Below are 211,650 nucleotides of genomic sequence, written 5' to 3' on the forward strand. Positions count from 1 at the left end.
ATATGTAAATTTATGCTACTTTTTCACATGGGCTCAAATGCAAATTTGAAGATCAATAGCATTTGAGGAGAAAGACTTGCAGTCATAAAACGATTGTAATGTGTTCATTTAGGTGTCAGCTACAATGCACATCTATACATTTTAATATATATTAAAATACATTTTAAGTAATTTAGGTAAAAACAAGGCTCGTTTAATACTTTCAGGCACATTCCTGTGAAAGTTTTTTTTTTTTTTTCAGGTTCCCTTACGAAAATTACCCATGGTTTTAACAATAACACCACAAATCATCATTCTTGTAGCCATGGTAACTTCAGATTAACCATGGTTTTGTTACTTCAAATAATAATTTACAAAAAAGTATTAATATAATATTTTTTTGTTGTTGTTGCTATAAAAACAGACTTAAGCCATCAGTAGCCTTTAAAATGACTTAAAATGCATTATATAAAAAAAACAATGATGCAATTTTGATTGGTTAATAATAACACTGTTAAAATACATAATGTAGGCAAATACAATATAAACAATTTATGTACATGTTATTACAAATTCCTGCAAAGGGAGCCAAATGCCATGTAATTGCTGCTGTTACACTTACAGGGCAATCAAATCCTTGCTTAGGCTACTGTCCAAACATTTAATTCAAATATTCACTTAATATTTCATTTTTGGCAACCTTTTTGCTATAGATGACACAGCCTTTATAATTTCTTCAACAAAAAACGTGCATATCACAACCCTATCAAAAATAAACCACGTTTTATCATAGTTAAACTGGTTAATTTGCTTTTGCATGATTTCTGAATGCTTGAGACTATAAAATAAATTAGAGTCATAAGTTATAGCTATAGGTAAATGTTGAGAGACATTTACCTATAGTATTGTAAATTTCCTTTTTTAATTTCCTTTTTTTAATTTTTTTTTATTAAAGTTAGGTATAGTAGGTGTTATTTTTCCCATCATATTTGAGGAATGGGGGCACAGCAATACAATCCTGCTTAGGGCACCCATTTAGCCAGCAGCGGCCCTGGATATACATCAAGTATTGACTGTTGAAAAGAAAAGAACAAGAGGGCTCTGTGCCTTAGTGGTGCTGGCCCTAATAATAATAATAACCAAAACAACACAGTAACATAATATTTTGCAGGTCAAGGGGTGTTGTGACTCTCTCACTCTCTCCTTCAAATGATAGATGGATACATACATCAATCACTTGTCACATAACTTTTCATTTTCTGTTGATTGTCAACTGTGTTTGCTGTAGGAATTGTAACCAGATGTCCATTAGAGTTGAGGCTGAAGAAGGTACCAGGAGTCAACTGGAAGGCTGTTTTAACGTACGATAAGAAAACTGATGAATCTGTGAATTCTTCACATTTTGCAGGTTAATAGTACTGTTTTAAGTGTTTTGTTTTCTCAGCTGAAAGAGTATATTTCAGTTGCATTTAAATTATCGCTTTTACAACTGGATTTAAACCATGTTTTGTTGCAGGTCCTATTAAAGCCAGCAAACTGGTGTTTGGAAAGGTAGCACAGGCAACTCAAAATCAGAAGAAAATTGAATTTTCAGATCCTTCATTTGTTGGAGAACATGTTGCAGCAGGTTAGTAAAACTGCTGGGATTCTCTTTTCTTTTCACTGTTACTAGTGTATAGAATACAAAAAAAAGAAAAGGTAATCTAAATCTCATCATCAGTAACTATGTACATATATATTTTGTCCTATAAAATGGATTTTTCTTATAGTCTTGGGTGCTGTTTTGTCAATTCAGCATTCCAATTCACCTTATCACTGTGCAGAACCCATAGCACATCAGTTTTGTTGTATAGCCACATTCTTGTATACAAGGTACTGTATCAACCTGTCAAAATCTGTATCAAACTTCTGTATTAATTTTACCCTCTTGAGCCTGTTATTAGCATGCTGCTAAGCTAACAATATATAAGCAGTACACAATGATTGGGTAAAACAGTCAAAACTATTGATGCTTTAAGCACTGAATGAAATGTATATTTAATTCAAAGTCTCAAAATTTTAGCCTACTGTTCCTTTACAAAAAATTTACTTGAATTTTTTTTTTAAAGGGTAAACCATTACATATAAAATGTAAAAACTGAAATATTCATTTATTAATTCTAAAGTAATGGTTTTACTCAAAATATTTAAGTACTATATAGTCTCTTTACAATGGCTTGACTAAGATAAATGTCTTCATTCTCACTGCTTTAAAGGACAATTTATTTTCCAATGAACATTAGAGTTAATTCTGCAGTTTTTGTGCTTTATAGCCCAGAATGAGCTGGCAGGAAAAGGGGTAGGAATATGTGATGAGCTCATCACATTAGAGATCATGTCACCAGATGTATGTGACCTCACATTGATCGATCTGCCTGGAATTGCCAGAGTCCCAGTAGAAGGACAACCAGAGGATATTGGAAAACTGGTGAGTCATATAATCTGATTTTGCTGATTCATGATCAAACTAGTATAAGTACAGTTTTTAAACTATGTCTTTGTCTCATAGATCAAACGTCTGATCATGAAATATATTAAGAAACCTGAGACTATAAACCTGGTTGTGGTCCCTTGTAATACTGACATTGCAACAACAGAAGCCTTAAAAATGGCACAAGAAGTTGATCCTGAGGGCAAAAGAACAGTCGGTAATAAAGCAGTTGATCTGCACAACATCAAAAATCTCACCAAAATATCGTGCAGTGTGTTTGCCAGAAAATTTACATTTTATAAAATAACCATTTCATTCTCACAGCCATTTTGACCAAACCAGACCTCATTGACAAGGGAACAGAGGAACGCATTCTGGCCATTGTCCAGAACAAAGTGATTCCTCTCCGCAAAGGTTACATCATGGTGAAGTGTAGAGGACAACAGCAGATCAATGATGAAATTCCTCTGGAGGAGGCAGCACAAATGGAGAGAGATTTCTTCCAAAACCATGACTATTTCAGGTTACAGACTGAAAATAATTTTGCATATTAATCTATTTTTTATAATTTGCTTATCCTAATATATATATATATATATATATATATATATATATATATATATATATATATATATATATATATATATATATATATATATATATATATATATATATATATATATGAAGAAAAACCTATTAAAAGAATTAAAAGAAAACCTTTAGTTATAAGGCATAAAGGCTGATTCATACTTCGGCGTCGTACCTATGCCATAGCTTACTCAGACGCTATTTTTTTTACTATTTTTTTCAACAGGCACATACTTTAGGACGAAAGTTCTCTAAGCCATACAATAGGCCTAGGTGGTTTTTCTGATTTTCGTTGTATACAGTAGCTATGCATTTCTTTGCTGCTTTTTCCCATTTAAGTCTTGACAATAATACATCCTTCCCATACAAGTCAATGAAATTGGTGTACATATAAGACACAAAACCTTTTTTCTCTCTTATAATGCTATCTATTGGAAGTAAAGAGAGAGACCTTAAATTATCATGTATTGTATTTATATAATTTCTCACCTCAAAGTATTTGAAAAAGTATTTAACTGGAAGAGAAAACATTATTCTCAATTGTTCAGATGTCACTAGTGTGTCCTCCTCATATAAGTCTCCAAACACTTGTATTCCCTTTTTAAACCAATATTATGTTATCCCATCTCTTAATGCCTCAGGAAGAGATGGGTTGTAGTGAAAAGGAGTGTTATATTATAACGACAGTAGCCAATTATATCTTTCCTGATTTCAAACCCCAATTTGCAAGCATGTCTAATGAATGGGTTGTTAACTACTTTTGTAACACAAGTCAATGAGATTAACTAGAGGTATTTCCCCTGCATGATATCTTTTGATTTGTTTCCATGCAGGTGGCAAAGTACTATTTATCTACCAAACCATACCGCTCTCATTTGTGCTGCCCAATAATAAAACAGAAAATCTGGAAGTGTAATCCACCTTTTTTAAATGTCATTTGTAATGTTTTAAATTTAACCCTCAGAGTTTTATTCTTCCAAATAAATTGGGCTGTTGAGATTTATTAAAAAACTTTTGTGGGATATTGAAATATAAAAAATTAGGAAAAACATTCATTTTCATAAATTAAGTAATGGGGAATAATTTAAATAATGTTTCTTCTAGCTTTGAAGGAATATTTAATCCTTAAATGCACAATTTTTTCCGAATTCCATAAAGGAATGTTTTAAGAGCATTTTCTCCGCAGTCAAATTCAGTGAAATCAAAACATTCATAATTTTGTATCCAGATAGGTCTATAAAGTTTTCCAACAACTGAAATAAAGTAGGTAGAGATGATTAAGAATTATTTAGATATAACAAAACATCCGCGTACAATGATATTTTGCGTACACAACCTCCTACCTCTAGTCCAGATATTGATTAATTTGCCCATATTGCTATGGCCAGGGGTTCCAATTCTAATGCAAGAAGTAGTGGAGACCGAGGACATCCCTGTCTGGTTCCCCTTGATTGATGAAAGTACGAAGAGAAATCGTAATTAGTACGGACAGCTGCTGATGGACTTCTTTACAACATTCAAATCATCATATCAATAAATCATTTTGTGAAGAAATGAAGAATTTTAAATGAAGAAATTCATTTTATGCAAAATAGCTATTAAATAAGGCCATTCTACTATGTCAAAAGCTTTTTCTGCATCTAAAGAAAGAGCGATCACCGGAGAATCCATTTGTTTTGCTGTGTAGATTAGTGTAGTGTTCATTAATCTTCATATATTATCGAAAGAGGATCTATTTTTTATAAATCCAGTTTGATCCATATGAATTAAACTAGGTTAAACCCTCTCTAAACGTAATGCAATCATTTTAGAAAGAATTTACAGTCAGAATTAAGTAGTGAGGTCGGCTGATATGAGGTACATAGGTTAGGGTCTTTGCCAGGTTTCAGCAGGACCGTAATTAAAGCCTGATTTAAAGTCTCTGGTAATTATTTTTTTTATAAATTGCCTCATCATACATTGAAAGCAATAGGTAAGCTAATTTAGAGAAAAACTTTCTGTAAAAGTCCATCGAAAAAACATCCAAACCAGGTCTTTTACCCCAAGCTAGTGCAGCAACAGCAGACTCTCTTCTTTTGAAATGTATTTTTCCACTTCTCCTCTGTCATTATCACATAAGACTCTGATATTTAATTCAAGTTTTGGATTTCAGCTTCCTCTACTCCTTGAGACTTATACAGCAATTATATTTTAATAATATTTTTATATTTTAAATATAGTCCACCTTTGAAATAACCAAAGTTATTAATAATCATCAAAGAAAAGAAAAAAAAACACACTCAACCTTCTTCGGCGCAGTTAATCTTGCTTGCTATATGGGTGATTGCTTTAGTAAAGTTTACTATAGATCCCTTGACATCCTTGATATGCCTTTTTCTTAACATATTAAATAAGTGCAATTAAGTGCGGATGCTGTTGTCGAAGATAAGTCTCTCCCGATGCTTTGGAGTTTGAGGATCTTTGTCCCACAGGTAGCTAAATCCTCAGCATCGCAGGAAGAAGCATCGCATAACACGTATTGAAACACATTATTGCGTAGCTGTCTTTTGAGTGCGCTGAATTCTTGTCGCTTTCTAAACGAGGTTGATGACATGTCACCAAATAGCATGATAGTAGAATTGCCATAGATGAGCTTGCCCCGTTCTCTGGCCGCTTTGAGGGTCTTTAATGTGTCTCCATATTGAAGTAGACTAATCAGAATGACCCATGGTTTGCAGTTTTCCGTTGGTCGTCGTTGCAAAGTGCGATGAGCTCTTTCAATTTCGTAGATCGCATCCTCCTGTCCCAGAATTTTAGGTAGCCATTCTTTTAAAAAATCCACTGTGTTTCTGCCTTCATCTCTCTCTGGGGAAACCAACAAGATGTAAATTCTGATGACGAGATTGATTCTCAAGTTCATCAATTTTATATTTCAGCTGTTTAATTTCGTCGTCAATATCCAATTTGACATCCCCGACATCTTTGTGAAGGCCCGTTATGCTGCTTCCGTCTCCAGCTGCTTGGTGTCTACGTCCACTGTTCTCATTTATTGAATGATAAATTGTTTCTCCAAAAATTCTGAGAACTTACTCAGGCATCTGTCAATTTAACTCCTGAACTCGGAAAAAAGCTTCTTCCATTTCTGCATGGAACCGTGGCGGCGAGTCAGATAGTGGTAGTCTCATTTCCTGAGTTTCTTCTTTTTTTATTGTCTGTTTTCTTTGGATTCGGCATATTTGTCAGAATATTTGAAGTTATTATTTTAGATAAAGTACTTTCGTCGCAATTTCTTTAGGGAAGGTTATTTAGAGTTATTCGGGAGCTCTAAATGCTGCGTCTCACTCTAGCGCCATACCCAGAAGTCCAATCAGCCTGAATCTTACCAATATTTTCAGGTCAGCTCATATGGTATTTTAAAATGTCCTAATATTGTGTTTAAATGCATCTGTTTTTTTTTTTCAGAATATACATTTAATATTGGAGTCATTTGCCAATGATTAGGAAATGATTTGTTCCAAACAAATTCATAGCAAACCCCTCCCTTCCCTTTTTCTTTTTTTATATAAATGTTTTTGTGTGTGTGTTCACTTTGCCCATTGTTTTTTAATTAATCTATAGTACATGAAATAAAATAAGCCAACTTGTGAAAAAAGTGCCTTCTCTTTATCAACAGATGCCTCTTGAAAGAGGATAAAGCAACTATTAAAAATCTTGCAATACAACTAACTCAGGATCTTGTTGATCATATCAAAGTAAGTTTCTAAATGCCTCAAAATCATGAATTTTTTGTGAACTGCACTTTGGATGGATTAAAACACTATAATCAAATTGTGTCTTTCCTATATTTGACAGAAATCATTGCCACAGCTCCGTGAGCAGATAAATAAGCAGTTGTGGAGTGTGAAGAGAGCACTTAAGGACTGTGAGATTGGACCACCAGAAGACCCTGAGGGAGCCAAGGATTTCCTTATTAAAGTAGGACCTCTTTCACAATGAGCGGTGATAGCAGAGCTTTATTAAAAGAACGTAGTCATACAGGCAGGTAAATCAGCAATCCTGTGGAATTATTTTTGTGTCTTATTATTCCATCAAAGATTCTGTGTTTAAAAGTAAAACAAATTATTTTGTAATTAAAAATTTTGATTGCTCTTCTTAAGGCTCAAAAATAAAGAAATTGCTAAAATTAATTGCATTGCATATAAATCTTTGTGGTCATAATTTATGAATCCTTACCCTCCAAATTAGTTAGTTATTTGATGTGCGTTACTTATCTTATTTTCACTTGAGCTATAATAATCGGCAGTCTCTGAAAATATTGTCCTGACGCTTCATTATTGGGGGCTCTGGCAGCTAGCTATACCGTTGGTTAATCAAATCTACAGTGGGCTTAGATGGGAGAGCATGAGAGGACATAATTAAGTTGACTTGTCACAGAGTTTAAGATATGTTCATTATCTTACCTAGTACACGACCTGTTTCTCATCATGAAACAGAGTGTTCATGGTCAACCTGTGACGTCAATCGAGAATGACCAATAGGAAAAGGCCTTTCATCCTGGTGGGTAGAGACCTCCCACTGAGAGACAGCTTAACTCGCAAGCAAAACTTTTCAACTAGCAAAAAAAGGTTTTAGACCAGCAAAAAAAAAGATGGCAGAAACATTTTTGATTTGTGATTTTTAAAAAGTATTGAAGTGAACAAAGAAAAAGATTTTCAAAGATCTATATGCTCTGCAAATAATTGTATCTATTTCTTTTATTTTTGAGCCTTAAGACTTTTTTTTTTGCAATCTTTTTTTATTACAAAATAATTTGTTTTACTTTCAAACACCGAATGTATTATTTGAATAATAAAGACACAAAAATCATTCCAAACAATCCAAGGTGAGACAGAGTAATCAAAAAAACAATAGGCAAGGGTCAGGAGAGGCAGCAAATGATCAAAATGGAACAAGGTCACAGACCAAAGTTGAAACCACAGGAAACAAGGAAAACATGTAAACTACAGCAAAACAAGACTTCGCAATCAAGGAGTGAGTAATCCAGACTTTATAGTATGAGATTAATGAGGTGATGAGCTACAGGAGAATATGATCAGTGAAGAGTCCGGGCAAAGGATCATGGGGAATGTATTCTGTGAGCCTATGACACCAGTCTAGGATGGAGTGCCCTCTGGTGACCATCAAGGGCATTTCCAGCAGTTGATCTTAACAACTTCAGGACATCAAATCTTCTTGCTTCTGAAAATTTTCATTAGGGTTCAATCTGCTGGAACCCTTCAAGAAAACCAAAAAATGTATTGAACAAAATATGAATTTTGTAATACAGACAGATCTGTTTGATTATTAAATTAATAGATACACTTAGAATTCAAAGGGGGGAAAAAGTCAAATGTAATCCCAAAATTGCCCTTCAGATAAAACATCTTTTACCCTCTCAAGTCCTGTATGATAATAATTTAACAGGCGCATGATGGAACAAATATATTTTTTCCTCAGACATTAAATGGATTTAATGAGAAAATCGAGTCTCTGTCATCAGAAGAGATGATAACTGAGAACAATATGTTTGCCCAGCTTCGTGCTGAATTCAAGAAGTGGAATGATTATCTTAACAGTACAAAGACACCCTGTGAGTATATTTTCACATTTAAGAAGCAGAGAGTTCAAATGAAAATGTAAAGGGTCAGGTAAATTCACAAGAAATCCATATTGTTTCCAAAAGTTAACAATTCAAATGAGTTAAGCAAGAATTACAGAGGGATGGAACTGCCTGGTTTCATGAACTACAGATTCTTTAAGAAGATAATGCAGGACCATGTGGCCAAACTTAAGGATCCAGCCATTGATTTACTCAATGCCATAAAAGGTACCATCACACATATTTTTGTTTTAAAGACTTTCTGGTCATTGTGGAGAGCCTCCATTAAAAAAACAAAATATTAGATTAAGAACTGAATGACTAGTTTTAGCACATCTTTGTTGTTCATTGTGTATTTCTTCTGAAGACATCATCATTAAGCAATTCACGGACGTGGTGAGTGAGTGCTTCCAGAACTATCATGTCCTTCAAAACATCACTAAGGTGAATAAGGCCTTTCAATTGCTCCTCAAATAATGAAAATATTATAGTCCAAGTTGATCAAGTTGTCTTTCCTTTGTTCTTCTTTACTTGATTCTGTAGGACAAAATCAACAACATTCAGTTAACCCAGCTAGAAAAGGCAGAGCAGAGGATCGCAGAGCAGTTTGAAATGGAAAACAGGATCTACACTCAAGATCCCATTTTCCTGAAGACCTTGAGTGAGATTACAAATGAGACTTTTTCAGAAAAGGAGTTACCTGTCTTTGACAAACCATGCAAGTATAAACAAATGCTGGAGGCATATTATGAGGTAAACTTACAGTAGTTTTCATTAACAAATTGCACTGTGCTTGTGGTGTGATGACATAACTTATCTAATTGTTTTCTTTCAGATTGTGGTGCAGCGGGTGGCTGACCAACTGCCCTTGATGATCAACTTTTACATGCTGCAGGAGACGGCTCAGCTCCTGACTATTGACACAATGAAATTACTGGAAAAGCCAGATGTGCATGAGCTCCTGTCTGAGGACTCTGATGTCAGCAGAAGACGCAAAGACCTAAGAGCTCGTCTGAATCGTTTGACTACTGCTACAAAAACAATTAGCAATTTTCTAAATAATCACTAGAAGATATATCTGTAAAAACAACACAAAATACTAAATATAAAAAATTACGAATGTATCTGACAACCATCCATTTTCCAGACTTGTTTAAGCGTTGCAGGATTCAACAATTTAACCCATATAACTTGTGGTAACACTTTAGAATACTGTTTTATCATTACTGAATAATGACAAAAGAACACATGGGTTATACAATATTAGCAATATTAACTAATAAGATACTCTGATTAATGAATTAGTAAGTTATAGTGCTTAGTTGCGTTCACTATTTGCTAATCAGTAGCAAAATTTTTTTCTTACCTCCCTTAAGAACTAACAATAACTACTATTTACAGGTCCATAATTAATATAAATAATGTATAATTAAATCGGGGCATAGAGGAGAAACAATGATTTACATTATATGGAAGATAACGTGTTTTTTGAACCTTAAACCATATGAACATTGATTTACACCAGATACACAAAATAATGTTCTTTTTAGTAACATCATATGACCCCTTTAAGGCATGTATATATTATGACAATCAAAAATTATTAGCAAGCTAAACAAAGTTTGGTAGCACTTTAGAATATTGTTCCATTGTTAATGAATAACTAAAAATTACTAATGTACTATTAACATTCTATTAACCACGATTAACTTTCAAAACCTCTGATTAATGATGTAGCAATAGCACTCATTTAAACAGGTAGTTCACTATTAGCGAATTAACAAATAAAATGTTTTCATTTATCCTGGATAACTAATAAATACAGGTTCATAATTAATGTGATTGATTAAATAGTGTATAATTAATTCTAAAGTAAGATCATGATAATACACTAGTAATGACTCACTAAACCCTTCTAAAGGACTTACTATTTATGTGGATCAGTATTCTTGAGTGAAGATCAAGGTAACCCACTAGTAATGATTTATGTGTTGCCAAATCTAGCAAAATTCACTTTAAAATACAGATCCCAAAATAATCTGTAATATAGACATCACTACATGAGACAAAACTTTTACAAATTTAGTTAGGGTTAGGGTTAGACAAATTTAGTTAGGGTTAGACAAATTTAGTTAGGGTTAACCCTAACCCAACCTAACCTAACCCTAAATTTTACAAATAAAAACCATTACAAATGAGGCATTTATTGCATTCAATGGGGACATGATTACTGATGATAATGACTGGTACTGTCTTTTTCGCACTTGGCAAACAACCAGCCTACTCTACAATGCTCAGAACTCGTGTTTGAATCATCATTGTCAAATTATTTAAATATAAAAAAACATACTTACAGGCGGTGAGTTAGAAGCGCCAGACTATTGTAGGCTACTCTCACAGGAAACTGTCTATCCTCCATAAAATGCGCTGCACACGTCTAAATATTTGGGTTGAACTGTTCTGGAAAATTGTTGTAAATACAACCTAACCACTGATTTCTAGTTGTGTCCTCTTTTGGAAGGCCAAACAAAGTAGTTTCGCTTTCACAACGATACACACAGCGACTCCACAACATGGCGGAATAAAAGTTACGCCTTCTTTCTTTGCGTGATCTTCCCACAAAGAGACGTAGACGTTGGGTGTGTAAGAATGAGCCGTTTTGGGCGTGGTTGACTTAACTTTATTATAGAATAAGTCTTTGGATTTGAGACTTAAGTCTTTGCAACTTTGTTCTTCACCAAGAATCTAACTCACATCTATTGGCTGAAGTGGGGCACTCACCTACATTTTGTTTTCTAAATCATCTGGAAGTATCCGTGCTTTGACTACAGTGCATTATTTTCTTGTTATATGTTGAAAATTAAAATAACTTTTTTCCCTTATTGATTGAATTGTGTGTGTGGGTGTTACTTCAGTATAATAATATTAGGTGTAAAGCCATTTACTAAATATTGTTTCTAATGAACTGCTACAACTATTAGTGTCAGCAAAGCAGTGTTAACTAGCTAGATGACAGACTATGTGTAACATAGGTAAGGTAAGGTACGTAAAAAACTGTACACGGATGCAGTGAATGCTATTTAATCACTGTACAGTTAAATGTAGTTTGTAAAGTACAATACATAAGGTGTAATACATTTTTAAATAGTAAATCATTTATTCCCACTAAGTTCAGGCTGATGAAATAAATTTGTTGAACATTATGGGTCTTGGATGAATATATAACAATGCTTCCCACTGTCCATCCAAGGTTTGGGTGTGTTCCAATTTGCAAAATCTGAAGAACTGATCAGTGGTGAGATCACCGCAACATGCAAGCTATTCCAACTGTCATTCTGACATATTGCAAAAATCTTCTGCAACACCAAGGGTAATCAAGCACAGTTGTTTCCCTCAACTGCACTGACCAAACCCACAACGTGACAGACTTGATGACGACATGACATAATATTCATTGTTTTGAGCAACTGTGGTGTTGCAGTGACAACAGAGCAATATCTCTGTTTGGATATGTGATTGTTTTAATATTTCTGTATATATATATATATATATATATATATATATATATATATATATATATATATATATATATATATATATATATATATATATATATACTAGACATAGCATAATTTCTTTTATATTGACTTAACTAACCTAAAATAAAAAACGTATGGATTACGCCAGCAAGCAGGAATAATGCCCAGAATGCATGTGAATTACAAGGAAATGAATTTCAAGGAAAGGTAGGATATGGATTTCAATGCAAACTGTCAAGTACTAACATTCATTTTCTGTTTTACTTCTGTTGCCATGATTATATGTTAAAGGAATAGTTAACTCCTAAAAAGCATCACACAATCTTTGAAAAACTCCAGAGTGATTAAATAATACCTGAGTTTTTCTTTTTTCCCCAAATGTAACTGTTACATTCATGGACTTTGAGTTTCCTTATTTGGTAATTTTCCTGTTCTTGTTTGGTTTATTGATTAATCCCCACCTGTCTCCATTCACCTGATCACCTCCCTCGTGCTTAAATACCCTGTCTTTTGAGTTCCTTCTTGTCCTTGATTCTTGTTTCTTGACTTAGTATTGTAATGTATTTTATTGGATGTGCCCTTATTCTCCTGTGATCCTTAAAAGAACCCCTTTGTATATCGTCTTCCTCGTGCGCCTTCACTACACACCAGCAGCCGTAACATTATAAATGTTATATTGGGATTTAAACCCAGATCCCCCAAAATGTTATTAATTTTGTCTCCTGTGACTGTCAACAATAATAAATTACATTCCCATATAGTATTCCACAGTAATAAATAAAAATTACTGTCACGGGACAAGCACACGACAGACACAGTGGGTGTGGCGTCGGTCCTCGGAGACGCTCTTATTACAGTTTTTATCGATTGCCAAGACATTTCTTGAAAGCTGCTCTCCTTTTGTCTAAACCGTGAACACAAAACCCAATTTTCAAACTACATTCACAAAACCTCAGACTCCTCTTGCAAAACCAAACTTTCACCTCAAAACTGTTCAATCTGTGCTCAAAACTGAACTATATTGTCAAATCGTCAAGTCAAGACTATTGTCGAGACGATCAAAATTAAAAACACTATTGAACAGTCACTAAACACTACGTAGAAAAATAGAATACACAATGCTCAGGACATGAAGCTGGAGAAATAAATGTTTATTCTTCACTGTAGGCTAAATGCATGTTGCAAAACAAAAACAAAAAAAAACTGTGCATTTAGCACTTGTACAAAAAGACAAAACAGAAATCTTGTGCGTTTGCCACTTGTGTACAGTAAGTCCATGTAAAAATAAAGTACAAAAATATACAAATTAGTGCATTACTCAGCCACGGCATCATGTCTCCGTACTGGGTCAGGCCACAGGACTTCATCCACATCACAGGCCACATTTTGTCTGGCCAGGCAATGGGGGAAAAAAACCCTGGCATGCTGTATCCAGGCTTGCCATGCCTCCACACCTATGTCGCCAGAGACAAGTCCCATGGCTTGCAGGAGATTTACCCTGGTGTAAGGTTGGCGTCCATATACCTTCCACTACCATGAGGAGAAGAATTCCTCAATGGGGTTTAGGAAAGGGGAGTACGGTGGAAGGCAAAGATTGATAAAACCTTGGTTCATATTGAACCACTCTCTAACCTGGAGGGCTCTGTGAAAACTCACATTGTCCCAAAAAACTACATAGCTGGGATGCTCATCCTGCTGCCCTAACAGAGCATCTCACATGTGATTGAGGAAAATGAAGAGCTGGTGGGTGTTGTAGGACAACCCCATGACTGCTGATGGCAGCACATAATGTGACATTGCCACCACGCTGCCAACAATGGCCGACGGCCAATCAGATTATGGCCTCTCCTCCTTTTGGTGAGATTAAATCCAGCTTAATCCATGTAGATGTATTCATGGGGTCTTTCCATTGCATCCAGTTGAAAACCCCTCTGTAGAAATAGATAGTTTTGTAAGTGATACTGAAAAAGTGATTTAAGCCACTACAGTATGTGTACTATGTGTACTATATACTATGTGTCTGGATATATGCCAACCTGTACATATTGGAATCTTTGCTCTTTGACTCTGTCTGAGTTTTTATCTGATTGACACTCTGCGGTCAGTAGGCATCCATAAGGACTTGGCATTACCAACTATTGTATTGATTGGAGATTAAATTCTGGAAAAAGCTCTGTGTTGGAAGCGCTGTCTGGAGTTGCGTTACCAAGAGGGAGTGGTGAGGACCAATTTTACTCTTCTTTGCTACTGGTTGTTCATACAAACTCTAAGCGAACTCTTATCTCTCCAGTATTGCTCATTGGTTGTCTGGTGTCTTTGGAGGTCTTTGGAGTAGACTGAACTCATTGTAATGTTCATAGAACCTCCAGTCTGAACCATTGACACAAGGCAGGATGGATCAAGGGATTCCATGTTGCTGTGCCAAAGTCTGACACTACCATCTGCAAGTTGCAGCAGAAAATTGGTCTGGCACCAACAAGCCACTTAAATCAGATTTCTTCAGATTGAATTCAGATTTGCTGGTCAGATATTTGCATCAGTAAGATGTACTTGTAAACTGAGTGTATTTACATTTGAATTAAAATTAAATAATGATTTAGTTTTGTCAGTGCCTGCACTGTTATACAGCTCTTGTCACATAATTTTCCACTTTAGTTTTCTTTTGATTGTTAACTTAATTTTTCTTTGCTGTAGGAATTGTGACCAGATATGTCCATTAGAGTTGAGGTTGAAGAAGGTAACAGAAGTCAACTGGAAGGCTGTTTTAACTTACAATAAGAAAACAGATGAATCTGTGAATTCCTCATGATTTGCAGGTTAGTTGTATTGCTTGCAGTGTCTTTTTTTCTTAATTGTAAATGATTCATTCAGCTGGTTTGAAAAGGTCAGTTTATAACTGTTTTGTTGCAGGTCCTATTAAAGCCAGCAAACTGGTGAATGGAAAGGTAGTACAGTCAACTCGCAATGAGGAGAAATTTGAATTTACAAATCCTTTATCAGTTAAAGAACATGTTGCCGCAGGTTAGTAAAACTGCTGGAGAACTGTGATACTGGTATATAATAAACAGATCAAAATCTCAAGATGAAGTCACAAGAAGTTATTATATGAACAAATGTATTTTTTTGATGTGAATGGATGATTGTAGTCTTGGATGCTGATTTGTCAATTCAGCATTCCAATTCACAATATCACTGCGCAGAACCCACAGAATATCTGTTATACTTAACACTAGTGTAGTGACCTATGGGCTATGCCTGGCTTAACAATAGTGGCCTATGACTATAAAAGCCTTGGCTACCATGCCAAACAGCTTAAAAATAATGGCCTATGACTTTAGCTTAACTCTAATCAGACATGAACTACAGTATGTGTAACGTTCACAAGTGTCAACAAGATGGTGTAACCACCTTTTCCTTCAGTGCAATAAACACCACAAATAATGTAGCATCTAGGGTCGAAGGTATTAAGAGTAAAGTAGTCTAGTGCTCTAGGTTCTTATAGAGCCAAATCTTTATAAAACCCAAAGATTAGATCACTGAATGCCTCATAGTTGTAGCACATCTGCATCATGGGTATTTGTCTTTTTGATTTATGTATTTCTTCCAAAGACATTGTCATTAATAAATTCACTTATATGGTGAGCGAGTGTTTCCAAAACTGTTCTTCAAACCATTATTAAGGTAAATAATGCTCCTTAATTCCTCCTCATATATTGCAAAGATTGATGATTTTTGTCCAGTTTTATCAAGTTGTCTTTCCTTTGTTCTTCTTTACTTGATTCTGTAGGACAAAATCAACAACATTCAGTTAACCCAACTAGAAAAGGCAGAGCAGAGCAGTTTGAAATGGAAAACAGGATCTACACTCAAGATCCCATTTTCCTGAAGATCTCGAGTGAGATTACAAACAAGACTTTTTCAGAAAAGGAGTTACCTTTGACAAACAATGTTGTTACGATCAAATGATGGATGCGTATTATGAGGTAGATATACAGTACTTAGATCTTCTTTCAATTACAAATTGCACTGTGCTTGTGGTGTGAGGAAGTAACTTTTTTAATTCACTCCTTTGTTTCCCTTCTTGAAGATTGTCTATTGACTATAGATTGACTATAGGATATATCTGAAATTACATCTAATGTATCTTCCATCCAAAAATCCATTGACAACTTATCCCATAAAACTTTCTTCGGCTAGATACTTTTCCCCACAATTTCACAGACAAGGCTTAAGCCTCTGACTAAAATGTAGCTGTTTTAACTGAAGATTTGTCTGAACTTACACTGAAGATTTATCTGAAAACAAGTCAGTGTCTTTGTTTTGTCTCATGATTCACACCAGTAATGGTTTTTTTTTTCTAGATTAATTATTATTTTTTTTTTTATTAAAATGACATATTTCTAAGGCACATTAATAAAAAAATTGGGGGGCTGATTCCTGACTTAATCTAATCTGAGAAACCAGGCTCATGATTTTTATAATATATACATACATTAACCTGAATCGTGTGCATTTTTCCATGTTGTTTACCAAAGCATCTGAATCAATTAAATGTATCAGTGCTTTAATCACAGTACAATATTTTTTTATTAGTTTGTGATCTGTTGAAAATTAAAATCACCTTTTCCCTGATTCCTTTTTTTTTTTTTTTTTTTTGGTCAGTATAATAATATTAGGTGTAAAACCATTTCAAAATAACGTATCCAATGCTACAGCCTATACTAAGTTTGTCTAGACCTTTTATAGTGTCACAAAGGTTGTGTTAACTGGCTACATGACAGAGATTAACTATATATATATATATATATATATATATATATATATATATATATATATATATATATATATATATTTCTTCAATAAACATAAGCAGGCCAAAATCTGGTCCCTACGTGGATGGTAGACTCTTTGAATAAAGCTTCCCTGCTGCTGCACTTAGTTTTATTCCGGTCAGCATTGGTCCCTCATTCCCTGACATTTATGGGTGCAAAAGTCCTAGTATAATAATGCAGACTTCAGATTGCAAAAAGAAGCGACCTTTTGATGAAGCATTAAACCGGTTCCTTTAAAAAAGGAGCTTCCTTTTGGTGAGGCATTAAACTCTCATTAGTTCCCCACTTTAATCCTTAATTGTACTTCTTTGTTTAAGATAGTAGCACATCCTGATGGCCATATTGAGCTTGTCAGGATGCGGCACACTATCCTTCTATGAGAAGGCCTTTATCAAAGCACAAGATCAAATCCACCTGTTGCATGCATAAGCCTGAGTCTGGTTCCTCACTAAAGATAAGCAGGCCAGAGCCTGGCCCCTATGTGGATGGTAGAACCTTTGATAAAATCTAGTTGGATGCTCAAATTAAGTTTTATTCCGGCCAGCAGAAGGCGCTCATTCCCTGACATGTATGAGTCTAAAAGTCCTAGTATAATGATACGGAGTTCAGACTGTAAAAAGAAGCGATTTAACCGTTAAAACCTACTTTTTAAAGTAGGAGCGTTCAGTCAGAGCCATTAAAAAAATAGAGTTGCGACGAACTTTGATCTCGCCGGTGTCGCCACGCGGTCACGTGGTTTATGGAGTTCACCAAACAAACCTGCAAAAAATACAGTTGAATAGGTTCACCAATCAGGTATGTACAGGTAATTTTTTTTTGGTAAACATTACAGCATATTATGTATTAATTATTACGTCGATGACATGTACACTATCATTTATTCTGTTTTTCTTAACCCTCAGGTAGGCCTATTGCTTTTTTATAATGTGACCAAAATATTTTTCAGTTAAATAAGTGTTGTATATTTGAGTTCAATAATATTTATTTAATATTTTAAGGAGATGTTTTGGTACCAAATACTATTTGAGCAATAATTATAGTACATAATTAGGCTACTTAAAAGTTTTTTATTATTATTATTTCTAATATGTCTACTACTTATATTACAATTAGTGCAGTATTTAAGGTTAAACTAGAGAAAAGGGGTTTAAATTCCTAAGCAAAGAGGCAAATAAGAGTCTTTTTTACATAAAAAAAAACAAACAAAACTTTTCGTTTGTAATGTCATGGTCATCCCACTTTACTAAATATATTTAGAATATTGCAGGCCATACCTGCTTACTTATTTTTAAGTTCTTCATTTGAATAAATATTTAGACATGATTAAACACTAGATTTTTAAATTAGAAATGAAAATAAAATAACTTACATCATTCAGTGGTGCTAAAAGGCGGACAGCAGTGAAGTATTTCTTCTTTACAAAAAGTGTTTTTCTTTACAAAACTTTACTTCACAATATTCCAAGCATAATATTGTACTTTTTACTGCACTGCATTTAATATTAAATATCATTTAAAACTTAATTACATTAGAAATCTAATATTTTCTTACTTTACTCATGTAAAAGTAATTCAAAGATTTCTTGAGTACAAAAAAAGTACTTTTTTAATTTTACATTTTTAATGCTCGTAAGTTTTTAAGGTAAAACAAACAACAACTTTTATTTATGAAATGAAGCGCAGTAAAAATTTTGGCATATGCTTTGGAATGTAGTGGAAGTAAAGTTTACTTTGAAAGCATGTAGAAGTAAAGAAACATCTGCCTGTGCAGTGCTCCTGTAGTCAACACCGCCATCTAGATGTTTATGTTGACGTTTTTATTTGTAGTTGGTCCCCTTGTGCTACACAAGAGTCAGAGAGACAAAAAGTAAGTTATGTTTTTGAAGACATAGGTGTTTCATTCAGAAGCGCAGTGCAGTGTTTACTTTCCTGCTTACACTAGCCGTGTTTCCACTGTCGGGCCAGTGCCAGCCAGGGCTTAATACGGGCCGGGCTAATAGCCTCGGGCCAGTAGCACCGAGGCCAGAATAGCGCAGGGTTTCCACAGTCACGGCCTGAAGCTCTGCTCCGCGTCACTTAAACATGCCCTTAACACGCCTTTCAGGAACAACGCAACCCCATCATTTCACCAACAAAGAGAAGTTATCAGAAAACTAAGAAATAAGTCACTGGAACTAGCGCGATCACAAAATGAATATGATAAAAGTGGCCATTTGTTTGCATGCTTTGTTATATATATAAATTAAAAGCTTCAATGTTTTACTATAGAATAAGTGATACATTGATCATAATGAATCAATTCATCAGGACTCAAAATTTGTCACAGAAATACATTTATTTATTTATTTTTACGCTTAAGCGTTATGAAAATAGCCAGCTTGTTCAATGGAGTCTGTTTCTCTTTATTTGTAGCCTATAAATCACATTTAGAATGAATGATAATATCAATATTTTTATAAAAAATCCTGAACAAAAACCATTATTATATTGCTAAACAAGTCTGTCGCGTTTCAACAGCTCATTCCACGCAGCGCTAGGAAAGAAGAGTGTCAACCACCTGTGGCTCATTCGCGCTTGTCTTCTTTGCAGCGCCCTCAATGACAATGCAAATGGCTAGACCTGAGTTCAACAGCAAAGGCCTCTCGTTCTCAGGCTCCCAATAGAAGTTCCTGATTCCTTCACTTGTCTTCAGAGGCCAGACCCTCCTTTAGAGAATGAGGATGAACCGCACAAGTGTATTCGCCTCTATCAATGTGGCCTCCTGGATCAGATATGTACGGTCCGCCATTTTAGGTCGAGTCTTTATGCAAGCACATCCTCATATACTCTGCACGTTCCAGTCTTCAGAGTTCTAGGAAAAGTCCAAGGGTCATGCAAGCATGCCCAGTTTATGACGGCGTTCAAAGCCCCCATTCTTCATGTGGTGGATTGGCCCGACAGGATATCTGGACGTCTTCCTGTTATGGAACTCCCTGCCACTCAGGTGCCTTGGTGCCATATGCAGGAAAATCAGTTGAATATGTCAAAAGTGGAATGACTAAAGCCTCTTGCAGATTTTTGGGCCGCGTGGAGATGCTTGCCCAACATCTCACTGTGGGTGCTACGCACCATTCGACATGGTTACACCATCCAATTTCAAAAAGGGCCACCTCCTTTCAGCGAGGTTCTTCCTACAAAGGTACATCCTGGGGAGGGCTCGATTCTAAATCAAGAGATTGTGTCACTCCTAGACAAAGGGGCTATAGTAGAGGTACACCCCACTCAGATGGAGTCAGGTTTTTACATGGGATATGCGATTTTGGACTTCTTCGACTTCATTGTTTAAATCTTGCTCTCAGAGTGAGCAAGTTCAAGATGCTAACAATGAAGTCTCAGATCCAATCCGAGGATTGGTTGTAACCATCGAACCAAAGGATGCATACTTTCACATCCAGTTCACTAGCTAGGACCACACCACAAACAAGCTATGAAACTGGGGAACAGTAGAAAGAGGATGAAGGGGTCGAGGGAATGGGATGATGGTCAGGTTGATCAGGGTATCTTGAATTGATGGCTCAGGGAGACTCAGGGTGGGGGTACCGTCTCTAGCATATATTTAGGCCAGACAATGAGGACCCCCAAAGTTGGGAAGAGCTGAGTTATGCGTGAGCTCAGAATGCCCGTTCCTACGGAGAGGATGCAGAGGCTGATTAGTTCAGGCGTTAGATGGTAAACGCAAGTTCTCGTTTTCGTAAGCCTTTAGAAGTATGAATGAGAGAAGCTGGGCAATTGCAGCCAGTGGTTATTCGTAGGAATACTTGATCCCTCAAGAAGGTTTAAATGCACATGGGGATCTGAGGAAGGAATAAGTGCAAGATGTTAAGTTGTAGATATACGGTGGGTCGGTTGATGGGAAGGAAGCTTTGAGACCGTTCCAGCCGGAGATGTATCGTGAAGATCATGCTTGGAGCAAGGCAGTTAAGAATGGCTTTTTGGGAAGCTTATTTGGTGTTTGGTCAGTGGTATGACCGGCGAGAGATGCATGTTTATTCCGGAACCAAGTCTAACTTCTGAAATGGGAAACGAGACGAGAGTCGGTTTACGAGATTAAGAAGTCATGGTAAAAGAGTTGCTTGGAGGAGTTGTTGTTGAGTAGATTAAGTGGGCCTATGCATGAATTGCATAACTGCCAAACATAATAATTCCTTGTTTATGGTTTCAATTTCTACTGCATCGTCTGAGCAGATGAGTAAAATCAGACTATTCAAACCCCCAAGGATTTTATGTAATGACTATGGGACACGTTTCATAATGCTGTGGAGACTGCTCTTGACTGTGAATTGTAGGAACTGAATTCCGGAGGCTGTTCAGAATCACCCGGCAACCACCATATTAACTGCTGAAGTCTACTTAGGGTGTTGCATCTGTATACAGTTCTTCTAGCTAGTGGCCTGTCGACTATGTCAGGTTCTTGATAGGAATGCGGAGGTGCTTTGCAAGTCAGTCTGCTGGTGTCGTAGGGTTATGAGAGCAGGAGTTTCTTGCGTGGCTCCGTCACAGAATGCACATAGGCTAGTGACAAATGGTCAAAAAGTGCTTTAGTTTTCGAGATACCCCTACCGGAGGTAGAACTAAACCCAACAATGTTTTTCCTCATCTCTAAGGTCTCCCATATATGAAATGGATTCTTGGCTAAAAATATTTTACTGCAAAGATTGTTAAATTAACACATATTGTTATACACCACAAAACCAATAAAGGACTAAAATATAGCCTGTCCGTATGGGAGTTAAGGCATATAAACTAATGCAGATCAATCGCACAAGCTCTGAGAGCTTTGAAACTTGACATGTTTGTAGTCAGGAAGTTGATTTAACTACTAGAAAAAACTGGATGTGAATATCTTGATGTATGGAATAAATAGACACATGTAAACACATATCTAAAATAAGCGGACATGCACAAATTTAATATCTATGCAGAATGTTTTCATTTACTTTGTGCTTGCTTTGCCTGGCATTATCACAGAAACACATATGAAGGCTTGTTGGAAAGGTGGGGTTGTGCTGAATCCAGCAATACCAAATATGTAAATATATAATAAAAGAGAAGTGTTCTGTCAATCAATGTATGAGGTGTCCAAAATGAAAGAACGCTGGACAAAATAGCCTCAAGTCCAAATCACATTATCAGTGGTGAGAAGAATGTTGAATTCATGGTTACTGCAAAGTAACTTACATTAGGTAAGTGCTGATCTATATTTATGATACATTTAATAATGATACATTTCATAATGCACAGTATACTATACAATTCATATGAACCACAGATCCAATTGAATCAGGTTAACATTGGAATGGAACACCTTTATTAAAATATCGTCACTGACGGGCAGAATCCTCGCATGTCCAAATTTTGTCTATTTCATATTTTTTCACAATTCAATGCTATTGGTCAAACCCCACGTGGTAAACAATCTAAAGTGTTGAAAATAGATTGAGAGCAAATTTCTTAACTCCATTGGACACTTCAACTGTCTGAGAATCCTCGTAACGCCACCTCTTCCACGGCATTTTATGTTCTCAGGATTTAAAGTCGCAACGATTGAGAAATCCTCGTCGAGCAACACATAAAGCAAGCCTTAACTCTGATTTTATCTATTTTAAACTATGATATCAGTTATTGATGTATTTTAAATGTCTACTTATTACTAGGCAAGGCAAGGCAAGTTTATTTATATAGCACATTTCATACACAATGGTAATTCAAAGTGCTTTACATAAAATAAAGTAAAATAATCATGAAGAAAAATAATAATAATAAACACAAGCAATTTTAAAACTTTTAAAATTATGAAAAAAACTACTTAACTAAAATGAATTTAAAAACAGTTAGAAAATGATTTTACATAAAAAAACTGAAAATATAGTGCAATCAGTTCGGACATTGCACAGTGCTCATTCAATAAATGCACAGCTAAACAGATGGGTTTTGAGTCTAGATTTAAATGTGACTAGTGTTTTAGCACATCTGATCTCTTCTGGAAGCTGATTCCAACTGCGGGCGGCATAGTAACTAAAGACGGACTCCCCTTGTTTTGTGTGAACCCTTGGTATTTCTAACTGACTCGATCCTAGTGATCTGAGTGCTCTGTTAGGTTTATATTCAGTGAGCATATCTGCGATATATTTCGGTCCTAGGTCATTTAGTGACTTATATATGAGTAAAAGTACTTTAAAATCAATCCTATATTTAACTGGAAGCCAGTGTAAGGACCTGAGGACTGGTGTAATATGCTCAGATTTTCTGGTTCTAGTCAGAATCCTGGCAGCAGCGTTCTGGATGAGCTGCAGCTGTCTAATGGTCTTTTTGGGAAGGCCGGTGAGGAGCCCATTACAATAGTCCACCCTGCTGGTGATAAAGGCATGAACAAGTTTCTCCATGTCTTGGCTGGAAACAAAACCTCTAATTCTTGCAATATTTTTGAGATGATAGTATGCTGATTTAGCTACTGCTTTGACATGACTACTGAAACTCAGACCGGTCTCCAGAATCACAACAAGATTCCTGACATGATTTTTAGTTGTTTGACCCCTAGAGTCAAGGTATGCATTCACCTTGAACACTTCATGTTTGTTTCCAAATGCAATGACTTCAGTTTTTTCCTTGTTTAGCTGAAGAAAGCTCTGGCACATCCAACTATTAATTTTATCAATGCATTGGCAGAGGGAGTCAATAGGCGGATCTTTTGTGACGTCATTGTTTATGTTTGTCGCGTTGCATCATGGGAATCGTGTGGCAGGAAACACCGCTAGATACCTGTAATTTGATTGTTTTGCACGTTTGGAGGAGGATTTAGAGAAGAGGATGGTTCACTCTTGCTGTGTGGTCGATTGTACGGTTAGTTGGGGGCCTGATAAAAAGTTTTCGCTTTCTGATTCAGGTGTCCCAAACCGCAATCCACAGCACCCAGACTGTGTTCCTCACATCATTCTGTAGCTGTGCTTTGCTGCAAGCCTCACTAGTACATGCAACATTTGTAAGTCCTATCCTGACAGCTGCTTCTACTTTAAACATTAAAGCTGCTACATGACTGCATGTTTCTCCAAGACTGGATTTGAAAGAAGGAGAAATGTGTAAGCTGGGATATACAATTTTTCACCATTAGTACAGACGCCATTGAAAGTCTCACACTGAAAACAATTGAATTGTTACAACAGTCACTACATTTTCAGTAAATAAATAAGTAAATAAGAACACTGATCAATGAAGACTTACCTGGCTTTGCAGTCGCAGTGAGCAGTGATTATTTCGGCGTTCTCTTTGGCGATCACCCACGGGAGATGCAAATCATGCTGTGACTCTGCTTGGCCAGGTCTAACCTCTGCTTTTAGCACAATCACTGCTTTCTGTTTGACAGAAAAGATTGGCCCAACTTTTCGAGAAACAAAATAATCATAGGTCTTCAGACTTTTGAAAGCCTTTAATCTTTCATGAGTGAAGGGTCCAGGGGTTTCTATTAAATGAGAATAAATGTCTCCCCGGCAGATTGGTGGCCAAGACACGGACGAGTTGGACCAACGTTTTTTGTCATCCCAGATCTCATATGGGCTTTGAATAGCTTCGATTTTGTCACCAATACAAATTTTGAGCTTCTCTCCAAACCTCCTCCGGTCTTCAGATGTTAAAGTGCTTATATATTGAGGATTTTGCCCGCTAAAGGCCCGTTCACATCAAGCACGATAACTATAAAGATAACGATAAAGATATAGTTCTAAAAATCGTTCTCAATATTAAAGAATAGCAGAGTCCACACCATAACTATATCGTTGGAATCACTTTCAGAACGATTTTTTCCCCCCTGATTAATGATAAAACATTGCCAACCAATCAGAATCAATCCTGCTGTAATGAGCTCGAGAATTTAAAGCAGCAGACGTGCCGCGTCCGCTTAAAATACACAGACAATATCGTTCGCTGGTGTGGACGCTAATATCATTATCTTTATAGTTATCTTTATAGTTATCGTGCTTGGTGTGAACGGGCCTTAACTCACTTGAAAGTGCTTGTTGCGTCTTTACAGCCCGCCATACTGTTTGTTTTGTTGCCACACAACCACTCCTCCTATTGGGCTGTAGTAATTTGGAGATAAGGCTAGGTAAATCTGGGTATCATCAGCATAGCTGTGATAGGCAATTTGGTTCTTTCTGATTATTTGACTTAGTGGAAGCATATACAGGCTAAAAAAGAGCGGTGCCAGAATTGACCCTTGTGGCACTCCACATGTCATGGACGTCCACTTAGACTTATGCTCTTATTATTTTACTGACTCAAAGTTGGCACTGTGCATGTAAAATGCCCCAAGTAGGCTAACAGGTTTTATTTATGGGAGAAAAAAGGTCTGTCTACTGGCGCCAAGTAAGCCTATCTTTGCATAACTCTGTTTTTTTTTTTTTTTCATTTCTTACAATAACAAATGAAAATCGTTAGGTTAGATACATTTGAGTAGGCTTGTTTTGTTAAAAATCCATAGCTGTAATGCTTCGGTAATGCTCCACACAGCTGTAATGCTCCACACAGCTCACGCTGAAAAGCGACGCAGTGCCTTACTCGGAGACTGGCCCCATTCTCTCTTGCACGGCTGCTTCGCTAGCATCATCGGATGCCTATCAGAATCCGGGAGTTAAGACCGCAGTTTGAGCCAGTGGCTTGAATTGATATGGCTCAGGCCCTGGCCCTGTGTCCTCAGACACCTCGACATCCTCCACTTCAGGTGAAGGTGGGGGAGAAAAGTCCTCTACTTCAAATGAACGCTCTGTTGCAAAACTACTTGCGTCACTAGAGTCACTCTCCATTTTAGCGACTCTAACAGCAGCTGTCAATTAATCTGTCACTGAGGGTCTCAGGTTCACGCCCCACCGGCTCAGCCCTGCCCTTGGTTTGTCCCCTCTATCTCCGCTGTGCTCTGCCCACTTTTCAGCATTTTTCAAATATTGCCAGTGGGTGGAGTCAGGCTCTGACCAGGGGTTTAGTTACCCCTTAAAGCCTTATCTCTTGTCAAAAGGCTCGACACGACCGCAGACTTTGATGAACTCTGCTGGCAGCAGCGACGTCTGTGTCTGTATCATTCTTATCAATGAGTGCAAAACCTCATATCTCCCCGCTCCCAAGTCATAAAAATCTTGTATCTCAGATTAAACATGATTTTGTCCCACCCTCTTTGTTTTTTGATGATGGAAGCATAAAGAAGATAACAGCAGCTGCCAAGTGTAAAAGAACCATCAGCATATATCATTGATGGCATGGATCTTCTTCAAATGCTCAATGATTCAGCCTTTCAAACGTTCAATGACCTGGGTGAGTGTGTCTGGAAAAAGATTGCAACTTTAATGGGAAAGGAAGGTAACAGCTGTGTCGTTATAGTTTTTGATAGATATGACGACCAACACTCAATCAAAGATCTTGAAAGACAAACAAGAGGCACCAAGATGGGCATCCTAGCACCAACCTGGATGAGCTGAGGTGTCAGCAGCAAATCTACCCCCAACAGAAGATGGCTTCCAGCAACATGTGCTGAGAGCCGTGTACCAAACAGCAGTGTGGCATCACAGCCACCTGGCCAAAACTCTTCTCTGGAACCCAGTTGGTAGAGGATGGAGGCTCAGAGAAGGTGGCTGCATTTAATCTGTGATGTTCCAGAAGGCACCAGCACCTAAAGGAGTTAGAGACCTCACCCACATCTACTGTACAGACGGAAACTGTGCCGATGCCACCAAATGCCAGTGTCTTTCTGTGGGCTTGACCTGCACAGGGTTTTGCTCTTGCCCTGACTGTCCAAATATGACCCACTTTGTCACTGATGACAATGTGGATGAGTGGTGTGTTGCAGTTGTAACATCATGGGGGTTGACCCCAAAATGTTTCAAGAGGGTCTGGCTGCAGGCTTGTACTTGCACTCTCAGACTTGCACACTCAGACATTTGCACTTACTTTTCGTTTGAATTTCCCAACATTTTATAAAGCCAGGTGGTGAAGACAAGAAAAAAGAAACTAAATTAAAATGTCACTTGAAATTGCTACTTGAACTCTCCGCTACCTGTGACATCACTTGCAATCAACACAAATCGTACATGTTGCCAATGGAGACAAGACGCTGTGGTGGTGATTAAATTATTAAAACTAATTTAGTACTATAACGTACAGGGTTCTGCAAGAAAAAGACAAGATCGGCAAATCCATGGCCAGAACACCAGAATATGAACATTTGCACAAAGTCTCTAGCTAAGCGTAGAAAAAAAAACACTTAACATGGCTTAATATATTAAGATGCTATTAAAATATCAAATTAAATGTACAGTTCATTAATATAAGGAATATGTATATAGTATTTTCCTCACATACCGCAAAATGTGGCATAATAGACATAGATGAGAAAGGCCAAACTCATGCTTCTCTACTTTATTAAAATACATAACTAAAATGTACAGGCAAGCAGGTGAGCCCAGAATAAACGCAACATGCAAAGTTTCACATTAAGCATTTTTCCATATAGAATAAACTGTCTACAACTTGTTTATATCACTGTCTTTGTCCATTAACCTACATTATGTGTTTTATTTATAATGATTTTCTATAGGAGGAAAACGTTTAATGTACAATTTAACGCACTGCGTTCTGTACTCGTCTTCTTGCCTGTACGGAGCTGATCCTTTTAAAATCACTTAATGCATAATGCCCGTTCATATTTGCTGGTCTGTATATACTTTGAGTCAACAACAAGACATATAGCCTAGGCCTACTAAATTGTCTTTATCATCTTAGTCTGTTATTAGGCCACATTAAGCGTTATGTTGTATGGGAGGACAAAGTTTGCACATTGTATTCATAGCCATCTGCGTGCCTTGTAGTACATTGAATAATAACTATATATCAAATTTGATCTTTTAATTGAACTTAATGTGTCTGAATACATTATGCCACATTAAGTGTTAGTTTTTTTTCTACAGGAGGAAAACGCTTAACGAAAGACTTTGTGCATTGCGTTCATATTCTGCTGTTCTGTGGCCAAGGTCTGTGCTTGTCTTTTTCTTGCAGGACCCTGTACGTTATAGTACTAAATTAGTTTTAATCATTTAATCACAACCACAGTGTCTTGTCTCCACTGGCAACATGCAAGATTTGTGTTGATTGCAAGTGAAGTCACAGGTACCAGAGTGCAAGTAGCGATTGCAATTGACATTGTAATTTAGTTTATTTTTTCTTGTCTTCGCCACATGGCAACTGTTATAAAATGTTGGGAAATTCAAACAAAAAGTTATCAATAAATAGAACAAAATAAAAAATATAGACTGCAAGTGACGTCGCTAGCAGAAGCAGTGTCTGAGAGTGCAAGTCTGCAGCCAGACCCTTCTCCAATGGTTACCAAAAGCAGTTGATGTTCCAAATGGTTGCTGCTAGAAAATAAACTAAACAGCCTGAGAAGACAGGGCTCATTTCCCCAAAAAGTGTTTGTTTCTTTAGTTAGATTGCCATTTGTTTTATTTAAGACAGTAATTTAAGTTGTATTGTGTGAAGTTAAGTTATAGTTTTATTAAAAAGTTAATTAAGTTAAAACTCCTGGTCTCCTGTTTGTGCTATGGTAAGGTGTTATCTTTCGATTTCAATCTTTGTTTCCATATAGTACAAGGTGCCATATTAAATATTTTTGATGTCCCTTATATTTGAATTTCTCAACATTCTTCTCATCACTGATAATGAATGGGTTTGGACTCAATTATGTCAGTGTTCCATTTTCATTCATTTTGGACACCTCATACATTGAGTGACAGAACACTTCTTTTTATTATATATTTACATATTTGGTATTGCTGGATTCAGCACAACCCCACCTTTCCAACAAGCCATCATATGTGTTTCTGTGATAATGCCAGGCAAAGCAAGCACAAAGTAAATGAAAACATTCTGCATAGATATTGAATTGTGCATGTCCGCTTATTTTAGATATGTGTTTACATGTGTCTATTTATTCCATACATCAAGATATTCACATCCAGTCTTTTCTAGTAGTTAAATCAACTTCCTGACTACAAACATGTCAAGTTTCAAAGCTCTCAGAGCTTGTGCGATTGATCTGCATTAGTTTATATGCCTTAACTCCCATACGGACAGGCTATATTTTAGTCCTTTATTGGTTTTGTGGTGGTATAACAATATGTGTTAATTTAACAATCTTTGCAGTAAAATATTTTTAGCCAAGAATCCATTTCATATATGGGAGACCTTAGAGATGAGGAAAAACATTGTTGGGTTTAGTTCTACCTCCGGTAGGGGTATCTCGAAAATTCAGGGGCATTGTCACTAGCCTAACAGGTGTGGAGGCGCCTGTAGACGAGAGGCAGCCCTGACAGTGGCTGAAGAAAGGGTGGAAGAAAGGATGAAAGGATGTCTTGCACCACCATCATCTGAAGAGCCTTGGGTTATGGACTAACCTACAAAAGAGTGTCCTGCTTTGGTGTCCGCAAACAACGTTTTTGGGGGTGAACTTGGATTCGTGCATGATGCGGGCACGTCATTACAGGATTTTCTAAGTCAGTTCAAGATTATGTCTCAGACTGTTGGGCCTGCTCCACATGTGACCATTTCAGTGGTTGTGTGATTCAGCGATTCGCAGAGTTATGGTGTAGAGTTGTGACGTTCGCGAACGAACCGATTCTTTTGAACGGCTCATAAACATGAACGATGGGAGCCGAGTCGCGACTGGAGAGGAGCCGTTCTTTCTATCGTTCTTTTTTCCTATGCGTGTTCATACAAATGAGCTCCGCCAGGAGACAGAACAGTTATAGGGGGAGGGGCGCACCCAGCGCAGGCCAACCCTTTATAGCGTGATGATATTAGTTATTAGTTGTGCATGCATTTACATTGCATTTTGTGTTCATTTAAAACTTATTTTAAAATCATTAAAAATGTTCTTTTGTGATACTGTACTTGTATAGAAATGTTTCACTAAAAGCTGTTTTCCACAGACATTCATTGCAGCCCACTTTGTTATTGTTCATTGACTTGAAGGGGCTGATGTCCTATTTGCAAAGTTTACAGTAGTAATAGTATGTAGTATGTAGACATTTCCATTTTATTTATTCTAATTTTATCTACTTAAAAAAAAAAATTAGTTTTCTATCAAAATGTTCTTGTGTGATAACAATGTTCTTGTGTGGAAGTGTATGTAGTAAAAGCTGTTTTGCACAGAAATTCATTGCAGCCGGCTTTGTTTTTTATGTTTATTTGTGAGTAGGTATTGTATGAATAACATAAGTCAACGTAGTTTTACACACACACACACACACACACTTTGTACTAAAGGTAAATCAAAATAATGATGTCACTGTCTAAGCAGAGGGATTTGTGCAACCCTATGGAATATAGTCGACACATGAGAAATGAGGTAATAATCAATATTTCAGAATAATTCAAACTCAGATATTGGTGTGTGATATCTGAGCTTTAATTATTTGACTACAAATCTCACCTCATAATACCTCCCAGTGATTATTTCCAGGATAAACTGAGATGCTCCCAAGCTGGCTTCTTAAAACTGACTAAATATTTAAAAAGAGCCAAAAGAGCCGTTCTTTTGAACGGCTCTTTGAAAGGAACGGATCGCGAAGATCCGGATCCCCTCAAAGAGCCATAAATCCCATCACTATTATGGTGACACGCAAGGGCTTATTCCCATGTAATACTGTGTGTTCTATCATTGAAATGTGATCGTTCAAGTAAAACAGTCATCAAACACTTATTGATGCCCTGTTATCTTGGATATGTGGAGGACTGTCTAAATTAAAATATTGGATCATTGGTAAGGTTAATTCCCCTATCCCCTCATTCATTCCTATTAAAGATTATTTAATCTATTTAGGTATTACCATATATGAAGACATAAAATTGGCAGAATCAATTTTAATAAATGTATACATTTTTTTTTTTACTTAGCAACTGTACATAAGATTTTGTCTGCGAGTCATTGGAGCACAAACATATTTCTAAGCCCGATGATGACACAATACAGTGTCATTCTAATAACCATATTCTACATTTTTGCTGCACAATATTCTTATGTTTTCATACATGATTTTAATGAAACTCCGCAACACACAATATATGCTTTGTCAATGCTTTTATTGATTAGAGTAGTGTTTTAGAAAAGATACTGAGAAAAGATGCAAGTTTAATTTCAGATTAACATGTTTTATAAAGGATGAGTTCAGAAAATGTAAATGTATGTAGCACAATCACGTAAATGTGGAGCAGGATGACTGCATGTGATCTCACAGGTTTTTAGCACAAACAAAGCCAAGTTGTACTGAACATGTCAGATCGTTCCAGCAACGGTTAGCTGTAGGGTGGAAAAATTAATAAAGTTATTCTGATAATTTTAGTGGTGTGTCAAAATAAAATAAAATGTTCAACTTAAGGCATTTTGTGATTTCCAAATAAGCCATTTTATGTTACTGTATATGACATTAAAGGATTGATTATAGGATGTGAATAATTATTGTAATTATTGTTATAAGTATTAATACAATCAGTGCTTTCTTACAGCTATAGGCCAGCTCCAGGCAGTTTTCGTTATTTCCTGCATTGTTCGGTTCTCCAGAGCACCAGCTGGTGTAGTCAAAGGGACTTCCATCGCTCCAAATCCACTGTCCTTCCTAATGAGTGAAGAGAGTCATTACAAAGTACTCAGACTACAAAAAGAAGGTAATTATTGAGTGTTTAATACTTTACCTCATGTTTAAATACTAAAAAGCAATCTAACCATATCAGTCTCTTTAGGCCATACTTATGTCATCTTTAAAAAATAAATAAAAGGCAGAACAACTTACTTGTTCACCATCCTGAGTGCCAACCCAAAAACGTGTGTTAGAAGGCACCATGCTCAGTAGGAGATCATTTTCCAGTTTATTATGCACAGATGCAAGGTTTGCATCATAGGTTTGACAGTTTCTCTAAAGAGACATTGTTACATTGTTAATCCACTATCTTTTGGATGTCTGGTTGATTATTTGCTTAATACTTATTTATACGTATCTATTATTTGCAGAAAATCTAGTTTTAGGCTAACTTTTCTTCAGTAAATATATTAATACATTAAAATGATTTTCTGAAAAAAAAAAAAATTAATATGACAATTAATTGTATGGAAGCATATGGGTAGCAAAATTCAGTTTGAAATGTCATATGCAAAATGTCAATGCATTTCTGTATTTAAATTTAACAATTAACTTTAACATAGGTGTATTATTTAGTTATTGTACTACAATACAATATAAATGGTATTGATCAGTCAACCAATCAATCAATCAATTGAATAATTAATAATAATAATAAACTATTGCTGCTTTATAACACATTACCTCCGCAGTGATCCAGTTAACTGTCTGAGGGAAGTACCTGTAGCATTTCACTCCAAAATTTGTCCATCCATTGGGGCATTTTCATCTAAACAATACATAAACTTTAGGGTTCTTTAAATAAATACAGTATATAGTCTTCACATGCTGCAGAAACCTCATTAATCATGACCAAATTCAGTTCAATCATATTTCCTGTCCACCCCTTTGTAATGAAGCCTCTCAAAGATTTGGCAGAAAACAATCTTTTTATTATCTTTTTAGAGCTGCTTTACAGCAAAAGTGAATTTTGTTTGCACAACTGAATCACTATTTTCCTTCTTATTGCTGTAAAGCTGCTTTGAAACTATCTGTTTTTATATAATTATACTATATAATTATGTAGTATAAAGCTTTACTTAAATAAAGGTGACTAGACTTGACAATGATTTTACAGATTTTAATCTGGAACAAAAAAAAAGAGGTGTTTTCACAATGGTAAATAAATGTCTTACCATCTGCATTCACCATAGAATACACAATGGAAAGAAGCAGAAGACTTCTCAGCACTGCCATGATTAACCCTAAAATGAATAAGCTGGGAAAGTTAAATGTCTTCAGTCATATTCTGAACATGATTCTTGATTAATTATAAATAAACACTGAGTATAATAATTATTCGGCAGTTTGATGTGCCAAAAACTCACCTCGGTTTTCAGATCGTTGCAATCAGACTGTCAGTGAAGATTTTGTGAAGCTCTAGAAAGAGTCCTGTTTTTATACGTTACTTAATGTCAAGTGAGGTTAAGTCACGAGGATGATACAGGATGTGATTCTTTGGAAATAAAAGTTTTCTTTCATGGAAAGGTGACCGTTCAAATAAAACGGTCATCAAACACCTATTGATTCTCAGTTATCTTGAATCTGTGGACCACAGTGTAAATTCAAATATTGAATCATTGGGTAATATGAGCTGGTATTTAAAAAAAAAAAAAAAACTAATTGATTATACATTCAGAAGGAGCCTATTTACAGTCTGTCTGTAACCGAGATGTACTTCTAATGCTGAAAATTGCATGTTTTCTTTCTGTATATCATAGAGTTGTGTATAAGGTGTATTTTTAAATGTTTTCTTTCTTTGCTGTTCTTTAGGATGATGCTGTGAATTCTTTGCTTTGTCTTTCAGTATTACGTATCATTTGTATTATGAAAAATGTGCATTACACAATGTCTACCAGATGATTTTATTGTAAGTGACGTGTTTTCTGTTACACAAATGCAGCTGTAAGAATATCTGTACTTTTCACAAGTGCAGCAACCCTACGTACAGGGCAAATGTTATTGACAAAAAAAGAAAAACACCTCTGATGCATAATTGATATGGGAAACCCTGCACACATAAAAGGTGGAAAATATACAGTATCTCTGGACTCCTAGTCTCTGATAAAGGGCTGAAGAGGTTAGCACTTTAAAACAGTGGGGTTATTTTATATTTACATTAATTCCCTTTAATTAAGGTACTTCATTGGGGTCGACTAATATCTGGTGTGGAAATTAATATATGCATTAAATAGAAATATCAAGTAATCTTCAATCAAAGCTAAAGTTAAGAAATCTTAAAATCTTAAAATCTAAAATCTTCATTGTCACACTAACAATAAAATAAATTAGAACAAATCTCAGTGTCCTCTTGACCTTCATTGTGGTATGGATGATGTTTCGAAAATTCTTTTGCCTGTTAACACAAATTTAGCCTTCCTATATTATACACACAAAGTGGACAACGGATATATAAATTATATAAATAAACATGAAATTTTGTCATTGTCTTAAGATTTTCTATGAAGATTTTGTGAAGCTTCAGAAAGAACCCTTGTTTTCTATTTTATTTAACATTAAGTACAGTATGTTTAAGTCACAAGGATGATACAGGATATAATTCCCTTGTACTAATGTGTGTTCTATTAGGCAAATGTGATCATTCAAGTAAAACCATTCTCATTCAAGTAAAACATCTATCGATGCCCTGTTATCTTGGATCTGTGGAGGACTGTGTAAATTCAAATATTTACTTTACAAATATTTACAAATATTATTATCATTGAGTAAGATGAGCCAGTATTTAGAGAATTATAAAACATTTTTTTTATTGAATATATATTTAAGAGGTGTCTATGTACATAACAGTAGCTGTCTATGACTGAAAAGTACGTAATGTTGAAAACTACATGTCTTCGTTTTGCATATCATATCCTTTCTATATTTGGCATTTAAAATTATGTCAAAGCACATTTAGGATGATCATTGTGTATAAGGTGTATTTTTTTAAATGTTGTCTTTCCTCTCTGTTCTTCAGTGTGATTATTATTAGGAGTTCTCAGCCCCAAACACCAAAGGGACCATCCAGACTCTCATTAGCAACAGAAGCAAAACAGATGATGATAAAGGATCTGATACTTTGAAAACGTGTGTTCTGTCATGGTAATGTTATTCAACGTGGGTTGAGCTCAGGGTCCAGAGTGGGGCTGTTGTCCGAGATGTCCACAGTCAGAGGCAATCCACAGGACACCAGCACCCACTCCACAAAGGCGCTGAAATTACAGAGCCCCCAGCAAGGCAGCTGGGTAACTGTGAGGTGGCATAGTTGCGGGTCAAAACTCTGCTCTTCTGTACACAAAGAGTTTGTACTTGAGAGAAGTAACCTCTGAATTAACTTCTTACTGATAAATTCTGAAAAAAAAAAACAGAGTTGTTAATTATAGGACCTAAAAACTCTGCATGTGATAACCTAAAACACTGTTTAAAGGCTTGTTCACACCAAGGACGATAACTATAAAGATAACTATAAAGATAACAATATTAGCGTCCACACCAGCGAGCGATATTGTCTATGTATTCTAAGTGGACGCGCGTCTGCTGCTTTAAATTCTCAAGCTCATTACAGCAGGATTGATTCTGATTGGTTGGCAATGTTTTTATCATTCATCAGAAAAAAAAAATTGTTCTGAAAGTGATTTCAACGATATCGTTTCTCTGTGCCTTTCAGCTATTCCTTAATATTGAGAACGATTTTTAGAACTATATCTTTATCGTTATATTTATAGTTATCGTGCTTGGTGTGAACGGGCCTTAAGACTCGATAGCTGCTCCATCAATTCTTTGTCATCAGTTAGAAACCTAGGTGTGCTATTTTATAGCAATCTTTCCTTTGAAAGCCATGTTTCTGTTGTTTCATAGCCTCTGTTGCAATGTTTAAATAGATAGTTTATCAATCAAAAAGAAGATTGTGTGGTCTTTTGAACAGCAATAGAGTCAGAAAATAATGCCCGAATTTTCATTTTTGAGTGAACTACCCTTTTAAGGTTACAACCGCTACCCATGGAAAGTATTTTAAACTAACTGATTAAAAAACTCTGTTATTAAAGGTAATGGAGGATTCCTGGGAAAGACACTGATTGGTTAGAGGAAAACATCACAAGAGATGTAGAGCTAACACATATTCATTGTGGTATGGATGATGTTTCGAAATTCTTTTGCCTGTCAACACAAATTTAACCTTTCTATATTATACACATAAAGTGGACAACGGATACATAAATTATATAAATAAACATGAAATTTTGTCATTGCCTTAAGAATTTCTATGAAGATTTTGTGAAGCTTCAGAAAGAACCCTTGTTTTCTATTTTATTTAACATTAAGTACAGTATGTTTAAGTCACAAGGATGATACAGGATATAATTCCCTTGTACTAATGTGTGTTCTATTAGGCAAATGTGATCATTCAAGTAAAACCATTCTCATTCAAGTAAAACATCTATCGATGCCCTGTTATCTTGGATCTGTGGAGGACTGTGTAAATTCAAATATTTACTTTACAAATATTTACAAATATCATTATCATTGAGTAAGATGAGCCATTATTTACAGAATTATGAAACATATTTTTTTTTTGTTGAATATATATTTAAGAGGTGTCTATGTACATAAACAGTAGCTGTCTATGACTGAAAAGTACTTAATGTTGAAAACTACATGTCTACGTTTTGCATATCATATCCTTTCCATATTTGGCATTTAAAATTATGTCAAAGCACATTTAGGATGATCATTGTGTATAAGGTGTATTTTTTTAAATGTTGTCTTTCCTCTCTGTTCTTCAGTGTGATTATTATTAGGAGTTCTCAGTCCCAAACACCAAAGGGACCATCCAGACTCTCATTAGCAACAGAAGCAAAACAGATGATGAAAAAGGATCTGATACTTTGAAAATGTGTGTTCTGTCATGGTAATGTTATTCAAGTTAACCATTCATCAAACACCTATCAATCCTCTGTTATCTTGGATCTGTGGAATTCAAAAATTGGATAGTGCAATATATATATATATATATATATATATATATATATATATATATATATATATATATATATATATATATATATATATATATATATATATATAAACGTTTATTGACTGTATTCAGGAAATTTCATTTAGTTTTTTCTGTATTTCATATTTTCTATACTTGGTATTTAACTAATCTCTTCTTACACATTTTGTTCATCAAGATGATATTCACACATTCAAGTAGATCCAGTTGCAGTTTTAAAGGGGGGGTGAAATGCTATTTCATGCATACTGAGTTTTTTACACTGTTAAAGAGTTGGATTCCCATGCTAAACATGGACAAAGTTTCAAAAATTGTTCCAAAAATACCTCTTCCGGTTTGTCACAAGTTTCGGAAAGTTTATTTCGAGTATGGCTCTGTGTGACATTAGATGGAGCGGAATTTCCTTATATGGGTCCTAAGGGCACGTCTGCCGGAAGAGCGCGCGCTCCCGTAGAGCAGAGCACTGAGAGCACAGACATTCACTGATCAGAGCGAGAGCGTCGCGAAATGTCACAAAAGAAGTGTATTTTTGGTTGCCAGGGCAAGACAACCCTGCAAAAAAAAAAAAAAACAGCATTAAGGGACCAGTGGATAGAGTTTATTTTTACAGAGCATCAACGGAGCTGTGCAAGTGTTTTTGTTTGTTCCCTGCATTTCGAAGATGCTTGTTTTACAAACAAGGCCCAGTTTGACGACGGATTTGCGTATTGTTTATTTCTTAAGGATAATGCAATCCCAACGAAAAAGGTTCACGATCGTGTGTTGGAACCGCAGGCGGTGAGTAAAACTGCTTCAAATATCTCTGTGTTGTTAACTTAGCTATCGGCGTGCAAGCACATCAAGTAAACAACATGCGCTGTTGTCATCAAACTGCACTTCCCACATGTACACCTTAAAGGGACAATAAGTAACTTTTTAGGTATTTTATTATCTAAAATCAATATTTTTATTCATAAATATGCCCTCAATGGTGTACAAATACCTATGCCAATGTTTAAACTAATCCTCGTAAATGAAGAATTTATTATCTTTATATACATGGGACGGGTAGGTTGACGGAGGCTTCCATGTAGTTCCGCCATCTTGCAAAACTATAATAGCAGAGAGGGACAAAAAGTACTAAGCCAACGCGTTTCCACAACGCGTTTTCGGTCAGAGCCAGAAACGCAGGTGCAGAGCAGTGAGAGGCGCTTGAAACTGCACCGGCAAGTTTAAAAGTCTGGATTGCATTCTTATTATGGACCATACATATGCCGCGCCACAGGAGAAGAAAACATCGTCGCCAAAACAGTCAAAAATAGAACGTAAAAGGAAACGTGACCGTAGATTACAGAAAACAAGAGTTAATGTCGGGGAAGCTTTTTCTAGGTGGAAAGAGCTAATGCTTGATAAAGATTTCAAAAGAGACGCAGAAGTGGCCAGTTTTTCTTCTCGACAGGTAAGTCAGTGTAACAATCTATATTATAATATTTTTTTTATATCTAACAATGCATATAATTCAGAAAATATAACGAATAAATTAGACATAACTACTAATTACAATATTTCATGTTTTCCACAGTCAGTAATTCATACTGTAACATTCGTTTGTTAGTTGTCATGTTGCAGTTTGTTTGAAATAACACACCTGTTCACCTGAAGGAAAACTTGACGAAGTGCTATTAGAAGACATCCTGTCAAAGCTTTTTGGTACATATCGCCTACCGTAGATGCAACGCGCATTTGAAAAAGCGAGGCGCTGGAGAGCAAAATTAGTTTGAATGCAAAATACAATTTCACCACTAGATGGGAGTAATTCCTACTCAGTGTCCCTTTAAAAAAAAATAATAATAAAAAGACGACATAAAGTGGAACTTAGTCATTTTCCAAAACCGCTAAGCAAATATATACAGTTTCAATACATACCACATAGAGACGTCTGCTGTAGTCGTTGATGCTGCTGCTCTTGTTCAATTTCAGCCTCTGGATCTGATTCTGGATCATAAATATATGCTGAATCTGACTGTTAGCCGTGGTTTGTTTTGGATGATGTTTTTTTCCTCACGGTAATGTCACAGTTTCTAGCGCTCTCAATGCAAAAGCCTACTCGCGCTCGTGATTCTTTAGCTCCGCCCACACGTCACGCCTCCAGCCACTCGTGTTTTTCCGGGAAAAAACGGTACAGACTATCTTTCTCTTATAAATATAATAAAACTAAGGACTTTTTGGAGTTATGAAGGATGCAGTACTACTCTATAGGTACTCAAGATTAACAGGATATTGAGTGAAAACGAGCATTTCACCCGCCCTTTAAGTATATAAACAGTATATAACATTAATAGTTTCAGTGGGACTGCCGTCCTGCCCTTGAAAGAATTCAAACAGGTCAGCACTGACCGTGCACGTTCATCTGTGAGGCATGCTGACTTTTGCTCCAGCAGCAGGGAGAGGGTGGATTGGGCTCAGGGTCCAGAGTGGGGCTGTTGTCCGAGATGTCCACAGTCAGAGGCAATCCACAGGACACCAGCACCCACTCCACAAAGGCGGTGAAATTACAGAGCCCCCAGCAAGGCAGCTGGGTAACTGTGACGTACATATACGTATAACACTGCTCTTCTGTACACAAAGAGTTTGTACTTGAGAGAAGCTACTTCTTACTGATAAATTCTGAAAAAACAAAAGTGTGACCTAAAAACTCTGCACGTAATAACCAGGAAGACAGGGAATTGAGGAAGAAATACAGCATAACATTAGGGAAGCGAGCAGAAAAACAAACAAATTAGGGGGTCGATGTAATCCAGCGCAGGAAAGCAGCCATCCGGTCCATTCGACATTACAGTGCTGGTCAGTCTTGTCAGACTGGCGGTACAAAGCAGCGAAGGCCAGGGATGGGGGGGCTAAATGCATATCTATATATATGTACGTATGTGTGTGTGTGTGTGTGTATGTATGTAAGAGTTTGTGTATTTGTAGGCCTGGAGAGTTGCGATTCAATCTAGGTGCCTCAGTCCACAGATTGTGATAGCACCACAGCAAGTTGCCATGGAGACAGCCTTGATCAGGCCTTGACAGAGTCAACAATCAACAGGTGTCTGTGGCAGAGGGGTGAGGAACGCAAGAGCGTCTCACTGCAGTGCTCCTCCGGGAGAGTTGTTATTCCAATTGGCCAATACCAGTGCTGGTAGAGGGAGCCGAAAGAAGATAAGATTCCAATTGTTTGGTCTTGGGGCGAGTAACCGCATTCCAATTTCACGGTCACTCTCTTTGTCCATTCTGGTCTCCAAATTTCCTTTCCAAAGCCGTGAACTTCTTCGTGATGTTATCCATATTGTGGTTAATCATCTCAGTCTCAGTGCTGACCGCTCTGCCCACTGCTTCAATCATGACTTCAATCATTTTCAATAACCCAGGGCAAAGCCTAGTCCCATCAGCAGAAGACCTGTTATCATGGTTCTGAATAGGTAGATATTCTCAATGTCCTCCATGGAAAGAGCCACCAGACCCGCCACCTCTCCCACACATCCATCGTGTAGCCAGCTGTGAACGTTCCGGCAGGGAAGTCAGGTTCCTCCCGAATGCAAGCTTCTCGTCAAGAAGATGGGTGTCAATCAAATCTATGATTTCAGTTTTGGAGAGCAGTGCAGAGAGAGTCTCTCAAAGACAATAGACGAGACGAGAGAGCAAGCAGGGAAGGGGAAGGGGAGGAGAGGGAAAGACATGCGTCCGCCTCTGTTGAGAGCCAAGAAGAAAATCTAATGGGAATAAACTGGAAATTACTTAAATTGCTTGAACTGGGGACATGATCTTGGTTAAAACAACCTGATTTAATGCAATTTCAGTTTAATTTCTACACTCCACATTGCTCAATCATACTGAGCCTGAGAAGTCACCTGTAGGAGAAAAAAACAATCTGTGCCAAGAGTTTTCCAATCCGTCCCCTCAGTTTATTAACTTTTCTCAGAAATTCTTAAACTGTTCACTCGGTTTAACAAATCTTGCCAACGGATTATAAACCTTTACCCATGACTACCAATCCATGCACTCAGATTTCGTAAACTGTACCTTCGGTTTTTTAATCTGTGTACACAATTTCCCTGAATTAAAAAAAAAAAAAAAATTATAGATTTTCGAGAGAAGAAGTTAAAAGGCAAAACAAAACAAAAATTGTACTGGTTAGGTTGTCATTCCTTTGTTCTCTAACTGAATGCAATGTTATAATAGGCCTAATTATTTAATAATAACATTAACAGTGAAGCATGAATCTAACTCTGGGGGATAAAGCTTAGGATAATAAAATCACCAAAATAAGTCTTCATTTTAAGAAAGAATAGTACACAAACACATTTCCAAAACTGTTTAAATGGTTATTTAAAAATAAAGCATTCATGAATTATTTTATGACAATCATTTTACTGTCTTAAGTGCACTCATTTATTTAGCCTATAAATTAAAATAATAATAATAAAAATAACTATTATTGTTCTGTGTTGCTAATAAACATGATATAATTTCAGTTCTGTTGCTTTTATATGAAAATAAATATGATGAACAAGACACTCAAAATGCTTGCTATTTAATTCCATATGACAGATGTATTTATCATTTTTACTTTAATACAAAACATGTCTTAGATTTTTATAGACCTCAATCATATATCTCCCACAGAGATCTGCACTGTCACAGTGTTTTGGGAATATCCATGCTGAATTTAAATACATAATTGCATGAGATCAGATTTAAAAAAAAAAAAAAAAAAATTGGAAGAGAACGTTGCATCATGTCTTTCTGAACAAATGAGCATTAAGGTCATTTCCCAATCATGCTTTGATCTGACACAGGTGTCTCGCCATCTTGAGAGTTTTTTGGCACACGTCAGCATGACATCAGATAAAGTCATATATAACTTGGACACTTTTCTAACCGACATGCATCTCGCAGGGATCGATTGTGCACAGATTTTACTCATCTCAAACAAGCCTATAAGCTCTGTGAGAATATGCTAGTCTACAGCAAAGGAAAACCAGTCTCCTCTTGGCTTATATCGAAATCTTCTGACATTTTTCTTGAAAAATCACCTCAGTTAAGTATTTAACCTTGGTTTCCTGAATAGGGACTGAGATGCTGCGATGATGTCATCGCTTAGGGAACACCTTCAGTGTGACGAATGTCTGAATTTGCTGCACGCTATTTCATCAGATTTCCACTTATTTCGAAGGAAGCGCTAGTATATGAGTGACAGACAAGAACGGTTTGACCTAAAAATATCAAAATGGAAACTACTGCGGAAACAAAAAGACACCTGCATCTTGGATGCCCTTGAGGTAAGCTAAAACATACCAAAATTGAATTTGAAAGTGAATTATCCCTTTAATGAGCTGCTGGATTCATGAATATTAATCAGGCTTTGTGCGTTCGCTTGAACTAATTTGCTGAAATCAAAACAGGGACGATAATAGGTGAGCACCAGCCAATGAGATTGGCAGCAAGGCAACACTGTGTGCATGTAATACTGTTGTAGTGAGTTGTAGTGTTGTAGTGTCACACTGCAATATGACTTATTTCAGATGCCTTTTTAAAACATTACAATTATTCATTATTTTCAGCTGTAAATCTGCTAGTTTTGTCTTTATTTACTTAGTTAAGCAGCAGCCCATTGTTCATCAGTCATCACTCAAAATACTGTATAAAGGACATCATTATTATCTATTGTAATATAACAGTAGTAATTTAGCAGACAAATAATCATATTTTATTATAGGTGTAGGGGGAGCTAGTGCAGACAAAAACACAACCCTTTATTAATGTATGGTATGCCATGGTTACCACAAATTAACCATGTTTTTTTGCCGCACTAACCATACTTCAACTATGGAATTTGTAGTAAAACTAAATACAAATGGTAATTAATTTGCAAAACAAAAAACAACAACAACAAAAAAAAACATGGTTACAGTACTTTGTTACAAAAAAGGTAAAAGGTTAGGATACAATAGGAGGTAAACCATGCCACGAATTAACCACGGATTCACTAAACATAGTAAACACATGGTACTTGTGCATCTGTCGTTATACAAATGGTAATATTTAGTAATCAATATGCTTGGGTTATCCCATCTAGATCTGTGTTACTTGCACATTTTTTTATTTGTGTTGTGAGTTTTTGCAGTGTGTTTCTGTTTTCCGGCACACTTCTTTATTTGTTTGTGTTGTATTTGCAGTGTGTTTTTAGGGGCCAAGCACCGAAGACCTGTTATCTTCTTTTTCTTCGTCCGCCGCAAATCTATAGCAGCACACAGAACCGCTTGCGGGAAAGTTGTGAAAATTGGCACACTGATAGAGGACAGTGATAGCAAATTTGGAGTCTCTAACTCAAACTCTATAGAGCCACCACATGTCTAAAGTCGCACTCATGTTTATGCTAATAACTTTTGAACCATAAGCCTCTGAATCCTTGGCTTGTGCCGGGTTGAATTAACTCCAAAGTTTAGTTTAGTTTAGTTCAATTTTTTCGCTATGTTTAATTGTTCATAAAAACTATTTTTTCAAACTCATCCTAGGCCGTTGCACCGACTGCAATTGAGCCAGATTATCTTCAGACCATTCTGGCAAAAAGTTATGTAATTCAAGTTCATTTGCCAAACCGTTCTTGAAACATGCAAAAGAATTCTATGAAAAGCACGCAAAAATGCATGTGAGGTTATATCCCCACAACAGTTTGGCATATTGAGACCAAACTTGGTGTGTGTTATAACAAGCATGACTGAGACTACCTGCAGCATTTCAGCAATGTGCCACCTAGTGGTCAGGAGATATGTAAAATGCATATTTTTGTTTATAACATCGGAATGGTTGGGCCAGAAATGACAAGACTGGTCTCTTTAGATTCCATGCATCATGCCATTTTCCCATAATTGGGTGCATGTCAAATGTGTTTAAGTCACAGGGAGGATACATAGACAGTTCAAACTGGAAACTTAACAGATAAATAATAATTAAATTAATATTTTGATAAGTATGAGAAGATATCATCTGAAAAGAACTCTCTGTTTGCACAATACAAGGGCACAGCACAAGGGAAGTCGTGGCCTAATGGTTAGGGGGTTGGACTCCCAATCCAAGGCATCGAACCCCCAACTGCTCCCCGGGCGCCGCAGCATAAATGGCTGCCCACTGCTCCGGGTGTGTGCTCACAGTGTGCGTGTGTGTGTTCACTGCTCTGTGTGTGTGCATTTCGGATGGGTTAAATGCAGAGCACAAATTCTGAGTATGGGTCACCATACTTGGCTGAATGTCACTTCACTTCACTACAAAGAAAAAGATCAGAGCAAATTAGTTGACAGAAAAACCAGGAAGACCAACAATGTAATTTAATAGTCACTTATAATGGAGATACTATTATTTGTTAATGTCAACATTTAAAGTCATTTCAAATATGCAAAATATGTTGGCACACAATTTAAAAACAAGACTACTTGCATTAAGTGTGTTTTTGGCCTTCTGTCTATACAAAAGCTTTTGACAATTTTTGGCAAGCATCATCTGAAGAATTGGTGAAGATTCAGTGAGTGCTTTAGGACAAGTTTGAAAAAGAATGAAAACGTTTCAGAGAGTGTAGGGAATTTATGCCTGTTTCACACATTAAGCGTGAACGGCACGTGAGCATTGCGTGAGGTAACTTCAGCTTAACCCAGCTGCAGAAGCACCAGAGTATTCACACTGCACTGTAGAAAATGACTCTGATTTTAACGGTAAAAAACTGTGAAAATGCTATAGTACAAACCTGTCAAATGGTTAACGGTTAAAATTTACAGGGAAACACATAAACTGATGTTCCCAAAATTCTCTGCTTTGCATTTGAATTTTGCAATTCAATTTTGTTTGAATTTGATGTTTTTTCTTTGAAATAACTATGTTCTTATTTTTTTCTTATCTGTTATATTTATTATATCTGGTATATCATGGTATAGTCTTTTCAGTCACTAGGTTAACCACATTTTCAAGTACAGAGGGAAGACACAAGGATGACTCTGGGGTAGATCGTGTATATTTTATAAAATATTACAACAGCTGAACTTGAACACACACAAAAACAAATTTGTTCATGATGTGAACCTCATAGAAAGAACTTCATGGACAATGTCTTCACTCACTCCTAAGAGATAGAAAGAGAGAGAAGTGAATGAAATAATGAACATTTAGTTGAACATGCTCTACTCTCTAATTTAAAATTTCATATTTAAAAGATCTCAGTGACCACAGAGAGCATACATATATACAATACAAAAATAATAATACTGTTATTGCATGCTGTTCAAAGATTTGGAAAAAAAACTATACATATGTTGTGGGAACAAAGGTTCTTGAAAAATTCATGTCAATAAAGCCCATCTGAACTGAAAAAATAATAATAATAGAGATGCAAGAAATCTGAATAGAAATAACATATCATGACTTCACCCACAGAGAAATAAACATATTTTAAGGCACAGGGCATAAAACGGGCACATTATCCGAGTACTACAATATGTATTGATTTATGGGGATTTATTTGGACCAGGGTCGTCAGTTTGAAGTAGAGGTGGTTCAGAGCCTCTGCGATAATCTTAACACTGAAAATACACATACTGTACCACTCCCCACCATCCAAAGTAAGATGGTGTGGTTAAGCGTTTTAATTGGACTTGCTGGACATTTCTAAACTCTGGTGATAAATAGGAAGATTATGGAAAGCATTTGTCTTTTGATTATTACCCTTTATGGTAACACTTTATAATAACTGCATGCTATTAATCATTAGTTAAGCATTAGGAAACAGTTAATTCATCATTTATAAAGATTAATAAACATTTATAAGCAGTTTATAAATACAGATATAAATGCTTTATACCTGATTTAAAAGCATATCTATAATGTATTTAATAATTGTTTTTTCATACTTTATTAATGATCAATTTATCATTTCTAAATTAAGTATAGCATTATTTACACACCAGTTATTAAGGAGTTGTCAGTGGTTCATAAGATCACTTAGAAATTGTAACTTAATGATTAATAAACTATTTAAATGTGCATTCATACATCTTTTTATTCAGACATATAGTAATAGTTACTTATAGTGTTAATAAATGGTTTATTAACATGTATTTCTAATTCAGGGTTAATTCAGATTTGCATAACACCACCAAAATCATGCAAAGAAAGAAGGTGTAAAAAAAATTCTGGCTGTTGCCATTGGCGCCATGTCGTGGAGATGCTGTTTCGTTGTGAAACTACTTTGTTTGTTCTTCCAAAAGAGGACACAACTAGAAATCAGTGGTTAAGTTGTATTTGCAACACTTTTCTAGAACAATTCAACACAAATATTCAGATGGGTGCAGCGCATTTTATGGAGAACTGTTTGCTGATCCTGGGAGAGGAGACTATAATGCTGTCTGTTCTAAAGTGAGGACTATTTATGCCTTGTAAAGCTTTTACAAATGAGATTTAAAGGCTGTGAATATTTCTATGATCTGTATCACTGTGTTGTGTTTGTTTCCGTTTTTTGTTTAGAAGATAACTGAGCCTTTAAATATCCTTTATAAATGCTTTACAAGGCATAACTAGTCCTCACTTTAGATGAGCTCACATAAATAGTTAACTGACCACTACTAAATGCTTTATAACTACCTGAATTTACTACATTTCTTGTGATCCTATGAATCATAAGATACTACTCCTAAACAACTGGTTTGTAAATAATGATATACTTCATTGCGAAATGATAAATTGATCATTAATAAAGTATGAAAATACAATTATTAAACACATTATAGATATGCTTTTAAATCAAGAATAAAGCATTTATATCTGTATTTATAAACTGCTTATTACTGTCTATTAATGCTTTATAAATTATGAATTACCTGTTTACTAATGCTTAGTTAATTATTAATAGTTTGCAGTTATTATAAAGTGTTACCCACTTTATCTCATTCTAGAACTTATTCCACACCATATTTTTTGACCCATGGACAGGAAGCATGGGAAGCTCATATGTGCCTGGATCCCATGCTGAGTTTTCTTCTTCATTGCTTACAAAATTGAAGTGCCCAGATGCACAGTCAGGCAGCTCATGACCAGAAAATGTATCACGATATAGGATTGCATCACCAGCCTCATACTGTTGGTGCTATAGTTTGGCTCAACATCCCGTTGGAGAGCCGCAGAACTGAGACTGACTTATTGGACTGTCAGTCCTTGGGATTCTGTGCAGGTAGTGCATTATTGTATTATTGACTATTGCAATGCACTTCTACTGTAGGTGGTTGTCCTGCATCTTCAATAAACAAGCTACAGGTAGACCAAAATGCAGCAGCTAGTGTCCTTATCAGGTCAAGAAAATATGATCATATTACCCCACTGCACTGGCTACCTATTAAGTTCCGTATCAGTTACAAATGATTATTACTTGCCTATAAGGCCCTTAATGGTTTAGCATCATGCTCCCTAAGGTCACAAAATGCTGGACTTTTGGTAGTTCCAAGGATAGCAAAGTCCTCTAAAGTAGGTAGAGCTTTTTTGCATTTGGCTTCCAAACTCTGGAATAGCCTTCCTGATAATGTTCGGGATTCAGACACACTCTCTCTGTTTACATCTAGATTAAAAACGCATCTTTTTCGCCAAGCATTTGAATAATGAATCTCATAATTTGTGACTGCAGTTGTATCTGATAAAATGTGCATTATTATTCTTTTGCTTGGGTTAGACTAAATAATTTTACTTTGTTGGAACAGCAACTACGCTAATTATGTCTCTGTTTGTTTCTATGTCTGCCACAGGATGTAGGATTTACACAAGCTCCAGTCTGGATCCAGAACACCTGTGAAGAGATGATACCAACCCCTCAGAGGACCCCAGATGATGATAACCCCTTAAACAACATACAGAACTAACAAATATTGCTACAAGTGTGATTGCATCATATAATAATTGTTGTTAATAATGTTCATTGTCTGGCTGACTATGTCTTGTATAATTTTTTCTGAAAATTCCTGACATATGCACATAAACTGACAGTCACCATAGATAAGGTACTACTAAATATTATAGAAACGTAATTTTCTGTAAAGTTGCTTTGCAATGATTTGTATTGTAAAAATCTCTATACAAATAAACTTGAATTGAATTTAACTGAATTATAATAGGTTACAGCCTTATACGCAGACTGTTTCTCCCCAGTCATAAAACCAGACATAGTCTGCTCTGTTGAAAAACCCAGCATATGCAGATTTTTTCAACAGGGTGGTGTTCCTGACTGCCTGCCACAATCCTCTTCTCTGGAGTTAGAAAACATATAGAAGAGAGGAGTACATTTTGTGTATTTGAAAATCTTTACTCAAAAAAAGATTTGGATTTGTCAACTGCTAAGAGCACCAACATCCACTCAAATTGTAATGATTGCCAAGTACACACTGCAGGTAAATATGGTTATGAATTCACCTTTTAGTACTTATCGTGTTCTGTACACACAGAGTTCAGTAATTGACCGGAGTGGCAACCACAAACTACAGGTGAATTGACTCCCAAACAATTCAGGTAGTGACATCTGCATTTACAGTAATTATATCCAGTGTGTATATAATATTTAAAATGAATAACTAGTTGTTAATGCTGTATATAAATGTGTCAAAGTTGTCTTTTCTGTATGTGTGGAGCAAGAAATTACAAAGAACATTTTGACTCATAAGTGTGGTCTGATCTTGCTAAAAAAAAAAAAAAAAAACAGCCATTATTGAACTTATATCCAAACACTTTATCTTGGAAATAAATCACATAACAAAATAATGCTACCTGTATGCAGACTTCCAAATGCAATACCATATGTGCAAGATGCAAAACGTTGGTATGGACATTTGTATCAGTCACTGCAATCTTCGAGTTAAGTTCCACAAAACTATTATTGTGGAGAATAATTTACTTAATTTATATAATTTATATATTAAATATTTAAAATTCCATATTAAATACTTTTATATTTCTTCTAAGTACTTATAAAGTTAGGCTAATGACTCAAACCCCAATGGTTCTGGGACGAAATTAAATTGAGAAAAAAAATTCCACCACTTTTGTCATTTGTTTAATCCAAAAAGTTTAAAATAATCTGATTTTTTTATGTTGTTAGTGTCACGGTTCGTGAATGCACCGTCTCCAGCTGTAGTCATGTTTAGTCATGTTGATTGTTTCACGTGGGTGTGGCCGCTGATCGTCTGATCAGCGGCAGGTGCGGCTCGTTCCCACAGACTATATAACGTCCTGTCTTTTGTTTCCTGTTTGTCTGATCGTTGTTTGTAGATCCTGGTGTTTGATGTCGTGTTCGTGTTGTTCCTGCCTTGCCTTGTCGCCGTTCTGTCGGATCCTGTCTTCACGCTTGGAATACACTGACCACCATTGGATTATCACCACTGTCATCGTCGTTCAGCGCACCCCACGTCACAACTCACCAGTCTGTGCTGCCACCGTGATTCCTGCGTCATTCTCCGGCCTTCCACCATCATCATACTACCAATAAACTTACTTGTACTCGCATTTGTCTCCTGTCCTCCATTAACACCGTCACAGTTAGATTAAGGACAGGTCAGTGTTAATTTTGTCAGCAAATTCGGATTAAGTCTTAGTCTTAGTCTTTTGAATAACACACCATTTAGTTTTAGTCACATTTTAGTCATCTGAAATGTTTTAGTCTTAGTCTAGTTTTAGTCGACTAAATATCATAAGAGTTTTAGTCTTAGTCTAGTCTTAAGTCTTTTAGTCTTAGTCTAGTTTTTTTTTAGTAGAACAAAGTCAACTTAGTTGACTTGACTAAATGTTTCCATCAGTCTGTTATGGAATGGTATTCATAAAATAAACATAAGGCCTGCTCTCAATGAAAAATATACATGCTCTCTGAAAAAGATATGCATTCGTCCTGAATGATATGCAATGCATATGACATTCTTTCAAGATGAAGTACAGTATTATTGAAATAGACAACCACCTATATTATATTTGTATTGTATGTTCTTTATATTTCTTTATTTGTGATATTTACACAAAGTTTACATTTTTTTAAGTTTGTTTTTGTTCATTTAAAATAGCACTGCATAGTCTACACTGTAAAATAAAATACACAATCAAACCAAAATGTATTCAGATACCTTCAACGTTTCTTACAATATCACAGTTTATTTGCTGTAGTTTAGAAATTGGTAATAAAATATGACAATAACTCGGGGTTAAACTGTGTCAGAACAACAAATTCATCTTGATAATGTCGGATGCAATGCTTAATTTGGTTCAGTCTGTGGTGTGAAAAGGTTGCATTAGCAATTAAAGAAAGAAACACTTAAGTAAAACATGCTCAGGTCCCTAATATTTTTTTTTTTGGTATTTTTTAGTCACTAGTAAAACAATATAATCTATTCTATCTGATTTTTGGATTGATTTTGGATAAATTCTTGTTAAAACTACAAAGTAATTTAATCAAGAGCAGTGAGTGATTTACTTTCATTTTCATACATTAAAGACACTGACAGCAGAGCTAGTAAATTAGGCGCGGTCACTTTAAGAGACAAATGCATCCATTATAAAGATACGCATCCGATTTCTTTCCAACTCTTTACTTTCACTGAAGACATAACTACAGACCTTTTCGAACACACTTTCCAAGACGAGTATTTCGACATATTTAGTATGTATTTGTTGTCGGTACAAAAGCAAGAAGACTTTGAGACGCGTCTCTGCTTGCTCCCTGAACACCAGAACACCACGCTGCTGAATTGAGCTCTTTCACTTTTCGCTCTTTTATTTATTTAAAATGCGATTTGTATTTGTTCGTTCAGGTGCAGGAGGACGCAAACGTCCTGAAGGAGAGCTTGGTTCAGTCTTGCGCGAGTAACCAGCTGCTCAGTTCAACTTTCCAGCATCGCGGGGCTGAAGCCAACTTAATGTGTTGAATGCTCGGAGCACGTTATAAAACGTATTCTTAAAATACACATTTCTGTTTTAATAAATGCTCATATTAAAACATAGCATTACAAATAAGTAGGTACAAAAATAATCAGTGATACATTTACGACCCCATAAAAATTTGGGTCGCAATGGCATTTCAAAAGGTCGCAGTGTAGTTCCCTGTGTAAACAACTTAACTTTTATGAAAACGTCCTCGAAACTGTGCGAATTTCTGCAAACTCATCTTTGTTCTCTTTTCTGTGTAACTGCTGCTGCGTTTGTTTAGCTGTTGCGCTTGCATTTGCCGCGGCTTTTTAAAATGGCTCGGCTGCTTCTGCATAGATCAACCTACCCTCAAAGATTCGCACTGATTGGATCTCTTCTCCATTCGTCCCTCCCATATATTTTCGTCTCATTTTTATTCGTTGACTAAAGTGTCAGTTATATTTCGTCACGTTTTTCGTCATCATATCTGACTTTTTATTTAGTTTTTATTTAGTTTTCGTCCGTGAAAAAGGTTAGTTGACGAATATCTTTCGTCATAGTCTTCGTCAACGAAATTAACACTGGGACAGGTTCATAGGCATGGAGACATATTAGGAAGGCTTTGTTGAATCAGAACTTTCATTAAACCACAGGTTTCTGTATAAACAATATTCATTATGTGAAGAGTGTTGTCATTGTTGATATAGGTTGATCAGTCATTTAATACAAATGAATCATGTTACAAACTACCAGGCTCAGGGCATCCGAACATAAATGGGGAGGCCACGCACAAAGTTAACTCAAAATAACCATTTATTAAAGTCATTTATACTGAGGATATATCAGAAAAGAGAAAAGAAAAGAAAACAACAAAAGATAAAGTATTAAAAGAAAACTCAATATCTGGTTTTGTAGAACAAGATCGAATGGGGGACACCACGCTGAAGGACAGAGATCCTTTAGTCTAGGGGTGACAGAACTCAATTCCTGGAGGGCCAGAGCTCTCCAGGACTGAGTCTGACACCTCAGCTTTACAGATTTTTTTCAATTGCTTACACACTAAAATTAGAACTTTGCCACAATTAGAAAAACCTTACACTCAAGGAGCAAAACACCGGCCTAGATTTGCACAACTGTAGGCACATTGTCAGCTTCACACTTTTTGCAAAACATTACACACAGTGATTTGCAAAACACTAAACACACTTGTATGCATTTGACACAGAAATTTATCATGATGTCATTTCCTTGCAATTTCAAAGCAAAGGATTTCAAATGAGCACACCCATGAACCAATTGGTTAAACACAGGCACCAGGTGTGCACACACACTGGTGCTTAATTGTAGACACACCAATCAGGTTTAAGCACTATAAAAAGGCAACAGGTAAGTTCACCTGTCTTCAAAAAAAATGTATGGGGTCAGAGGAAGAGGGAGAGTGCGGATGAGAGGGGGCATCCAGAGAGGAAGAGGAAGAGGGAAAGGAAGACCTGGAGGAGGGGTAGGACATGCACAAAGAAGAAGACAACCAAATCAGCGTAAAACAAAATTCGTGCTACAATTGTGGACCATGTAATAAACCACCGACTAACACTGAGGGAGACTGGATTGAGAGTACAGCCTAACCTAAGCAGGTACACGGTGGCATCAATAGTTCGGACACTTCGTCAAGAGCACTGGTGAGAAACTTCTCTTCAGTCAACAGAAAATCCATTGCTTACTGCATGTGCTATATATTCAATACCTACCGCCATACTCCCCCTTCCTGAACCCCATCGAGGAGTTCTTCTCAACATGGCGGTGGAAGGTTTATGATCTCCGTTCCTATGTCCAGATGCCCCTCATTCAAGCTATGGAGGAAGCATGTGATCAATTTGAACCAGCATCCATACAAGGGTGGATTCGTCACTCGAAAAGATTCTTCCCACGTTGCCTTGCAAAAGAAATATAGCCTGTGATGTTGACGTGGCCCTGTGGCCAGATCCAGCTAGTCGGAAAGATGTTTTTTATCTGTACTGAACTGGATATGTAATTTGTTACAGTATTACTGTAAGCTTAAAGTACACTGTAATGTATGAAAACTGGAAAATGTTTTATGAATGTTTTGTTGAAATGTTCAGTTTTGACTGACTTGAGTACATGAAAATTAATATTTTCATCAGTCTGCACAATTGGTGTCATGTGGTGTTGGTGAATTTATTTTTACACTTTCTGTGTAAATGCTAAACGTGCTTTAGGTTGAGCACAGGAGTGTTTAACTGATTCAAATGGAGTCAGACCATATGATGGTGGTGTTTATGTTATGACAACAAAATAAGGTTTTTATAAGACATTGTATAGTTTTGACAAAAGTGTTTCATTTTGCAAATGATCTGAGGTGTTGTGCTACTTTTTACAGTTGAAAAAAACTGTAATCAGTCAACTCATCACTGGTAACTCAGCACACATGCCACCTGTCTCCTTGCAAACAGACAAAGGAAAAACACAACACGCCCTCTGGCGACCAAAAGACGCAACAAAAAGTGTAAATGAAAAAGGACAGAATACCACAACAATCAACACCCAGTATTCACCTTAAAAATTAATTTAAATTATGTCGTTCTAATATTTAATACAGTAGTGTTTAATTCACTTTGCTGTCACAATTTGGTTTGTAACACTGATCTTACTTTTTTGCCAATGTAATTACCAAGCGACCTGTATCTGTGCCTCATAAGTTCATTAAAATTGTGAGATACTGTACTTATTGATCTTTTGTATCTACACGTCAAACAAACAAAACAACTTACATAAATGAAAACCTATGTGAGAAACATTTGTAATCTCTCAGAGTTTGAAAAAAAGGCTTTAAAACCTAACAACAACTGTAGTCTTTTGTATGTATGTATATATAATTTTTTTTTTTTAGCTTTGCAACTGTTCATAATGTATTTTCGTTAGCACCAGCATACTTGTATAGTGAACCTGATGAAGGCATAATTCAATGGCAATATGTGACCATGGACCACAAAACTTAAAAAATGTCTAAGTGTACATTTTCCAAAATTATGATTTATACACCATATGAAATATTTTGGCTGAGATACAACTATTTGAAAATCTGGAATCTGAGGGTGCAAAAAAATTAAAATACTGAGAAAATCGCCTTTAAATTTATCCAAATTAAGTTCTTAGCAAGGCATATTACTAGTCAAAAATTAAATTTTTATACATTTATGCTAGAACATTTTTAAAATATCTTCATGGAACATGATCTTTACTCAATATCCTAATGATTTTTGGCATAAAAGGAAAAGTCGATAATTGACCCATGTAATATAGGGGTGGGACGATATAGGTACCTCACGATTCAATTATGTGGCGATATGTGGTCCACGATATGATAATATCACGATTCGTGATATCTACGATATTGAATATATTGGAAGAAATTTCATCAACGATATATCACAATATATGTGACTGAAAAGAAAAAGAAGGAATAAGGAAATTTTATGCATTTATTAATGACAACATTTCCAACATTGTGTAAATAAATATGCATTTGCATAATAACTCACTGTCTCCTGGTCTTAAATGTAAACACTGTACATCTAGACAGATAAAAGTGCATGAACATTACAAAACAACATGAACATTAACGTGTAAACCATAATACTGAAACGTCAGTAGTAAGTTACTGTAAACAGTGGACACATCAAGGCATATTCTTCTTGAGTATGGCGTGCCGTCCGGTCCAAAAATAAGGCTACTGATTTGTCGCGGGAATTCACCGTACAGTTGCCAGTAGCCACTGAGTTTACCACTGACAGGCCGTGCATCGAACGACTCATTTTCCTCAGCGAACGGATCACTTTCCTCACGCAGCGAACGACTCACGCTGTTCGAGTAAATAGGGGTAAAGTGGCGCAAACAGCGGCCGGTGAAGAACACAAGTTAACTAACAACAACAGAGAATTGCAGAAAAAAAAATGCAGTCGTTCGCGTGAGGAAAGTGAGTCGGTTCGCTGCGTGAGGTGAGTGTGTATACTGATGCACCGCCGGCCGAATTCCCGCGACAAATCAGTAGCCTTATTTTTGGACCGGACGGCACGCCATCAGTGGCGTAGCCAGGGGAGGGGCCATGGGGGCACTGGCCCCTCCTGAAAACTGATTGGCCCCCCAGTGTGCCCCCACCCTTCTACTTGTCTGTCACTCACAAATTCAAATTATAATCTTTCAGTTTAGTAAATAACTCATGATTGCGTCGCGATGCTTCTCAACAAGGACCAAGAATAGCGAGCTGCTGTTTTCCAACGAAAAAAGCACCTATTTTAAATAGATTATGTTTTTCGATTAGCAAGTTGTTGCAGTGCAAGAAGTGTTTGGTACTAACGTTAACGTCTTTCGGTGTTAGACAGACCAGGTTCGATGACGATGTTATCTCCTAGAGCAGACCAAGATGCTGATCATTATATTTACTATGCTCCTCTGATGCTGAATGTAAAAGGGGTTTACTGCGTTACGATTTACTTTTTTTTTTTCGGCCGAACGAGCCGATATAGGCAACAACGCAATTTAAAGCAATGGTTTAAAAAAAAAAACTATAATATCAATTCTAATAAAGTCATTATTGAATCATGCAGTCGATTAGCGACTTTTTTTCACTCAAGTGAGGTGATGAAACAAATCGTGTAATGTTTATCTAACGCTCCACACTTGAGACTTTTTTTTTTTTAAGTCTATGGGTGAGACACATGCAAAAACATCGTTTTTTTTACTGGTCAATTTTGAGATTTGGGGCTGTTTGTCTTCAGTAACATGTCTTCTTTCAGACTTGTGGTGAAAAAAAAGTCCAAAATACACATATAGATCTTTATTTTTCTACACCTTTAGTCTATTTGCGTCTGTAGATTCCTAATAAATTCAGTTGGCGTTCAAAATCACCATGGTGCTCCGCGACCGCGATTGCTGTCTGCACCCTGGAAAGCTCTCTCTCCCTCCCTTCACAGAAGTTATTGACAAAACGTCATTTGATGACACCCAGAAACATTCTCAAAAAATCATACATAATTATTTAATGCATGATTAAATAGCAAAATAAATAACTAATACTAAAATAACACTGGACTAATTAAGCTACTCTAAACTGTTTTATAGGATCCACATATTTTACATGTTAAACTAAAGCTACCTTTTTGAACAAGTAGCTTTCTAACAAAGTATGGATATATGATATTTTTAAATCAATATGCTCAAGATTAATTAGCCTTGACATAAGTAGATTTTGTTTATTCATCAATGCAAATTTACTGCAACTGCTGCTATGCAAATTGAATGGGATGTGGATAATAAACAAAAACATATAATGAAATTATATTAAATTTATATTAGTTATATTAATTAAGTATTTATTTCTATGAATTATTAATGTTATTCTGCATTTATATAAATAAGACTATTATATATATATATATAAATTATAGATTTAAATTATAGATAAAAAATAAATAAAGGCTATTATAAATAAATTATATTATTATTATTTGTGAGTTGTACTCTATTCATACATTGGATTATTTTATTTATTACAGTTTTTCTTTCACTTTTGTAAAGTGAAAAGTTAATAGAAATTGTATTTGATTTTTTTTATTTGATTTAGAGCAGTCAATAACTGCTATTAAAATATAATAGGGTATCACTGTTTATTACTGATTTTAAAGGTTACTGAACTCTTGAAATGATTTGGATATACAGTTCAAACGACACAAGATTGGCCCCTCTGTATTAATCGTGGCCCCTCTTGTGCCCCCCAGTTGAAAAAATCCTAGAATCGCCCCTGCACGCCATACTTGAGGAACAATAACTGATCAGCATGCTCGGATGTAAGAGCACACCTCTGAGCAGAGATTATGTGACCGGTGGTAGAAAAGATTCTATCTGAAGGCACGCTAGTCCCTGGCACACACAGGTACCTTTCCGTCAACTGTCACGTAAAACCCGAAGTGTCTCCACACTTTAGATTGGAAACTAGCGAGTGGGTCTTTGATTAGTTTTTTTTATTGTTTTCCGCCATTCTTCTCGCTTCTCTTTTTTTCTGCAATTCTCTGTTGTTATTAGTTAACTTGTGCTCTTCACCGGCCGCTGTTTGCGCCACTTTACCCCTATTTACTCGAACAGCGCCCCCCGCAAACAGAATGGTAGATATTGGGTAGTGACAGTGACACTGACAACGGGTAAATTAATCATTTTGTGTTGTAATAAAATATCGATATTGGGCGTTAGTGTATCGATTATTTATTGCGACAGAGAGCACAACAATATATTGCAACATCGATTTTTTTCCCACCCCTAATGTAATGTAATGGTATTTTTTTTTTTTTTTTGGCTATTGCTAAAAATATACCTAAAGACTGGTTTTGTGGTACAGGGGTTTGGAGCGCATTGTACTTATAATCTCATACATGTTTTTGAGGAAACTCCACAAACACACAAGATGCTTTATCAATATTTATTGATTCAATTAATGTTTTAGAGAAGGTATTGAGAAAGCAGTCAAGATTGAGTAAAAATAAAATTTTTAAGGAATATTTCTTATATATTCTTACCATGAAAATGATGGCCCAGAATGTATTGTTTTCTATAGGCTACTACATTACTGTTTTAATGGAAAACAGTAAAAAATAAAAAATATGTATACTGGTTTGCTCAAGGATGAGTAAATCTTGGAGTAATATTCACTTTTGGGTAAACTATCTCTTTAATTTTAATTTAAGATTTTTTGTAAAGGATAAGACCAGAAAATGTAAATGTATGTACAATCATGTAACAATGGAGTAGGATGACTTCTTGTGATCTTTGATCTTTTTTGCACAAACAAAGGCAAGTTGTACTGAACATGTCAGATCGTTCCAGCAATTGTTAGCTGCAGGGTGGAAAAAAGTAATTTATTTGGATCATTATAGTGAGTCAAACAATTATGTTAAAATCATTTTTATTGCAGTATGATATGACATTATAGGATAAATAATTATTGAAAGTATTAATAAAGCTAATGTATTCTTACAGCTATAGGCCAGCTCCAGGCAGTGCTCTTCATTTCCTACATTGTTAGGTTCTCCAGAACACCAGCTGGTGTAATTAAAGAGACTTCCATCACTCCAAATCCACTGTCCTTCCTAATGAGTGAAGAGAGTCATTACAAAATACTGAAGGACCACAAAAAGAAAGCAATTATAGTTTAGCTTTTAAGTCAAACAATCTTTTCCCTCATGTTTATCCCTTTAGGCCATGCTACAAAAGTCATCATTTAAAAAAAAAAACATTAAACAAAGCGGAGCACCTTACTTGTTCACCATCCTGAGCGCCAACCCAAAAACGTGTGAAAGAAGGCACCAGGCTCAGCAGATGATCATTGTCCAATTTATTATGCACAGAAGCAAGATTTGCATCATACGTTTGACAGAATCTCTAAAGAGACAGATGTTACATTGTCAATCCACATTCAGTTAAAGTATTCAAGACAAAGGTCTGGTTGATTATTTGTTTTGTCATATTAATTTGCAGTAAACTAAATAAATAGAAATGTCTTTCACTCTTACAACACATTACCTCCGCAGTGATCCAGTTAAATGCCTCAGAGAAGTACTTGTAGCATCTGACTCCAAAATGTGTCCATCCATTGGGGCATTTTTCATCTAAACAATACATGAACTTTAGGGTTCTTTTAATAAACACAGTATATAGTCTTTACTGTCTGCAGCAAACTCATTAATCATGCCAAAATTGTCCACCCCTTTGTAATGAAGCCTCTCAAAGATTTGGCACAAAACAGAATGTTTTTTTTTTTTACAATTGTAAATAAAAGTGTTGGTTACCTTCCGCATTAATCATGGAATAAATAGTGATAAGAAGCAGAAGACATCTCAGCATTGCCATAATGAACCTGAAAATTCATAAGCACTGCTCACTGTGGATTCTCAATGTTATCTTTAAAAAAAAAATGAACACAAAGATAATTTAAGCATGAATTGTTATTCAGCAGGTTGATGTGCCGAAAACTCACCTTGGTTTTTCAGATCGTTGCTTTTCAGACTTTGAGTAAAGATTCCATGAGGCTCTAGAAAGAGTCCTGCTTTTATACTTAATGTCAAGTGTGTTTAAGTCACGAGGATGATAAATATACTGTACACAAACTGTAAACCTGATCCTATAGGTAAAGAGTGACAGAAAGTATAAGAAGATATCATCTGTAAACAACTCTCTGTTTGGAGATGTGGTCTGTTTGTTCAATACGCACGGACATATCTAAGATAAGGAATTGACAGAAAAAACAGCAAGACCAACAAAGCTTTATTTATACAAATAGTCATAAGTGACAGTCACTAATAAAGGAGCTAATATTATTTGTAAAAGCCAACAGTTCAGTTTTAAATGTTTTTATTTTGTTTTTGTCCTTCTGTCAATCCAAAAGCTTCTGACAATTGTTGGCCTGTATCATCTGAAGAATTGGTGAAGACTCACTTAAGTTTGAAAGAATATGTTTTCTCCAAAATTCAAAATGGTACAGTGAACATATAGAGTTTGAATGACAGACCCTTTATGGGAACTTGTTGACAGCAAAATGACAGTTTGTTGATATCATGTTCTAACAGGCCTTGATAAAGTTATGTGCCCGGTTGCATAAAGCACCTTAAATGTAATTTCCCCTTAAATGCTTACATTAGCCCTATAGCACTGAAAGCAAAAGTCCCACCCTCAATGCAAACGAAGTCCAAAGCCACGCCCCCTCAACGCATTTATGCTCCTACACGGTGTAGGGATCGGTGTAGGGATCATATTGATCGGAACACAGTTCAATCACATAGCTCACGTCTAACAAGTTGGTAATCTGAAACGGGTGTGTTAAAACATTATGGATAAATAACAACATTTAAAAACAAAGTGCATATGAAAATCTTTTTGACAATTTTTTACATTAATTACATTAATTGTGACAGGGAGTCATTCTCTTTTGCTTGGATGCCAACTAAAAACAAATACATTATATATATAGTGCATCACCATTTAGTGTGTTAAAAAAAGAGAGAGAAGCTCTCTTGTAAATGTGTTTAATACACTTTTCTAGTGTTTAATACACATCAATACCCCCCCCCCCCCTCTTCATGTTGCCCAGTACACACTAACCTCAAAAGTACATTGAATAATAAATTCACCCTTACAGTTTTATAACATTTTCAGTTGCTTCGGTTTAGATTTTAATGCTGCATTGCACGTCTGAGCTATTTGTATTTACACTATTTTAAAACTGCTGCAAACTTTTTATAATTGATCATTTTATATTGCCATTTTACATCATTTGTATTCTTAAGATTTACTGTCAGTTTGGAAATATAAATAAAAACTAAAAAGAAAAAAAAATCTTATTGTACTTGTACAGTTACAAAGATATTCTATTCTATTAGCTCATGCTCTCTCTGTATATAACAAGCCATTGTTCAGTCATAAATTCAAAATAATAATTAAAATAAATGGTCTAGTGAGAAAATGTTGGTTTAGAGTTTTTTATCTTCTTTTTTTTTTTTTTTTTTTTTTTACCATTACTACCGGATCTTCAAAATTTCCAACTGCTTTTCCAGATGTTGAAACTCTTCAGTTTTTCCAATTCTTCTGGGTGTGTTCACTGTATAAATTAAAATGAATACATTTTTGTCAAAGCAGTTTTTTTTCTGTTGTTTGCTCTTTTGCCTTTTCTTGTGCAGTTTTAAAATCGCTTGAATTTGTAAAAACGTACAAATTATAAACCTTTCTCTATTAAAATTCACAATGAATCCTCTGAACACGTGTGCTGAACAGTGGGCCTCATCACGGATTATGATCACCTACTGCTTCCTTCACTAACATGCCACAGTTCCTAAACATGCATTTGCAGGTCGAATGCACACAAAACTTTACCCCCTCTCTCATGAACTGTAAAAAAAAAAAAAAAAGTCCAATGACAGAAAATGCTTTTAAAAGAAAACCCGCCACTTCTAGCTGACTTTGCTCGGAGTTATTCTCTGCAGACTTTTTTAAATATTGCACAGGAAAGACCAATCCGATCGGTTATCCAGATAGAAAAGTCAGTTGATGTTGCCAAGTGTAAATGTGCAGGGTTTTGATTAACTGATGACCCGATCTGCTTGATCAGATCACGGTGAAAGCATGTTCATGCAAAGTGTAAACACAGCCTTTATTTCAAACTGCTTGAAGTTATGACACCAAATTAAGGGCTGAGGTCTACCTGACACTGCTATATCTCTGTCCCAGTACATCATAATTGTCACATGGCTGTGTCAGAAAACACCGAGACAAACATGAAGGTTAAACAGTCTTTAGTCTGAGAATACACATAAAGGAAGACTGAAGACACACATAGCATGATGATACCTGAGAAACTCGGACTGACCAGACAGGATCTTAAGTACACAGATCAAATGAGGATATTTAATGAGACACGCCTGAATATAATTATGAACTCAAATCAATAACCGTGACAACTAACTAGACAGAGCAAAACAGTGCAAACTGAAAAAAAAAAATCCAAACAGTATCATGATGTGACCGTAATTATGCATTTTATTAACATTTTTACTATTTGGGGGCTGTGTGGTATAGTCAGCCTGGAGGATTTATATATTTACTAACATTTCCTCACCTAAAAGATAAGTTTTCTCTCCCCACAACACATTTCAACATTTACAGTTTACAAATTATGTACTTCATGCAGAGGACAGAAAGATTTATAGGCTATTATTGTTGCCTGATTCCACACATTTAGTTTCAGATTTTGTAATAATAATAATAATAATAATAAAATGTATTATACATTTATTTAACTTTTTTAACAGTATATGCCAACCATTTCTAGTTAATCTGGACCAGTGTAATGTTGACTTTGTCCAGCAATGTAGTGCTTTGTGTAGTGCTTAGAAACAATCTGAACATTGTCCAGAAGTGATTCCTCTCCACAAAGGTTACATCATGGTGATGTGTAGAGGTCAACAGAAAATAATTTATAAAATTCCTCTGGACGAGGCAGCAAATGGAGAGAGATTTCTTCCAAAATCATGAATATATCAGGTTACAATCCAACAAAAAATGTAAATAATTTTTGGTCCTTATGATGTAAGTGACTTTGTATACCTGTACAGATCAGGTTGCAGTATTCTACCATGTTAGCATTTCAGAAATATTTAGTACATCCTTAAAAGATACTTTTTTAAAGTACCTTCTTATACAGATGCCTTTTGAATGGGAATAGAGAAACTATTAATGTCTTGCCATCAAATAGCTTTGGAATCTTGATGATCAAAATTTGTCCAGCATTGGGAGAAATTCTTTAAATGGAGCAATCATCTTAATGATACAAAGCCATCCTGTCAGTTTTAAATATTTTCAAATGTATTGTTCTTGCACTTGCTTAAAAAAAAGTTAATACATTTTTTTTAAACAAATCTTTTTCCCAAAGAAGTTAAAAATACAAAAGATTTTAGCCAGAACTACAGGAGGAAAGGAACAGCTCAGCTTCAGAGACATGACATCAATTAACTTACTCAGTATCATAAAAGTTACCACCATGTTTAAAGTGTTTCCAGGAATTTATCACAGTTTCTGTTATAAAACCAACAGATTACAGCTCTGTGAGAGTTTAATAGTGTAACAGAGTGACAGAGGCATGAGTCGTGGGGATCCATACGCAAAACTTTATTCATAGACATGGTCATACACAGGCAGGGTCAAACACGGGCAAACAGGTACATGAGCAGTCCAATAAACAGGCGTGGGTAGATCAACGGTGATCAATATACAACAGGGCAAGGCAAAGAGTGATCATCCAGGTACACAGCAATAATCCAGGCAGGGGCAAACAGAGTCCAAAACAGCAAGACTAAAGGGTAATCCAGGCAAGAATCTGAACACAGGCAAGGTGAGACTATGAAAACTGGAACTTGGTCTGTAAAGTGCTATCAAGGAGAGTAATAAACGCAGACAATACTCAGCCCTGTAAGAAGATGTCCAATGCTCATAAAGCATGTCTGATGATTGTGCTGTGCATGGTGTAATTGTTATCAGGTGAACTTGTGATTGGTGCAATGGATCATGGGAAATGTAGTCCAGGGTGTACTGTGTAGTGTGAAAGTCTGTGTGGTGAATTACCGGCAGTTCAAAGACCGGATCATGACATGATGAGTTGGTGGACATCCTCCATGGCCGTGACAGGACAGGCCGTGAGTTCATGGATGATCTCCGTGGCCGTGAAAGGACAAGCAGTGAGTTCACAGATAGGGGACAACTGACACCTCTGAAGCTTCTGCAGCAGTTGCCGCCACCCCTGGAGGTTCTACAGCAGTAGTCTCTTTCTTATGTACTTCTTACCTTGACTCCATAAAATAAAATCATCAGCATTCAGGCTAGTCAGCAAACAAATCCAGGGCAGAAGAGAGGATCTCTGAGCAGTTTGGAATGGAAGACATGATCTTACACTCAAGATCCCATCTACTTTAAGTTCTTAAATAAGATTTAGCAACGAGACATTTCTAGATCAGTTAGCTGACTTTGAAAAAAAGCAAATACAATGAAATGCTGGTGTATTATGAGAGGGGCCTTAGTTTTCTAAAAGAAATATGAATGTTTGTTCAGAAGCTGTACTGACTGGGGGCGTAAATTTCGTCTAACAGTGGGGGAGGGGGTAATAAACATAAAATTCAAGAGCAATTTTTGAAGGGGACACAAATAATACAGCTAAAATTGTACTTGTAAGGGTATGTATTCACAGAGAAATGCTTACTACTATTAGTGCAGCAGGGAGACCTTGCCAAATCAGACAACTTCAAGCTGTTGTGCTCATATCGTAACAGTGCTTGTGTCCGATGTAGACATCTATCACAGTGTTGTCAAGTCCACAGTTTTCCTGTGGAATTGTGCTGCTTAATCACTGTTGCTGCAGGTTGTTTTTCATGTCCGAGGGTTGAAGCGTCCCCAATCATGTGTATTTTAGCCACTTGGAATGTGGATAATTTGTGCTAGTTTTGAGTATTCATTGGGCAGGTTTTGTTATGAAAACATGACAACCCTTTCCCTCAAGCAGGACACTCAAATGTTTCTAAACGTAAAATGCATTTTTAAGTATAAAACATTGTTATTTACAATGCACAGTGTGTTTTGTAGTCATATTTTTAGGGGGGCCCAACCCTTTTTGTAGGTTGTTAAATGAATGTTCATTATTTTATTGTCAGGTTATTGCATAACACAGTGTTCCTTCTAGTGCATATATCAATTTGTAAAAAAGTTAATTTTGTGTTGGTTGTCAGTACATTAGGCAAAAAAAGGGTTAAAAAGCTGCAAACTGTTCACAAAATGGCCAACTCCCAATATTAGTTAACTAGCGTATAGATTTGAGTCATACAAAGCCTTCTTCTGTTGCTCATTGAATGATTCACAAATGAAACAGATTACTGTTTAACAGTTTTACAATGGTTTCATTGCTGAATATTACAACACATCTCACACAAGCAGGGCGTGCAGAGAATGACACTCCTTTTTGAAATCTTCGGATATGAATCCAGATCATCACAAGATGTGACACAAGGGCAGCAGTACAAGAAAGATGTCATCATTCTAATATTAAATTACACTACGTATAATCAATCAGACATTTTAAAATTGTAGCTCGATTGCACAAAACAAGAAGTTAGGTTTCTACATTTAAAATCAGAAAAATTGAGGTTCACAGTCATTTAGAAAAGCGCATTCATCCATATATTGATGTGATTGACACTCTGCGGTCAGTAGGCATCCATAAGGAATTGGCATTACCGACTATTGTAGTAATTGGAGATCATCAGAGTTCTGGAAAAAGCTCTGTGTTGGAAGCGCTGTCTGGAGTTGCGTTACCAAGAGGGAGCGGTGAGGACTAATTTAACTCTTCTTTGCTACTGGTTGTTCATACAAACTCTCAGCGAACACTTATCTCTCCAGTATTGCTCTATTGTTTTGAGATCTGGTGACTTTGGAGGTCTTTGGAGTAACCTGAACTCATTGTCATGTTGATAGAACCCCCATTGCACCAGTCTGAACCACTGACACAAGGCACTAAGGCAGGATAAAAAAAAAAAAGTGACGTGACATTCAGCCAAGTATGGTGACCCATACTCAGAATTTGTGCTCTGCATTTAACCCATCCAAAGTGTACACACACAGAGCATTGAACACACACAGAGTGAACACACACCCAGAGCAGTGGGCAGCCATTTATGCTGCAGCACCCGGGGAGTAGTTGGGGGTTCAATGCCTTGCTCAAGGGCACCTCAGTCATGATATTGCTGGCCCAAGATTCAAACCCACAATCCTAGGGTTAGGAGTCAAACTCTCTAACCACTAGGCCACGACTTCCCCCATGGATCAAGGGATTCGCGTTGCTGTGCCAAAGTCTGAGACTACCATCTTGGGATTTGGGTTGCAGCAGAAAATTGGTCTGGCACCAACAAGCCACTTAAATCAGATTTCTTCAGATTGAATTCAGATTGGCTGGTCAGATATTTGCATCAGTATTCATTTAATTTGAATTAAAATTAAGGAATGATCTTTTTTTTGGTCAGCACCTGCACTGTTATAAAGCTCTTGTCATATAATTTTCCACTTTTAGTTTTCTTTTGATTGCTAACTTAATTGTGTTTGTTTTAAGAATTGTGACCAGATATGTACAATAGAATGAGTTGAGGTTGAAGAAGGTAACAGAAGTCAACTGGAAGGCTGTTTTAACTTACAATAAGAAAACAGATGAATCTGTGAATTCCGATTTGCAGGTTAGTTGTATTGCTTGCAGTGTCTTATTTTCTTAATTGTAAATGATTCATTCAGCTGGTTTGAAAAGATCACTTTTACAATGGTAGTGCATCCTGATGGCAGTATTGGGCTTTCAGGAAGTGCTATTAAACTCTCATTAGTTCCCCACTTTAATCATTAATTGTACTTCTTTGTTTAAGATGGTAGCACATCCTGATGGCCATATTGAGCTTGTCAGGATGCGGCACTACCCTTCTATGAGAAGGCCTTTATCAAAGCACAAGTTCAAATCCACCTGTTGCATGCATAAGCCTGAGTCTGGTTCCTCACTAAAGATAAGCAGGCCAGAGCCTGGCCCCTATGTGGATGGTAGAACCTTTGATAAAATCTAGTTGGATGCTCAAATTAAGTTTTATTCCGGCCAGCAGAGTGCGCTCATCCCCTGACATGTATGAGTCTAAAAGTCCTAGTATAATGATACGGAGTTCAGACTGTAAAAAGAAGCGATTTAACAGTTAAAACGCACTTTTTAAAAGGGAACGTCCAGCCAGAGCCATTAAAAAGTTGCGACGAACTTTGATCTCGCCTGTGTCGCCACGCGGTCACGTGGTTTATGGAGTTCACCAAACAAACCTGCAAACAATACAGTTGAATAGGTTCACTAATCAGGTATTTGCAGCATTTTTTATTTTATTTTTTGTAAACATTACAGCATATTATGTATTAATTAAAACCTCGATGACATGTACAGTATCATCTTTATTCTGTTTTTCTTAACCCTCAGTTAGGCCTATTGCTTTTTTATAATGTGACCATACAGCTTAACTATTTTTCAGTTAAATTAAAAAGTGTTTTATATTTGAGTTCAATAATATTTATTTAATATTTTTAGGAGATGTTTTGGTACTAAATACTATTTGAGCAATAATTATAGTCCACAATTACTACTTAAAACGTTTTTTTTCTTCTAATATGTCTACTACTTATATTACAATTAGTGCCGTATTTAAGGTTAAATTAGAGAAAAGGGTTTTAAATTCCTAAGCAAAGAGGCAAATTACAGTCTTTTTTTATTCATTAAAAAAAAAAAAAAAAAAAAAAAAAAAACTTTTTTGTTTGTAATGTCATGGTCATTCCACTAGATAGCCTACTTGTATTGCTCTTTACTAAATATATATATATATAGAATATTGCAGGCCATACCTGCTTACTTATTTTTTACGTTCTTCATTTGAATAAATATTTAGACATGATTAAACACTAGATTTTTAATTAGAAATAAAAATAAAATAACTTGCATTCAGTGGTGCTAAAAAGGCCTTCAACTGCTCCAACCAATCATAAATGAATCCGCCTGTCTGTTTATACATATAATTATAAATTTGGTAATTTAGTACAGTATAGATTAAAACAGAATTCCATTAAATGTTTATTAACTTAATTTCAGAGGCGGAGAGTAGTGAAGTATTTTATACTTTTCAAGTGTCATAACTTTATTAGAGTATTTTGCTTTACAAAACTTTACTTCACAATATTCCAAGCATAATATTGTACTTTTTACTGCACTGCATTTAATATTAAATATAATTTAATTTTCGAGGCCACATTTTCCAAAAGAAAAACACTCTGATAAACGACAGATACTTTTTAAATTTACTTGAGTAAAGTAAAAATACTCTGCCTCCACTGTGCTCCTGTAGTCGACAACGCCATCTAGAGGCCTGGCTGAAGAGCGACAGAACTACAAACACAGCCGCGCGGCTACGGAGTCCACAAATGGACAATCGTCTTCTTTATTATAGCAATTCCTTATAAATACTACGCGGACATACGAAAGGCATTGTTCTTCTGAATGAGTAAGACATACTGCTTTATACCTCTTTTTTGTACCAGCTCTAGTCTTATTGCTATTTACATGTGTTTTATTATTATTATTTTAAGCAATTTTGTATTTAAAGATAGTCAGAAACGAGAGCCAACATACTTATTTGCATGCAGGCTGACAAACGAGCTGTGCATTAGCTGGAATCCTAAAGACCGAGTTAATCAAAATGAATAGAATATGGTTTACAATGCACTACCTTTGCACTGTCATTAGTCATCTAAAGCATAGAGTCTAAAGTCTAAAGCAGGTTTGATCAATTAGATCAGCAAGGACGACAAAGCTGAACTTTTTTTTATTTTCTGTTTTTGTAAACTGATCTATTTTTTGTTATTATTGTTGATCAAATGATAAATTACTAATGTGATGTGTCAGTATAACTTGATTTTCTTCACCTTCAAGTGAAAGTACAGTTACTGTGAGGGGAGCTGAGCATAATAATTCAGTCATGATATACATTCGAAGAGGTTGGTTTATCTTCACTTCCTTATTTCTTTCTGTCTCTTTTCCCTCTCTGTGTTATGTTTATGTTGACGTTTTTATTTCTAGTTGGTCCCCTTGTGCTACACAAGAGTCAGAGAGACAAAAGTAAGTTATGTTTTTGTAGACATAGGTGTCTCATTCGGAAGCGCAGTGCAGTGTTTACTTTCCTGCATACATTGTCTTGAATCACAATCCAGGACCTGGAAGTGACTCTGAATGCAAATGTCGTCTTTGCATAGTTGACCGATGATAAAAGTTGTGTATATTCTCAGCTTGTAAAGCTGTTTGTGATGCCACAGCCCTCTTTAATAGAATTTATATCATTTTCTTCTATGACGACTAAAATCGTTTCATTTTTGTTATATTATATGTTCCTGATGATCAGAACAGGACACGTCTGCTTAAACTGGTCAAACTAGTTTTGTGACATATTAGCATCTGTTTTGTTACTGGCCTAAGGTGGTCTAAAAGAACTCACCCTGTTAGGAACCAGTTAGGACAGTCAAAGCTGAATATTACTGTATAATCAGAATTGTGTATAATCACAAATAAATTGCTTTCACAGAAAAAATTAGATTCGTTCTCATGGTGACTGCCCTCATAATATCCATAAGCCTTGTCCTCAAACTCCTGCAGGCAAATCCTGAATTAACATTATCAAATTTAGTAGGTGAGTTACTTTTATGCAAGTATGTTAGTTTTTATTTATGTATGTATTCGTTTTTTATAATTACTTCTATACAGTCTATAGAATACACGTTTTATGTGTTTTAAAACCCAGAAAGGTCAGAAGGGGGAGCAGCTTCTTTCCAACTGAAAACTGATGATCCCAAAGATGATGGTAAGCAGTTATCAAACAATCTGGTCTGGTACAGTGTAAAAAACAGATATGCATTTAATGTCTGTGTCTGTATGTTTTATTAGGGCCTAGAGGCAAATGTGGCCTCGCAAAACCATGTGCTGGAAATGATTATACATTTAAGATTTACAGTGGCGCAACAAACATAATTGGACCACAAATATGCTTTGAGGGGAAAATGTAAAGGCTTTAAGTTGTTTAATTTTAATGAATAATTAGATGAAAGCCATAAGTGCTATTTAACAGAATTTAAACTAGTTCTGCGACCTTGCTTTAGGATAATAGAGAAAGACAGACGAGGAAAGCGACCAGGAATTAATATTGCTGTCATCAACGGTAAGTATGTTGAGCTATGTAATTTTTTTTTTTTTTTTTTAAAGGTACTATGTTTTGCTTTTAGCTACATTTTTATTATTATTATTTTTAAATTCCTTTTATTTTGTTTTTATTTATATATGTATTTTTTGCAAGCATGTTTTCTTTTTGGATTACTCTGTATATTGTTTTGAAATAATTTATTTTTGTTTGTCTTATATTAATATGTATAATATAATAACAACTGTTTAGTGTTCTTATAGGTATAAATACTAATTTTTAACATTTCTTGTTTACTTATTCATACAAAAATTCAGAAAAAACGGGTGAACACATCAAGACTGGCATCTTCAATATGTGGAACGGAAGTATGTTGTGTCTTAGCTACACCTTGTTGTTAATTAATAATCTTGCATCATAAATACTGATTTGCATTCTCTGTTCCCGTGTATGTAAGAAATCTCTTTTTGATGACAGAGGTTGAGGAGCTGATAGAGTTTCTGAAGTCAATCGAGGATGGTTCTCTTGTGTTGATCGCCACTTTTGATGATCCAGCCACAAAGTAGAGTAGAATTTCTATCTATTTTCATCATGTACTCTATGTGCATCTTATCATGGTGTTGTCTCATCATGTCGTAATGTATATGATTTCTTTATGATAGACTTAATGATGAAGCAAGGACACTTATTGCAGAGCTTGGAAGTTCATATATTTCCCAGTTGAAATTCAGAGATAATTGGCTCTTTGTGGGAGGGAAGAACACAAAAACACAAGTCACTTTTGAGCAGGTAATGCCATTCCTAGGTTTAGGCAATGGAAACACTTTTCAGATCCATCAGTTTATCTCCCTTTTCTGTCTTTTTCAGCACCTAAAGAATGACAGGAAAACCAATAAGTACGAAAGCTGGCCAGAAATGATTGAGATGGAAGGTTGCATACCTCGAATAGACTGATTTTTCCTGCAGCACAATTTGATCTGCCAAATAATGCCTTTTAAATCAGGCCTCAGATGATGTTTTCGCATCTACGGTTAATAGAACGAGCTGAGCCACGATGCATTTTCCTATGTGTTTCATGATATACAGACTGCTATTTGTCTACTTTTGTGGAAATACCATTCTGTTAATTCCATTTTGTTGGTGGTGAAAACTCTATGATAGGTTATCCTGGAATCATTTAATTTGATATGTTGTGAACATTTTGATAAATGTTTGAACATTTGATAATGTTTATTTTTGTTGTCTTTTTTTTTTGGAGGTGTTTTTTAAATGTCATTGTAAGTTGAAATATACATACATATATTATTAACGTTATACTTCGATATTAAAGTGCTTTATTTATTATATTATGTTGCTGTATTTTTATTTGTCTGCATTATATATTAATAATTTTGTTAAATTTAGTATGTGATTTTGCTGTTTTCACGACTTTCGGTTACATAGTTGAAACAAAGAAAGAGAGGCTAAATTAAATAATAATAATAATAATAATGATGATAATAAACTTGACAAGTTACAAAAATAGACATGACGGAAATCATTATATGCGTAAAGTGTGCGCAACGTTGAACTGCAAACCACACGAAGTCACCCCCATCAGTTCAGCGCAAGATGCACAGTGTCAAGTCATGGACCAAAATGGTGAGTTACAAGCTAATGTAACGAAGTATTTGACTGCAGGCTGTCGGTTTAAAATCCTAAAATGTTTCTGAGTGAAATGTAACGTTAACCAGCTGGACGGTAAACCAGTAAAGTCGCGAGCTCTTGCTGTCATTTATCTGTTTGTGTGTGCTGGCAGTAAACGCATTAATTGGACGTAACGTTACGTTATCCAGCTAGCCGCTGACATTAACAGAGGAGCGCGCGTCCAGCACTTGACAGATTCCAATTAGAACATTTGACCCCCCCCCCCCCCAAAAAAAACACTGTATTATACATTGGTTACTGTGTATTGTATATGTGTAATGGTAAATACTACAACGTTGAACTTCTTACAGTACGTAAGTTACGTTAAGTTACTCTTATTTTAGTACATTTAGCGTCTCCACTTTTTATCAAACACATTTTGATCACTGCTGAATAGCACAGATCTCACTAAGATTAGTATGTGTTCCTTTATTTCATAAATTACATTATACTAATCGCTAATGTCTGTACTACTGCCTGTTTTAAATAATGGATTAAATTTTTTGATATCCTAGATAATATTGGATATTGTAGTACTGAATTGTGTATCTATAATGTTTCAGTAACTTAATATTGTGCTTGTTATTAATGATGTTATCTGTTTGCTTTTCCAGACAATGACCTTCAAGGAAATGATGGTTCGGGGTCCCTTGGAGGTCTTGATGTTCGCCGACAGATCCCAATCAAGTTACTGTCGAAACAAACGGAAAGAGGCAAGCAGCCCATCCGACCTCAGCGTCCCAACACCAGGCCGCCCTCAAAAAACAAAGAAGGTTGGTGTGCAAAAGAATGAGTTTTCATCTCGTTCACACTTACACGTAAATCTGATCGTAAGCTTAAGTATGAAACCAATTGAGCTCCTATCAGTTTAGGCTTATAATGCTTTTGGGAAACGCAGTCCGGGACTGTCTGTCAGATTGTAGCTTTTGAAATGATTCAATTTAGTTTTTTTGTGTTTTGCTTTTAAATGTATTTATACAAAATAGTAGAATTTTAGTATTAGCACATCCCTGTTTTGTTTTTTTTGTTTTTTTTTTCTGTACCATAAACAAAAGTGTATTTGAGTCAAATATGCCAATAAATAAAACATTGTCTGAATAAAACCGAGGTGGTGATTCATTTGTATTTTTTTTCATATATTATGTCTTTCTCTTTTTATTAACTTTTTGTGATCTCCAGAGCCGTTCAGCTATAACCAAGAGGAAAGATTTGAGTGTAAATCTGGAGATGCTTATGGAAAACAGCGCAGATTCCCTCAGCCAATCTTTTGGGATTATAAGGTTACACATTTATCATCAATTAATTTCAACAAAAATCTGATTATATTTTTAAAAGGATTTTTTCTTATAATATAAATACTTTAAATATACAGTATTTTCATAATAGCATATCTGAAATGAGTGAGATCTGCTTATTTTTCTCAGCTCAACTTGATAGGAGTTAAAGATGACACACCAGTTCATTTTTGTGACAAGTGTGGTCTGCCCATAAAGATCTACGGGCGAATGGTAAGAAGGATGTTGACGTCCCTAAAACATGCTTTATACTTTGGGAGACCTTTCATTGATAAAAATCTCTCTTTTTTTTCAGATTCCCTGTAAGCATGTCTTCTGCTATGACTGTGCAGTGCACTACGAGAAGAAGTGTGAAAAGATTTGCCCTGGGTGAGTATCTCCAACAAAAGTTAAAGTGGATTTTATATTGTTTTGAAGTTTTGAGTTATAAGTGAAAAACACACAGTGTCCATTCCAGATATACAATGCAAAGTTTGAGTGAAGGTAGTGTTTTGTAAACTTCCCGAAATGTTGGCAAATGGGGGATGCAAGCAAATCTGAAAATTTGAGTAGTTTTGTTTCCTTGGTAATGTCTGTAGGTGTTAGAATAAGAGGATTTTGATATAAGAACAATACTCATCCAGCAAGCTTTATTTAATTAGAATGTTTTTAGTATCATTATTTATATCATAAATCATTTAGGTTTTTCTTTTTAACTATACAACATTTTATTGAATTAAAAATAGTTCATGTGTCAGTTATTAGCCATTAAATAAAAATAGTTGGCTATCACATTAGCTAGAATTTTAATATCAGAGTCAGATACCAATAAAACAGAAATTTTGTTCTGTCTGTAACAGATTTTTTTTCCTTCTGTTAATTATGAATTTATTTGTGATCTTCAGAGCCTTTTCAGCTATGACAAAGAGGAAACATTTGAGCGTAAATCTGGATATACTTATGGATGCCAAAAAATTGATGAATTAAAAAAATATTAAAACATCATAGCAAGCTGTTTAAATAGTCTGTTGTTTACTAACCTTAAATGTCCATTAAGTAAAACTACTTCAATTTCTCCAGTAATCAGACATCACAGTCTCGATATGACCTGTATATACTGCCATTATAATCAAAAAGAAAAGAGAACTTGATAATTGCTTAGGTAAAAGTTACTATAATATATGTATGCCAGTAAATTATGTACATTTATGCTGATACTGTCCAAAAACTTTGCCTGGGTTTTTCTAATCTTTTAGAGGGCATCTTTTTTTAATGTAAATATCTCCAGATCCAAATGGAAATCATAATATGAAATATTCTAAGTAATGTGTGTATCTAAGTCCACTTCCCGTACTAAATCTTAAGTTCAGTCTGTCCCTCTACAGCTGCTCAGACCCAGTCCAGCGCATCGAGCAGTGTCAGCGCGGCTCTCTCTTCATGTGCAGCATCGTGCAAGGCTGCAAACGCACCTACCTCTCACAGCGAGACCTGCAGGCCCACATCAACCATCGCCACATGAGGGCCAGCAAGACCAGATCCTCTCGCCTGGATCCGCCACACCCGACTCTGGCCTCCGACCCACCCGAACGCTTCCGGTTTCCGTCGCCTACTCACCTGTCTAAAACACACCCTCTCATTCCTCCCCCTCTGCAAGGCCATGATACCTACCACCATCCACTTCCAGCCTCGCCCTCCGATCCTGGACCCTCCCCACGGTCCCTCCCCTCAGAGAACTTCCGAATCGCCACAGTGACTACACGTAAGCATAGCAACCTCATCACGGTGCCCATTCATGATGAATCTGGGAGCTCAGGCCCCTCCCCCTGTGAGCCACACCCACAGACTCCTCCGGTCCCGCCTCCACACCATCACCCTGGCGATTACGCCAGCCAACCAGTGTCCCACCCACATCATATCATGCCTCCACCACAACAACCACATTACGGGCCTCCGCCGCCTCCTCTCAACATCCCCATGCAGCACCCGCCGCAGGGCTCCTCTACACCTCACATGGTTTACAACCAAGCACCTCCCATGTCAACGCCACCTCCACCTGGACACATCATCAGCCAGTTGCCACCCTACATGAATCACCCTCCACCTGGTCCGATTCCCCCGGTCAATGTGCACCACTACAACCCAAACTCAGTGCCACAGAACCAATGCACTCTTAGCCCACCATTCACCCAACCAAACGCCATGAGCCCAGGGATGTGGCCCAATTCTCGTGGCCCCAATCTGCCCCGTATGCAGGGGCCACCACCACAGGGACAGATGCCAGGGCCTCACCACCCCGACCAGTCACGATATAGACTGTATTACCAGTAGCCTTCTGGCTTTGTCGGCTCTATCAGACAGTTTGACCATAGATGGATAACCATATCTAGTCAGAAACAACACTAAGCTGCCTGGGCTGTTTGTCTTCACTGATAACTCACTATATGTTGACTCCCATTGCTGGCATTTTTGTACTAATGTCCCTCAATCAGGGAGGTTCCATGGAATTATGAATAGTTGAGTGGGTGGGGGGAGGCTCTTTTTGGTTGGAAGAATTTAACAGTTTTGTTTGAAACATTTACATAATGTATCCAACAGCTGCAATAAATGAAACTTGAATTCCGTTTAGATTTTTGGTTTGACATTCGCTACTTCTTGGCACAAAGATTGAAGCTAGTTAAAGGGATCATTCACTCCGAAAAATGAAATTGTGTAATTTACTCACCCTTATGTCATATCAAACCATTAAAAGATATTTGGGAGGTATTTGGGTTTTATGCAGATTTTTTTTTTGGTGAACTATCCCTTTAATAATTATAATTTGGGTTTATAAAGGCTGGAATACATTACATAACATTTACAGTCTGGATGATTACATGCTATTTGCCGAAAGTCGGACCCAGTCCACAGATTTGAGTTGACAGATTTCACAGAAAATCATGTTGTGTATGATGGTGGCATAAACTGATCTTTTATTTTTAGTTTCAGGCTTTGATTTCAACCATGAAGATATCGAACATTTATTTTGAGCTGATTTCATAACACATTTTGTTTTCATTAGTCATGCATCTCCTGGTAATGAGACGCGTGTTTCTGCACGAGCTTGTTGTGTTCAGAATGATCTGAAAGTCTGTTAGCATGTGATCATCAATTATTTAGTGTATGAAGTGCATTTTTTCTCTTAATAGCCAACTACAAGGTTGGCAAGTGTATAATGTCTATTTAGAAATTGTGTAGTGTATTTCAGGCTTATGTCAATTTTCATCCAAATTCAGTAGTATGTAAAGAAATATGTGTTCAGAACACATACTATTAGTTATGCTTAGAGAAAATCACATGTGTAAAGACTTGTATATTTTAATTTTTTTAATGGTCAGAAAATGTGTATTCCAGGCCACTTTGCAATTTTTCACTTTTCTTCCCTCTTATCAGCCATGATTTGATGAGTAATGTCTCCAGAAAGTTAGACACTTAAGCAACAGGTATATCAAATAAATTATTATAAAGCTTTTCCTCAGAACAAATTTTACTGCTTTAGCCATTTTCCCCCAATTACTTTGGGACCAGCCAGTTAAAAGTCATTTGGCATCAAGTTCCTCTCAAGTACTGACTAGCAGGGTAACCACGGGAGTGATTCATCATTTTAGACTACGGACATCTTCCGCTAATGCACTATTTGTCTTCATTTCTGGGTAAGACAGTTGTTTTTTTTACTTTAAATCCTGAAAACATCTTTGTGCAGTATTTTCTTACTGTATGCTATTGTGCTATTTCTCTTTACAATACTTGTTGCTTTGTTTGATATGTTGTGTTATTCATACATTTTTATGTGTGGCAAATACTTTATGTAGGCAAATTGAAAAGATGTACAGGGGATGAATGTTACTAAATAACAGAAATATGCACAAGGGGGCATACAGTACTCACCCAAGACTAGATCACTGCTACTATCATATCAAACCCTTTTATCTTATGTGGGTAAATGTAAACTAAATTCCATTCCATGCTGTATTATATTGTGGAGTGAGAAAGAAGAATGAAATCTATTTCCTTGGGATAAACGAAATCTTTTTTTTCTTTTTTCTTTTTTTTTTCTTGAGTCAGTCTTTAGAAATAGGGTACATTACAAACCTTTACATTAAGATATATTTTAAATACGAGTTTAAAACGTGGATTGATAACATGTTTAATTTTACATTTCAATTTGAAACATTGTTCTTTGATAGCCAAGAATGAAAGCTTTTCGGTTGAGCTCATTGGATAGCCTATTTCAAAATCACAATGCATGAGCAGGTCCATGCAAATTGCTGTGGGAGGGGAGGGAGAAGAGCCGTGTTACTCATTAAAACTTATCAGTGCAGCTCTCTGGTCCCTGCTGCTCAACACACAGAAACATGCCTTGACCCAATGTGCACTTTCATTTTACAGGAATGGTTGGAATTTTGCGGACTGCAGACGTTCTGGATAGTTTGGACTAATTTTCCGAATGAGATGCGCGTGAGCCATGGAATTACCAGTGATATGGATGTGTTTTGGATTACTTATTCGACTCCCACCGTTTGGATGTGTGGATTTACATCTATCGGGATCCATCCAGCCTGGTGCAACACTGGCAAATGTATCAATCGGACCCGAATGGACGTACAGAATCGACAGAAGTCTCACCGATAAGTCTTTACGACACTTTGTGGAGATCGGGAGAAGTGATGGGCTGCTATCAGTCGCGCGCAAAGTTGACTGCACTCGTTTACCGAGAAATCCCGTGCCACTGTATTTGCGGATTAAATCACTGCTTTCGGAAAACTTCATACTGCTTCATTTCAACACATTCGTGCATGGTCAGAACTGCTTCATCAAATACAAAAGAAAAAATCTTAATCCAGATGCCTATGTGTATCTGTTGACTGGGTATGAGACATGTTTTTCTCTGGACTCCTTACCCATAAACATTTACGAAAGTTTGCCTGTATCCATGCGGAATTCCCAAATGTTTCGCGGTAGGTGCGTAGAGAAAGACCAGCAGCGTGTTCTTTCCCTCACAGGCGCGAACCTCTGTTTACCTTATAAGCAGCGAGACGAGGCAAATTTGCTTTGTTTAATGCCTAACTCACAAAATCGCTCTTTTTTGGTAGATGTTAAGTTGCATTTAAGCAGAGAACACACTGGCAGGGAATTAGACCCTTGGGCTAAACGTCTAAAAAGAAACGTGAACTCCGCTCCTCAGTTTCAGCTCCCAAACTACCAGGTATCAGTGCCAGAGAACGAGCCCTCGGGAACGCGCGTCATTACCCTCAAAGCGTTCGACGCCGATGACGGAGACGCCGGTGTTATAGAATACGATATGGAAGCTCTTTTTGACAGCCGCTCTAACAATTTATTTCAAATTAACCCTGAGACGGGAGGAATAACTACTCTACAGCCCCTAGACAGGGAAGTTAAAGACACTCATGTATTTAAAGTAACTGCTAATGATAGAGGAACCCCTAAAAGATCAGCTATCGCGTACCTCACTATTACAGTCAGTGATACAAACGACCACGCGCCGGTTTTTGAACAGAATGAGTATAGGGTTAGTATTCGAGAAAATGTTGAAGTTGGCTTTGAGGTGATGACTATTAGGGCTACAGATGGAGACGCGCCCTCTAATGCCAATATGATTTATAAGATTGTGAATGATAATGAAGTAAACACTTACTTTGAAATTGATCCAAGAAATGGGTTGGTCAAAACCAGAGTCAGACCAGACAGAGAAGTCAAAACCCAGTATAGGCTTCTTGTCGAAGCTAATGACCAGGGCAGAGAGCCCGGGCCACGTACCGCCACAGCCACGGTGCACATTTTTATAGAGGACGAGAATGATAACTACCCTCAGTTCAGCGAGAAGCGATATGTAGTTCAAGTTCCTGAAAACATAGCAGTGAACTCTCAAGTGGCTGTGGTGAAGGCTACTGATAAAGACGCTGGAAATAATGCGAAAGTACATTACAGCATCATCAATGGGAATATAAAGGGACAGTTTTACATACACTCCCCTACGGGAGTCATTGATGTTATCAGCCCCCTAGATTATGAGATGATAAGAGAGTACACACTCAGAGTGAAAGCTCAAGATGGAGGACGGCCACCTCTTATTAATGGCACAGGTATGGTTGTGATCCAAGTTTTAGATGTCAACGATAATGCACCCATGTTTGTCAGCACACCTTTTCAAGCCTCAGTGTTAGAAAATGTTCCTGTAGGTTATTCTGTGTTACACATCCAAGCTATCGACGCTGATTCAGGTGACAATGCTCATTTGGAATACAAGCTGACCGATACATCACCTAGTTTTCCATTCATTATCAATAACAACACTGGATGGATTACAGTTAGTGCTGAGCTGGACAGGGAGACTACAGAGTTTTACAATTTTGGTGTTGAGGCCAGAGACCGCGGGGTTCCTACAATGTCATCTTCAGCTAGTGTAAGTGTCACTATACTAGATGTAAACGACAATGTCCCAACCTTCACACAGCACTCGTATAACCTAAAAGTCAATGAGGATGCAGTTGTGGGCACCAGTGTGCTTACAGTCACTGCTGTAGACAGAGATGTAAACAGCATGGTCACATACCAAATATCTAGTGGGAACACTCGGAATAGGTTTGCTATTACCAGTCAGAGTGGAGGGGGACTTATTACTTTAGCGCTACCTCTGGACTACAAGCAAGAACGGCAGTATCTCTTAACAATCACCGCCTCGGATGGTACGCGCCACGACACAGCTCAAGTCTCCATTAATGTGACTGATGCCAACACCCATCGACCAGTATTTCAAAGTGCCAACTACCAGATTTTAGTGAGCGAGGACCGACCAGTAGGCTCCACCATCATGGTCATCAGTGCCACTGATGAAGACACTGGTGAAAACGCCCGCATCACTTATGTAATGGAGGACAATGTGCCACAGTTCAAAATTGATCCTGACACTGGTGCCATCACAACTCAGATTGAGATCGACTATGAAGATCAGGCGTCCTACACACTAGCCATCATTGCCCGGGACAATGGCATCCCCCAGAAATCGGACACAACCTATGTAGAGATCATTGTTTTTGATGCAAACGACAACGCACCCCAGTTTCTCCGGGACATCTACCAGGGAACAGTGTTTGAGGATGCACCGGTATACACAAGTGTACTTCAGGTATCCGCTTCAGACAGAGACTCTGGATCTAACGGTCGACTCAGCTACACCTTTCAGGGAGGGGATGATGGTGAGGGGGACTTTTTTATCGAGCCTTACTCTGGGATCATCAGAACGGCCCGCAAACTGGACAGGGAAAACGTTGCGTTGTATAGCCTCAAGGCGTTTGCGGTGGACAAAGGAGTGCCCCCTCTCAAAGCAGCTGTGGACATTCATGTGTCCGTGCTGGACATAAATGACAATGCCCCTGTGTTTGAGAAGGACGAATTGTACTTTTACGTGGAGGAAAACAGTGCAGTAGGATCCACTCTTGCCCGTGTAAGTGCCACAGACCCAGATGAAGGTACCAATGCCCAGATCCTGTACCAGATTATAGAGGGCAATATTCCAGAAGTCTTCCAGCTCGACATCTTTAGCGGAGATCTAATCGCTCTTACTGACCTAGACTTTGAGACCAAGATGGAGTATGTAATAGTGGTCCAGGCCACTTCAGCCCCGCTTGTCAGCCGGGCCACTGTACATGTCCTCCTAGTAGATGTCAACGACAATGTCCCAGTTCTACAAGATTTTGAGATCATTTTCAACAACTACATCACCAATAAGTCCAGTAGCTTTCCCACAGGTGTTATTGGGAAGGTGCCTGCTCGTGATCCAGATGTGTCCGACAAGCTCCTCTACACATTTGTTGAGGGAAATGATCTCAACCTTCTGATTCTCAATCAAGACACTGGGGAGCTAAAGCTGAGCAAGGACTTGGATAACAACAGGCCGCTTGAGGCTACTATGAGGGTGACGGTTTCAGGTGAGACTCACATGATACCACATTATTTGGCCACAGTTTCTCTTTTAAAAAGCAGTCCATTATTTGGCCAAAGGTTGTGTGCAGTAGTTGAGTGATTTCCAAAATTTGCTTTGTGGGTTGCCTTGCTATAGTAGAAGTGGATTTATGCTAGCTTTATTCTTTTCACGCTGTGTTAATTGGTTTTCTTTGATGCTCTTACTGATAGTGATCTGCTTCCTCGTGTGCTGTCTTGTATGCTCTTCTCTTCAGACGGGTTCTCAGTCCCTGAATCCCTAAATAATTTTTATATCTTTACTGCACCAGCAGCATTTGTTGCTAATCTCTAGTTAGCATATCCATGGCAAAAATGATCAAGCTTAAGCTTATTTATTTGCAGCAATTCTGAAGTTGCCATCAATTTATATATTCTTTGTCTGCAATATAATTCAGTGAATATGAGATGTTTTTAAAGCCCATTTACCCCTCAAAAAAGTAATTGCCACAATACCTCATAATAACACTTTTATTTCTTCCAATTGTGACTTTTATTACATAATGTGACCTTGATGAATGATGTATACCAATGTGCTTTATATCTACCTATTTGACTTTATATCTCACAATGACTGATGTGACTTTTTAAACTATTGGACTTTTTAAACTCTTTCATAGTCTCTTACCCCAGTGTAGTGTCTGTGGTTTGATTGTAAGATGTAATTTTGTCTAAATAGCTTCTCTCCAACCATTTTCATATTAACTGTTGCTGATCTTCCCCCACATTCCTCAGATCCATACGTCCTAGAACATAACAACTATCATGCACAAACATGAATAAAAGTTAGTCAGCCCTTCTCCCTTTCAAACTCGGAGAAATCAAATGTCATTCTTAGCTGGCAGGTTGCTCGTTTCATGTACGGTTTCCCAGGAGCCAATGCTTGCAGACTGTCCTACCTATTACACAGTGACTGATCATGTGTCAAAGGAGTCTTCGACTTGACTTATGATTTCAAGATTCACATTTGGCATTCCCAGGCTATAACATGTCCCCTAGTTAATTTAAGTAAAAAATGAAAAAGAAAAACTAAAATAACTGAAATCCATCCATAAGTTGAAAACCCTGTTACATGTCACAACAAGATATCACGTGATCTCAGAATTAGAGCCGATTTCCATGGAGTGAAAGCTTTTCATAGATACACAGTGATAAAACTTGTATATCTTGTATAAGATGTCACATTTGACAAGAAAATGCAGGGGATTAATTGAAGCGTTTTTAAAACTCCTGCGTAGGCTGGGTACAACTAGAGTTTGTTTTGTGTTGTTTTGATTGCTTTTGTTTAATGGTTGTCACAGCTTACAGAGGATCAGGATCAGCCAGATAGCAAAGATGCCCCTTTATCATGTGGTTCCAGTGACACACTGTGATTTAATTTGATTCTCACAAATGCCATGTGTCGCTGCTTAGTAAGCAGACAAATAACTTCATAGTACACAGTGACAATTGAAAGAGAACGCAAGCTTTTTTTTAAGAGCAGTTTACGATTAATACAATTTATATATATACCACAGTGAAAAATAAATATACTTAAATGTATTTGGGTTTGGAACAACATGAGGGTGAGTAATTAGTAATTATTTTTGGGTGAACTGTTCCTTTAAATTGTGCTAAAGTGGAGCTATTGCAACTATACAGTACTTTAGGTACACTTTAAATATTTTTGCATTTAAATCGTCATCAATACAACACATTTTAGGCTTAATATTAATAAATGTAAATATATAAGGAAATATGTTAATAGATTTGAACTATACTTACTATGAAATGTATTTTAAATGTATGACTTTTTTACTAAGGCATATATATGCATACCTTTTTCTTTTTTGCGTATACATTATCAAAGATCATTTGCATTGAATAAATATATATTTAATATAAATATATAATATATATATATATATATAATATATAATATATATATATATAAATTCAATTACATGTTTTATTAGAAATAAAATTCATAAAGTTTTTTTTTTACAGTATTTGTAAAGAAAGATAATTTCCCTCCACAATTCCAATCTGGCCATTTGTCAGTTTGTCATGAAATTTAAGGTTGAATTGAAATTAGTCGATACTTTATTAAATGTGCCAAAAACTTTCTTTAAACATTGTCATGTTAAGTCAAGTCAAGTCAAGTTAAGCTCCCAGAGTTTCAAAAAGTTTTTAAAGTTTTAGCCAACTAATGCCATATAGTTTTTTGTAATACTGAAAAAGAAATGTTTGACACACATGATGCATTAAGCTTATTTGACATATCCAAGGACATACCATTTAGTCCATACAATTTCCACTGCATTAATATAAATGCGGTTTTATGTAAGCACACTGTAAGTTTTTTACAAATATTTTTTAAAAAGTATTACACTTGAGTATATGAAGCACATCTATATTCATGTTCACTCAGTGGTTCTTCTTTTTTTCCAGCATAAAGCCTCATCTCTAGTGCTCGATTTTTTGGATCTTTTACGTTCACTCAGTAAACTTGACTGAATCCCTGGGGTGCATTCCATTCATAATAGTTTGAAGATAACTTCTTCAGCCTTATCTAGAGCTCTTCTGGATTTTGAGTGATAATTCGATATCTAATTTGAGAGACTGAGCTGCCAGGAAGAGACCATCTGTGGTTAATTCTTCAGCCGTACTTTTGATCTACAGTTTTATTTTAAAGGTAGGGCACCTCTCATAATCTTTGATCTTTTCATCTTTATCTTTTGAACCTTTGATGTATTTCATCCATCCCCTCTTCGTCTAAGTGAAATCTCATGCTGCAGCTGATGCAAAGCGTGTGAGCACACATTTCTCCAGTTAATGGCAGCGCATATGTCTTTATCCTTATTGCGGCACGTTCTAAATCATCATGTATGGAATCTTTATCTCATATCAGCGTTTCAAAGCATCTAAACCATGCAGAGCATCTGTGAGCCTTTCAGAGAAAAGCAGAGATAAAGCTATCAGGTCACTTTTAATGCTGACATAGACCAGCATTAATTTTCTTGCTGGTTTGGTGCCTGTTTTGGAGATTGCTAGACCAGAAAGTCCAAGAAAATTTTGCAGGTTAAGGTGGTTAAGAAGTCTAGTGGGGACCAGCAACCAAATCACAACATATGCTGTTCCTTTCAACTGGCTAACTTGCGTTAAGCAAGCTGGCCACCTTCTAAATCCTCTGGTAATGGAACCGAAGCATTCTATTGGGTCTCCTCATGGACGTCTACTGAAGGAAGTCTGGGAAAAAGAGTTTTGAAAAGCTCTGGCTCTCTGTTGTTGTTGCCATGGAGAAGGGGGGAGCATTGTGGAGCTCTTAAGCATTTTGCACCAAGCTGGGGGTTGAAGCACGGGCCCCTTTTGTGAAGTGGGGTGTGAAGCAGGGTAGGGGGTGAATTGTGGGGTGCTTCTTAAATTCGAGGAGGAGGGAAGCATTGTCCACATGCAGATTTCTGTCAGTGAAGTAGAGCCATGCATTTCAGCCCGGGCCTGACTGGCCCCGACTTTTTTAAGCCCTTAGGGCCGGGCTTCAGGCAAATTTTCGTGTCATAGTTCAGACGCAAGCCGGGCCGGGCCTTGGGTCTCTTTTAAGCTTTTACCTATTTATATATTTTAGACATCCATCAGTTAGTGATGAAATAAAAATTGGCATGCTGGTGGAAACGACATGAGACCATGTTAATGCGACTGTCAAGAGCAGCTCTATGGTGTTTAGTGTCCAGCAGCAGTATGCGTTCAAATGCACTCAATAGGCTTAAGCTTCCAACAAAGTCCCAGCCAAAGTAATTACCATAAATGTGTCAGTAAGTAAATATTTGACTTATTTACTAATAAACTCGTTTTTTCTGAGTCGGTGTTGCAAGGATGCATGTATGTATTCACTGAGTTTCGGTTTATTTTTATGAAGCGCTCCTGTTCAAGACGAGATGGCGGAAAGCACATAATGTTTGTTTTCTTTATTTTATAAAAGCACAATGTTTTTTTTTGATATTGTGAGTGCACACAAATAAAAGAAGACCCTTTACAGTTCCAAATGATGTATTACTCTTACCTTTATGAGCAAAAATGACAGTGTACCCTCTGAAAAAAATGCAAGTGTCCTACAAAGCGTGCATTTATATAGGTTTAATGGTTAAACATTGTTTTATGCTTGAATTGTTTTATCTCTATAGATTTTATTTTAGCCAAGTCATGATGATTTGAGAAGGCTACATTGATCAAACATAGGCTATCAACTCGCTGTCTGCCACTGGCCACTTTGTTACTTTAAAAAACAAAAACTTTTAACAAACATAAAATGCTCCAAACATTTTTCTGAATTAACTTAATAAAAAAGCTAAACAAAATATAATCACTTTGCCATTACATACAAAACTGAACTATTTTAATAGCTGAAACAGTAGTATAAGCTCTTTTGGGATAAGGGGGGGGGGGGGAAGCTGGCCTCGGGCTGGGCTAGTGTCTATATTTGAGCAGGGCTCTACATTGAAGACAAAGCTGTTTGTGTGTCAAGACCTTAAAGGAAGGGCACTGCTGAAAGAAGAAGTTTTTTTTGCACTCACTTGGTGTCTGTTTGGTGAAAGAGCAGAGATCAGACGTGGATCAGAACAACTACTGCAAAACTTGTCACTCATGCACAGTGTGTTGTGTGACTGGTGTTCCTGCGTGACAGTAAAACAGCATTCTCGGTCACATCTCTTGCTTGAAGCAGATTTTTATTTCAAAAGAACGTGTGGTTATAACTGCAGTTGAGTTACTCATAAATAGAGCTTAGCAGTATCTGTTCTTATTTTCTAGACGCAACCAGTTGCTATTGGACACAAAGACTATTTAACAAAGAGTCAGGAATGGTGTATGGAGGTTTTTCATTGGACAGCATGAGTACAAAGGGCAAACTGGGCACTTAAGCTTTGCTACTGAATTCCTTCCTTAACAATGAATTGATATGATGATGCAATTGAGGCCAATTCTTTATTCCGTCTTAAGAATATTATACAATTATTACAGCCCAGCCAATCCATGTGTTTCAAAGCTGCTGACCCAAAAATAAAATAGCATTTGCTCATGCTCATTTTGTTCCAAACCTGTAGGACTTTTCTTTTCTTTTATTTCTATTGAGGAGTACAAAAGGAGAAGTTCAGCAGAATGTTCACACTGTTCTTTTACACACAAAGAAAGCATACAGTGTCAAGTGTCTGGCTGTCAAGTTCCCAAAAGTTTGAAAGGCATTTTATATGACTTATATTTAAAAGTTTTTATATATATATATATATATATATATATATATATATATATATATATATATATATATATACTGTATATATATACTGTATATATAAATTGATATTTTTTTTTAGCAAGGATACATTAAACTGATTAAAAGTGACAATAAAGACTAAAAAAAAAAATCTATTTCAAAATAAATGCTGATCTTTTGAGTTTTCAAAGAATTCTGAAAAAAAAAGTTTCTACAAAAATATTAATATTATTTTTACTGCATTTTGATAAAATGAATGCAGCCTCATGACCATAACAGACTTCTTTCAAAAACATTAAAACATCTCACTGGCCCCAAACGTTTATATATATAACTAAATGATAACAACTTATATTTTAGGTAAACTATTCCTTTAAGTTTTGATTTTAAGCCAAACTCAAGCAATCTCGTTTTGAAAGACCTCATCTAATGCAGAGTAATGAAGGCGGAAACTTCCAGGTTATTTGGCGGCATCTGCATTTTACTGCATTTTTAAATAAAGGCTTTTAAAGTCTATAATGTATTAATATTTTATATAAGTGCTTCAAACCTTGAAGACCTTTAGTAGATACTATGGCATAACTGAGAAGAAGCACCTTCACATGTTTCTTGGCCTTGGGCAACATTAACAGTGCTGCCCCTAAAATCCACACCTTGCTGGGATGCATTTCACTGCGCTCCCTTCTGTTTTATGTATGTGCTTAGGAGGGATCAAAGCAGACCTGCCACCGGTGATGTTAACAAGAATCACAACAGATTCATGAGGGAGGCCGGCTGAGGTGTGGTCCTATTATCAGGCACTTAGTCCATGCACTCTGTGGAAAGAAGCTTTGCTCATTAACTTCTCAGAGTGGAACCCACCACATTCCACACAAGCCATGCCAGGGCGAAAGCTTTTAATAGGCCTTAAGAAGGAATGTAGGACTTGAATTGAGGATAGATGTGTGAAAAAAGCAAGAAACAAACAAACAAACAATTGAAACTATTCAGCAACAGAATTTTAATGTGGCGTCTTTAAGAAATTAACAAACATTGTATTTACAATAAGGATGCACATATTTGCACCATATTAATTATCAAAGGTTTTTAGAGATTTTTGCCTCAGAATTATGACTTAGAAATAGTTTTTATTTTTATTTATTTTTTATGTCAGAATTTTTACTTTTTTTTCTGATTATGACTTTATCTCAATTTCAACATTAAAATTATAATTCTTTTTAAAAACACTTTTATCTCACCAGTATGATTTTAGCTCATACTTGAAACTTTTCATAAAATATTTGTAACTTTTTATAGAATTCTAATTTGATATGACATAATTCTGACTTTTTGTCTCATAATTATGATTTACAGTTTTAACGTTTTGCAATGATTTTGACTTGTCATGACTTTATCCCAATTTAGACATTTTATATAACAATTTAAACTTTTATATTAGAATTCATAATATGTAATCATAATCTGTATGTCATAATTTTAATCTCATAATTATTATGTCTAAATATCTCATTTTAACTTTTTATATCATACTTTTTTATCAATTTGAACTTTTTTATATATCATAATTTAAACTTTTATATTATAACTCTGACTTGGTCTATCAACTTTTTGTCAAAATGTGAATCTCATTATGACTAAGTATCACAGACTTTTTTATTTAATAATTATGAAAAAAATATCTCAATTTAGACTTTTTTATTAATTATGACATATTTTTAAAAAATTAATATAAGATATGTGTCTTTTTATCTCATTCTTATTACTTAACATGTCATTAAATTCACCTCAAAATTATGATTTACAGTTTTGACTGTTTTTAGACTGTTTTTATAATTTTTTTGTCATAATTACGATTCTCAGTTTCTACTTTTTGTATAAATGTCAACTTTATTATAATTCATACTTAGTATGTCATAATATTGTCTTTTATCTCATAATTATGATTTAGTATCTTATGAGATATAAATGGTATTTGAATCCTCTCAAAAACTTGCCGAATGTTCAGTGGGGCACTTCCCTGCCCACAATGCCTTGTCTCTCTCAGCTGTGCACATATTTAGGTCAGCCATCAGCCGTGATGTTTCTGTGGCCTCTGCTTGTCGAGCAGGACATGTGTCTTGGCGTTGGCTAACTGATGCTGTGGCAGGAGGTTTTTGTGAGTCTCTGCTACTGTGCACAAGCCAACTGCCAATCAGCTGTCCAAGTATATGTTCCCACATGCTTCTCGAGGAGTGTTTGAGGACAGATGAATCAAAAGAGAAAAATAAGTCTGGTGTGTTTGTATTCTGGGCTTTGTGTTTTCACCCCATGATACTCCATATTTAAAGCATTAGATAGATCATCCATAAATGACAATTCTGTCATTAGTTAAGCACCCTCATGCTGATCCAAACCCATGTGGCTTTCTTTATTCCGTGAAACACAAAAGAGGCTTGGTAAAACGTTCTCATTGGTGTTGTCCATAAAATCATTTCTAAAAGAAGTCTGTATATTTTAAGTCTATTTTATTAAATCTGAATTGTTGTCAGTGTTGGGAAAGTTACTCTAAAATTCATTAATTACTGCTTGTGCCTACTAATGAAATCTTCAACAGTGTAATTAGATTGTTGTACTAATTACTCTCACTCTCTCTCTATTACTTATTCTCTCTAAATCCTATATCAGCTTTGACCAAGGATAGACATGAAACTGCTCTTTTAATTCCTTCAAATATTATTATAAAATTAGTGCTGATTAATCACTTCCAAAATAAAACTTTTTGATTATATAATATATTTGTGTGTACTGTATATTTATTATGTATATATAAAGGCACACACATACAGAATATGTATTTTGAAAATATTTATGTTTTATAAATATATATAAATTGTAATAAAAAGTTGTCATTAATACAAAAAGTAGAAACTGAGACACGTAATTATGACAAACATTTTAAAATGACTTAGCCTAAAAACAGTCAATCAAAAAAAAAAATGTAAATCATAATTATGAGGAGAATTTAATGACATGTAAAGTCATAAGAATGAGATAAAAACAAAAAGACACATTTGTATTATACATGTCATATATATATATATATATATATATATATATATATATATATGTATATATACATGTTTTCTTTATATACATGCATGTGTGTGTGTGTGTATTTATATATACATGATAAGTATACACAGTACACACACATATATTATGTACACAAAAACCTTTATTATTAGATGCGATGCTAAATTATTCTTGAACTGACCAAAGTATTTAAAGGGAGAAAGTAACATTAAAAACATACATTTTAACATTTAATGTAAAATTTTTATGTTAAATCCACTATTGTTTTTAATAAAGAATTGTTGTATAGTTTATACAGTATTTAATGAAAATACTTTAGAAGAGGGAAAAGTAATTAAATTAGAGTTACTAATTACTTAGTAATGCATGAAACCCAACACTGATTGTTATTTGCTAAGAAACAACAACAACATCAAAAACATCTTCAATGCTGCTCACATTTCATCAATTAAAATAAAAAAAAATTATTGTTGTATATTAAAATATGCTAGAATTAAAACAAATATATATATATATATATATATATATATATATACACATAAATATATACATATATATATAATATCTTTAAAAATTATCTTTGGTATGAAGGACTGTTGCTTTGACACATCACTCTTGCTGTAAAAAGGCAACTTGTTTTCATGAAAATCTCAGTAAATTGATATGATACAATCTGACGATTTTGTGCAGTTAAAAGAGGCTATCTACATGGTTACCACATTGGCATTATCTAAAGAACAGTTTAACACTTAGATGATAACCTCTAAATTCCCCGCTGTGTGTTGGTTTGCAGGCCAGCTCGTACACTGAACATTTATCTTTGCACAGACTGTTTGTCTTCTTCACTCAGAAAACAGCGTCCAGAAGAGCTGCCCTGTGTGTTTGCCTTCGTTCTCAGATTGTTTGAAAAGAAAACTGAACATGACACTTGCTCTTTGCAGAGGCTGTAAACACTGTCACAGCTCAGTGGTCCTGCAAAGGAGTCTGATGGCAAGTGAAACTGTGAACGTTTCAACCTAGTTTACTTTGCTGGTGTCATAATCTCTGCCATCAGTTTTGAGGGACTCGATGAAGCTGAGCTTCCTGTGGCGCAGTGGTATCTAGGCCGCTTTTCCATTTAAACGTTCAATGTTTTTCTTTGTTTTCTATTTCAGCAAACTCTGGAATCCTTTGGTAAAGTTACTCCTCTGGACCACCCACACATGTGTATAATATTCATACTAACACAGCGATTCCTGTTTGCTCATATAGACTGATCTTGGAGTCTTATCATTCTTTTGTACAAACTGTTTCCTGGCAGCGATCCAAGCTCACACCTGTAGGCCGATTTATTATGTGTGGGACAACTTTGAGAATGATCTGTTTGTCTAACACTTTTTCTGGTGGGAAAAACTAGGCTTGGCAGTTAACAGTTTTGCGTAGTTCATGTCTATGCCATTTTATTGTTTGATTTAAAGGACATTTTCATGAATCAAATTTTGGTAGTGAAAATTACTATTTAATATGTCTGGTAAAAAATGAATGGAATTTACAGCGGTGGTGCTTTCTTCAGATGTACTTGGATCAGTTTTCATCAGTACTTTATTGCAAAGCGTCTCTGTAATATTTTCTTACATGCCAGAGTGTTTGTTATGTTTTAGAAGCACTTACTGGGAAGAGAATGAACAGTGAGAGAGAGGCTTAATGCATTTGCAGACCTCATTAAAGGAAAGACAAAAAGCAAGAAAGCACTTAACCTATACATTACGCTCTTCTTCTCCGTGTAAGGATCAGATTTCTGGCATGATTTAGCAAGTTTATTCAGCATATTTAAAAGATACATAGTTTAGTAGTTTATGGGATTATTGAGTATTATGAACACAATGGAACAGGATGAGGCCTGTTACTAGACCGTTTCCCTTGCAGAAAATGTGTACTTGTGGGAAAAGTGTGATTTATATTCCATTTTTAATAAAGCAGAAAGTTAGGAAATCATTTTTAGACTGTGAATCGAATACAGAAATGAATTTAATAAATTGCATGATATATGGTTAATTAATTGAATAAGGTGTTAAAATATTTACAATAATCTACACTAAAAAACAATGTCATGTTTTGTGATCAGTAATATTGTGCAGTTGTTATATATTTAAAAAAAAAGTATTTTATCTCCTCAATTATACGTTTTAATGAGAATAAGAAGGGTAATATGTGTTAAACTGAATTGTTTAATGCACCAAGTTTCACTGCAAACAAAGTGCATCACAAAGTGCAACACATTTAATTGAATGTGAATGCATGGCATTTTGTGCATGTGCAAATGTGTGTGCATACAAAAGAGAAACTCCTTGTTGTGTCTGCAACTGCGTGTCTGGCTTAGCTGACAGTATGTGAAAGGACAGTGTAACAGAGTGGAAACATGTCCTCATTGTCCTGCAATTATAGCTCTCTCCATTCACATGACAGAGGGGCCCTTTACACTAGGAACCCACAATTGCTACAAGAGAATACACTGGACCGTGAACAATACCTGTCGAACTAAAGGACAGAGCAAATGTGACACAGTGGCCAGACTTAGATGCTTTCGCTTTTAATCATTTGGTAATGATAAATTTGGAATGAATGTGTATGAAATTAAAGGTGTATTTTACTTTATTTATTTATTTTGCTCAGCCAACATTTCCAATGGGCCCACCACTAACTAACTAACAAAATAAATGAATAATAGTAGTTATTTGTCGACTTAAGTTGTCCTTATTTGGTCTTTCCTGTTCCGGTCATCATTGTGTTCATTCGTTTACAGCTCCGTTTGATTAATTAGTTAATTTGCTCCCAGGTGTGTCCCATTGGTGTCTGTGTATTTGTGTGTTCTGCTCCTTGTTTCCCGTCCGCTGTTATAAGTCACATCTCAGTTCTTGAGTTTATATCCCTTGGTTTGTTGAATTAAATTCCAGTTAAAGTATTCTGCAGTGTCTCTTTGTTCTGCCCTCATTAACCGTGACAGTGTTATAATAATAACAACAGTGTTTATTTATTTTATTTTATCTGTTTATTTGTTTGTTTGTTTGTAGCTTCATTGCTAATAATAATAATAATGATAATATTTAATAATGATATTATTTTTTATATATATATATTTTAGGTTAAATTTGGTAGCATATATAAAAAAATCATAATAATAAATAAATGAATAAACATTTTATTTATACATCATCATAATTGTATATTATTTTTCGTTGTAGTAGTAATACACTTTTCTTTTTTGCTATATATTACAGGAATATTAAAAATATACCTGTATTAAAATAAGTATCAGAGTTTTATATATATATATATATATATATATATATATATATATATATATATATATATTAAAAATAATGTTAATGTTAATAAACATTGTTTCACTTGTTATTAATAATAATAATGTTGATTGTAAAAACTATTTTTGCTGTATTTTTATAGTATCAGATGTATTAAAATATATTCTTAAAATCAGATAGGTATATGAATAATATATTCATATTTTCTTTGTTTAAAAATTATGACAACAGATATTCAGGACCTCTCCATACCAAACTTTTCAAACATATTTTTCTTTTTGTGTTCACGGTTGATGTATTGCTTTACAGGAAGCTGGTTGTATTGCTGTTCAAACAGTTTGAGAGAAGAAAAAAAAACAAAGATTATAAAACTGTAAAGGTCGAAATGCTTGGTGAACAATCACAGAATTAAGCTCCATGTTCCAGCATGTTCTCAAAGCTCATCTCGCTCACAAGAATGTAAACTTAGCACCTGCCAGCCCTTGCCATGCCATTCAGTTCAGTTTAAACATTAACCGAGTCCCTCAATGTGCCTTTGTGTCTTCACAGATGGACTCCACCAGATCTCGGCCCTCTGCACCCTACGGATGACCATCATAACGGACGATATGTTGATGAACAGCATCACTGTTCGTCTGGAGAACATGTCTCAAGAGCGTTTCCTCTCCCCTCTGCTGTCTCTCTTTACTGAAGGCGTAGCTGCAGTCTTGTCCACCAGTCCTGACGGTGTCTTCGTCTTCAACGTCCAGAATGACACAGACGTTAGCGGCAGCATTCTCAACGTCACTTTCTCAGCCCTGCTCCCGGGTGCCGCTAGGGGAACTTATTTCCCGTCAGAGGAGCTGCAGGAGCAGCTGTATCTGAACCGTACGTTGTTGACGTTGATCTCGACTCAGCGCGTCCTGCCGTTTGATGATAATATCTGTTTGCGGGAGCCCTGTGAGAACTACATGAAGTGTGTAGCTGTTCTGAAGTTTGACAGTACGGCTCCCTTCGTGGCGTCCAACACAGTTCTCTTCAGGCCCATACACCCCGTGAATGGGTTACGCTGTCGATGTCCTGACGGTTTCACTGGAGACTACTGTGAGACAGAGGTGGACCTTTGTTACTCAGGCCCGTGTCAGAACAACGGGAAGTGCCGTAGTCGAGAGGGGGGATACACCTGTGAGTGCCCACAAGATTTTACAGGTCAGTATCTATCCATCCATCTATATCTATAATCCACACTTCTAAAAGTGATTTGAGGTGTTATGTCAAAAAAGTTGCTGACGGATAGTGGTTTCTACACATCCCTTACCTAATTCCAAGCAATAGTGAGCTAACTGTGATGTATGCCACAGCAAACGCCACAAAAACACCACCTTTTTTGTGTGTGTTTTGTATGGAAGGTTGATTGCAAATTGGTTGCAAATTGTCCCCTTCTAAGTGGCTCAGACTCGTGAGAGCATCATTAGTTTTGCTTCTGTCATACTTTGAATGGAGATCCGCTCTTGGGGGAAGGAATTATCCTGTGTAAGTTTGACAGGAGGATTGGCATCCAGACTCTCAGTCCCAAGGTTCAGAGTTCCCGCACTGGATCATTCACTTTGACAGCTTCTGTCTGTTTGTCAGCTCAGGTTTCTGGACTACAGTAAAGAGTGACCTCTGCCCTTTCAAGCCCTCAGGTAGTATGTGGTCATAACTAGAGGTGTTGACAGTGGCTCATGGGTTTCTCTCATTACAGAGTAATGTATCCCTGTAATTCCTAGAACAAAATCACAGTGTGTCAATAAACGTTATATATATATATATATATATATATATATATATATAGATAGATAGATAGATAGATAGATAGATAGATAGATAGATAGATAGATAGATAGATAGATAGATAGATAGATAGATAGATAGATAGATAGATATGTATGTATAAAGCTGTAGATGAAACAGTCATGCACAATTTTCCACAAATATGCAAAAAATGTTAGGTTAGTTTTTTAATTAACAATATATTTTAATGCTAAATATGGTTTAAGGCTAGAAAGCAATATTTATTTAGCATCTATCTATCTGTCTATCTATCTTGATAAAAAAAAATTGTTTTGTTAAAAATGATTCTGGTCAGTTCTTTATAATTCTGTTTTAAATTCCAAATTGAATTGCAGTTATGTGTATTGTTGTTATTATTATTATAATTATTAATTAATTATTGTGCCAAAAATAATATTTTGGACCCTGTACACACATACACAGACACGTATATGAAAACAGGACTTAAAAACGCTCAGGAAACAAGATTATCAGATTCAGTTGACCTTTATTGCAATATAAAGCAAAGCGGTCTTAATTTCAACTTGGTTTTTTTTATGAAACTATATCTTAATTTAATAAAATGCCCTAAACCGAGTCTCAGAACTGTATATTGTGATAAATATCAAAGGAGTCCTCTAGCAAACATCGACCTGTAACAATGTCTATGATGTCACTTTTGCTAGCGGCATCTTCCAATAGCGCGTCGTCATCGGTCCACCCCACATCTCATGTCACATAACAAGAGACTAGCGGAGCATAACAGGTGTCTTACAGACCACCAGGGCTCTTTCATTGTTCTTCCATTGCTTGGCAGTGGTCCTGTTTCTTTAGAGGATGAACAAAGGTTAGTCTGGGTCAGTGAGCACAGCGGCCCGCCTGGAATCACTAAGCATGCTGTCTCTCTGAAGCCTTCTACTTTAGACAGAACTGGAAGCCATTGTCCTGTCGGGACTAAAACTAATCTCACTCAAGTGATTGGGTTAAAAGGTTGGGTTAAGAGAACAAGTTTCCAATCATTATCTGAAATTGAGTTCCACAGATGAAGTGAACTTATTGTGTGTCAGTGGATGCATGAAATGTGGGTTTATTATCTCATTTTGCATGACTGAATGAGTGTTTTTTATATTCTAGAAAATACAAGTTCTGGAATTGATGGTCCTAGAACATCCAAGAAACATTTCCAATGCACAATAAGGAAATGTATAATGGAAGAAGGTTTTTCAGATTAGTAAATCCTGGGTATTTTCTTTTCAGGAGAGCGCTGTGAGGTGAATGCGCGTTCAGGCCGGTGTGTTCCTGGTGTGTGTAAGAACGGTGGCAGGTGTGTGGACCTGCTGGTGGGAGGTTTCCTGTGCCATTGTCCTGACGGCGAGTATGAGAAGCCCTACTGCGAGATGACCACACGCAGCTTCCCTGGCCAGTCCTTCATCACCTTCAGAGGCTTGAGGCAGAGATTTCACTTCACCCTCTCCTTTACGTGAGTAAACATCTAGAGTCACTCCATCCATCACTTTATACACCCATCCACCCATCCATGCGCTCCTGTCAGCAGTGTTTCTTTTCCGGTGGTTATTATTAAAATCTTAAAATCTCATTATTTTAAGTATTACAAAAATAATATCTTAATAATAAATATTACAATAATGTTTTATTCATAGACTAGTATTTTTGTTTTATTTTTAAGTTACTAAACAATAAATACAATAATAAATTGTATTAATATTTTTTATATTATAATATATAATATATTATTATATTATAATATATTTTTTATAAAAGGTCTCAATGAATAATCAATAAAATGATCGATTGTATAAATAAAAATTATGCTTTTCTATTTAATATTATTTGTAAATGTTTTTATGTTATTTTACACTCCAGTCCAGTTCTAATTTTTATGTTTTGATAGTTTCCATTTATGTTCTTATTTATTAAAAAAAAAAAATTATATATATTTATATGTCATGTTTAATTAATTACATCTAATTCTTATGCAAGTTGTGTCCTGGAAAAAGTTCCTGCAAAAAAAGATATAATTTTTTTTTTTAAAAGGTAAACACCTGTTTAAACTTCTCAACGTCTCCTCACTTTCCCATTATGGCATTTATTAGTTACCATTCAACCGATCTAGCAAATTAGACACCGTCACATATCACAAACACAAGTTTTTCTCATGGCAAACATGAAAACAGGATGCCGTGTGTGGTGAGGCATCTTTGTTCAAACTTCCTGTGAGTCTGCCCCTTTGCCATGTGCGATCTGACACCTCTCCCTGCAAAAATCCCAGGTGCGCGCACCACAGGGCCAACTGAGATACCAGAGGTTGGCAAACATCAGAGTATCAGTTTCCCCCGTCCATTACCTCTAGCTGTGTCTCTTGGCAGGTTTTATCACTTCCTTTTCCTCCACTCCCTATCTTTTTTTATTCTTCTGTCAAGCCTGCATGTTTGTGTTGTGAGTGATCTTAGGATGTTCCTGAGCTTTATTTCCTGCTCTTGATCTCTGGATCAGAAATAAATATTTATTCAAATCGAATATCTGATTAAAATATAATAAATCCGGTGTAAAACAAGATTAAGACTAATTTATTCAACTTTTTTTTTTAAATGGCCTGTGGTTCCTAATTTACACTTTGAATTGAGCAAGCTAATTGTTATGCATTAAAGTTTGAACTAAACAAGCATTTTATGGTCATCATTAAGGTTTTATTTTATTTTTTTTCATAGGTTTGCTACAAGGGAGAGAAGTGCCCTGCTCCTTTATAATGGCAGGTTTAATGAAAGGCATGATTTCATTGCAATTGAAATTATTGAAGAGCAAATCCAGCTGACCTTCTCTGCTGGTAAGTAAGACAATTCATTTTAGTTTGAATATAAAATTTAAAAAATCTATTAAATCACAATTTACATTTTAAAAACAGTATAGCCAGTGCTTTTGTTTAATAAAAAATTAATTATTATATTACCGATATTTTATATATATATATATATATATATATATATATATATATATATATATATATATATATATATATATATATATATATAAATATATATATATATATATATATATATATATATATATATATATATATATATATTTATTTATTTATTTATTTATTTATATTATAAATATATATATATATATATATATTTATTTATTTATTTATATTATAAATATATATATATATATATATATATATATATATATATATATATATATATATATATATATATATATATATATATATATATATATATAACAAATTAAAAAACAACTTATTTATAAATCAAATTTATAAAAATCTATTTTCATTTGTTTGTATCGTTTTGTTTCATTTTGTGTTGTTTTGTCTCATTTCATTTTTTTTTTTTCCGTCTGCTCAAACTGCAAACAACTAAATGGGTTTTATTCCAATTTGAATCTGAAAAAGCTACTTTTTTGAGTGTCATATCTCAAACATAAGTGCGTATAGATGTATCCAGAGCTGTGCCAAAGGAAGCAGGTGGCCAAAGAGCATTAAAACACACTTCCTCTGTCTACCTGTTTCTTTGTTTTGCCGAACCTCACACATCAACAAGAGTTACTGTCCAGTCAGTGGGCGTCAAATACCATGTCCCCTCTCTTTAATGGGTCAGAATTGTTTTCAAAGGAAATACAACGGAATTACGTGGAATTCATCCCTAGAGCATCTTAGTGTAAACAGATGGTTGTTACGTCTTACTGCCGCACTGAGGGTCACCCGTCCACACGAGCTGAGAATAAAGGCAGTGAAAGGCCTTTCCTCTACTGTCCTGGAATGTGAAACATCAAACACCACAGCGATTCTGCTAAATGATGAACCCTCATAGGTCAAAGGTCTTGTCCCAGCTTACTAGCCATCACTCAACATAATTGAGTGGGAGAGAGATGTAAACAACTAAGATATTTGACATTGTATGCACTGAGGGAAAGTGCTGCCATGGGACGTCCTGACACACTGTTATCTCCTGGATAATGATTTACTCATTTTGTCCACTAGACTGGAAAAATGCCACACAAATTAAAATCCTCAAAGTGCTTTAGAGACAATTAATTGGTCTGGGATTTTTGCTATGGGGAAATTTATACAGTATATGTATTTTTTATAACTTATTTAATATTTATATTAATTATATAAATATTATTGTGTATTTGTATTCATTATGTTGTCATGAAAATAAATAAAATATAATAAGTTAAAATTTTTCCTTATCCAATTATCACTAGCAGAATTATTCTTTCTTGAATCTCAGCAAAGGTGGTTTCTTCTTCCTTGTTATTCATTTTTAGGAGAAACGAAGACCACGGTGACTCCGTATGTAGCTGGTGGGGTTAGTGATGGACAATGGCACACAGTACATCTACATTACTACAACAAGGTAAGTCATTTGTACTGAACACGTAAGAATGGAGGCTGGTTGGAAAGTCAGTGAAGGAAAACCACTGGGGCTCATTCATCAAATCATGAAATTAGACTAAATCTTTCACGAATGCATTATTGAATTGAATATGACAAAACATTCTGTACAAGTAGTTTACAAACAGTTTACACTCATTTGCTCTGTCTTTGCTTCATGAATAAGTGTGTAAAAATGCTTTATTTGGCTTTAAAACTGATTTAAGTTATTGAAATATAATTTACATTAGGATATGTTAACAAAATAAATATTTTAGGTCAAATCCAAATCAATCATATTAGGCTGGGCTACTTTACATTTTTTTAATAATTTTTTTTATTATGACTGCTGTATTCGTAAGTATTTTCCAAGCAAATTAAGTGCATGTTTTTCATCATGTGTAAAATGAAACATAAAAGAAAAAAAAGAAAAAAGATTATTCGAAATCTCAAAATTGAAAATCAAATGTCAGCCCACCAATCGAATATTTGAATCATCAAATATTCTAGTCAAGCCCTAGTCAAATTATTAGTCCTATGCTAGCGAAAGTCAGAGCCTCACATTTCTCGCATTTCTTGATGAGATCAGTCTGTCCATATCTCATGAAAGAAGACACGTGATGTCAGCGGCATCTCTAGCTGTATCAAAGTTCACAGCATCTTCTAAGAACGGCAGTCAAAAGAAACAGCTTGTATTTCTGCTCCTTTGATCCCGTTTAGTTTTCAGACCCTCATATTTCACTTGCTGAGATGCAGCATTTATGAAGTTTGCTGCGTGTGTAATACTGTTCGTCATGTGTCATGTTTCATGGCCAAAAGCTAGCTGCGTTTATTCTCTTCCCCAGGCATCTCATTACACAGTGTCTCGTTTTATGATCCATAGTGTTAGTATTATTTAATACGGTTTTAAATTATTTATTAAATGAGTGTTTTGTTGTTTGTTGTTGCTTAATTGCAAATACCTCACCATAATCTAGTTGTCCCTGAGAGATGACAGTCAGCATGTTGTGGCTTTCTTTTTTTGAGGGTCCAAATGTTCCTTAAAAAAAAGTTTAAAAAGAAAGTAATTAATACTAGTGGCTGCAACATGAATGTATCTAATATAATAGATATTAGCGTGTAAGTTAGTGAGTGTATTACTGGATTTGAGCACCGTTTATTCTTGTACACTTTTATGAAAAATCAGACCCTAAAGCCATCTATTGAGATTCAACACCACTTTTCCCCATGCGTATGTCGTGTTTGCTCCATTGTGGCCGTAGCTCCTCCTTAACCCGTCACTTAAAGAGTCCAAGTTCAGTATAGTCCGATGGGGAACGCAGACAATAGCAGATCCCCTGTTGAGTTAATCCAGGACTACAATAACACGCTCTGAGTTTCTAAAAGCGCCAGATGGCACACGTTTTTTTCTGTTGCACTTAAACATAAAACCGCTCCAGCCTATTATTGTAAATCTCCAGAATATGCTTTTTTATTTCATAAAGTTTTGCTCCATTTGGAGCTACGTCCAAATGGTAAGGTTGTGGTGAAGTACAGAAATCCATCTCTCATCTTCTACCAAATTCTATATCTATTTTGACATTTAAACATTTCTAACAAGATTGAATTGCTAAGCAATTGCAAAACGGTGACTCAAAAGCTATGTAAATCACTTATGTTTGACCCCATTGATCTTTTGCTTTCCCCATTGATCTTTGATTTCTTTTGCTTGTCCTGTGTTATTTTGTCAATGGACTCAAATGTTTTGAATACACTTTCAGATATTTACCTTGAGTAATAATAATGAAACACAATGTGTCCCAGCTAGTGGCGACCTATTGCAATTTAAAAATAATAATAATAATCTTTTGATGATGAAAAACATTGCATTAATTCACAGTTTTCCAGTGTTTTAAACCTAATAGTTTGTTGGGACTTGACTGTTTTCATGTTTGAATTCACACTCAATGATGTATGTGTAAATAATAATATTTTTTTTATGTTTTTTTCCTTATTTGTAATCTGTTTTTGAACTTAATTTAAGTGAACAAAAATACCTTTAAAATCATTCATATTGTGAAATATTATTACAATTTAAAAAGACTGTTTTCTATTTTTTTTCTATAATTATTATACAATGTAATTTATTCCTGCGATGGCATTTCTGCAGTTTTCAGTGTCACATGTTCCTTCAGAAATTATTTACATAAGCTGATTTGCTTATTTGCTTCTGTTTGGGATAATTTTGACCTTGGCAAATGCATATGGCAGGAAAAAATAATTAAACGAGAAAACTAAATAAATTGCCAACTGTTTATTTTACAATTTGTACACCATTAAAAGTATTTTGAAAATCATTGAATTTACAGTATACATGTGTTTTATTTAGGTCTGATTCAGTTATCACATACTAAGAGTGATATCAAAATTTGTTTATAGTCATCATTAAAGAACAGTCAAGTATGTTAAGCTATTACTATGTCTTTTGGGTTTCACAAAACATACATTTTCTGCCTTATAATAATACATTTGGAAAGAGAAAAAGTAAAACCTCACGTGTGGGCCCCAGGATCTAGTAACCATTGTTTTGAACTTTGAAACAAAAAGGCTGATGAGTTACAAGGTTGGAGGTTAATAGCTGTTGTCAGGATTTATGTGCGTGTGTGTTCCTGAGGGCATTGAGTTTGTCGTTGAGTTCATTTTCGTCAGTAGACTCGAGACTAGAGAGAAGTGGATCCTTATTAAGAGTGGCAGAGGTTTAGTTGCAGTGACCTCTTAAGGATCTTTAGCACTCTGATCCTGAATCAGTTTTCTTTTCAAGATTTTTTCAAGACCCGTTGGATTTATTCCACGACACATGCGTCAGTGTGAAGGAATGCTCCCATTCATGGCTTTCCTCGTTGACCAGTTTAGCAGTCTACTCACATTGCCTTATTCATCTCTACCGTCTGGCAGAAACTGAGAGGAATATTAAACCTGCCATCTAATTTATTAATTTGTGAAATTTTAGTAAAATGTCAGAAAAGGAAAAAAGAAACAGTTAGAGCACCCTCCTAGTTTCAATATATAATATTACATTCATTTTTTATGTTTTTAGTTCATTCTTTATTGTTGATCATTAATATGTATAGTTGAATAGAAGCATTAAAGTTTATTTATTATTTATATTTATTTAATTTATCCAGAACCAATAATAATAATAATAACAATTATTATTATTCAAAGTTTATAAATTAACATTAATTTATTATTTATTTAATTATCCCTTTGATTTATAGACAGCAACACTCAATAATAAAAATAATAATAACAATGTTGCTATTATTATTATTATTATTATGTAATAATTTGACAAACACTTATATATAAATGTTATTCTGCTTACCCTCTCTTTCTGCAGATTATTCTGTTCTGTAAACATCCGAATCTGAATAAAAGCAAGGGATGTTCACATCACACCAAACTGTCACTTGGACATTTTTTAACACCACAGGGCAGACATCAAAGAGCGACTCGGCACATCATACGCACCACAAAATACATTTTAATGAGCTGAGAAAATTTGAAAAACCTCTTGTGTGGGGGAAGGGTGTTGCCAGATGATAATACAAATTTTGGCTGCGTTGTGGAAACAGTTTGGGTCTCTGGGGAGGTTTTACATGAAATGATGAGCTCTCTTCGCCAGACTCTCTATCTCCTCTGTGCCAGAATCTCTGTGGCATAATCCAATTAGATGAGAGGAGAAAGCCATAGAATGTCACCAAACAGTCATCTCATGCTGTGTTAAAGATTACAGACAAACAAGACCTATTGTCTCCAAACTCACAAAAAGTGGTCATGGAAATGCTAATATATTTATTTTACTTAACATTTAAAAATAAGTTTGTATTTCCATCACATTTTAGCAGTAATTAAAATCTTTGAATCAAAGTAGTTTATCATTTCCGCTTGTTTCAATTCAAGCCCAATATAGGGCTTCTTGGCGTCCCTCACGGCCCCTCTGAGGAAAAGGTTGCTGTGGTTGCCGTCGATGAGTGTGATGTGGCCATGGCTCTGCGTTTCGGCGGACAGATTGGGAATTACAGCTGTGCAGCCCGTGGCACCCAAACAGGCCAAAAGAAGTAAGTGATTTCCTACAGTCAACATAACATTGCTTTTACAACCAATTTTACCTCTGTAGTGTGGCACAGTTAAAGGGATAGTTCACCTGAAAATTACATTTCTCTTTTTAATTTCTCACCCTCATGTCCTTCCAAACCCGTAAAACCTCCGTTCATCTTCAGAACATAAATTAAGATTTTTTGATGAAATACGAGAGCATTCTGAACCTCCCATAGACAACAACAAAGCAACACAACTGACATTGTCAAGACCCAAAAAGGTAGTAAGGACATCATAAACATAATCCATGTGACATAAGTGGTTAAAACCTTAATTTTATGAAGCTACGATAATACTTTTTGTGCATAAAGACAAACAAGTAAAAACTTTATTCAAAAACTCTTCTCTTCTCTTCTCTGAAGCTATAAAAATGTCAGCCGACTTTATTCTACAATTCTTTTCTATTTATGGCAGTATAAAATTTATATATATATATATATATATATTTTTTTTTTTTTTTTTTTTTGTTTTTTGGTTTATCTAATAACTAAATAAAGACCGGAAACATTTTCCTAAAATCAGCATGAAACAATTTTTTACAACTTTTACTTGTATAGTATGTCATACATAAAAGTGTAAAATTATATTTAACAAGAAATCAAAAATATTATAATATAAATTAAACCATTATTATTGATAATAACATTTATTTATTTACTTACTTGCTTATTTTTTTCTTGTTGAATATCCTATTTCAGTCAAATGGATGAATGAATATTATTCTTATGATGATTTTTATTATTACTGTATTAATAATATTAATAGATTGTATTATCAGTAATACGTGAAAGTGAAGTGACGTGTGGCCAAGTAAGGTGTCCCAAACTCGGAATTTGTACTCTGCTTTTAACCCATCCAAGTGTGCACACAGACAGCAGTGAACACACACACACACACACATACCGTGAACACACACCTGAAGCAGTGGGCAGCTGTGCTGTGATTTCATGTCAGCTTAAGATGTTTGTTATGATCCCTGCATAACAAGTTGTACTACAGTATTTGTTTCTTTCTTCTCACACTCTCTCAGTCTCCCACATTCATTCATGTTTCCACCGTCTAAAGTCCTCAGGGCATGATATTGTTCCCTGAAAGGGAGAGTGTGACAGGACGAGGAACTTGAGCGCACGAAGGCACGCTAACTACCGTCGGGTGTTGAATAGCTGATCATTACAGCAGATTACACAGCATTCTGCTACTCCCCTTACACTCAGTTCCATCTCTTTTTCCTAATCTCCTCCAATCTGCACTCCGTCGCATGTCAAACCAGTTTTATAGGCTTTACAATGGAACCACACTCCGGCTTATCTGCAGCTGGGATTTGCTATTGTAGGCTAATTGTGTGTGTGTGTGTGTGTGGAGAACAGAGCGGTTTGAGATGGTGGAGCTCCATCTGAGATAAGTGGAGATATGGTCTGTAAAGCCTCTCAAATGCAACTGCTGGGGTCAGACCACATGCTCGCAGTAAGTGCTGACCCATAAACTCACAAATCTACGTGGATTTATGGATCAAGATATGAATTGTAGATGAAATGCACTGCAGTCCACTACAATGTGAAGCCCAGATGCTGAAATCCTCATATCTGGCTACAATAAAGCAGAAATAACTAAATAATCTTCAGGATAAAACTTAAATAAACACACTCCTTTTAATAGCTCTGCATATTTTATTTTCTAATGGCTTTCTCTCTTTTTTTTTTTTTTTCAAGACCCTTGAAATCTAATAATCTGACTGCGCTTCTTTCTATGTATGATAGATATGATGGATATGATCGTTCCTGCCAGATGCTGCTGGATAAAAATGTATTTTAAAAGAAATTTGACTTTGAAGAGCATTAACTGCATTTTGCTTCTATCAAATAATGCAAAAACCTGGAACCTTTTTTATTCGTTTATTGAAAAACAGACAGCATAAAAATGTGTTATATAAATTTATGTATTTATGTATTTATGTATTTATTTGTTTATTTCTAAAAGCAAGCCAAAACTTGAATAGTGTGGAAAATGTTAACATTATTTATGATGATAGTTTTTATCTTTTTGAATATAATTCTACATTAGTATTATTGATACTAATAATATTGACTAAAACCATACTACACTATACATATAGTATACTATACATATAAAAACATACACACGCATATAGAGAGAGAGATTTTGTCATCATCTTGGCCTTTATGTTTTTTCCAAACCAATGCGTTATTTGTCTTTGTTAAAACAAAAAGGAGATGAATGAGGGGTGAGAGAATGGGGATTTTGTGTGCACTTGTGTTAAAAGGACAAAAAGACATACAATAAAAGAACATTGTCGTCTATTTTCTGCCCAATGTGGCTGTGCCTCAAGGTCTGATTATTTCAGTTTTGCACGCACATGAACCTTATGAATGTGTTAAGCCATTGAAACTGGAGAACGTTTGGGACTGTTTGTGGCTTCACCGATCTTTCTGTGTATGTTTGCAGGTCATTGGATCTAACAGGACCTCTGCTCCTGGGTGGCGTCCCAAACCTCCCTGAGGATTTCCCTGTACAGAACCGAGACTTTGTTGGCTGCATTAGAAACCTGACAATCGACAGCAAGCCCATAGACATGGACAGTTTTATTGCCAACAATGGCACCTTAGCAGGTTAGAAATCTTCCTGGGGTTTTTTAATACTTCATTATGAAGTACTATAAAAACACAAACTCTAACTTTTGAAACTTTTTTTTTTTATCTCCATTAAGGTGTCAAACTCCAACCCTAATATTTAAAGTGTGCTCTCCCTTTCTATTCAGGTTGTGCAGCAAAACATGACTTTTGTAGCCAGGTTGTTTGTCAGAATGGAGGTGTATGTGTGAATAGATGGAACACCCACACCTGTAACTGCCCATCAGGTTACGGTGGAAAGAACTGTGAACATGGTAAGATAATCCTCTCTTTCTACTCTATTATGTAAAGCATTCTTCCTTTGACTTGAGTTTGCTTAATGGACACAAACACATAGACACGCCTCCCATCTTTTGCCCAGATTTGCTCTTGGCCTCCATGAAATACCAATGTGTACACAAATCCAATGGCTCATACTCAGCAGTTGACAGGATCTATCTATCTATCGATCTATCTATCTATCTATCTATCTATCTATCTACGTCTTTCTGTTTGTCTGTCTGTCGTTCTATCTTTTTATCTTTCCATCCATCTACAGGAAATGACAGGTTATATGTCACAATCTTTTCCCACTCCAAACCTGTTTGAGTAAGTGCATTATAATCACAAAGAGAATCTTTTAACCGTAAGTTAAGATTTAAGAGCGCGAATGGGATTGCAACTGGCTTAACATTTTCAGTGAGCTTAGTTTGACCTAATTTCCTGTAGGGAAACCCGGCTGAACCCACATTTTCTAATTATTTGTGCTTATCAGTTGGATGGAGGAATCGTGGCATGTTATGAGACTTCAAAAGAACATAAAAGATATAATACTGCCAATTCAGAAAGATCTAAGTCCCTCTTGTTTGCCCGAAACTAAATTACTTTATTCACTAAAATACAAAAGCAGATGTTTTGAAGACCATTTAGTCTACTCTTTAACATACATCTACAGCATATTGAGATCATGAACTCTCACTCTCTGCCAAAGGTCTAAAACCTCAATTGAGGAAAACTAAAGAGAAGGTCAAACTGGGGGTAGACACAATTAACCGGTAGAAATTTGTCAACCAATAAGATTTTGGAATTCATTTTGCTATATGCTCGTGCTGTCTCGTAGACTGTTTCGGAGCACTGTCAAAGAGGTGCACGCGCTTATAGAGCCCAGGAGTATTGAACAGAGTTCACAAACGTGAAGCGATAAGAGAAACATATAACATAAATAACATAAAAATAACATAATATTTGGATTTTACTGTTCTGGAACAGTGTTGTAAATACAACTTAACCACTGATTTCTAGTGTCCTCTTTTAGAAGACCAAACAAAGTAGTTTTGCTTTCACAACGAAACAGTGTTTCCACAACAGGGCGCCGGCGGCAGCAACAGCATAAATACAATGTTACACCTAGTTTCTTCGCATTTTGGAGGCGTTATGCAAATATTCCCACACAGTGACGTAGACGTGGGGGCGTGTTAGAATGAGCTGTTTTGGATAGGAGTGGTTGACTTAACTTTTATAAAGAATATCTATTTATATCTGAGACTTTAGTCTTTGCAACTTTTCAGATCTTCTTTGCGCACTTTGCATAAACTTTTATAAGAAATGTTTAATTTACAAATTGTAGAATATGCAGAGTTGTATTAATTTGATTAAGCAGTGTACAGTATGAAGCATTTCTTATTTATTTGTAGATTTTTGTCTTATTGCTTGTAATTAGTTTGTTATTCTTGGTTAACTGCTGACTGTTTATTTGTCCTCAGTTTTAAATGTTGTCTAATGTTAGTTTTTTTTATTATTATTTTTTTTTTTATATTGACTCTGGTGACAAGAATTATGAGATTTCTATGGTATCTAGCAAAAATATCTATATTGTGATATATATCAATACCTTGAAATAAAATCACTCATATCGTGATAAAAGATTTTGGTCATATTGCCCACCCCTAGGCCCAATTATGAATATCATCGCTATCACTGTCACACTCCCAAGGCTGGGTCTAAGATATACTACTGTTATTTCCATAAGTTCAGCCCTCACATATTTAGAGAAAGTAAAATATTTGCCCTGAAGACATTGGTGTGGAAGAACATTTCACATTCCTGATTAAGAAATCTCCTGGTTGACTGGGAAACATTCCTCTCTGTGTGAATAATAGTGTTTATTTGTGCCTCAGGACTGGAGGAAATGCCAAAGCATCAAGTGGCATTTATTTAATTCAACAGACTAAAGTCTGGATGTCATCTAAATTGTCTGATGCTCTTCTTTCTGCAGTTATGCCTGCTCCCCTGCATTTCGATGGTCACGCCTTGGTGTCATGGAGCGAGACCGACATCACCATCGCCATTCCCTGGTACATGGGTCTTATGTTTCGCACCCGAAAAAGCACAGGGGTTCTACTGCAGGCCAGTGCTGGAGATTTTTCCAAGATCAGCCTTATGGTGAGTATTGTGTCTCCACTGCATTTAACCCTGTTTTCGATGATAATAGAATAAAGCAGATAAATGAGACTTGTATTAGTTTTCTCAGATTCTTATCTTGTATTTCCAGGTGAACAACAGACACCTTCGGTTCCAGGTGTTTCTGGGGGTCCGACGAGTGGCGCTCTTAGATTTCCCCCAGGTATGCGTGGACAACGGTGAATGGCACCATGTGCTCGTAGAGCTCAAGAGTGGAAAAGATGGCAAAGACATCAAATATATGGCTCTTGTGTCTTTGGACTATGGCATGTTTCAGGTATATGATTTCAGTATTTATTTACACTATATAACATTTCTAATAAAAAATTCTAAATAAAAAATTAAAATCATTCAACAAAATATCTAAAACTGTAACAAAAATGTAAATGAAAAAGGAAGATGCAAACTTACTAAGACTTACTATAATTACTGAAACGTCATATATATTCTAAACACACACAATTCTGTGATATTTCCACACTTTTTTATTAATATTTTACTCATATTTATTATATTGTTTTGTTATCTAGAGGACAGTGGAGATCGGTAATGAGCTGCCTGGGCTTAAACTGAGGAACTTGTTTATCGGTGGACTGCTTAAGAGAGACGGGACTGTGCAGGCTGGATTTACTGGCTGCATGCAGGTATACTCCCATAAACACACATTTACATTGTTTAAAGGTGTGGATTGTCTTATTCATATGGGTACGTCATGTGGTCATCTCACAGGGTGTGCGAATGGGTGAGACCTCCACTAACACCATCAACATCAACATACGGCATGCAACGCGAATCCATGCGAAAGACGGATGTAACGTACCCGATGTGTGTCAGTCCAACCCTTGTCCGTCTCACAGCCGCTGCACAGACAACTGGGCATCCCACACGTGTGTCTGCGAGCCAGGTAACACCAATAGTGCTACAGAACAGAAACTTTAAGACTGTTTATATAATGGAATGCAAAATCTTAAGACCACTTTTAAATTGAAATGCCATGGACACATATAATTCTATTTTGCACTAAAAAAACAACATCAAATAGTAATGAAACAAGATTTTTTTTTAGGCCTCTGTATAGGATTTAAGGTTTGAGTCTCTTGTTTTATGAGTTTTTGATCCACACACACTTTCTCAGTCTCACTTTTCCCTTTACTAAGTTTTCAGTGTCACATGATCCTTCAGAAATCATTCTAATATGCTGACTTGATGCTCAAGAAACATTATTATTACCATGTGTTGAAAACAGTTCAGCTTTTTTTTCAGTATTCTTCGATGAACAACAAATCAGAACAGAAACAGAAATGTTTTGTTACATTATAAACGCCTTTACTCTCACTTGTGATCAATTTAATGCATTATTGCTGAATAAATGTATTTCTTTCTTTCAAAAATTCTTTGAAAAAATATTTGTGCGTATACTATACATTCATGTCAAGTTCATGTTCCTTATAAGAAAATAATAGATTTTTCTTTCTTTCATTATTTCCATTTTTAATTTATAATGTTCACTCAGTAAAATAAATAATAAATAAATGAATACATATTTTTTATTTATAACATTAGACATTAGACATTTAGAGCCCTCTGTATATGATTTTAGAAATGAGTGTCTATGTATCTGAATCTGACACACACACTCTTTCTCTTTTCCTGTTCCCCAGGTTATTTTGGCAGGGACTGTGTAGATGCGTGTCTCTTGAACCCTTGTGAACACACTTCCTCCTGTGTTCGTAAACCCAGCAGCAAACGTGGCTACAGCTGTGAGTGTGGACACAATTACTTTGGCCAATACTGTGAGCATAAGTGAGTATCTCTCTGTATCTTTGATTCGCTCATTCATTCATGTGGCTCACACTAAGGTTTAAGGATATCAATTCCAATAGTTTTTCATACGTGAGTGCTGCCACAAATCTTCCATCTTATTGAACAAAGATGTGCTGGTAGTAAAATTACCATTTTGCATTCCCTTGTTTTTTTCTTTCTTTGGAAAACAAAATTTTTTTTAAAGAACGTTTCAAATGTTTTTGTGCATACAGTAAAAGTCAATGGGATTTAAAACAACACTGGACCCCATTGACTTTCATTGCATATACAAAAAACACAGTCTTAGAGGTTTGGAAATCATTGCACAACATTAATTTTTGGTTGAACTGTCCCTTTAATGTTTAGATTTGGTTAGGATTAAGGAAAATACTTGACTTTTAGTTAAATCTTGGTACTTGCTGAAACACGCTGACTGACAACAGCTTTATTGTCTGATGGTCTGTTTCATGAACTGCCAAGGTTTTGTAAGTGGCTAAATCTGTGATAGCAGACGCTGGCGGTGTTTGTGATGGTATTGTTGTGATGATCCTTTAATTCTGGTAATTCCACGTGTCTTTGACGCCCACACTGTCACGCTTTTATTTATAATGAAACAAGTCAAATAATTCTCAGACTGCTGGAATTATCCAGGATTTCATCCATTAAAGATAAACTAAAGGAAAAAAAGGGGGGGGGACTCTCTTTTAAACGTAAAAAATATTTTTTAACAGATTTTTTCTTGTCACTTTATTACAAAAATAAAATAATAATGACAATAAAAAAAGTAAAAAATAAAACTTGTTCCAAAATGAGAAAAACAGATAAAATAATTTCCATGAGTGGAGAAAAAGAGACTAAAATAACAGTCTATTTTTGAGATGATTTAGTTCCTGTTCCTTTCTTTCACCATAAAAAAAACGATTCTCTTTTAAATGATCACAAAGCTTAGAATGATGTATTGCCTTCACACAAGCAATTTCGTGTTTGCCTCGCAGTCAGAATCGACTGCTTTGATTTTACTGCAGAATTTCATGTCCAATTTCAAAGCAAATGCCCCCCTTTTCAAATTTCCCATCCGTCTCAGTCCCCTATAGAAGCTGTTTTGAGTCTCATTCTGTGGAGTTTGAAATGTAAACTTAGTCTTTTGCTAGGCACTATTGCGCTGTTGTACTTTTCTATGTCTTTTTCACTTTTACTTTGACGTTTGTGCGCACACACAGAGGGGACCAACCTTGTGCTCGCGGCTGGTGGGGATACCCGACCTGTGGGCCCTGTAACTGCGATGTCAGCAAAGGCTTCAAAAGGGACTGTAATAAAACCACAGGAGAGTGTAGCTGCAAGGTAAGCTGCAAGTGATCACATGCTCCAGATTCTCGAAAGAAACCAGACTTCTAGACTTCCTGTTGTTGTCCAACACTCACATTTCAAATAAACTGGACCAAGTAACTTTTATTCCATTAAGCACACTACTGTTTTAAAAGTTTGGGGTCAGTAAGACTTTTTCATGTTTTAATTTTCAGCATCATTGCTCCAGTTTTCAGTGTCACATGATCCTTCAGAAATCATTCTAATATGCAGATTTTTTACAGAATTATGTCTTATTATTAATAGTGTTGAAAACAGTTGTTCTGCTTTTTTTTCAGGATTCTTTAATGAATAGAAAATTCTATTTATTTGAAATACAAATATTCTGTGTTGGGGGAAAAAAAACAGAAATGTAAGATGTAAACTTAAAATTCTGAGCAAAAAGGTCAGAATTGCAAAATGCAAACTAAGAATTATAAGATGTATATCTCACATTTCTATAAAAAGTAGGACTTGTGATATAAAAACTTGCAATTGCAATAGAAAAATACAGGCTTCCATATTAATTTCAGGTTCATGCTCACAAAATTCCTTTATTTTCAGGACAATTACTTTCGGCCTCTTGGTGCAGACACTTGCTACCCGTGTGATTGTTTTCACCTTGGAGCGCATTCCCGGACATGTGACCCTGTAACGGGCCAGTGCCACTGTAAGATGGGTGTGGTGGGTCGTCAGTGCAACCGTTGTGACAACCCCTTCGCAGAGGTGACAGTCGGGGGATGTGTGGGTATGTGTGCTGTCAACTGGCCTGGATATCAGTTAACGGTTGTGAACCTCTTTTCAAAACTCAAACAGAATGCTTGAAAATATCTTGGACAATTGAATAAATAAGGCCAAAAATATTTGCAAGCGCAGTATGATGAAATGTAAGTGTAATACACTCCAGTCATGAGCAGACTGCTTTTATGTCAGCATTGAGAGTCTGTACTGACAACGATGGACATTTGTGGCTCCTAAAAAGGTCTTATCATTAAGACATAGCAACAAACCTTGTTAGAGGCAGCTAATGGCATCTTTTTTCTTCTCCCTCACTCTCACTCCATTTTTTTGTTATCTAGTGGTTTATGATGGTTGCCCCAAAGCCTTTGAAGATGGTATCTGGTGGCCCCGCACCATGTTTGGTGGCCCTGCAGCCACAAACTGCCCCAAAGGATCCAGTGGTACGCCCTTTAATCAAATCAAGAATTTACATTATCAAAAGATGGACACACTTGACTGAATTTGAAAAGTTTGAATTTTGTAGACAGCTATATTTATTTATTTAAAAACTGATTTCCTAATAGAAGTTTCTAGTAAATTCCACAAATTATAAAAAACTGGCAAGTAACCAGTTGAATTAGACAAAGTTTCTTGCAAAAGAATAATGGAAAAAAAAAATATTCAATAATGTTTGTTTTAATTGAATTGTTTAGTTTTTTTAGAGTTTGTCATTCTAAATATAGTTATATTTATACAATTAAGTATATATAATCTGCCCTAATAAATAAGAACATTTTAACCTTTGTAGACAATTATATTTATACTTTTTAATATATAATTGTATCTCTAAATGAATTTCACTATTTAACTATATATACTTTACTATGTACTATACTATATACATATATATACTGCCATCAAACATTTAAGCGCGATTATAACATCCAAAATAAAAGATTTTGTTCACATAATATATATGTGTGTACTGTGTATATTTATTATGTATATATAAATACAAACACATGCATGTATATATTTAAGAAAAATACGTTATGTTTATATTGAATATAAATATATAAATATTTTAAAATATTTACTGTATGTGTGTCTTTATATATACATAATAAATATACATGGTACACACACATATATCGAGTTATTTTGGAAAACTAATCACAATTAATTGTTTGACAGCACGAATACACACACACACACACACACATATACTACATACATTTTATTTTAAAACTACATGTTATTTATATATATATATATGTGTGTGTGTGTGTGTGTGTGTATGTATGTATATTGTATGTATATATATGTGTATATATATGTTATATATATGTGTGTGTGTGTATATATATATATATATATATATATATATATATATATATATATATATATATATATATATATATATATATTACTTTAATTAAAACATTTAAATTACTAACAATAACAAAGTAGATGTGTCCAATTATTTGACCGGTAGTGTATGTAGAAATATTCATCTTTTTATTACATTATTGTTGAATGATTTATCAATATATATATATATCCTCATTTGTTGTTTGACAGGCACAGCTATCCGACATTGCAGCGATGATAGAGGTTGGTTTCCACCTGAGCTCTTCAACTGCACTTCCCTCAGCTTTTCAAAGCTAAAGAAAGAGGTTTGTCACTCTTTTGCTGGTTGATTCAAGTTGGAATTATAGTCAAGGATGAAACTGTAAACTATACACTATTAAATATTCTACTCCATTTTACACAATCCCAAAAGTGACCAATGTTTCCTCCTTCATGTGTGACTTAGAGTGAGGATCTTCATGCTAATGCTTCTCGAATGGATGGAGAAAGATCAAAAAGCCTTGCGGGCCTGCTCCACTCTGCCACCGACCACACGGATCGCCTCTTTGGGAATGACGTGAGGACTGCCTACCATCTACTGACCAGTGTGTTAGAGCACGAGAGCCTGCAGCAGGGCTTTGAGCTCACCGCCACTCATGATGCCGATTTCAACAAGGTATAGACCTCAAAGTCTTCACCCACGCTTCCAGAATCAAAGAGGATTTTAGTTCAATCTGATGGGTCTAAGATGACCTGCCAGCTCTAGCTCTCTTAACCAAGGTGGTCCAACTAGTGACCATAATTGACCAGCTTTTACCAGTTAGAAGGCATGTAAATCATTCATGGCTCCTTTGTTGGTTGATTGGGAACCTTATGGAAGCCAAATCTTAATTGCTTAAATTGGTCAGATTGGTTTTTGGTGCATTGTATCTGAATTGTTGCTGGTCCAATATGACCTTCCAGCTCCAATTGTCTTAACCAAGAAGGTCTACCTTGTTGACACTCACTTCATCAGTTGATAATCCACCTGATCAACCATCTAAACCAGGTTGAACCATCTAATGACCATATATGACCAGCTTTAACCAGTTTGAAAACATGTAAATCTATCCAACTGTCCATCATTACATTGAAGAAAAATGTTGGCTTCCACCTGAGCTCTTCATTTGCACTTCCCTTAGCTTCTTTTAGGACAACTTTGTTGGTTGATTAAAGGTGGAATTTGTTTGCAACCCAAATCTTAATTGCTCAAGTTGATCAAATTGCTGTTTAGTTCAAGATGACCTACCAGCATTAACTCTCTTAACCAAGATAGTCTACCTGGTTGACACAGACCTTACCAGTTGCTAATCTAGGTGTTCAACCATCTAAACCAGGTTGAACCAACTAATGAACATAAATGACCAGCTTTAACCAGTTTGAAAACATGTAAACCGTCAGATTAAATATATCAAGTGTATGTATGCAATTTAAAAAACTTGTTTTACTCTAAGATGTATTCATATTTCAATGGTTATAGTCCAGTATTAATTAACATTACTCCTCTGTGTTGTGTTAGAACATCATTAAAGCTGGAAGTGCCATCCTTGACCCTGTCAACAAGGATCACTGGGAGAAGATACAGCGCTCTGATGGCGGGACGGCGCATCTGCTGCACCATTTTGAGGAGTACGCCAACACTCTGGTCCAGAACATGAGGAAGACCTACCTGAGACCCTTCACCATCGTCACTGACAACATGAGTTAGTATTGGGTTCTCCATCCTGTAGCGTCTGCTCTGCTCAATTTTTAGTGTTTGATATAAAATATGTATCATTTTTCTTTACAACCAGTTGTTGCATTAGATTTTCTGGACTCCGATGCAAACCAAGACAAGATTCCCCGGTTTCAGGAAGTTAACGAGGTGTACTCATCTGTCCTGTTCCCAAACCTGCCGAAAAAGAGCAAAGGTTGTCACTTTGAAAATTGTTTCTTTATATTACCAGTAATATTCATGGAAATGTGCAATGATACAATTTTATTCTAACCTTTATTATGTCTTATACACTACAGATGCTTTTACCACAGAGCCTCCAGCCCAGATTGAACCAATAGAGTCTTTCATCAGTGTGGACGGATCAGATACTGTTGACTTCACACCATCCATTAAGAAAAGACGCCACGCAGAACAACCCGATCCACCTGCTGTTGTGATGGTGATGATCTACAGGACTCTGGGTGGACTCCTTCCAGAGAGTTATGATCCGGACCGCCGCAGTCTTAGGTAGCACTTCAGATTTTAAATTAAAATTCAAATTAAATTACATTTATGCATTTAGCAGACGCTTTTATCCAAAGCGACTTACAGTGCATTCAGGCTATCAATTTTTACATATCATGTGTTCCCAGGGAATCGAACCCTCAACCTTGCGCTTGCTTGCTTGCTAAAGCAGTGCTCTACCAGTTGAGCTACAGGAACACTACACACATTTTACAGTACATACAGTACAAACAACAGATTTACTTATTCAAGAGATGCAATGGTAAAAAAACAAAAAAACAATATCAATTAATATGAGAACTATTAAATAATTAGGGACGCACCGATATAAAAATTTCGGTCTATATGACAAGCTGATACAGTAATTCTTTTCATTCTGGTAAATTGTCGATATTTAAATTCTATACCATTTTGTCTACATAGATTAAAATGAAACCACTAAATACTAAAGGTTTAAATGCTAAAAAACAATTACATTATAAAGTACAGTATAAAAAATTCAGATTTATTTTGAGATTTGCTAAAAATGCTTTAAAGATCAACTTTAAGTGACTGTTAGATGACAGCAAAGGTAATCTAAATGTAAAAATAGAGCAAGTGAGCATGAACAATTAAGTGTCTAATACCTGTGGAAGCCCATTTTCACCACATGAGAAAGAAACATGGTTTGGTAAATCATAATTATGACATGAATAGATAAGAATTAGATATAGAAGTCAAAATAAGTCATAAGTATGTCGTAGTCATAATTATGTGACAGAAAGTCCAAACTGACAAGTTGTCATTTATGAGATAAAAAGTTGAAATTAGGATGCATTGAGAGGAAAATATTGAGTTACCAAGTCATAATTATTAAATAAAAGGTAAAAATTATGACATACTATGTCATAATCATGAGATAAGTTGTAATTATGAGATACAAATTTGAAATGATAAATTAAGGCACAATTATGGCTTAAAAAGTCATACTAAAGTCAGAATTATGTTATGTTAAGTTATATTATGACTTCATATTATATAATGTCAACATTTTATCTCGTAATCATGACTTCGCAACTCATAATATAGATTTCTATGTCATAATTATGATATATTATTTACTTTTATCAAAGCATGTTTTTCCCCATTCTTCTGTAAACATCAGCCAATACAGATAAATTAAAAAAAAGAAGCTGATATAGTACAGATATGACAAAGTCTTTTTCCATTCTGGTCCTTTTTTTCATATCTGGTGCTCTACACATTCCCAGACTGCCCACTCGTCCTGTCATCAACACTCCTGTAGTGAGCGTGGTGGTCCACAGGGACGGAGAGCCTCTCCCCACCCCACTCCAAAGACCCATCACCCTGAACTTCCGGCTCCTGGAGACCCACGAGAGGACCAAACCTGTGTGCGTCTACTGGAACCACTCCATCCCGTGAGTCCTTAATTAATGAAAAGATTATATTTATTTTTCTGATTTGGCAAGAATAAACCAATCTCTGTTTGTGCTGTTCTTATAGGGTAATCATTTATTTTATATTTTATTTGTGTCGTTCCTGCTCTTGTTTGATAGGGTTTCTGGTGGAGGCGCCTGGTCTTCAAAAGGCTGTGAGCTGGTCTTTAGAAACTCGACTCATATCAGCTGCCAGTGCAACCACATCACCAGCTTTGCTGTCCTGATGGACATCTCCAAACGAGAGGTAAGCACAGCCAGCTATTTGGGGTAATATGGGTTTTTGCTAGTATACAACTAGTTTTTAAACTCTGTCTTCTTGTCTATAGCATGGTGATGTACTTCCTTTGAAAGTGGTGACCTATACGACAGTGTCCACCTCTCTGGTGGCCCTCCTCATCACCTTCCTCCTGCTGGCCATTCTTCGCAAGCTGCGCTCCAACCTACACAGCATCCACAAGAATCTGGTGGCCGCCATCTTTCTCTCTGAGCTCATCTTCCTCACTGGAATCAATCAGACTGACAGTCCGGTGAGCAGTCTGGAGAGTTTTTAGATTATGATAACAACCGCATTGTTTAATTGTATTTATCTCAGATGATCCTATGTTATACTTAAGCTTTCTGTTTCTGATCTGATTTGTAGTTTGTATGTACTGTTGTGGCCATTCTGCTACATTATTCGTACATGTGCGCATTTGCCTGGATGTTTGTGGAGGGGCTGCACATCTATCGCATGCTGACCGAGATGCGTAACATCAACCAGGGCCACATGCGCTTCTACTACGCCATCGGCTGGGGGATTCCTGCTGTTATCACTGGTACTGTGTAATACTCAGTCATAGTTTGATCTAGAGGACACGTTAGGCTGTTATTTGTAAAATATATAGTTAATGTGTGGTATACATTATATATGTTGTAGTCCTGTCAAATACATTAATCACAATTAATCACATCCAAAATAAACGTTTTTATTCAGCAGAGGTGCATTAAATTACTTAAAGTGAAAGTAAAGACTTTTATAATGTTACGAAAGATTTTCATTTAAAATCCTGAACTTTGAACTTGGCGTTCAACGAAGGATCCTGAAAAAAGTGCATCATGATTTTTCACAAAAATGTGCAGAAAATCAGCTTATTAGAATGATTTCTGAAGGATCATGTGACAGTGAAGCCTGGAGTAATGAATAATCTAAAAATTCAGCATTGCATCACAGAAATAAATTACATTTTAGAATATATTATTAATAAAAAAAAACAGTTATAGTTCATTTTAAATGTATACAGTTATATTAAATGGATCATATGATGCTTTTTTAAAGATCATTATTTTGTGTATTTGGTGTAACAAAATATGTTGACATGCTTTAATGTTCAAAAAACATATTATTCAAACGCGTTGCTTTCTACAAAGTCCCTCCTCCAGACAAGCACAGTCTGCTCTGATTGGCCAACTGACCCACTGCATTGTGAATAGCCAAACACCGCAAGCACTTGTCGGAAATGTAATGCCCCTTTCTATAATCACGAGCTTCATCTTTCAAAATAAATGTAAAGACAGTTAATAATGTCCTTAATTTTACTGTCAGTTCAAGCCAGAAAGGGGAACAGAGTTGCGTGACAGACACAGTGATGAAGCTCCTATGTTTTTGCAGTACACAAGCCATGGACAGTTAAGACAGCTGACTCCACTGTTATGTGAATGATGCTCTCTCTCTCTCTCTCTCTCTCTCTCTCTCTCTCTCTCTCTCTCTCTCTCTCTCTCTCTATCACACACACACACACACATGTGCGCGCATACACACACACACAGACACATACACACACATACATACATAATGTGCAGATTTCTGCATTTGAACAGTGAATAGCAAATACTTAAACTAATAACAAAAGCACCAGACTGTCATAGCAAAGTCAGAATGACCTCCTCTCCTAGGTTCACGAAACGGTCGCCCATAAAATGTGTTGCTGTTCTGTTGTAAGTAAACTTAAAGATTCCTAAATGCATCTACTATCGGAAGGCCAAATAAAGTGCGTTTGCTTTCACCTTTTGACATGACTGCTTCAACACTAACTGGTTACTGAAACCACACCTTCTGTATTTGTGTGAGCATTTGGGCGGCATTATGTAAATATTTCCACTTAGTGACATAGACATGTGGGGGAGTGTTTGAATGAGCCGTCTTAGGGGGGCGTGGCAGAGTCTTAACTTTAATAAAGGATATCTCTTTGGATTTGAGACTTTAGTCTTTGCAACTTTACAGATCTTCTTTATGCACCAAAAGCTTGTAACACTCCAAAGAGAAAGGAACAATTGAAATCGCATCATATGACCCCTTAAAATTTTAATTAAATTGCTGTTTTACTGTCAAATAAATGTTGCCTTGGTGAACATAAACTTCTTTCTAAAACATAAAAAAAATAAAAAAATCTTGCCCATTTGTGCATTGTTGCTGATTGATTGTCTCTTCTCAGGTCTGGCTGTGGGTTTGGATCCTCAGGGTTATGGAAACGCTGACTTCTGCTGGCTCTCGGTTTATGACACTCTTATCTGGAGCATCACAGGACCAATCTCCGTAGTGGTGCTGGTCAGTTTGTGGAAGCACTGCTTTCTTTTCCATCCCTCCCAACTGCATTTGGTTTTGAGTAAATAATGCAAAATAAAACACTTTGTGTTTAACAGATAAATACAGTCCTCATTGTGCTGGCAGCCAAGGCCTCGTGTGGACGGCGCCAGCGAACAGAAAAGTCAGGAGCAATGTAAGTTCAGCAAGAAGGTGAAACTGAACAATACAGAAATACTAATGGCTTGGAGTAGGTAAAAGCTATTTTTTTCATCACTCTTGTCTGCTCTTGTGCAGCTCTTCTCTTCGAGGGGCCTTCCTCCTCCTGTTGCTCATCAGCGCCACCTGGCTGCTGGGTCTGATGGCAGTCAACAGCGATGTGTTGTCCTTCCACTACCTCTTTGCCATCCTCAGCTGCTTGCAGGTACATACAGTATGGTCATGTGCTGTGTAATTAATGTTCACTGTTTGTCAGAACAAAAATTTGAGATGTCTTTCCCCTATTTCTAAAACTTTAAATTTAATTTTTACTTGTTGTTTTAACTTTACCATATCTCTTTATATAGGCATAGTGAAGTAAAAATTTTAAATTAAAGTTAAAATTAAAATTAATTAATAAATAAATATATTATATAAATATATTAATACAAATATAAACATGGATAATTAAACACAATGGTTTTATAGAAACCATATGGGAGTTGATTGCTCTCTTTAACAAACAGTTTTGCTTGTGTATTGTTCAAATGTTTATCTATTTAATTATTCAGTTATGACGTGTATTTTTATTTCAGGGCATTTGCATTTTCTTTTTCCACTGTATTCTCAACAAAGACGTGAGGAGGAACCTAAAAAGTGTTTTTACAGGGAAGAAAGTACCAGCTGAAGATCCCAGTACAACACGGGCTACCTTACTCACAGTGAGTCATTTCACATCTTCAGTTAACTAAATAATATTCGTGTATAGGCCCAATGTATTTGCTGACTGATCGCTAACAGTGAGTCTCTTCATCTGTCATCCTAGCGTTCTCTGAATGGTGACGTCTACACGGAGGATGGAGGTCTGTACCGGACCACCATTGGAGAGTCCAGTGTTTCTCTAGAAGCCTCTATTAGATCAGGCAAGAGTCACAGCAGCAGATACCTTGTTTCCACACTCAGGTAATGCACCAGGATTATACTGAATACTACAAGTGACCAATCAGAATCAAGTATTTCATAAACATCCGTGTAATAAAACAGTGTTTCATTTGAAATGCTAACGTAAAATATCCCCATACCTCCTCCTTAACCTCTTAAAATGAGAATCGTGTAGCCATATTTGTGACTTATATATTTTTTTAACCATAACCACTGACAGAGCAGTATTAACAGTATTGTGATTCACAGCACTTATATCTTATATTAGGTCCAATGTGTATTGATTCACATGTTTGATCTCTCAGACACACTTCTAACTGCAAAGTGTAGCAGTAAAACATTTGACATTTACTGAAAAAATGTTATGAACTAATCAAAGAAGTAATTCTGGTTGTCATGTACGTAATATTGCTATATTTGCAGCTGCATTTGTGAACATTTCACATGCAACTTACTGTGACTCCACTTGATGTAATGATAATTATGTAGTAATGTATAGATTTGATGTTGTTTTCACTCAGGGAGAAGAAACACAGCATATCGTCTAATGGTGGAAATGTGGGGCATGATGAAGGAGACCCGTCGCTCTTCTTCCACAAGAGTAAAAAGGAAGAAAGTGAGGACACTTAGGAGCATTATGCAACTATTTTTAAGAACATCGAAGGCTCAGCTTGTGTCAGAACGTCTGAATATTCATTTTCTGTTATTTTCAGACTCAGATTCGGACAGCGAACTCTCAGTGGATGAACACAGCAGCTCCTACGCTTCCTCCCACTCCTCGGACAGTGAGGACGAGGCCAGACACTCCAGGACCAAATGGAATAACGAGAGAACGCCCATCCATAGCACTCCTAAAGGTGCCTGCAGCCTCTTCTGTGAACTCTGACCTGCTCTTTTACTGGTTTAATTCATTTGATCTATATTCAAACTTGGCTTTTTTTGTTGTTCTGCAGCTGATGTTGTGTCCGGTCAAGGGAAGCCATACTGGCCGCAGGAGCCGCCCACAGCCAGTGAAAGTGAGGAGCCGAGTGCTCCAGAGAAACTGCGGGTGGAAACCAAGGTGAATGTGGAGCTTCATCAGGGGAAGAAAGTAAATCACAATGGAGATGTGTCTCAAAGTGAGAGTTCACCCAGTCAGCCAAACAGCAACCAGTTACCCAGAAGAGGTGAGCGACAACTACATAAACTAAATGAAAATGACTGCTTCAAAACTAAAACGAGAAAAACTAGCGTGAAAAACAATTATGAAACAACTGAATGAAACCATTTTAGTACTTGAAAAATAATTTAATTTTTTGTTCCTGCATGCATAATATTGTATGTATTTTATAAATGTTAGTTAATAATAATAGTATAATAATATAAAATAATTTATTAGAAAATATTTATCTACACACACACACAAACACACACACATATATATATTATCTTGTATTATATTTGTACCTTTATTAATATTAATATTAAAATAATATTTTATAATTTAATAGAGTACTGTAAAATAATTACTTACACTATTATTTGTTACATTTAAAATTACTTTTAAAAACTAGAACAGAAAAAAAAAAAAAAATATATATATATATATATATATATATATATATATATATATATATATATATATATATATATATATATATATATATTCCATTAAAATATTATATATTATATTGTACTATTGTTTCACTTTTATTAGGCATTTTAAAGAACAAGATCACATATCCACCGCCACTGACGGATAAGAACATGAAGAACCGCTTGAGGGAGAAGCTCAGTGACTACAACCCACCCCAGATCCCCCGAAAGACTCCATCGGTGGGGTCAAACGAGGGGCTTCGCTCAGGAACCGAGGCTAACAGCATGATCATCAAACCACCTCCATTACCTCCTCAGTCTGAACTGAACGGGATGACCGTAGAGCTGGGCACGAGCCCCGTCACCCTGGCGGACGAAGACTTTGATTCGGAGTGAGTTGGAGCTCAAATGCTGATCATTAGGATTTTTTGGGTTCTATTCTGATTGTAACACCTCTCTTCCTTTCTCTTGTTAGTGGCAGCAATGAAACATCAATCTGAGTCTTCAACTTGAAGGACGCCGAATGAACTGGAGCGGGTTTGAACCAGTTTCTACGTCCCCTCTAGTATTAAAGCACAACACTGTCCTGCTCTGAAGTTGTTTTTAGTATTTATAAAGGTTCATTTAATACAAGAGGAAGCCGGGCGCTAGCTATCCCAGCATTCCAAAGGCGCTACATCATCCAACTTGAGCAGGAACATTTTCTGACATCAAAATGCATAAAGTTGGTCTGGACTTTGATATTATTTAGCATTTGTAAAGTTTATTCCAGAATTCATCAATCACTTTTGATGTGTAAGTAATGTTTATAGTGACATTTTGTATTTTAGATGTGTAATAGGGTTATTTGTAAAATTGTAAATTAGGATTTCACTGTGATGCCAATATTGAATATTTATGTTTACTGTGGTATTTTTTACAGCACTGTTTTGAATGTTTATATTGTGGTTTTTTTATATATGTATATACTTTGCATTTTTAAGCAGATGTAGCTTAATTCGTTGTTTTATTTTTTTTTGCCCCAAATGTCTGAATTTTCTTTCCCCCAGTTATTTTTCCCCCAGTATTATTAATATGAAGATGACCATCATCATACACACTGTCTGTCATTGGGTTCAATGGTCAGGTGTGTTTTAGAGTGATGACTTCTTACAGTATTTTACAGCTTATGTTCAGTCTCTGCCGGTGCTGTACATTAGGAAAACAGTGTTTTGTTTGCTCTGCATCTAAATGACCAACAAAGAATCAAAAGATTCCTAAAGTGCCTGTCCACTGTTTTATAGCCCTGCCAAACTTCTAGAGTAAGTAGTATAGACTGAGACATTCAGGGAGCCGTTCTTTTGTTTTTACTCATGTTAAAGGTCAGTCTATGTGAAAGTGATGTCAGGTCAGTAACTGTGTAATCTGTAATAGTTTGGAAGAATTGCTTGGTTGATAGTACTTAAGTGAACACATTATCAATGAAATAGATTAAATGTGTATCCATGAAATACCTCCATTACTTGTCAAAGCTCGTAGATATTAGATACCAGCATGTAAAATAAGGTATTTATATTCTTACTATTCGCACTGATAAAACATTTGAACCTTGTAAATAAATTAATTTTAAAGATTAAATAAAAAATCTGTCTGAACTGTCTATTCTTCTCACAAAAAAAAAAAAAAAAATTCTAACTTTTCTAACTCATTTTGCTGTAATGAAAGTCCTTCAACATACACTACTGGTCAAAATTTTGAGATATGTGAATATTTAAAAAATAAAAAAAAATACTTTTATTCAACAAGGACACATATGTGACAGTAAACACATTAATGAGATTTACTTTATTCATCAGCACAAATGACAAATAAATAAAAATAAATCAGTAACCTCAAAAACAAAACGCAATGGTTTTTAACATTGATAATGTTGAAAAATATTTATTGCACAGCAAATCAGCATATTAGAATGATTTCTCAAGGATCATATGACAATGAAGACCGGAGTCATGACAGCTGAAAATTCAGATTTGCATCACAGGCATAAATTAAATCTTAAAATATATTAAAATAGAATACAGTTGTCTTATTTATAACCAAATAAATGCAGCCTTGGTAAGCAAAGTGACAAAAACATTTTAAAAAGAAAAGAAAAAGAAAGTAAATAAAAAGGTCAACCCCAAACTTTCAAAAAGTCAATTTAAGTGAAAAAAATTTATAAAATAATAAATATATAAAATAATAATTATTAAACATGCCTCCCCATCTACCATGGTACTGAATGATTACCAGGCTCAAATACCATAGTATTTACACGATAATTTCTGTGATAAAAACTTAATTATGGTGAAGTGTTAAAAACATGGCATTAACAATGGGACCATGGTAATTCCCATTGTAGTATTTGGAAGTGTTTTGCTACTATTTTGCAACGAAGCGTAAAAATAAACAAGTCAATTATAACATTTTAAATTGTAGATAGAATTAACAGAATGTCATCTCTGACAGTTCAGTCGTTAAAAGTAAAAACAATGATCTGTCATTTCGCGCCACCTAGTGCACACATCATCCAGCGGTCGAGGCTAACTGCAGTGCAAACACCCCCAAAACGAGTCAAACCAGGCCTGACACATAGCTGGCGTATGTTCACGTCCAAATAAGCCAACTTCAGAAGAATTAAAGAAAAAATCATACACCCTCGCGTTTGTTTTCACCCGTGCGTGCGTATATGACCCATAAACTTTAATCATGGATTTGACAGAGTTATGGGATTAATATCCACCTCGCTTGTTAAGACACAACAGGCCCTCTGTTGTTCTTTAATATTCCAAATGCATACACTAATTTGACCACATTTGACTTCATTCACGAAGAAGGAAGATTTGAGAGGGTTTATAGTTGATAAGAGACGATTGTCAATTATCGGCCCCTTTAAGAGCGTCGGTTGCTGACGAAATTTCCTGGTGTGAAGTGAGTCCAGTCTCTCTGGATATCAACAACGGATTGAAACGAACCCCAAATGATGGTTTGCCGTTTGCACGGGAGTCTAATCCGTAATAACGCTGGAAATAACATCTGACAGCTCAGGGAACTGCATCTCTAGATCAATTTGTCCGCTTGGGCATTTTACGCCGGGTTTGTCATCATCGAGCTGGTAGCAGGTGGCGACGGAGCGGGGCGAAGCTCGAATATTCATGCCTTCCTGTTAATGAAACTTAATTACGAATTCCGTGCAAGGTGGGTAAGAAAACTTTCTTCCCCTTTCTGGGTGTTAATCCCGCGTCGGGCGGGGCGCATGTTACAATGTGTCAAAGCTGGAGAAGCTTTTGTTACATTGTTGCGTTCGAATTCGAATCCTCAAACTCATTTACAGCGCGAATGTGCCACATTGTTTTTAGTTTCGCATAGCTGCAGCACGTTTTCTGTACACATGTTTATTTCACGGTTTTATTTATAATGTGTTTGTGGCTTAATGTGACAACCATCTCTTAGCGTCAAGACGAGGTAAGAAACGATTTCCAATATTTTGCACGCGCGCGAAAGCCGCCATTCTTCACGACATCGATCTAGAAGATGTTTTCATAGTGACGAGAGGCTTTTAGGTCAATGCATTAATCGGCAATCTATTGACGGTGCAACCGTGTCAGCCCTCGATGTTTTATTGATGAGATCCAACTTGAACTACACGGTGAGGTGATGAAGATGCAAAACCCTGGAGCAGAATGCTTGGAAATAAAACGTGCTAATAAGACGCTTGTAGAGAGGGCAGTACACGAGGAAAAATGTATAGATGCGCAAAACATTGCTGTCAGAGAGTATGACAGTAGGGGCGGATGATGGTGTTTCGAGAGAGTGGAGGAATTGAGATGGCTAACACAGAGGAGGATGTGGTCGAAGGGTGCACAGACGAGCAGCCTGACCGCTAAACTCCTGCCAGAGTCGGGGAAAGTGAAAGGGAAGTCGCTCGGTGGCCTCATAGTTGTGGTAGTCATGGTGTAATTGTAATGGGTGTTAATAATATATCATATAAGTAAGTGCTGCGTTACAATAGAGTACAGCATAGAATCATAGTAGCAGAATGTTGTTTTCTACTGTAAAACAGACTTGTTAATTATACTTTCCCACTTAATAGAGAACGTTCCCAGAACTTTGGTTAACATTGTAACAAGGTTCTCGCAAAGTTTCTTTCTCCTGTGAAGTTCATGTAAATTATCTGGTCTTTATTAACATTTTGTGAATGTTAGCAAAAGCATTTATACGATGTTTATGGAATGTGTTTTTATGAAACCTTTTTAGTTTAGTATACTTCAGGTTGGTGCAAACACTTGGCGCGTGCATAGAGCCCAACACAGTCACTCTATGGCCCTGTCCTAAATGGCACACGTCCTGTGCACTTGTAAGCCCAAATTATACTTGGAACATGTATACCTCATGCAATGTCTGCATGATGTAAATTTCGTCCATGTCCATGCACGCAACAGCTGGAGCAAAGTGAATGTTGCTGAGAAAGAGTCCATTAGGTGGTACTGCGCACGGGTCAAACTTGTCCGACTGCGGTTAAGTATGCTTTGAAAGCTGTGCGAACATTGCTGCACACAAGACAGAAAATTAGCTTTCAAAAGAATGCTCACGAGCACCCCCTTTGTACCCTTTTTTTTTAACTGGCAGTTTTCGCCACCTCGTAGCAGAAGAGGATATTGCCTTACAATACCGATACTGTACTTTAGATTTGATCGCTACTGTAGAGCGAATAAGTGTTGTGCCCATTCTATAAACGTTTATCCCAGTACTTCTGTTATCTAAATGTCTGTATCAAATAATGATGTGTCATTGAAAAGACTGTTTGTGTTGCTCTTTCTGAATCAGCTGACAAAACGTCACCCGCGATATGAAACGGTCATAATGGACATAGCTGAATCATTGTAATTCTGGAATAAGATTGCGTGGATGTTTAAATTGAGATCTCCATATTTAAAAGACTAATCTTGCAGCTCTAATGTAAACAAAGCAAATAGTTTTGCAAGGATATCTTTACGTTCTTGAATTCCGAGAGACCAGTCGCATATCGCGAGATCTCGCGATATGAGATCTCGTCACATCCCTAATGCTTACAATAGCAGTCATGTCACAACCAAAACTTTGTTATATTCATTATGAGCTTTTTAAATGGGTCATATGATGTCCCGGTCAGTACATCTGAATGCAGAGACAAAAACAGTAAAACCCATTACAAATGAGGCATTTGTTGCATCCAGTGGGGACATAATTACTGATTATAATGACTTATACTGTCTTTTTACACATTGCGTTGCATCGCACCGGTTAAACATGAAACCATGTCTGCATTTGTGATCAGAAGAACGAAAAACAACAAGCGCTACTCTACACTGCTTAAAACTCGTGATTGAATCATCAGTGGAAAATTCTTTCAATATAAAAAAACGTACTTACAGACTGTGAGTCAGAACAGCCGGCATTGTTGGCTACTCTCCCAGGATCAGGAAACGGTCGTCCACAAAACGCACTGCACACATCTGAATACAAAAAGTAGTTTCGGTTTCACAATGAAACACACACAGCATCTCCATGACATGGTGGCGGCGGTAACAACAATACTACAGCGCAAATAAAAGTTACGCCTTCTGTCTTTTGCGTGAACATTTGGGCAGTGTTGTGCAAATCTTCCCACATCATGACGTAGACATGTGGGCGGGTGTCAGAATGAGCTGTTTTAGGTAGGAGTGGTTGACTTAACTTTAATCAAGACTTTAGTCTTTGCAACTTTACAGATCGTCTTTATGCACCAAGAGCTTGTAACACCAAAGAGAAAGGAAAAACTGAAATCGCATCATATGACCCCTTTTAATGAAGGAGTGTGAAGGAGTGTGAGATATAAAACATAGAGTGATTTGCAGAATGCTTTTTCAATGTGTTTTTTTTTTTTTTTTTTTTTTTTTTTTTTTTTTTTAATGTTGGTTAATAAGTAGTTTTGGTGCACTAAGAATGTCATGGAAAAAAGCACTTGAGACATAGCACAAAATGTTAATGTTCCACAAAAGAAAGTCATACAGGTTTGAAATGATGTCGGAGTAAATGATGACGGAATATACATTTTTGGATGAACTATCCCTTCAAACAGATGCTAAGAATTTTTCCTCCACCTAAACTTGTAGCTAGATTGTTGGTAGAGCTCCTCCCAAAAGCTGTGCAGACTAGTGAGGAATAGGAAAGTTAATCTCATGCTTCACCCTGAACAAATCGAACTTGCACAACCACTTGTCTCAAAACATTCTCCCGGTATGTATTTATGTATGTATGTATTTATTTATTTATAGTCCATAAAATACTCCAAATCTACTAAAAATGTGCATGCAAACCCTGTTCCCTTAAAATCATGTGTAATTTTTGAGAAAGATGTTCTTTTCTTACACTATGGAACATAAGAGAGGAAAGGATCTTTTTATTGTACTGTAGGCCTGATTTACTGTAATACTTTTTCCCAAACAAAAACTTTTGTATGAAAAGGACATGATTAGTTTTGATGTTTAACACCCTGTCATAACTTCTCATAAAACAACGCAATCTAATGAGTTGAAACATTGTAACTCTGACAGATCTAGACACATGTGATAAATATCATCCGCTCAAGCTATTTCCCTTTCCCTTGTGTGAGCTGCATGAAACGTCTGCTTATTGTCAAAAAAAGCCCCTTTCTAATTCACAGGATGCCAAACTCAGACTGCTTAAGAACAAGACGGCTGACGTTAAACCTCAGTCCTGTCATTATCATGTACAGCATGCTGTCTGAGCTCTGGAAGTGAAATTAGAACTGGGCTGGAGGTTTCGAGTGTCTAGGTTTTGTTCCCAGACCTGCTTTGTTTGCTGTAAGGTCAGCTAACTGCAGGGAATGCAGAGTTAGGAACACCAATAGCATTATTTTGTACAACACCATGGGCCTTTGGATCCTGGAGAGTTTTTTGTTTGTTTGTGGATATATAATCCAGTCACATGTTGCAAAGCTGTCTTAGTGCTTCAGTCCCCGCATTCTCAGGGAATTTTTTTTAGATGCACAAAGACATTTAAGATGTTGCCTGAGGAAGAGCACAAAAGTTCATAACCTGCATCTTTACGTGAGTTTAACAGGTTTATTTTAACAGTTAGAGACAGAATATCAACCAAAAAAAAAAAACGCATTATATAAAGGTTAGAAATTGATTTGTATGAAATGGAGGTGAGTAACAATCACTTTTAGAGAAGAGAAGTTTGAAATCATTTCCTCATGCATCAAACCGTCACAATCAGCTGTGTACAGGGGTCTCGCTAAGACCCTCTACCTCTGACCCACTTACTGTACAGAACAGGGTCCCGCGCCACACTAGTCCCACATCAGCTGATCTCTTTGAGATTGTAGCAATTTCTCACAGCTAGTTCAAGCGGCCTCTACAGTTCACAGGCCTCAAATCCCAGTGCAGAGAGACTGTTGTTGCACATTATTCCTGAGGAGACTTCTCTCGCCAAGAATGGCTGCCTTTGTCTTACTCCACTGCTGGCTTTCACTTGGACAATAAGATAGCATACTAAATAAATTATGTAAATATCAATTTAATGATATTTTTCTTTTTCAGCTTGTGCAATTAAGAAATATAAAATCCAGAACGTGGTCTAAATGATAATGATATTTATAAAGACAAGTATTATGCAACATTTCTTCATTTCTGTACAGTTTCATAAGATGCTTTTGTCCTTACAGGGTTGCCACCCGCCATGTAAAGATAAAGACACGGGTCTCTGTGTTGAACATGCTAAAGCGATTGGATAAGATCAGGTTCAGAGGACCGAAGCGAGATGAGTTCCTGGACCCCGCCGAGTCCCCCAACGCATCTGACAGCGAATGTAATGACGACGTCCCAGTAAAACACCGGAGCTCCATCAAAGAAACAGAAGAGCAGCGAGACCCTGTGAGTGACATTTTTTACATTTGTGGGAAATATCAAGGGAGAATCTGTCAGAAATTGCTGAATTCATTTTTTTTTTTAAATGTGGTTGTGGTGTTTGTCTCTGTAGCAAAATGTAGAGATGCGATAAGATTGTGAAAGATGTTGTTAACCTCTATTTGGAAGATTTTGTAACACCGGTCATAGAAAGCCATTCAGTTCAACAAGAAATCATCATTTACTTAATTTCCCAATTTAATTTTCATGCCGTGGCAATAGGGCTGGGTATTGTTCAAAATCTTTCGATCCAGTGCCAATTTCGATACCTCAGTTTCGATACCGGTTCCTAACGATACTTTTTCCGATACCGTATGTTTTAAAATACATTTCAACATCAACACAAATACATTAAACACAAACCTTTAATTTTTCACCTTAATTAAAACAAATTCTGGTAACACTTCACACTCAGGATAACATTATTAGTACAACTGGTTGTGCTTTTTGGATAGGGGTGCGCCATTCAGGGGCGGACTAGGACCAAAAAGTTGCCCAGGCTTTCTGGCCCACAGCAGCCCACCACATCATAACGCAAACGCCCCTGTTTTGATGTAATTTATTAATTTAATATTTAAGTAAACAGTTTGGGGATTTTAACCAATAGGGCAACTGATCCTCCGTTGAGAAAAAAAAAAAAAAAGGACCGCAGCTGTTCATTTAGCGACTCCTAGTGAGCGATACATGCTTATCAAGACACAAACATTCTTCTAGAACTCACACTTTGCATTCAGTTAACAGAACCATATGAATCATGCATGAAATAAAAGTTTTTAAATTCATAAACGATAGTTTTACGTGCTTTACAGATGAACTTGAAGACTTTATTCATTCGAGATGTTCAATAATAGATAATCTTTGGCTCGGTAATACAAGTTCATGATCCGATTAGTGAACTGATGATTCTTTTGAGTCAATCTTTTAAAATAATAATAATTTTTTTGTTTAACGAAACCAGTGTGGAAACCAGTGTTTCACAAACTGGATAGATCTGAGGTGCAGGGCTTGCAAAATCGTTAGCCCCACATCCCGGGGCTATTGTGTTTTTCAGTCTGACGGGCTATCGTGAATAGTGCTGTAAAATTCCCAATTTGATTTGCGTTGTTCACTCGCTTGAAGGGGTGAAACGGATCGTAGTTGTTCGTTTGCACTTGTTTCTAAATATTGTTGATTCAAGCGTTTTAAAAGCACGTTCAAAGCACGCGCTGCGAGCAGCATTTCAGACAATGCGAGTGCAGAGAATGAATTCATCTTTTGCGTACAGGGAAGGGGGTTGCAAAACACTCATCCAAACAAATGCTTCATTAACAACGACTTTGGTTGCAATACATTTATGGCATATGTTCCACTTTGCTGACTCGGCATCCACTTTTATAAAGTGTCGCCACACTTTAGACCTCTTTGGCATTGTAAAACGGAAACGTTTTGAGAAAAAACAACTACACTTGTGTTGTGTGACTGCGAGTATCTTCAGAAATCCTCCCCGTCACGTCACGTGGTTTTGGACAGCCAATCATGGCAAATTTAGGTCCTCACATGCACGTATGCTACAAGCTCACACAGACACAGCCGCTTGGCAAAAAAAAAAAAAACTGCAGCTTGGCTTTAGGAACCAAAATTTGGCACCAAAAGATAAATAATTTTTCGATACTCATAGTATCGAAGTTTTTCGTTCGATACCATAAAGGCATCGAAGTTCGGTACCCAGCCCTATGTGGCAGCCTATCTATTTTGTATTGGATACGGAAATTAGTTCATAATCCTCCTTTTTTTTTTTTTTTTTTAAACAAGTGCATAGTTAGCTTTTACTCTTTCTACTGTTACAGTTAGTAAACATTGCATTTGTGGGCTTATTTTACTTTATTTCTTACCTTTTATAAATTCTTGAATTTCTGCCCCCCAACCCCCCTCTCCCGCTGGAATGTTAGTACAAGCAGATGTTTGATAAATTTTGATATTAAAATGTGGACATTATTTATTGTACTCAAATTAATTCAATGACTTTTGGGGTTTTAATGTCAAAATAAAAATCCCGTTTTTTTTATTTTTTATTTGAGGCTCCTGTTTTGATGGAATTGGCATGCGAAATTAAATTGATTGTGAATGAGGTTTCACTTTTTTTGACATTTTTGCTTACAAATGGAAGTAAATAAATAATAATAGTTATACAATTACAGTGGACTTTTGTGGGTTACCATGAAAATAGTTTCCCCATAGACTTCCACTGTAAATGCACAACTAATATTTATTTATTTATAACTGGGTTTATATAGAAATGTGTATATCAATCACATATTCCTTTGAGTTTTATGAACCGATCCTCAGAGTAATATTATTAATAATAGTAGCAATAAAAAAAGCATGTAGTTTCTGTTCTTTGCCTTGTATTAACAGAGTTTCAGCCCAAACACCCATTTGCTTCAGTGTATTTCTTTCTAATAAATGACTTCTTCCTGTTGTAGCAGCTGAGACGGCCTTCAGTCGTTCACATCCACAGACTTCACAGGCCCTAGTCTTAAAAGCTATCTTTGTAAAACTGCACTATCTTTTTCTGTGGACTTTGTTTCTGACGCCACCCTGTGTTTAGCACTGACTTTTAGTGTTTTGCTTGAAATTTTACAAGAAAAGAACTGATTGGAATCCGAGTTCAGATAAAATGACGTTATAGCAGTCTTTTATACAGGATGGCCTCGTCCAAGCACATTTTCAAAGAAATTGCATTTGCTGCACATAATTTGATAAGCACAGGAAAGCTCACCTAAGAGATCTGTTGTGTCTCTTGAGCTGGTTACTATGGTTACAGCTTCCGCACTGGCGTCCGGTTGGTGGCTAGAGCTGTGATTTGTCGAATCCTGGTTATGCTGAACCTCCGTGAAGACGATGCTGTAATGTCTCCGGCAGGCTGGAGCCACTGACGCTAATGGACTCTCATTTATTAGACTGTAACGTGGCCATATCCAGTATTGTTCGATGAAAGAGAATGTCCATTAGACGATCATTCTGATGTTTAATTGATCTTCAACAGCTATTTAATGCTGTCATATTTTCTCTTACTCTTTGTTTCCAGGCTGGTTCAGGGACCATGTCTGCTGCTCCAATCCAGGACTACAAGCTGAGTGATACTGACCGACTCAATGAGGTCAAAGGTCACCTGGAGATAGCCTTACTGGAAAAGCACTTTCTTCGTGAGTAATTTCCCCAGCATCCTTATTTTACATGGTTACATCTTTTTAAATTATCACAGGTCCTCAAATAAACATTGGAAATGCTTTACCTTATTAATGTTCATTAGCCAGGCTGTGAATTTTTTATTTATTTATTTAAAAATAAATAAATATACTTAAATTGTAATCTTTATAATTTGTATTATTTTAGTAATTGCTTGGCTAAAACCACACCTATGATATCTTGAAATGCTTTGGAATCCAACCTATTATATTATATTATATGATGTACATGTTCTCAGATGTTTCAAAATGAACTTTGAACTTGCATATCCAGAATTTGTAAGAAAGAGCTCTTCAGGAAAAAGTGATTTGTCTTCTCAGGCCTGTAATTTATCAGGAGGTAAATAGCTGATCACTCACTGTGTGTCGGTTTATCTCCCTGAGCAGTGCAGTGAGATCCCTCTCATTAATACTGGAGCCGCGTGCACCTTACAGCGATAAACCCTATGTCTACTGCTGATCCTCTGACCTGGACCACTTCTCAATTAGTGAGACTCTCAGAAGCTGAGATTAGCTCTCCATTGGGGCACACACACAGGTTTTCATGTTTTATTGGCACTCTCCATCCATAGTCATAATGGTTTTTATACTATGCAAACCGTATTTTCTATCTCCTTACCCTAACCCTACCCCTAAAGCATAAATCTTTCAGCATTTTTAGATCATTCTGTATGATTTAGAAGCCCTTTTCCTCATGGGGACCAAAAAAAGTGCCCACAAGGACAAAAGTGACTGGTATTCCTTTACTAGTGTGGCGCCCCATACTGGAACATGGGGAATACCGGGACACACCCACATAACGCATCTAGCATACCTTTTCTTTTTTTTTTCAAGTATCACCACCTTTGTCTGTTTGATTATTCATGAATTTTTTTCAGATTGATGTATGATTATTACCTTGTTCTCGACATCATAATTACATTTCCCTATTCATTTTATGGGCTTAAACCGAATATTAGATGTGTGTTACGAGGTTGGGAGTGTCTGGTCTATTTTTAGAGCCTGTGATGGTATTTGTATACGCGTGTGTGTGTGTGTGTGCGCGCACATTGCCCTCAAGCACCGCAGTACTGGAAAGCAGCAAAAGGTCAGATTGGGATCGCCAAACTGTTGCTGCCCATAAAAGCAGACTTAACTTATTAATAGTTTGTTATACAACTGAAGCCTCCATATTTAGAAAAAAAAGACAAAACCTGACGAATCACTGTCTTTGAGTTAGTAAGAGAGCGTGCGTGATGCAGCTTCAGGCTTAAATGAGATGTTGTAATAGTTTTGTAACCTCTTTTTCTGCCTTTTCACATCTGACCTGTCCTGTAGATCAATGAGTTGTGGCCCAAAAATGGATCACAGATCTATGATAGGAACAGTAGAAAAATGCATTTATTATTATATAATAGAAATAAATATATATTTTAATTAATAATTATTATAATAATGTGTATGACTCTCTTGCTCTCTATCTATCTATCTATATATATATATATATATACACACACTAAATACATTTTAGTGGCCCTATTTCACTCCCCAATACCAATCAAGTATTCCAGAAAACAGTGTATTGTTTAACAGTTCTGATCATAAAGTGAAGTCGAAAGAGCTCTTAAGCAGTGATCTTGAGTAACATGAATGTTGGTGTAGTTGCCAGTAACAAACCGTTATAAGATCATAAGACAGATCTTCATGCTTCTCATCCTTCATGTCACTGTTCTCGGATCATATGACGTGACCGCTTTGGAAGCTGCAGCTGTCTCCGTTTTACAATAGCGTTGTGTTGACAGCTATTGACTCCTTCCTCAGTCTGAATATAATACAAATATACACATTGTCAGTTATGAAGGGCATTCATTGCAGTATTTTCTCACACACTAATGTTAATCAGAGGACTGTATGATGAGCTTGCTTTGGTTTTGTGGAGCCTCCACTATTGTGTGCATGGTCTTTTTGGCAGAGGCTGATTATGCAAAGGACGCTGTTAGTCCGAAAGGCTTTCATATGCTTAATTGCTTTGATGTAGATGGGCCATTAGATGCTGCCTTTTATTTCCCAAGCCTTTTCCGCTTTACCAAGTTACTGTGAACTGAGGCCTGAGTTTCCGGTGTCAGCCAGACAGCACACAGCTTCAGTGAAGAAAGGAATCTGGCAAAGCAATGAACATGTCTTTATCAAGCCTTGGAAATGTTGTTTACTTTTCTCATTCCTTCCCCATAGTTACTGGCTGAACAGTGTGCTGATTGCTTACCAGTTAATTATGCAATTCCATTGTCACTTTAATAATTTACAGTAAATTACAGCAAAATCTCTTTGGTGCTACTATTGGCACCGAAAATGCCACCCTCACCTCTAACCTCTAACCTGAGTGTAAAAGTAGCCAAAGTACAGTGTGACTAAGCAGCTCCTTAATGTTTAAACACTATTTTGTTGCACTGAGGTTGGGTTGGGCTGTTAGTTTACAGTTAGTTGACCTTTCGTTTACAGTAAGTACTGTTTGAGTCAAGTGTCTCATGATCTGTACTTTGCAACAAAAATGGTTTTGTGCTTCAAGCATGGCAAAGGATTAATAAGAACTGCTTACATGATTATTTCTGCCACAGTTCACTGACTGTAGAAAGTGAAGTTGCGTACCAGAGCGTACAAAGCTCACACAGTCGCACAAATCTAGCAAATGTTCCCAAAAGGATTATTCATGTAAAGCTCCTAAACATTTCCCTTGCGCAACATGTAACAGGAGATTAGGATATCTGTAAGTGCTCTGTGGTTAATTATTTAACATATTACAATATAACTATACAGTATGTATGTGTGGTTCCTCATAACATCTATTCCTGTGATGTTTTAGGCCTTGTACAGGTTTTTGTACAGGGGTGTGTGTGTGTGTGGTTTAACACATTTTATTATGACGTCTATTCTAGTGCATTTCCCCCTCAATTGGCATAGAAAATCTAGAAAAAAGTGTGCAGCTTAAATGTGAGCATGATCATAAATGTCTTTATTTTCAGTTTATTCCATTACATTTAGATAAACTGAAGAGTCATATCTTTTTCTCATCACGCAGCTTATCACGCAATATATTATAGTCTTTTAAATTATTAAACTAATCAAAATTGTGGCATCTGACTGGAAAAATGTAAATGTGCATGGTTCTGGCTGCTTAACTCTCTGAACAGGCTGTTAAGTGAAGCAACATATGTAAGATTAGATTCGGCTAAAAAGAATTCATTTCAGTCTTTTGTTTTAAGATTGTGAAACAGCTTGTTGACCGCTAGCTCCGGGTCTAGCAACGGCCCCTGGGGTCTGCACTGATCATCTGGATTTAGATGTCTTCTCTTTAGCACACCTGCCCTTGAGTTAGCGGCAGGGGGTCTTTATCATGACTGTAGCACCTCTGTGGGAGACGCAGGAACTGCTGAATTATAGATGAAGATGGGCTTGTGTTCCAGGCAACCTTGGGGCAGGTATTGTATGCGACAGAGGGCAGGTGAAAAAACGACTCGATCGGGACCATTGTGTCTGTGCATGAGAGTCAAGAGGCAGAAAGGTGTTTTCAGAAAACATGCTGTGAAGGTGTTTTTAGGAGTGTTACAATATATTTGACCTTGTGTTAGATAAAGAACAATCTGTCCTGCGCTGTCTTTCAGATCCTCTTCTGGCTGTTCTGCCGGGCGTCCTGTCCTGTGAGAACGCTTGATTTAGTGTCATCTTTGTGATGTCATTGTTCTTGTGTAGCCCTGCAACTACAGGACTGGCAGGAGGCCATCTCCTTGTTTTCTGAATTTGTTCAGCTACCATCCTGGTACAGACCCTGAAGAGGGTGATACAAGATCTCGATCATGCTGTCAGGGTTTATTTTGCAGCAACTATCAGATGACTCATCTTTTTTTCACTTGTATATTTGATGTCTGTGACAAAAATAAACCTCAAGCATGCTGAACATTTCCAGTGAAACCACGCCGCTGCAGATTTATGTGTGACTTCCACTGAGTTTCCTGAAGTCAACCGTAGTCTCTTCGGTCTTTCAGTCATGCATTTAAAACAAACTGTTTTACTTTGTGTATTGCCCACAGAGGAGGAGTTGAAGAAGCTCAGAGAGGAGACAAATGTCGAGACTCTAAAGCAGGAGCTGGAGAAAGAGAAATCAAAAAGAGTGGATCTTGAGCAGAAAATGAATGAAATTCTCAGATCCAGGTATGAGAGGTGATGCTCTTCCACAGTACAGTTTCCCACAGCTACATTATGTTCCTTATGTATTTGTGTTGTTAACACTGCAAGTAAAGCAGTATGTGTGCTTGGTCCAGACTAGAAGATTCACCACCTCCACCTCCAAAACCACAAGTCCCTTCTGTCGATGGAACAGGTAAAGCTCAGTTCATCCTCCTCCTTAGAAGTCTATAGTTGAGAGACTCCTTGCACATTTACATGGCAGTTTTAATCTCTAAAATCAATACTTCATCATTTTCACTTTTGAACCCCTACAGGCTTATTCATTATTCACATTGTTGTTGTTGTTGTTGTTTTCAACACATTCGTCTCTTATTCTCTAACGGAGTACTAATATGCATATAGACTATTTAGCAAAGGAAAGCTACATAAGGTGAATAGATTTTTATATACATCGTATTATTAGAAAAGGAACAACTAAGCAACCCTACAATAAGTTACAAAAAAAATATGCATTATATTGTAAAACGCATAATAAAATTCAGGTTATTTTGGTGAATGGATTGAGTAATATTGAGTGGTCCGAAACATGATCGCACGTCTAGATCCTAAATAAGATGTATTTGAGTTTCATCTGGATTTGAGAATGACACATTTGGCTTTACTCTTGCTGTGTGCGCGTGTGTGTGCTCGCATAGAGATGCTTTAGATCTGTGTTGTGTAATTACTAGCTGCGGACACACAGTCCCTCGTCTAAAATAATCCGGATTCATCAGCATTAGAACAAGATGAACAAATTGAATTGCAAACGCACCTGTCCTGCCTGACGTTGTGTGGCAGTTTAGTGTGGTTAAGGACACTTTATAAGTGAATGAGAACCAGTGTCCTTATTCTGTAGTTCATTTGAGGAGCATGGTTAGAATTGATCCATCACTTCAGCAGATTGATAGACGATTTAGCTTTTGGACAGTTGCTTTCATTCACGCTTCAGATATTTTGTTGAGTCTTATTATTTTGTGTATAGCATTCATATTTAATTCTACCTGTAATTAAACATCCACAAAAAAGGCCAAACCAGGCTTTCATTTGCACACCATTCTTAAAACCTAAATCTCTCTCTGCACTGGAAGTGTCACTTTAGCTTTTTCTTTTTAGTGCAATTCTTGCATGGATTAATGTTTGTGGTAATGCAGAATTAGATTTCTGACGATATTACAGTCATTTTCGGTAGGAGATGCTGATGTTTTGAGTCTGTTTAACTGAGGTTTTGAACTGACAGGGGACAAGCAGAAGGAGACCTTAAGCTCTCGGCTCTGGAAATGGCTCTATGAGCGCTTGGGTGTTTATATCGAAGATTTCCGCTTTCAGCCTGAGGAAAATACAGTCGAGACTGAAGAACCACTAAGTGCTAAAAGGTAACCAGCTCAAACAAAGGCTCCTTTGGTTTGTTTAAATGAATAATTGACAGATTTTGAAGAGAGGTTGAACCGAGAACCGTTCAAGCCATGGATGGGTCAGTCCAGTTATGTAACGATCTATAGCTTATGTATTTCTATGATAAAGGTACACCAGACTTAAACAAAAATGAAACCTGGACCGACCCATTCGATTCATTTTATAATGTAGTCAAATGAAATATCATATGTATAATCTTTCTGCTAATTTTTTAAGGTTTTACCATAAAAAAAGAAAAACATGGTGAAATATACTAAGCTGGGGTGACTTTATTTTTCTATGTTTTATACTTTTGTATTGTATATTTCAGCGAAGTGTTGTAATGTGTAGGACATTCAGCCTCTACTGCAGTCAGCCCAGCTTAGACTTTTTTTATTCTATTCTTGGCTTTATAATTTCACCCTCCCAACGGATCTCATTGAATAATTAATTTCCTTTTCTCCTCTTTGCAGATTAACTGAAAATATGAGACGACTCAGTGAGTGTTTTCTTTCCGCATCCAAGAAAAACAAACTCCAAGCCATTGCACTAGATATTTTAACCGATTACAGCCCCATTTTAATTCCCAATTAGCCTCTGTTGTAATTCCCTTCACCTCTGCTGTGTCACGGGGCCTGAAGCTGATTGTGTTCTGCTCTGTGTGTTTTCAGAACGGGGTGCTAAGCCTGTAACTAACTTCATGAGGAACCTTTCTGCCTTATCCAGCTGCCGCTCCGTCTACACGTCAGCCATCGCCTTTATTGTGAGCACGACCCACACAAACCACTCAAGCGCTATTCATCACTGTTTATCATGTTTACGTAGCCACCCAGTCCAAAGTGTCTGTTTTACTACCATCATGAAAACAAATAAAACATGTCGCCAAGCTCATTGTTATCTGTACATCACCAGACACGGAAAAGCCCTGCCTCGGGTTAAAGTAATAATAAGTTAACGTGACCAGTTGCACTGTTTAATGTTTAGTAGGTCAGTGTGATAAAAGTTGGCTAATCTTAAAATACAAATGTGTAGATAACTGGTGGTGCCACCACTTTTTTTTCTGCATGGTGGCTGACATGGTTTTAACATGGCCTCGACATGCACTCCTTCATTTTAATGTCTTCTCCCCTCTCATCTTTTCCACAGATCTATATGAATGCTGCCTGGCATGGCTGGGTTATCCCCCTGTTTCTATTTTTAGCCATTCTGAGGTTGTCCTTGAATTACCTCATAGCAAAGTACGTCCAACATAATCGGTCACTGGTTCAATTCACAACTAGTTCACAAACCCATGTGCTGGTTGAATGACATTATAATTATATATCCCTACAATTATTATTTAGCCTAAAATGATTTATCGAATGCAGTTAACAAATAATTAAGAGATGTTGAAATGCTTTTTACGTTTTAATGTAGTAATTGGCTTCAAACGGTTTATTTATTTTTGCTTTATTGTTTGTGAATTCTACATCCTAAAACTGTTCTGGACTGTGTTTTTAGAGGTTGGAGGATACAGTGGAGCATTGTGCCTGAGGTCTCCGAACCAGTGGTAAATATAAGACTCCTTTCGAATCATTCGGTTACAATTTTCTTGGAGGAAGAACCGCTTAATGCTTCGTCGTTTTTATTAGGAACCTCCAAAGGAAGATCTTACAGTCTCCGAGAAGTTTCAGTTAGTGTTGGATGTTGCACAGAAAGCCCAGGTAAGGGATTTGTGGCCCTGGTCTAGCTGTGATGATAATAGTGTGTTACAGACACCTTTTGATTTGCTTCACACATAAAGATGTTGACGCACAAGTGATGTGTATTCACAGAATCTATTTGGAAAGATGGCAGACGTGTTGGAAAAGATTAAAAAGTGAGTATGTTATATTATGAGATCCTGAGTTGTGGAAACAGGTGGGAAGGCTGTATAATGGTTGAGACTTCATTTGGTTCTGCTTTTAATTTTTTTGAGCTGATTCAATACAAATAGTCTGTTTATAACTTGTGTAGAAACAGCATTTTATTTAATGGTGTATAAAGTCTAAATAAATAAAAAACAAATATTAAATGAGAGCAGGATTAATTTCTTTTCTAAATTATTATTATTATAATTTTTTTTTTTTTTTAAATGTTGGCTTTATTGTGAAAATAAATACTGTTATGAAATAGATTTGTTTATGCATATGTAATGAATTTATATAAATTAATACAATGTAAATAATATTTAATTAAAATCAAATATGCATACCATGATATTTATAAGATTTTGGTAGTACTGTCCTGTTGAAAGGATGTAAAATTTTATGTATTTATATAATATACTGTTTTTATGATTTTGTTACATATGATTGTGTTTTCATTGCAGCCTGTTCATGTGGGTGCAGCCTGAAATAACACAGAAACTGTATGTTGGTTTGTGGGTGGCCTTCATCACTTCCTGTTTGCTGCCATATAAACTCTTGGGCTTCATGATTGGTGAGAAATCCAGTTTGATGCGTGACAGCAGCTTCAGTTTTGTTGTTTCAGTTTGACGCGTGACGACAACTTCAGATTAGTTTTTTTTGTTTTGTTTTTTGGTGGGGCTCAATGTTCTAATTTCCACTTGTTGTTATATGCGAAATTTGTAGGTGTCTATGCCGGCATCAAATTCTTCATCATCGACTTCATCTTCAAAAGCTGCCCCAAACTGAGGGACAAGTATGACACACCCTACATTGTATGGACCAATTTGCCAACAGACCCACAACTCAAAGAGCGTAACAATGCCAATCTGAGCAGACGGGTGAGTGAAACCATGCATCTACCCTCTCATTGTTCCCATTCAAAAAGCTTGTAAAATACTCATCCTGATTCCTCTTTGTCTCTTTGTGAGGAGGAACTCGTCAGTATTGACTGAAAATGAGCATTGACTTCCTCTTGTAGTTGATAGCCTTCAATTAATTAAGATGCAACTCCTGTACAAGAGTGACTTGGCCAAGATGGCAATAATAACACACATGTTACTATATAGTACTATAGTTTATATAGAATAAGAGTTTTACCTTGGTACAAGTAACACAAATCTCAAATCTGTTAAATATAATGCCAAATGAGATTTTAAAAGAAATGATCTTACAAAGAGGGCAGATAAAGACATAAAGGTGTCTGTATGATTATTAAAAAAAAAACAATTCCTGCAACAGAGGATACATAAAGTTAATTAATGGCAGGATTTTGGTTTGTGTGATGGTCTGTCACGTGTTTATTCTGTTATTTTTCCTCTCTCAGCTGTCTGGGTTTGAAAAGGTAGGGATCTAGTGTGGCCTTTGGTTTGACAACAGTGCCTGTGTTTGCCACCAATGACTGGTCCTGCGTGTGTGTGTGTGTGTGTGTGTGTGTGTGTGTGTTTATATGTGTGTGTGTGTTGTCAGGATTATGCAATATGACAGTGAAAACATCTGTTGACAATTGGATCAAAAACTGTTGATTTCATAATGCATCTTCTCACTAATTTGTCCAAAACGTCAACAGGAATGTAAAGAAGCATTCCAAGATGTTTTTGATCCATTGTCATCAGACAGATAGTGTAGATATATTGTGTGTGTGTGTGTGTGTGTGTGTGTGCGCGCGCGTGACATGCAGGGTTTATATCTGAGAGTTTCTCTGCTGTATAGTTTAGCATGTATAATAGGCCTAATAGTATTTTAAAGCAGTGACCACATCAGAGAAGTCAAGCTTTCCCATAGTTTAGCAAATTTAATGGAGACATTTGTTGAGAAATGTAAGGAAACAATCATCACTGTATTCATACACAACTTTCAGACTTTTTTTCTCCACATGATTATATAAATGTCTTGTGTAGGTGGCTGGAAACTCTGAAAAGCTTGCCTCTTCTGGTGTGGCCACGGTGTCGTTTTTAATAAGGCTAGTTTACGGTTACTTAAGAGATCAGATAAATTACATTAGAAATCAACTGATACATGAATACATTTACTTTCAGTGTGCTTATGTATGTAATGTCGGATCCAGGTTTTTGTCACGTTTGAGCGCTGGCCTCGAATGTTACATTTTAGTCAAATTGTGCCAGAGTTAGTCGGCATTTCTTTTACAGATGTTGTATTTGCAGACGTACTCTCTATGCACGATGAAGAATAGTTTTCTGCAAATATAAGGGTGTTTCTTTAACTGTGGCCACTTGACTTGTTCAGAATAATTAACATGAGATTTTATTTTTTATTTTTAATAACATTTTATTTATCATTCTTTACATAATGTATAAAATGTCTTATATTTATTTTTATTTATTTATTATTATTATTATTATTATTATTATTATTATTATTACGTTCATGTTTAATATAATAATAATAATAATAATAATATAGATTTTATTTAGTTTTAAATTTAAAAATACAATTCACAAACAAATAAGAATATAGCAAAAATAAAATCATGATGACATTGCAAAGTTTCTAGATTTTAATGTGAATATAATTAGAATTTTTAATTTACATTTTAAATCATTTTATGGTGTATAACAAAAAGTTCTTAACAAAAAGACCTAAGAGTGCCCATAGTTGAAGAAATGCCCATAAATCTTCCTCAAATGACAACTGTCTTGTTCAGCCCCAAACTTCTAACACATAAAAAAAAAACGAATATCTTGGTAGTGTGTTGGTGAGTGGTAATACCTATGATAAGTGGCTGTTTACCTCCGGCTTTGAGCTTTGCACTGGTCCTCAGCACCCTCCAGGCATCCCTCGCTAGTGTTTGGCATCCAACCCAGAGAACTGAATCTGGCAGCAGCTGATCTCAGGAGTCCACATGCAGCTGAGCCACTGACCATCATTCACTCCGCTAGGTCACCACTGCTGCTTGGCTCAATAACATACACTGGTTTAATGACGATTGACATGCTTCCTCCACATGGGTGCTGCTGTTGGGACCCTCAAGTGCTGTTCTAGGATCAATTCTGTTCTTTATCTGGTTAGGTGTTAAAGGATAGCATTGATCCTTCACTGGCACACAAGAACCTTGCAGTTCTGGGGGCTGTACTTACACGTCCTGCTCCTAAATAAATGGTTTCACCCGTTCCTCACAGCAGATCCAGCCGGTGGTGGCACGGGGTAATCAGTCAGCAGGGATGTCGTGTGGGATTGGCCGTGAGGAGGAAAGCGGACGGGCCTACAACACCAAAAGAGGGCCTTTTCATGAAGTCTTCAACTTGTCAGAGAATGAGCGCCCCCTGCCAGGTGGGAAGAGAAACTACGCTAGCCTTTGAACATTTTCATATGTATCAGCTGTTGTTTGACTGTAAAACAATGTGTGATTTGATTCACAGTGTGCGAGAATGGATGGCGATGTTGTTTGATCAACAGGGACAGAAAAATGCCCACCGACTACATCCGCAATGGAGTCCTCTACGTCACAGAAAAGTATGCATGATGTTCAAGGAGCAGTTGTTGTTTTTTTGTCTGTTTTGCAAATTAATCATTTTGGTTGCTTTTTCAGAATCAGCAACATTGCATTAAATAGCAATATTTGCAAATTACATTTTCTTTAAAACAAAGGTGTAAATGTTTAGTCGTAACTTAAGGTATAAGGCCTATAGGCATTGTTAGGCCAGCATAGTACCTTATGATAAAAGTGTGTGTTGTGTGTGTGTGTGTGTTGTGTTTTTAGTTACCTGTGTTTCGAGAGCTCCAGCTCCCGGGCGACATCTTCAAAGAAAAATAAAGTCATCAAGCTCCAAGACATCACGGATATTCAGAAGGTCTGCCAGATGTTTTATTGATGTTCGTTGACTTATTTGTCTTGAATGCTTAGTATCTTACTGTATTTCTCCACTCTTGTTAACAGTACAAAGTGTTGTCAGTATTGCCTGGATCTGGGATGGGGATCTCAATTACAACGCCATCCACTTTAAAGGTACTGCATGTGTGTGTGTGTGTGTGTGTGTGTGTGTGTGTGTGTGTGTGCGCACCATTACTTCAGTGTCACATGATCCTTCAGAAATCATTCTTATATGCTGCTCAAGAAACCTTTATTATTTTCAATGTTGTGCTTAATACTTTTACTTTTAGGATTCTTTGATTACAGAGTTCTAAAGAGCAGCATTTATTTGAAACTGATTTTTTGTAACCATTTAAAAGCCTTACAATCTTTTGCACACAGGTTTCATTACATTAATCAATTAATATAAAGCTACCCATGAAACACTTTCTTTTCTTTCTTTTGCTGAATTCTTACTTTTATTATATAATTAGCTCTTAAAATTTTACGTTTTTTCAAGGCCGTTTTTGTACTTGCTGTGAACCAGAGTTCAGCCCCCCCCCCCTTCCTGCCATGTTCTTTGCACATTTTATTATTGGCTCCACATCAAGGTACATTTGTGTCATTAGCACTAGTCCCTCAGTGAGGACTAGCAGCAGCTGTTCACCACTGTAGCTAAAGAAGCAGCAAGCAGGCTAATTGTTTAGCTTGCAAACTCAAATAACTGAAGAGAAACTGCATCTAGAACAATGGTTATATGATATCAGCCATATTCAAAGATGTTAACTGTAACATTTAAGACAACTCATAAATGCTGGAATTCAAATCAGGTGTCAAATTGAGTTTTTTTATGCTAAGCAGGTGAACCCAGTACTGATGTCAGACATTGTCCAATGTGAAAGCACACTAAGAATTGTCACTTGTCTTTTCCACAGCCTCTAGTGTTTGGTGCCATGATTCATCGGGACGAGGCCTTCGATGCCATTCACACTCAGTACATGAAGATCGTGAATTCCACAGCAGCTACGACAGGGACAAACCTAGAGACATAGTCTCACCCGGATCAACATATGACATAAGGTAGTCCTTAAGACAGCCCTAACCTTAATGTAGCACTATCCCAAACCCCGGTACGGAGATGATGGCTTCCAGAACTTCTCCACCCCATCTCCAACCCAAAACGATGGAGAAACTGCAAAGAAACTGTTTTTAGCTTCTACATGAGTATTAGAAGGAGTATTTTATATAACGTTCTCTCAAACAGCGTACTTTAATCTCACACAAGTGTTTGTCAGGATGGGTCTTGTTTTATAAGGTTAGGGGTTCATTGTGTGTCAGAACAGGAGCTGGTACTCCTTTGTGTCTCTTGGAGGGCTTTGTGTGATCCTTGTGTAGTCAGACCATATAACAGTCTCTGAACTTACCGCCATTTTCACTTAATTGCATCACCGCTGGCCTTGCACAAAGAAACACTGCACTTAGTGTTGCTGAGGGCTTTTAGATGTGATTTAGGGGGAAAAGGAACAGACTTAACCGTCAACTGAAATCCATATTCCCAAAGCAGCTCGTAACTGCCGGCCACATTGTTCCTTGGGGCGCGCCAATTTTCTCTTCAGTATTTGTGATACTTGTGTTAACTAGAAACAACCTCATATTTTAAAAGAGTAGTGCACTTAAAAATACTAATTTCGCCGTTTACTCTGCCTTGTGTTGTTTTAATCTCGTAAAACACAAAAGGAGATATTTAGGCAGATGTCCAAGCTGCTTTTTTCCTTAAAATGAAGTTCAACTGTTTAGGGTATAATTTACTCAGAAATTACAATAATGTTACCATTTACTCGCCATCATGTTGTTCCAAACCAATATGACTTTTTTGGGGGGGGTTTTAAAATTTTTAACCGTTTTTGTCTAGTCAAAGAAAATATTTGAAAGTGGGGTTCAAATCGTTTGGATTCTGCAGAGGAATGTCATAATGAAGATTCATTTAAGAAACTCATACTGGTTTGGAATAACATCAGGGTGTTTCAATAATGACAGACTAGTCATTTAATCATTTTTTTTAACGTAAAGCACAAAAATATCACCAGTCTTACCGATAAAAACGAATGTGCACAAATAAAGGACTGTTCAAACTAAACCAGAATTAGCTGCGTTTGGTAATCTATCCTCATTCCTCATCATTGAGCCCTGAGGTTATTGAAGTATTCAATGCCTTGGGTTAGGGTTAGGCACTGGTAAGAGAAATGTCTTTGTTTACTATTATTATACCACAAAATAATATGTAATTACTTAAGAACCACAGACTAATTTCTGTAATGGATGTAGTGTTATGATTTTTCTAAAATTGTGCGTAGGGAACTCCAAAATTAACATGCTACATAAAAGCTCTACTTCCAAATACACTGTTTTACGCATTTATGCATAACATTTTATTTTGTAACTTTTAACTATGCAGCCTTCAATAGCTCCTTTTGGAATAAAAGCAGGGCTTTTCTTTCTTAAGAATGGAGAGTCGTATAGTAGTACGTCATGATGTTTTGGTGGTATTGGTCCCCAGCACTATTCTTGGTTTTCAAATTGTAATGCATTTCAAAATGTGCCGTGCTAAAATTGCACTGTTGCTTTTTCATTTGGTTTATCCGTTTTAAGCCTCGTTTCTCACCTGCCTTATTCTGCCTTATTTTATTTTGTTCTTTCGATCAATTCGACTATTATTATTTTGTCATTTTGAGTCCATATGTGTCTGTTGGGGTAAGACTCTGGACTCCTTGGATGCCGTTTATCAAGTTTACGAAATGGCACTTTTGGGCTCTCTAAATATATAGCCACTTAAATCGTGGAAGACCATTTTAGTTAGAATAAATATGATTCGAATATTGTCTGTGCAGATGTATTTGTGATGCACATAAATAGTGCACCTTTGTTTATTAATTTCACCTTTTAACTAGTTCTGCCAAACGATTAATCGCATCCAATGTAGACGTTTATGTTTGCATAATATATGTTTGTGTGCTGTGTATATATTTAAGAAAAATATTATTTGTATATTTAATATATTTATAAAATTATCTAAATATATACATGTAAATAGTGTGTGTGTGTTTGTAAACAAAAGCTTTTATTTTGGATGCGATTTAATTGTTTGACAGAACTATTTTAACATTCAATTCTAAAAACAAATCCCATTTAATTATTGAATCTTAAAGTGAAAAAATTAACCACCAATGATTGTCGTTTGCCAAATAAATGTGTATTGTTGTTTGCGCTCTGTTTCTGCCCCAGAACAGTTCTGTTTACAGCCATTTGTGTTCCACAAAAGGCTATTTTGATCCCTGGACCAATGGGGGCATGACAATTAGCCTTTTTTTTGCCTGTGGTGAATGTTAAAGAAGCTGAAAAATCATGCATTTTAAATGCCTTGTTGAAACATTTTATTCTTCTGTTTTGCTTTGACACATTCTTCATCCAGCTTTAAGAATGATTATTGTTCCCTGGAAGTTGTTGGCTATAGCATGGAGGGGTGTTGTTGTATTATTTCACTCAGTGTATTCCCCTATTCAAGTCGTTTTACATTTCAGTCAGTTATCTGTTTAGTTGGTTGTTACGCACAGTTGTCACAATCACATTTGGTACGGCCACCCAACAACTGGGTTTAATAAACTTTGCAGAGGAACAACCACCATAAACTGGAGTCCAATTACTCCGAGTCAATCTCATGTGCAGAATGTGACTGGATGTTTGTTTATCGAACATTTGTATTTACACTGGATGTACATTTCTGGTAAACTCTTTCCTGCTTTCCTCTGAATAGTCTTCATTGGAGAAGAAATAAAATCTTGGGTTCTTTGTAACCTTTATTGCTTGGAATCTTGTTTCTTATTTTCTTCTTCCACTTGTGGGCATACCTTAAATAAATGCATATTAACTTTACCCAAATATCAGTTCCAGTATATCACGCAGATGGAGTGATGTTTCACTGGAGGGCACTACATGTATCTTTTAAAAGGGTAACCATTTTAGTACTGTATATGCTTCTAATGTTTATAAGGAAGATAGAGATTGAAGTAAATTATTCAGATAGATAATATAAAACGACTTGGATCACATGTAGTAGTAGTAGTAGTAGTAGTATAGTATAGAGGAAGTATAAATATATTGGAAGGGTCCTCAAATTTTTACAATACAATTTTTTTTTTTTTCTCAATTCCTTAAAGGGGGGGTGAAATGCTATTTCATGCATACTGAGTTTTTTACACTGTTAAAGAGTTGGATTCCCATGCTAAACATGGACAAAGTTTCAAAAATTAAGTTGTACGTTTGAAGGAGTATTTCTGTTCCAAAAATGCTCCTTCCGGTTTGTCACAAGTTTCGGAAAGTTTTTTTCGAGTATGGCTCTGTGTGACGTTAGATGGAGCGGAATTTCCTTATATGGGTCCTAGGGCACTTCTGCCGGAAGAGCGCGCGCTCCCGTATAGCAGAGCAGAGACGAGACATCTACTGACCAGAGCGAGAGCGTCGCGAAATGTCACAAAAGGAGTGTGTTTTGGTTGCGAGGGCAAGACAACCCTGCACATATTACCAAAAAAAAAAAAAACAGCATTAAGGGACCATTGGATGGAGTTTATTTTTACAGAGAATCAACGGAGCTGTGCAAGTGTTTGTGTTTGTTCCCTGCATTTCGAAGATGCTTGTTTTACAAACAAGGCCAAGTTTGACGCCGGATTTGCGTATCGTTTATTTCTTAAGGATGATGCAATCCCAATGAAAAAGGGTCACGATCGTGTGTTGGAACCGCATGCGGTGAGTAAAACTGCTTCAAATATCTCTGTGTTATTAACTTAGCTATCGGCGCGTAAGCACATCAACACATCACATACCACATAGAGACTTCCTGCTGTAGTTGTTGCTGCTGCTGCTCTCGTTCTCGTTCTGATTCTGGATCATAAATAAATGGCTGAATCTGACTGTTAGCCATGGTTTGTTTTGGATAATTTTTTTCCTCACGGTAATGTCACAACTCAAAACGCTCTCAACACAAAAGCTTATTCGCGCTCGTGATTCTTTAGCTCCGCCCACACGTCACGCCTCCAGACGCTCGTGTTTTTCTGAAAAAAATCGGCACAGACTATTTTTCTCTTATAAATATAATAAAACTAAAGACTTTTTGGAGATATGAAGGATGCAGTACTACTCTATAGGTACTCAAGATTAACAGGAGATTGAGTGAAAATGGGCATTTAACCCCCCCCCCCCCCCTTTAAATTAATCAGGAAAATAAGATCACCTGTATGTTTATCATTGCACTAATGCCTGCGGTTCAATTTGGGTGGGCAAAAACAGGTGAAACAAAGAATTAGACCTGATATCTGTAAATATGCTTTGGTCCAAGTATGTAACTTTTTTTGTAATGATTAAGCAACTAAAAAGCATCTGAAGCACTTAAGGTGTGGTAACATTTAATGTTCAGCAAATTTTCACTTGTTGAAATCCATTTGTTACAATAGGAACAGTGTTTTGAAGGGTTACTTTGGAGTTACTTTATTAAAAATAGTGTAACTATTTCAGTTACTTTAGTAAAGTAATGCAACTGATTACTTTTACTTTTCTAAAGGTGTAATGTTTTGAACTGTTAATCATTTTCAAACTTTTAAAACTGAGCAGGGTTAACTGTACAGTTCTTCTGTATGATATAAAATCATAACGAAGTAGATTAATATGGAAGCATATGGGTAGCAAAATTCATTTTTTAAATTTATATGCAAAATGACAATGCAGTATGTAAAATGGCTAAGTATTTCTGTATTTAAATTTACATTTTCCCATACATGTGTGCAACATTTTAGTGCAAAATGAAAATTATATAATTTACATTTGCCATTTAAAACTAGTGTAGGAAATGGCAAATCTAAATTCTATAATTGGATTTTCATTTGAATTTTGCACTAAACTTTGCACATATGTATGGGAAAATGTAAATATGAATAAATAAAGCATTAAATAAAGCAAATAAAGCCATTTTACAAATCACAATACAAAGTGGATTTTTCTACCCATATGCTTCCATAGGTTAATAGCACTGATACGGTTTTTACTGTTTTACATAGCAGTGATAGGAACGCCTTGGAAAAGAACTGTGTGAAAATCTTTAAAGATAATGCATTTACATAAACTCAAATAAGAAATAAAACAGTTATCAAATAAGCATGCATAAGCAAGCAGCCACTGCAGTTTATTAAAGAAATAAATTAAGTTTGTGTGTGTGTGAAAATTGTAGAATGAACTAATTTAACTACACATTTAACTGATTACAGCCTAATTTTATTACATGTAACTAGTTACTTCACGACACTTCATAGGAATCCATACTATCAGAAATTTCTGCTCTTGCAGATTTTGCAACTGGTTCAGATTTTACAACTGGTTCATGAAATTGCAGTATTGACTGCTTGGATTGGAAGAGACATATTTGTGAACTATGCTTTATACATTGCTACACTATTGAAAGTTGGACTTTTTTGCCTGTAAAAATTTGCTAATGTGACCACAATTTTTAAATAAAGGTTGCAGATTGCTATTGATCATCAATCTAAGCAAAGTCTAAAAGAACTTTTATAAATGCATGAATCGGCCAAAGGAGCACTCCACTTTTAGATTGATATTTTATACATCATACATCTTTTTTAAAACTTACTGTTAATTTATTTGAATGCATACTAATGACAAATTGCATGTACCAGGGCATGCTTTTTTCCCCATACAGTTTTTCAGAAAGTGCTGGAGGGCTATTAATACTGTAGTTCCTGGCAGTCCAGAGGGATACTCATGGGGCTAGATACAATTTCAGCTGCATCTGTGGGTAAAACATCTGTGTCTCCCAATCCTGAGTACTGAGACGATTGAGACATGATGCACACAATGTTCACTTGTATTGCGAACGTCAACATACCAGCTACAGTATCAGTTTATTATAGATACTACATGATTTATGGGCGTTCCAATTTAAGAATTGTCGAGGAATGATATTTACCTGTGTTCCGTTTCAATTAATTTTGCACAGAGCATTCACATAATTTAAGCAGGTTAATTATTTTTTTTAATGACATTTAAAATGTATACATTTTTAAACGTTTTTGCATAATGCTTCATCCACACCACTAGGTGCCACTATAAACCCAAGATGAAAGCATAGTGCAACATAAAAATAACTGAATGTTCCTTTAAGAATCATGTTTTTGTACAGTTGAAGAACAGAAAAATACTAATTCTTGTTACAAAAATGCTTTAAAATCCAAATTTAGCTTCAAAATTAAGCTTTTGGCTCAGAATTGATAGGAACGTAAGGATCCATTAAAATGACCTTCAAGAAGATTTGCTTTGATGTTCATTCACAGCCAAAACCGATGCTTTCATGTTGAGCAGGACACACTTCAAGGCTTCCTTCCAGCAGATCCGACCGCAGCTTGACAGCAGACGATGTCTATGACTAAAAAGGGCAAGTCTTAATCAAGGACTGTAATCATAATCCGGAAAGAGTCAAGAGGAACAGAGCATGCAGAAGATACCTTCCAACCTTTCGGATCTCCACTCTCAGGTTTCACCCCCTTGCTTCATGCCATGGTCGCCTATCAGCAAAAACAAGCTCATCAAATTCAACTGACACCCTGCTAAAACCGGTGACCATCAAACCCCAACAACTGGCGCAGTGCCTTTCAGTCGTATTCACTTTCTATGGAGGAAGCCTTGATCTGCGGCAGCTAAAGGTGTTGAAGTCAGCAGCAACTTAGCACTGTCTCACACTATGAACCTGCTGAGCTCCAGTAGCAGGTGCTTCTTAGCTTGTTTCCACAAAAAAGTTTTTCACCCTAGTAATTAGAAGTTGCTTCAAACAATCTTGTGGTCCATTTAGGTCGTGTTAGAATATGTTTACTGGGGATAAGATTTTTAAAAGGCTGATCATTTAAAGTAAAATCTCTCAGCAGTCTTCCTTCTGTCACCTGAAGCTATCATCACCCGTCACCCATATATCAGCATGTGTCACCTCTGGCTCAGAGGCCATTGCTATATTAGCTATAACACATTAGCCATATAACTATGACATATAACTAGACACTATGACTTCAATTGTGCTTATCTATACTAAATTATCATATATTACTATTATTATTAATTTATTAATACTATATTTTATATATATATATATATATATATATATATAGTGTACTGTTAAAGCATTTAGTAGTATTTTAAATTATGTTAATATTAGTTAGTTCACATTTCTGTAATTCTGTATACTTTAGTAATTTGTATTGGTTAGGTTTTTTTTTTTTTTTTTTTTAGGGCTGTCAAATCAATTAATTGCATTCAAAATAAAAGTTTTCAAATGTTTCCATTATGTTTGTATACTATATATATATATATGCATACATTTTATAATTTCTTAAATGCATGTGTCACAGTACACAAATCAGGTAAACACAAACTTTCATTTTGGATGCGATTAATCGTGATTAATCAATTTTAGTCTCAGACATTTTAGTACTTCCAATGTGTCCCATTTAAGTTTTTCATCTCATATTTATGTTTCATTTTATTGCAACTTTATTTCAACGTTTTAGTTTCATTTTACAATACCAGTACTACTTATTTGTTATATTTGGAACTTGATAGCTCAATTCTCATTCACTTTTGCTGTCCAGGAAAAAAGGCGGCCAGGACATTCACACAATGGCTGAGTAAACTATATAATTTTAGGCTAAACAATCCCTTTAAGAAGGATGACCTCACATGCAAATCAACTGTGCATGCCAAAACATACTTAGTACGTAATTGAGTACGAATTTGTCCCACTATTACACACACAAGGGTTTTTTAAGGTACTATCACACACAGGGGATGGTGAAAGTATTAAGCTGCCGGTTAGACATGAGTTTGTAATATGAGCTGATAAAGTGAACAGAGATGCAAGCGGGTAAACTCATCAGAGCTTTATTTAGCCACGGGAAAGATTCTTATAATATTATATACACAACTGCACAGAAGCAGAAAGTAACTTTCATTGAAGATTATCAGTGCCACAGGTCTCTGCTCCATATTAAGATCTTTGAAATTTGAGGGCCTAAGGGTTGTCATAGCTGAAAACATGTTCAATGCCATGCATGTACCATTACACGGTCACACACGAGGTGGAACGTGAGCCCAGATTCTTCTGGGAGCCTGACGGCATTTGAACATTACAGGAATTCCATGCTGACGTTTGGGTGTGAACGGATGATATCTCATCCCATTGGGCCATCCTTCACTCACATGGCCAGCGCTGGTGCCATTTATTAAGGTGGCATATTGCTTACTGTCAGCATTTTCCCCTCATGGGAATCCCTGGCCTTTTCTGCCCTGGCTCGAGGGATTTGCCTGTTTATCGGGTCCATCTCCAAGACTCCGTCTGCTGTTACTGATTGCTTGGAAGTGCCTTAGTGATTTATCATGTCTGTTTATATCGAGTTATTTTTAATATCGGAAAGCAACAGTGTTGTAAACTTCATTAATAAAAAAGACAGAGCTACTAAGCGAGTTACAATTAGTATCCAACGATGTAAGCTATGTCTCACAGAATTGCTGAAAGATGGAAAAATATAATTCTACATGAAATCATAAAGTACATCTAACCATATAATTGTGGTTAACACTTACTGTATATTTTGTTGTTGACATAAGTTGCAAGTCTAATGAAACTTTTTGGTGTCAGTATTAGCCAGCATATAAGTTAAGTTCCATTCAAACCAAAAAAGCTTACCAATGTTGGGTAAGTTACTATAATATATAGTATAAAAAATAATTAATCACTAGCAACTAATTACAACCTTAACAGTGTAATTAGATTACTGTACCAAATACTTTCTCTAAAATATATTGGATTACCTAATGCCAAATCCTATCAATCTTGACCAAGGATAGACATGAAACTGCTTTTTTAATTATTTCAAATATATAATATAAAACGAAATAAATTATTCTTTAAATTATATTATTTGAAATTATAAGGTAATTTACAAAAGATACATTTGTATCATTAGGTGTTGAATTTTAAATATTAAATCCACTGTTTTACAGAGAATTGTTCTTCTATGTATACATATATGTATATTACATCAGAAGTAGCCTAACTGTAACTAAATTACAGAACAGTTATGAGTAATCCCTTTATGTTTTCATGTAAATTACAGTAATTCATTATTTAGTAATGCATTACACTCAGCATTGACGATGCATATAACTAGCGTGTGCACCAACACAGCATAACGTTCTGTTCATTATAAGTCTGCGATGCCAGCTCTTTAAAGGGTTACTCCAGCCCAAAATGAAACTTTGTCATTAAGCACTTGCTCCCATGTCGTTCCAAACCCGTAAAAGCGTCGTTCGTCTTCAGAACACATTTTAACGTATTTTGGATGAAAGCCACGAGGCTTGTTGCTGTCCCATAGACTGCCAAGTAAGTTACACTGTCAAGATCCAGAAAAATAAGAGTTGGACGCAGGAAGCGTACACTATACTGTGTCAGCTGTGCCACAAGTATACGTTTTCTGTGTGTATTTATGTGATTTGAAAGAAAACAGCACATCCTTGTGGCACGGCTGTCACAGAAGTGTACGCTGCCTGCGTCCAACTCATATTCTCCAAAATGGTGCTACATACAGACATAGAGGAGACAAATCATTGAATAAAGTCTTTATTTTTGTTTTATTTGCATACAAAAAGTATTCTCAATGCTTCATAACATTACAGTCGAACCACTGATGGCAGATGGGCTATTTTTACAAAGCTTTTCATACTTTTCTGGACCTTGTCAGTGTAACTTACTTGGCAGTCTATGGGACAGTCACAAGCCTCCTGGTTTTCGTCCAAAATATCTTAAATTGTGTTCCGAAGACGAACAAAGATTTTACGGATTTGGAATGGCATGGGGGTAAGCAATTGATGACAAAATTTTCATTTTGGGGTGGAATATCCCTTTAAAGTCATGTGGATTCTGATTGGCTGTCAGTGTTTTTGTCGTTCATCATCTGCAATCATTCAGTAAGTGATTCAAACTATATTTTTCCTCTGTCGTTATTGTTATAACTGTTACCTATTCTCATAGAATTAAAACAATTATTAAAGCTTTATAGCCTAGTTGTTGTTATCCCTTGGTGTACGAACAAGCCCTTACACTTGTCAAAATGGGCCCTGTCATTATTTTGACACGTTGTTAATGATGTTAATGAGAATCCCTTATGTCAAGGTCCCTGACTGGCTGATGAAAATAAAATAAATAGATAAAAAAATCAGAGCACACTGGTGTATAATAAATAAATAAACAAACAAGCAAGCAAAAGAGAATCATTACCGAGCCAGGTGATCCAGACAACTTTCAGCACACAGGTGTCAGAGGTGTGGGGATTCTCTCTTTCTCTTTCTCCATATCAGTCAGCAGCAGTGAACCTGAGGCATCATCACATTTCTGCTCGGGCCCTCATGGTGTTAGTTGTAAAGTCGGGCAATGTAACGCCCGCTAATGACTCTTCTCAAGCAGTCGCCCTGTGGGATGCTCATGTGTCAGAAACGCCAGCATTTTCAAGTTCAAGAGGCAGTTCAAGAGGTCCTGTCTGGAGCAGCACCGCGAGAGTTTTGGGATGTTTGGAAGCATTTCTGAATTCACAAAAGACTTGAAAAGTTATCGTAATTATGAGCAAATGGGTCATTTCCGAAAAAGCGGCAACAATAAAAGTTTTCACAAACATTTATTTTATACAGGCTATCTTATGTAAGCTATTTATTTATAACAAAAACATCTAATAAATAAAAATAAAAATAAATAAAAAACGTCTAGTTCTTAAATCTTTAAATTACAGGTTCTAACTTCGTGCCACAAACACCGGACGCGCGCGCATTGCTTCGGTGTGCCAATCAAAGTCAGCCCACCCTCTGCTGTCTTAAGCAGTCTGTGTGGTACTATATCTGTTTGAGCTCTCGGCTGAGCATGTTGTCAGAATGACTTCTATTGCATTACACCAATAAACTAGTTTAAAAAGTTGTTAAACTTTTAGAAGGTAGCTTAGTAGCTGTTAGAGGTTAATTTAGGGCTCTACCTCCGTCAGGCTGGAGCTATCAGATCCAAAAAACTGGTGGAGTGGCGGAAAGTCGTGGAGACACAACAGACAACACTCTCGAGGGGCAAAGATGTCCCGAGAGAACCACGATGAGAGTGTGGACCACGCCGTCCTCTTCCAGGACGTCTGTGAAGTGGAGCCCCCTGACCAGGAGTGCTGCAAACTAGTCACCATCAACATTTCAGGTCTGCGTTTCGAAACTCAACTCAAAACCCTCGCTAGATATCCGAACACGTTACTGGGAGACCCGGTTAAAAGGATGCGCTTCTACGACCCGCTCAGGAACGAGTTCTTCTTCGACAGGAACCGACCCAGTTTTGATGCCATCCTGTATTACTATCAGTCCGGCGGGAGGCTTCGGAGACCCATCAACGTGCCGGTTGAGATCTTTATGGACGAAATCAAATTTTACGAAATCGGCGATGACGTCATCGATCGCTTCCGAGAGGACGAGGGTTTGTTAAAAGAAGAGGAGCGTCCCGTTCCGCCCAGTGGGTTTAAGCGTCAAATCTGGCTGCTGTTCGAGTACCCCGACAGCTCCGGTCCAGCCAGGATGATCGCTATAGTATCCGTGATGATCATCCTGATATCCATCGTTATCTTCTGTTTAGAAACCTTGCCGGAATTTAGAGAGGATGACCGTGTGTTCAACAACCACCTTGCGCCGAACGGAACGACTGCTGGGAAAAGATCTAGTACGTTCACGGACCCGTTCTTCTTGTTGGAGACCATCTGCGTCGTTTGGTTTTCCTTCGAACTGTTTGTGAGGTTTCTTGCATGCCCGAGCAAGCCCGCCTTCTTCAAAGACATCATGAACATCATAGATATCGTAGCCATTCTTCCATATTTCATTACTTTGGGTTTAGATCTCAGCGAAGTGGAGTCGAACTCGCAGCAGACCACGTCTCTCGCCATTCTGAGGGTCATCCGCTTGGTGCGCGTCTTCAGGATTTTCAAACTCTCACGGCACTCCAAGGGTCTCCAAATCCTCGGGCAGACCCTACGAGCGAGTATGCGAGAGCTTGGACTGCTGATCTTTTTCCTTATCATCGGCATTATATTGTTCTCCAGTGCGGTGTACTTCGCCGAGGTGGATGACCCGGAATCGTCTTTTACTAGTATCCCAGACGCGTTCTGGTGGGCGGTTGTTACCATGACCACTGTGGGGTATGGTGACATGTACCCAGTGACGATAGGAGGCAAAATTATCGGATCGATGTGTGCCATTGCAGGAGTTCTTTCAATCGCCCTGCCTGTACCAGTAATCGTGTCGAACTTTAATTACTTCTATCACCGAGAGCACAGCGAGGAGGAGCAAGTGGAATACACGCACGTAACTTGCGCTCGCCCGTTGCCTGTCCTGTGCGACCAAAATAAAAGCGACAGTAAACCCTCTCTAGTGATATCAGAGCACTCAGATGACGACGAGTGGAATTCAATAAGCGTGTTAAATTTCAATCCATCAGAGGAATATACAGGCAAACTCACAGATGTATAAGAGCACCAAAAGCGCGCGCATCTGTGTGAGTATTAGTCTTGCTGTCTAAATACTTAGGGCTTCTTGTTCCTAGAGTTACAGAAGAGTTTGGGTGGATGGAGCTAATTCAGAGCTGGTGTAGATATGTCACAGTTGAATTCTAAATTAGTGCTCCAAGCTTCTACGTTGCTTGGCAACCACAAACGGCCAGTAGATTGAAAGCTAGACGCACTGTGAGCCTTACGTCATCTCAGAATGTTTACTAACATTAAAAGGCGCGCCCCAGTTTTCCAACTTATGCACTGTTCTGTTCCATTTTGTAGTAGGCTACATAAATAGTGGGAATTTTAATGTTTGACACTTAATTTTTTTGTACCTGGGTTTTTGTATATAAAATATTGTATGTGTGTGTGTGTGTGTGTGTGTGTGTGTATGGAGAACTAATTAATTACAATTAAATAAGTTAGTTACAATTAAATAAGTAAGTAGGCCTAGCTGTTTCTTCTACTAAACCACAAAATGAACATGGCTCATCAATATCAGAATATTCCAAATCTAACAGATTTGCAGGACAAATGTTATGCAAAAGACTCCAATTTAAATTCACAAAAATGATTCCAAGAGTTTTGCCCTTGGCTGTGATGTACAATTTGTGCAGTCAACTGTCACAGCCTTCCTTACATAACAGAGGGCTATCAGACTCCAATGTTTGGTGTTAAAATAACCTTATGACCCTACACAAATCATACACTGGAATTCTGAGTACATAGTGCATGATATAAGTGCATAATATGTAATTTGGGACAGAACCTAAGCCTACACTTCAGCAGCTGTCAAATTAAAATAATAAATTAAATATTTTATTTTCAACAGAAATCCATTGGATTTGTATTAATGACCTAGATAGTCAAATATCTTATAGGCTTATTGCTACAACCATGAATAAAGTATAGAGAAGAGTTTTATTTTAATAGCAAATTTAGGACCAACATATCAATCGTCCCCATTAGGGTTCTTTACAGAGGCTACATTACACCTGAGCCTAGCAGTAAACTCTTTTTACAACAAAAATGTCACATTTAATGATAGCTGCATGTCTCATTTTCTGACAGCACATTGATCTTACTTCTAATTGCAGGAAGCAGAAGCTGTATGACGACATTTCTTCTCTATAAAGAAGACAGAAGTTCATATCACCTGCATAAACAAGCAAAATGTGTGTATTTTTGTCAGTAGCGGTCTGTCAGAGAAAGAGGTGAAAGGAACAAACAGACTAACTGATATAATTTACTTTTTCAATGTACCCATTAATGTGTATAATCCATATGATATTGATAATATTATGCGGAAGCAGTCCCTCCAGGATTACTTGGGACGTTTTTCAGATTTTTGCGGCCTAAATTGACTGATTTTGCTGCAGCTTTTCTCAAAATTTGCAGTGATATTTGCACCGTTTCTTATTGTTTTGCAGTGAAAATATACCACAGACAACATTCTTCTAACATTGTTATGACTTTTCTCACTTCAAGAACCATTGTAGGGCTCCAGACTAACATTTGAAGACACCAGCACCAGTGCCGTTAAGTTCTACAGAAGGTGGCACCAGCACCTGACAGTAAATAACTTTTTCTAAATCACACATGTACATTTCAGAGATGTCTAATTGATGTCTGCATTTATATATGCAAGATGTATTATTTTTTTGAGTGTTTTCTCATCTGCAACATGTCTCTAAGACGTTTCCTGTCAGATATCAAATAGACATTTATAAGAATGCATGTAAAAACTGCGTTTGTCAAGCAGATGTTTCCCAGATCATTAGCAGACGTCTCACAGATGTACTTGCGCTGTCTGGGTTGTTGAGATGCAGATGAAATGAACTTTTATCACTGTTATCAAAAGTTGTGTAAAGCATTTAATAACACTAGAAAACATTAGAAAATTTCTGCCACAAGTTGTTCTTGTAGTTTTACTATGTTAAATCCATGGTGAATGGTGGTGATCTGTTTATTTATGTTTTTCCTGGTTTCCACATCAGTGGCGTTTGTTTTGATATGAATAGTTTTAACATAATTCTGCGCCAAATTTGAATGCTTTTCATTAGATTTCACAGAGAATCCTGGTCAGGATATGTGTATATATGCAAATTATTCCCCTCGTTGATTTATTATTGCGATTATAACGCTATTATCAATGCTATGTTTATATCGAATGTATCATTTGTGTACGTAGCTTTAACACAATTGTCCGTAAATATATAAATAGGCTAAATATTTGGTTCATCGATTAGTAGCCTATTAATTTACAAATCAGCCTCTCAAAAAATCCTCACAGGCCGCTACTGAACATTATATTTATATTATCTTTGTAGTAATGAATAGCCTATTGTAATATATTTGTAATCTAGAAATGATTGACATATTATTTATAAAATGTCTAAGCTTTATTTAAGCTTTCATGTCTTTGCCTTGTGAGATAGCCTATTGTTCTTTAAAATATCTCAATCTCTGCCTTGTGTAATCTGTGTGCTTTAAACATGCAAGAGATGTTCTTTGCATATTTTGTTTTTTCTCAGGATAAAATGTAATTGTATGGTCTGACACTGTATACCTGTTACCTTAACATCTTGGCCAGTTAACCTGCCCACATGACAGCTGCAGACCAAGTGGACAAGCTATTTTTGTTACATGTTAATGAGGTATCAATTGTTAACTTATTTTTGATAAATAAATATTTTGTCACATTCATAATCCAACGTTGTTTGCATCATTTCTCTTGATCAATTAAGTTTAAAAGTAAACTTTACATTGTGGACCGCAGACTAATAATAAATGACTGAGTGAACAAAAGTCCTGTGAATTTTGTGTTTTGTGAAATAGCTTTTTGCGGAATATCTTTTCCCTGTGAAAGATGTTTTTTGTCATAATTTATTACAAAAATACTAACATGCTGATGATGCATGATCTGGTGTAGCATTGTTGCATGTTACCTGGAATAATAATGCTGACCGGACATATCTCAAGCTCATTGGATGTCCTGCATTAGAGCTTAAGACACACTTGAAATGTAACTAAATTTTGCTTAGTGAATGTACTTTTTTTATGTTGAGTCATGCAATTATGTTATGTTTCCAAAAATCAAGATAAAGTAATATGGTAATGGTCAGTTTAAACAGAGCAATGGAACACTTACAAAACTGAACAATTACTCCATTAATAATGTATAACAGTTGAGATCTACACTTCAGACAGCTCTGATTAATGACTACTGATGCATTCATGTTGATTGAACAAATCACTGTTTACTGAAAAGTATATATGTACTGAAGGGAAGTCACTGAATTGTAAAAAGTGAAGGGAGAAAAGGGCTGCCCATTTCTTATTCATGCTATTTAGCAGTTAAGAGCTCACTCACTCCAGCTGCTGAGCCTCATAATGAACACTGTAATGCTTGTACTCTGTTTGGCTGATGGACAAATTTAGGATTTGTCGAAAAACAATTAGTACTCAAATTAACTTGATATGTTTACTGTAGTATGTAGACTAGCTAGCAATTAATATAAATTCATATGTCATCTTATACATAGCTCATATTTATTTTAGGTATTTTTTTATTCAAGCTTCCCCTTTCTGAACTAAGTCACAAGGTCGCGTCGGTGTTTGCATCGGTTTGATGGTGTTTGTGCGCCACCTACTGGTGAATTGGAGGAAACGTCACCGTCCACAAACATTTAAAAAATGATGTTCATTTAATCAAGGAAAGTGTTATTACATCATAATCGGAATTATATTGAATTGTTTCATATTGAAATATATATAGGTCAGTGATGTTTATTAAATCCATTAAAATTTTTAAGTGTATTATATTTTATTATTTTGTGCTGAGCATAAAAGTTTAAATCTTAAAGTAGGCTAAATCATGGCTTTGTAAAATAAAAAGTTAAAATGATAAATTGTGAAAATTCTCAAATGTTGACAGAAACATAGAAATTGTTTTAAAACATTATTGTCTACCAACGTAAAAAGTACAGTTTAGACTTTATAATATGTTTTCATATTGGCTACATTTTGCTTAGTAAAGGGTAAATGAAGTAACCCTAGAAGAAGCTATATCAGAGGACATTGCAAAAGCAATATCTGAGGAAGTTTTTCATTGCTAAAAACTGTGAAAACAATATTTCAGGTGTAAGGAAAACAATACTGTCCACCTAATAGCCTACACCACTTTTTAGAATCATTAAATATTTTTATTGAAAAATAAATAATATTTTTTTGAACGTGTATGCAATAATTACATTAGGCCTATAAATTGACACCTCAGCATATTCTAAATATCTCTTTTCTGTCATGTCGGACGTCATATGTCTGTATAATTGAATTAATCTATACAGAGTGATTTCTCCACCATGACAGAAATGATGTTGAAATCCAAACATTCAAACGTTTGGGGGGAAATTCTAGGTAATTCTACAGGGAAATGAAGGATTAGAATTAACGAAACAAACAGCCCGTATAATCAGCGTATGCTGGAAAACACTCTAACAGAGTGTGCTGCAAAAATCACCGTCCGTCCGAGTACATACACCCACGTTATTCTATAAATATTCCAGCCCCCGCACGATCCACTCTCAACACCACGCATGGAGATGTGCGGCTCTAGAACTCTTTTGGGTGGAAAAAAAAGTCGCAGTATTGCACAAACGCGCACTTTAGAAAAGCCGTCTTTTTATTATGGTTATTGGTTACTGTGGTCAGTTAAAGTATCTGTGCACATTAGTGCTCGGCGAATCAGATACTGCGCCAGTGCTGGCACATAAATGCTCTCGCGCATGGCGTGGACAACACTTGTGGCCACGCGCGGTCTGCATTGCGTCGAACCCCTCCCCCATACTGTCCTGAACCCCCCTCCCGCTCCGCGTTCTCCCATGTGCAATACAGTGCAACAATATGTTGGGCATGATTAAGGAATTATTCCCTCTCCCCTTATTGATCCCCTCTTTAAGAAGCCTTTCGCTTCCATATACCCCCTGTCAGTGTGTCCAGAAAAAACAGACCGCTCGTCATCTTGTCTACTCGTAAGAGGGAAATTTTGCTGATGCAGTAATGTCTGGAAATGCTATGGTTCGTTTTTGCCCCCTTAATGTATCTCCCGCCTGAGCTGAGCTGCAGCATTACAATTTCTTATGCAGTATAAGCCATTTACACCAAGGTGCCGCCGCACGAGCAGGAGTGGAGGGAGGACATTGCGGCTTCATGTTTTCTTTCAGCCTTTTTTTCCGCTTCTTGTCTTTTAGCACACGTTTATATTGAATGTGAAGCTTCGTAATACATCTCAAAGCCATATTATTATTGTGTTTTTTTTTTTTCATTATAGCATCGCTTGCGAATGTCGTGAATCATTTCCGTTATGGATCTGACATTTATGGACCGCGACCAAACAGTTTGAAAATGAGAAGATGTGAAGAGCCTTTTAGAAACGTATATTCTCCAACAAAAGGTGCATTACTGACAGGAGACTGCTGGCAAAAGACGCATTCCTTCAGAAGCAAGGTGAGCACTAAAACTAGCTATATGAATAAGCATGAAGTGAAAGTCATTCTCATGTTTTCCTATCAATTTAATAATGTTCACCTATATATTAACTATAAGCAATTCAGTAATATGTAGTGAGACTGTATGTATACGGTGATGGAGTAAAAGTGACCCTGTCCTGTCACGTTTTTTCAATAACCTGAATGAGCATTATAATTCAGAATTGCACCCTTAAGGCTATGCTCTTCTCTGATTTATACGTACAATCACAAGTAAATAAATAAGTATTGTGAACTTGCTGAGCTAGCAAATATCGCCGCTGTTCGATCCATTTTTCTCTGTCTCGGTGACAGAGGCAGCTGTAGTGGATGCAGCGGAACGGAGCGATGGTCGAATCAGTGACAACCGCAGTGGGGTCACACTGAGGAAAGATCAAGTTATACCCTGTACCCTGGGTTCGAGATAGATTTGAGGGTCTGGAAACGGAGAAAAGGAAGGAAAGTGACGCCTTTGGGAGGGCAGTTGGATGTCTACTCAATTAAATTAACTCCTGCGGAGCTCCAACTTTGACCTGCAGGATGACAGTCGTGGCTGGGGACAACATGGATGAGACATCTGCCGTGCCGGGGCATCCGCAGGACACATACCCCCCTGACCACGACGATCACGAATGCTGTGAACGGGTGGTCATCAACATTGCAGGGCTGCGCTTCGAGACCCAGCTCAAAACCCTCGCCCAGTTTCCAGAGACTCTATTAGGTAACCCAAAGAAACGAATGCGGTATTTCGATCCCTTGAGAAACGAGTACTTCTTCGACAGAAATCGTCCGAGCTTCGATGCCATCCTCTATTACTATCAGTCTGGGGGGAGACTGAGAAGGCCTGCAAACGTCCCCTTGGATATGTTCTCAGAGGAAATTAAGTTCTATGAACTTGGGGTCGAGGCGATGGAGAAGTTTCGCGAAGACGAGGGCTTCATTCGCGAGGAAGAGCGGCCTTTACCGGAGCGTGAGTTTCAACGGCAAATCTGGCTTCTGTTCGAGCATCCCGAAAGCTCAGGGGCAGCCAGAGGAATAGCTATTGTGTCTGTTATGGTCATTTTGATTTCTATTGTCATTTTCTGTTTGGAGACTTTACCTGAACTGAAAGGGGAACCTAAGGAGGTGACTATAGGAAACAGCACCTTCTACACCAAACCAAACATCTTGACCGATCCATTCTTTATTGTAGAGACCCTCTGCATCATCTGGTTCTCATTCGAACTTATAGTGCGCTTCTTTGCGTGCCCGAGCAAAGCAGCCTTCTTTAAGAACATGATGAACACCATAGACATTGTGGCCATCATCCCCTACTTCATCACACTGGGTACAGAGCTAGCAGAAGACCCAGATGGAGAAAAGGAAGCAAAGGGCGAGCAGGCAACATCACTGGCCATCCTCAGGGTGATCCGTCTGGTCAGGGTGTTCAGGATCTTTAAGCTGTCCAGGCACTCCAAAGGCCTACAGATTTTGGGACAAACCCTCAAAGCCAGTATGCGAGAGCTTGGATTGCTAATTTTCTTCCTCTTCATTGGTGTCATATTGTTCTCCAGTGCTGTGTATTTCGCAGAGGCAGAGGAAAAAGAGTCCTTCTTCACCAGCATCCCAGAGGCGTTCTGGTGGGCGGTTGTGTCGATGACCACCGTAGGTTACGGGGACATGGTGCCAGTGACTATAGGGGGCAAGATCGTGGGTTCCCTCTGTGCCATTGCTGGTGTGCTGACCATCGCCCTCCCGGTGCCTGTCATCGTGTCCAACTTCAACTATTTTTACCATAGAGAAACCGAAGGAGAGGAGCAGGCCCAACTCCTCAACGTGAGCAACCCAAACATTGCCTCGGATTCCAACTCGAGTCGTCGCAGCTCCTCGACCGTCAGCAAGTCCGAGTACATGGAGATAGACAGAGACATAAACAACAGCATCGACAACTTCAGAGAGGCCAACCTCAGAACTGCCAACTGCACTATCCCAAATCAGAACTGTGTGAACAAAAGTAAGCTGCTAACCGATGTCTAGAGACACAGTACAAAATTCAGTCACGTACATACGAATGCTTACTTTACCTCCTCTTGTGAGCCCTTGCACTGCGAATATCTCTACAATGCAGATGAAAGAAAAATACGACACAAAAACATATAGAACATAACTGCAGCAAATGAGGCCGATGATTCGGTATATACTTCATGTAAATGCATTTCCAAAGAGGATGATTAAGAAAAAAGTCTTTGAGCACCTAGCTAACGTCCACAGGCATTGAAGGACTCTTGACGATGGGATTACTAAAGCATCATGCATGGACTGCAGACTACATTTCAGCAAGCTGCACACTGCATCCGGGAACGTGCATAAAAGACCAAGTGCAGTCTTCGGTGGAAGTTTCGTCCGTAGGTGGTCTTCCTTTACTGTCCAGAAAGCACCTTATATGAACAAGACTGGTCTTCTGCTGGGATGCTACGGAGGCTAAGGTCATCGCCTCATGGACATCTGCATTGCTGCTATTTTCCAGCAGATGCTGTTATTTAGATATCACCAAGTGATTAAATGCCATGCCCTTTAGATATAAGACAGCACAATGCCGAAAGAGGAGCCTCATAGTTAGCATGTTTTGATTATCCTCGTTTTGATATTGGCATGCGTCGGACATTACCACATGACGATAGGAAACCCATTCCTGTTTTGTTTTTCTTTTGCGTTCGGTTCCATCAGCTCCCCACTCCATCGACCTCCTCTCATTTGTCGCCATGAAAAGTGCACTAGTGTGTCATGATTTGAGATGCTTATCATTTAGGTGTATTTAAAGACTGAATGTTTAACCTTACGGGAAACAGAATCTTAATGATATCATAGCATGTCAAAAGAACCTGCATTATGGCCTAATCAACTAAGGTACTGTGTATCCTAGTATATTTAATGCATGACATCGGTATAATACAGCTTGTTGCAATTGAGATACCTCATAAGGGTGTCGTTGTTACAATCAGGGGAACTAGGGACGTCGAGTCCTTGACATTTTCTGAAATGTGACAAAATATATATGCAAGCCCCAACGCTGGGATGCAAACTCTTCAATCTAAAATGTAGACAAAGACGGAGAAAAATAAGATATCAAGATACTATCAAATGCATATACTCATACTAAGCGCACCTGTTATAAAAAAAAGTAGTATAACTTAAATAGTGCTGTGCATGGGCATTCTCTCTCTCTCGAGAAAAAAGAAAAAAAAAACGATAACTATGGCCAATTATACTTCACGCTTCCATTTTGCGATCAGATTTAGGATTTACGATATCAAAAATCACTTAATTTATCTTAGCAGGATGCAAAAGAGATCATGGCAGAATTACTCATATTAGTTGCTAGTGCCTTTGACCCCCTCAGCAACCAGACAGGTGAAAGTGCCTCTGAGTAACTGGAGATTTAGGCCGGGCAAGAGAACAATATCTGCTCTAGAACTGTCATAATGTATGTTGAGGCTAGTCATTACAGTGTATACAGAGTGCTTTTCTTTTTCATTGTTGTTCTTTTGAACGCAACACATAGTTTACGGGCACAAACGCAAGCCTGTGTTTTTTTCTATGACAGCTGAGCTTGAATATGGAATACGGAAATACGACTTTCACGGGACAGAACCTTTTAGAGTTTTCAATCTGCCTTTCGTTGTGGTTTTGATTATGTTGGTGTGCCATAATAAAGAGTCTACCTCAGTGAGGTCGCCGCACAGCTCACTGCAGAGCAGAACATGAGAGTACATTACAGCCTGTGAAGTCTGATGCTACGTCAAAAATAATACACGTAAGAGTACCCCCAGAATTAGCCTTTTTTCAAGCACTTACAGCAAACGCAACAATGCGACCGCCCCTGACCCCTCGGATCTGAAACGCTCCCTTGCTAAGCACAATCAACGTTCACTTTGGTTCTGTTTATTATCACACTCCTTTTTTAAAAGAGAGGTCCGGGAAGAGAAAACGGCACAGGCTTACATTAACCGTTTACGTTGTTAAAAATCATTTTGTCATTCTGAAGTATGTCATCTTAAAGACATGTTAAATGTCATGCTTAGCCCATTAAGGCTATATTAAGCCTGCAGGTGCTGTAAAGAACAAATCTGAATGCACACCTAATTGATTTATTGCGTGTACTGATGACTTACACATTAATGTGAAATCTTGTGTTCATGCTAATGTGGGCCTTTCCAGTGCATAGAGCTGCCTCTTTCATTTCCATTTTCCTTGATAATTAAAAAACACTTTCAAATAGCCGCGATCGAATTAGCCTGTTTGGGGTAATTTCATTTAACAAACACAAGCAAGTCTGCCAGAGCAGCTCTTAAACAAGTTGCGTGGTCATGTGATCTTTATTGATCCGTGAGGTGTGATTGTAATCAAAGGCAAACGGCAGTATTTTACCTCGAGCCGTTTCCTGTAACACTAACAAGGGTTTAGTCACCTCTGCCGCGGCTCTGTGTCAGGAAGAACTATTCAGGGTTTTATCAATCTGCTTTTTGTTTATAATTCATAGCATTGCTTCAGAGAGAGAAGAGAGAGAGAAAAAAACGAGCTTAAAAGCAAAATGAATACATTTATCTGGAATTAAAGAATTAAAACACATAAAAATCATACAACTTAATTTATTATGGAACGATTGTTAAATAAGGACGAACTGTTTCTGCTGGGCGTGCGAGCAGTGGTCAAACCCTATGGTGCTATGCATTATCCTATATTTAATAACGACACCATAAATCATAGCAATAGGGATCAAGTGTGTTACAGGACTGTCCAGAATGCTTATTTTAATATTCACCAAGGGCTGTGGCAAACTTTTGATAAGAATAGAGATTTAAACCTACTATAATGCAAGAGAGAGATGATTTCCACCAATGATAGTGTGTTAGTTGACAAGATGTATATTTCATGTACTTTACGTTGAGAGACTGTAACAGAACAAAAATGTCCCCTTTCCCCCACTGAAGTTTATTTATGCCTCTGATCTGAGATGAGGACCATTTATGAGCAACATTTTACATCAGTTATGGCTTAGAGGTAGATCTTTTATCAGCTGAGTCTGTAGAGGTGTAAATCCATTACATAACACATTCTTATTTGGTTGTTTTTCTATTTCTATATTTGCATCGCAAACTTTCTTCCAAGAAAGGATGAAAGATAAAATACACTGTAGTGAACAAAAATGAAAACGAACCGACTGACGTGCCATCATAACGATTACTAAGTAACCCGATATGAGCGCTGTCAAAAAATGAGAAACCGTAGTTGTGCTCCCAGGATGTGGCCTTTTGGAGGACGTTGCAGACATATTTATTTTCTTCACTTGCGTGGCCTCGTCTAGCTATATTACCATGTTGCGTCCATGTGGCACTAAAGTTAACTGTGCTTTAAAGAACCCATGCCCTTGATAAAACTACAGTACACTCACAAACGAGTCCATAAGACAAGCCATTACAAATATATAGGACGATTATACCTTATATTATCGATTTCATGAAATAAATAAAAGAAATGAGATTAGCATCGAAAATGTACTGTACATTGTAGGACTGTAATAACTCCATACCGCCATACCAAACCAAAACTCAACAGCAACCTAGCAATTGCAAAAATCTGCATGGTGTATGGAAGACTGCATGAGCTTAGCCTTTCAAAACTGAGGATCAACTATATTCTGGTTGCACCGTTTTTTAAGCCCTTGCCGTCATTTGTTCCTAAAGCCATCTTCATTATTTATACGCCAGCGTTGTTCCCGTTCGTTTGGGGAAAAATGATCGAATCCGTCAAACTCCACTGATCAGATATTTGTATTCGGTTTATTTATTCATTTTGGCTTTCTTTTGAGATTCTGCTGTTTGCTTTCAGGATGCTGAAATGATACAAGTCATGGATTATAATGTCGTGGAAGTTAAACATTTAATTCCGCCGAGAAAAAAAAAAGAAGAAGGAAGCAGGAGACCCAAACTACAAAGAAAGACTCACAAACAGTGATTCTGTACTGACCATCTCAGCTACATGCTTATGTTAGACAGATGATAACTCTATGCTAATGTCGAACTGTTCATATTGTCTTAACATGTTTCTGTACATTTTCTGTCTTCGTTATGCTAAATTGTGTAACTGTGTTTTAATTTTGTCATACACTGACAAAGGCATGGTCTGTGATCTATGCAAGGGTTCTTTTGTTTCTTATGTCAAATATGATTTGATCATACATCCAAATCAATAAATTTTTAAGTATCAGCGGTTGGGTGTATGGTACTGGTTTTTAAAGATTGTGGCTATGGTATATTTTCAAAATGAATTGGTTTGAATACTCGTGAATACTCTACACTCTCAGTAAAACAGTGTAAAACTGTCAAACTGTTTAAAAAAATACTAATTTGTACTTTTAAAGTACTAAATATGTACCAAGTGTGACCCTGGAACACAAAAACAGTCATAAGTAGCGCAGGCATATTTGTAGCAATAGCCAAAATTACATTGTATGGGTCCAAATTATACATTTTTCTTTTATGCCAAAAGTCATTAAGATATTGAGTAAAGATCCTATAGTAAATATACCAAAACTGAATTTTTGATTAGTAATATTCATTGCTAAGAACTTCATTTAGACAACTTTAAAGGTCATTTTCTCAGTATTTGTATTTTTTTTTTTTTGCAGCCTAAGATTCCAGATGTTCAAATATTTGTTGTATCTCAGCTAAATGTCGTCCTATCCATAGAAACCATCAATGGAAAGCGTATTTATTCAGTTTTAAAAAAAATGTCCCTTATGGTCTTGTGATCCAAGGTCACATATGGGGTAAAATACTGGGGTAAAACTTTATTTTAGGAGTCCTTCTTACGCATTTTATGCTCTTACTATTATAATAATAATAAATTGCGCATAATTACATGCCCTAAGCCAAACCCTTATCCTAAGCATGAAAAGTAGCTAGTTTAAAACATTAAATGTCTTTATTAACCCATAAAATTTAGATTTTCTTTAAATATCTATTACCAAAATGATATTCCATGTTTAGAAATAAAAATTGTTTAAATTACATACTTTATCACTGAACTAAATTTAAATGAGCATAACGTCATATTTATCTGTCCTAAATGTAATGACCAACCCTGTTGTCTGCCTTAAGGTTACATTAGAAAACTGTTTTGGGGAGGAAGTGACATCATTTAAATAATTTACAGCATGACAGGAAGAGAAGTACTTATTTTTATTTTTTCAGTAGAAATATTTATCAAATTTTTTTGCATTGTAACACAAGCTATTTTGGTGTTATTTTTATAATTATGAACACATACACAAATAGGAGTTTAAGATGTATTTTCAGGGTTGACAATTTTTTCACCCCACTGAAAGCATTTGGTGTTCAAAGTTTTCGGTCAGAAATTGCAAGTGAATTTCATAATTAGTGGCAAACAAATAGCATTTAACACATTAATTAAAACAAAAAATCAGTAGAAGGAATGAAATGGTATTATAACCTTGGAAAATATTTTTTTTTTGCAGTGTCTAATTGTTTAATAAAAATAATAATATAGGATTTGAGGCTCCGGTTTGAACGCTGTTTGTTGAACGTGATAATCATGTTGGAGGACTCTGAATCTCCTGCAGTGCAGAGCTGAACACTGGACACGTTGTCCTTCATTCAGACTTATCAAAAACCTCCTGCAGCAAGGTGACAAAAAGTGATTTAATTAAGAAGTACAGTAACAAGGATGGTCTGTGGGGCTTTCAGTGTGGTTATGTGTATAGTAACAAAAAGCCCAGAGTCATCCAGCACATCCTGAACAAACAGGACAACAAAATGATGTGAACGGGCAGTTTACTTCGTCAACAAGATTTCTATCTCCTGCTTTCAATCCTCCTACCGCCCGCTTTCCTTTATATGCATGCACATCAGGCACATTTGGTTTCCCTTGAGAGCTCAAAACATGATATTGGAGTGCCTTGTGCTTGGAGTACCCTTGCTCTCTCCTCCTCTGCATTGCCCTCTGGAGCTGCAGCAGTTCTCTGCAGGCTGGAGCTGGGGTGGGGTGAGCTGGCGCCGGGCCCAGTGCAGCTCCTCAGGCACAGACACACACAAGCACAGCCCTGCAGGGTTCCTGTGTCTCGTGTCTCTGTCCTGTCCTGTCCAGGCTCGGTCCTACTGCCGAGGGTGAGAGACATTAACCAGTTTTATCTTGTGATGTTAAAATCGTTCATATGGATCCTCCAGCCGTGCCGTGATGGAGCTGAAAACTCTGCCTCAGTCGGTGTAATCTCTGCCGTCTGCTGCACTGACTGAGGATTTCTCAGCTGCAAAAACAGAACGCCCTAATGGAGGCCCCCGAGTTATGTGTTATCTGGTGTCAGACAAAGTTATTGGCTTGAGTGCAAAGTCAATGTCCTTGGATCATTTAGAGAATAAATACTTGGGGGCAATTTCTCAGCAGGGCATTCAAAGACTATATATACTATAGTTATACACACACACATACACTGCCATTCAAAAGCCTGGGATCAGTAAGATATTTTAATGTTTTTTAAAGAAGGTTCTGTTGCTATTTTATAAAAAATATATATTGTGAAATATTATTATGATGTAAAATAACATGTATCTATTTTAATGCATTCTATTTAAATCTAATTGATTCCTGTGACCAAAGCTGAATTTTCAGCATCATTACTGTAGTCTTCAGTGTCACATCTAATATGCTGATTTATTATCAGTGCTTAATATTTTTTTGGAATCAGTGATACTTTTTTTCAGGATTATTTGCAGAGTAAAATGTTGAAAAAGAACAGTAATTATTTATTTATTATAGTATTATTATTATTTTTCTTTAAAGAAATTAATACTTCCTCAGCAAGTTGAATTGATTTAAAAAAAAAGTGGTAGCAAGGACTTGTATTGTTAGAAAAGATTTAGAATTAATAAATGTTTAACATTTTATTCACCAAAGAGTCCTGAAAAAATTTGTCACCAATATATATATTGTTCCAATATATATATTAAGCAGCACAACTGTTGACAACATTGATAATTCTAATAATAACTCAGCATTTTAGACTGATTTCTGAAGGATCATGTGACACTTTAGACCAGAGTAATGACTGCTGGAAATTCAGCTTTGCATTACATGAATAAATTATATTTTTAAGTATATTCAAATAGAATTTATTCATTTATACTATAATTACATTTCACAATATTGTTGTTTTGTATCTGTCTCTCTATCTATTAATAACACACACATACACACACACATACTTTTCTGTATCATATATGTGTGTAACTATATAAGTACATTTTATTTATATGTACTCATTTTTAGTTACATATACTTATAAATAAATATGTACTTATATATTTATATTTACTTATACTATAGGGGTATATATGTATTATTCATACTTATATATATTATTTGTGTGTGTGTATATATAATAAATAAAATCAGTTTTAAAAAAAAACAATTATATTATATTATATCATATCATATCATATTATATTGTTTTATTTTATATAAATCAAGAAAAAGCTCATGGATTTATTGGGAGGTTTTTCTGCCAGAGTAGAGATGTTCAATTGCTTTTTGTTTCTATGACTTTAATATATATATGGAAATTGGCTGTCAAAAACAAACACCCTGAGACCTGGTGTGACAACTAATCCTAGTCTTATACCAAAGACTAAATAAATATATTTCCCGTTTGCTTCTGAATTAATTCTGAAGGGAACACACACACACAGATGTAAATACTCATAAATCAGATGGAAAGTCGGGGCTAATGGGACTTCGCATTTCCCTTAGTCAGGCCTCTGGCACGTTCAGTGCTGCTAGTCACTGGCACTCCCTTAAAGACGGAAACTCACCCAGCATAGCTCAATACAGATGAATCATGCATATCCCACAGTCATCAAGCAGGACTTTTCTAGTATCTGTACACAGCGTTAGTATTTTGACAAATCCACGTCTTTCAAATCTGTTTGGTGAAGCTTTGAATGATCGGCGACCGTCTGAAGCACATCACACTGCATCAGTCAGATGCTATTGTTGTTCCTGCATGTGTCATGTGTTCTGATTACCTGATAAAGCACTTTTCCATTCTCACTGACTGAAATCAGATGGTGGCATCGGACTGCGTAATGCAGATATTAATGCATGCATCAATATATACATCCACTCTTCCGTTCATTCACTCTGTGCCTTTCCTTTGGCTCACTTTATGGTTTCTTCCTCTTCGCATTATCTCTGTAATGCTGCCGTCAGCCACGTTTAATAATTAAAGGCATGTCCATCAATTCGCCCATCTTATGTAAACTATGCACAGTGCTTTTTGTCAAACCAAAGGCCAGTAAAAGTTGAAGCGCTGTAAGGAAAGGACAGTAATAGCTCTGAACATATGTGCGTTTTATAGATGTTAGAGAATTGAAATTGAAAAGATAAGGGGAAAAAGTCCTGCAGTGTGTGTTTCTTTTTGTCAATTTGCATGATTTACTGCTGTCCATATGCATATGCGCTACTTGTATCAGCACATGCATGTACATTAAGTGCTTATACAGTGCATGTGATGCTTCTGTCGGTCTATCAGTCAGTACATCTAGCCTTTTAATAAGTTGCAGTGGCTGAGCATTGGTTGACCTCACTGTTCCCAGAATACAGATCTCTCCTTACATCTGTGTCAGCCTGCAGCACTGAGGATGAGAGGAGACTTTGAGTCATCATCCATCACCATATATACACAATATACAGCTCACGCTGTCATTTACGTTCCATCAGACTCGTTGGAGAGGATCGTTTGTTTGCTGGTAATGTGATAGTGTCAGTGCACAGAGGAGCTCTGCTGTCCTTCATTCATTGTTATATGTCTGCTGGAGATACATGCATGTGTTCATACTATTAAACCTTCTTGGGGAGCAAAATATTGTGCAGTTGACTAATGTTGGCATTGATGGTTCTATAGTAATGCAATTTGTGTTTATTTTTATTGGAAAAAACATATTCAACTACTTGTTAGTAAAAAAAATTCTATTACAAGAATATCAATAACACATTACTAAAAGGTTCCATTTGTTCACTACATTAGAAACATGAACTGCCAATGAAAGCATACATTATTCAAAACAAAAGATGTATGTTAATATTATTTCATGGGCCTTAACTGACAATAACTAACAGCGAAAATGGTATTCATGTTACCATAGAATGCTAACAAATGTATTGCTCATTGTTAGGTCATGTTAGTTCATTCATAACTTTAACATTAACAGTTAGGACACTTATTGTGAAGTGTTGCAAAAATATCATGATAATTAAATGTATTTAATTGCAAAGTCTTAAAGCACTTAAACCCCTTCCAGCCATTTATTATTATTTTTTATTGTTATTGTTATTTACTTTTATTATTTGTTTTACATGCAAATCTATAAATTGCATGTCAATTTATAATTTACAATTACAATTTATACAATAAATGACAATTACAAAACACAATAAATTACAATTCATAAATTGTTTTACATGTATCTTGATAATTGCTGTTTGCAGCTATATTTCTTATTATTAATATTAATATTGCTGTTATTTTCTTGTAATTTTTTACATGAAAGGTCTTAACCATTTAACCATTTATATATATATATACACAATTCGATTTTAAATTAATATTTATGACCCGTTTTATACACAGATTTCCTAAAATTGACTATATCAAAAACAGATTGGATTTTGGCAATATTCTCCAAAATAATGTTTAGTCTGAATAAATGTGAATGTGTGTCTTGAATGCCATGTAGATCGCATTGGATAAAAGCCAACTGCATATGTTAAATATCATTTTAGAAGAACATCTAAGATTTGGCTCTTACTTAGATTTCTTATGACACTAACATATTTTACAATTTTTATCAGTAATAAATGCTTATGATATATTTATTGTGACTTGTCTATTAACGTGTCAGTTTGTTTCCTTCCCTCTCAGGTTCAGTGTGACTCCTCCCAGATCACATGATCAGCACGCTCAATTTGTGACATTGTTGGCAGCATGAAAGTCACTCTTCTTAGGTATCTCATCATCAGCTGTAGCTTTTAGCTCATTTGAGACGGTTTACACGTTCCAAATGTCCTTGACTTGGTTCATAATCATTATCTTATTTTCTTTTGTCAAAATTGTATTGTTAACATTATTTAATTACATTATTATTTTAGTATTTTGACACAGAAACACACTGGTGGAGTATGTTTCCTTTGATAGAATTTGGTAATGACAAATGATCCAAGTGCTTTGTGTGTGTGTGTGTGTGTGTGTGTGTGTGTGTGTGTGTGTGTGTGTGTGTGTGTGTGTGAAGCATGAAGAGCAGAGAGTTTTGCGCCAGTGCTTCTGACTTCTCTTTCTCTCTCCCTCTCTCTCTCTCTCCATCATTCTCTCAAGAGCAGTCAAGGACAGTCAGGTCAGAAAGGCTCAGCAGTTCACAGCAGGCTTCTGCAGTCTTCCATGAAGCAGAGAATTCAGCAGTTTAGGGTGCCTGCGTGAATGAGTGAGCGTGTGTGGGTAAATTGCTGCAAAGAATGTCTCGCTCACTGCCACTGAAACCAGTCCTGGCATCAGAACATCAAATAAATGAGTATGAATGCCACAGTCATAACGAATGTAATAAGGTCCATAAGCCTCTTCAATCTCAGCTCAAGAGCATCAAGGAGATTCAATGCAGTGTGGTACAATGTGTCCAGGTGTATCAGTTGCAGCAGTTGCAACTATTTATACAGAGAAAAAAAAAAAAAAAAACGATTGCTTGCTCTTTAAAAATTAATTGTGTTTTATGCATGTTTCTTTTTGTGTTTTGTCGGTTGCAGCTTTTAGTAAGCGATGGATAACTAAGCGATACTCCCCCCTTCTCTCTCTTTTTCTTCCTCCCCTTCTGTGTTGCTGACTCACTGTCACTGGCCCAGAATATGCTGTCTGTCTGCATTATACCCAGCTCACCCTCCCACCAATTAATGCCGCCTCAGCATCCGAATAAAAGCTAAGAGCAGATCATATGCTACAATCTGATTATATCAAAATATTGATCTAAATGTTCAGACTAAACCACTCTACTCAAAGTGTGTTTGTAATTACAGTGACACATTGTGCTGTGAAAAGCTGTGAATGCGTATTAACAGAGCAAATAATTATAATTTACAATTATTGTGCACAAATGTAAGCATTTTTGTTGGTGCTCTAGTTGGTCTGACATCTCACTTTCACTCAAGTACAGGAGAGGATATGTATTCTGCAACACAGTAAATGATCCCTCACACGAAGGCTAGATGATTGAGAATATGCAGCTACTGACATCTAGTGGAAACAAGAAACCCCTGTCATAACCATTTATTGTGAACGATTAAAGAAATATGTTTAGCTTTTTACTTTTGACAATTATATTTAGGCTTTAAAATTAAGTTGTGTGTATATTTGTGAATGCTAGCATGATGAACAAAATATGTAAGAATCATAACCTTATGCTGGTAACAGAACTTTTTCTGTAATAATGAAAAATATTACGTATTTTCTAGTACAATAATAAAACATAGCCTTATGGTCACAGTACTAATGCCTACTTTTCTGCTATAATAATAATAATAATAATAATAACGTCTTATTGGGTCATTTAAGCATTTAGCTGTAAATTTATGACTTTTTTATTTTGTAAAAAAATGTGGAGGCCTAATTCTAAAAATCCATTACATTTTCAAAAGGGAACCCATGACGTCATAATTGATTTTTTTGATAATTGAGTTTTTTTTTTCTATCTGATGATAATCTAGGTAATCTGAGCATAATATTAGTAATTCATTCAATAATTAATCGGCATTATGAATGGGCCAAATATACTTTCTTAAACTTCCAGGTTCATCTTTCAGAATCTACATTTTGGGGGGGTTCCACGACAATATCCGAAATTTCAGTATATTGTTTATGTCTAATTAGATTTTTTGAATAATGCAATTAGTGCCATCAAATGTGATTGAGTTTGATCAGCAGTTTGGCGGACGAACCAGCCAATCAGAGGCCAGTGGGAGGGTCCATCATCGTGACATCATCAACACTATATAAAGTCTTGCCGCGCAAGCTAACGGACAGAGTACTTCTTCTAACCCTAACGTTCTTTGGTTTCCTGTGCGGTGTTTATACTGTTTCGTCTTAAGCTTTCAGTATATCACAGGAAATATCCGCGGTTTCGATGCGTATAAAAAAGCTATAGAGTACTCTGACGCTCGGTCTCACAGGTTTGAGTGTTTGCGCGCGGACAGTCCGACTGCCGCTAAGAGTTCACCTCTGCTGCACGTGCATCGGATCTGTGGGCGTTCAGCACGCTGAGCAGATCAAATTGAGCATGGCCAAGTTTTGCGGACCTTTCCACTGGTCCTGCAAATAAACCTAAGCTCAGACATTTGTTCCAGGGTTGTTCCTCCGGGAATGGCGTTTTATCTGTGCACGTGGCAGAATTTTTTTTTTCCAATCATCGTTTGACCGTGGTGCTTGGTTTGTTAACAGATTTTTTTGTTTTGCTATTTTTAAAGTGCACTATCTGGACGTGACTTGTTTTAGGTTTTACAGGGGGTCGTTAGAGAAATTTGAGTTTAACAGACATAAGCAGGGTTTCCACCGCTGGAGCTTTACCCAGGAACTATGGATTTTTGTTCTGGTACTCGGTGTGTTTCCACCGCAGGAACCAGGGTCTAAATAAAGTTCAGTTAAAAAATAAAAATAAAAAAAAGTCCGTTTGCGAGGTGGTAATTTAGAACTTTTTCATATGTCCGGAATTTTCGGGGGCGGGACTCGAGCACTGAGCGTGCTGACGGTTTGAGTTCCCGCTGCATTGTGATTTAACAACCATTTATTCGATTATCTTTCACACTGCGATCCCGGAAAATACACTATTAACGTGTACTGGCAATTGTTCCCGGGTCACTAGATTTGGCTTCTTTCACACTGCCAGTGACTTCCCGAAATATGTGCTTGCGTTTACACCGGTTTACGGTTCTGTAATGACACGTGACATCAGGATCTGACGGGTAGTGCACGAAGATCTAGCTTTTCTTTTTTCTTTTTTTTTTGGCTTCATTGAACGAATGTAAACTTTACAAACGTAGATGGCCAGGTACAAAATGCAAAGATTCTTCAGTCGAAAACGCTAAGCACATTAAGGTTCAATTTTTTTTTTTTTTTTTTTTTTTTTTTTTTGTCTCGAAATCTGATCTGTCCTCAAAAAGCCTGTGTGTGTATATGTATGCATGACAAACGCTGGAGATGGGGAACTACAAACTTTAACTTAATAAAACCCATTTAAGAACTACTGGAAGTGTTCGTCTGTACTTTGTGTTGTATGTAGGGGTTGTAACACTTTCTATCTCAAGCTACCTCTTTTTTTTAGCCTACACGTCTGAAACTAAGGCAAAGTACCCACATTTGTCTACTATAAATAGCAACTATTTCAATTTATTAAACTATATCACAGACTTTATGAGATGATGACAAATACAAGGTGGTCCTTTGTTACAACCTACCCCACTAATGGGATAGCTTGTAACAGGTAGACGAAATGCCCCCAAATTAAGGGTACTCCACACAACAAAGTTTTATTTTAAATGAATGGCTGCAACAATAAAATGTGTGAATATGGGGAGTCTATGAGCATATTGTGTGTTTTTGTGTGCATGTCTGTACATGCACATTCATATGGGTGTGAGTGAGAGCAAATTAACATAAACATACTTACCCCCACTCCACAGAATGAAACAAATGAAATGCATTCTTTATCAGTCACTATGGTGACATACTGACCTCATGATTTACACCACTGCAGGTCTGACTGATTTCATTTGTCACTATTGTGACTGATTAACAATGCATTTAATTTGTTTGTTCTTGTCACCATTGTGATTTATTTTGTAGGGTGCAGGCAGTGGATCAATTCTCTATCACTTTATTTAAAAAAGAATTGCTAAATTGCTGTTTGTACATCATCATTAATCATTTGAAACGTCCAATACACGTAAAGAGGTCTTGAATCTTGCCTTTTCTACCCTGTTCTCAAGACGCTTATCCATCATGCTCACCTCATGTGGCATTAGCCCATTGTATATATCGGCTGCCTGTGACAAAGTCTCCTCCTGCTGCCTGGTGAAGACCTGGTGAGGACTGTAGTATCCTACACGAGGAAGGTCCCTCGATCCCTGGTCTTTCAGTTCTTTATATTTCTGACAATATCTGTTCAAGGTTACATGGCAGATTCTGTGGGATTTTGCAACTGCCCTAACAGACTTTCCTTTCCTAACTTCCTCTGCTGCTCTTATATCGACTCCACAATGTGTTTTTATCATCCTAGGCATTCTGTATAATTATTAAAATCACAAAAATTTTCTTAGGTGTATGCAAGAAGATGGTAGTAACACTTTCAAAACGTGTTACAACCTACCCGGCCACTGTCACCTATTGTTTAGCTAGCTGTATTAGCATGGTGCTTTGAAATCGGCAGGAGGTTGATTCAGGGAAGTCGTGGCTTAATAGTTATAGAGTTGGACTCGCAATCAAAGGGTTGTGAGTTCTAGTCTTGGGCCGGCAGGAATTGTGGGTGGGGGAGTGCATGTACAGTTCTCTCTCCACCTTCAATACCACGACTTAGGTGCCCTTGAGCAAGGCATCGAACCCCCAACTGCTCCCCGGGCGCCGCAGCATAAATGGCTGCCCACTGCTCTGTGTGTGTGTGCGCACGTCGGATGGGTTAAATGCAGAGCATGGATTCTGAGTATGGGTCACCATAATTGGCTGAATGTCATGTCACTTTCACTTGTTTTTTTTTTTTTTCATATACCATTCTTTACTTAGAGAAACTACAGTTTGACGTGATATAACTCATACAACATTATCTACAATGGTAGAAGTAAACTAAATATTATCTTTTTACTTTATTTAAATTACAATTTCTGCTGTAGCTTCAGGAGTAATAGCAACACATACTGGAAAACCTCCATGTGGGATTGTAAAGGAAGCCTGATGAAACTGGCTGAAAGCTATTAAATGTATGTTTCATGCACTATAGAAGTTTTAGTTTTAGAGTTAACTAAATATTGGCTTAAATGATTTCTAAGTTTTCTCAAAAAGCTGTGTAAATTCAAGCGTCTCTGATGAAAAACTGAAGCATCAGGTGTTTCTGGAGCATCAAATTTAGTTCTTTAGGTTCTGTGTATGCATGTTGTACAAATCGAACATTTATTTTGGATGCAACACTTCTTGCAGGGTTTCTGTTGGTCTTACTGTGCCTTGTCACAAACTAAGGGCAAACATTTCGACAAATTTAAGTAGTGCATGCACTGAAAAAAGTAAGTTTGCTTTTCAACATAAATATGTAAACATCCACATCAAGCTTCTTTCAGTTGAAATTCTAATTTAGGATATGAAATGAGCTTGTCCTTAAACATCAGTAAATGGGGTGTGAACACTTCTTTTTTCCTTTGAACTAAGTTGATGTTTCTGAGGCCATTGGCAGTTATTTGTTTTTGGTTTATGAAAATGTCTTCATAAACACTGCTTTTAGTGTCACTTACTGCTCAAGTTCCCTAATTTGATTTAAATCTCTTAAACATTTTCAGTAGAACAGCCGTTCCATATTCCAGTAATAGTTAGTAGCAGTGCTATTCTATATATATATATATATATATATATATATATATATAGTTAACATTTGAAGTGGATCAAAAACATTTCTCAAAGTTGTCCTAAAACCCAGACTATACTCGTTCTTGTCTTAGGACTTGTTGTTGCATACAAAATCTATTGGAAGTTGCATAAAATTGGAAGTGTTGCTAATACAAGGCATATACATGTTGACTCCATATTGTCATTGTGTTCCATTCAATTTATTGCTCTTAACTTTATAAAACCTGTAAAACCGACAACTTGTCATTAAGACTTTCAGACTGTCTTGGGGCTTGTTTTGGCTGGAATGTTTAACAGTGTATGCAGTGTTTAACTTTATGCATAACAGAAGTTTTTAACAGGCACAACAAATGTGCTAATGAGTTGTTAAAGGGTTAAATATGTTATATCTTTTTTTATCAGGCATAATCTGTTTTAGATAAATTACCTATAGGAAACATTTTGACCATCAACACTGTCTGAAAGTTAAACGCCACTTAAAAAAAAAAAAAATTATAAATCTCAGGCCATACAAAATAATAGTATAAAACAGATAACAACAACATAAAAGTCTCTTGAGAGTCTGAAGCAGCATATGATTTGTGGTTAAACCAACGACGTAATATACTTAAAATGGCTTAAATTTTTAAATTTACGATTTTTATTATTTTTAACTTATAATTTCCCACTCCATTTTTAAATGGTTTTCAGTTCCTGTGTGTGTGGTTGTCATGTGTCTCTGCCTGCAGCAGTTCAGAGAGGAAGAGCGGAACCCGCTCCCCAATTCAGCCTACGTGTAGGCTAGAGGATTTTGTAATAATCTCGTTCATTTAAAGGGCATGTTTACAGCAACCTCAACATTTCGCATTTTTAACACGAAAAAAAGATGCTGAAGCTGGACTGATCCGCTGTCTCGGTCGAAGGAGCTGTCCACCATGAGGTGCTGATCGGCGGCCTGGCAGAACGATGGCGACGGGGAAGTGGCTTCTGTACACGGGTCTCTGTCTGTCTCTCGTCGCCTTGTGTTTCCTGACAGTCGCGATCTCATCGGATCATTGGTACGAAACGGACGCGAGAAGATACAAGGAGCGTTGCCGAACTTTCTCGAACCGCAGGAGCGATCCAGGTTTCATTTACATCCCCAACCACAGCCTTCCACTGCGAGCCAGCCGAGCGAGTCTGGACCGATGGGAAGATCGACTGCTGCAGCATAGAAACCGGCGTCAGCTGTTCGCGATGAGCGCGGCGGATGAGTGCAGCAGACGCTACAATTCAACCAACATGGGGCTGTGGAGCAAATGCTACAGGGTGGGATTTGACTCAGACATCGAAGAGCTCATACGAAAAGGTAAAAACATCCACCTGAGTCTTATAGGATTATGTGTTTTCTGTATGGATGCAATGTTTTGTTGATGTCCTCATGATGAGAGCATGGAAACTTCAATTTGATGCAAGAAGCTTCAAATATCTGCTAAATGTATATAAGATGGTCCATCGATGCATCAGAGTAAAGTGGCAATTCATTTTAATAATAATAATTAAAAAAAAAACTCCTGGATGCTTTCTCAGTATTGGAGATCATGAGCATCTTGGTGGTTAAAAATTCAGTTGGTTTGGATTAGTGGTCTTCAAGCTTGATCTTGGAGTACCTGAGCAATGCGCATTCTGGATGTCTACCTTAACCCGCTTGATATATTTCATCTGCTTGTTAGTAGAGGCTTCAAGATCTGAACATGGTGGTACTTCAGGACTTGGATTGAGAACCACTACTTTTGACCATTTGAGCAATAATCACTCGACCATCTGGGTAGTTTACTCATCTAAATGTGACACTTGTCCATATACACAAGAAGACTCCCCTCACAGGGAACTTGGTCCACCTAATTATGAGTTTGACAACCACCACCCCAATTTTCCAGGCCCACCTTACTAAAACTGGGCATGTGTACGAGTTCTAATTATCATACTTGGTCTGGATCTAATTATGATTTTTCTTGTTTATTCCAGGATCTATCGAGCGTTGCTCCTTTATAAAGTACTATTACTCCTCCCCTGCAGTGACGCGAAAGGATCTTTCCTACAATATCACCAAGACTATCCAGCAAGATGATTGGCATGCCCTGCGTAAGTGGGACTCTTTTCGGTTTGCATCAGTGATGTCATGGGCTTTCTTAGAAAAGGATATCCCAACTATGGTGAAGTGTACTTATTGAGACCTCAATAAGAGTTGCCAACCCTTAACAAATTCTGTTTTGGGCACATGAAGGCCACTCAGTAAATGTATTTGCTATAGTACTCAAGTTTAAAGCAAGGGTATCAAACCCATCTCCTAGAATTCCCAGCTTCCTGCAAAGTTTAGTCAGAACGCAAGCAGGTGCGCTGAAGCAGTTTGGAGCTCAACTCTGAAAGAAGGTGGCCCTCTAGGAGCAAGATTGGACACCCCCGGTAATTTGTTTGTGTCTGTTTCTCCAGATTTGCGTCGGATGACGGCTGGCTTCATGGGCATGGCTCTATCCATCATTCTGTTTGGCTGGACCATTGGCATTTTGGGCTGTTGCTGGGAGCAAGGCCTCATGCATTACGTCGCCGGTCTACTCTTCCTTATGGGAGGTATGTGAATTCCTCCATGTTTGTTCTCTTAAAAATTCATTGGTCAAAGCTTGGTGCCTGTTCTCTAATCTAGTATCATGTCCCACCTCAGCTACCTTCTGCATCATCTCTCTTTGCACCTGTGTGGCCGGCATCAACTTCGAACTGTCTCGCTACCCACGTTATCTCTTCAGCCTTCCGGATGATATAAGCCATGGTTACGGCTGGTCCATGTTCACTGCCTGGGGAGGACTAGGACTGACCCTCATAGCTGGGTTCTTCTGCACCCTGGCACCATCAATTCAGCCTCCCCCACCATCCCGTACCTCCTGTCCTAAGCCTCGCATGGAGAATGGAACGGTGTGCTAAAGATTAAATGACTCTTTGAACATTGACATAAACAAATCTGTTCATAGACTTCGTCGTGGGTAATAAAAACACAGAGGCTGTTGAAAGACATTTTGTGCTGGAAGGTTGCGAGCCATGGCTCTCAATTGATGTGCAAAAAGAAGAATCTTATAAAAGCACATTTGTACAGTTGTACAAATGCTTTCATCCCAACATGAGTTCAGCATGTCCTTGGTGGTTGTCTTTGTGTTCAGTAGACCGTGTTTGACTTTCAAGATGAATTAACTGTTTCAAAGACCTTTCCGATGTATAAGTACCATGAATTTCATTATGTGCTGTAGTTGTTTTCAACGTCAATAATTTCTTCATTGGACAATAAAATGCCTCATGTCAAAAAACCCTACTGCTACTACTCAAACTACACATCATCAGAAAAAAAGAGAGAATTAAACAAGAGGCAATGAATACTCCATTTTATTTAAGATTTCTCTGTTTCAGACCAGCAGAAAATGGGTCAATTAATTTTCTTTTAGCGCTTTTTTTTAAGTCTCAGCAGCATGTTGAACCCAAATGTTGGACTACATTGATTTTTTTTCCTGAAAGAATGAGTGATCGCATTTGATAAATACTGTTTAGTATGGCCACACAGAAGAGAAAGAATGAGTAGAAATAATTTGAAGGCCTTGGAACTGTGGCATTTTAGTGTGTGCCCATCTTCACGCTTTCAACACTCAAATTATCTGCAATCATGCCTTGACACGTCTCCTTTGTTACCATCCTTCCCAAGGTTCCAGACTTGATTCCTGATTCATACCTTGTATGAATGGCTTATTCTATAGGCAAGCCAATAAACGCTTCCACAGTGGTCTTTCTCACTTCTCTTCATGGGAATGAAACTACTTACTGTAGACTCCATGTAGCGGCATGTCAGGTCTCACACCACCCTTGAATCCAAAATGGATCCCAGCCTAAGATTAGAGAAGGTACTACTCTGTGATTAATGGAGCCCCTTCTAATGAGGACCAGGGTTTGGATTCTACTAATGCACTCAAACCTTCGTAAACATTAAACGTGTAAGAAGCCAAGAACATATTATAATCCATTTCCTTCAAGTGGTGGTGAGACCTAATGTACGGGAAGTGTAAAGATTCACAGTATTAAATTACAGTCTGTACCTTGGACGAAGGAGTGACGCCAATCAGACACGTTATTCATTTAAGCACATTCCGTTTAGCCATTGTTAGTCACATGTACACATCAGTGCTCATGGTTTCCTCTGCACATTTCACTGTCAGACACTTATCATATGTGAAGGTGTGTGTGAATGCGTTGGGACCCTCAGTGTCTGTCTCAATCATTACCCTGCACTGATGGTGCTCATCATATGTGTGCCTTCAAAAAAAACTGACAACAGTCAAACAAATCCTGATGGGGGGAGGGATGGAGAGGGAAAGGGGTAGAAAGACAAGAGCTTATGTTATGTTATTAATGGAAGGGGGTATATTTGCGGTTTCATATTTGTGATGCAGTTAAATTGAGAGAGGGCTGTCTTTAGTGACGGTCAATACCGGCACTCTGTAGGATGTCTGTGGCCGTCTGTGCTGGGGGTCTGAAGGCTGTTTGAAAACCTGGAGGTGGGGAGTGGAACTGATTTGGGTTGAGTGTGGAAGGAGGGAGGTAAGGGGCCCAGGCGGCTCTGTGTAAGGACAGTTGGGTGGCCGCATCCAGGAGGCCGGTTTGCGGGGGCTGTGGGAGTGCACTAGAGTTGGGCGGTCCGTCCATCTCTGTGAGCGCCTGAAGCGACTTGAGCCAGTGTGGCGGATTGTCATCTTGGAGACAGTCCAAACTGTTGCCTGTGGATGCTGGGATACCTGGAGTTCATAAAGGGATATGAATGAGTGCTATTACCAATGGAAGTTTTATCAGTAACCAGAGGGTTTACGAAACACAAATCACACCTGTGATGATGGCGGGGTCCATCAAACTGGCGGTACTGTCCCAGCTGAGGCTGTGCGAGACTCCAGTCGAGCCTAACGGCACCCCAATGTGGTTCACACTGGAAGTGGAGGAAGAGGAGGAGGAAGAGGTAGAGTTCGGGAGGCCTCCGAAGTTGATGTTGATATTTGGTAGGAGCGCTCGCAGCCCGTCCTGCCACTCTTTCACATTTAAGCTTTCCACAGAACCATTGTTTTCTGAAAGAGAAAGAATTTAATGAAAAAAAAACACATGAGAATTGAAACTTTGCGGCATCCTTAAAGGAATAGTACACCCAAAAAAACAAGATTCGATTGGTTTACAAGCAGAAGAACGCTGGCTCCTGCGTCAGCAGCACCATATGCATAAACATACGTCGAAGATTGACACGGAAGAGAAGAAATTGTTGAATAGTTATTTTTGTTTTCTTTGTGCACAGAAAGTATTTTCGTAGCTTATTAACATTACGGTTGAACGACTTATGTCACATGGACCATTTTTACCATGTCTGCATTACCTTTCTGGGTCTTTAACATGTCAGAAACCTCTCAGATTTAATCAAAAATATCTTAATTTGTGTTATGAAGATAAACCCTTTGTTCTTATAGGTTTGTTAACATGAGGGTGAATAATCAATGACAGAATTTTCATCTTTAGGTGAACAATCCCTTAAGATCTATGTGAAACTTTTTTACATTCAATTTTACGTGAAATGGGATACTCAAGAAAAAATCCACGGTTGCGAGATTAAAGATGACCAGTTTTATCTAAATATTATCTTATACAATTAAAACATTTGTTAAATGATATTTATATTAATTATACTAATAGCTTTTTTACATATTTTGAGTATTCATTTTCATTTTAGTTAAGTATTTTTGCTTGCTTCTTAAAAATATTTCTATTTATCTTTATTTCGGTTTCAGTTTTAGTCAGTCTGGAAGTAACTTTTACTTCTTTCAGTTGCCGAAGCAATATTAATTAAGTTTGTTTTACATTTTTCAGTTACATTTTATTTCATTCAAGCTTGATTTCAATTACCGAAAAATAGTTTTTAATAGTTTCAGTTAATAACAACACTGAAGATGGCCACAGTTTGCTCTCATTAAAAGGACACAGGGGCACAAGCAGAATTAGCCGTTAAGGGAAAATTAAATTACAATGAAAATGCAACTCCGTGCAAAAAAACAACAATAAACATACTGGGAATGAGTTCAACAACTTGTTTGTATTTGGCTCAGTGGGCTACAACTGTAGCCCTGCTTAGGCCAGGTGTTTTAACACACCCAGGTGTTTCACAAAAATAAATCTGGAGTGCACAAGACAGATGCATCCCCTAACCTGATATAGGAATCCCCCCAAGGCCGGTGCTGTGGTGCTGGGCCGGCATGCTCAGGTCTAAGAAATGGCTGTGCATAGCTGAGGCCGTGTGGTTCAAGTGTGTGAGGTGATTGCGGGTGGGAAGGCCCATCCAGGGGTGGCGTGCAGCCATGTGTTGAGGCAGGCTGAACGAGTTATACAGGCCTCTGTGCTGAAGGTGAGGAAGGCGCTGTTGACCATTGGGGAGATTGGTCTGGTGGGAAGAGGGGTTGGGAGAGAGGGGGGGATGCTCTTGGACTGACAACTCTTTCTCTATGAGGTCGGCCAGGGCCTTCCGTGTGATGTCAAATGGGTCGAAGCCGAGGTCATCGTCCTGCTGCTGCTGCTTGGCTGAAGAGCCAAAACCAAAGGCCGCTTGCCAATCAGTGGAGGACGACACTGGGATAGTGTCTGCAAAAGGAAGAGAATGTTTGGTGGGTTTAGCTCCGCACATACTGCAATCTTATTACTCCATTACACTGAATTCACTGTACAGGCCTACCTGAGGTGAAAAGGCTCTGTGGTTCTGGAGTCATGGGCCAGTCGGAGGCTCCCTGTGGTGAACTGGAGAAAGGGGGCAGGCCACTGGGGATAGGGTTAGGATGTCTGAAATTGCTGTTGTCTGAGAAAAGAGATTGAGACTCTGCTGCCGCCCCCTCGAAGGGTGAGCGTGCTGTGAGTTCGGCCATGCTGATGGGCACAACGAGACTGGGTTTAGTAAGGCCAGGTGGAGGAGATGGGGAATCGCTACTGGATGTCTGTAAAACCAAATGCAGAAAGATGGATCAAAAATATGTAATTAAATAAAAGTTTTTAAGAGTTTTTAGCCCTTACCGGTGATGTATTTTCCCCGTTTCCTATACTTATGGGTTCTGAAGGTTTGCCAATTGGACTGAAACAAAAGCACAGTGTGATGAGCATGCACCCAAACACAGGAAGAAAAAAAAAATCACTTTATATGAAACATTTGTGACCCTGGAGCACAAAACCAGTCTTAAGTCGCTGGCCAAAAAAACATTTTATGGGTCAAAATTATATTTTTTTCTTTTATGCCAAAAATCATTAGGATATTAAGTAAAGATCATGTCCCATAAAGATATTTAGTAAATTTCCTACCGTAAATATATCAAAACATATTTTTGATTAGTAATATGCATTGCTAAGAACTTCATTTGGACAAAGTCAAAGGCGATTTTCTCAGTATTTAGATTTTTTTGCACCCTCAGATTACAGTTTTCAAATAGTTGTATCTCAGCCAAATATTGTCCGATCCTAAAAAACCACAGATCAATGTAAAGTTTATTTATTCTTCTTTTCAGATTATGTATAAATCTCAATTTCAAAAAATGTACACTTAAGACTGGTTTTGGGGTCCAGGGTCATATATGTTGTTGTGTTTCATAGCAAATATTGGCTAGGCTTCTGCAGTACAGTACCTGGTAGGCTCTAAGGCTGATGGGAAAGGTGGAAGGCCTGTGTTCTGTTCTGTTCCCTGTTCAGGGTCTGGGTCGTCTGGAGTCATGTGGTCTGGGTCTGTTAGGCAGTCTAAAAGAGGAGGGGACTTTCGATGCTCTGTGGTTAAACCGTTAACCATTTTCCCATAGTTCTGTAATGATGGCCATCCTTCTTTATTGGTACTATTGGGTCTGGGGGAAAAATGTTAAAGTTAAACATGGAAACCACATTTCTCATAGAAAAGAAAAACTTATATAATAATTAAATATGTAAATTATTCAAAAGTTTGGAGTCTGTAAGTTTTTATTAAATAAATGCTTTTATTTAGCAAGGATGCATTAAAGTCAAAAGTAACATTAAAGAAATTTATAATGTTTAAAAAAACTATTTTAAATGAATGTTGTTCTTTTGAATGTTGTTCTTTAAAATACAAGGAATACATTAGAAAAAAAAATAGAAAAAAAGTAAACATTTTCACAACATTATTGTTTTTTTATAGCATTTTCGATCAAATAAATGCTGCTTTGATAAGCATAAAACACGTTTTTCAAAAACATCTGGAAAATCTTACCGTCAACAAACGTTTGAATGGTAGTGTACACACACACATATATATATTTAGGAAATTCATTACTACTTAGTTACTTATAGAATATAATGCAACCATAAGCCACATTCATTGTCAATTATAAATATGAATATGTAAATATGATTGGGCAGGTACAGCAATGAAATTCAGGAGAAAAGCAACACCTCTGAGTAGAGTTGGGTTTGCTCTTCGACTTCTCCCCACATGTTGAGGTTTGTAAAAAGTTGGGGTTTGCTTTGTAAAGGTCTTGGAGTAATTTTTGTTCATACTCTTGATGTTTCCCAGCCTAAAAAACAATTTACACACAGTCAAACAATATCCAGACTAAAAAAAAAAAAAAACAGACAGCAAAACATTTTCTAAATGCTTTTTTCTGAACTGATTGATCTGTAAACAAATGTGCTCACCTGCATTTCTTCTTTTGTAAAACTAGCCGCTTCATCCCCTAGTTCGTGTAAATACATGCAGTCCGATTTAGGACATTGCATGCTTTTGAGAAAATAACTGCAGTACTTTGTTGTACCTAAAGAGGCCTTGAGACAAAACAGTGACAGACGAGTATTTTAAAAACAAACAACTTCAAAGTGACAGAATACACAATAAACATTTAACACAGACATAATATACTTAATGTTTGATAATTTTGTAAATAGCTTACATTGTGACGGTTTAGCACTTACCTTGAGTGTTCTACCGTCCACTATGACATTGTTCACACACTGTATTGCTCTAAGGGCATCATCTGAACGAATGTAAGTTACATAGGCACTGGCACTAGGACCCTGTGGAGTGAAAGGTCAAAATACAGTAAATGTAATAAGTGTGTTTTCTTTATTCTACTCTTTTCCTGTAGCTTTAAGCCAGAGACTTTTTCACGGGCGCTGAATGCACAGGAAGCATGTCACATGTGGCTTTTCTTACCTGTGAACCTGCATATGATGTGCTGTTATTGATGACCACTTTATGGATTTTGCCGAACTTTCCAAAATATTCTGGGCGTTTTAGAACCTGAGAAGTAATCAAAGTGAGAGTGGTTCTTCAAGTGAATAATTGCATGAACCACAAAACAGACACTGCACTGAATTATGCCAACTCATCATACAATCAAACTGTGATATGACACTGAGGGATGAAACTTCCTTTTGTTGAGCAAAATGTAAATGACTCGCTGATGACAACACTATTTTTGAGCTATTCTCATTTACCTCCAACAGGAAGTGACATTTCTCACTGATATGATATGGCCAAAGGTGCAGTGGATTTTACATGATCAGAGATTTAAATACACACACATTGAGATTAAACACATTCTCGTTCAAACTTTGTAATCAGTACAAATTTTACAGATTTAATTCATTCATTTTATTTATTCAGTTGTACACTGCCATTTAAAAGGCTGGAGTCAGTATGATTTTTGTAAAGAAATTAATACATTTATTCAGGAAGGATGCATTAAATCTATTTAAAATAGCATTAATAGTACAAAATATTTATATTTCAAATAAATGCTCATCTTTTGAGCTTTCGGATTATAAGTGAAAATTAGTTTCTGCATCGAACTGTTTTTCAACATTAATAATTAGAAAAGTTTCTTGAGCACCAAATCAGCATATTAGAATGATTTCTGAAAAATGATGTGACATTGAAAATTCAGCTTTGCATTTGCATTTTATATATTAACCTAAAAATTTAACCTAAAAAATTTAAAAGGTAACAATTCATAATATTACTATTTATTTATTTTTTTTACTATATTTTGATCAAATAAATGCAGCCTTCTACAAATCTACAAAACCTACACTGAACTTTTGAATGGTAGTGTATATTTACATTTATTTCAGGGAGCAGCTAGTTATTAATTATCTAGCAATTCATAAAAATGCATTAAAATAAATGCAATAAATATATGAATACAGTAAATTATAATTAATTAATAAATTATTACATATAAATAATTGCAGGAAAAAAATCATAATTTAATTTAATAATCTAAAGAGTAGTTATAAAAAAATATATAATGGCATTATCTAACGTGAGCATTCACCTCCGCATCTGCGAGTCTTTGAGAAAGTCCCACGACGAACACGAGGTTCCGCTGCACCACACGGACACTGGCCAGGTGCTTGCGGTTCTCTGTGACCTTCTGCTTCTTCTCGTTCTGCTTCTGCTTCTTCTCATTCTTTATCCTCTGGATCTCCTCTTGTGAGAGCGGTTTGTATACTGCTGGATCCTCCGGATAAGGCTACAGAAAACAACGAGCACAGTTACCTCATTTGAGCCTGCATCTGAGGGGTGCCAATTCTCAGAGAACTCTTCAAATAGAAAAAGAGTTTTCAGGCTGAAGCCATCACAGTGAGTCAAATAATACATATCTGGTAGGGGAGACACCATGATCAAGAAGGTGGTTCACCCAGAGCGAGGCTCGGCCATTGCAATTCGGCCGATTTGACCCCTGCGAATTCCCCAAATGTGGGAGTCTCGACTGCATAATTTAGGGTAGTGGGGGACTGCGTTGAAAGATTAGTGAGCAGTCGTGGCCTGATCCACCCTCAATACCACGACTGAGGTGAGATCCTTGAGCAAGTGCTACCCGAGCTAACCACTGCTCCGGGTAAATTCCAAGTATGGGTCATCATACTTGGCCACAAGTCACCTCCTTTCCTTTCCTTCTTGAACCACAGTGCGTTTACACTCGGGAAGTGCATTTTGCCAAGAAAGTGGAGCAACACACTTTAGCCACAGTTGCATAATCAGGCTTGAGAACATTGAGGCTGGTTAATCAGATGGTTTTTGACCACTGTGCTTGTGCATAACAATATATACTTCTATATTTAACAACACATTCATACTATTGACCATCCAGGTTTCTTGATCGGTGATTTTGATTTTGAACAGATTTTGCCTCAGGAGCCAGAAAGTGTGATGGGCATTAAGTATTCTCAGCCTTAGATGCCATGCCCACGGACCATTGGCTAAACGTCTGATACATATGGGACACAAAAGTGGGAACACTTCAGGAGTGTCGAAGTCATCATCAGATTGGTTGAGTTCTACAGGACTTCTTTAACGTTCTGGCTGGAAACAGAGATACCGTGGCACCGAAACCCCTCACCAAAGAAGAAAGCTGCTGTTTACAACTGATGACGAGCGCTTATCAGGATCAACTAAACGCTGGATTTTGAAAAAGTATGTGAAATATTTTAAAACTAAAATAGAAACTCAGAAATATGTCAGAGAGTTTTACACACCGGTCTGTTATTGTGGCGACATTTCCATACCTCGAAACGTGAAGATGAACGAAATGAACTGTGATTGGTTGTTTGACATGTCAGTCAAATGGCCTCATGGGCCTTCAATGAAACCTGCCTTTGATTCCAGACCTTCATTCTGAAGAGACTAGGCATTAAGTGGCGACCCAACACAGTAGCAGAATTGTTTAACAGGACAGTTCACCCAAAAACGAAAATTCTGTTATAAGTTGCCCACTTGTTTCAAACCGATGAGACTTTTGTTCATCTTTATATCACAAATGAAGATATTCTTTATGAAACCAGCGAGATGGCTCTTTCTACACTGACAGTCCATTCCACTAAACCTTTTGATGCTATAAAAAGTTTATAAAGAGATCTATTGTAATAAACAACTGACTGTTTAATACTTTCATATGTATTAACATCTAATATGTACTGATTAATTAATATAAGTAGAACAACTACGGTAATAAACTTGTCTTTATAGTTTGAGTGTATGCATTTCTGTTCTTGAAAGCCAAATATTCACATAACAAAACACATTATAGCACAAACCATGCCGTATTTTCTTTAACATTTGTGAAAGAAGCAGCACTAATATGTATATATATATATTTTTTTTGTTTTGTTCTTTTAATCCTTTTTATTTTGCTATACAACTTATCCATGATTAAACAGGCTTTTATATTAGATGTTAGTTGGGTTTCATTATTTGCTTTTAACATAATTTTCTCCTGCTGTTCATGATACAACAGAGGAGAACCACTGTTTTAGATATCGCAGCTTCTCATATACAATGTAACAGTGTCTCAATACCAACGCTGACGTTTTGACAAACAGACCTAGAATAAGTATTCCATCACAATCATCAGTTGTAAATCGTACCTTTCTGCAAGCAGGGCAGAGGCCGTTCTCATCTGTGCGGATGCGGTGCCAGCAAAAGCGGCAGATTTGGTAGCCGCAGGTGCAGGGGAAGAAGTTGACGTCGTCGATCTCCAGCGGTTCCATGCACAGTGGGCACTCCATGGGGTCTTCTTTCAGCTCTGGACTGCGGGACATCCTATCGCACAGCAAGTTTGGGAAAGTCTCTGGCAAGTCGGCCGAAGGGGCTGATGCAAAGTCAAAGAGAGTAGATTTGATTTTTAAATGTGGCATTGTGGATGATGACAATACTTTAGTACATAAATGCTCTCGTTAAATTATTCATATTGTAAAATGGCATTCAGTTAGATCAAAACAAAGTGAATAGCCATGCCAAATTAATACAGTCAGCTGTCATGGGCTCATAGCAGTCCAAAACATCAAGCTACCACAAAAAGCACATTAAGCCTTTTCATGTTTCTCTCATTACAGTCAGTTGGCCCAGTTGTCTATAAACATGCTGATGTATTGGGATTGCAGAATAGGACCACTGGGTCACATTAGAGATGACTGAAAGTCTATAGACAGACACGAATACCTAATTTACAATATTTATATTTAGAAATAAACGATTTTTACAGCCTTAAATGTTGTATTTAGCACAAAATACTAACGCTTTCTATCTAAAATGAATTGCGAATGACATACGATTCAGTATTTCTCTGTCCAACCCTGAAATTTGTATCACAACAAACGCATGCTTAAAAGATGTAGCTTGTATTTTCCTCACAAAAATCCCCATTCTAAAAAGCACATATTAAATTATATCAGCGAAAGCATGTATTTAACATTCACACTTCAATCGCTGATCGAAATAGTTTAGATTCATAGAACTCCGTGCAGCCTGTTTCGGCTTCAAATTGACATTAATTAAATAAACAACACATTTAATGCTATTTTGAAGTCTATGAATTATTATTGGAATCGCAATTGTTGACATGTCACATCATAGATGTCTAGCGGTGCGTCAGTCGCGCTGAAAGCCGGTCAGGTGTCTCTACAGCTGGGACAGACTTCAACTGACGTGCGGCGCAAAACGCAACACTTATTTACCCTCCAACAACAAATAACACACAAACTTAAAAGAACGGATATTTTAAATGGCTGTAAGTTAATACAACGACTTTCCCTCCACATATATTTATTTGACAACGACTGTTTTCTGAACGTTTCTATTTTGCGGCCTACACACAGCTAAAGCCTGCGACTCTCCTACTAAACGGCCCGGCGACTAGAAGAGGAATCACCGCCTGTACGCCTTTGACTTCATCCTTCACTTAAAACAAAGGTTTTATTCTTTTTCTATTGTGTTAGTCTGCTTCAACACACATATACAAACCCAATACCGATATAGTAGTTATAATCGGGTGCACTGATCGTGATTAAAGCAGTTGTTTTGTAGGGTACTCACTTCTACTAGCTGGTCCTGTTGTATTGCAGGGATTCCACTCCAAGGGATATTCACTCTAGTTTAGGCGGGGGTTCTGCCTTTCAACTGATCAGATGTGTCTATCTGATAGTTTGGAATGAGCACTACTCCACAGCTCAGATGCTCAGAATTGATTAGATGGTTTCCTACTCAGTTTTACTGTTTATTTAGGTAGCAGAATTTTTTTTACCACCATCTTACACTGAAATGAGGAGGGAATACAGTAACCAGTCAGCGCTCACTGAGTTTGCGTAACTTGCGAGGCGCAATGCACTGTGGGGGTTGTAGTTATTTTGTCATCAATTTTTTTTTACATCAGTAATGTACTAGTGTCACCACGTGGGGCGAGAGAAATCGATACCATGTCACATTTATGTGCATTTAAAAAAAAAAAAAAGTTAAAAGTGTTTAATTTTTTAAAGTTCATAATTGCTTTTGTAATTGTTATAGAAATTTAAATGATAAATTTAACTAAATACTATACAACAAGACAATTTCTTTTAGATTTGATTCACATTTTACTTATTTGTAATTCACCTAAATGGTAATGTTAAATGTAACTTTTTTTAAAATAGTATAATTTAACGTATTCTCTAAGTTAATATGATACAAAAAAACTGCAAGCATAATAATTTTAATGAAATTTAAAAAAGTGTATTTTGTATTTTACAGTTTAAACATTAACTTGATTTTATACCACCACTTCTTTTTAGACATTTACTCAAATAGTAAAAGTACAATTTAATGTACTCCCGGTTAATATGAGATAATAAAAATTGCATACATAGTAATTATAAAATAATGTACAATTATACAGAAAAAAATAAAGAAAATTGTAAATATATTCAGAAATTATAAAAGTATTTTATTTTAATTTCCAACATTCAAAATGCAACGTAAAAACATTGTAGTTGACGTAATTAAAAATTAGTAATTAAAAAAAGTCTTAACTCCATCATTTATAAATACAAGTATGTTATAATAATATGAAATGCTAAAAACAGTTGTTTCGGTTATGAGGTAGGATTTTCATGTTTCTGAAGGTGTCCTCCACTACAGATAAGATCAGTGTTACAGTGGTTTAGACCAATTCATTTAAAAGAATCAATGAATTACATTCCATATGAAGTCTGCACACACTCCCTGGTGTGCACCCATATTTGAGTTTGTTTGTTTGTAGTAAAATGCTACAAAAGTACCACCTATATGTACAGCCTGATGCACCGTGACTCTATATGTCTGCTGGCAAGACTTCAATCTCTTTCTGATTGTATTTCAGTCCTCTATCCACACAAATGAAGGCTTTGGCCACAGCTGAGACTGTAATTTTTCTGGATGGATGTCATCTGCTGTCAGAGATGGATCAATTGGATGAGGAGACATCAAGGATGTGCGGGCGGCAAGGAGACCCATACGCACACAGCTGTCTGTGTCCAACTCTCGTAAGATTCCCACCATCATTGCTCCAGCAAAACTAAATGACACAAAGAGAGTCTAATGTGACATGCTTTTGTTTTGTATGATGTTAAATACTTTTGATAACATACCTGTCACCAGCTCCAGACACATTTACTGTTTCTTTAGAGCTCACAGTCAGCGCAGGATAATGAACAGCACACAGCCGTCCCTTCTGTTATAAAAGGCATAAATAATGTTAGGCATTCTAATGTTATAACTAAGATGTTTAGATTTACTCAAAGTAATAATTCACCCAAACCTAAAATTTTACTCAGGCCATCCAAGGTATAGATGAGGTTTTTTTTCGCCATCCAAACAGATTTGGATAAATTTAGTATTACATCACCTGCTCACAAATGGATCCTATGTAGTGAATGGGTGCCATCAGAATGAGAGTCCAAGCAGGTGATAAAAACATCACAATAATTCACAAGTAATCCACAACACTCCAGTTCATCAGTTAATGTCTTGTAAAGCAAAAGCTGCATGTTTGTAAAGAAACAAATCTATTATTAAGCCATTTTAACTTAACCATTGCAAAATAAAAGTCCATAATCCATAATAACACTTCCTCCAGTGAAATGTCCATCATCAGTTGTCTTCTCACATCAAAACACTTTTTTCACTTGTAAATGGTGCTTGATCAGTGCGTATTTCTCTGCTGATTCAGACGAGAGGACTTATTCACTAAAGAGTAATATTATAGATATAGTTTTGAAGTAATTATTAATTACTACTAGTAATTAATTTGAAGTGGCTTAGCAGCGCAAAAGGTTAAGGGTTTAGTTCCCTGAGAACAGACATACCAGTGAAAAAATAAATACAATTATAGCCTGAATGCACTGTAAGTCACTTTGGATAAAAGCATCTGCTACATGCATAAATGTAATGAAGGCATTAAAAATGCCTTAAAGTGCCCCTATTATGGATTTTTGAAAATTACCTTTCAAGCAGTGTGTAACACCGCTCTAAGTGAATGATAACATCCTGGAAAGTTTTAAATCTGAAAGTGTACCATGTATAAAGTTATTCTCTCTCAAAAGAAAGAGTCGACTCAAGAGTAGAAACATTAAAACGAGTCGATTTTAAAAGAATCCCAAGTCGTTTCATGTTGACGTCAACATGGATCATTAGAATATTGCTCGCCCACATGATGGTCTTTTTGCGTTGGTCTGAATGAAAATGCAAACCCATTCTTTGCCACTAGGTACAGCTCTAAAAATAGCGGTTTTCCCAGTAACGCTGTATACAAAGCAGCTCAGCACTCACAAACGCTGCTTTATCAGTCATTACAGGCAAGATAAAATTAAAATAAGACCAATCGGACTAATCAACGCAGATAAGATACACGCAAAAGAGGAGTTTGGAAAAATGAATCGTGGAGTGAATCGTTTGGGAGTCACTGAGCAAGTAAGGAAAAAATAAATGCATATTATAAGACAATGAAAGTGTTTTTTGAACCTGCATGCATGTCAACCTGTTACTGGGGACTCCAAACCAAAATATGAACCTTAAATTATACATAACAGGCACTTTGTTTCTTAAAAACACACAGCCTTTAATTTTACAAGACATCAAATGATGTACTGGAGTCATGTGGATTGCTGTGATGTTTTTATCAGCTTTTTGTACTCTCATTCTGACTGCACCCATTCACTGCAGAGGATCCATTTGTGAGCAAGTGATGTAATGCTAAATTTCTCCAAATCTCTTCTCATGAAGAAACTCATCTTCATCACCCAAGAGTGAGTAAATCTATAGCAAATTTTCATTTTTGGGTGAACTATTTCTTTATGATTAATTATATTAATTAATGATAATAAGCCCATCATACCAGCTTTTGCTTTTGTGGCTGCAAATTCACAGTCCCAGCTGCATGTTCTCCACACACCATCACACCCAACGCACCTAAAGTGACCACCACACAATTCAGATGCTCCAGCAGGGGGCGGGAGAGAGCTGGTACACAGCCCAAGACATCCTCAAGTGATCTGGGAAACTCTTAAACAAAAGTATGCTTTGATTACTGTTCAAGTAGCTCGCCACTTCCCGTCCAGCAATCAAGCACTTGATTATTTTAGGTGTTTTTTTTAACTCTGGTACCTGTAGGTGTAGGCAGGCCTAGTGTATGATTCATGGTGCAGAGCTCAGCCAGATTGGGGGAGATGTAAGATAGGGCTTTCCAGCTCTCTGACAGGAAGGGCTTACAGGCCTTATCTGCATCCGTGGGCTCAAACCACACTTCAGCAAAACAAAAAGACATGCAATATGCACGTAGCAACTTACTTGAATCTATGACCTCAACATACGCTCTGAAGCAGTAGTAGATAAATTAGGTTTACCAGGGACTGCACGTTTCTTGGCAATACGACACACGTAGTCTATGGTTGAAACAGGAATGTTGCCATCAAGAACTACAAGAGATGCTGATGCAAGCTGATCCTCAAACTGAGATACCTGAACGTAAGATAACAAAAAAAAAAGATTTATGCTTTTAACTTGTTAACTTTTTGTTACACTTAATTTAAAACCCCTTGCAGATTTTCCTATTGCAAAAGGAAGTTTGCATGATAAATATATATCAGAGTTTGTCCTCTTTATAGCCAATGATTTTAATTTCATCACAGCCATGAACGTGATTTACTATTTCCTTGTCAATTTCATGTGTTAAAGGGAGGCAAAGCAATCTCATTCTATAGTGTATCTGATTGGATAAAATGAGTGAGTACAGGATGAGTCATCATTATAATTTCCTCTGTTTACCTGACATAAAAAGACTGAACGTTTTCAATATGTTTATCTGCCAAGGTTTTTGTCAGTGTTTGGATGTGAATTAGCATGTAAATGCTATGCAAACTAGCATAGCCTGACCTAAATCCACAATGCATCATGATTAATTTCATAGTTTATGGTTATGGTTATGAAATTAATGCTTTTTTAGCAAGGATGCATTAGTTCCCCGAGAATGAAAATATGTCCATCTTCTACTCACCTTTGAAGTATCCTAGGTGTATGTGACTTTCCTCTTTCAGAATAATCCAATCAGAGTTATATTAAATATTGTCCTTGCTCTTCCAAGCCTTTCAATGGGGGCAAACAGGTGTTTGTAGTCAACAGTTCAGAAGACGTGAAATAAAGTGCACGCATCTGTAATAAAACATCCCTCACACGGCTCCGACTATTGTGAACCCATGCGTTTTTGTAAGATAAATATCCAGATTTCAAACTTAATATTTTTTTCTCACTTCTGCTGACGTTTGGGAACCAGAAGACGTGCAGGCGGATGTTGTAGTTCGTCAGCGCAGCATGGTTGGTGACAAGTGCGGAAAGAGAACAAAACAAATGCTGGTCACAAATTAAAAGCACAAGTGTTTATTATGTTTGAAATATGGACATTTATTTTACAAAAACGCATGGATTCGCTACAGGGGGCCTTTATTCACCTCCCGGAGCCGTGTGAGGGACATTTATTACAGATGCGCGCACTTTATTTCACGTCTTCTGAACAGTTTACAACAAACACCCACTTATCCTCATTGAAAGGCTTGAAAGAGCAAGGACAATATTTAATATAACTCCGATCAGATTATTCTGAAAGAAGAAAGTCACATACACCTAGGATGCTTCGAGTGTGAGTAGAAGATTTTCATTCTAGGGGTGAACTAACCCTTTACTGTTCAAAAGTGGTCGGTAAAATTTTTATGAAATTAATACTTTTAGCAAGGATGCATTAAATTGTTCAAAAGTGACAGTAAATAGTTACAAAAGATTTATATTTCAAAAAAATATAGTTTTTTTGTTTTTAAAACATTTCATTTATTAAAGAATCCTGAAAAAATGTCAAGTGGCACAATTGATTTCAACACTGATAATAAAAGAAACATTTCTTTTGCAACAGATCAACATATTAGAATGATTTCTGAAGAATTATGCGATGCTGAAGACTGGAGTAATGATGCTGAAAATTCAGCTTTGCATCACAGCTATTTAAAGTTGTAATTATATGTCACCATATAACTTTTTGATCAAATAAATTCAGCCTTTGTGATCAGAATACTTCTTAAAAAACATATGTAAAAAAGCTGTGCGACCAGCCTTTTGAACAGTAGTATTCTTTTCGAATATACATACATATTGCTCTTGTATTTGCTGATGGATGTCCATGTCGCCCAATCCCAGGCTCAGCTCTCCAGACTCGGTTATAACAGCACAATAGGTCGCAGTCCTTTGGTCTTGTAATCTGGCAACTGCGCTTGTATCCTGATGAGCATAAAGCAAAAAAACTGTAGTTACAATGACATTTTGGCTACAAGAGCAATAAAATGCTTAATGTACAGTAACTCACCATGTGTTTACAATAGTTTAGCACAGCTTCACTATGAGAGTCTTTGCCAATGGCAGAGATGAAGAGAGGCCTCTGCCCTAATCTGCTTAAACAGTCTACATGAAATATAAGCAAGTCAAAAACGGGAATTGTACATATTCATTGAAATAATATGAATGAGACATGACATACCAGCAATATTCCTGCCTACGCCTCCAAAAGACTGACAAACACTTCCTGGATTTGTCTGACCAAACTGAAAATGTAATACAAATACAAAATATTTACCTGTATAATGTCATAAAAAAGTTACTTAAACTCCTTTAGCTTGTTTTATTAGTCTTACCACCAATTTCTTTGTCATTCCTTTAGCGATGAAATCAACGTTTATTCCACCAATAACAATCTGAGGGCAATTAATAGTTATTTTAGCATTATATTAATAATATTACAGTATTTATAAATGTTTTAAGTTAACTTTTAGTTTTTCATTTTAAGTTTTAGTAATATTATGTGCTTTTGTCATTTTTATTGGGCTTTGGGTTTTTATGATTTCTTAATATAGTTGTAGTAGTTTTAGTACTTAAAAATATTTCAGATGGTTGTCAAGGCAAAGCTGGTTTTCAACGTTTAATCCCAATATTAATATTTTATTTCAGCTTTATTTAAATTAACCAAAATACTTTTTTAAATTAGTTTTAGTTCACAATACAAAACACTCAAAATAAAATGTAGTCTTTCCGTAAGAGCCTATTATATTTTGCAAAAAGGTTTTTTTAACTGTACCACTTACAGCGTAGGAGTCTGTTCTCTGGTCCTTTGATTTTCGGGTTTTAATGTCACCTCTGAAGTTGCCTCCAGTTTTCTCTTTATGTTTAGAAAGGGCACATGCAATCTGACTGCCCACCTTGGCATTGTTTTTGATGAGCGCTATATCTGAAAATGAACGAACTTCAGGAAAATACCACAAAAAGACACATGAAACCAAAATGAACATAAAAACATCATGTTATTATAAGTATATACTGTATAAGAATATGTATACAGTAAACCGTATCATCATAAACTATCTTTTGCGTCTTAAATGGATACTGGCTTGCAGGGACTTTCCTTTTGTCAGCTCATTGACTCGCTGAAGGATAAAAGGGGTGACATCTCTTCCTGTGACACCTTGTGAGCTTCAGATATACAAAGAAAATGCTTTTATCAGAAGTGTTTGTCACTCTGTATTGCATTTGGTATGGTCAATCACTATTTATCTCTACCTGGCCTCCTTCACAGCTGTTTGTATGGCATCTTCTATCTGTTGTCCTGTGGCTGCATGTTCCTCAGGGATGGGGATGGCCAACAGAAGACCACTTTGCAGCCCCAGAGATAGTGTACTAGCTGTTGAGGTAAGAGAGAGGTAAAGATCCCTTCACAAATGACTAAGCAGGATGAGTTTACATCAGAGGAACTTCATCTATGATCTCTGTTTTAACTAGCTCTTTCAATTGGGATCACTGCAGCATTGCGTAAATGTGTAATATTGACATTTACTCAAATGTATGTGTGGTAAAAGCTTTAACGCTAAGACTTGCCAATAAGATCTGCTGCTTCTTGAGGACTGGAGACATGGTAAGGAGAAGTAAATTCACTTTGCCTAGAGAAGAAGGCTGGGAAGCTATTTGAATCTCCATATGTGGCCACACACACACCCTGAGTTTCCTGTAAATAAAAGCACTTATCTTTGAATTAGAACTTAAGTATATATATATATATATATATATATATATATATATATATATATATATATATATATATATATATGAAATCAAAACTGAGCCTAGGGGCATTAAAATGTGTGTATTACAACTATGCTATGTAAAAATATTTATGGAAGTCAACTGTTCCCAACATTTAAAATATCTTCTTTTTTGTTCAACAGTTCTACAGGTTTGTAACAACATGAATAATGAATTATTCGTGAGTAAATTATGACATTTTTGGGGAAACTATTTCATTTTGTACAAATTAAATTTAACAGTGTTATTACATTATTAACGTTATTAAACTTAACTATAAGTGAGTGTTAGATGACAGCAACGGTAATGTAAAATCTAAAACTTTCACCTCAAAAGTTGCAAAACAAGTTTTCACAACTTTACTGCGATTTCACCAAGTGAAACACAGAGTTCACATGCAAACTGGTGACCGGATTTAAAGGATTAGTTGACTTTCAGAATAAAAATGTTCTGATAATTTACTCACCCCAATGTCATCCAATGTCTTTCTTTCTTCAGTCGAAAAGAATTTAGTTCCAGGATTTTTCTCAATATAGTGCAGTTCAATGAGGACCAGCGGGTTGAAGGTCCAAATTGCAGTTTCATTGCAACTTCAAAGGGCTCTCATGATCCCAGCCTAGGAACAAGTGTCTTATCTAGCGAAGTGATCGGTCATTTTCTAAAAAAATTTAAAATGAAAATGTTTTTTTTTTTTTTTTACCACAAATGCTCTAGTTCATCCTTATGAAATTAGTCATGTTGAAAAGGTCATGAGGCAAAACAAAGTGAACATGCAAAGTCTAATGCCCTTTACCAAAAAAGGTAAAACAACAAAGTCAGATGATTTTTAAATTGGAGGAGAAAATCAGATGGCGTTTTTTTCCCAACCCTACCTTTTTTAACATCGCAGAGCTAGGGCAAGATGAGCATTTATGGTTAAAAGTATACACATTTTTGTATTTTTTTATATTTCGCTTCATAAGACCCTTATTCCTTGGCTGGGATTGTGTAGAGCCCTTTGAAACTGCACTGAAACTGCAATTTGGCCCTTCAACCCATTGGCTCCCATTGAAGTATGGGGAAAAATATGAAGAAAAATCCTGGAATGTTTTTCATAAAGAACTTAATTTCTGAAGAAAGGAAAACATGAACATTTTGGATGACTTGGGGGTGAGTATGTAACAAGGGAAACTAATATTCTGGAAGTGAACTAGGTGAACTTCAGGGTGTCTTAGAAAGTCTTAGTCTTCCTAAGTCACAACTTCTCGCTAGTGGGGTTCCTCAAGGCTCAGTGGTTGGACCACTTCTCTTCTCCATCTACATGACGTCATTAGGATCTGTCATTCAGAAGCATGGCTTTTCCTATCACTGCTACGCTGATGACATTCAGCTCTACTTCTAATTACAACCAGATGACCCGACGGTACCTGCTCACATTGCAGCCTGTCTGAGTGACATTTCTAGTTGGATGAATGACCATCACCATCAGCTCAACCTTACTAAGACAGAACTAACCCATCATTTTATCACAACTTCTCTGTACAGCTGGGTTTGCCAACCATAACTCCTTCCAGGACAGCCAGAAACCTAGGAGTTGTGATGGATCATCAGTTAAGCTTCACAGACCATACTGCTACAATGACTAGTACTACAGATTTGCCTTATACAACATTAGGAAGATTAGACCCTTCCTGTCAGAGCTAACCCTCTTGTTCTCTCCAGACTGGACTATTGTATTGCTCTCCTGGTGGGCCTTCCTGCATGTACTCTCTGCAGCCGATCCAGAATGCTACAGTGAGAGTTGTCTTCAATGAGCCAAAAAAAGCTCATGTTACTCCTCTCCTCATCAGGTTACACTGGCTACCAGTAGTCGCTCACATCAAATTCAAGGTACTGATGCTTGCCTATAAATGTCCACTGGCGCGACACCAATATACTTAAACTCACTAGTTCAAACTTATGCGCCCTCCAGAAGCTTGCATTCTGCAAGTGATCTGCGCCTTGTGGTGCCATCCCAAAGAGGTTCAAAATCACTCTCACAGATTTTCAAAAAACATCTAAAGACACATCTTTTTCACCAGCACTTTACCAACTAATACTAGCACGTACCTTTTCTTTTCTATTCTTAAAAAAAAAAAAAAAGCACATAGCTACGTGTTCTGTGCTAGACTATCTGAGACTTGGCACTTGTATACTGTTGTTGGTCTGACTGCTTCTATTATTCTCATTTGTAAGTCGCTTTGGACAAAAGCGTCTGCTAAATGATTAAATGTAAATTTAAATGTAATGAACTAATCTTTTAAAGTCTTACCAAGAACTCAAGAGTGCGACCGATATCTAGGATGGATTTCACCCCAGCTGACACAACAGCAATAGGGGTTCGACCCAGTTCAGTGAGGTCTGCACTCACATCCAGAGCTACGAGAGATAATATATTGGTCATTAAATACAGGCAAGTAAACATTTTCAAATGGATATAAGAATTTTTTTTTAATAAACATGCAGTTTTCTCCATCTCTATGTACTCCTCCAATGCCTCCAGTTACAAAAACAGGAATCCCAGCCTTGTGAGCCGCAATCATTGTGCCGGAGACAGTTGTGCCACCCGACATACCCTAAATTATAAAAAAACGGACATGAATATGTATAATTAAATAGTGACAAATAAAGATTACTTAAGCTCCACACCTTGCTGATGACATAAGGTAAGTCCCTTCTGGACACTTTTAGTGCCATTTTGCTTTGTGCCAGGAAGTCCAGTTCATCTGACGAAAGGCCCACATGAATGCTGCCCTCAAGAATCCCAATGGTTGCAGGGATTGCACCCTCAGCTCTCACAATCGCCTCCACTTCCTTTGCTGTACTGAAATATAGAGGGAATGCAGTCGTTTAACAAATACAGAATCTTTAAAATATGAATCAGACTTTAAATTAAATTTTTTTTTTTTCTAAAGTCTGTTTTTAGATTACATTTTTTTATTTTTAAAAGCCTTGTGCAATAATAAAAAATTATTAGTCTGACTCTGTACTGTTTTTAAGATAAAAAGTCATGTGACAACCCTGACTTCAGAATGGCCTGAGGGAAAAGTTCAACATGTTGAATGTTTGACAGCACTGTTAAGAGATTTATCATGTTTTTCTACCTGAGATTGTGAGGATAAGGCATTCCATGTGTGATAATAGTGCTTTCCAAAGCCACAACGGGCCTTTGATCCGCTAAAGCCTCTTTCACATCAGGATGGATGATAAACAGGCCGTCTGTAGGAGAAATATGGAATAGCTGACCCAAACAACACTGTATTCAAACCACTGTACCACATTTGGTGATCAAAGACATGCTTGCCAAGTTTTAAATGAATCTCATAAGTCTAGTTTTGACAAATGATATAGAGAAGCTATTTTTATTTTTTTTGTGATTGGGGGTGGATTTCGCACATGGATTATTTCTATGGTGCTTTTTGGCCATTTAGGAGCCTGACAGCCAATGTCCCCATTTACTGTATGGAAGGTAAAAGCTTTGACATTTTGCTAAATACTTTTTTTTCTGAGTTACACTGAAGATACGAAAACAAGTCTGCAACAACATCGAAAGGAAAAAATAAATTATGAATAAGATATAAAGTATAATCTTCAGTGATTCAATTAGATGTAAGATTTAGGAAAATGAAATTGGGACATGGTTGCTCTGAATGCAAATACCTGAATCTAGACTTGTGGTTTGTGCTAGTTTACCTTTTTTGCGATGTCTGCTGGATGAAGTTGTAATGCAACGTCTTAGAAACGCAGACAACCTCCACATCTTCAGAACTTGATCTTCAGGTCAGCAAAACTCGCAACGTAAAATGCAACCAAGCCACCGTGTGCTGGAGAGTTTCCACAAGCTAAGCTTCAAAAGGAACAATTTGTCGTGCTCTATTTGTTTGAGACAAGTGACGTGCTTATATAAGCGATGTTCACAACCCTGCACTTTTCAAAAGATGAAACTCAGAAATACACTAAACATAAAACCAACCAACACACGGGTCCAAGTTAACAATTCAGGACTTCAGTCGTTCAATGAAGACTGACAGAAACGAGGCTGCATTCGCTCATTAAAACGCTTCTCACGCGCTACTCGCTTTTAGTCAATTCAGTCACTCGGCTTAAATCAATCCAGGGTTTTTTTCTGGATGTTAAACTGTCAATTTAAGCTATTTGATTTTCGGCTCGACTCCGCTAGGTTGAACTTTGATCCGGTTTGGTCTGTTTGTACTAGCTGAGAATCGCCTTTTACTCCGAATGTCAGTCAGATGGGGGATAGTCTATACATGGGCATTTTAACGAATCAAGGTTTACTACGGTGATATCTATGAATATAGAGATTTTTTTTTTTTGTTTTTAATACCATTTTATTATTATTATTATTATTATTATTATTTATTATTTATTTTTTTGCTAGATTTTTGTCTTCTGTTTTCTATAAGAGGTTTCATAACTCGTTAGGCCTCTTTCATTCATATAGACTCAGCTGACTGAATGAACTGCTTGAAAATAGTTTTGTAGACAACTAGAAATCTTGCCTATACATTTTTAGAATAAGGAAAAGACACAAAAAATAATTCTATTATGATGTGCTGGCCCTGTCATACCAAAATAATCTGATAAAGTTGCCAGCAAATTGAATTATCTCACATAAACATGTTTGTTGTGTGTATTTATAAGATGTCATTTAATTTTTTTCTGTGTAAGTAAACAAATTGACATGATTGTGTAGAATCAAACTACACAACCTCACTAACTAAAGTGAACTTATAACTACATGGAAAAAAACCTATACAAAAATATAAAAATATATATATTATAACAGAATAGAAGTATAATACAGTAGACTGATTATGTCAAGCTTAAATCAGACATTTTCACAGAGCCTGTAAGCATAAAGCATGTTGTGCCACAGGTTTAGTTGCTGGTAAACCTTTTACATCGATAGCTGTAATGCTGCTCTGTACTGAGCCACTGTAATGCACATCTGTGGTAAGAACTGAAGAATTCTCACTCAGTATTACAGCTGTCTCTGCGATGGAAGACTTTAAAACATGTTCATCATTCTGAAACTTAATCATATTGACAAATGTATGAGCTTTATGCTCTTCAGATAGCTGATAGCATTCAGTAACAGAGCTATAGTTAATGTCTGTAGGGCACGTTGACTCCAAGATGGTTTCCTCTTCTTCATCATCAGTGTCCAAAAGCTCCATTTCAAACCAATTTGGATTCTTCAGCTGGTAATTTTTAAAAGCTTCAATAGCATCCCGAAGTCCTCGTCCTGATGGACAGTTGAAGTAATCGTTCTCCCTGATGCCTTCAATGCACTTAATCCGTCCCGGCTCATGTTTTTCCATGTCTAGTATTCGGAAGTAAAGTTCTTCAAAGTGCTTCATCAGTTTGTACTTCACCACGACGTTGAATGGTGCTGGAACATCATCCTCACTGGACACGTCATCAAAATAAGCCACTATGTACTTGTGGAAAGATGAAGCATGAACAAAATCCGGTATAATGAGGCTCAGAGCCGGCGTGAGCATGTCTCCTATGGGTGAACGTTCATCCTCCTTCAGTCTTACTTTGTGCTCACCGCACATGGCCTTCCACTTGGCATGTACGCCTGAAGAGCACAAGATCAGGACTTTATCTGAGGACTTGGAGATTCGTTCCCTTTGCATATCCAGCCACTGAATTCTTCCAATCGTGCTGAGCCAGGCAGAGTCCAGGAGATCTAGAGTGACGTCTGTGCCACATTTGGCCCTCATGAAGGCACATAACTTCAAGATGATTTCTTTGTACAGGGGGTGGTCAAGAGAGTAGATGATGATGACCCTTTTAGGCTCGTGAATGGGATTCCACTCTAGTTTACCCTTTGCACATGTTGAGCTGTCTGAGGAGGGCATTTCTGTCAAAACACATGATTATTATTAAGATACAAAATGCTTTGGAACCTTCAAAATGTATTGAAATAATAAAGAGTGAGTGAAAGATTCAGCAAAACAATTGAAAACGGCAGAACAATGTAGCCTATATTTGACTTTTAGAACACTATTGGTGCGATCAGGTGCTCATGGCAAGTTTGTATTTTTAAGATATGGGAAGTTGTTTAATGTCAGTTGTGTTTCAATATCTCGGATCAGGATGGCAATGCACCTTCTGGATTAATTTAAATTAGGAAAAAAGGGAATAAAGATGAATAAAAACCTTGGGCATTGGGTGTGTTTTCCCTCAATTTATGCATGTAAATCTTATTTTTACAGCCTTTAATTTGTCATAATTGTATTTTGTACATGCAACGTTTGGCTTTTATTGTAAATGAATAGTTTTATCGTAAATGAAAAATTAAATCATTCATAAAAAGAACAAAAATGCGTACATTTCATCTGCCATTTTTTTCTCAGATAGACTCCCAACTTGGACATTTGGGGTTTATTTTTTCTTGCATTTTAAAACACAAGACACAATCTGTATCAGTCACCCCTAATGGACTGTTTTTTTTATATAGTGGAAGCATTCAGATACAAATTCTGAAATCTAATCAACAATCAACAAATAATGCATGCAGTCAAGTCTCCGCCGCACATTTTTTCTTTGTAGATACTGTTGCTACTTCTGTTTCATTACGATCCAGTTTCACAGACAAGGTTAAAGCCTAGTCCCAGACTAAAATGCATGTCTGGGCTGTTTCAACTAAAAGAAACTTGCACTGGCAGATCTTAAAATATGTTAGTACAATTGATTTGTCTCAAGATGCACACCAGTAATGTTTATTCTAAGGCACGTTTATAAAAGATACTTCAATGTCCTAATGGAACTATGACCTAATTTAAACCAGGGCTGTGAAACCAGGCCTAAGTTTTGTGCCTATTTATTTGATTGTTTTATTTGCACTGACCTTTATGTAAATCCTTGTACTTCAAAAATACAATACAGCCAAAAAGGCAAACAGTAACAGCCAATGAAGCCAACAACAGACCCAGTGTCACCAAAGTGATAAAAACAACAGGAGCACCTGGAAGAACTGACATTAAAATGTTAATATAGATAAAACAAACCAAAGGTCAAATGAACCATACATTGAGACATTTGAATTGTATCATAATTTAAAGGCTGGCTAATTAAAAACACAGGAAATAAAACATTTATTGTAAATGTATAATACATACAGGGACAGATATCAAATGTCTTTCTGTATTCCAGACAGTTATTCACGCTTTCAACAGACAGTGGCTGAATCTGTTAAACAGGGCATCTTTTAATCATTTACTGATATGAAAGAAATTATTATTATTAAATTACAAAACATCCTCATAACTCACCACCAATTCCAAATTGCAGTGATTTATCCGACGTGCTTCCAGCGTGAAATTAACCTTCAGAAATGTCTCGTTACCCTTAAAAACAGAATTTATTTAGCATTCACGCTAATAATGTTGTCTGTGCTTCTTAAATTAATGCTATATATGAATCTACATTTATGACTGAACACACAACAGGTGGCACTGTGGAGTCTTTTAGACACTGGACATTAAAAGTACCTTTATGACAGTGTGAAACAGTTCTGGCTGAAGGTCAGGACTGCAGATGGAGACTTTGTATTGGTCAGAGAACTCTCCTGTTTCAAATTCTACTGTTATCACCAAGTTACCATTTCCTTTATCCTTTCGCACTGACCGTTCTACCTTCATATCCCAAAAGCGATCTAAAATGACAAACAGATTTACCTAACAGCAGTTGACTTTTTAAGAATTGGACACCAATTTGCATCACCTCCGAATAATCCCAATAGGACAGTTTCCAAAGCATTTTGGATTTAATGTCTGCTACATATCTAATAATGAAAGCTTCAACTGTTTGATTGCGTCATTGATTAATTCTCACCTGGAACTGTGATGTTGGTTATTGTTGTATAGCTCCCTCTGTCTAGCTTTGGTAAATTAGTTACAAAAACCTGGTATTTAAAGTTGGGAATGAGCACAATCCTGTCCAAAGAAAATGTCCACTAAAAAGGTGAAGGAAAGAGGCAAAGCTGAAACAATGGTGTGAATAACACTGCATAGTACATTATTACAATTGTTTACTAAAAGTATGTTTCTACTAGGCCTTTCTACTTCAAAATGTCATGTTCAATTCAATGTGTTTCTTGCTATTTTTTGCATTGGTGAAATTTATTGGGTTACAAATTACACTTCTTTCAGTGGATATATGATTATGTAAGTAAAAGTGCTCTTACCCTGCCCAGTCTTGGGTTTTTTGTATCCGAAAGTGTGTTATTGAAAATGTAACGAACACAAACGCTGCGATTTGTCGACATTTCAACCACAAGCACTTCAGTCCCTTTTAGAGTGTATATACTCCCTGAGGAAAATAATTCAATTTCATTTAATAAACGCTTTAAATAGATAATTATGCCGAGCATCTGTACAGGCTCTGTTACATTTCTTTTCAAAAAGATAAAATTTGATTTCAATCATTTATAGTCCTGTGCGTGGCTCTATGTTATCATACTTGTCTTACCATCCGGGAACTGGCTCCATGTAATGTACAGGACTGGTGCAAACTGTCCACTGTCGTCCTTCTTGGCTGCTACCTTTTTTTCAGTTACATCAGGAGACCTCGGGGCTTTGTCTCTTGGCACCACCCAACCCTCATCTGAACAGTTACCTAAGACCATCAAAGAAATATCTAATGAAAATGGAAAAATTTTGTCTTTAAAAAAAATCATTTTTGAAGAAGACATCAACTCCTACTTGCCTACTTCAACACTGCATTTCACTCCCTGTTAGAAAACAGCATAATGAAAATTGAACTCGTTTTTATATGAATAACATTAACGTTAATAGATAAAAGGGAACAAAAATCATCTTTACCTCTTGAGAACATTCCATCGGAGGCAGTTCAATGAGATGCAGGGATGAGATTTTCATTATGACACATGAAAGCAGCGAGAAAAGAGAGACAAAAATTATACCCATTTGTATTCAATGTTTTCTCTGGTACTGTGATTTTTAAGTGATGTGACAGAACGTCGAACATCCTCTCACGACTTTCTTAGATTCTATCTGCATCTAGAGGAAACCAGGAGATCTGATAAAGGGGAGGAGACAAGTCTGACGCACACGAATACATAAAGCTTTTCTCACGAACATTCTTTTTTTATTCAAGGCTATCTTAAAATCAAGTCCTTTAACTACACATGCAATGAATTCAGCTAAAAACTTTCTATTCTCAGCCGCCTATAATATTTAATACTTAGTTGGACATTAGACTCAAAGTTTTCATAGCAATTTGGTTTTGAGATGCAGGGTGACCTACTTGTTTCATTTGAAACACAGGACTATCAATTTAGGTTATACTTCACCAGAAGGCAATTTTGACATTTAAACAAATCCATTCATAATATAATACAGTATATACTGTATATAAAATAAAGGCTATTCTTTTGAGCTTTCAATTGGCCAAAAATCATACAAGTCAATAAAAAAGGATCACAGAT

At 36.6% G+C, this 211,650-nt stretch overlaps 13 protein-coding genes and 1 pseudogene across 22 annotated transcripts in view; 9 read left to right on the forward strand and 5 right to left on the reverse strand.

The window, feature by feature from the left end:
• Positions 1-9,969, forward strand: part of LOC113043308 (interferon-induced GTP-binding protein Mx2-like) — a 24,023-nt gene extending 14,054 nt beyond the window's left edge. The window contains exons 3-14 of the mRNA XM_026202581.1: positions 1,268-1,387; positions 1,496-1,606; positions 2,292-2,446; positions 2,528-2,666; positions 2,774-2,972; positions 6,690-6,768; positions 6,869-6,991; positions 8,513-8,645; positions 8,739-8,882; positions 9,022-9,098; positions 9,198-9,407; positions 9,490-9,969. Coding sequence (XP_026058366.1) covers positions 1,268-1,387; positions 1,496-1,606; positions 2,292-2,446; positions 2,528-2,666; positions 2,774-2,972; positions 6,690-6,768; positions 6,869-6,991; positions 8,513-8,645; positions 8,739-8,882; positions 9,022-9,098; positions 9,198-9,407; positions 9,490-9,723 — 1,724 coding nt within the window. The 3' untranslated portion in view covers positions 9,724-9,969. The remainder of the gene's footprint in view (positions 1-1,267; positions 1,388-1,495; positions 1,607-2,291; positions 2,447-2,527; positions 2,667-2,773; positions 2,973-6,689; positions 6,769-6,868; positions 6,992-8,512; positions 8,646-8,738; positions 8,883-9,021; positions 9,099-9,197; positions 9,408-9,489) is intronic.
• A 21,160-nt stretch (positions 9,970-31,129) lies between these two features.
• LOC113042848 (galactose-specific lectin nattectin-like) lies at positions 31,130-39,360 on the reverse strand. The gene is made up of 5 exons (XM_026201839.1): positions 39,162-39,360; positions 32,417-32,496; positions 31,886-32,008; positions 31,600-31,711; positions 31,130-31,395 (listed from the first exon to the last, which is right to left on the reverse strand). Exons 1-5 carry the CDS (start codon positions 39,358-39,360, stop codon positions 31,328-31,330), a joined length of 582 nt encoding a protein of 193 aa, XP_026057624.1. The 3' UTR covers positions 31,130-31,327.
• Positions 39,361-57,328: 17,968 nt separating this feature from the next.
• On the reverse strand, positions 57,329-58,814 carry LOC113043309 (galactose-specific lectin nattectin-like). Its single transcript, XM_026202582.1, has 6 exons — positions 58,759-58,814; positions 58,571-58,638; positions 58,305-58,390; positions 58,041-58,163; positions 57,760-57,871; positions 57,329-57,618 (listed from the first exon to the last, which is right to left on the reverse strand). Exons 2-6 carry the CDS (start codon positions 58,629-58,631, stop codon positions 57,515-57,517), a joined length of 486 nt encoding a protein of 161 aa, XP_026058367.1. The 5' UTR covers positions 58,632-58,638; positions 58,759-58,814; the 3' UTR covers positions 57,329-57,514.
• An 8,432-nt stretch (positions 58,815-67,246) lies between these two features.
• On the forward strand, positions 67,247-70,180 carry zgc:101783 (ILEI_FAM3C domain-containing protein). Of its 2 annotated transcripts, XM_026203461.1 has the most exons (11): positions 67,247-67,375; positions 67,804-67,868; positions 67,951-67,989; positions 68,450-68,554; positions 68,666-68,725; positions 68,809-68,923; positions 69,021-69,079; positions 69,376-69,426; positions 69,536-69,620; positions 69,721-69,847; positions 69,926-70,180. In XM_026203461.1, the coding sequence occupies exons 2-11, from the start codon at positions 67,850-67,852 to the stop codon at positions 70,010-70,012; spliced, it is 747 nt and encodes a 248-aa protein (XP_026059246.1). In that variant the 5' UTR covers positions 67,247-67,375; positions 67,804-67,849; the 3' UTR covers positions 70,013-70,180. The 2 variants fall into 2 exon arrangements, with proteins under 2 accessions (XP_026059246.1, XP_026059247.1); XM_026203462.1 differs by lacking the exon at positions 67,951-67,989 and having other exon boundaries at positions 69,926-70,179.
• Positions 70,181-70,644: 464 nt separating this feature from the next.
• LOC113043312 (E3 ubiquitin-protein ligase Hakai) lies at positions 70,645-74,643 on the forward strand. Of its 2 annotated transcripts, none has more exons than XM_026202584.1 (6): positions 70,645-70,699; positions 71,359-71,517; positions 71,924-72,024; positions 72,169-72,252; positions 72,335-72,408; positions 73,389-74,643. In XM_026202584.1, the coding sequence occupies exons 1-6, from the start codon at positions 70,687-70,689 to the stop codon at positions 74,344-74,346; spliced, it is 1,389 nt and encodes a 462-aa protein (XP_026058369.1). In that variant the 5' UTR covers positions 70,645-70,686; the 3' UTR covers positions 74,347-74,643. The 2 variants fall into 2 exon arrangements, with proteins under 2 accessions (XP_026058369.1, XP_026058370.1); XM_026202585.1 differs by having other exon boundaries at positions 73,404-74,643.
• A 1,657-nt stretch (positions 74,644-76,300) lies between these two features.
• On the forward strand, positions 76,301-122,906 carry celsr1b (cadherin EGF LAG seven-pass G-type receptor 1b). Its single transcript, XM_026202583.1, has 35 exons — positions 76,301-80,003; positions 92,203-92,841; positions 94,702-94,924; positions 96,174-96,289; positions 97,759-97,847; positions 101,807-101,964; positions 104,468-104,631; positions 104,781-104,906; positions 106,907-107,073; positions 107,183-107,368; positions 107,622-107,735; positions 107,821-107,995; positions 108,753-108,894; positions 110,115-110,235; positions 110,803-110,986; positions 111,318-111,419; positions 112,540-112,634; positions 112,775-112,984; positions 113,867-114,050; positions 114,141-114,257; positions 114,361-114,571; positions 115,819-115,986; positions 116,125-116,251; positions 116,334-116,534; positions 116,648-116,822; positions 118,479-118,591; positions 118,687-118,763; positions 118,865-118,991; positions 119,362-119,487; positions 119,592-119,728; positions 120,229-120,323; positions 120,421-120,564; positions 120,661-120,873; positions 121,404-121,674; positions 121,758-122,906. Exons 1-35 carry the CDS (start codon positions 76,520-76,522, stop codon positions 121,780-121,782), a joined length of 9,006 nt encoding a protein of 3,001 aa, XP_026058368.1. The 5' UTR covers positions 76,301-76,519; the 3' UTR covers positions 121,783-122,906.
• A 1,296-nt stretch (positions 122,907-124,202) lies between these two features.
• On the forward strand, positions 124,203-147,658 carry LOC113043313 (GRAM domain-containing protein 4-like). 5 transcript variants are annotated; one of them, XM_026202587.1, is made up of 20 exons: positions 124,203-124,498; positions 129,012-129,219; positions 132,320-132,437; positions 136,544-136,664; positions 136,775-136,833; positions 137,917-138,052; positions 138,545-138,570; positions 138,743-138,834; positions 139,218-139,309; positions 139,572-139,620; positions 139,703-139,774; positions 139,886-139,929; positions 140,422-140,531; positions 140,684-140,838; positions 141,324-141,341; positions 143,137-143,287; positions 143,377-143,470; positions 143,718-143,808; positions 143,895-143,963; positions 144,743-147,658. In XM_026202587.1, exons 1-20 carry the CDS (start codon positions 124,470-124,472, stop codon positions 144,857-144,859), a joined length of 1,851 nt encoding a protein of 616 aa, XP_026058372.1. In that variant the 5' UTR covers positions 124,203-124,469; the 3' UTR covers positions 144,860-147,658. The 5 variants fall into 5 exon arrangements, with proteins under 5 accessions (XP_026058372.1, XP_026058373.1, XP_026058374.1 ...); XM_026202588.1 differs by having other exon boundaries at positions 143,140-143,287; XM_026202591.1 differs by lacking the exon at positions 124,203-124,498 and adding an exon at positions 124,523-124,765.
• Positions 147,659-155,784: 8,126 nt separating this feature from the next.
• Positions 155,785-159,351, forward strand: kcna6a (potassium voltage-gated channel, shaker-related, subfamily, member 6 a). Of its 2 annotated transcripts, XR_003275712.1 has the most exons (3): positions 155,785-157,473; positions 158,566-158,643; positions 158,957-159,351. XR_003275712.1 is itself a non-coding variant. In XM_026202592.1 (2 exons), exon 1 carries the CDS (start codon positions 156,021-156,023, stop codon positions 157,446-157,448), a length of 1,428 nt encoding a protein of 475 aa, XP_026058377.1. In that variant the 5' UTR covers positions 155,785-156,020; the 3' UTR covers positions 157,449-157,473; positions 158,566-159,351. The 2 variants fall into 2 exon arrangements, 1 of the variants encoding a protein (XP_026058377.1); XM_026202592.1 differs by having other exon boundaries at positions 158,566-159,351.
• A 2,924-nt stretch (positions 159,352-162,275) lies between these two features.
• Positions 162,276-169,245, forward strand: LOC113043315 (potassium voltage-gated channel subfamily A member 1-like). The gene is made up of 3 exons (XM_026202593.1): positions 162,276-162,547; positions 162,801-162,976; positions 163,312-169,245. The coding sequence occupies exon 3, from the start codon at positions 163,537-163,539 to the stop codon at positions 165,010-165,012; it is 1,476 nt and encodes a 491-aa protein (XP_026058378.1). The 5' UTR covers positions 162,276-162,547; positions 162,801-162,976; positions 163,312-163,536; the 3' UTR covers positions 165,013-169,245.
• Positions 169,246-180,833: 11,588 nt separating this feature from the next.
• LOC113043317 (transmembrane protein 178B-like) lies at positions 180,834-184,350 on the forward strand. Its single transcript, XM_026202595.1, has 4 exons — positions 180,834-182,018; positions 182,678-182,794; positions 183,143-183,280; positions 183,372-184,350. The coding sequence occupies exons 1-4, from the start codon at positions 181,637-181,639 to the stop codon at positions 183,626-183,628; spliced, it is 894 nt and encodes a 297-aa protein (XP_026058380.1). The 5' UTR covers positions 180,834-181,636; the 3' UTR covers positions 183,629-184,350.
• Positions 184,066-194,829, reverse strand: LOC113043316 (CCR4-NOT transcription complex subunit 4-like). Its single transcript, XM_026202594.1, has 13 exons — positions 194,568-194,829; positions 193,121-193,344; positions 191,029-191,226; positions 189,906-189,992; positions 189,665-189,766; positions 189,392-189,517; positions 189,149-189,270; positions 188,377-188,586; positions 187,775-187,832; positions 187,443-187,698; positions 186,923-187,351; positions 185,566-185,799; positions 184,066-185,478 (listed from the first exon to the last, which is right to left on the reverse strand). Exons 2-13 carry the CDS (start codon positions 193,292-193,294, stop codon positions 185,159-185,161), a joined length of 2,316 nt encoding a protein of 771 aa, XP_026058379.1. The 5' UTR covers positions 193,295-193,344; positions 194,568-194,829; the 3' UTR covers positions 184,066-185,158.
• LOC113043918 (uncharacterized) lies at positions 191,349-191,527 on the forward strand (annotated as a pseudogene).
• Positions 194,830-195,429: 600 nt separating the features above from the next.
• Positions 195,430-206,369, reverse strand: zgc:136858 (Indigoidine_A and YeiC_kinase_like domain-containing protein). 3 transcript variants are annotated; one of them, XM_026202598.1, is made up of 18 exons: positions 205,864-206,369; positions 205,274-205,390; positions 204,819-204,988; positions 204,634-204,745; positions 204,442-204,548; positions 201,948-202,074; positions 201,633-201,753; positions 201,460-201,545; positions 201,161-201,303; positions 200,714-200,773; positions 200,560-200,623; positions 200,389-200,483; positions 200,175-200,303; positions 198,386-198,500; positions 198,147-198,284; positions 197,878-198,044; positions 196,133-196,215; positions 195,430-196,059 (listed from the first exon to the last, which is right to left on the reverse strand). In XM_026202598.1, exons 2-18 carry the CDS (start codon positions 205,299-205,301, stop codon positions 195,861-195,863), a joined length of 1,944 nt encoding a protein of 647 aa, XP_026058383.1. In that variant the 5' UTR covers positions 205,302-205,390; positions 205,864-206,369; the 3' UTR covers positions 195,430-195,860. The 3 variants fall into 3 exon arrangements, with proteins under 3 accessions (XP_026058383.1, XP_026058381.1, XP_026058382.1); XM_026202596.1 differs by having other exon boundaries at positions 204,819-204,993; positions 205,274-205,388; positions 205,863-206,367; XM_026202597.1 differs by lacking the exon at positions 200,714-200,773 and having other exon boundaries at positions 204,819-204,993; positions 205,274-205,388; positions 205,863-206,368.
• A 270-nt stretch (positions 206,370-206,639) lies between these two features.
• Positions 206,640-211,209, reverse strand: LOC113043319 (interleukin-17 receptor A). Its single transcript, XM_026202599.1, has 9 exons — positions 211,025-211,209; positions 210,672-210,933; positions 210,388-210,512; positions 210,036-210,156; positions 209,693-209,856; positions 209,474-209,548; positions 209,321-209,390; positions 209,050-209,175; positions 206,640-208,059 (listed from the first exon to the last, which is right to left on the reverse strand). Exons 2-9 carry the CDS (start codon positions 210,892-210,894, stop codon positions 207,029-207,031), a joined length of 1,935 nt encoding a protein of 644 aa, XP_026058384.1. The 5' UTR covers positions 210,895-210,933; positions 211,025-211,209; the 3' UTR covers positions 206,640-207,028.
• Between the last annotated feature and the right edge of the window lie 441 nt (positions 211,210-211,650).

This window comes from Carassius auratus, chromosome 25 (genome assembly GCF_003368295.1).
Source record: "Carassius auratus strain Wakin chromosome 25, ASM336829v1, whole genome shotgun sequence".
Lineage (NCBI taxonomy): Eukaryota > Metazoa > Chordata > Actinopteri > Cypriniformes > Cyprinidae > Carassius > Carassius auratus.

Coding starts and splice junctions, on each gene's coding strand:
- LOC113043319 (XM_026202599.1), bottom strand. CDS start 210,894: ATGTCTTCTTCAAAAATGATTTTTTTTAAAGACAAAATTTTTCCATTT. Junction 209,857..210,035: donor AACCAACATCACAGTTCCAG/GTGAGAATTAAT, acceptor TTGTCATTTTAG/ATCGCTTTTGGGATATGAAG. Junction 208,060..209,049: donor GTACAAGGATTTACATAAAG/GTCAGTGCAAAT, acceptor GTGTTTTGACAG/AAATGCCCTCCTCAGACAGC.
- LOC113042848 (XM_026201839.1), bottom strand. CDS start 39,360: ATGTACGTCACAGTTACCCAGCTGCCTTGCTGGGGGCTCTGTAATTTC. Junction 32,497..39,161: donor CTCACAGATGAACGTGCACG/GTCAGTGCTGAC, acceptor TGTTTAGATGAA/AATGCCCCAATGGATGGACA. Junction 32,009..32,416: donor TTAACTGGATCACTGCGGAG/GTAATGTGTTAT, acceptor ATGTCTCTTTAG/AGAAACTGTCAAACCTATGA.
- celsr1b (XM_026202583.1), top strand. CDS start 76,520: ATGGAATTACCAGTGATATGGATGTGTTTTGGATTACTTATTCGACTC. Junction 101,965..104,467: donor ACCCAAACAGGCCAAAAGAA/GTAAGTGATTTC, acceptor GTATGTTTGCAG/GTCATTGGATCTAACAGGAC. Junction 116,535..116,647: donor TCAATCAGACTGACAGTCCG/GTGAGCAGTCTG, acceptor TCTGATTTGTAG/TTTGTATGTACTGTTGTGGC.
- kcna6a (XM_026202592.1), top strand. CDS start 156,021: ATGTCCCGAGAGAACCACGATGAGAGTGTGGACCACGCCGTCCTCTTC.
- LOC113043309 (XM_026202582.1), bottom strand. CDS start 58,631: ATGGCAATGCTGAGATGTCTTCTGCTTCTTATCACTATTTATTCCATG. Junction 58,164..58,304: donor TTAACTGGATCACTGCGGAG/GTAATGTGTTGT, acceptor CTGTCTCTTTAG/AGATTCTGTCAAACGTATGA. Junction 57,872..58,040: donor GCGCTCAGGATGGTGAACAA/GTAAGGTGCTCC, acceptor TTCACTCATTAG/GAAGGACAGTGGATTTGGAG.
- LOC113043313 (XM_026202587.1), top strand. CDS start 124,470: ATGAAACTTAATTACGAATTCCGTGCAAG. Junction 124,499..129,011: donor AATTACGAATTCCGTGCAAG/GTGGGTAAGAAA, acceptor TTGTCCTTACAG/GGTTGCCACCCGCCATGTAA. Junction 139,930..140,421: donor GTGTTGGAAAAGATTAAAAA/GTGAGTATGTTA, acceptor TTTTCATTGCAG/CCTGTTCATGTGGGTGCAGC.
- zgc:101783 (XM_026203461.1), top strand. Junction 68,726..68,808: donor TGATGATCCCAAAGATGATG/GTAAGCAGTTAT, acceptor ATGTTTTATTAG/GGCCTAGAGGCAAATGTGGC. Junction 69,848..69,925: donor CACAAGTCACTTTTGAGCAG/GTAATGCCATTC, acceptor TGTCTTTTTCAG/CACCTAAAGAATGACAGGAA.
- LOC113043317 (XM_026202595.1), top strand. CDS start 181,637: ATGGCGACGGGGAAGTGGCTTCTGTACACGGGTCTCTGTCTGTCTCTC. Junction 182,795..183,142: donor AGATGATTGGCATGCCCTGC/GTAAGTGGGACT, acceptor CTGTTTCTCCAG/ATTTGCGTCGGATGACGGCT. Junction 183,281..183,371: donor TCTACTCTTCCTTATGGGAG/GTATGTGAATTC, acceptor GTCCCACCTCAG/CTACCTTCTGCATCATCTCT.
- LOC113043315 (XM_026202593.1), top strand. CDS start 163,537: ATGACAGTCGTGGCTGGGGACAACATGGATGAGACATCTGCCGTGCCG.
- LOC113043316 (XM_026202594.1), bottom strand. CDS start 193,294: ATGTCCCGCAGTCCAGAGCTGAAAGAAGACCCCATGGAGTGCCCACTG. Junction 189,518..189,664: donor TGGACGGTAGAACACTCAAG/GTAAGTGCTAAA, acceptor TTTTGTCTCAAG/GCCTCTTTAGGTACAACAAA. Junction 187,352..187,442: donor ACAGAGCCTTTTCACCTCAG/GTAGGCCTGTAC, acceptor TTCCTTTTGCAG/ACACTATCCCAGTGTCGTCC.
- LOC113043312 (XM_026202584.1), top strand. Junction 71,518..71,923: donor GCCCTCAAAAAACAAAGAAG/GTTGGTGTGCAA, acceptor TGTGATCTCCAG/AGCCGTTCAGCTATAACCAA. Junction 72,253..72,334: donor TAAAGATCTACGGGCGAATG/GTAAGAAGGATG, acceptor CTTTTTTTTCAG/ATTCCCTGTAAGCATGTCTT.
- zgc:136858 (XM_026202596.1), bottom strand. CDS start 205,929: ATGTGGAGGTTGTCTGCGTTTCTAAGACGTTGCATTACAACTTCATCC. Junction 204,994..205,273: donor CCTTATCCTCACAATCTCAG/GTAGAAAAACAT, acceptor TCTATATTTCAG/TACAGCAAAGGAAGTGGAGG. Junction 200,624..200,713: donor GAATGACAAAGAAATTGGTG/GTAAGACTAATA, acceptor TTACATTTTCAG/TTTGGTCAGACAAATCCAGG.